This window comes from Pleuronectes platessa, chromosome 11 (assembly GCF_947347685.1).
Source record: "Pleuronectes platessa chromosome 11, fPlePla1.1, whole genome shotgun sequence".
NCBI lineage: Eukaryota > Metazoa > Chordata > Actinopteri > Pleuronectiformes > Pleuronectidae > Pleuronectes > Pleuronectes platessa.
The window spans coordinates 18,691,092-18,979,449 of record NC_070636.1 but is presented as its reverse complement, the minus strand read 5'-3'; the positions used below and the strand labels follow the sequence as shown (position 1 = coordinate 18,979,449).

General features: G+C 40.7%; 12 protein-coding genes, 1 long non-coding RNA gene and 1 other non-coding gene across 29 annotated transcripts; 5 read left to right on the top strand and 9 right to left on the bottom strand.

Moving 5' to 3' along the window:
• Nucleotides 1–10,485: 10,485 nt before the first annotated feature.
• On the bottom strand, nt 10,486–19,135 carry supt7l (SPT7 like, STAGA complex subunit gamma). 2 transcript variants are annotated; one of them, XM_053435403.1, is made up of 5 exons: nt 19,053–19,135; nt 17,986–18,463; nt 17,511–17,835; nt 16,413–16,650; nt 10,486–13,038 (listed from the first exon to the last, which is right to left on the bottom strand). In XM_053435403.1, the coding sequence occupies exons 2-5, from the start codon at nt 18,414–18,416 to the stop codon at nt 12,749–12,751; spliced, it is 1,284 nt and encodes a 427-aa protein (XP_053291378.1). In that variant the 5' UTR covers nt 18,417–18,463; nt 19,053–19,135; the 3' UTR covers nt 10,486–12,748. The 2 variants fall into 2 exon arrangements, with proteins under 2 accessions (XP_053291378.1, XP_053291379.1); XM_053435404.1 differs by having other exon boundaries at nt 18,974–19,083.
• Nucleotides 19,136–19,347: 212 nt separating this feature from the next.
• Nucleotides 19,348–27,983, top strand: slc4a1ap (solute carrier family 4 member 1 adaptor protein). Its single transcript, XM_053433903.1, has 14 exons — nt 19,348–20,188; nt 21,588–21,801; nt 21,980–22,108; nt 22,199–22,259; nt 22,361–22,500; nt 22,618–22,778; nt 23,498–23,567; nt 23,672–23,861; nt 24,063–24,159; nt 24,267–24,516; nt 24,783–24,866; nt 25,212–25,291; nt 25,381–25,450; nt 27,025–27,983. Exons 1-14 carry the CDS (start codon nt 19,367–19,369, stop codon nt 27,072–27,074), a joined length of 2,418 nt encoding a protein of 805 aa, XP_053289878.1. The 5' UTR covers nt 19,348–19,366; the 3' UTR covers nt 27,075–27,983.
• Nucleotides 22,817–28,388, bottom strand: LOC128450452 (uncharacterized). Of its 3 annotated transcripts, XR_008340017.1 has the most exons (5): nt 27,985–28,388; nt 27,225–27,403; nt 25,347–25,496; nt 24,295–24,556; nt 22,817–23,919 (listed from the first exon to the last, which is right to left on the bottom strand). It is a non-coding gene; the product is annotated as an uncharacterized LOC128450452 (long non-coding RNA). The 3 variants fall into 3 exon arrangements; XR_008340015.1 differs by lacking the exon at nt 22,817–23,919 and having other exon boundaries at nt 23,976–24,556; XR_008340016.1 differs by lacking the exons at nt 22,817–23,919; nt 27,985–28,388 and adding an exon at nt 27,528–27,976 and having other exon boundaries at nt 23,976–24,556.
• A 692-nt stretch (nt 28,389–29,080) lies between these two features.
• Nucleotides 29,081–48,007, bottom strand: si:dkey-16j16.4 (uncharacterized). 2 transcript variants are annotated; one of them, XM_053433905.1, is made up of 6 exons: nt 47,800–48,007; nt 47,380–47,711; nt 40,344–40,425; nt 39,658–40,172; nt 35,508–35,561; nt 29,081–30,546 (listed from the first exon to the last, which is right to left on the bottom strand). In XM_053433905.1, exons 2-6 carry the CDS (start codon nt 47,446–47,448, stop codon nt 30,421–30,423), a joined length of 846 nt encoding a protein of 281 aa, XP_053289880.1. In that variant the 5' UTR covers nt 47,449–47,711; nt 47,800–48,007; the 3' UTR covers nt 29,081–30,420. The 2 variants fall into 2 exon arrangements, with proteins under 2 accessions (XP_053289880.1, XP_053289879.1); XM_053433904.1 differs by having other exon boundaries at nt 47,380–48,007.
• A 21,280-nt stretch (nt 48,008–69,287) lies between these two features.
• mrpl33 (mitochondrial ribosomal protein L33) lies at nt 69,288–71,949 on the top strand. The gene is made up of 4 exons (XM_053433842.1): nt 69,288–69,428; nt 69,828–69,846; nt 69,951–70,057; nt 71,434–71,949. The coding sequence occupies exons 1-4, from the start codon at nt 69,407–69,409 to the stop codon at nt 71,481–71,483; spliced, it is 198 nt and encodes a 65-aa protein (XP_053289817.1). The 5' UTR covers nt 69,288–69,406; the 3' UTR covers nt 71,484–71,949.
• rbks (ribokinase) lies at nt 71,136–107,556 on the bottom strand. Of its 2 annotated transcripts, none has more exons than XM_053433841.1 (9): nt 107,468–107,556; nt 103,537–103,598; nt 96,733–96,865; nt 95,638–95,701; nt 95,132–95,194; nt 94,035–94,199; nt 86,987–87,078; nt 81,211–81,399; nt 71,136–72,364 (listed from the first exon to the last, which is right to left on the bottom strand). In XM_053433841.1, exons 2-9 carry the CDS (start codon nt 103,593–103,595, stop codon nt 72,188–72,190), a joined length of 942 nt encoding a protein of 313 aa, XP_053289816.1. In that variant the 5' UTR covers nt 103,596–103,598; nt 107,468–107,556; the 3' UTR covers nt 71,136–72,187. The 2 variants fall into 2 exon arrangements, with proteins under 2 accessions (XP_053289816.1, XP_053289815.1); XM_053433840.1 differs by lacking the exon at nt 107,468–107,556 and adding an exon at nt 106,429–106,519.
• On the top strand, nt 106,662–190,344 carry babam2 (BRISC and BRCA1 A complex member 2). 3 transcript variants are annotated; one of them, XM_053433836.1, is made up of 12 exons: nt 106,662–106,787; nt 107,406–107,561; nt 108,681–108,757; nt 112,576–112,670; nt 129,497–129,691; nt 130,801–130,875; nt 164,413–164,522; nt 179,309–179,408; nt 187,191–187,261; nt 187,831–187,913; nt 188,026–188,179; nt 189,566–190,344. In XM_053433836.1, the coding sequence occupies exons 2-12, from the start codon at nt 107,425–107,427 to the stop codon at nt 189,627–189,629; spliced, it is 1,161 nt and encodes a 386-aa protein (XP_053289811.1). In that variant the 5' UTR covers nt 106,662–106,787; nt 107,406–107,424; the 3' UTR covers nt 189,630–190,344. The 3 variants fall into 3 exon arrangements, with proteins under 3 accessions (XP_053289811.1, XP_053289812.1, XP_053289813.1); XM_053433837.1 differs by having other exon boundaries at nt 106,712–106,895; XM_053433838.1 differs by having other exon boundaries at nt 106,712–106,979.
• Nucleotides 190,345–208,425: 18,081 nt separating this feature from the next.
• On the top strand, nt 208,426–208,499 carry trnai-aau (transfer RNA isoleucine (anticodon AAU)). The gene has a single exon. It is a non-coding gene; the product is annotated as a tRNA-Ile (tRNA).
• Nucleotides 208,500–209,430: 931 nt separating this feature from the next.
• On the top strand, nt 209,431–217,490 carry fosl2 (FOS like 2, AP-1 transcription factor subunit). Its single transcript, XM_053434323.1, has 4 exons — nt 209,431–210,159; nt 212,491–212,745; nt 213,046–213,153; nt 214,712–217,490. Exons 1-4 carry the CDS (start codon nt 210,028–210,030, stop codon nt 215,264–215,266), a joined length of 1,050 nt encoding a protein of 349 aa, XP_053290298.1. The 5' UTR covers nt 209,431–210,027; the 3' UTR covers nt 215,267–217,490.
• Nucleotides 217,491–225,524: 8,034 nt separating this feature from the next.
• On the bottom strand, nt 225,525–229,187 carry LOC128451165 (potassium voltage-gated channel subfamily S member 3). The gene is made up of 2 exons (XM_053434943.1): nt 229,068–229,187; nt 225,525–227,596 (listed from the first exon to the last, which is right to left on the bottom strand). The coding sequence occupies exon 2, from the start codon at nt 227,417–227,419 to the stop codon at nt 226,118–226,120; it is 1,302 nt and encodes a 433-aa protein (XP_053290918.1). The 5' UTR covers nt 227,420–227,596; nt 229,068–229,187; the 3' UTR covers nt 225,525–226,117.
• Nucleotides 229,188–231,357: 2,170 nt separating this feature from the next.
• On the bottom strand, nt 231,358–247,154 carry wdr35 (WD repeat domain 35). 3 transcript variants are annotated; one of them, XM_053435375.1, is made up of 28 exons: nt 246,777–247,154; nt 246,552–246,669; nt 245,182–245,253; nt 244,959–245,051; nt 244,750–244,878; nt 244,468–244,601; nt 244,081–244,246; nt 243,839–243,984; nt 243,299–243,424; nt 242,527–242,712; nt 242,240–242,275; nt 242,066–242,126; nt 241,108–241,252; nt 240,492–240,561; nt 240,206–240,259; nt 239,377–239,486; nt 239,038–239,257; nt 238,868–238,948; nt 238,519–238,655; nt 238,124–238,327; nt 237,815–237,961; nt 237,524–237,656; nt 237,258–237,368; nt 235,248–235,412; nt 234,074–234,214; nt 233,754–233,910; nt 232,375–232,615; nt 231,358–231,554 (listed from the first exon to the last, which is right to left on the bottom strand). In XM_053435375.1, the coding sequence occupies exons 1-28, from the start codon at nt 246,798–246,800 to the stop codon at nt 231,404–231,406; spliced, it is 3,558 nt and encodes a 1,185-aa protein (XP_053291350.1). In that variant the 5' UTR covers nt 246,801–247,154; the 3' UTR covers nt 231,358–231,403. The 3 variants fall into 3 exon arrangements, with proteins under 3 accessions (XP_053291350.1, XP_053291351.1, XP_053291352.1); XM_053435376.1 differs by having other exon boundaries at nt 242,240–242,272; XM_053435377.1 differs by lacking the exon at nt 242,240–242,275.
• Nucleotides 247,155–247,503: 349 nt separating this feature from the next.
• On the bottom strand, nt 247,504–262,488 carry LOC128450868 (matrilin-2). The gene is made up of 16 exons (XM_053434606.1): nt 262,137–262,488; nt 261,477–261,635; nt 260,011–260,700; nt 257,981–258,100; nt 254,782–254,901; nt 254,505–254,624; nt 253,685–253,804; nt 253,400–253,519; nt 252,720–252,839; nt 251,925–252,044; nt 251,182–251,301; nt 250,807–250,926; nt 250,355–250,480; nt 250,067–250,186; nt 248,731–248,832; nt 247,504–248,452 (listed from the first exon to the last, which is right to left on the bottom strand). The coding sequence occupies exons 1-16, from the start codon at nt 262,447–262,449 to the stop codon at nt 248,400–248,402; spliced, it is 2,643 nt and encodes an 880-aa protein (XP_053290581.1). The 5' UTR covers nt 262,450–262,488; the 3' UTR covers nt 247,504–248,399.
• A 1,829-nt stretch (nt 262,489–264,317) lies between these two features.
• Nucleotides 264,318–278,115, bottom strand: LOC128450877 (ornithine decarboxylase 1). 7 transcript variants are annotated; one of them, XM_053434616.1, is made up of 13 exons: nt 277,952–278,115; nt 271,402–271,498; nt 269,450–270,856; nt 269,248–269,328; nt 268,988–269,122; nt 268,597–268,770; nt 267,155–267,327; nt 266,827–267,043; nt 266,348–266,429; nt 266,036–266,194; nt 265,376–265,503; nt 265,048–265,262; nt 264,318–264,970 (listed from the first exon to the last, which is right to left on the bottom strand). In XM_053434616.1, the coding sequence occupies exons 5-13, from the start codon at nt 269,087–269,089 to the stop codon at nt 264,892–264,894; spliced, it is 1,329 nt and encodes a 442-aa protein (XP_053290591.1). In that variant the 5' UTR covers nt 269,090–269,122; nt 269,248–269,328; nt 269,450–270,856; nt 271,402–271,498; nt 277,952–278,115; the 3' UTR covers nt 264,318–264,891. The 7 variants fall into 7 exon arrangements, with proteins under 7 accessions (XP_053290591.1, XP_053290592.1, XP_053290593.1 ...); XM_053434617.1 differs by lacking the exon at nt 269,248–269,328 and having other exon boundaries at nt 269,450–269,535; nt 270,700–270,856; XM_053434618.1 differs by lacking the exon at nt 269,248–269,328 and having other exon boundaries at nt 269,450–269,492; nt 270,700–270,856.
• A 131-nt stretch (nt 278,116–278,246) lies between these two features.
• Nucleotides 278,247–283,034, bottom strand: odc1 (ornithine decarboxylase 1). The gene is made up of 11 exons (XM_053434620.1): nt 282,874–283,034; nt 281,902–282,050; nt 281,583–281,720; nt 281,301–281,474; nt 281,007–281,179; nt 280,685–280,901; nt 280,512–280,595; nt 280,159–280,321; nt 279,936–280,051; nt 279,609–279,823; nt 278,247–279,489 (listed from the first exon to the last, which is right to left on the bottom strand). The coding sequence occupies exons 3-11, from the start codon at nt 281,682–281,684 to the stop codon at nt 279,351–279,353; spliced, it is 1,383 nt and encodes a 460-aa protein (XP_053290595.1). The 5' UTR covers nt 281,685–281,720; nt 281,902–282,050; nt 282,874–283,034; the 3' UTR covers nt 278,247–279,350.
• Nucleotides 283,035–288,358: the final 5,324 nt, after the last annotated feature.

Below are 288,358 nucleotides of genomic sequence, written 5' to 3'. Positions count from 1 at the left end.
ATATTTCATCATCACTAGCTCATAATTTTCTACGTTTATTTATCCTCCAAAGCATTTAAATGTAGCAAACTGTTGCTATGTCACTGGCTTCTATGATTGGTGTAGAAACCTGTTTTATTCTCTAAATATTCAAATCTTTCATGCCGCACCGTCACCGGGCCACTCATTTGCGAATGTACCTGAACACAAACAACAATTAGTTTGTTCAAACACATGGACTCCTCTCTTGTAGAAGGAGCGAATTCATTAAAGGAAAGATAGGGTTTTAATAGAAAATCACAATATGAGTGTCGAGGCTATAGGGAGAGGGCTGAGGTTAATTTCATTCTCTCTTCCCTCTCTGGCAGCAAAAACGTTATCTGTACTCACACATTTAAAAGGAGGAGTAATTGAATCATTTGTATAGCAAAGGCATTTGAAGGCCACATATTTTAAAAGCGGAGAGAGCATACAGTAGGAGCTCCACAGAAACATATGGCTTCAATTCGTATCATTTTAAGAGGATGAGTGGAGTTAATTGAGTTTTTTTCCAAAGTTGATGCAGGTCTGCATTCAGCAAGTATAACGTACGACCACAGTCATTACAAGAGCAGTTACAGGTGACAGAATCCTAATATCATGTCTCCTAATCTCCACTGGTCCAGAGTGAGTTACTGTGATAACATCTGCGGTTAAATAGGTACAATGAAACAGCTTATCTGAGACCATCTCAGAAGACAAAATAGTCTCTCTGGGCCTTTTTTGCAGTCAGGACCAAATGGTACCCAAATGGCTCTGCAGTAAAGTGGAGAGCTTCTCATTCTGCTCTTGCTGCTGGTCATCTTCTCTGTTCTGAGAGTCTCTGATAACTGAACAGAGATAATTCTCCTCTCCTTGTATTTTCTGGCTTGCCTTATCTCACCAGACTTTATGGGCTTATTTGAAACCTTAAAGGTGTTGTGTCACTGGAAAATAAAAGACGAGAAAAGTTTATTCAGTTTTGAAACAAACTTTCGGGATGTTTTTTGGGAAAATTTCATGACAGTAAGATTGGGAGATAAACAACATTCATATCTGCATGGTAAATATGAAGGGACAAGCAGGAGTAACCTTAACTTGGATGATTTCAAACAGTGCAGCATCACACCATATCGATTTGTTGGCCAATGAGAACTCGGTGGTCATCACTACTTTAACAGTATTACAGACCTAGGTGTCTTCAGGATCACATTCTCCATGACACACACACAAACAAATACAAGCTTAACAAAATAACAACCATACATTAACAACCCTTAAAGTTAAATACAGTTTTTATGTAGAAACGTTAATGATTTACAATTTTGCAGTTTAGCTTTGCATCACATAAAGTATTTCAATAAAAAATGTAACAATTCCACTTTATTTAAATGTTGTGTCTTAGTGGCTGATGTTAGCCACGAGTAAACCTGCTCTGATAAATTACTTTGGAGTTTTTAAAGAACCTCCCTGCACCATGAGGGCGGGACACCTGAAGTGCTGAGTCTAGCTCATGTTGTGCTCGCTGTTAGTCAGTAAGTACCTCCGAAATAAGTAGCTTGATGCATTGTCTTGTTTTCTATTTCTAACTGTCTTAAATACAGAAAACGGAAGGTGTGGGGGGAGGTACAAAATTAATTGTGAAGAAATCAAATGTTGTCAGTCTTCTTATCAATAATAAGCATATTCCCCAATCACTTAGCATTGTCAGGCTCCGTCCCACTGTTCCATCGCTCGATAATCATGCAGCAAACTTACAAAACAAGACAATATTTATTCAGGGAGTTTTCATTTCAAAGACTATTCCTGCCAGTGCAAAATATGATATTTCACCTGTGTTTCTCAGAATATCAAGCAGCTGCAACAGTATGTTTCCTGAGAGCACTCGTCGTGCAGCAAACAAAGATGTCTCTGCACCAGCAACATGAGGCAACAGTGAAACCAGCACTGAATGGAGACATATTATGATTTTTTCAATGTTTGCCTTTCCTCTAGTGTGTTGGGTTTTTTGAGCGGGGGATAATGCTCGTTTCCTCCACACAAAAACACAGAAGCTCCTGAACCACCTCTTCAGTTGTCCAGCCAATACATCCAGGAAATTGTGTTCCTCACATTTGCATCATGCTCGGCTAGTATCTAGTTTGGCCTGCGCCTCAAGTCAGGTTAAGCAAGGGCAGATGTTGATATTTCCTACTTGTGCTGGGAGGGGTTGAACAATCAGAACAGAGTAGGCCAGCTGGCCAATCGGAGCAGACTGGGCTATATAAGGCGGGATGGTCTTAAAGAGACAGGAGCTAAAACTTGTGTTTCAGACAGAGGCTGAAAAGAGGAGCTGCAGCAGTGGATAGTTTAAGCAAATGTGTGTGTATTTGAGCATGTAGACCTTTAAAGTTATAATTATAAACCTTAATATGAGCATCATATGTCTCCTTTTAGTGTGATTTGGCAATGAAAGGAAACAAAAGACAAGGTAAACTAGATAAAGACACTTTTTTTGTAATGTCTAATAAAAACTCACCAAAAGGCTACTGAGTTAATTGGGGGGGGGGGGGAGCCAACTCTGATTCAACTTCAATGTACAATATGTAGATTTGGTCTCTAGGGGTCTCTTAATCAAAACAATAATGTTAGACTGAGCTTGATGATGTCGTGAAGCAGCATGGCATCATGAAAGCTATTGCCCTCTCGACCATTGCCAATGAAAATCTAATAATAATAGTAATTTTGATCACAAGCAGGGGAAAGGAAAGAAACGCTAACTGGCCCTAGTGTGTTTTACCTTTGTCATACATCATGTACCCCAGAAGTCATAGCAGAGACAGACAAAGCAGATATAACACTAATAAAAGGCGACCAAAAGGAAATGACCTGTAACCTTAAAGAAAATGTAAAAAAGTATTTCTCTGGCTTTGAACACTGTTGGAAACATTTTGGATAATGTAGGTACTTAAGTCAACAAAATAATATGTAATATAGGTCTCATTGTTTTTAGACATTTTAATGAAGAACTGTTATATATTATATCTTTTCCAACTAAATACAAGAGAGTCGAAAAGATGAACTCCAAACACAACTGTTTCCTCCTGTGTGTGTGTGTAACAATAATTAGCAGTGTTAGAAATCATCTCATACGGCATGGAAAGACGTGATAAAGAAAATAAACCATGTTACAGACAATCTGTGAGGTGGGACTGCAATTTATAGCTCGGAGTGTGGAAAGTAATTTGATGACTAATTTGAGTGGGAGACACATAATAAGAAGCAGGAGTATGAGGAGGAAGAGTGTTGCTTTGCAGCTACACAGTTAAACTTAGCATGTTAAACATGATATGTGTTCAAAAGAAGGTATCATTGAAACTTTCCTCTACAGCGTCTGCCCTCTGCTTCCTTTCTGCCAACTGGATTAGAAACAAACCCGATTGTTTCCCTCCAATGCTGCTCTGAGAGGATTTTGCAGAAAGGTTAGGTCACAGCATCATTCTCATTTCAACATCACCGCGAGTGAGTAAACAAATCTTCTCTCGGCCAGGCATTTCTTTCTGCACAGCTAAATTCAGTAGTTTTGGAGGGAATACCAACGGATAAACAAAATAATCGTGATTGAATGGTGTCATGTACATCAAAAAAATATTTCCGCCAGCCGCCACCGCTTGTGCTCAGGTTTCGCACGTTCTCGGAAAATGTTTTGACAGTTTCTGAGGGACTGCCGACGGATAGCACAGGGGGAGGGGATGGTGTCATAGCCATGGTATCAGCACGCTGACACTGAAGACTAATCACAGTGTCACAGCTTCACAACCGCGCTGTGACAAACCGATGGGGGCTCAGGCTTTAAACATGTGCTTTCCAAGAACAGGTGTCGAGGCGAAAGGTGACACAAGAACCAGGGACCGATTTTTTTTCTTGCAGGTCTGTTCCTGGACAGCTGTAGTTTGAGATCAACATCACAAGGCCTTTGAAAGCATCTTACTGCAGCATCACAGCACGTACAACCGACACTTTGATATTTTGTTAGAAATGATGAATGCCTTATTATTGCACTCAGCCTGCACATGTGTTTTGCTAATGGTATGTTCAGGCCCCGTTTAAGCCCATGCAATTCAGGTCCATTAAACCATCCACTTCCGATTGCTGCGATTTGCTTCAAAAATACTTTCTGTGAGTCATAACTCAGTCACATCTGAACACTTTGACATGACGGAGTATTAGGGCCATGTTAAAGACAACTTCATTCAGAGATTTCGAGAATTAAGTTGGTTATCAGTTTCACAATTAGACTGGTTGATGATTTTGGATCCAGAAGGAGTGAAACTTAACGACCAACAAAGGTTCTCCTGCCTGCTTGTCAAAAAAAAGTCACAAATCTATCTATTGTCATAAAATCAACCCTTTTTTTCCTCATTATATTATGAACTTTCTTCAGACAATAAAAAAAAATCTCATATTCCAAGAGGAATGTTATAATATTACACGATTTTTGTTTTTACGAAGATAAATAATGAATATGATTCTTTTTCTGACTAGTTTTGTAATATTAGAATTATATTTTCGCATAGGTTTTTCTCATAATATTATGACTTGCTTCTAAAATTTGACTTCATTCCCATGGTATTCTGACTTATTTCTTGTAATAATACGTTTATCTCGCTATAACGTTATTTTCGAAATCTCAGAATTTCGTATTCCTTAAACATGGCCCTAATGCTAACCTCAAAATCAATGGTGCCAAATACGACAAATAAAAATGAATGTGTCACTTTCCACTATCTCCTTTGCCATAAAAGCTCACAGCATCATTTTAGCCCAGTTACCGATGCACAGGCAGCTTCAGGCACGTTCATATTTAAGCCGACTTAATGAATATGAACACTAAAAGCTTGTATTGTACAGTAGATGATGGTGCGGGAGGGGATTGAAGGCCTCTTCATGATATCAGTACCATCATCTAAAGTGCTTTCAGCACCTGATGTGAATACATTACCCACAGTCATATCAATTGTGGTGCAATGGATTGAGCAAAACGCCTGTTCTATTTTTGTCCGCTGGCTGGCAGCAATATGCGGACCCAATACTCTAATTGGTTACCCCGGACCTGGTGCTGTGAAGGCAGATGTGAGAAAACACCTACTCAACAACTGGCTGACTTCACTGACAAGCAATTAGGGATTTGTGATTTTAAGGCAAAAAAAAACGTGTCAGGATGAGAAAACTGGCATCGGATTGTGGGAATATCCTGAAAGGTGACTCGTCTGTAGAGGACCAAATTCTAGTCATTGTGCTCAGTCATTTGCTGTAACATAACAGCTTTGATTTGTTTATATTTGAGATGCATCCCAAACCAGACATTCAGGGACGTAGAATGCATCGCAGCAAGCAGGGAGCTGATTGTGTGAGGAAATATATTCATTTGGTAACATTTTCTCTGCAGCATTCTGATGCCATTAAACCTCAGCTCGCTCCGAGAGCTGGGGAAGCGCCCGGGTCTCTGTGGTAACCGGGAGAATGCTAAATGTGACAGAGAGGAGGCCTCGGTCCAGCCACGGCTTGAATGTGGCGCAAGGATGCCCTCCGATGGTGGGATGGTGAGTTGACACAATATAGCACCAGATTTTCAAAAGACCAATATTGTTTCCAGTAAAATGGATTTGCTGTAGAGTGACTCCATTTCCAGAGTCGACTTTATTCTATGAAGATGAAAGCTATCATATGAAAGCACATTACACAGGGCTACATGGATACAGGTTTTTTCCTCTTCCCCCGGGCAACCCACACTTAGCTCGGCCTCCCCGGTGAGCTCTACCACTCACACACATATAGCCGAGGTTATGGGTGATGTTCTGCCAGTTTATGTGAAGGAGGTGGGACTCGTGTTCCAGGTCTGCATGGGCAGCTTAACCTGGGGCGAACAAGGCGTGTGGGTTGACCTGTCTGCATAAGAAATACTGTGGTTTGCTGCCAGTGTGTTTTAAAGAGACAAGTCCTCTCTAAATGCTACAAAGGGCAGGCTTGGTTAAATCCGATGGAGGTTTGTTCTTATGTTTACTTGCATCTCAGACGGGTGGTGCTTATGACTTCCTGCTTTTTTATCCACAAAAGCAGTAGTTCTCAAATCATAAGGCTTGTCAAATCTTTTCTTCCCTCACATCTGAGTAATGTGAATATTTTTTGGGGTGCTGAAAATATGTCTTGAATAAATTCTGAAAATGAAGACTGAATTTTGTTTAGCAGAAATATCTTTCTTCTTCTTTTTCCTCAGATTTACAGAATTCCATGTGTCGCAGAGGAAGTGGAGGCAACATCCACTATTTAAGTAAAGGTGTAAGTACAACACTGTAACATAGTCAATTGAGTACAGAGGTATTCATCCATCCATCACCTGTACTGCTTATCCTGTTGGGAGCAGCTGTCATTGGTCGAAATGTTGGGGGAAACCTGGATGGATTGTCAAGGCGGTTTCCAACAAATAGAGACAAACAACCATTCCCTCTTCTGGTCAGTTTCTAACATAAGCCTAAGTAAAAGTAAAAGTACTTATTATGCTGAAAATGTATCTAATAATGTTTGGCATCATTAGATAGTTAATTAAAAGTCAAGCAGCATTTTAATGTTGTAGCAGGTCAAGGTGAAACTAGATTTAAAATTTCTGTGTAGTACTCATCAACTCAAATGGGAGGGCGGGGGTGCATGTGAAAAGCTGGATATCGTGGAGAGGGTTGGGATGTCTCTCCCAGAAGGTATTCAGTGTGTTGCACATGGCTGTTCACAGGGAAAGGGACTGAAATAGTTACATAAGAAGTGGAAAAAATGAAGTGAGAGAGACTAATTTAAATCCTGCATACACTCACCTCCACACTTGATCAATCATGATTAAAGTGGGCGTGAATGTCTTTTCAACACTTTGTTTCAAAAGCAACAGAAAGAGTTGGAAGCAGATTTAAAATAGAGTCTCTGAAGCTGCGTAACCATCCAAGAGTCCGACTTCTGAGGAGCTACACATTTATGTTCAATAATAAACTTTTCTCTATTCTCAGAAATAATGGAGAGCTTCAGATCATTGGCGCCTTGAAGAGTTATTTAAAGAAAAGCACCTGAGAAGTTTAGAAGGGAACTCACTCGTTTGTGGAAATACTGATAACGAATAAAATATCTGAAACTAGGGCTGAACGATTAATTGCATTCGCGATAAAATCGCGATATGATAAAACGCGATTTTCTAATCACAACGTGCGCGATTAAAACGTGCGAAAGAGAGTAGAGCACTGGGCTGCTGTCCTCACCCGCAGCAAGAATGCCGCGGGACCACAAAACTCCTCTGATCAAGAAGTTAGCGAAGCAAGCCTGCATCACCTACAGGGTCCTCAAGTCTTCGGCTGTCGTGGCGGACTCACAGAGCGAGTTCATCCCGCTGCTGACCACGGTGCGGGCGGCGGACCTGAAAATCGCTCCCCGGAAAAGCAAGCCGTGCGGCGGGGCTCCAGAGCCCCCCGGTCACCTACATGCACATCTGCGAGACGGAGGTGTTCAGCATGGGGGTGTTCCTGCTGAGGCCCGGCGCCTCCATACAGCTGCACGACCACCCGGACATGAACGGGAATCTACGGAGCTGCTGATCCGCAAGCTGCCCTTCCAGCGCATCCAGCTGGCCCGCCGCATCCGCGGACACAGAGCTTAAACTGCTGCTGCTCCACTTACTATAACAACGCCGCATTCCAACACTTATAAAATACAATTCAATGTGGAAGTAATCCAAGTATTCAGAATACGTATATAGAATATAGTATCCTTCCCAACACTGGAAATGTTACTGACTTGGGAGCAGTAAGACTATAATTTAAAAAATGTTTTTCTCAAGACGGTAAATTTTGCACACAGGTTATAAAAAGTGCATGCCTTGTGTTTATACTTACAATGACTTTGATTAAATTACTTAAATGCACACTGATTTGTTGTTGTTTCTGTAAGTTAAATGTGGGAAAGAATATTGTACAGTAAATGTATCTAATATTGTGTTGGTCATATTTAAATCATTCATTATGTTTTTTTGGGGGGAAAAAGATAAAATAAAAAAATCGCATATTAAATCGCAATCGCAATATTTGGGAAAAAAATCGCAATTAGATTATTTTCTCAAATCGTTCAGCCCTATCTGAAACCCATCGAGGTCCTGCCGACGCACAAGCTCGACCCATCAAGAGTCAGTCTCAGTTGTCAATCGTGATGTTTCAACCCATATTTAAAGCATCAAATAAGTAATTATAACCAAATGTACTGGGGAAGTGAACGTTCTACAACAGTGTGAAGAACTACCTAAAATGACAGAACCCATTTGAATTATAGTGAGGCAGGACAATAAAGTAGCATACAATATAAATACTTAAGTATAGTATAAGTACCTCAATGCTGTGCTCAAGCAAAAGACTTGAGTAACTGGAATGTATAATATTCATGCATCACCAATGTGACAAAGTTGATTTTCTCAGCTCCTTATTTTTCAGCATGTTTTACATTCCAATCACGTTTTCTGATCAGACCTTCATTTCTCATTTGTTACTTTAAATTATACCTTTGAACCATTTTTCTCCAAACGAAAAAAAGAAACCTCAATCCTCGCTTCATTTTACATTTTCAGTCCGATCACCCAAGAGAAAATATCCATCAATTGATTCAGACTGAGACTCTGATGCTTTGCAATCAATTCTCTCATCTGTTGCCTGCAGTGAAATGGCTGCAACAGTGGCAATGTGTAGCATGGAACCCTTTGTTCCTGTCATATGCCGTATGTCTGGCAATTCATCTTTCTCTTGATACCATCATCCCATCTCATAATTCAGTATTTGGCTCCACCGCAGTTGTACAGTATCTCTTTAGGTGATTGCAATAAGTAGAAGTCAGAGAAATCCTGCAACGCCATTAACTTTAGGGTGAGTGTGATTTGTCTAACAACAGACAAATAAGTAGCCTGAAGGACCATCCCAGCTCCGGGAGTAAAAAGTAGACATATTCCTCATTCCGCTCACAAACTCACAACACGGTCGGAGAGATTAAATTTCATTCCAAATTAATGAGTTTGCACACAGGAAGGTAATTAATCATTTGGTGGGTCTTTTCTTTGGCTCTCAGCACGTTTTGGCCCCGCTCGCAGACCCCTGCTCAAAAAACATCTTGACATTTTTGTAATTACACCTTTTCTCTGCGGCGCAAAGCAACCGAGCAGCTGTTGACAAACTGAGGGGTCACATTGCCACAGCACAAATATAATAACACTGCGTGATAGCACATTTAATCAGGGCGGTTAGTGACCACTCAGGACGTTTCTGTTTTTCAGGCTGTAGATTTACTTTCACGAAGAGATTCAAGCAGCATCACATTTTATGCGATTCATTACATATAGTGTCCGTTGTTAACCTTCCATTTTGGAATGGTCTGTTCTCTTGTTCTGTGTTAATGCTCTAAAGCTTCAGAATTAGATCTTGTCATTAGTGAGTCCTCCTCAAACACTTCTACAGTATACTGTCACCTTTGTTGTTTGCGTGCTGGAAGTTGTGTGTAGAGCTTTTTATGAACAGTCTATTATGCAGAGTGAAGTTGGAAAACTTAAGTGTACATCCTACCTGGTTTATCTGCAGTGAAGACTTTATGGTCAGTGTTTTTCATCAAATAAAACTGAATTTGCTTTATTTTTCTTGTGTGGTTTCCGTGTAAATTTCAAAGATTTACTTAACTGATGTCATTTTTTCATAGATTGCCTGTGGGCTATTTCAGACACAATCTTCAGACCCAAGTCCAAAACTTCTCAAGATAAAAGCTCTGGAATTATTTTTAATTTGAAGACAAACTGCCAAACAGGAAGTGATTCAGTTAATGTTGTTACCATGACAGAGATCAGCATCCATCACAGGTAAGTTTGTTCTATCTGCGTCTCAATCCAATATGGTGACATCAAATTATCTAAATGATCTGGTGGCGATGTTGGCCCGTGGTTTGACCCATCTGAAGATGTAATTTGTCAGAGGACGTGGAAGACTGAAGGCAAACTGCCCCGGCCCCCACTGACTGCTACAGAGTAATGGTAAATTCAATTCTTGTCGAACAGATTACGTGTCCAAATTACACAAAACTGGCCAGTGAACTTCCTCAGGCAATTTACGACAAAAATAGTGTTATTTACTTTTATTTTGAAAAAGTTAACGGTGTTAACTTCACTTAAAACATCTAACTTCATAACTTAATTTAACACATAACTGCCTCAGTTATGGAAATTTACTTCAATGTTAAGACTGGAAGAATTTATTTTCATTCCGTGTTCTTTGGTCAGATAGGTTGAGCTGCCCCTCAAAATACTGTCCTTTTTCATTTTGCATTCTGTGTCGGAGTTGGCATTTACTCCAATGCGAGTGTAGATGTATCTTCTACTAAAAAAAACTCTGCCCTGATGGTTTGAATAGGAGATGACATGTTTTGGGACACATCTTCCAGGAGGCACAGGGACATCTTTAAAGGTGTTTAATTATTGTCAATATCGTGACAGAGCAGTGAAGCATAATTTCCTTGAATCACAGAGCATTACACCATAACATGTAAATTAAGATAATGTTAAGTTAATCAGAGAACTACTATTGAAGACATCGAATGCAACGTCCGCAATAATGACTGAAATCTCCTTATGAAACATGGCACCTGCTTAGTGGCCCATTCAAATTCTGGCCAAACAGTGAAATACAGTGTTTGGACCTGGTTACCTAAAAAATGCTTATGTCTTGTTATAACTGACTGGTTTGACAGGGTCTTACTATATACTACAATAGTATATGAAACACCTATTTGTGGGTGAGGAGGTGGTTCAAGTGAACAACTCCAGCTGCAGCAGGTGAGTGATGAGCACAGCAGAGTCCAGATCATCACTCTCCTGTTTCCTGTGCATGAGAGAAGTCGGCTGGTGCACAGGTCAGCTCATGTAAGGCTTGCTCTGAGTTTTCTAAATAAAGTGTCACAGGCGAGCAGCTGTTTTGTGTTGGCAGACCCATGGTTCTACGGGAATTAAGTCTTAAACCAAAGTAATGGACTAAGTACAATGTTGAACTGATGATAATGGAATTGAAAGGATGAACAAAGATGCTACAATTTATCTTCAAATATCTAGAAGCATGGACCAAATTGGTGGACTGACCTACTGATGACTGACATTTTGAAACCATCAACCAGTGGTTCTCAAATGGGGGTCCGTGGACCACTGCCAGGGGACAGTCATAAGTCTGAAATCTTTCTAAGACATTTCTCTTGTGTTGATCTTTAAGTTAACTTAGAAGTTAAAAAAAATATTCCAAGGGATATATTGTATAATATATCCATATATGAGACTGCCCTCTGTATATATTTTTTTATCTTTAGGAGTTCCTAGGCTGAGAATTTTTTTTGGAGCCTCTGCCGTAGACTGTAAAGTTCAGAACATTGTTTGTTACCATTGGCCACAGTTAGATTTCTGAGACAACTTTGGATTTAAAAGGGTCAAGCCAGTCCTTTGTTCCTGAGGGCCACAGCGTTGGACGCCACATCTTGCAATGATTCCATTTTGAGCAGTCAACACAGACTCGAAGTGACAAGGTCAATGTTGATGCTGTTTTTCGGCTGCACACTGGAGTTTTTCCAACAGAATATCAGAGCAGAAAATAATTCAGGACTCCCATTAGAACCAGGCGACACAGCTCACAGGTATTAGTATGGACGAGGGGAGCCTCTCACGCTACGAGTCTGGAATACTGATAATGTTTTCCAGCTGCTCCAGCTCCCAGCTGGGTCCCACGGCACTGCAGATCAGACACAATTTTTTAAGTCGGGCCACAAGAAATAAATAAAAATGCACATCAGCTTTCGCTGCAGCTAATTGAATATCAATATTTGACCCTATTAGCACTTCCCATAGGAAGAACAATACCTGCCCTGTTGTGAAAAGAAGAGGAAAAGAAAAAGTCACATAATCAGACAGAGCCGCTCATTCAGAATACAAACGTATGCATGCCGTAATTAATTTGCCATTAAGGCTGGATTGATGTCGCCGTCATGATGTAGACAATCAAACCATAATTGCCTCTGGTGCTGCATTCACAGCTCTGCCTCATTACCGAAACAGATGCTAATTTTGCCGCTTCAGGTTGACAGGTGTGTGTGTGTTTGTGTGTAGATGTGTGGATTACTCTGCTGTGTCGAGCTGCGTGTAAAGAGAACTGCAGAGTTGAAACAAGGGATGAAAATACATGAGGAAAACAAAATATTCTTTTGTGTTTTGTCTTTGGTGGGAGCGTCTTGTATCGTAATGAATGGCGCAGACAGTAATTGGTATGTTAGGAGAAAGTGAGTTAATAGCTTGGGAAACAAACCATTCTGCTGAATTATTAAGATGTTTAACTAAATGATTTACTTCTAGACCACTTGTTTTTCGTGTTCTATAATTTATTACGTTGAGTGAAAGATTGTTTTTTTCATCTCTTGAGTGTTTTTTTTAAACAATTAAGTCAAATTAAGAGAATTTAAGAGATTTAGAACATCATTTTCATTTGACAATAAACCACATTGATATATTTAGTGCCAACATATTAAGCTTTTTGAGAGGAAACCTACCCAACCTACAACCTACCCCCCCACCCCACTCCCATTAGTTCAGTTATTTCATGACATGAACGTCTCAGTCAGTTTATCCAGAGGCCATGATCTCAGCAGCACATTTAGTAACGTGTCCACTGTCTCATCCAACACTTCACATCTTTTTCGCCCGCTTCTTGGGCCTCTGGTTGAAGACGGGTGAAGAGCCCATCAAGGAGTCAGGTGAGTGCGAAGCGTAGCTGGCTTCTGAGGTCGCACCACCAGGCGAGGGCGCCATGGCTCCTCCCGATTCACTCATGGTGGACATGGGGCCTCCCTCCTCAAACACATCCCCACCCAGGACAGTGTGGTGATGGTGGTGGCTTGAACTGTGGCCGTCCTCGCCATCCTGGGGCTCCATTTTAACCTGCGGCCACAGGGGGGAGTTGGTGGCCCCGGCCCCACCTTATAAGATAAGAGCGCAGTTTTAGCAAAGGTGATTTTCCAATACAAAATTGATTCCTCTTTAGTAAACAGGTGATCTATATTGATATGCTCGGGGATGTTTAAAGATGCCCCCGGCAGTAATGTCTGGTTTTTTTAATTCCAACTTTATTCTGATGTTTTTAGGGTTGGAGCAAGAAAGTAAATACAGAAAGAAGGTGCCTCACTAAGACCTCTGTTCATTCTGACTGGCTTCTACAGTTTGCATGCTCAGCCACTTCCCAGCGTGTAAAGCTCATCTGCCTACAGGAGACATTTAGCCCCAAATGGCAGAGAACACCTGGTATTTGGGTCGGATCAGGATCAGATAAAAATCCCAACATAAAGAAATAGCTCCATGAGTTAATTTGGGACTGAGACAGCTCAAAGGGTTTTGGTCCAAATTGTTTTTCTAAGGGTTAATGTGTTCAGACTCAAACAAATTGCAGCAAAGTGTGAAATGAACCAGCCCAATTTGTCTGCAGTAAGAGCTGGAGGTGATAAAACACCCTCACTGAATGTGATCCACTTAAAAAATTGAATTTGAATTGTAAATATTGAAGAAAAAACTAAAAACATCCATATGTCCGTTATGTGTTGATAGAAAGTCAAAACTTCCAGGTTGTAAGAGGCCTCTTTCAAAGGTGTGCTGGATTGACAGATTCTGGTGAACAAACATACATTAGATTGCAAGACTGTGAAAGATCTACCAAATGTCTCAGCATGTTCTAAAATATTGGTTTTCCAGTGTGTGAAGTATTAATAAGATTATTTTTGAATGAGATTATTTTTAATGACACATCATCCCTCTCTATATGTGGCTTAGTGCTGCTCCAGCAACATAGCTAAGCGAAAAATCACAGTGCAAAAATAAAACACCTGAATTTAGTGGTTTCTATAGCAGTAGAGAAACCGGCAGTAATCCACAAATTGTTTTAATACCTCTGTCAAGGAGGAAATACTATAAGCATTATCCCGGTCACTTTGTTTTTCGGTTGAATACCCAACATGCACAGAAGTAACTAAGAAACACCATTTTCCTTCTGCAGATCAAGACAAATGAGCGGATCCAGGAGTGCTTTCTCACATAGTTTGTGAGATGTGGCTATTTTGGGACAGTTTCACAGCAGGGGATAATTAATGGATCTGGATGAAAAACAATGTGATATACAGTGCCTTGCATAAGTATTAACCCCCCTTGGACTTTTTCCCATTATGTACTGTTACTAACTGGAATTCAAATAGACTTAAATAAACTTTTTCCCGTTTGATCAACAAAACATGCATAGTACTTTGGAGGTGCAAAATAAATTTTATTGTGACACAAACAATAATGAGAACAAAAAAGTTGACATCTGTTGGGTGCATAAGTATTCACCCCCCTGTGTCAATACTTGGTAGAACCCCCTTTCGCTGCAATTACAGCTGCAAGTCTTTTGGGGTATGTCTCTACCAGCTTTGCACATCTAGTGATGGAAAGGTTTGTCCATTCTTCTTGGCAAAAAAGATGAAGCTCAGTCAGATTGGATGGAGACCGTCTGTGAACCGCAATCTTCAAGTCTTGCCATATATTCTCTATTGGATTGAGGTCTGGGCTTTGACTGGGCCATTTTAAGACATTAACATTCTTTAATCCAAACCATTCCTTTGTAGCTCTGGCTGTATGTTTAGGGTCATTGTCCTGCTGGAAGATGAACCTCCGCCCCAGTCTCAAGTCTTTTGCAGACTGCATCAGATTTTCTTCAAGGATTTCCCTGTATTTGGCTCCATCCATCTTTCCCTCTATTCTGACCAGTTTCCCTGTACCTGCTGAAGAGAAGCATCCCCACAGCATGATGCTACCACCACCATGTTTCACTGTTGGGATGGTGTGCTCAGGGTGATGGGCAGTGTTGGGTTTTCGCCACACATAGCGTTTTGCATTGAGGCCAAAAAGTTAAATTTTGGTCTCATCTGACCAGAGCACCTTCTTCCACATGTTTGCTGTGTCTCCCACATGGCTTCTGGCAAACTCCAAACAGGATTTTTTATGGATCCCTTTCAACAATGGCTTTCTTCTTGCCACTCTTCCATAAAGGCCAGATTTGTGGAGTAGACGACTAATAGTTGTCCTGTGGACAGATTCTCCCACCTCAGCTGTGGATCTCTGCAACTCCTCCAGAGTAACCATGGGCCTCCTGGTTGCTTCTCTGATTAATTTTCTCCTTGTCCGACTCTTCAGTTTGGGTGGACGGCCTCCTCTTGGTAGGTTTGCGGTTGTGCCATATTCTTTCCATTTTCTTATGATGGATTTTATGGTGCTCAGAGAGATGTTCAAAGCTCTGGATATTTTTTTATAACCTAACCCTGCTTCATATTTCTCCACAACTTTATCCCTGACCTGTTTGGTGAGCTCCTTGGTCTTCATGATGCTGTTTGTTCAGTAATGATCTCCAACAAACTCTGAGTCCGTCACAGAACAGGTGTATTTATACTGAGATTAAATTGCAGACAGGTGGACCCTATTTACTAATTATGTGACTTGCAAATGTGACTTGTGAATGCAATTGGTCGCACCAGATCTTTGTTAGGGGTTTCACAGTAAAGGGGGTGAATACATATGCACTCAACACTTTTCAGATTTTTATTTGTAAATAATTGTGAAATGCATGTAATATTTCCCCCCACTTCCAAATGATGCACTATTTTGTGTTGGTCCATAACATAAACTCACGATGAAATAAATTTTAATCTGTGGTTATACCATGACAAAATGTAGAAAAGTCCAAAGGGGGTGAATACTTATGCAAGGCACTGTACATAGGGGGCGGATATCTATGAGTCTGTGTAATTTGGTGCAGCTTGATTGAATTTAAGGAGACTGTTGGGCCTTGGCAGAGGAATGAGCTCAACCGAGTCCCATTCTAGTTATATTTATGTGTTTTTAAAGTAGTTTGATCATACTGGCTGTTTTCAGAAACAGAATTATGGTGCAGTGATAAAGTCACTGTGGTAGAAAGACCTTTGCAAACTCAGTTTAACGGTCAGCAGAAGACTGACTGACTGTATCTGTTAACAGGATATAGAACATGTCTTAAAAGTAAATGGACAAATTTAATTTAAGTGACTTGGGATATAATTTCATCTTTGTCAGAAGAGTGACCTGATGAAAACTAGGTTATGTTAACAAGCTAATTGAAAACCCCTTCTGAGGAGAAATCATATTAGCAAGTGTCCTAACTAAAATACAACCACAATGCAAACAAGCAGCGGCTGTGACTGCTCTATGTGGTCACAGCCAAGTGCCAGCACTGACTGTGGACTCTGGAGAAAATGTATTCATGAATGCAGGATATGAATGTAAATGCAGCTCTCACCCGACGTGTGAGGAGAATGGTCGGCATCCAGTCCTGAAGCCAGCCTTTCACCACGGGCCCCGAGGACCCCCATGGGCAGAGCCTGGTCTCCAGAGGCCAGGTCGGCTTCGGGCTCCTCACTGACTGGGAAGGAGATGTCACTCATGGGCTCGTCCTTAATCCTCAGGGGCTTGGAATCCTCTAGAGCTTTTTCTGGGTTCACAAGCCGCTCGTATTCCTCTGACAGATCCTTACTGACCTGAGAGAGGAAAAACAATTTATTAGTCCTGTTTTTCTGGTGACGATGTGAGAACCTGGATAATTTAGTCTTCGACACTGATCATATTTTCTAAAGAACAACTAAACGCAATTCTTTAGTCTAAATAATAAAGCTCATTTGTTGCCATCATCAGTTCCTTCACTTTCTCTTCCTCACAGTTCCAGTCACTGAGGACAGTCACTGTCCGTCAGCTATGTCACAAATTGCCATACGCGCTACTACTTTCAGTCAGACAAAGTGCTTTATGCTCTATGAGAAGATGCAACGAGTTATGTAGAAGCAATAGTACTTTTCAAGTGACTGATATTGTTTAGCAGTATGCCAAACATGACTATTTTCAATACTGATAATGGATTGATTTATACATTTTGCAAGTTGCTTTAAAGACTGTTCAGTCTATGCAATTTCAAAATACAGAGACGGATAACAAGCAAATCCTCATAATGGAGCAGTTTGAACTAGAGAACGTCTTTGACTGATGACAATCATGTCGAGGGCCACAAACAATCAAGGAATGAGGGATATGGATACAATTCTTTATCATTAACATTATATTATGTCATGATATCTATATTTACTGGTAGTAATAATAATAGAATACTAACATTCCTGAAAATCAAATTTGAAACAACTTAAATTATTTTTAAACTAACCCGGGCAATTATACACATGACAAACTAAGTTACATGCAACTCACTCATTGATAACGCAACATCTATAACAACAGTGCAAACAGAAATATTAATGGGATAGAAAAACAGTGTAACAGTATGGCAGTATGGTAGACAATATCAAAAAACACAATCCCATGAACAGTAATGACCCATCTCCAACCTCACCTGAAGCATATAGCTGTGATAATCTTTGATCCTAACTTGCCAGAAGCGCTGCAGGGCCAGCACGCTGCCGATGCCCACCTCATGAAACACTTGCTCCACCACGTCTGGGAAGGGACTCGCCCCAAGCCGTGCTTCCCGGTCCACCGCCACCCGCAGCAGGCGAGTGAGGCGCAGGTAATGCTCATGGACCAGGTCGGTCAGAGTCTCCAGCACGCTCTCCTGAGCTGACTCAAAGCCAGCGTGTGCCAGCACAGTGGCCACTGATTGGTAGAGGAGCTGCCTGCAGGAGGGCCAGCTCAGCTCTGTGACAGGTTCGCCTTTACCCCTTAAGAGTGGAAGACGCAAAGGAGATCGAGAGGGATAAATTTGTCAAATGTCAATTCTTAAATAAATTACAATATCTAAACCTCAATAAAATGCCTCAATATTGTATTTAATCCAATCTTATCTATGCAGCACAATAAGATTAACTTACATATAAAAGTCACTTTCAGGGTCACTGTGGCGAAGCTGGAAGGGTTGCCGTGGTGCTTTGCTGTCAACAGGCAGCAGATCATCTGGCATGATAGGTGGTGTGGGAGGACGTGGCGGAAGGTTGGTATCAGCCTCCTCCATCCTGCTGCCGCCTTCATTAGATACTGAGCTCTGACCCTGACCCTGGGCCGCTGTCAATAGGCTGCGGAGTCTGCGAGCATGCTGACACAACTGCACTGTGTGGATGGTGAGACTGCAGGGCTCCGAGGGGATGTCCAGCATCGTGGTAGGCCGCGGACGCTGGGCCGAGGGCTGGTGCAGGGGAGGGTCCTGCATCTCCACGGAGCGGAACTCGCGCTGGAGCAGGTCAAAGGAGCTGCGGCTGGGAGGTGCGCCCGCCGGTCCGGGGATCTCCCCCCAGTAACGCATCATGATGAGAGATCGATGACGCCGGATTCAAACTAGCATCAAGTCTGGAACTGTGAAGAGGGAGAGGGAGGAAAAGTAACTACAACTGAAACTGAGGATGAGGAGGGTACATACAAAGATGGATTTTTGTAAAAAAAAAAAATTACATAGTTAAGTTTTAATAGGGCTGGGGCAAAAAATAACAACGATTATGGCAATGTGGTTTCATCAAAAGCAGTAAAACAAAAGTTCAATATATATTGATTTTAATAATAATAATAATTAATGTCTAATGCGTTGTGTCAGCACACTGAGGAGGTACAACACATAACTGCTGGACCTCAGATTAGTGAAATGTTTTATGTTCGTGACTTTAGAGTTTAAAACCACAACCTTCACTCGGGAGCAAACATTAGTCTTTAAACTTAAAAAACGTTTTCAGCGCTGATGTTTAAGTTTAGAATGAATGTTTGTTTTTCCAAAAGCGGGACGACATTAAATATCACAGTTTTGTAGCGGATGCGCTTCACAAGAAAAGGTATTAACTCTGACTCGCAATGGACCAACAACAAACCAGTTACCTAACAACAAGTACCACATATCCATGTTTGGCCTGTTAACCTGTAAAACCCTGAAGTTAAGATCACTGCTGTAACTCACATCACACAGATGATGAGACCCCTGGCTGCAGCGCTTGTTTCCTTGACGGATGTTGCACAGGAAATAAAGATCCCTGTTGTCCTTGTTGGAAAAAGCTCGAGTAAAAACCTGAATGTGAATTTTCGTTCCATAGCAACCCGTTCATTTTGACTAGGGTGTAATTAAACTAAGAATATCAATGTGACATTCAGTTTTAGTCTAAATAATTGTTTTAATATATTCTCTCCGAGATTGTTTTCTTTATTGACGGGTTTTCTGAGTTTTTTTGGAGGCACAGAGGAGACGGACCTTTTTTACAGTCGCACCAAATAAACATGGCCGCCCCCCCGCCGTTAGACGTGAGAGTGGAAACTACAGATGTAGAAATGAGCTCCACGGTGGAAACAGAGTCCACATCAGAAAATGGAGGAAAACCTGAGAGAGACTCGACTAAAACTGAACCGGACGCCGAGGAGCAATTCAAGAAACCCGCTCTTTTTGCGGCTCCTTCTCTCGCGAGCAAACGCGGTCACGTCGCGGCTTCGTCCAAACAAACGGCTGCAGAAACAAAAGCTGTGGAAGAAAAGAATAGAATTGAAGTCGCAGATATAACAAGCAACGCTTCACCGAGTCCTGCTATTGAAAAAGAAACTGCGGAGAAGCGTACAGAGGAGGATGAAAATGGCGGAGAAGACAAGACCTTGTCCACTGTCAGAAACAAACCTCAAACTAAACCAAGGGTGCTTCCTGTCAGAGGGCCCCTACCTGGGAAGTTCCCCCCTCTCTTGTACACGGAGCCACCCTGGGGAGGTAGCGCCGCGGACATACCCTATGCCCTCGAGATCCTCAAGAACGGCACCATAGTGGACACGGTGCACCTGACCCACAGCAGCTTCTTCGTGGTGGGGCGCCTCCCGGTGTGCGACGTGTCTCTGGAGCACCCGTCCATCTCCAGGTACCACGCTGTGATCCAGTTCCGCGCTCAGGCCGGGGAGGGGGGCGGTGTCGGGGAGGAGAGGGGCTTCTACGTCCTCGACCTGGGCAGCACGCACGGCACCGTGGTGAACAAGAACAAGATCCCGCCGAACACCTACGTCAGGCTCCGGGTGGGACACGTGCTGAAGTTCGGTGGGAGCACGAGACTGTTCATCCTGCAGGTGAGTCCCGTTGTGACCAAACACGCGTCAACCATTATACACCTGCTCTGGAAATACTGAAGTACATGACATACTCAGCTGTCACTGAACTGGAGGTTTAAAGGTTCAGTGTGTAGAATTTAGTGACATCTAGTGGTGAAGTTACATGTTGCAGCTGAACTTCCCTCACCGCACCCTCCCCTTCCAAACATGAGAGAGAACCTGTGTCAATTTCAGTTTTCATAAACAATCTAAAGCTGTTTAGATTGTCCAGTTTGGGTTACTTTAAAAAATAAAACCATGGCGGCCTCCGTAGAAAAGACCCAATCCCGATGTAAATATAAAGTAGTTTGATATAAGGGGCCCATTCCAGGGTATAGAAAACCACGATTTGTACAATTTAGAGGTTTACACATTAGTGAAAACATCACTAGGATGATTGTATATTGATCGATCCGTGATCTGACTCTTCTTCGCCGTGGACACTTAAAATACCTTAACTGAGTTTGTCTCATCAAAGCCTTTGTGTTTCTGTTTGTAATGATATAATCAGTATTTTCTGATCACATCACACCTTATCTAGTCCTTTATGTTGTGGCAGAATCCCGGATTATTCCAGCTACATTCATTTTCTCACTGCAAATCAGTTTTTCCTTCAATGTTTTTATACATAGTCTGTGTCTGAAACCTTTGTGACAAACTCTGCTGCTTTGCTACTCTTCAGCCCTGGTATATAATTTCCGTCTTACATTTCCCATCCCCAAATAAAGACAGAAAAATAAAACTTTGTCCAACACTAAATTGCTGTCCTTGAAATCCTAGGATCTCTCACAGTCTTATAACATACAGAGTCATTTTAGAGAAGCTGTGAGTTGACTGCTTAGGGTTCCTGGTTTCCTTGTCTAGGTTTAGACTCATGGTCAAGTGAAGAAAAGACTCATGTGCCCTCCTTTATTATAAATACAATTGCTTTAATTCCTAATATATTATTATAAAATTTAGCTTTGCCTCTGGCAATGTCCAGTTATCCAAAGAAGTAATAAATCATAAATAAGGGCCCTTTTCTATTTTTAAATCAACTTGACTATGACTACATCGTTTAGTCCCAAGTTTAGAAAATTAGTATAACAGTTATTTGCGAGGTTATGTCAAGAGGAAAGATGGCAAAGAATGTTAATCAGATAAGACATATTAACTTAAAATAATAGATTATATGATCTATAAGTTATTTGAGAGATAATTATTCATGTAAGCCATTTATTAAGCAAAAGTGCCAAGTATTCAGTGTTTCCAGCTTTTTGGAAAATTCATTCTTGGGGACAAAGTTATTTAGAACTGAAAAAGAAACCTCCCCATAGTTGATGAAGATGTTGTCTTATACAGTTATCTTTAAGTCTTCATCTTTGCTCTGCTTCTTCAGGGTCCAGAGTTTGATGAGGAAGAGGAGTCTGAACTAACAGTGACAGAGCTGAGGGAAAAAGCCCGCAAACAGAAAGAAGAGCTAGAGAAGATGATGCTGGGAGACGGTTCGGACGATGACGACGATGATGATAAGGAGAAAGAAGGGGAAGGCGATAGCATCAAGTCCAAGAGGAAACCATCAAAGGAAGATTCAGGGTGTTCGTGGGGAATTGGTGAGATTTCCTGCCAGCCCCAGGATAACGTCACAGTGTGTTCCGTGTCTGCTGCGTGGTCATCTTTAGTGAGCTGGCGTTAAAGTTTATCTCAGGGCGAGTAACTGAAGACGCCGGTTAATCCTTCACTTCTCTTCTTTCCTTTCCCTCCATCTGTCTCTGTAAATCCACCCTGCAGATGAGGAGGTTGTTCCAGAGGAAGACGAGGATGAGGAAAACCCCTTCTCAACTGAATTTCAAGAAGACCAGGAGGCTGCATACCTGAAAGATCCCAAGAAAGCTTTGCAGGGCTTTTATGACCGGGAAGGTGAGAAGAAATGAAGTTTTATGAGAAGCAGAAGAAAAGGGTTTGTGTTTCTTTGTTTCTTAACTTCTTTTTCGACATTGTGCTTCCCAGGGGAGGAGCTGGAGTTTGAGTATGAAGACAAAAACCATGGCTCCTGGCTGTGCAGAATAAAGTAAGAGACTTCTGAAATTTCTTTGACATCAAAAAGGACATAAAGAATGGGGAGGTGGTGTAGAGTTGCACAGTTTTTGTAAACTTTTCCTTTCTTGCCAGGCTGCCTGTGGATGACGCCAAGGGCCGACAGCTGGTGGCTGAGGTGACCGTCACAGGGAAGAAGAAAGACGCAGCCATCCAGTGCTGCCTGGAGGCGTGTCGCATGCTGGAGGCCAGAGGGCTGCTGCGGCAGGAAGCAGGTGGGAGCTCAGCTCACACTGGGAATGTTTGAAAGGGGGATCGTGAACCACCATCTGGAGAGGTTCTGTTTTTTTGATGTTGTTGTTGTGAGGATAAGTTTTATTTCTTATTTCCAGTGTCCCGCAAACGCAAGAAGAAGAACTGGGAAGATGAGGACTACTATGACAGCGATGATGACACCTTCCTGGATCGAACCGGCACTGTGGAGAGGAAGAGGCAAGACCGAATGAAAAAGGCCGGAAAGATTGAGGAGCGGGCTGAGACATTTGAATCATTGGTAAACGTCTTTCAACATTTCAAATATAATTTTGAGCCTTTATTTGATAGAAACAATGATGGAGAGACAAGAAACGGCGTCAAAAAGGAATATATGCAGTAAAACGTCTGGTCAGCTGGGAGAGAAACTTGTGACCTGCTGCTCAGAGCATATGCAATGTGGTTTGTGCCCTGACTATTCAGCTATTGGGTTGTCCATCTGCCTGACACTCTGATTCAGGTCCATGACATGAACCAGACACCAAACCTAGTCTGCTCTTTTAATTCTTTATAAAATATATTTACCACTACAAACTGAATAAATCAACACCAGGTGGGTGTGTCGCCTCTTATATTTTTATTTATTAATCATTTATTTAATCAGGAAAGTCTCATTGAGATACAAGATCTCTTCTGCCAGCGAGTCTTAGTCAAGCTGAGCAGGAAATGAAATAGTGTCATATATGTATACAACAAGAAGGAATGTGTAACACAAAAAACACTCTAAAACACACCAAACGGATGGAGATAAGAAGACTCTTGTCAAAACTTTGTATTGTAGCTACAAACTACATTAAAACTGTGGTAACTTAAAATGAGTAATGAAGGTGCTCTGTGTTAGGTTGGGGGAGTTGTACTAAAAGTGATAGAACCAGGGTTTAGAACCAACAACTGTTATAATCTGCACCTGTTATATAATGTAGTAATGTTCACTATACTGTATGTTTGATTGTAATGTAGGTGGTCAAACTGTCAGGGGTTGAGAAGGAGTTGGAAGACACTCAGAAAAAGCTCAATGCTGGAAGAGGAGGTGAGTCACAATCCAGTGTGTTTCCAGTCTTCTGCGCCATGTGCAACAGCCCCTACTGATGTATGTTCTCCTCGCGTGATTGTGCATTTCTTCCGTCCTCTTAGACTCTTCTGGCTCTTCCACGGGCGACACGCTAGATGCCTTTATGACCGCCGTGAGAACTGAGACAGCGATGGACGCCGTGGAGCGCAGGAAGCTTCACGTTCACGTAGCAGACTTGCGCAAAGATGCCCAGCGACTCCGCAAACTGGTCGAACTCACGCGGCCGGCTCAGATGCCATCCCTGCTGCCGAGGTTAGACACAGAACCACAGTCATCTGTCTGCTGGGTTGTTCAGGTTCACACTGGAAATCTGTGAATTGAATATGTATTTTAGCGATTTTGTACATTGATAAACTCCTGATATACTATAGCAGATTTTATCTATGGGTTAATGTAGAAGGAAAAAAGTATGAGAACACTAAAGAGTAATGGTGATGTGTGTTGGTGTGGTAGTGGCAGCTCAGAGTTGGAGAAGCCCAAGAAGACCTTACCCCTGTTTGGAGCCATGAAAGGAGGAAGTAAATACAAACTGAAGACTGGCACCATCGGGGTAGGTGTTATGATTCTAACTCACTTAAATCCTTTGACACTTCCATTTCCCTATGTGTTAGTCTTTCCTCTTCCTCTCTGATATCTGTGTTTGTGTTCTGTCTCTAGAAGTTGCCTCCTAAGCGACCAAACTTACCTGTGGAGCTCTTCAACATGAAGGAACTTGCACCCACTGGAGAAGAGGAGGAAGAGGAAGAAGTGGAGGGAGCAGTAAAAAATGAGGACAATGATAATGAACAGTGTAAAAGTATCTCAGAATCTAATGACGAGTCTGAGGAGTCCAGTCCCTCCATGTCTCGTGAGAGCTCTTCTTCAAGGCAGCAAAGAGAGAAACCAGCTCAGTCCAATGAGCTGAAAGGTAAGAAGCTGTCTCATATTGCCACTGGGTGGCAGCAGATCTGTCACAAATACAAACAGCACAGTGTTATATTTGTATTCTATCATAGACATACCGAGGTTTATCAATATTTTTGCATTTCTGGTCATATCTTATCTCATCCTAATGACCCACATCTGCAACATCCAAGTCTCCACAGGATTTGTTTGTACATTCAAAGAACAGTGCATATCCCCATATCCCAATGTTACTATTTTAATATGTTTATTTCTATGATTTCCTATCAGAGAAAAGCCACAACCAGAAGGGCGGAGGGGGCGGTGCTGAAGCAGTGGAGCAGAGCAGCAAGTCCCCACCGGAATCCAGTCCAAGTGGGTGACGTTGTTTTTATGAGTCAATGTTAGAGTAGCTGTCATGTATTGATCGGTTACTCAGATTGTGTAGGTGTACAAAAATATAAAATAATCCTATACTCAAATTTTGACTTGAGTCAAAACATCACTTTTAGCATGTAGCACTTTAAACATCGAAAATGTTTTTCTGTATAAAATCTAGATGTGAAATGTAACTAGTAACTAAAGATGTCAATTATGAAGGAGCATTAAATATAAATACTAGTATAAAATCTCTAAAATAACTTCAGTTATTGTTAAGTTAAATTGACTGTTGTATGTTCTTTGGTGTTTGTCTTTACTATTCTGTACTGACGTGTCCAGAGTCCATAGCAGAAGGGGACAGAGACCCAGCCACTGACCCTGGAGCCAGGAAAAAGAAGAAGGGGAAGGGCCCCAGCCGAGTGAGTCCTCACACACAATACCAACGTCCACATTTAACAAACAATAAAGTTTTACCTGAACTGAATCTCCTCATGGTTTGTCTCCACAGCCTCCAGTGCAGCTCTCAGGAGAGTATCCAGACGATGACCCTGATTATTCAGTGTGGATGCCTCCTTCAGGTAAACAGTCTGATCCTGACTGATGTGCTGACCCACTGATGTTGTTCTTAGGAAACAAGTGCAACTGTTACCTACATAACTCATTAGAAGTTATTTCTACAATGAGTGAACTGTAAAACCTGGAAATTCTCTAGAATCTAAATTTGTATCAGATCTATGCAGATTGAAAGCAGCTACTCAGGAGATAGTATTGTTCTCATTCTCAAGATACAGCTTTCCACAACGTCTGCACAAGCACTTGTTGACACTGATAAACTGGGACCACTGAGTTCAGGAATGCGGGGGAGTATTTTTAAGGATATTGCGAGAGGAAGTAAACAGGTTGTCATGGTTCATTTGTGCAGCAGAAATTGCTGTTACATTTTGATTGTTCACTGAGGAATGCATTAGATCAAAGTGACCCAATGTATAAAACGCACTTTGAAAAATCTGGACTCAGGGTCTCGACTAATTGTGCTCATGTCATGTCAGCGACCCGATTTGTAAACAAGGCGACAGTTAAGAGATCCTTGTTCGACATTTCATGGGATCATACGTTCTTTCATTTCGGTCTTTTAAAGGATTCTTTTATGCCTCTGCTCCGGCATTAATATCTCAAGTGATATCCTAAGAATGCCTTCAGAAAAATACCTCAAATTTGGTACAAATATTCACTTGGACTCGAGAATGAACGGATTAGATGTTGGTGGTCAAAGGTCAAGGTCACAGTGACCTCGCTAAGCAAATTTTTGCCTTGTAAGGGTGATGTCTCTGCAATGTCTTGAAGGAGTCCTTTCACATTTGGCACAAACATTCACTGGGTCACAGTGAAATTATATGAATCTACAAAAAAACAATATGTAGAAATATGTACATGGAAACTGCACTGGTTGGTGGAGGCATACAGCTGCACTGCTGTAATTCTAGTTTCAGTATATATTATATATAATTTGTGTGTGTGTGTACTAATCTACATATCTTTATGAGGACTATTTTAAGAATACCCCTTACGGTGTGAAGTCTTTTTCTGGCTCCTCACTGTTTGGGGGTTAAGATTAGATTATTGGGTAGTACATTTTTAGGTAAGGGGTGAGGTAATGCATTTTGTGTCTTCACAGTGTCATCACAAAGTACAAGAATGTGTGTGTGGTGGAGCCTAACCAGTATGGATTTATTAAATCAGATTGAGATGCAGATTTTTGGGGAGTAAAACATTTTGTTTCCGATATGTGGGATTTGCAGTTTTTCTAACGATGTCGATGTTTGATGTCGTCATCAGACTATAAACTTTATTATTATTATTAACCTTTATTTATACTTGAAATTCATTGAGGGATGCCCTCATTTACAATGAAGTCGAGAGGATACAATGAGTATATATAGTGAATAAATTAACACGAGAAAAAACTAATATATAAAGAGCTTTGATTAATAAAGTGAAACTTGTTTCCTTCATAAATGCACATGAACATAAATGCGTATCTTTCTGCATTGTAAAGTCTGAAAAGCTCCTATTGGCCAACTTCAGTGAATATCGGTCAGACTCTGGCGTGCGGATCCTTTCAATGCTCAAACTTTCTTTTCTTCCCTCACAGATCAGACTGGAGACGGACGCACTCACCTCAACGACAAGTACGGCTACTGAGGGAGAGCTCTTCAGCGTCCACTCCAGCCGCTTTCATACTGTAGATAATACCTGCAGCACAAAGCCCATGAAGCCCCTGGCTCACCTTTAGAGAGAAGCCTGAAAGAAAGTAGGAGTTGCAGAGAAACTTCTGCCGAACCTTTTATTCACCTCTTGAGGATATTTGCATTCGCAGACTGTGACGAGCAGAAATCCCACCGTTCCACTTAAAAATGAACTGGGAAGCTTGGGTAACTGCCCCCTCCTGCTCCCCCTCATTGGTGTAGGCACTGGGCGGTCGGCCTCTTGGCACTTTCCACCATGATGACAACGATAGATTTGGGTGCCACCTGAATATCCAAAAACATTTTAATTCTGTGTAATCAATCAGAAAATGTAAAGTTACATAGCAGCAGCAATTGATATGAGTTCAGCCTCCTGCTCTTTGGCTGCCCCTCTTGCAGTTAAACCCACCTGACATCCAAACTGGGTCCCTCCTCTATTTGGCTTCAGTTGCTCGCTGGCATAACCTTTTTTTTTTCTAAAGGAGTGTGTGAAGCAGGGAGAGAGAGAGAGGGAGAGCATTGAAGCACTGAAGCAGCTTTTCTGACCATCTGGACACTTGGATGGCTTACAGGATGAAACGCAAGCTGATAATGACTCAAGCTAAGTGGAGTGTGTGTGTGTCTGCGTCTACACCGACTCACACACACTCATCGCTCAACCTTCTCAAAGTTCTCTTTTTAACACGATTGTCTTCAGGAGCGAGTCAGCCATCGCTGTGTTCGCCTCGAGCAGGATTCCTCTCTGTGTGAAATCCCACTCGTTACTGTGCTCTTGGTTTCCTGCCATACTCTCCACCCTCTTTCCTGTTCTTCTCAAGTGTTTTATTTGTTATATAAATGTAAAATAAAAAGTGTCTGTACATAACCTGTGAGTTGCTTCCCCTTGTTTTTATGGTCTTTGGCATTCACTGCCATAAATGCTTCCCTCGCTGGGCTTTCTTCACACTCACACTTTTTTTGACGTCATACTTTCTCTCTTTCGAGTGCTCTCTCTCGCTCTCTTTCACACAGTCTTTCTCAGAATATGATCTGGCACAAAGAGGCTTGTGGACTTCGCTGTGACCTACTAATCACAGATGGAGTCCTCTCCGCCTCGAACACACGAAGAGGAATCTTTCTGACACTGGGGAAGTTTTCGTGTTATTACCTTAATAAGTTTTACAAAGTTAACATTTTATATTGTACAGTAATTCTATACAATCCTTTAAATCTATAAAAAATAAAGGTTTTCAGATTTAAAGGTTCAGTGACTGATGTGCGATTCACTTCCTGTATAAGGATTTTTTGAAACTAGAAGGGTGATCTGAGACCCCATTTCCTCTGCCAAGGCTAACGCCCCTTTTGCAACGTTAAAGTGACAGTATGTTACTGGATACAGCGCCCTCTATAGACATATGGTGATTAATTCCCTTGAGCTCTGTGTCAGAGCATTTATATTTGTTTCGTACGACCAGAGAACAACAGTTGCATCTATGTGTTGACTTGAGCTCTGACTGGGTCCTCCCACTCCCTGAACTGAAACAACTGAATGGTGCCTATTACCCTGTAACAAAGACACCAAACTCTGTTTAGAATTCTTCGTATTTAAACGGTTTCCCTGCTGAACACTTGAGATAAACTCTGGTTTTGAATGAATATTCAGCTCAACTACAGTTCAGAATTACTCTTAAACTTGTTGTTACACTTCTCACAGGAGATGGTGTCCCCTCACCAAAGTTACAAAGGGTAAAAAGACCATTCTCCCTATTCCATGTAACTGAACCATCAAACATATTTTAAAGCTGCTATTTTAAGGTTTAATTAAGTGTTTTGAGCTGAATGGGTTCTCTCTCGGACTTTGTCCCAACCTTCCAAGTAATTCTGCTGACAAACAAACAAACCAATAATGAAATGGACGGGGGTGAAAACACATGTTCCTCGGCAGAGTTAATCACACATAAATTCTAAGAAAGGGCAAAACCATGAGCTGTAAGAAAAGCTTTATTGTTCTCAAACAAAGTGTTTTCAATTATATTATGAAGCAGTTACACTATATTCTGTCACTTATTTATTCAGGTTTTCACTTTATTGTGCGACACGTGTGCTTTTATCACAAATAAAAGTCACCTGAACAAGAGGCCACAGGGCATTTATTGATTCATTTTGTGCAACAGTGGACAGAAACAATGTCACAATGTTACATTCACTTCGGCGAAACTTGGTTACAGTGGTGACGTGTTTTTTTTAACAATTGAGCTGAATTCAAGAGCTGAGAAATACCTCGTACGAACTGTACGACGGGAAAGTGTTTCAAGGCATTGAGAGATTTTTTACAAAACACTGGGATGTCTTCAGATACACCAGTGGTCCTCTTCTACCTAGAAAGTACTGAGGTCAAATATTAGGTTGGAACAACATGGCACACTACAAGTAGGCTATGCAGAACACAGCACCAGTTACACTTGCCAAATGTGCAGCAAACTATTCTCATATACTTCCTTGTTTCCGTGTACCTCTCTTTCTGCAAAACAGTGGAATTCATGCAGGGAAAGAGGATATAAGTACTGAACTCTGAGCTTGACTAAAAAGTGAAACATTCATTAAGAAACGTACATCGTCAATAGGTCTACTATTCAGCTACAGTCATACATGGTTGTTATAGCTCGTCATGACCTGCATATTCAATATTCAAACATCCAAAGAAGTTGTTTTTTGAGACAGACGAATGTGACCACTGTCTATGTTCACTGCAACAATAACACGATATCAGATGACTCACCATGTTTAGTACATGAAGTTACCAAGTGCCTTACAAGATGTCGGGTAATCACATCGAAGGAAGAGACCCTGGAACCGTTTGATTGTCTTAACATGCATTAGTTCCCTTGAAATTCATCCAACCCCAAAACTACAGCCGAGTCTTACAATGGTTGGCAGTGGGCCCCTGTACCACATCTGGTCCATTATTTGTTTCTCGGTTGTTCTTCATCCAATCGAAGGATCTTTTCAGGAACAGCCGTACATTCACAATACCTGAAGAATCCTTAGAAACTTTGTGTCGAGGCCAATTGTTTTTTCTTCCTCCATAAACGTTCCTGCTGCGTTCACAGGGAGAACCAAAGATCAAAGTGACAGCGTTTACAGGGTGGCGTTACCTGAGTGTGCAATAGTTCGACCATCAAACCAATGTCTCTAGCGGTCAGTCGTTCAGTCATTAAACAGTCATTCCTTGGTCTCGCTGCAGGAGCAACACGAAAGCAGCCGCCTGGGAATGAAGAGAAGTGGGAGTGGGGGGGATAATATCTGCCAGTGGATGAATTTCCTTAAGAGCAGGGAGGATCCTCGCACGGGGTCAGGGGACTGCAGGGGGGCACTGTGCTCAAAGAGCGAAAGGCGAAGATGGATGGGTCGTAAGTGTACCTGGGAGGAGGACGAGTGCCCGTCAGGTTCTGAGGACAGAAGGAGAGAGAGAGTCAGTCATGCATCTGTCGGATGTGGGTGTTTAGGTTATTCCAGCCTTTGAGCTTCACTGGATGTAAAATGTTTCAATTCCCTGCCTTCCCTGAGTTATGGAAATATTGTTCAGTTAGAGAAAAAGGCTACATCCATACTAAAATGTGAACTCTATATGTGAGAGCCCAAATGTCCGATTGAGAGGTTCCAGACTTTCTCAGGAGTTTCTTCTGCCGGTTAAAAAGTGTTGATGATGTTTCTGACATGCAACAGAAGCAAAAATGAAAAAACAAAAAGAATACAAATATCTCGTGATGTAAAAGTGGTGCCATACACGTAGAAGAAGCAGATGAAGAGCTCTTAGTGACAAGGGCCGACGCCAGTGTCAATGTGCTGTAAACAATAATCAGGATTTCCGTAGTTGAAGTTCACTGGAAACCAGACCGACACTTGCTGAAAAATAACAGAATATTTAGTTTCTTTGAAAGAGAAAGCTTTTTTTCCTTCACACTGCAGGTGTGCTTCAGCCCCCCCCCCCCCCCCCCCCCCCCCCCCCCCCCTCCCGACAGAGCCGTCTTAGCAGAAACTCTACTCCTTCTAAAATTAGCCCTGGTCATTTTCCTCCCTACAGGAAACGACAGGAAATTACTTTGTTGGATTTGGCAGTGAGGCTGCACTTTCTCCAGAGCCTGCTGAGGGGGAGTGTAGTTTGTGAGGGCTGAGAAAGATTAGGACCCTGAGACAGAGTCACTGCAATTATGAGCTGATCCCATGGATATATGGATAGCTGTAGGTTCTCAGAGCCAAACGCCTCTTTGACAACTGAGGCTGACTGATTCCATTCACTCTCTGGAAAAGTACCAAGTGATGTAAAAAAAAAGAGCTTCATTAACCATGCATATGAGGCTACAGGTGTTGCTATGACTTCAGCCGACATCTTCAGGGATTCAGTGGCGAGCCACAGCAACATAGCGACTGTTCCCAGCACTACTGTTTTATCGACCAATGTTGATATAAACAGGCAAAAAACTGACACGTGGGGGGAAAAAACAAACCGCAGCCCAAGAACAAGTTATAGTGCAGTTAAGATGTTCTCCATATGGTAACTGCGAGCCTGTCCAACTGCAGGGAGAGAGTCGTACATCAGGATGGCTACCTGTCCATATATTACCAGTCCCTGCAGTCACCAAACATGTAGGGCCCAAAAGGGTCACGCAAAGTATGATTCCCTGAAGTATACTGCTCTAAGTTTGTGCAAACGTCAAAAGCAGCAGCTGGAAAACAGGAGTTAAAACACCAGGTTAAAAATATCTCTCTCTGGAGATTTCATGTCGTTTTAAGTTTTTCCTGTTTATCATTCGGTCTGAAGAAACAGGCCTACCAGGCACAGGTCCAGGAGTCCAAGAGTTCACAGGATCCCCTGAACGAGAGCCTCTTTCTGAGGCCTTGTTTCTAATCGTTCTTACTGCTAAGTCAAAGGACTCATACAGTAAACAGGATCTGCTAAACAGGGTTTTTTTATGTCCCTGATCGGGAAATCCTTTAAAATCGGCTCCTACCACGTGTGGCTTGATATTTAGTTGTGTTGTAACTTGTTTGTTTACGCTGCCTTTACATGTGAAAAGATATCCATCCATTTCAAATGATGTCAGTCACTGCTCAAATACAACATATCTTCATCCTGTACATTGATATGGTTGTTAAGAAGACAGCCCACTGGAGGGCAGCGCAGAGTCGAGAGTTCCTGAGAACAACAAACATGGCCATGGTGGAGGAGGTTGTTATAATGTAATGACGGCTGTACCTGGGCCTAAGTGAAGTAATGTCAGTAACATTGAAACTACAGCGCCTTGTGTCTCATGGTCATCTCGCTTGAACTACTGGCTACACTGGCTGCCAGGATTTCTGGTGGTCCTGCTGCGGGTCATTGTTTCACCCATATCTGTGAGATCTCAAAGGGAGTGTGCAAATATGGATAACATGAATGCAGAGTGTGCATAGAATGCTTCTTCTAGCCTAACCCTGTTTCATTTTTTAGCCCTGTGGTGTTTGGTGTAATATTTGTGGTGAGGCCGGTTGTATAAAGTTTCTCATCATCTCCACTGCGAACTAAATGTGTTTGCTTGTAAAAGGGTTGCTTTTACATGTCTGTGCCCATCGTCTCATAATCCATCTTGCAGTGTTGGATGAGAGACTTGCTGACACTCTAATGTCTGTGCAGTAAATCTGGAGCTATCACCAGCTTAGCTGAGCAAAGACTGAAAGCTAGGTATAACAGCCTGGCTGAGTCCAGAAGTAGCACAAATACACCTATGAGCAATGTTTTCATCTACCTCTCAGCAGATGTTAAAGTACTACTTTAACATCTGTTTGTTCTCATGCTAGGATCACAACTGTCCTTCAGTTACATTCTAAGCCATGTAGTTTATCTCAATCAAAGTGGAATGCAGCCCATTTTCCTTATTGGCCTTCCACCTTTTTTTCCATATCTGCCTGCACCATTTCTCTCACCTCGATCAATCTTCTCCCTCCTCTCCGACCATTCTTTGCGGTGGCTGAAACCAGACGCCATCACTCTCGCCTCCTACAGCCTGAGAAGCTCTCACCACTCTCCCATTCACCTCCAACCCCTAGAGGGAGGAAGGCCTCTGCAGCAGCATCAGCAGCAGTGGCAGTGGCAGCAGCAGCAGCAGTAGCCACAGCTATATCTTCCTACTGCTCCCCCCCCCCCCCCCCCCCCCCCCACCATCCTCCTCCTTAAAACACAGCCACCATCGTTGACATCCCCAACCCTTCTTAACAACTCCCATGCTTGAATACATGAATCCAGTCTGAAAGCAGGGGCCCCATCCAGATCCAGTGTCGCCTCTGGATTCTGGCCAGGAAACTGGAGGTTTGGCAGATAAAAGGGGGAAAAGAGATAGAAGGAGAGCAGCAACAGCAGAAAAAAGTTGTAACAGAGAAGGAGGAATGGGTGTGGAGTGGCACATGGAACACAAGCCTCCAAGTGGCTCATCAATCCAAACACTCGCTGTGTACTCGCTTCAAGTAAAATCTATGAACTGGAATGTGCCCAATGCCCACAGACGTCACTGACAGGGACAATAACACTACAAACTACACCAGCGAGAACTGAGGATAATGAGCAATAGCAGCATCAGTGGAGCTAAACCGATAGCAGCCAGCCAAGCTATAAATGGAAAATGACTTCATCCCTAGAAATACACCACAAGGGAACCGCACAACACTCCCTCTCCTCGTCCTCCTCAGCTCCATCTCTCAACTCCACTCACTTGTTCTTCATGAAAACACACTAAACGATTATCATCACTTTATATACATGTTTGCACTGATCACACGTACCTACATGGAGGATTTGGAGCAGCCTGAATGCTGCTGCTGCGGTTGATATATGTGGGTGTGTGTGTGTGTGAACATAAACAAGTGTGTGATGAGGCTCCATTGACACTAGCCCACACAACGTGATAATAACGTCACTTCTCTCAACACACTGTGCGTCCTTCTGGAGTGGCCTGCTCTGTGCCAAGATGCCCAGGCTTGTTCCAGTCAGCTCCCCCATCACGCCTTCCTTTACCCGCTACAAACAAGATCAACCCTTATGCAGTGGCAGCGCTAAGTTGGGTGATGATTATTGGACATGGTGTCTGGGAAAACCACTTTACAGGAACTTTAGAGTGACACAATCTTCGGAAAATACCTTTCTGTTTACAAAGCTGCAGCATTAAGGCAAGTAAATGTGCACTTCTAAGACCACTAATGTGCGAGTGCAAAGCTGAGCTATTAAAGGCTGTTGAGTGAGATCAAGAGATCAAACGAACCTGAGGAAGGAAAGAGCACGTTTTCCCTCCTTGTTTCTTTATTTTCAGTATCAGTGCAGTAAACAGTGTTAAGCTTTGCAGAAGGAATCTGTCAGATTTTTTAGACATGTCAGGCTTGGCTTGAGGCATGAAAGCAAACACCGTTGCCAGATGCTGTCCCAGCATGCACTTGGATGGACATCAAGGTTCTGGCAACAAGACTGGCCAGGGTGGGCATTGGGCAACCTTGCAACGTTATCACTGCTGTAATGGACAACCTGATCTGGACTGTCTGTAAAGGCTGTGTGTGTGTGTGTGTGTGTGTGTGTGTGTGTGTGTGTGTGTGTGTGTGTGTGTGTGTGTGGGGTCCAGGTATTATCGTAAGTGTACATGTTGTGGGGACCTAAATCTGTTCAAACAGTCACATTATGGGGACAAAAACAAGTTCCCATAACGTAAATCGTCAAATTTTAACCCCCCCTATCCCTACGACATGTTTTAAGTAGGTTAAGTTTAGGTTTAGGGTTAGGTCTGAGTTATAATGCAGCACTCTTAATAAGTGATATGTGGAGCGCGTATACCTGGGGACCATGGGTAAGTTACTATGTCCATCACAAAAAAATATTTTTATGTAATTAAAAGGTTTAAAAGGACCAACAGCAAATTTGGTAAAATGGGAGTTCCAGCCTAATATTCAATTTCTTAAAGGTCCCATGGACTCTTCCCCGACAAAAATAAAATAAGACAAACCCTGCAAATGTTAACATCACCTTTAATACACATCTAAATGATAATAACAGTTAACAAAAAAAAACATAAGGGTTTCTAATTTAAAAATGGTGGAAATCATGTGTAATAATGCAGCATGATAAAACAATGCCAATATATATTTCTTTTTTGAGTATAAGAATGTAAGTCAATGTTATGTCCTCTGAAGATATGGAGACACGACTGTGTGTGTGTGTGTGTGTGTGTGTGTGTGTGTGTGTGTGTGTGTGTGTGTGTGTGTGTGTGTGTGTGTGTGTGCGTGTTCTATTAATACCACATGTATAAAACCATTCATCACAACTGGGTTATAAACATATCATAAACTGCTAACATTCATCATGACAAAACACGACAGAGGAAAACTAACTCACCCGAATCTTTATGGTCCTCGTTTTCCCTCCGCAATTCTTTTTCAGCAGCATTTTCTGTGAAGAACAAGAATGTACAGTGACAGCTATGGAGGGGAATTCACTTCCTTTTTCTAAACACTGAGTAAAACTCCTGCAGCAGCTTCTCTTTATGAATGAAATCAAAACTATGTAATATTTAGACATTTGGGTCACACTTTATTTTACAGTACACTAAGACGTAACAATCCACACTTAAAATGGCATTACACAAAACTAGAAATCATATGTTCTTCATGCTGCTTTGTAGCTACTGGGGTTGGATAACATAGCATTAAATAGTCTCATAATAACAGTCACAACTGGTGCAGGAGTTGATCCATGAGTAAGCATGTCATATTAGGTCATGTAGTCTAAACCAACAAACTCAGCGGTCCTTTAGAGAACATCAAGGCTACGAGGGACATGTGAAGAAGCAGCCAGATGGGGAGCTATGTCTGGCAGTTTGTCTTTTTAATAAGCAACAAATGGACCTGTAAGAAAATGGAACTATGTAATAAATACATTATCCTCTGAGGTATCAGTGTTTTGTCTGATTGTTATGAGTACTGCTAATTACAGCATTAATTAGTAGAAAGTGTTGTATAGTGGGTTTTTATCTCATATGAGGTTATTTCTCATTTTATGTTATTTGATGTGAAGTACAGGTTGTTGTGTCGTTTTAGAGTAAACTTTGTTTGATAAATGAAATGTTGTTTCTAGTTTTGTGTAATTTCATATGAAGTGCAGGTTATTATGTCTCATTGGCGCACTGTCAAGTGTCCAGTGTGACTGAAACGTATACAGCTCAACAAACAGCAGAATGTTGATTTAGCACATAACTAAACCCCATGATTGTTATTATTACAACCATTATTTGAACATTAAAACACAGACTGAATGATGAGACTGAGAGTTAACACCGGTAGTCAATTAACGTTGGATCGAGGTGATGGAAGAAGTGAGGCAAATCCAGCTGTCTCACTAAACTAAACAGTCGGTCAACGAAGCTTATGCAATATCCTGTCTCCCACTCTGCTCCATGTCCACGCAGCTCCACTGTTCACAAAAACACAGTGGGGGTGGAGGGACCACACAATCATCGAATTGTCTCTTGCCGGGGAGTTAGCTTCTTAGGGGGAAGGGAGCGCAGGGAAAGAATGGAAACACAAGACTCCTGCTGTTGTGATGTGGGGAGAGAGCTGGTGTGCACTTGCCCTCATGCTCACCTCCTGCCAGCTCTTATCTTTTTTTATAATCAATGGGCCAACAGTCCGTTTGGACGCAAGCTGCTGTGTGTGAATTCAAAACGGAAATGTGCACTTTGTGTTTAATTCAGCTGCTCAAAATAAAAGAGCCAGCAAAGGTACATTTTTAACACTGAGTCATTAAATGACTCAGGTTTTACTTGACTCAAGTGATGAATCTTGAAACTTGATTGATGCTTTTTTCCTGCTCTGATTTCATCTGTTCTGTTGTTATTTACCACCAACCCACACCCCTCCATTCTTTACCTACACACACACACACACGCAGACACACACATGGCCATCACATCAGGTCGTGACTCGACAACTAGGAGACTATTTTGGCTTCCTGTTTGTTTTGTAGGTAGAATAAAAATAGATATATTTATATATTTTTTTAAGATTTTGTCTTTATTTTAGTTTGACTTTATGATAGAAGTAGTATGAAGTGTTTTAATGACCTGTGTTACTTATTTATGAATCTTGGTATATAAAAAAAAAGTGCCTTTGGCTCATCCTTCAAAGCTGAAATGTAAACAATCTGTTTATGTCTTGATATTTACAGGAAGCTCAAATGTTGGAGCTTACACTTGAAACATGTTTTTTAATGATTTAGTTTTACATCTCCATCAGCTGATTTTCATGCAATAATGAAATGAATATTTGGAAATGGAAATAATGTATGGGGAAATAAAATGTGCTAAGGAAATGAGGAATGAAACTAAGGTAAAGAAGCAAAATGGCTACATGTAAAAACGCTTACGTGGTCGGTTAATCGACAAGTGTGCATTTCTTTACCTCTAGAAAGTTGAACTATTTGTAGCAAAGGTCCCTCACGTTTCTCAGAAGACCAGTGTCTTCCAGACACAGTTGTTCCCTCAGGATAACCAACAATGGCAGAGCCACGTCTGAGCAATTGGTCATGGATTAGCATGCGTGAGGGATTATCATGGATTAACAAAAATCTACCCGCTGACCCTTTGACCCTGCCTTTAAGAAAGTTATGAGATAGATAAATGTACATAAAAAGGTGGCAGCTCATGCTGGTCGCACTGATGCAGGATGGCCTTAAAGGTCCTGGATCAGAGGTGTCCATTGAGGGGGTCTGGACTCTCCATTTTACAAAGTATTTTATACTAGTTTTTTAATACAACTTTTGATTTATTAGTGGAACATCAAGAATACGTCTACAATTAGGACACCTATGATGAAATAAAATAACACCAAACTTTTCATATGGGTTCAAGTATTAAGAAATACAAAAATTCGTTGATTGCAGTCGGGAACGGCTCCTATACTTTCTACATAAATCAAACAGACTCCTCCTTGTTTTAAGACCTTTTAAATGTTACTCATTCTTTTTGCCTTTCTTCAGTCTTAACTCCCAAAAAAGCATCTATAAAATAAATCATATGGTGTGTAAGTTGAGGCAGACTTTGGAAGTTGTCCAGTTAAGGGGTTAAAGGGAGACTGAGGCTGTGTTTGCGAGCTACCTTTGTAGGCCCCCTATTGTATTCCCTGCAGCACCTCCCATTCCACTTGACTGAGTGTGCGTATACTTACACACACACATACACACACACACACACACGGAGCGACAAACTCACAAGCAGACACAAAAAGACAGGATGATAGACGTATGACCCCCCCCATCTTGCATGTGCACTGACACACGCAGACACTCTTCATCTTTTTTCTCTTCACCCTTCTCGTTGCTGCCCGCTGTCTCTCATCATCTGTTCTTTCCCTCAAAAAACCCCATGGACATATGGACCCCTAAAAACCTGCAGTGTCTCTCCACACACACACACACACACCCTCTCCCATCCACGGTGGCGGCCAACAAGTCTATTGGATTTTAATAATTAGTGGACCAGCTTCTCCATGACTCATTATCGGCTGACGTATTTCTGTTGTTTGTTTAATCCTCCCCTTCTGCCTCCACCCCTCCATCGTTTCCCCTCGCTCGCTAGCCTTTGTGAGAAACGAGGGCGGACATCTGCCGTCCGTGCCTCCATCTCCTTCATCCCACTCCAGCCAGACCACCGTGGTGGCGAGCGTCCGGCTATGGAAAGGCAAGACTTTGTTTGCTTGTGTGTGTGTGTGTGTGTGTGTGTGTGTGTGTGTGTGTGTGTGTGTGTGTGTGTGTGTGTGTGTGTGTGTGTGTGTGTGTGTGTGTGTGTGTGTGTGTGTGTGTGTGGGGTAGTCTGCAGGGACATCATTGTATTTTTGGACCTACTCCTCGGCCCAATATCGCAGTGTGAGCTGTTCAGGAGAGCAGTACAAGACTCATCTGCTGTTTGGTGCTGTTAAGTGGAAAGTACGTATTGCTACGCAGGCAGACTGTATTGTTATCACTACAAAGTTCACTCCTGGTTTAATGGTTTTTTCAACATTAAAAAGGCATCATACAAATGCTTTCAATTATTTGGGTACAGAAAATAAATCTGGCTGACAGGAAGCCACCTTGCCAGGTAGTGAATCAAAATACAAAATACAAAATCAGCAGTTCTCTACAAACACATTGAGGAGTGGCAAAGTGCACAGTGTTACTTCCTTAAGGTGCTCTCCGGGCAAAAGGTCTTATTGAGAATAACAAAGATTTTCAAATACTTGCAAGTTTTGCCTTAGGATTTTACAGTGTAGCACCTGAACAGATTCTCCAATATTGTCATGTTGTTAAAGTTAATAATTTTACTGATGTAGAGTAGCAGCCCCTACACACTGCTCTGAGCCCGACGTGTTGAGCCGAAACAAACCATTTAATGATTATCGTAATTAATGTATAGTTAATATTATGATCTCTATTAGTTTAATGTGATTGAAAGAAGGTGGTGCCAAAAAAACAAAAAATTATGAGACATGTAACTATAACTTGACCCACAAACCTGTTGCATTTTCTCCAGGTCCAGACTAGGTCTCCCTGCTTCGCCGCCATAGCTGTGCCGATATTTTCTGTAAGGTGCTGACTGGTCAAAGTGGGTCAAAATAATGGGCCGTGCCACAGGCTGAACCACCTGCAGCTGAAAGCGCATGGGTGGTGGCTTGAGACTACGTGGTGGGCTTGAGCTGAAGAGCACGGGACTGGAGGAGGCAGCCAGACAAGCTCCTGGCTCGACCAGTGGCCTTGCAGAGGCAGCCGGGGACCCACAGCCGCAGAGGTCCCGCACCTCCTCATCGCTGGAGGCACTGCTGTGGTGATCACTGTGGCGCTGGGGAAGAGAGGACATCCACTTCCTGTTGTCGACGCAGCTGATTCGCTCTAGCTCTTCTTCTGAAGAGTGACGATCCAGATTGGCATCTAGAAGGAGGCGGAGGCGCCGTAACCGGGCTGGAGAGAGGGGACCCTGGTTGTGCTGCTGGCTGGTGGCCAAAGGGGTCAGGGCACAATTTCTCCGTCTCTCTAGAGGAGTCAATAAACAGGAAATGGCTTAAGATCGAGAGGTGGGTGCCATCGAGTTAAAATGTTCTTATCTACAAGCTCAATCATTAAAATCCGTGATAATAAGTAATGATGGAGAAGATTATCATCTATTTATAAACGAAACTAAAAAGTTTGGCAGAGGACACATACCTCTGTCAATCTGTGCCAGTTCCTGGTTCTCCCCCTCTGAGTCATCACTCTCCACTCCCTCTCCACTGCCATGATAAGAAATCTGGAAAAGGATTGAGGGTATAATGTAGGTCAAATACGCCATGTAGAAATGACTGTCCCTCACAAAATCTACTGTGGAAAACATCGCTCCCAAATGCTCCTAAGAAAAAATTATATTTGGATCAATTGTGAATTCTGTTTTCAGTTTCACTGAATCAATAAAGTATTACAACATCCGGTCTACATAGCTTAAGAATTTCAATACTCAAAACAAAAAGCAAAAACCTAAAAGTTGCAGTGATGCAGTGAAAAATAGGGTGAACGAATTCTTCATTCTGAGTCAGGTGCAATGTCTTAGTTCTTTGTAAAGCAAACTGTGTGATACAAAGTTGTAGCGTTGACTAAGTGCAGACACTTTTTTTCCTCTCACGAACTAAACCGACCTAAAATCAATTCCCTGTCTACATCAATAGAAATAATACAGATACCCTGCAGACTCCAACGCTAAGAGTTAAGTAATGCGCCCCACACTCTGTAATTACTACTGCGAGGCCTCGCTGAGCAGCTGCCATCTGTCCTTGTGCGTGTGTGTATGCTTGTACACACACCCACAGCCACACAAACATACAGTGTTCTCCCTTTCTAATAGAGGCACACGCACACACACGCGCGCGCACACACACACACAACCACGTCTCTTCTTTCTGACGCTCTCCAAAAAGAAGAGGGAGAGAGGAGCCAAGGCCTGAAAAGCCCAGCACGGACAGACAGCGTTCAATTCAAACTGACTATGAATTCCACCTCTAGTTTCACACACTCTTCAACAATATATAATTTTGGTGAAATAAAAACCAGATGTCTGCACCACATACTGTAGCTGTATCCTCCCCTTTTCACCTGTTCAATACCAACTGTCACACTGTTAGATACATAAACACTTTCCCTATCAACTTATATTTCATATTTTAAAAGAATCATATGAAGTGGTATTTGCTTTTCAGCTGAACACGAGTTGTGGGACAGATTCTCAATGAACGGCCTTGACTCTTTTGATGCATCACTTCATGAACTCCTTGAGAAAATGACACGGAGGAATAACTGTGGGAAGAAGGAAATGTATTTTGGCTGACTCAGACCTTGCACTGTACACTCCAGTGAATTATTGTTGGGCAGCATCCATGAAACAACTGAAAAAACTATTAAAAGCTCCTGCTGCAGGATACGAGGAATGAAGTGACGCCGGTGGTTCATAAACCTTGTATCTAGATTGTACTCAGCAGAGACACAAATTCAGTGCAAGACGAGACGAGAAAATGAGTTGGAGGTCTTTAATGATCTGAGCATGTGGCACATGAAGCAGACATGGTTTGTCCAGATCCACTCATGCTAGGTTCAAAACGGTTGTACATAGTCTCTTAAATAATCACAACTGTTTTGGGTATAACACGCAATGAACCAATCAGAGTGCCATCTCCAAATCCCTCAGACAGGAAAAGTGACAACTGGGTTTGTCTGAAACTAGCTAACACTTGCGTCGTGCTTGGCACCGGGTGTAAGATAGAGCCCAGTCAGAATTGGCAGCATTAACTTCTTATGGCCTGGAAGTCCGATGTCTCTCCACAGAGCAATCATTCTCTCTGTGAAACAAGAGGAAGATCTGAGCTGACAGTAACGATTCGGCCTTTCCGTCCCCTCGGGGACTTCCTCAGAGATCGTTGTTGATGGGTCTGGACACAGCAGACATGTTCTGTAGCACATGCAGCTCACTTCTAGGATGTGGATTGATGTCCTAGAACAAAGTACTTGTTCATGTGTCACAAAAGGATGTCATAATTTCATGACTCAGACACATAACATTTGTGCTGCTTGAGCCCTCTACTTTCAGTGATTTCCTTACTTCACTGACACACAAATGTGTTATCACCGTGAAACTAAACACCATTTGAATAGCTGTGAAAATATCTAAGATATTTACTACTTATGCAAAGCGAGTGCACAACAACAGGTTGTAAAAAGATCCAAACATGCAGATCTTATCCAGGTGTAAAATGCAAAAACAAGTCATATGTTCCAGTATTTGAATAAATTTTGCTCCCAGTTCTGTTTCAGACAGGAAGTCAGGCATTGGTGTATTTTTACACAGTTGGGGGATGCCGTGACATCAGCGTTCTATCAGTTACTTATATCAAGTTGTAAACTGGTTGTTACAAATAGTGCCTGTACGAGAGAGAGAGAACAAGAATCGTTTTTTGTTTTATTTGTTTTTGTGCACCATATTTGCTATGGTTATCGCTTTTGGTTCATCCTGCTACAACACAAACAGGACTCAGTCTAACTGACATTCAGTTTAGAGTTGGACAGGATGGAAGGGCTTCCCTAAGAGAAAAGAAAAATTAGATTTTCACCATCATACTCACCTAAAACATTGTGCTAAATGACTGCTTCACTGAAATGTGACTTTGTACAAAAAATACTAATGGTGAAAAGTAAATCAAATCAAATCACAAGCTAAACTGCTGCAAATAATTCGTTTTTTTCACTAGTAGTTCACTTGTCGTCTGCGTATTATCATTAAAGGTTACAGACTGGTGTAGGAGCTAGCCTTTGTGAGAAACTTTAATTAATTTGATGCCTTGGATAAAAATCTGATAATTTTTTTTACTTTCTTTCTTGTCTTCTTGGGTTTGTTCTATTTGCAGCACTTGTATAATGCTGTGGTTAAGCCTGGATTGCACCACTGCAACCTCGATCGGCCGCCTCATATTATAATCCTTGCAGCAAAGCATCGATACTCCCTCTCCAGAAGTGTCAGTTTCACATAAAGAGCAGCACAACCCCAGTTGTACAGTGCTGATAAAAAGAAGAAAAAAAAGTTGGCTATAAAACACTGAAGCTGTGGATGTGGTGAATCCACAGTTTGGCCTTCGATGTCCAAAGTACAAAACAGCAATGTGGTTTTTTTCTGCTGCTCCAAAGCTTGATCATTACAGCATTAGTGAAATGTATGAAAACAAAATGTCGGGTAATACTGGCAGATCTATGCTGATGTCTCACAAAAAGTACTTCTGGAAATGTATCCACAAGTACATGGATACAAGTTGTACAAACTACATATTTATGCTACAAGACAAAAAGTACAAAACGTGTAGGCTACATGAATCACAGAAACAGCCCATTCAGAAGTTCAATCCTAACCGCCCACGGGCTTCATCCATGCAAAGGTTTTTGTTATAAAACTGCATTTTAAAGCTAAGAAAATCTCCATCCACACAAGCATCTTTTGGTCCATATCAGTATCAATCCATGTCTATACTGACACACCTGAAAAACGCATATCACGTGACCATTCACGTACACTGGGCAAGTCCCTGCTGGTGTTAACAGGAAGCAGTTTGTGTTCTCTCAAGGAAGTTGCTTACTGATGACAACAAAACTGTCTGAACAGCAACAAGTATGTGTTTCACCTCCTCACTGTGCTTGCATAAGCATTATATCGAACTACATTCAAATGTATATTCAATTGAAAAACTATACTGCGATAATAATAATAATCATTGATATTATTTATGACCCTTATGGGTGGCAGGCGTTAACAATACAACCGTGATGTGTTTTAAGACTTAAATGTGTAAGTGTGGATGTAGCCACAGTCACACCTTTCCACATGGGCTTATTAGTTATAAGCATCACATTCATCTTGAAAACAAACCATGCTGAAGGAGATTTGTTAAGATTAAGAAAAGTGGTGATTCTGCCACATTAGCTTACTAGCCATGAGTCTGGAATAGCTTGAAAACTTAGTAGTTTCTGCAGTCACTTCAAATAATATCTCTTAGCAAACCACTGGTTGTGCTTTTCATCAACTTATTGAGCTACATTTGGCTCAACTACTGCTTTGCATTAAATATATTCCACTTATGTTTGAGGTAAGGATTTGGTATGATAGCAATAATGACACTAGCATGATAGGCCTGCAGGTCGTCTGAGAAAAACTCCCTGGGAACCTCTTTCCAACTTTTTTTCTCACTTGCTCAGGTGTTTTGCAATAAGTCTGACCCCTCACTGAGAAATGGTATTATCATGTTTAATAATGTTTAACAATTTTTAGACAATCATTTATCAGTTTATATTATAGAACTATGTCAGCTTCTTTCAGGGTGAGTCATTACAGACTATATTATTCAGACAGCTGAGACACATAAGCAAAGTGAAAGTGAGACTCCATGAAACTCTGAGGAATAAAAACTGCTTTTGTGCAAACATGCAAAGACGGACAAAGTGTTTGTGTGTCAACAACAGTTGAATGAAATCCTTGTCAGTCCCTTGCAACGCTGAGCAGCTTGCTAAGCTGGATCAATGGCAATGTCACAGCGCACACACACACCACCCAGTTCACACACACATATCAGCTTTGCTCTGTCCTTCCACTCACAGACACGGACACTGACACACTCCGTTCCCCTTGGCTCATAAAAACACACAGCACAGGGTCAGAGGTGGTCGATTCACTTTCACTCACACTCGAGTGAATCTTCCCTGTAGCGGAGCAAGGTAATCTTGATTAGTGTAAGCCCCTGGGAAAGGAACTGTAACAGCGACCGTACCAGGGCCAAAGAGGCCTTTAGTCCTTTCTCAACTGTCCTGTCATTCAGCCCCCAGTCAGCCAGTGACCACTGCCGCACCCCGCCAACCCACAACTCTGAAACTAAATCAAAACAGGACCAGAAACTAAACCGTCTCGATTCAACTTTAATCAAAAGAAAGGATGTCAATAATTAGCGACAAAGGAAATGTGGACTGAAACAAGGCTCACACCAGGCTGCTTTAATCTGGCTGTGTTTCAGATGTTTTCCAGACATGCCTTTTTAATGCATAGTTTCTTTATTACAAATAGTGTCTTATAATTGTAAGCATGCCCTTCACTTTCTCACTAGTACTAACCTTGTACTCATCGTTATTTAAGAGTTTTGATAATGCTGGGCATTGAGAGGTCAATGGAGACATGTTTTAAATAAGCAGGTTTTAACAAACAGATGAGACAATTTATTTGAAAAAGAGATGTCACAGTTTAGACGTCCTGACTTCTATTTCATTGATGTTTTCACATTCCTGTTGGGAAGTATTGTGAGTCCAGTGCTATTGTTATTTATATGAATGATCACCAAAACTTTGACAATAGAATAAGAGATTAAATGAACATTTAAAAAGTTGTTTTAAATCCGCTGTCTCAATATGGGTTGTGGAGTCCCCCGAACCAAGCATCCCACAATAGCTTTAAAACAATAATAAACTATCATAATGCAAGAGTTCAGCACTACTTTAACCACTGGCTGTATAATAAGATGAACAACACGTCTCCATTTCCTCCTAGAGAACAAAAAGGAAGCCAAACTATCTCCTGATACGGGCGCTGCCAATTCGTGCTAGTCTCTGTGAGCAGCAGTTTCACATGCACCTGCCCAACTCACTCTCGAGTCAGCCCCAGCTGTCAATCATGACATTGCACTTGCTTTTCGTAGGATCAAATAAGCATTAAAAAAAATGTATAAGCAAGAATGAGTTTTAAGTCTGCTCATTGACCTCAACTGTTCATGCTGGTTTAAACGTTCATATCAGTCCAGCTTTTGAGCACTTTAAGTGACAGCTGACATTTTAATATGCAGATACAAGAATTGGAATAGTGTACAATGGGAATTCCTTTGTATCAAGCCTTTGTATCAGTGTGACACGCAGCTTAAAGAGCTCTTGTGCTAAGGGTGGGCTGTAGGCACCAGACCCACGACTCACTGTTCAATTTCCAAATCACATGAACCACTTTCAGCAGAGAGAATCCTTCAACAGAGCAAAGCAACAAACACAAACAAAGACCGACAATGGGGATGGCACACTTTCCCCTCGTGTCCGCGTCCAGGCCTTTGAACCACAGTGCTTTGGCACAAAATGGCTGCCATGCGACTGGTTGCAGCTCGTTGACGCACAACAGTGTTTTGGACGGAGCAAGTTAGTGACCCGTGCAGGATACGATTCACCCTTCTGCTCACCAAAAAAAGAGAGGCATTATGCAAACTGGGCAGGCGGTGACGACTGATGAGCACTCACATGGACGCTGTTGTGGAAAACTGGGGCGTAAAGATGTGGTTGTTGAGACGATTACAGTTCATCAGTGAGGTGACTCAGATGTTAGCTTTTTGAAACTTCACTTTTAGTTTCCTGGTGTTTCTTTTCTCGAGAAGTACTTTCTCATCTGAGCTGCAGCGTATCAATCAATCAAACTTTATTTGTATAGTCCATAGTCACAAATCACAATTTTTCTAATAGAGCTTAACAAGGTGGAAACTACCCCAGGAAAAACGTTCTAAATAGGGGTGGAACCAAATATTGGTACAGCAATAAATCTACATCCTGACTTATGAGATATGATTATCAATATGTAGATATAACAATGATGGCACATGTTGACATTGACTTGTTACAGTGTGTTTGTTAAAGAGACTAAAGAAAAAAGTGAGAAAGTCAAGGTAGTGTGTCCATGTGATAGTGGGAGAGTTTGTTGACATGTCACATGTTTGTACAGCAATGTGGACTCTCTCTTTCCTCTTTTTCTCGTAAACATCTGTCTGGGTCCTGCAGAGTGAATTCCTTCGAACATGGTAATGAAGGGGTTCGAGGAGAAAAACCTCCAAACAAACACATGCTTTAATACGGGAACACACACAGGCCCGAGAGCGTGCACCGTGCGCGTGTCCTGTCTTTTAAAAGAGTGCGTGAAAAAGAGAAAGAGAAAGAGGGAGGGTGTCAATGAACTTTCTGTAACCCTGTTCATGCAAGGTTACAAACTGGCAGCTCCCAGTGTTTGAGCTGGCCCACTAATGGAGTCACAAGACAAAAAGTAAAGCCACTAAGTAAGCAGTGGGAGAAGCTACCTTCTGTTTCAAAGCACCTGGAGACAACTAGCAGCTGTAAACAGAGACAGGGACAGTGTCTGAATTATGAGGATGAACTCGGGGACACGTACCTTCAGCTGGAAAGGATGAATCTCATTGAGCGAGTGTCTCCTCAGCTTCTTCGTCAGCGTCTTTAGCATGTTTCAATTCTGACTAGCTTATGGCTTATTCGGGTTTTTCCTACCACTGGGAGTCGGTCGCACGTCGGTCGAGCCAACATGAGCTACTTCTCACGTTCGGAGGAAGGCACACGGGATTATCGCTTCACTTCGAGCGGACACACAAACAAACAACGGAATAGAAGAGACGCGGAGCGGCTTGCGGACTTGTAGCTCGGAGTTAGCAGGAGGGAGACGCATGATACAGCGGAACCGCCGCGCAGATGTTGTTGTTGTCGGCGGCTCTGCGTAAAAAAAATGTCTTATTCTCCACTTCATTTGTTGTGGAAAAAAGTGTCAACTGTGTTTTTGTTCCTCCTCGTTGCCACTCACCGCTCAGCCGCACCGCTTCATCCACTCACCAGCAGCGGACACTTCATGACAATAACAACAACAATAACAACACAAATAATGATAATAGTGGTAATGTGAAGCCGCTCGCATTCAGACATTCACACACACGCACACTCACACGCATACACACAACCGACTGCACACGCCAGCCACACGGACACCCGCAGCCTGAGCGTCCTGCGCTCTGATTGGCTGCAGGGCGTAGTGATGTAATTTTCTCTCTCTCTCACTCTCTCTCTCTCTCTCTCTCTCTCTCTCTCTCTCTCTCTCTCTCTCTCTCTCTCTCTCTCTCTCTCTCTCTCTCTCTCTCTCTCTCGTTGGGGGGGTGACTGACAGAGTTAAAGCTATATTATCTTCTCTGTTTACTTCCTGTTTTACTACTGCATTATCATTTATAGACACAGCTGTGTCCATATGTGTGCTTATCTGTCACTACTTACTGTAATAAAAACACTTATCATAATAATTCTGATAATTTTAGTCGAAATAATAATGATTATAATACATTCACATACACTCGCACAGACAGCTGTGGTTATATGTGTGCTGTGATCAATCTGCTAGTAACTAGTGACATATAGAGTAAATATTTGATTGGAGATTTCTTTATTGGTGTGTATGTGTATAAATAGCAGCACAGGCCTTTATATAAATTTGTCCTTTTTAGTTATTTTCCTATCAGAATCAGAATCAGAAGGTATTTATTGACAAGTAGGTTTACACCTACCTGGAATTTGCTCTGGTTATTGGGGCATACAATGAACATAAAAACACAATAAATACAACACACATAAGAAAAACAATAAAAAACAATATATAAAATAAAAATACATAAAAGATAAAAGATATAAAAAGTAAAGTAAAAAGTGAAATTCAAAATGCAAACAGTAGAACAGTGTCAAATGTGCAATGTAATTCAATATAATATTATATAATATTATGTGTCAATTTAACACATCCTTGAGGTGTGGGGCAGAATAAAAGTTCAAGTAATCCATCTATCTATCCATCCATATGTCTGCCTATAGTATATACGCTGTGAAGCACCATTTAAACATTTAATACATGTTTATAACACACTATAAACGCTATTAGTACATTTTAAGTGTTTATGAATGCACAGTATTTAATAACCATTTATTATTAAGTGCTTGTAACACTTATAATGAGGTGTGCTTACTCTAAAATATATTTTCTATTGATGAGTCGATGGTTTAATATATGCATTACATATATTAAATCATAATATGTTTGATTTTAAGTGTAACATCCTAGAAACTATAGCTGTTAGATAAATGTTGCAGAGTCAAAAGTACTTGACAACATTTCCCTGTGAACTGCAGGCAAAGCATTAAGTTGCATTCTCACACTGAAATAAAGTACACTCTGGAAATAATGAAATAAAGTACAGGCACCTTCTGTTTATGGTAAAACAGTACACCTTCCTGAAACTGCAATATATCACTAAGTGTGAGCATGAGAAGGTGGAGCTGATATGATTTTCATGGTTTGAGAAATTATTAAAACACTTTAATGATCAGATAAACCTAATTTAAAAAAAACACCTTTAGTTCCCACACATAAGCACTGTACATAGGATCAAGCTTGAGAGTAGCTTCAGGGCAGAGTGTGTGTCCATGTTTGGAGCCTGCACTGTTCCACAAATGTACATATATCTGTGTACAAAGTATTTATTTATGAGACCGTTTTCTTAACTTCAATAACCAGTGTATTGTAGCATATTGCAATCGTACAGCAGAAGAAAGGGACCAAAGTGTGTCAACATCATTGAAATCTAATCCTTGAAATATTAGCAAGTGCTTGAAATGATTTCTACATTTCTATATCTGAAAAGCAGCTAACGTTTCCATTTCTGTTATTCTCTCTCACTCTGATGTCCAACAACAACCACAGAGAGAGAGAGAGAGAGAGAGAGAGAGAGAGAGAGAGAGAGAGAGAGAGCGCATCAGGTGTAATTGGTATAAGTGAGGCATCCAGTTTCAATGATGTCATTCTTTGCAACCTCTGTCTTCTCTAAACTGTCTATGCATGTATATGCTGCAAACATGTACACTGCAGTATCGTGTTTATTCTCTGATAACCAATTTCTCTGTCCAAAGGTGGATTAAACACTTTTTTATTAATAAACACTGAATACTCTAAACTAAGTAACTATTATTTATTTTTATTTTATTTATTTTTGCATGGCATTGCTGAGGCTGATTATTAACGCCCTGCTGTGCTTTCAAAGGCTCGTTGCACACCTACTTGTGTGTGAGAGACGTTCTTACTTAAAAGCCCGGGTCAATGACCTGGTAAACTTTCCAAGGAACCTGTGACTTGGCTCCAGGTCAAGGTCAGTGCAAATCCAATTTGCTGCCGAATATAGCCAGCAAGTCAGCAATACTCAAGTCCTGTGTTTGCCTGCAAACGTTTTTTGTGTGTTTTCTGTAAACTGCCTCACAGAAGAGAGAGAGAAGAGAAAAGGTACACAGTACATTTACATGAAGCACTTGTCAAATTCCTTATTGGGCTCTTGTCTTCACAGTTTTGGCCACGCGAGGGCAGCATTTGTATTCTTTTGGCGGCAAGGAATAAGTGGTTTACTTGAGATAAAGGATCCGGATTGCAACGATGGTCACGAGTCCATATAACAGTAATGTATCGGTGTGTAGGAGTGGAGATGCAGTTCAAGTAACCTGCTAATCATCTTGGTTTATTGTGTTAAAAACAATCCATTGTTTAAAAGTATTCAATTTCAGATCATAGATAAAATGTATGTCAACTATTGTTTTGTGACAGTTTCTCTTTTCTTCTGTCCAAAATGATAACATTTACAAAAATTTAAAAAATGAAAATTTCCCTTGTAATTAAATCAAGCTGCACCTAATACACTCAAAGATATCAGTTCGCTCAATGTGATTGATTATTTTCTTCATCAACAGCCATGAATTATTCCCTGGAAAAACAGTTAAAATGTCAACAAAAGAAATAATTGATTCACCGCGAAAATGTTATGAATTCTTGCCTGGCCCATACTGTATCCCTCCACCAAGTACAGTGGAATTCTTTTTTATTGCATAATCTTTCTTGAAAGCAAACAAACAAACATCCAACGCTTCCTCCTTGGTCGAGGTAAAAATGTTCTTCTCCTAAACTACATATAAAGTGAATGCCTCTCTGGCACATAGCTGTTCACTGAGTCAAGTTTAACCATGTACCCAATACCCAAATAATGTCTAGACTAAATAAACAAATTTGTGGGCCCGTTTGACAAGAATTAGCCTCTTTTTTTGTAATTAAGAAACACACACACACACAAACACACACACACACGTCGCCATGCAATAATTTCCTAGGGGCATACTCGTAACCATTGTTACTACTTGCCTAACCCTATACCAAATTAACCTCAACATAACCTTAACTTAACCTTAGCCTAACCCTGACCTTCAAGCAGTTCTTCACCTTAAAAAATAATGATATGTTATGTGAACTTGCTTTTTGTCCCCATAAGGAAGGAAATGTTGCATTGTGGACAGCGTAACCAAAACCTTATCCTCACCCTCAACTATGACCAATACATGACTAACCCCAACCACTATTCACTTGTTACCCCTAACTGGGCCTGACAAGATGCTATGCTAGAAAGGGTCCTAAAGAGTTTAAAAAAACAAAAAAAAACAAGTACACACACACACACACACACACACACACACACACCATCTCTGTTGTTTTGATGTTGAACCTCACCATGTGATCATGTACAGTTGGTACACCGGACTACACACCCCTTGCTGCACATTGCAGTGTTGCATTAGTGGAGTTCAAACGTCTACTTGAGTAACTGACATTTCAATCTAGGGATTATATCCTAGATGTTCATGTTTGCAGTTGTTTGCAACAGCAAACAAAGCTCGTGAGCAAACAACGGTCTTGTTTGCTCTCTGCTGGCAGCTCAGTGACAGTGCACAGATCCCTCAGAGCCGAGCGTGAGACGGTTGTACGTGCTAACAAATGTTTGTAGAGTGTAGGAGGGTGAGAGAGGTGTTTGTTCATACCTCTGTGACACTAAAAACCTCAAGCACATAGCCCATTTATCCTGACATGACATCACAGGGTGGTGGTAAAGGCCAGAACCTTTCTACTTTTAATCCTCTTTTTATTGGTCAAATTTGAATTTTACCTATAAACAAACACAAGAAATTAAGTTTACGTAAGAACGTACATATAACCACAATGTATATTAATCCCATCCACCTACATACACAACTAAGACAATTACACATGGAGATCTGCACTACGTTTCTCCACATGTGACTGAGGGTCTGAGCATTGTCCATCATCTTGTAATAATCATGCACCACTCTCAGGCTGGCCTTCTATAGCTTCTGGAGAGGAGAGGAGAGGAGAGGAGAGGACAAGAGAGAAGAGGAGAGGAGAGGAGAGGTCATGCCCTCTGAGCAGCAGCAGCAGGACCAGACAGCACCTATAGGTGATGCTGTGTCACCTCCCATCAGCCACTTTGACCCAGTGTTGTCCAAATATGGTTTAATCTCATATTCAGGAAACACTGTTTGACTTGATGACTGCACAGTCGGAAGAATGTGGGGGCAAGAAGTGATGTGAGCGTGCGGACGTGATGTCAACATTTTTCCCTCTCCCTCGTCAGTTATTTAAACATTGCTGAAATAGCTGATGACAAATCAGTCGGCTGACCTCTGAGCGTCATCATGTCTGTTTTTAGTCATGTATACTGTGAAACCTCGGCCCACTTGGCCTTGGAAGTCCTTGTCTTTCTCTTCCCTGCTGCCTGCGTCGCCCACGCTCTCCCCTGGATAGCGGCGGACGGCCACAGCCTCTCCACTCGCCCCCACTCCCCTCCACTCTTCCCTCACCCACTGACCCACTGGCGGAAAGCGTGGGGACCATCTGTGGTGGAGAGGCTACTTTTAGTCTCCCAGGCTGCTATTTTCTCTTCACTGTACGGCTTTAAAAACACAGGCCGACTTACGCAATGCTTGTCTCACTCCCTGCTTCTCTCTTGCATTGCTTCACAGGTTTGCACAACAGTGCACTTGGCCTGTGGCAACACAACTTTACAGGAAGAATGGCTGTCAAATTTAGACATGAGAGGATTTTCTCTTTTCTGAATAAATGGAGGAATAATTGGAGGAATCGGACAATCGGAAATAGCTGCTCATGTCGAGAAGGGAAATCATATTCAGAACCAGTTCAACATCTGTGAAGCATAATCATATTCTATTTTACAGCATGACCTTACAATAGTTATAATAATATTTTACAAAATTAAATTTGATTTTGTATCATTATTAGATTTTACCCTTTTAATTTATTTTACCTCTTTCAGTCTGTTTAACCTTTTTATTTTATTATTTTTACCTCTTAAATTTTGTTTGAAAATAGTTTTGATCTGTGTTATTTGATTTTGAAGTGTAGTCCCTGTGCAGCCCCTTGAATCTATCTCTGTGCATGGAAGGTGCTTTTACCTTGTGTTGCCTTATGTGTACAAACTCAATGCTGATGATCGAGTCTGATCGAGTCAACAAGTCAGTTTATCTACTTTGAGTTCACAGTTCAGTTTTAAATAGTTTAATTTGATTTCCTCTGTCCACCTAGATTAGACTTTGATGCAGATACGATATTTAACAGAATAAAAAATAACATGATTGGAATTACAGCATCCGTCATTGAAACTGAAAAGATATAATATAAGCAACTGTACAACTGGTGACACACTGTTGATATTTGAGTGAGGCTGTATTTAAGCTCAGCAGTGCCTGAAGCTGTAATGATAACAGTGAGCTAACATACTCACAATGACAGTGCAAACACACTGACTTATTATCACTAAACTCAAAGCCGATGTAATGACTTCGAAGGTATTTGATCATATTTAAAGATCTAATAATAATAATTTCTAGCTCGTGGCAATGCTAGATAAACAGAGGATTACAAAGGAGGGTATTAATGTGTGGCCTAAACTCCATGGAAACCTACAAGAGCTGATGAGAGCTAGCATTTAGAAATGCAAATAACAACATAATGACGGCATGAGAGAAGTAATAGGATCACTTAAGTCATTAGGATTCACTGGCCTGTGAACCATTAATGTCTGAACATTCAGCACCAGTCCATCTGGTAGATGTTGAGATATCTTATTCAGTAAATTGCACTGGATGAAAGGTCACTAGCATTCTTTAGCTGACTTTTACAAAGGTTGTCTCTACCAACTTTAATGGAAATTATTGGGGAATTTCACGAAAACACTAGAACAGCACTCTGGACAGCGTTTACATCCACCGGGGCCCAGCAGTCTTCAGGAAACCACATTTAAATCCACCACATACAGGTTTTTATTTGGATCTGCATAGAATTGCTCAAGCTAAAATATATCGGTCCCATAAACATTGATCCATGAGGTGTTTCCATCTTGCAATATTGAAGAAAATAAAAAAGTTCCCCAGATCTGCCCCTTTTCCAAATTCCACACCAAACTTAAATGGGTACTTTCTTGCACCATGTTGTTTCTTTCCACTGAGTGTCATGGAAATCCGTTATGAAGTTTTTCCATATTCCAGATGCCAATCAAACAATCAAACCATTAGATGTTGGTGAAATTGGGACTTCCTTGATGCTTGAAAAAGCCACTTTAAATGGACAGTTCACCGAAATATGGAATTCAATCATCATCTACTCACTATGCCGATGGAGGGATGGGTGAAGTGTTTGAGTCCAAAAAACACTTTTGGAGTTTCAGGGGTAAACAGCATTGGAGCCAAATGCAATGCAAATAAAGCAAAAAATTACCTCTTCTTCAAACGTAATAAAAATTGATCCGGTAGCGGGAATATAGGCATAAAACTAAATGATATCAGTTAGCTAAGTAGAGAAGATAATGATTGAATTTTCATTTTTCAGTGAACCCTTTTAATTATTTTAACACAGACAATCCTTACAAGACAACATAGCACAGATTTCTCTAACAATATAGCCTACATTCAAGTTCTGTATAATATGAGACACAGAATTGAGAAATGCAAACAAATAACCTTGAAATATTGGAGAAAACAGAAAACTAGTGACATTTCACCAAACAAAGGCTGTGAAAAGGTTAGGGCTTAATAGCCACACACATTATGAGCCCACAATATGTGTATGTAGACATACTGCACTGTAAGGTAAAGCGGTTAAAAGGTAATGGGTTTTTTTCCACTTAACATAGACTCATTACTTTAAAAATGCTCTTTTATTGTTAGAATTGGCAGAGAAATACTTTTTCTCACTTTTAGGCACACAAATTGTAATTTATATGCAGGTTAAGACAATAAAAGAACTTTCCAGGTGTTTGTAATGTGGTGAATGTAAGTTTAAATACTGTTTTACAGAGAGATGTTCCTATATTTTTGGGACAAAAAGAAAGTCTTGATGCTTTAACACAAAAAGTTGCATGAATGGTAAAAATGCCTGTGCCATATGTAGGTATGAAGTCACAGTGTCCCACATTGACTCACTGAGAGTTTTGATGACTCCAGAGGAAAAAAGAGAAATGATGTGAGTTGCAGGATAAACAGCTGATAGACACTGTGGCTAAAGATAGCCGCTCTGACCCCAAGTCAGTCTTGTGTTTTAAACCATGTTGATCTCAGACACATGACATCACTGTAGGAGAAACAAGCAGTTTCCCCTGTTTCACAAAGTAAACCCAAACTGAGCAATTACATACTTTGGCCACAGTCCTGAACGTCAGATCTGATTTTAACCACAGACGTGAGTCCACAATGACACCTTCCTCTCCAGGGGTAAACTTTAAATAGACAAACTTTTCCATAAGATGCTGGCCTTTAAAAGCACTTTAATCCTCCGCAGCTTGTTTGTATTTGACAGTTACTCCAGTCGTGTTTGTTCATGTGCAGTAAAGTGTGGTGAAACTCCAAATGGAAAATATGGCATCTCTTTCTGGGAACACAGCCTTGATTTATGACCTGCAGTCACTTTCACAAGTGAAATTTATGTGCAATGACTGTCAGACTATGTCCACACAGTGATGGATCATTCTGTGTGTGTGTGTGTGTGTGTGTGTGTGTGTGTGTGTGTTCACCACGGGGTCATGGTGACCTGTCATGATGACCTGTACTGTTGACATATCATTGAAAGCAGAGAGAAGCCTTGTTTTGTCAAGAAATATATCAAACTAAGTTTTGTCTCTGAAATAACTTCATAACGAAAGATTGTATCTCATCACCTAAAGATTTACTAACCATATCACCGAAATATAGACAATTAAACAACAAAAGCATTACACAGATTTATTCAATGAAACTTTCATCCTGGTGAGAAACCAAATAGGGATTTCTTTTCAGTTTTGGAATAACTTAATACAGGAGATAATAGTTTTTACTCATGTACAATACTTTGAATTGCTTGTGCATTGAGTTTTAAATTTTCAATCCATTAAATATCAAAGGGGAAATATCAAATCAACTACATTTGCCTGCCAGTTTAAGTTAGTGTCCCATATGTGCATTCCTATATAGTAGATTAAACTACCAAACAGTACAAAGTTACCACAGTAGCTCCTAATGCATTAGTAACAACTACACTGGCACTCACCAGATCGCTTACCTTTGCCAAGGCCCAATACTTCTTCACATGATCAACTAGTTCTTATAGTAGACATATGCAAATAAAAAAAGTAGTGGTCTGTTAACCTAAATTATTTATATTTTGTAAAACATAGTTACAAAGACTGGACCTGCCCTTTAATCTGCATCCCCACCAGCACAATGTGATGTGTTCTTCCCAGGTCCCATTAGATCTGGTTGGCATCGATTTGGTAGTTACTTAATCCTGCGAACAGCAGACATGTAAAAATATTTGTTCAAACTTTCTTGGCAGAGGTAATAATAAAACACTGACAGGGTGCATAATGACTCACACTATCTCTGATACTTTAGGTAACTTTGCTGTTAATACTTTTATACTTTGACTTTTAACGCAAGGCTTCTACTTCTACTGGATTGTTTTTCATTGTCATATTTTTAATACTAAATAAAAGAAGAATAAATCATCTATCCCTAACAAACAAGGGATATATATTGAAAGAAGAGCTTGGAATTACCAGCCTGTTTATAAGGACTTCTGTCATTACATTTCTCATAAACAGTCTGTGGACTACGGTGTTAGTTCCATCAAAGGAGCTAAACTACTCCTGTCTTAAGTGAAAAGTTCCAGCTTGAATATGATTCAACTTCCACTTCAGGCTTAAGCCGTTCCATGAAGACAATTGAGCCGGGTCTGATTAAGGCTAATCTAGGCAGGCTTTAATAAGCCTGTGTTGGTCATGTGCATGCAGCCAATGGGCTACATCTGTGATGGGGGGCTCTATGTCGTTTTTTACTTTGTTTACTCAACAGGTATCAGTTATATATCAGTGAGTGAAGACTGAATATTACTTGTAGAGACTTATCATAAGATAATGAAGTTATACATGAGCCATTTGTGAGTAGCTCTTATTTTCTAAAAGGGTTGCATCTTATGTCATTCAATCATTATTTTGTTATCTTTGCCAACCATAGTGTTGACGGAGCCATTACGACTCTATCTGCAACTGCAGAAATGCGGGAAGAAAGGGTCAAGACCAAAAAGCGAATGTTTTGACATGTGTCTGTATATGAATTAGGTGTAACTTGACACTTTACTTGTTGCTTGCTATTTTTCTGATCTGGTAGTTCTATGACACCGGTCTGTATCAACTGACATTAGCAATTAGATCCTCAGGCAAAGGTGTGTCCCACTGCTGATACTTTTGTTCCTGAAGCATTAACAGCAAAGTTTACCTAAAGTATCATAGGTGGAATCATTAATCATGCAATAAACCTGATACTGTTTGTGGTACACTAGGCTTATAATGATGCACTAAGATGTTAAAGGGAGGGATATACAGTTCTACAATGAAACTTTTAAAAGGATAGTTTAGCTATAACATAAATGTCTGTAAAACCAATACAGATGGCCATCCCTTTTTTGGATTCCCTTTCTTTTCACAAATCACATAACAAACCTATTATACATACAACAGCCGATGCATGAAGTGCATGTGGACTTTTGAAATTAAACTTAGATATAATATTTTATAAACATTTGTTTTCATATAAAATCTACAGCTGGAAGGTAAATGCAGTGGAGTGAAAAGTACTACACAGGGGTTTTGCATTCAGTTCAGGCTCTTAGTTATGAGCCTAACTTGTAGAGACCAACAGGGGGCAGCAGAGTGTTTTGGTGCAATCAGAGACTTGTCCTCACCAGACAACTGTATCTTGATAAGGCATGAGAGAGAGAGAGAGCTGATTTAATGAGAGCAGTAGGAATCACAGCATGCTGCAGCTGCCCTCGTCACTGGCCTGGTATGGGTGCGCCACACTCAGATGAAGGATGGAGCTGGGCCATCCGCGGCCAAGATGAGCAGAGGCGGGGGGGCCTCGGGGTGCCACTTCCTCCCTTTCCCTCTCTTGGCAGTCGCCATAATTGCTGAGGTTGCCTAGCGACCGGAAGCCTGGAAACAGAAGGTGTCACTTGTTACCTCAGAGCTCGATTTAGCCAGACTGTAAAATAGCCACTGGTTGGATCATGAAGGGAGGAGGGGGGGCGAGTAACTAAAGATGAGCAGCAGAAGGCCGGGGGAGAGGGACGGATCAAAAAACAGACAGCGGTCACTGTGACGGCCATGCATGACTACAATGTTTTTTTTCTCGGTTATATTCAAATAAGCACAAAAACACTCTATCCTATAAGCAGTCATGTGAAACAATATGATTTTCTAACAATAATAACAGTTATAAAATGACCACCAATATTAAGGCTTAAAGGGTTTTTGGTTACAAGTAAATTACATATGTATAATAAATAATGTTTCCTATCCTGCACTCTGTTTGTGAACTAACCACTGGTGCGTGGTGCAATAAGCATCAATAAATAACCAGCATCAAGACCTTTTTTAAAGATTGAAAGAAAAAGAGGCAATTCATCATCAGTATTGTTTTGCATGATAATGTCCCTTCAGCACATTTTGTTTCTGTTCTTGTCAGCGAGCCGGCAGGGGTCAATTACAGGCCATAAAAGTAGGAGTGAGGCGCTGTAGTTCCAACATGTGGGAGGAGATCATCTATCAGTGTTGATGCACTTTGTAGCGCTCACCCACAGAAGCTGATAAAGGTAATCCAAGTAATTATGTTTAGTTCCCAATTAGGAAACAAGACACTAACAGTATTTTTACAATATGACAGAAGGTGACAGTATGTGTTGTTCATTGTGATTAACTCTAAGTGCAGCAGATCACTGTTAATACAGCTTTATTGTATTTAACTTTTACCTCTCATCATCATCTTTTCCAGCTGTAACAGGAAACTCTTTCATTCCAGCACCGCACGCCACAGTGAGCAATCAGCTGCTAGAAGACAGCGGTTTGTTTCGCCTCAGGAGGGCCACATAGAGTTGGTGGAGAACAAAACGGAGCTAAACTGTGAAAGAAGTTGCTGCCACGATTCGGCGACAACCATCTGGCTCGGTGTCTGCTTGATTTTAAAATAGGCAACTTCTTTCTTACACCAAATTTATGTTATGAGGTGATACTACTGTAAGTTCCTGTGTTTACGGTCGAAAATGTAATCAAATTACAAAGGCTGTGCTTGTTTTAGATTTATTACTTACTTACTCAGAGAGGAGGTAACTTTTCTGTAACTTTGAATTTTTCCATTTCAGCCACTCAAGTTATGATGCAGCTATGGGTCCCCCTAACCCTATAAGGCAGAACGAGTAGATCCAAGCTGAAAATAATTGAAAAATATTATTTTGTCCTTTGCGGAACATAAACATTCCATTTGTCACAGTTGGCTAAACTTCATTATCATTTTAATGATTCCTTTTCCAAAATGGACTAATAAACAGAAGTATCATTATTGGAATTACAATATGGAGAAACACAATGAAATAATATGTACGTATGAGTTACCAGAATATAAGTATTATGCAAAACAATAAAGGGCATAGTAGTCAAGACTATAGGACCTAAACTATTCAAAACACAATTTTCTACACGTTGACTTATAAGCATGTCATTGACTGGACACCACAGTCAGTGTGATTCTTTTGAAACAGTCTATTTGAAAAGTCTTCATTCAAAGAAACACTTCCCGTCATGATGTCATTAAACGTCATGTGAATCCTGACATTTTCCTTTACGACCGCTCCTTTTCCTCCTCGTCTGTCCTCCTCCTGCTTCCGCTCCTCTGTCCTTAGCTCTCATCCCCTCCTTTTCTGTTTTTCTCCACGTGTCCCTTCCCTCCAATGAGCCCTTCCCACAACACTGTACAACTCACACTCCTCTTTCCTGTCCCCATTCATCCCCATTATTTGCCTTTTCCCCTCTCCATCACCTTCTCTCAGGCCTACCACCGACTGCCGTTAAAACGCCTCCCCCCTCCCTCCCCTCTACACCATATCTGCCTCCATCTCTGGTGTGCGTACAGCGGATGGCAGCGGCCCACTCAGTCCTCTCAGGGAGCAGAAGGTTTGTCCACTCCCACTCAGGCTTTGCGTCATGGAACACGGAGAAATAGAGACAGAGGAGAGAGAACAGATGGGAGGAGGACACACTGGCTGCCTGTTTTATAACATTACTCCTAACAGCACTGTGGTCATCAGTGGGACTGTGTAAAGTAGCAGGCTATTGTGGACTCATCAAGTGGGGCCTATATATAGACCTGGGCTTAATTTAGAGGAGCAGGAAGTCACAGAAATGGTGTGAGGAGGGAGTTTAGTTTGGGAAAGGTTAGAAGGTTTATTCATGATTCTGAAAGGATTCAAAGTGATACTTTTGTCATAGAGACATGTGCTTCAGTGTTTAGCAACCTGATGATTTATACAAGCATAAAAAAGAAGGAGGCACTTATTTCTTTTTTATCAATGGGAACCAGCTTTTCTGACCATAAACTCACCATGCACACGTTTCCTAAGTGTGGAAATCCAACCTGAGGGCTTTGCTATAACAAGATTGGTGTAACCATAGCGACGTGATGCACATCAGTGCGTGACATCATAACTGACACAATCACTCCCCATTTACGCAAGTGGAAAGACAATTTAGAGCATCCTGCTCTTATTATTCAAGCCTGCACCGGCTCCTACCTATGATTTAAATAACAATCAGTGCATAAGAATCTGGTCTCAGATGACAATTACAATAAGAGGAGATGCTACATTCTACAAATTGCACTGGGGATAGCGATAAAACATGTTCAAATGCAAATGCTGTTTACCGGATTTACAAAGGAACAAAGCAAAAATGGGATTTGTAGCGGCGTGTAAACAACAGATTACATCTTCTGACGGCAAAGCTTGAGCATGAACAGTCAAATCTGGGTCGCAAGTGAAAGCAAACATCTACCCTGGGAGAGAATTCCCATGTTTGTCTCTTAGAGATCTTAGCAGCTGGATTAAGATGTACAGACAAGTTGCCTCATAAGCTCTGCAGAGAGAAGAGACCAGTGTGTGATGCCATCAGGCAGCTTTTTCTGGATCAGCCTCATTGGTATTGAACTGAATGTGTCAATGTGAGGACATGGCGCCCAGGGTGGTGGTTTTTCTTGTGGGTATATGAGATTGTCTTTTGGTTAAGCCCTGTCTTGTAGGTACACATGTGGGCATTGAGGCATAATGAAAGTCCACAAAATTATCCACCCACAAATTTTAGATTTGAGTTGTACGTCCACAGTTGAGCTTTTACGTCAGCATTTGCAAAGTGTTTGTGCTAATAACGATCTTGAGCATTAAATGTGTGATTATATTCAACCTTGACTTTTCCTCGAAAGGTTGGTTGTCAGGCAACTGGCGGACAGAGAAGTATCCACTCCGGGTAAGGAATCCCTGGTAACTTTTCTTTTTTGTACCTTGGTATTTTGGTTTCTGCACAGATTTGACATAGAAGACACACATTTATATAGTTTCTTCCCTGTTTGCAGTTCTTGTGCTTTTATGCTAACGTAGGAAAAGATATCTGTTAGTCAAACAGGGGCGTATCTATCATGGTGCCAGGGAGGGCACTGGCCCGAGCTGAAATCCAATTGGCCCTTGAAGTGCCCTTGAAGTGCCCTTCTAACAATGCTAAGAATATAATTTTTTTTTCCTTTGTTGAACATATGATTTACACTTTGCAAATTGTGGCCCCTGATTTAGAAAAATCTCAGATCCACCACTGCTGCCGGCCAACACGTCTAAAACTTGTCAACACATTCTCTCATGTTTGTTTAATCTGGCCAAAATCCAAAGTGAAACAAATTTGAATGCATATATTATTATAGTATTAAACTAAAAGAAAGCAAACACACATTTCAACTCCTCAAAAATGTATACAAATTCATTTGAAGCAGTTTTGGTTGACTGGCACCTTTGAACCTACCATGACCACCATTCAATTTGTAGAATAAATTAATTTCCCCCCGAGGACGAATCCTAATGTTTTGGCTCTATATTCTTCTTGGTTGAGCGGCTGTGGTTTAGTGGGTACAACAGGTCGGCCATTCGCCAGAGGAAGAGCGTTTTGATCCCTGTATAAAGCCTGTGTGTGAGTGAATGAATGTGACTTGTGTTGTAAAGCCCTTCGAGTTTGGAAATCATTCCATTTACCATTCCCCTTCCTCATCCAATGATATTATAAAACTCCTGTAAATCCAATTTTCCCAATTCCCCACATCACATCCAAGTGGTCGAGCCCTACAGCCTGAACACACTAGTTGTTTTTTCTGCAGCCACATCAGCATTTCCCCCTTGTGTTTTCTTCCTGCCCCCTGCAGAGAAAGATCAAGTTCATGTAACTTCATCTCACTCACAGCCTGAGTCACAACAAGCTCTAGTGAACCGAAGAGTTTAATCAATCACAACACTCTGCACTAAGATGTGTCACGGCTGCTGTCCGAGGTGGCTGATCCCGGGACCACCAGTGAAGAGGGAGCTGTCTGTGGTACTCACCGTCATAGATCTGCTGACTGGTGAGACTCCTGCTGCGAACAAATTCAATCTTCTCCGGCCGTGGGATGTTACTTTTTTAGCAGGCGATGTGGTAGAAAGCTCTTCTTGTGTCGTGTCCGAGCAGCAGTTCATGTTAATCTTCTCACTGCTGATATCAGGGCTGCTGTTGCCTCTGTTGTGACCTAAACTTGCCCCTGAACTTCATACCACCTTGCAGGGGCTGTATGTCTAATCTTTCAATAATCCTCTCTAGTATCTCAATTTTTTGTGCAAGGGTCTGCTGTCACATCTGTCACCTGAACTCTATGAAACTAGGGGGCGACAGAGCGTTTGCCACCAGGGCCCCAAGGCTCTGGGATGAATTGCCCAAGGAAATAAAGTTGGAATAATCCTGAATGTACATGGGGTACCAGGATATTTTATTCTCTTTTCTATTTATAATTGATGTACTTAATTCAGTATTTCAAGTCAGTGTTTTCATGTTGTGCCTCACTCAACTGCTCTATATATTATTATTACTATTATTTATTTAAGATAGTAATAGTCATTGCAACATGTATCCACTATATCGCAACCATTCAATATGCACCCATTGAACATTAATGATTAATAGTGAACATTGGTTTCCCCTCTATAAGGCAGATGAAAATGTCTCTGATGTTGACCTGCAGGCTTGGTGTCCCTTCCTGTCCTCCCTGCACCCTATCACATAATTGAAACAAAGCACAGATCACTTCTTGTTGTTGGTACAGATTCAGACGTGGTGAGGTGACGTGATTGGAAAGACTCCATGAGATCACGTTTTGTAACTTCTTCCGCCCCCTTTATAAAATAATTAAAAGGTCGCCCTACTGACGCAAGCTGGGGAGTTGTAAACCGGTATGTGGCGGCCTCTGAGTCCATGTGTGTGAGTGTGAGTCATCGCTTCACCCACTGCGATCCGGTTGGTAGGTCAAAAGAACAGCAAACCGTTGTTGTGACAGCTAATAATGAGCGAGTTGGGGCATGTTTGTTGAAGGTGGTGTGCGTGCAGGTGTGCTGTGGAGCTGTGCACATGCTGCTGAATGACTTTATTACACGTGCACTTTACCAGCCTGTGGTATGACTGCTGATTCAATTCGAAACCACATTATTGATTATGCACCATTTAAAATACAAATGAACACAATCTATATTTTCTCATCAGCAGTTACATGGCTCAGCACTTCATGTAGAGTGGTGTTTATTTTAAAACTGCGGGAATCAACAGTTTAATATTGATTAAATGTCTATTATGAAAAGTTTCACTGATGAACCTTCATGATCGACAGCTGACGCTGACTCGTGATTGGTCTAGTGTTTATTGGAAGTCCATTCAACAATTAAGAATGCTCAGACTTTGGCTGAAATGACGTCTTGGGTGCAAGATGGTAGTGTTCGAATCCGGATTCTTTTCTGGATAGTGACAGGAAGTGGAGACGTGTCCATCTTTATGTACAGTCTGTGGTGCAGAGCTGTCAGATTGCACCACATGTAAGACACACACATGTAGTTTCTTTTCTCTTATTGCATCAATGTGAATACTACTTTAAATGTTTTACTTCACCACAAAACTCCAGCTGAGGCTTATGTTGTTCTCTGTTTGCTAAATATGGGAACTGCCACTATAGCCACTTTCCTATTGTACATGGAAAAAGATTTCCAGCCTTAAAAAACACTCAAAGTGCTTAATATTACATGTCACATTCCCCTTTCACACAGTGCTTCTATACGCTGACTGACCTTCTGGTAAGTGGACGACCCGCTCTACCTCCTGAGCCACAGCCACCCACAATGCGGGAAACATGTTGCAGTGTATTCTGTGAAGAGCACACTCAGGTCATAAAATGCACATTAATTAAAAAATATTTGTCTTTACTGAAAATGAGAATTGACATACGAGAACAAATTGACTATTTTCTTTGGAGATCATATATAAAAAGCTATATATTTAATTCTTTTTTTGGGCAAGAGTATCATTTGAAAAAGCAGATGGACAGCACAGGGAAGCAGGGTGAAGTTTTACAGAATGAGACTCCCTGTGCTTGGCTGAATCACATGGCTTCCTCCATTCAGAGTTCTTGTTTGAAAGTATAAAGAAAGAAAGTGAGCAAACTACAGGTGTACCATTGTTGATAGCGAGCATAAAAATCTCCCCCGCAGGGTCACAAAACATCCATCAAGCTCACGGCTCCTGGCCTTGACTCCTCTGTGTCTGTCTCGTCAGCTCTTCAGTAATAACTTTCAAATGAATGAACCGCTGCTCAAATTTTAATTTGTTCTCCCTCAGTTGTTCCCCTGATAATAAACTGCCAAATCTCAAAGCTCAGAAGTCCTTGAACCCCGTATACCTGTTCTTTCTGTGTAAGCAACTTTGAGCTGTGAACCTGAGCTTGATTGAGTAAAATCTAAATGAGCGCATTCATGATGCAGGAGGGGGGGAAATGGTGGGTTGTAAATGAAAAGAAAGAGTAGGTGAGACGGGGCGAGGGAGTGTGAGTGCAGGGAAGTGGGAGAAGAAAAGAGTAGCAAACGTCAGGAGTGGCTGTGGAGAGAGTTGAGTGGGTGGGTTGGTGGTGGCGGAGGAGGAGGAGAGCTGAAGCTAGTGGTCTCAGCCTCCTTCTCAGAATTATCCCTCAGTGACGCAAGCTCCTCCACACACATCCTGACAGCTGCTCCCTGCCTGGTTACAGCGCTCCTCGGCCCGTCCAATAACATTCATGTTCATTTCCGCTTTAATGCGTGGCTTATCCTCCACAGGGTTTTACCAATACAGCTCCATCTAGGGCTAATGAGTGCATGTCCACCAACTACTCTTTGGTTTTCCATCTAATCCATACACTAGTGGGACCACAGTGTTGCTTGAATACACTGGATCTTCATGTTTTTCCTCTTTATTTAATGAAGATAAGCTGTGGAAGAAAATAAGCTGTTATTCAGCGCACTCGCCTCAGGCATTGTTCTTCCTGTGTGACGCCACGCAGACCAAAATACATCGGATGTTGGAGATAGTTGAAGGGCCCTCGCTGATTACAGAGGCATGCCACCCCCTGTTCTTTTAATGGTGAAATTAGCATTAAAGTGCAGCAGGACACAGCAGTAACTACACAGTAAAGTCCCTTCACAGGAGTCCCTCAGTAACACATGAAGGACTGGATGACTCAGTGGAAGTGAATTAATAAAAGGGAATTTTACAATAGCAATCAGTAAAAAGTAATTTCATTTTAACTGGGCCTTAACCTTAAATTAAAAGTCTGATCACAGAATAGGATGTCAGCTGAGAAAGTGTTCGGCAAATATAAACAGAGACAGTGTAAAAAATGATATAAAACACTGAGTTGCGGTGAGTGTAGAAAAATTTAATTTAATTTGTATCGCCCATATTCACAAATCACAAACTGCCTCATAGGGCTCAACAAGTTTTTACAACCTCTGCCTTTGACCCTCAGCAGGGTTAAAAACTACCAAAAAACTTTTAACAGAGACAAAACCCAGAAACCTCAAAGAGAGTCACAAGTGAATGATCCCTCACTTAAATGTCACATGTACTAGTGCACACCTTATCTTTATAAAGCTCTGGGTATTTTGTCTACTAATTAATTTTAATAGTTTAATAGATTAATACAGTTTGCCAAAAGATATTGAGATATTAAACCATTATAATGTGAGTACATCACAGCAAGCGGCAAGCCCCATTCCAGAAATATTGATTGGCTCTGTTACCATGATATCAACTTGATTGAATGGTGTTAATATGTCTGTGCTTGTTTTCATCATATTAACAAACCTAATGGTTATTATTTACATCATGTTAACGTAGCTCTAAACATGGCCATGTATGGAAACCCCGGTCATTCCTAAGCAGAAATACAAAATTATAACGTGATTTTTGAAGCATCTATTCATGCCAGTGTTTCAGTGTGAACACACAAAAGGCTGTGTGACATTCAGAGGAGTTAAAGAAGGGGACTTCCACTGTGCCATTCTTAGCGTCCCACCCATTCATCTGCCCCGATAGACAGGCTTTCACTGAGGTTTCAGGACATTCCAGAGGAACCTTCATCTTTTCTCTTCCAGCCCATTCATGAAATCTGAGCTGCTTCACTGAGACAACATGATGTGCAACAACTACTCACATCTTTTTTTGCAAAAAAATGAATAACTTCAGTGAAAATGAAACCTAAACTAAAGTTGGGGTGCAACTAGTTGAATGAAAAAGAAAAAATCGCTTTAAAACATGCAGTGAGAGATACGTGCATCATTCTTTCAGAGGAAAACAGCAGCAGATGTTGGTTGGCAGTGACAAATCCCCATGTGAGACTGTCTGCTAGATGTCAGAAGGGGAATGATTACATGGTTTCATCCACAACAAGTGGATCTGATAATTCCATCTTGGTTAGAATGTCTTAGTGGATGCTCATTTCTGCTCTCCTGGCAACCACCAAAGCAGTTCCATTAAAAAAAATTCTAAATTCGTATTGGATTATCTAAAAGCCTCCTTGTCCAGAAGAGGCTGGTGAGGTTGGATATAGACATGGTATAACAAAAACAGGAAACACAACAATCAGATAAAAATACTTGTAAAAAGACTTGAAAATAAAATTATCCATCTGCATGAGGATTGCAGAGTTCTTCAATGATGCCCAAAAGCTTTAGTAAGAACGGAAACTCTCTAATTCACTCTCAGGTCTTATGCTTTGTGTCATTCACACAAACTGCCGACACAGGTGACGGGCAATTCTTTCACTGTCTTGCCCAAGGACACCTAGGCATGCAGATCAGAGTCAGGGATCAAAATGCCAACATTCTAGATAGTGGACGGCCCGCTTGTCCTCCACATCCACCTGTTTATAATGGAAGGATGTTTTCAGTTCAGAAAAATGAATCTGTGAAAAATAATAATTTCATATGGGGATGAGCAACAGGACTTGTACTGACCTTTCTGAGAAATTGATTGTGATGAATACAAAAAAAAAGAAAGTTTTCCACTGCCCTGTCACACTATTCACACTAGTATTCCTCTCTAAAAAGGGCTGCAGATCATGTTTTAAAGATTCCCAAAGTAAAAATATCTCTACGTCCCCTATGTTTTTTTTAAACAACAATAGACAACCTCTTCTCAGATATCCAAGAGAAGACAGTCTGACGTGCATCCTTAGTTTTCCCTCGTAGTTCAAGGACACTAGTGGATTCCTAAAGCTAATTAATAAATAATGTACCAGGGGAACCACTTCCTAAGATCTTCTTTAACTTCCAGCACTGTTCAGTCTTTAGATACAGAGGGATCTCCAGTGTCATGCCAATTAAATAAATTCTGAAACACAGCAACTTTATTACTCTGATTAAAATGGTCAGGAATACCCAGATTGGCCTGCGTTGCTACAATTCAAATTGCAATATTCTCAATGGCACAGAGGAACTTCATGTAATGATAATGTCTTTATGCTATGGGAAAAATATTGTTTCATGTCTATATATAGACGTGACTCAAAGGCCTAATCATTTAACACCTTTATGTTTACAAGGAGTGTTTGTCTGATATTTGTCTACTTTTTTATCAGCCACTAAACCACTTTCATCAGTTTAATTATTGCATGTAAGCTTCGATCTAAGGAGCAGCATCATGGGGCCCTTTTCATGTGTCAGTCCTGTGATGGACTGATGAAATCCAGGGTGTACCCTGCCTTTTTCCCAAATGTCAGCTGGGATTGGCTCCAGCCCCCCGCGACCCTCAAAGGTGTAGATAATGGATGGACAGATGGAAGAGTGCTCAGGTCGGTTTTATCAATCCCCTCTGATCAACAGTTATCAGAACCTGAAGGTCAGACCTTTGGACTTTAACCAGCTTGGTTGACGTAAACTTGCAGTATAGCCACATATAATAATAATAATAATAATAATAATAATAATATTAATAATAATATTAATAATAATTATAATTATAATACTAATACTATTACTACTACTACTACTACTACTACTAATAATAATAATAATAATAAAGTATTTCAGTTATATAGCCCCTTTCATCCATAAAAAGCCACTCAAATTGCTTCATAAAAAATACGATAAAATTAACAAATATAATTAAGTAAGAGCTTAAAATACATACTAATATACAGCAGCACACGAAACCTTAAAATCTGCAATCAACAAGTAAGCTAAAAGTTATAAAACAATACAAGACCAAAAACCATGGTGAAACCAGAAACAATAACACTGGATCAAGTCTGAATATGATAAATAGCAGAAGCATAAATAAGCTGAGTAGAACAATCTGGTAAAAGGCTTGTTGATCTAAGAGAAACGAAAAGAGTTATATTTACCTATACTGTTATACACTCTTCCTCAATTTGGAATAATGGACATTTCCATGTGATCACTGCACTGGAAATGTGCTCTGCACCTTTAAGAGCAGCCGGAAGTGTTTGTAAACCGGACGTTCTACATCCTCAATGTGACTTACAGTGGGGAACACTGTGATTTTTACACTGTGTGTCTGTAGCAGGTTAGAGTCTGTAAAATGTTTCTTACCACAGCGAATTGTGAGTATTTTCATGTCTGTGTGTAGATATTTAAGAGGCGGGTACGTGCACATGTAGGCTCGTCTCAAATTAACCAAAACGAGCTAACTAGTTAGCCTCAACTAAGCTAGCTGTCAGCTAACTCCCCGGTACTAGCACCATCATACACCCAGAACACTAAGCATCACAATGTCTGCGGTTTGACTGTTTTCACTTGTGAGTTAACCATCGCTGTCTGTTACGTTGTCACAGTTAGATGTTCACACTATGCCATGTTGTTACGCAAAGTCTCCATTGTTATGTATTTAGTAGCAGCTTTGCGGCTAGCCACCCTAGCATTAACCTGCTAAAACGTAATGGTGTGATTCGTCTGTAAACGTGCGGATATTCACATGTGCTCTGTTTTCCTTTATATTCCAGTGGCCAAGGCTAAATCAAAGTAAGTATTTCAACCTAGTTTTGGTGACTCAATGTTATCATTGTGATAAACACATGTATGATGCAGCTCTGGTCACATTGACACACTGTGTTTTGTGCTGTCAGGGCCGTCCTGGTGCAGATGATGAGCTCTGCGGGCACAGGCTACTTCTTCAACACCAAGAGGAACCGTTTCCGGGACAAGATGGTGCTGCGCAAGCACGATCCTATCGGTAATATATATATATATGAATATGCAGCTTTCTGTGTTTCTGCTCTGTTTAAACTGCCCTTGTTTTTGTTGTTTTAGCTACAGAATGCGTCTTTCTGCCTCTTGTCTCTACCTGATTTGATTGCCCTTTGATTTTTAATCTCTGGACAAAGTGAACATCTTTAACATGGAATTTCTCCCCTAAGCAGTAACAGAATATACTATTTGAAACACTGTAGTAGCTTTTTATCTGTCTCAAAGGAAATGCTTTTATTATGGCAGTGTCAGCACCTGCATCTATGTCTGTCCAGTAGGAACACTGTTTTATTAATTATTAACGACTACCAGGGAAAACATAAATTACTATATAAAAAAGACATACAGGAATAAAGTAACGACATTAACTTGTAAAAGAAGAGAACTACGTTTGGTAATTTTCTTCTGTCAGGTTGTCGGCTGCTTTTGCTATATTTAGTTGAAACAGATTCATATTTTGTCTTTGGTTGTATATCGTGTTCTTAGAGATAAAACTATTCATCATCGGGATTTTGTACAAATAATAGTTACTCTGTGACCACAGACCATAAAAATTTGAACTACAGGTTGCTCTGGGTTTAGAGCAGGCCTTCCTCTAACCAGAAGGTCAGCGGTTTGATCTCCCGTTCCGTATGCCTGTGCCCTTTTCAAAGAAAATAGCTCCATATAGATTTATTCTATTAATCTGACTTGAAAAGTGCAATATGAATATAGACCATTTACCATAGTGTAATTTCTATGTAAATCTGTTATTGCTGGTGGTATTGTTGGTATTATACAATAGTTTTATATGTATGTGTGTGTGTTTTTTTTTCTGACCTTATAAGGTTCCTATTGTAATGCTATGATAGTAATAATCTATCCACTATTTCCGAAATGTGTATTGTTTAGGGCCCAAGAAAGGGCAGTATCAAATTTGGTCAGGTAATACGTTTAATTTGAATGAACTTCAAATAAATAGACAATTTGCGCTCTGTAGCAGTTGTGGCTGGGACCCGTCAAAATAAGTGACGTTGTCGATCACAACAGCAGCCCGTACACAAAAACACCAATGACAACAGAGAGTCTGGGAGCCGGTCTTTACTTGTCGCATCTCAAGTACAGCAGGTAACTTTTAAAGTGAGAGACCCATGACAAAGTTCCAACCAGCATTACCACAGGTCAAGCAAACATCCCATTCCAAACAGGCCTGATTAGAACAGACACTGTACAAGTTTAAGAAAAGTGTTGACAGTCGTACCAGTAAATCTCCCTTTACAAAACAGACCTGGACAATTCACCTTCTAACACAAGCTTCAATTTCTGTGGATCATCACTCATTCTTCTCAACATGTTTTAAATCTGCTGTTCTTCTCTTTCCAGTGAACACGCATGTCCTATTCTTTGAGAAGAGGAAGATCAGATCAGTTTAAAAGTGAAGAAAAATAAAAGGACACCATAAACCTTCGAGGTTTAAACAGACTCTTTCTTTTGCCTTGGATGATAAAAGGTGTTTGTCAGTCAAAATGTGTGGTTGGCTGGCTGACATGAGTGCAGAGGATTTCTCCTTGGATCTCTAAGAAGGCCTCGACCCTCCCTACTGCACCAGTTCATCATGATGCAAACACAGGCCCAGCTTTAACAAAGTCTCCATCACCTCTACACACAAGAATACTTTGTCTTTTCAGCAGATCTTTACAGTTATGTCAGTGATAAATATTGGAGTTTTGTAAAAAGTAAATATTCAAACCAAGGAAATGTTCTTGAACCACAAAAAATGAGATTTATTTGGCATCAATTAAATCACATATGTTCCATAGAATATTTAGTGTTGAGATTCTTGTGAATTATTTAACTGTTAAAAACGATTGAGATTAAAAAAAGTTGCGCAAAAAACGACATTTGTGTGTTGTCATATCTCTGACATCGTTGGGCACTATTCATGTAAGGGATATTGACAGTCAAATTAAGGTTGTGTTGACCTTTATATTAAACATTTGTTACATAATTACTTATACTCATTCATATCATAAAATTCAGATTTGTCTACAGCAGCTAATTTTATTAACCAGTGTTCACTTTTCAATGAGACTTGTTCCAGATTTGGTCCAACTGGCGTCTACTTGCCCATGAGCTGTTACTTGAACAGCTCAGCTGGCAGGTCCTTTTTGAAGGGGTAAGACGCCTGCGTGCCGACAGCCTGCACGCTCACTCCTGCCACCTGATTGGCTCTGTGGACCATCTCCTCCAGAGGCATTGTGGGATAATTAGCCATGAAAAACGCCAGCGCTCCAATGAAGCTGTCACCAGCACCCTGGGAAGAAACAATAGTATAATGTTATAGGGTTTTAATTAGTCCGCTGTGCTGCAAACAGAACCACAGTAACACAGCAGTCATTCAATCTGGTGAGTGACAAGCTCATTTGAGGGGCATTGAATTTCATGTAAAACAGAATTTCAATTTATTGTTTGAAATGATTCATTCTTTGTTTTGAGAAGATAATGGGATCAAAAGTGACATGATGAGAGGTTTCAGTGTGGAATTCTATGAGCTGTGAACAGTAGGGGGTGCTATGGCATTTGCCAGCTGTTTCTCCAGGTCCTATACTGTAGAGTGAAGCTTCAGCCATTAGGATTGATTTACTGAACATCTGCACAATGTGTCTCAGTATTACCGAAATTACCCATATTCACAATCAGGTCATAATGCTTCAGATTCATTAATGAGATGTAATCTTATTTAAAAAAAAAAACATCTTAAACATGGTAAAACAGGTACACTGAATCCTTTGATATTTCAGAAAGCATAATGTTCTTACATGGACATTATGAAAGGACCAAGTGTGTTGGTGTTAAATTCATTTCTATCTATTTAATTACTTAAATACTTATATCAATTATATATAAACAAAACAACTGATCATCAAAAAATGGCAGTTATAGCTGATTGCTTTTCAGAGTCAGCTGAGCGGCACGTGCACGCTTTAAACACCCCGTCAGTGACTTCACCATAACTGCCAACAGCTCTGGTTTTGGCTTTATCTCTATGGACACATTAATCATCCCTTTTTCCAGTCTCATCTATTGATAGAGATGGAATGTGCCGTCTACGCCCTGGAGGGGGGTTCGGCTGGGACAGTACACCAAGTGAAGCTGGTGGGGAGGGGGAAGGGTTTCACTGATGGGAAAAGGCTCAATGGTATGTGGCGACACGCTCGTGTTTAACCACAAATGGCCCCCCGACACTGGTTCTCACAAGCCCGCTCCATTACTCATCACTTTGGCTCTCAGAAGAGTTCAGTGCACTCTGAGCACCTTTGTCAGCCCGTCCCCCCCAATCCCCCCCCCCCCCCCCCCAACACCCCCTATCGCCCTCCAACCTCAAGTAACCCCTTTTATCAGAGCGAAAGTTGTCAGTTGTGCAGGATGATTCAGGGGCATATGCCGAAAAACAAAAAAAACCTAACCCCCGACCCCATCCTGGCAGAGTGCAGTGCCCTGCAACAGACAGGGCAGTGGGAACAGAGAGCTGGGCCCACGTAAGATGGGGCATCTGGAGGGCGCAGCTCAAACAGCACATGGATGTCACAACCAGTCAAAACTACAATTATATCAAGCAAACTTCGATCCTGATGAAAAAACAAATATCTATCGTACCACATTCCCTGATTTGATCTAATCCTTTTTTATGACTGTAATGGGAGGTCATGCCTGAATACCTGTCACACGCTCACTGTTTTTGTCTTATATTACTTCTTTTATCTGTTTTTATAGTCATTTTTTTATTTTTTTATTTGTGAAGCACTTTGTAGCTTTAGTCCTAAGTCCTATTTAAATTAAGATATTATTATCATTATCAAAAAAAGGGCATTATTGGACCCCATCCCCAACCCAGCGTTCATCCCTGCTTTGACTCCCAGACTGGAAGAGATACTGGAAAGAGTGAGATCAGGGCTGAGACATTTCACAGGCCCGGTGGATTTCCAATGTTTAAAGCCGTTGTGTGTTTATGTCTCCTGTCTGGTAGCTGGGCAGGGCTACAATACAGCCGGCATTTGGAAATAAGGCTTTGGTGAAGCCGTCCCACTGGTTTGGCTCCGGCCCATCTCCCCGGTTCACACGTTGCTGCTGAAACGATGAAACCACTTGAGTGGGGGGTTGGATGCTTGGGAATCAACAACCGCAGAATCATGAAGAGGCCAGAATTAACGACTGTATTCAGTGGTGGAAACCAGATTTTCATCTGTATAATCATGGCCACATCATTATTATTAACCTGCCTCTTCGTTTTTCTTTTATGTTTCGAATCACCTGCTAATCCAGAACCAAATCCCTGCAAACACAACCACCTTTGTCTAGTCAGACCAAATCGGGTGGGACCCAAACCGGTTCCTTCAAGCTTATACTAGTATTCAGGGCTACGATTCTTAATTACCAATGTTTTATTATGTTGCTGATATATGTTGTTGGGTAGGCTTTCTTAACTGGGTGGGAAAAAACATGTCTTACATTCAGAAAATAGTGAAACTCAACTGCCACTGCAATTAAATCAAAGTGTGAGAACAAATTCATAAATACTCAACAAAACATATTTTGTCTGAAATATATAGCTCTTATTTATACAATTATGTTATTTTTCAGATTATTTGGTTTATGTTTAGTAGAACAACAATTCATCTCAGAATTATATCAAATTTGAGGGACACAAAAACCACAACATCAACTGTACAGGATCTTTAAATGCATGAGAACAGGTTAATGAGGTTTAGAAAGGAAGGTGTGTTTCAGCAATCATCCATCTCCAGTATGTAAACACACAAACACACATAGCCCATCTGCTAATTATCCTGCAGTCCCAGGAAATTTCAGTAACTAAATTGCCACTATGTACTTATATTTTATATATTTATGTCTTAGGTATTTTTAATGCAAATGCTAATGCTTTTTGGTGAGTACTTTCCAGTTCATTCCTAATGAACTACAAGAACAATGAGTGCTTACCTCTGCCAAGACGGATTGGCCACTTCATCACCATATTGCATACACATGTATTGAGATTATATATGTATATATATATATATATATATACCATCATGTACACAGGTATTTTCTGCTAACTGTTTACAGTAAAACATCCATTACACATAAAAGGGGTATTACAGAATACAGATTAACCTTGATTCATTAAATTAACATCCTTATCCAGATCTGCACCCAATTTCAACATATGTCTGCATTATTTCTTGAGAAATTGACGAAAATATTAGAAAACCCTTAGTTTTATAAAGGCAACATTGTCTTAAAAGTGAGAAAATAAGAACTTCTTAAGCCAAACAGCCTCAACATTTTGAATGATAAACCTAACTGCACCAGAGCTCCACTCCTATCTTCTTCGGTCAGACAAACTTTAACAGTGTGAAGGATTTAGTGGCAAGGTGGCATATTGCAAGCAACAGAATACTCCTTGCTGTAATCTCCTCCTTCCAAGGGTGTGATTTAAAAATATGAAAGGACCTCACTAGAGGGTTTGGTTTGTCCATTCTGGGACACTGTAGAAACACGGCAGTGCAACATTGTGGAATCAGTTGAAGAGGACCTGCTCCCTACTTAGATATAAAGGGCTCAAAGTCTACGAGAAAACAATACTTTCAGGTGATTTTACACTACTGAAGCCATCACTATGTATATCATTTTTCACTCCTGCCATCAGATCTTCCTAAACCCTTCACACTGGAACTTGAAGAAAAGTTAAAAAAAAACCTGGATATGCTCCTTTAACTAGAATAAACATTGTATGGCTTCTTCTCTGGCTAATGCCCAATTGGTTGCAAATTGGCTCAGTACCATGCATGAATGATCGATCAAACAACCCGAACGAGACAGAAAAGAGGAGCTAATAAGTGGGATACTTCCAAATTAACAACAGAAGATTTCCCCCCTCAGTGGATGGGTCATTGGAGAAACCTTTCTCCGTCTTACACACAATGTCTCCGTCTCTGAGACTGGCATGTGACGCCACTGGATCTTGTGAATGAAGCTCAACGAGGCTGACAAGTGCTACCCCCTTCAGTCCCGCTGCCGCTGCCCTCGACACAGTTTGGTGAAGGTTACATCTCAAGGCCCGTCAATCAAGTGACACAAGCGCTTGCCGCAGATGAGCTGTGATGCTCTCGCTGGTCCGCTCCGTCCGCAGCATCTTGACCTCCATGCTGTTAGTCTGCCGGTTTTCTGCCGGTGCTCCGACTGAAGTTAGAAATTAGGATGGCAGACGTGTCTGCGAGGGGCTCACCAAATTAACTGAGGATGAGTTCAGAAGATCTCTGTGCGGTTTGATGTGTTTGTAGTGTGACACTACCGCACAAGCACGTGATCAGAGAGCCGCCAAACTCTCTTGCTTTGCTAATATGACTACCGTATGTTGTTCTTTGGCCACTTGGCTCAGTTTATCACAACCCTGACAAGCCTATAGCCTATATCACTGTCGGAATTTTTAAGCCTCCCACAGCAGCACAAGTCCTGTGTGTGTTTGAAATGAAAAGAAGAATAGCTGAAGATTTTACGCAAGCAGCAATAACTGCCATGACAGTACAGACAAACAAAGGAGCGCATACATCAACTCAGAAGTCCATCATCAGGAAACCCAAGGACAAAGACGGCAGCAACGCCCATGCACTTTGATTGACAAGTGATCTTTGTAAAGTGCCGTGCAGAAACACCACAGGGATGAGCACAACAAACGAAGACCAATAAAAAACACAAAACCTACAGAAAACGCAGATCTCAGAGAGAGCTTCACACTTCATTTCTGTCATGCCACTGACTGCTGCAGCCACAGAACCCTTCGCGCCTCCAGAACCTGTGAGTGTATCACACCCAGAGGCCCCCTGCAATCGTGACTCCCATCCTGGTTTGACAGATGGAGTGATGTGCAGTTAACTCCTGAAGCCTCCAGCCATTGTCAATGAAAGGCAGCCCCTGGGGAGAGCAAAGACCAAGTGAGTGGCAGTGATGATTCACAGTGTTCTCCAGGTCCAGAAGCTTCCTGTGAGGGTGGCCAACAGCTGGGGACGACTCCTCTGAAGCAACGAGGAAGGACGATTCAGAGATCAAAACCATCTTCAATATGACCAGTTAGAGCTCTGCTATCTTTGACCCAGTCCTCTTTTACCCCCTTGTTCACCCATGTGAAGTAGCAGACTGACTTGAAGATGGAACATTTTCACAAATTTTCCAGGAATTCATTAATTAATAGATCCTGCTAAACAACTAAATCAGGCATACTTAGGGGACTGACAGTGTGTATTTGATTCCGCCTGATTGAATTTACGGGCTCTGTTGGGCCTTGGCGAAGTTATCCGCTCTAATGAGACCTAATCTAGCTGTGGACTGAGACTTGGCACATTATGGTCCCTACCTATATTTATGAGTTTGTTTCACCCTGTTAGCAAGTGTGAGATCTAGTGCACTGCAACTTCAATATGTAGGTTGAAAACCATAGGAGACGGGGTTCTTTGCTGTTTGGGTGTCTAAACTTTAGCACAGCCTGTCACAGGAGCTGAGACCTTTAAGACACAATTTTCTGTTTGTTTTCATATTGTGTGGTATGTTATCTCAATCTGCTGGTTTGTTTGAATCTGCCACTGTAGAGCATTTTGTTGGTTGTACTGATAAGTGCTATTCAAGTGAAGTCTCTTTTTCATTTGTGTATAAAAGTGATCAACATGACTCTGCACTGGCAGAGGACTGGTCTAACATCTGGGTTGCTCAACAGCAGCTGCTGTAGCATGTGTGGCCCATTAAAACATGGTGATGTGGCTGTTTTATCATTGTGTCATGCTGACCCAGAGCTGGCAGGAGTGGAGGAATGCATTGCTCAGGAGGTATTCCCTTACCTTGGGCTTCCAGGAAGGAATCGAGCAATTGGTCCTTACGTGTCTGCAGCCATAGGAGAGGGCTGGGAATAATTTGACCGTCCAGCTGTAATGTCTGGTTTGAAGAGCACTGTCTACCTTTCCCCCTACACAGTGGACCTCCCGGAGCAATGGAAACCAAGGCCACCCAAGTCCTGCTTGGGCATAAAGTGTGTGTGTGTGTTTGTGTGTGCGTGGGTGTGTCGGTGTGTGTGAGAGAGTGTGTTTGTGTGTACTCTAACCTCATCTAACTGTCCACACAAAAACAGCGAAGCCTCTGATCTTAACCGAGGGAAGGCTGTACTCAATTTAAGACAAAAGCTTGAGGGATGGGGGGGAGACCCACAGTAGATGAGTGGATTTGTGGGAGTGTTATTCATCCAGATTCCCAACCCTGGCTCAGACCGAAATTGCTCCAGCTGTTTAAAAATGTGTTATTCAGACAGACGCAGGGGGAGCAGATGATGACATAGTTACAGTTGGGGGGAAAGCTATATGATTAGCAGCCATGATGGCCACCCTTACCCAGGCTCCATCAGGGACAAGTGATGAGATGGAACCAAATAAGAAAAGTAGAAAAAGTGGGATTGTTCTGAATAGTAGCTTGTGTGAGCTCAAATAGCGAGAAACCGCAAGTGACTCATGATAATAAGGAATCACTGGCGAAAAATTCGGCCTCGACTCACTATCGCATACTAGTGAAATCGCAGCGAAACAGCAAGGAAAACAATTTGGGTGCTGAGTAAGTCTTTGAAAATAAACATGTCCTTACTGCGACAGCCAGAAAGGAATAATTTTTTTAATTTATTTATAACCTAAGACAACACAGTCAAAGCAGAAATAACAGAGGATGTAGAGTGATCATAACTAAGAGGCCTGAGTTACTAGAACAGTGAAGTGAATAATGATCTTGATAACAACCTGTTTTTCTTTTTCTTTCTCCAGTAAAAAAACCCCAGAAAGGGCCTTACTGGAAGAGGGATTATGATGTCCAAAAGAGTTAAACGCCTCACAATTTATGGGACCATCAAAGAAACAGAAGGGGTGGGGGTTAGAATGTGTGTGTGTGTTTGTGTGTGTGTGTGTGTGGGTACATGCAGCAGGCCCGACCACAGCTTTCTGCTGACTGATGCAGGCCTGAGAGGTGAGTCACAGCATAGGAAGGGGTTGGGAGGAGGAGGGCGACAGGGGTGGTGGGTGAAGCTCTCTCGGGGGCTTTTGGGAAGCAGGGGTAGAGTGAAGACAGCGAATAACGCTAAGTTATGTCTGTCCACTTCAAAGTGTGGGGGACTGGGGGGACGAAAGAAGGAGGTCACACACCGTTAAAGAAAGCATGCCCTTTGTTCTTGAAATGCTGAAGTGGCCTGGGATAACAAGGAGATGCTGCTGCTTGGCACTTCTTTCTGAGTGAATCCTAAAACGCACCACAACGCCTCGGTATGAGTGTTTCTTCTCTCTATTACACACACACACTCAACACTCTTTACCTCACCTTCACTATTTGTGATGTGGGTGTCATGTAAAAGAGCAGACTACGTGTTTGTAACTGCTCCACTCCCGTTTTTACTACACTGCACCATGGCAAGGCATTTGGAAATTATAGCACAATAAAACTCCCCCGGGGAACTATTCAGTGAAAGAATCCATTACACAAACAATCGAGGTGCTTTAATCAAACCGGGTAACAACAAAGAGGTGATTAACACCTTCATACGATGACGCACTTGGTCGGTTGAGCGCAGGCCCCGCAAAACCCTCAGAGACAGGAAACGCAATCGTGCAACCTGGGCTGCTGTGACGAAACCAAACCACAGAGGCCGGTGTGAAATGAGTCAAGTGACGCTGGCTTCTCTAAAAGATTAGAGTCAGGGAGGGGAAACAGCCGGGGGTCACCGCATAGCCAGTGTTCTTAAAGCATTCCACTTGAGCATCAGACAGAGCTGTGGCTCCACTACAGGTCACAAAGCGGCGGGAGTTTACTCGGCCGTGATGACTGGGCCGACAACAACTTCTGTGTGACAGAGCCTTGTTACGGAACAATAGTAACAGTTGATTGTGAGAATTTTCTGTGACAGTTTTTTCCTCTGTTAATGCTGAAAATAAATTCCCTGCTGTTTCTATAATACACTGAGGAGTGGGCTTGATGACATAATATTCCATTTTAAACATTTTCCTTTTTTCCTTCTATAGTTGTTTACTCATAAAGTGAATAAAGTCGGCTGTGACCTGTTCTTGAAATAAAATTTGAAAATAGTGAAACCTATGGCTAGAAATGTATTGCTCTTCTAAAACTTAAAATTATGACTTGAAGACTTTAATATAATAATATTATATATTATTATATTAGATAATTTTGAATTAAATATATAAAATAGTACAAACACTACAACATAATATTTAAGGTCTATATACTATGCATTTGGTTCCAGCCTCTGATATTTGACATTTTCTAACATTTTAATTTGAATAGAACAAAAAAATTAACTAAATACAAAAATTACTAAATAATTATAACATTAGTTGATAGATAAAGTGTTTACAGACAGTCAAGCAGCTCCCTGAGGCTGTACGAAAGGTGACGATGCTGCCATGCTGATCCCATTTGCGATATGGAAATAAGCAAAATGTAAAACTGAGGCTGGTGGGACAGTTTTTGATATTTGTGGTTAGAGAAATTATGAATAGATTATCAGAACATTTGCTGATGAGTTTCCTGTCAATGATCTAATCGACTCACCTTCGTAATCTTTACACCAACATATTAGAGAAATAGAAAACTTTGACCTGATGATGACTCAAGATAAAAAGTGCAGGGTTCATTAAAGTGATTCATCCTGAGGTGAAGATGAAACTTTAAGGCAATCCATGCAATAGTTGTCAAGATATTAGAAAACAAAAACATAATGTAAGTAGGATTAAACCTATAGATTTTTGGACATGATTTGATAGCAATCTAATTGAATAACTGCCGGGATATTTGTCTGAACCAACATACTGACCCTGATATTTGTAGACATGCTGGACATTCTATAGTTTTAATTTCTGAAATGTGGATTTGTGGATTTGTGGAGCATATCACTGCTCATATGTCTTTGTTTGTGGGACCAAAACGGGCAAAAAGACAAAGATGTCGTCTTGTACTCCGAAATATTGTGATTGGCTTTTCTCACCATTTTATTTTAAAGTAAACACAATAATTGGAAAATATCTAAGTTATATAAAAACACACACAATATAGGGTAATGCTTACTGTAGTGTCCACTGCTGTGATCGCAGTCGTTGGAACATGTTTTGGAGTAGACTCCTGTGCCTTGAGCACCACACAACCTTGAGATCCCAAAGTGACGATGACCGACCCGCAGCCTCGTTTCAGCAGCTCCTTACCGGCCTGATGTGCTTCCTCCACATTAGTAACGGAGGAACCAGTCAGCAGCTCAGCCTGTCGAGAGACAACAGCAAGAGTCATTACATCATACACACAAAACAATCTTCATCTAAACATTCAGCTCATTTAGAATAAGATGAATGTATTTATTGGCCTTTTTCTCTAAACCAGTGTGGCTTCTTTTTTTCTTTTCTGGGTCAGGGAGACAAGTTAATCAGAGGGTCGGAAATAAAATTAAAGATAGAGAAAAACCAGCACTGGTGTGGGTGGATAAATAAGGAACTGAATGGTGGAAATTCCCAAAGGCACAGTACCAAGGACTGTCTACAAGGACCTGCATTTTGTTGTTGTTCATAAAATCAAAACTAATCCTTTTTTCTTTATTACTTAACAAAGTTTAGTACATCATGACCACTTATTGTGCAGTGATCTCTAATTAGGAGCCTATTACGGGTCTCTAGCTTACTTGCTGCAGCAACAGCTCTGGTATGAGTCAGGCTTCTTCATCTGTTTCCAAAATGACTCAACAGTGACAAAGCAGGACTCAACAGCTGATGTTTGAGGAACTTCAGGGAAACTCAGAACCGCAGCAGAACTCTCCACAGTAAATTAGCCCCACCTTCCTTAAAGATCCACGCGGTATTTTCTTCTGGAGTCGAGAGGAAATTTCCGGCAAAGTTTATTTTCGAGCATGACTGAGGCTTTAGAGAATATTCTCAAAGAAATAACAGTTTGTCTGTATTTTGCTGACATTAATAATGACTATCATGTCATGAATGTGTATATATAATAATAATAACTATGTTTAAATATTTTTACTTTCACAGCAGTTTTTACTGACAGACATTACTCACTAATATTACACTATTTAAAGGTGAATTATTATTAAAAAAAAAAAAAATGTGGCAACAAATATTTCAGCTGGGGTTAGCAAAAATGTCTCTGTATTTTATCATTTCCCTGGTATGCAGTAATACAACATAATTTCATGTAACTTTATTGACAATCTGTCAGAGTCGTGTTAAATGTGGCTCATTTTTTTACATATTTCAGCATCACAGCATTATTGTGGATTATTGTTTTGGAGATGATAAAGGTGAAATTCATAATGTGAATATTTAAGATTATTATAAATATTTTAGTCACAGAACATAAAAGGTAGAATATTTCAATCACACACATTCATACTTTACTCTTGTGTGAATTATGGATTTTCTGTGATATTAATGATCTGTTAAAAAAAATAAAACATTGAAAAAATGTTCTACATGAGTTACAATACCATCTTTGTTTTATCTGACACATGTTGGATTTGTTGTATAATGTTTTTTAATTATTTGACCATTGTATTTTAAAAGGAAACCTATATTTAAATTGAATGATGAAAATTGTTACTGTTGTAATGATACAATTGCTGCATGAAGTATTTAGTTGTTTCAGGTCTTTGTTTTATTGTATGAGCTCAAGGAGATTTTGGAGGCTGAAATTGGGAGTTCTGATAATTCAAACTGTTTTTGGGACAGAAAGAAAGCAAGAAAAATGTGCACAAAAAACATTTTTTTCCCTATTTGACAATTTATTGTGTCTTATGCTCCCCACTCATAACACATACTACACATAGAGAGTAACAAACACAAAGCACACAGACTTAATATGTGGTAGAACATCTATTTTTACTTAAGGTAATGAATGTATCGGTTGTACTTTGTGTCCCACATCTTGTTTTAGCTGGATACTGAATTATTTTTTTGTGCATGACAAAAAATTATTTTAGCACTGAATTACTCCAACACAAAACATGATAAGACTTGAAGATAAAAAATTAATGACCGGATATAAATCCTGTGATGACCTAAAATAGATGATACACATTGAGATCTTTCTCTTTAATTTTCTGTCAAAATCACATCTAAACTCAACTTGTTGAAAGGCATCAACAATGACAAAAACACACAAGCACAACACAGGGAAACACATTAGGTATGTCTTCATGTTGCCATCAAGCTACAATGATCCTTTCATATCTGTGGACAACAAAACTGTGGATCCACTTTGGCCCGGGAGATGGACATGAAAGATAATGCAGCTCACTATAACACACTTCGCGCAGTACGAGGATCAAAGACCGCCTGCACTCTGTCATCCCTGAGCCCTCGTACCACCCTCCTGTCATCCCTGAGCCCCCGTACCACCCTCCTATTCACCTCAGCCTCAGCATGGCACAGAAAGACCACACACAAACACAAACACCTGTACAGAGTGTGTGCCAGCTATGACCCCACAGGAGAGGGTCAGGACGCGGCTGATGCTAACATTAAATAGGGGTGTGAGGATACGATCCCCTCCTGCCTCTGTGATCTGTCAAACCGAACAATGACCTTGGACAGTTCAAAAATAAACCGCAGAGTGTATCCGTGGTTATAGAGCCCGCAGCCACGCCAGTGCTGTCAGAAGCCAAAAGAGAAAACGAGCCGTTTTGTTAGTCATCAGCTTCACACCAGGGCAGAGAATCAATCTACCTCCCTCTGTGTACAAGAGTATCAGAAAGTCGAATTGTTCAGATTATTATTATGCTCTTATCGCACACAAACACACATGCACACACGCACACAGCGCACACAAGCGCACACGCACACACTCACACGGTTTATTTTTAGTTAAAGTATAAAATGTTTTGCTTTGCTCATTATTTAGACCTCAAGCTCAACTTACATTTTATCACATAACCTGTTGTCCCTATCAGGATGTCTATTTTTTTTTCTTTTCCTTTTAAATTGCTATATCGTCTTTGCATTGATTTGTCAGGTCTGTGGCCTATAATCCTAGATTGGCTTTCCAAAGTCTTTTGCAGAATCATCTTAACAAACAATATGAAATTCCATTAAAATATTAGTAAATTATTCAAAACGTTCACAGCTGTAGAAAGCAATACAACACAATCAAACTCAAATAACAGTTTCAGTGAACATTGCAACAACAACCAAACTGATAACAAGCATCCAAATTGGAGGACTTGTTCTAAAATTAAAAAAATATGTTTACATCAAATTTCTAACTGGTTTAGGGCATGTGTTGCAATTAACTAAATAATGAAGTAATATGAATGAGTTACTGTTTAACTCGGTGACCTTAAATAAGCTGATGTGACTGATAAGTACAGTGACGTGGACCGGTAGTGACCTTAGAGTAGAAAACAAAATAAAAACATTAGAAAGTATATATTAATATTATAATGCAACAGATCCTCGAATGAATTATATAATAGTGTTAATAAATGTAATAAGTAAACTTAAATTTACAATGTGAATGGGAGTAGACAAAAGTTAAAACTTTTTATGTTAGAAATAATTTCAGGTTATTTAGTAAATGTGAAGTCAAATGCAGAATACAGGCTTTAAAAACTCTGTTTTGTTACGGTTCAAGTATTTGACTGAAATCGTGGCTTAATAAAAACAAGTACAAAAGATATTGACCCAACTCACACACACACACACACACAGACACACGCACACACACACACACACACACACACACACAAACACAAACACAAACAAAGACATTTGACATGATGAACAATACAGAAAACTTCACAAGAGTCATATGTCAAATGATGATCTGACTTGATTCTCTGAAAACGATTCTGTCTGCAGTGAGTAACACAACGACTTAACAGTTGATTTAACTAAATATCTGTGAAAGAGTATTGAGCTAGTTGCTAGCTGATGGATTCAGTCTGTTTTATCTCAACTTCTTGTAGTGGGACGTTATTTAGGTGCTCTTTCCATGCCTGCATAACTGACAGTGTAACATGACTGTACCTCCATGACCTGCCTCTGTCTCTGAAGAGACACGTTACCCTTTCGTCAACTCTCCCTTTCATGTCCCCACACCTGGCTATGGCGTCTCTCCGCTCTGCATCACCACATCAAATAGAGGCTCGCAGGAGAACTCACCTCCACTTTATCCCGAGGGGGCGGCTGACTCAGCTGAACGGCACATCTGCCCTGTTGTTTTCACTACGGTTCCCATCTACTCCTGCCCCCTGTCGCTCATCTGTCATCGCCTGACAGTTAAAACGCAAGGTGCCATGACACTGGCTTTTACCATAGAAGGGTGGAGAGATACTTGTTTCCTTCTTCATGTCAGAGAGTTTACATGAATGGCTAAAGGCTTGAGCGGGGTTATTGATGTGCTGTCGGAGGTCATCACCCTAGACCAAGAATTGAATGACTGGGAAAAGGTGTTTGTGTGTGTGTGTGTGTGTGTGTGTGTGTGTGTGTGTGTCATAACATCTCAAACCTCTGAACTTTTCCCTTCACAGAAGAAACAAGATATTTCTGCCTTTCCCTGATTCTTGGCTGCACAACAAGTCCTCCAGTGTTACTAAGAGGTGATTGGACATTTTAATTGTAGCAGCTGTCGATTTAATGATCAAGAGATAAGCTGTTCTGTGTGACATGAAAATGTAGTTGTTAAATTTGACCTCACACTGTACGAGTAAATCATCTGAGATGTGAAAAGGCCCAGACACTGTACAGTCCAATTGTCTGAGCCGACCTGAATGATCACACTGTTGTGTTTGTTTGCTAACAATGCTAATAAGGGAGAAACACTCCAGTTTTTAAACTGTGTGCCGAAACCTCAAGAAAAAGAGGTGTTTATATTTTAAGCTACTATATTGTATATTGATCACTAGGTACATTATGATTACTGTCACGTCACAACCCTTTATCTCCCACTTTTTGCTCTGCAATTACTTCAAGCCACAAACTACATTTCCTTCTACTGTGTTTTGTCATTTTGCGCAGTTGCAGTGAGAAATGTGCTGATATCGGGGGAATCGACTCGTGACTGCGTAAGAGAGCATGACAAGAGCCAAACGAAATTTCGGACATGTCAGAATCTGATTACTCCTCGCATCACCCTGTACATTACATTACATTTCATTTAGCTGACGCTTTTATCCAAAGCGACTAACAATAAGTGCATTCAACCATGAGGGTACAAACCCAGAACAACAAGAATCAAGAAAGTACAATTTCTTCAAGAAAGCTGTACAGCGCAAGACACACAATGGTGCTGAAAACCAGCCAGACTACAATGTGTCTCCTACAGCGTGTCAAAATCAGGCTTTAATCTCAGTGTGTACCCCGGCTTTAATTGATCGATCAGGTCTGTCCTGCTCTGTGTTGGATTTGGTCAAGTTTACACTCTGGCAACCTCAGCCCTTAGCTGTGGTATCTTTATCTTTGCACCGCTTATGGTTTCACTTTTTTCGTTCAATCCTCATAAAGCCCAATTCATGCTTCTGCATCGAAGCTACGCAGTAACCTACGCTTCTATCAGCTTCTACTCCAAACCGATCCACTTAGTAACACTCAACATTGTTCTGAAGTAAACAGAGACGCCAAAGAAGTTGTAAATAAGTGGACCAGAAACTGTAAGGCGGTTGTGGTGTAATTGCACTCACACAAACCTACACATGCTCGGCCCTGCTAGTAGGCTATGTGCCGTAGCTTCGACGTAGAGGCATAAATTGGGCTTTAATCATGTATGTAGCCAACAGGAGCATATTTATGAGTCCTTTTCAAGATTCTTGTTTTAAAATGTTGTGGGTGTTTGTGTGTGTGTGATTCATCACCTCAGACTCATTACAGCAAAACACATCAGACACTCTGTAGAAATCTGGATCCAGGTCAGAAATGGCCGGTGCTGGGTTGAATATTGTCTTCACTGTAACAAGAAACCAAGTTGTTATCCATGTTATACAGCACTGTGTCATCTTATCTTGACAGTAAAAATCTTGAATCTTGAATCTTATCTTTTCAATTCAATTTTGATTTATTTGTATAGAGTCACAACATACATTATCCCAAGGCACTTGAATATATTATTAAAATTCAGTACTCAAATTAAGAACACAGGCACATTTTTTTTTCCACGTAAAATGTAAACACTATTTAGCATCTTTTCTCTATTGTTTATTTTGTAAATAAAAGTTTAACTATCATCGCATATCAGCAAACAGACACTGATATGTCTGTGAATGATTCATATCGGTCAACTGATAAATTGGTCGAGCTCTAATTTCAGTATTCTTATCTACAGGGCACAATGGTGGAACATGCCATTAGCAAGAGTTATAATATAATATAATGTATTATAATACAAAATATACTTAATATGAATCTCAGTTTCGAGTTTTCAGCCTGCTTTTAAGACAACAAAGTTATGACAGTGTCCCTGAGGGACACATGTGATGTTTCTTTTCCATTTGCTAAGCTTCACTGTGGAGGTCTGGCAATACCTTAATTAAACTTGAAATGGGAAAAGAGCGTAGTGGGGCTACTGCTGGGGATTTCTCTCGCAGCCAAAGCTCAAGTGCATAAGCTTCTATAAAAAGACACCTTTTAAACGATTACATTAGCACTCCCCGGGAAAAAAGAGAGCCTCCCATCCTGCAGCTTTCGGGAGTTGTTACAATGTAACCCCTGCAGTTCCACAAGAGTGTGTGTGTGTGTGGAACAGATAGAACACGCGGTGCATAACCCTATACTGTACATGTGTGTCTGTGTGTGGGTGCGCTGAGTTGTGACCCTTCCTCTGTGTGCGTTAAGGAGCGCAGGAGAGGGTGAGAAAGCAAAGAGTGTTTGTCGTAAGTAATCCTCTGTACGTGTTGCACATCCCCGTCTCATGCATATTCATGAGCACCGAGCATTAACGCATCTGATACCACGATTTCTGTGTCTGTGTGCGGATAAGCCCAGCTCGACGAAGCGATTAATTCTGATATCTCTGTGTAAAAAATAAAGCCTTGTGAAAGTGTGTGTGTGCGTCTGTGAGGGAAATATATGTTCGGCGTCTGTGACATCAAAGTCTGTTGTACAAAAGTGTTGTCTGTGTGTGTGTGGTTGTATTTGCGTGGGCTCATAAGAGAGCAGCTGCGTGGGTTTGTGCAGGGCTTTGGCCACCTGGCGCTTTGAGGTGGATACTGGGCTGCTCGCGAAGTGGAAAGTGGAAATAATGTCTCTCTTTTTTTCAAACACACACACACACACACACACACACTCACAATGTACTATATGCATACTCACATGAGCCAGGGCCATGTCATAAAAAAGTGACACTGGGCTTTTTCCAATTCCTCTTATCCCCCCACCCCCATCCCCACTCTCTTGTTGTGTAAACTGAATAGGTCCTGAGTTTCCATCGGTTTCGTTTCCAGCACAAATGCGACATCACTCAAATGTTTTGTATAAAAAATGAAGCATCTCTTGTAATCTTCACATGGACCTTCTTTAGCCTTCTGTATCTGCTCAACATCATCTCATCTTTCTCTGGATGCTTGTTTGCAACTGAAAGAATGGATTTTATCAACAGTAGTGTTTCGGGTTTAGTTCACTATGCAGACGATGACACTTGTTATGTGTCAAATGTTTCACTGCTTTTGAGAGTATACCTACACTCACACCTGTATGAGCTGTGGGGCTCACAGTGTACATTGTATTATTATATGTATTTAAAACCATACTACACTGTTTTTTAATAAACTGCACAAAAAATTGTTAGAATGGGGTCTACCAGACGTTCTACAGAGCAGTTCTGCAGGGGTATTCGACCACATGTCATCTTACCTGTCCTTCTTGAGTGAAGCCTGTCGTCCTAATGTTTTGTTTGAATCTACTTTTGAAAGTCTGTCTTTGCATTAAGTACAATAAAATGTAATTAGGCAAACAATGTATTCATGTTAAGTTTGACATATTTCATGTCTGCATAAGCAATATACTGATAAAATCCACCGGACGCCAGTTGGCAGCAATACCAGTGACTAGCATCACATTACGATCATCGCCAGTTCAGACACCTTCAGTGGCTACTTGGCAGCTGCGTTGATATTATGTTTTGGCATTTAGCATGTTTCAAGTGCATAATAATAATAATTGTGGTTGACAATTCAAGTTCAATATCTCAATGAGTTAAATTTTTTAACATCACGTGGAAAGTCCTAAAGAAGCTAAAAATCAAAAATCATGAAATGCAAATCAGAAAAATTAGGTATGTAATGTGAACCTCACGTATATAATAAATAAAGCTCAGTCCTTTCCTCAAATAGTTGGGTATTGTAGTTTTTAGGAAACATTGGTCAAACAGGAGGTTCGTTGCGGTTTTTTGTTGCAGACTATTTTCTGCAGCACGTTAATACACTTCTGGGGCTCTAATGAGTATTTTCAGTAGCAGAACAGAGTCTGAAGGACTGACACAAGTTAAACTACACTGTGTGTGTTCAGCGTAATGAAGGAATATATCACCCAACAGTGTGGCTCACTCTTTAAAGTGATAAGGGTTCTCTGAGGAACTTGTTAGTTAAACCAATAAGAAAAATACAGGAGCCTTTTCCTTTAGGGCACTCTTAACTTATTCAAGGAAAATAAACATTTCTAAGGCAGTCTTAGAAGGACCAAGGACGAAATGTACATTAAATGCATTTTATTGGAATTTCAAATGTGATGAGAAGTGTATATCTGGGTCTGAACAAACGGAGGACAGCTACGCAAGTGTCATAATACTTTTATAATCTCGAATTGAGGACCCTGTCAGTGTTTTTAATCATTAACATTGCCAAAATAACTTGATGAACATTTTTTTTCTGCGCTTGCCTATCAAAATGTAAAGTATCCAGTTTCATTGAACTTGCTCATAAGTTTGGTGAAATTGAAACTGAACAGATCAGTTTGCAACTTCTGAACGTGACTGTAGGCTTCGTTCACTCTCGCGGCACAGAACAAGTTACCGAGAGCAAACGCACAAAGGTTTTAGTAGCGACTGTCTATGAACCGAGAGAAGAAGAGGTGCTGTTGGAATCTGTGGAGTCTAGGGCTTGTGTTGTCGACATGAAGTAGAAGGATTGTCTGTACTGGCTTTGTGGACATGTATAGTTTGTGTGTTTTGTGGACATGCTGATTTAGTTGCTTTGTGTTTGAATTGTGTTTGGTTTAGGAGAATATTGTTGCTATGGGCATTTACAAGAGCTTATACCCATTTTTTTCATAAACTTACCCCCTCGTTGTCTGTAACGTCCCCCTGGGACCGAATGGGTTTCAATAGGTTAAAGATGAACTGCGCATGAACTAGTTAATTTTTTGGGACATAATACAAAATTCTAAATTCTGAAATATGAACATGAGCTGGTTTAACCTCAACAGCCAAAATTCCCACTATTCACTTTTACCCCTCTGTTTAGCTCAGAGGACGAACACGTGGCAGCTTCTCCTCCTTCCCCTCCTCACATTTTCCCACTGTTCTTCTGAGTCACAGAGGCTTAACAAACATGAAGGCAAATGAGCCCAACAAGTGGACACATGTCACCCCCCTGCTTCATTATGCTATTAATTGGAGAAACTGTCATAACATATGCGGACAGTCAGCCACTAATCCCAACATCAAGTGAAGCTTCAGCCATGCACTGTGTGTCATGTAGAAGAGATGATGCAGGGAAAGTATCACTGAACCAGTGGGAAGGTTTACTCATGCTGTTGTCTTACTCACATTGTTGTCAATAATCACAATACCATTTGTAGCCACGCACATGGACAGTCTGATAGTCACTTTTTTATCCCTTCGCTGCCATCTGCGGCCGTGACCACAGTATTTGTGTCAAGCGTGTAACTGGTGTCAAACGGAGAGAGCCGGTGCTCATGAAGTATATATTCAATAACACGGCAGAGGACGGAACCTGAACAACATGCACACACGAGCAGCTTGTGTGAAATCCTTAATACACAGCTGCATGAAGGAATCAGCCTTGCTGATGCAAGGAGCTGCTGCTCTAGACGTCACATTAGCTGGCGTGTTTAATGTGTCGGTGTCGGGTGGCTTTGTTTTGCTCTCCAGGTGTTAGTGAAACCACGCAAACCCACTACACACACACACACACACTTGCAGTTGCTGAGACAGATGTGGTAATACTGGGATGTGTGCATACTGAGTCATGTCTGGCTGAGCATGTGTGTCATGACTCTGGGCTTTTTCAAGCAGAAGTTCAAAGTCTGGTCGCCCCTTCACAGCCAGGACCGTCAAGGAAGAACAAAAACACGGCCAAACGAGTGTTGCATTGGTGGATTTAGGAGGGAAGGTATATGGAAAACAATGGCTGAGGAGAAACGGAGAGTGAGACAGAGATCACTCATGCTGCCACACACACACATGCAGACACACACATACAGACACGCAGACACACGCACACAAAAGAAATGAGTCATCAGTGAGTACGTAAAAGGGCTTTAAGAGGCTCTAATTGCATCTGGTGAGAAAAATAATATTGCCTTGACAAGGAAGAGGGGGAGGAAGAAGGGGGGTAAAGACGGTACAAGAAAATCAAGAGTGGAGCCACACAATGCCTACCATTTCATAAGAATTAATTTAATTCCATTAACTTCTATTAAATGGTAGGTGGTGATGAATTACAAATGTGTTCTACTGAAATAATTACAAGCAAGAAGAATAACCTCTTTCTGGATATGTTATCTTGTCAAGTGCTTCTGAGAGCTGGCACCCGCCGTACGTGTTGCTCGTTGGTGACATTTGCGTAATTTGAGCGGCGCTTCACCCCCGCGTCATTAAAATCCTCGTCGACAAACCCATTAACACCCATTCTCTCCGGAGAACTCCACTTACGCAATGCTCTGGTGCAGCAGCGTTAAAGGTGGTGTCTTTGCCAACCATCATCGCCTTCCCGGCTTCTCTCCTGGCGCCGCATACCGAGCCTAATTCTGTGGTATGATCGACACAGTGTTGGGTGGGTGGGTGGGTGGGGTGCTCAGGGAGAGAGTGTGGTGCTCTGCGAGGCCATCTGGGTGTCCCATCTGCAACACGGCTATGGCTGCGACTCTTTGCGCTCTGGCAGCCTGTAGCGAGCATTTACCGCCCAAATGACAGGGGCAAGAACCTCCCCAGACGTCTCCAATGACGCAGAGGGCTTCTAATAATAGGATGGTGGTGAAGATGACTAGGTCACTATCCTAGTTATCAATAAAAGAGGGAGAGGGTGGTGATCAAAAACACAGCTTTGTTTGCACAGCACCACAAGGACTCAATTGGCTTTTCGAAACGTGTACGCAATATTATGCTTCATGTAGAAAATGAGGGGTAGGGGCGCGACAATATTACACTTGTCCACCTCATCAGTGAGAATAGCATTAAGTGAGACATTGTATTGAGGTATGTGCAGGTTTAATAAACCTCATTTAAAGGGAGGCACTGTAAACTACGCTGAACGGCCGCCACTGTGGCCACAGATTACATTCTAGATTCAGATTATCTTTTTCTCGGTCGGCATGAAGCAATATTTTATCACAAAGGTTTATCTGTGGTATTAGTCGTACAGAAGAGTCCTAAAGTGTTATGTCAGTTATACAGCAACACACATGACAGTCAGACATGAACTCTGGAAGATGTCTGTCTTGACGTCTTCGTCTGTGTGTTCTACGAGTATTTTTTAAATGTTTGCATCTGTCGCTTGTTGGAAATGTCCTCAACACAACCACTCGCTTGCGATGAATCCTCCGCAACATCTCCTGCTGCTGGTAAGTTTTTGAAACACTGGCTGACGTTTGTCACCAAAAGCTACAGGTCAAATGAGAGTGATCGCAACAAGCATGTTTTTTCTTTTACGGCACTAAATTCACCACAATAAACTCAACCAAAGTGCAGTGGAGAGAGAGGCAACGAGTGACAGCGCCACTGGTCAAAGAGGAGCGGGCTCAACCGTGTCGTGCATGAGGATTAAGCGAGATGCAGTGTTTTGCGGTCATAAGTTTTGGCAAATATACGAGGGTTTGGAGCGTACTGAGCACACAGATGGCCGACAGAGAAGTGGATCATATTGCAGAAGTGGTTTGACAAGTTTCAACTGCATATTTGATCATTTTTTTGGACACATTTTCTTACTGCGTCACCGTTGGGCTCCATTGCGCCACAGTGAATCCACACTTACCACAACGGCTGTTCTCACTTGTAGAACAAATTTTAACCTTTTCAAGCCCAAGTAGAGTGTCGACAAAGGAGTTCCCTCACCACCAAAACCTAAAACATTTAGATTTTTATCTGCCATCACAGTCAAATAGTCTTTCAATACTCAATAATAGAAAACTATATTCTTCACTGCTGTTTGGATTTGTGGAGCAGATCAAATAGAAGAGGACTATAGTAAACCCCTTTTTCACAGGTCACATTACCGATAAACACCTACTAATAGCATCTGGCTTTTCTGTGCGATGTAAATCAGGTTTGGTATCCTTTGAGTTTTTTTCAATATCTTCTTGTACTCCTTTGTTCTGGCAATCTAGATGCTGACGCTGCACTTTCTCCACTGAGGGGATAAAAACTGAAAGGCAAACTACTCAAGGAGTCAATCGCCTTTTATTAGCAGGTTCACCAGTGTTTAAAAAACCTGCATGTACCCAATCATTTTGACGTAAAAGAGGCACATGAATGTTTCCACCCCAAATTACAAAGTTGAACTATATACTGTATATATATTTGTTCTATGGTCAAACAAAAGAGTGTCTGATCCTTTAAAAAACTAAACACAGTCCCTAGGATGCAAATGTTTCTTCCTGTTCTGTATTTTTTAAGAGTAACTTTATAGCCTCATAAGGACCTGCACACACAGAACAGAGACACTCACTGACCTTTGTTTTCCTGAGCCATGCGTAGTGCAGATAAGGAAGTCTGTGGACTGATCTCCAGCTGGCACACCAGTACTTTTGCACGACTGACGGCTGGAAGAGCGTCCTGTAGCTCCTCACTGCCCAGCAGCAAGTTGGCACCGGCCACGATCACAATGACGTTCTCACCTGACCATGGACAGGTAGAAAAGAGTCGAAAAAAGAAACAGCAACAGCTATGTGGTCAATGTGAGATTCTATGGGAAATACAAAGTCCATATTTGGTATTAAATTGAGCATTTATGTAGTAAACTGTGACGGCATAGTGACATTTGGGGATTAGTACATTTTATACATTATTCTGCACCTGTTTAGTTTATATGATGTCCTAGGGTTTATTAATATATTTTATTGATATTGTATATGTGTTAGTATAATAATAATATTATGTATAACACAGATTATATATATAATGTAATAAACAATATTTATTTTTACCATTATTATAATAATGTTATTAACACATACATAAGTGTCATATGGCTCCTCAGTAACCTAAACCAGCTGTCTTAAAGACATTTATTTTGTCCCACAACTGAACTGGGACATTCATGTGATTGCTAAAATGACTTTAGTACCTGGTAATATAGGCTAATATATTATGTTAAGTAAATATATATGCTGTATACTGTATTCATCATATTAATCATATCAATATTACCTTTAAGGGTGATATAGACACATTTATTTTAATTGAAAAAAATAAGTGTTGAGAATCCCACAATGCGCCATCATATGTCATGTACTTTACAGAAATTGCTCACTGTGTGAACGACTTGGCCTGTAGCTGATTGAACCTGTGGCTACCCAGCATGGTTTGGTGCACTTAAACATTTATGCTCATGAACGTGTGTGTGTGTGTGTTTGTGTGTGTGTGTGTGTATGTGGTGATTACACTCACTTGAGCAGTGAGTTAATGGTGGAACTCTGTACAGCGCGTGTGCATGTGTGTGTGTAATAGCCAGAAATAGTGAACTTACAACACATGCTCTTTGGTTAAGTGTGCCCACCATGCAACCATTTAAATGACCTAAATGTAAGATGTTGTTTAAAACATTTACCTGCATCATTTACGATGATGGAGGCAGCTCCTGTGGCTGCGTCAGATGTTTGCCCCACAAAGTCTGAGATGGAGAGGAAATATGAGAAGAAAGAAACAGTTTGAAAACTTCCAATATTAGCCTTTCCTGCTAAAAAAAAGTTTGCGCTCATCCGTCATGACGTTGTAGCTGAGTCCAACTTTAATGAAACACACCTCTAGAAACAAAAAGTCCTAACAGAATCACTGTGGAGTGCTTTTGGATCAGGTCCCTGTTTTGGGGCTATAATGACAGAGGCCACAAACCTGGAATAGGTGGTGAAACTGAACTTTTGAAAACTTTAGTTTAAACTAATTCAACTGGTTAAAATCAGTGACAACAAAAATAGACAGAATTTCCAGTGTCTCAAATAGCCTTGAGTAGCTGAGTAAGAATCAACAAAATTCAGACTAAAAAAAACCTTGCGTCGTGCAACATGGAGATGGGAACCAATTTAGCATTTTAAGCAAAGAGGAAATCCATCTTACCTGTGTGTACGCCATTGTCCTTGAAATTCTGGATGTAATTGTCTCCAAAGAAGTCTTTACCAACCTAGAAAACATTGAAGGCAAAACGATTACAACAAAGAGAGTATCAAGCGGGGTCAGACTTGGTTAGCGGCAACTATTGAAAAGTGGTATACTCAAATCTCAGTTGGGTTGGATTTCCTGTGCCCTGCCAGAATACTGGCATGGTGCCGCCGCCGAAATGTGCAAAGACGAACACACAAACTCAACAAACGCACACACGTGCAAACATACGACCAGCTGCGCCAAGCCTTGAAGACAAGATAACCCCGCCTTCACGCCTCCTCATGCCCACCTCGCTATCGTTTTCTTTCCCTCCTTCCACACATCCCCTGATCCGCACTGGGATGTCCACATCTGTAGCTACTTTGGGTTGTGGAAGGGGTCCCCACCTTGCCCCAAGGCGCCTACATCGAACCCACGCTTTTCAAAAAACGTGCCAAAATGCGGGCACTTCTAGCTGCCTGTGATAGCTGGTTGGACTGGTATTGGCTGTTTGGCCCCATTCTCTTTGAAGAGCGGCAATCTGTCTTCGATGTTTTTGACAAGCCCGGGTTGTCTATTTTTGGGTTCTCCCCATGCCCGGAGAGCTCCTTGCGCACTGGGTTGTTATCGATCGGGCCTCTTTGTTCTGACAGAGGTGGGGCTTTGGTGCGTTAGTGCTCAAGTTGAAAGGCCACACGAAGCTTAGTGATTGGAGACACTGGGTTGTATGGTATGGGAATAGCCTTGTCTGAAGGCGCGCAAGCGTGGGTGGGCGTTTGCATGCGGTATGGTATTGATCAAGAGGAAATGAGGCACAAAGAGTTGATGTGGTGAAATGAAAAGTGTGAATGAAGCTATAAGGTTTTGGAGAGTTGCTAACTAGTTGGTTGACTGTTGTAGCTGATAGCGGATTATTCTTGATGAGTAAGACGCGGATAAGCCAAAGGTTAGACGAGCAAGAAATACTTTTTTTTCTACAGACACACATATTTGAGCTAAGATGCAAATTAACAACCACTCCAACACAAACTGATACAGCACATCAGGAGCGTAAGATTGCAGCTGTGGTACCTTGCAGACCATGGCAGTTTTGGCCCCCAGTCTGGCAGCCTGAATGCACTGGTTGGCGCCCTTTCCTCCAAAGCCGATGAAGAACTTGTGACCATGGATGGTTTCTCCTGGTTTGGGTAGCCTTGGTGCTTGGCTGAGGAAAAAGAAACAAAAAAACAAAAACTTGAGCACGATTTTGTAGCATACACATTGACAAAAAGAACCTCATGGGATTTAGGGAACAAAAAAAAATGTTTCCTCTTCATCAAGGAATTATTTGCCTGAATTTTGTATTTTAATTTACTTTTATTCACCTCAACAGTTCTTGACACTGCAGATAAAAGTTTGGACATCTTCCATCAAACTTTGACAAATGTTTTTCCTTTTTTTGGCACTGCGAGTGTTCTGCGTTGAAACCAAGGAGTAAAGGGAGATGTCAAAATGTGAACACAACCCTTCAGGGCCGAATCCTTCCCCGGTTAAGCTATTTATTTATCCCTGGAAAAATGTGCTAAAACACACACAAACAAGTCTTGTGGGGAGTCTGCAGAGGATTGTATCTTTTGGTCATGTGAAGGTCTTTCACTGAGAGGTCAACAAAGCAAACCTTTCCGCATTGGGCATAGGGAACTTTTCTCCTTGAATGTTTTTCCCCTGTGCCATTTGTCACACTTAAATATAACATCCGCTTTCCAAACACAAACAGATAACACAAAAAAACAAAGCTGAAAATAGAGTAAAACATTTTCGCACCACTATAAAAAGTAGGGTACATGTTTTATCCAAACATTCAAGAAGACATACCCATAGAAGTGTCTACAAATTCACAAATGATGCAACCAGTAAAGCCAAAAGCTGTCTCATCTTGACACTGGCCACACCAGTAATGCCTGAGTCATCAGGGTTAGGTTAAGTCCTGCCCCTCCCCTCAAGGTTGACATGCCACAGGTGGGTACCCTGAGGAGGACCTGTCTGTTCCCTGATTCCTCCAATCACAGAGCCAGGATGGTGGTGAGTAACATGGGGTTGTGTGAAGTGGGGGGGGCTAGGAACAGTTTCATACCATACGTCAAGAAGCTGTGGTTTGGCCGCAGACCAGTACTGCCCAAGGCCAACGGGTTGCGGATGGCAAAATGTTGTCATAAACTTGTTTTTCACCCTGCTGTTGCTCTTTGTATGCCTGTGTGTGTAGGTGTGTGTGTGTGTGTGTGTGTGTGTGTGTGTGTGTGTGTGTGTGTGTGTGTGTGAGAGAGAGACACAGTGTGTTTGTGGCAGGTGTGCTATTACAGTAAGTTCACTCAATCCCAGGATTTCCAGTAACTGAGACGCCGGTGGCAAACACTGGAGGTGGTTATAAATGTCTGTTTTTGCACCGGCGTGTGAAAAAAACACTAAAATGCCCGAAGCTATAACAGGATGTAGGGTCAGCGAGGGTAAAATGTGGTGAGAAGGAAACGGAACAAAGGTTGTACACATGTAAATACGCACACACACACATTCACACACATATTACCTATTCTGCTCCTTGATGCAGCTGTATAACAAAATTATTCCTGTCTGTGTCAGCGCTGTGAATTTTGGTTGAAAAGATGTGCTTGCACGCACAATGCTGCACAGGAAGACTTGACCCTTGTGTGCAAAGAATGGTGGTGATAACATACTGATGATACTGTAACAATATTAAAGTTAATAATATTACATTTTTGGTCATTATTATTATAATTCAAATTATCATAATTTCACTCTTGTTGGTGTCTTCACCGTGTATGTCACCGCTATTTAATTTGCAGATATTGGTTTTTGTTTCGTTTTTTTCATTTTTGCATCTGTCTCATGAAACTTCATGAACACACACATTCACTCGCAGTGACTTCTGTGTAGGATCTCCTGGTGTGGTCTCATATCAGCTCCTTTGGACATTCTGCTGACTTTTCACCAGCTCGGTTGTTTAACACGAGTTCAAGGTTGTCAGGCTCGTTGTGATGATAAAACTCCAACTCCAGAAGGGACACAGACACTTAACTACCCCCCCAAAAAAGGAAACACTAAATGTACAGAGAAAATGTTTGTACCTTCTGTTTTCATATCCATCGACCAAAAAAAACAAAGCATGCTTATTAGCTAATTAGAAGTGCTGATTTACGGATTTGTAATGTTTCTTCTGCTTTTGGATGCTGTGCATCAGCAAGTGATATAACAAAGTACAATAGGAGCCATCCCAGTAATTGAGAGATGGGTTCTTCAGACAAGGATTTTTCTTATTGGAGCTTAAATGTGGAGAGTTGCTGAGAGGAGTACTATCATGTGTTGGTAAATAAGCTTATTTGCTTTCCTGCTGAGAGTCTGAACATCCAAGATATTGTTTTATGAAAATTGGAAGCAAATAAAAAAATATCTCACCCACAGCCTAAAAGTTTACTAATTAGTACAATACACTTCTATATTTATAAAATGCCCAGGAAACTGATGTTCTGTTTGCCACGATCGGCCTTGACATTTGAACGTTCATGATGACAACTATTAAGATATTCATAGCACAACCTTTTGTCTAACTGACAGCACAAGGTTTTTACCTAATGACTCCACTTCTTGGCCGAGAGCCACCTGAAGCCGGATAACTGGCAGGTAAGATAAACAGATTTTCAAATTCTTAAATAAACCCACCCACGTTTCTTCATTCCCAGAGAGACTCTTGACTATTGTTGTCTGTGGCGAGTGCACCAAACAAACAGGGCAGCTATGCGCAAAAGTTGCGTTTTCTCCCACGGAACCAGAAGTCCAACGCAGGTGTTCCGTGACGTGAAGTGTTTGCTTTAAGGCTGCCGCTCTTGTTTCCGTCCCCTCCGTCTCTATTAAAGCCGTTCCTCAGCTGCTGGTGAGCAGCAAGGGGAAGTAGAGGAGGACAAAAACAAATTGAAACGCTCTTTTCCTTGTAGTTCGAACAAGTGCTAGGCTTTCCGGTTCTGAACACACCCTCCAAAATCAACATAAGACTTGCAAAAAAAGACACAAAGACTGAGCTCAAGCTCATGAACACACAAAAAAATACTAAACAATTCCATGAAGTCCATTCGTTTCCATCTAGTATAATTTTCCACGTCCATGAGGGTCTCTGCAGGGGAAGCTCCTGTGAAACAGGACAAGGTGAGGGGACTTGACAAAGGGCAGGTCATCAGCACACCGTATTTGGACACTGTCAGCTCCTGTGCTAACAAGAGGTGCAGTGTCAGAGTAGCACGTGGGCGTTTAGTTTTGTGTGTTCAGAGCAGTTGTTGGAGCCATGTGCATGTCTGCCATTATTCCCTCGATGGTCAGGAACAGCATGCACTATATCTCTGGAGATACAATCAGCCAATTTTCAACGTATCAAACATCATGGCTTTGGTTAATGTTTTTCAGTTTACAGAAGATGTTGCCAAATTGAGCTCCCATATTATAGAATATCGCAGACAAAATATTGAACATGTTTTTTTTATTCGAATACAGTAAAACAACTTTATTTGGTATGGTCACTGATGTGTTGTGAAGAAGGCGTTGCCAGACGACATCCCTTTCATTTTAAACGGTTTCGGAATGGGAACTACTGCACTTAAAAATGGTCTGCAAAGTAATTTACATATATTTAGAAGGGAGCATTTAGGAGTTAAACACTGCAGCTACAGGAATTATGGCTATCCACGCAACTAACCAAAATTTTCAGTCTTGGATAATTTACTGATTATTTTCTAGATGCACTGATTCATTATTCGCTCCATAAAAAAAAAATTCCAGAAAAAATTGTAAAAGAAAAATAAGTAAAAAAAGAAATCCAACCATGCCCACGTGTTTTTTTCAAATGTCATGTTTTATAATACTAACAGTCCTAAGCCCAAAGATGAGGAGTATGAAAAAAATATTGATATTTGAGTCGTCGGAACCAGCCTTTAATTTTTATTTTTTATTTTGGATGATTGAATAGAAGCAAAGACAAAGTATTGGTGACTGGCATTATCTTCTGAGGGATCCTTTAAGAAACAATTAAAGAAAGAAATATGAGTTTATGAACTTTCATAATTTATGACCCCTGAAATTAGAAACAGGTTTCAACCAGCAGGTGAAACGTGTCTCCACTCAGGAAGCTGTGGCAGTAGGGGGCACTGTATGGCTTTGAGAAGAAAAGAGTTGAAGCTTGGGAAGCAGTGCTCTTCCTCAGATAATTAAACTCAACACACTAAACAACATGCTGTAAAAATAACAGCACAGTTCGCTGGACAGCCTGACCGATACAATTATAAGAAAACAGTAGAGAGATCTGTGTTACATCTGAGAGTTTATCCAGTACAACTGGAGCAGAGAGAGGCAGAACGTGTGTGTGTGTGTGTGTTTGTGTGTGTTATTCTCCACTGTCTGTCAGTAGAACTGTACCACCACCCAAACACTGGCTTTTCAAGACAACTGGATTCCTAACTTCAAAGCCATGCATGTCACTTTGAAGGGCTGCGAATGTATTCCAACTCCCCTCCCCAATCCGCATTCTGACCTCCATCCAAAAAGCCCCAACCCAACACACACACACACTTGCCAAAAACAGGCCATTTCCCGTTAGCTTGTTAAGGTTTTAATTGACAACTCCTGCCCTTCAAAGCAGAGAGTCATTGGTTGAATTGCTAATGAGCAACAAAATAAATGCTCCCCCCCCAAAAAAGAAAAACCCAGAGGAGAGGGCATATGTTTTTGATAAGTGAAGACGTGTGCAACTGTTTGCACAAACTATGTGACTAGTTAAACATTTCAAACTGCAGCTCAGATTGCCATTCTTCAGATCTCAGTTTGCTGACGCCCAGGTGACAATTGTTTTCTGTTTGACAAAACTGTCCCACGAGATAAAACAAACACATTTCTTATGATGTTTAGTTGGCTGGAGCCCACGCAGATCTTTGACACTATGCTTACTTTGTGTGTCTTTTGAGATTGTGTCATTCAGGGTTATGGTAAATGACAGTGGGATATTGTTTTACGCTCACCCATTGTGCTTGAGTTGATGACTAACAATTTGTGGGAATATATTGTACTTGGCTTAACAAATCTTACTGTGTAAAAAGATGATGCAACACTGACATTTCAGTAAGCAGTAATTAGACCACATCATCACCACACTTCTTTTAAATCCTCATCATGGTATGATGATCACACCCAAATTATCGGTCAGTGATGACACCACGGATTTGATTTACATTCTGCAATCTTACATTTCATTAACAGCAGCTTTAGTATCCCGAAAAACGAATAGATTTCAAATTCAATGGATTTACCAAACAGATGCATTTTGTAGGCCTAATGGCCTAATCTTTTGGACCATTACACATTAGATGTTCACTACAGCATTTTGGGCTTTTATCCTCAAGTACTGAAATGCAGCAGCTTCATCTATCTTTAGAGCACTTCCTCTATTCTTGTGCAGACAGGACTGCGATGTCCTTTGAAAACCACGATGGAAAACACCCATCAGCCCTTATGGCATATTTTCCATAACCCTAAATAAAACCCATGAAGGAAAAGAGTGGGTGTGGAGGTTAAAAATAATTAAGGGAAATAAAGACAGAGAGGTAGACAAATGATAGCTACGCCCCAACCCTCTTGCTGTTGCTATGCCTGTTGTCCTTTTTTCCTCGTGAAGGACATAATACAGTTTGTAATGAAAATGGAAGATATACCACTTGAAATTCATTGTAATTTTTAAAAATACAAGAGATAAAGGCTTTTAGGATGAGGCTAACCATAGACTGTATATAAAGATGGATTACACATCTTCCTCCCACTATGTAGGCCATTTTGGGAATTTGGAGCCAAAAGCTCTGCAGTAGTGTAAAAGCCCCGGTATTAAAGTCAACTTCATCCAATCGACCAATCATGAGTCAGTATCAGCTGTCAATCATTGTGTTTTACCCCTTTTTCATAACAAAATGACTAATTAAAACTTGAACATATGTCAGTGTAATAGGAACAACCTGAAATGACAGAAACCTGACTTTTTAATTTCAGCCATGTCCCTCCACTGAGATGGAGGAGGTGAACCAGGTCGTGATCTAGATGCTTTGGATTTACTTTTTGGGAGCTGTCATGTTGTCCATCTTTATGCAGTTTGTGGAAGCGCCCCAAAAGTAAATCTGTATCAGTTGAAACGAGATTTCCAGTTTTCTTGTACCAGTGGTCCTTTAAAACCAAGCAATTTCCAGCTGTGACCTTTCGTAATGTGTCGGGACATCTTTTAAAAGTTTAACATTGAATTTTCCAATTGTAATTGAAGTTATGTTATACGCATAAACTCGAGAAAATTATTTTACTTGTTTTCTTTTCGTAACCCTTAAATAATCTCTTGATCCTTCATGTTTATCTCTGCACGATTAAGCAGTGAAAACCACAGGGTTGAAACGACCAATGGTCCTTACATAGTGAAATATTAAAAATATTTTGATTAGTACACATTTTAAAAACAAAAAAGCATGTATTACCAACAATAAATCAAACAGATCTATCTTAAAAACATCTACCAGCTCCTTTGACATAACCGCACACACATGTTGAAAAACTCTGCTTTACATTTTTAAAACACATGTCCTAATATGGCATTGAAGATTTGCCCTATGTGCAGCTTCCTGTTGGGCCTACCTGAGGAAGCAGAGGAGTTTCCTGAATCAGATTTAGCTCAAAATGTTCTGCTCCACCTTCTCAGAAAATATAATATAAGGTTGATCTAAGGTTACTTGAGCATGGTACTGACACATCTTGACACACTTGTTCATCTTGTTCAGGAGACAAGGTTAAAAAAGGGCTAAATTTACTCACCTCACTAAGTCAGTCATACAGGAGCCAACCACCATCACATCGTAAGCCTCGTCGGTCATGATCTGATTAAGACACACATTTGTGTTATTTCTATGGTTACAGCACTCATTTCCAGGCATGACATATCCTCAAGAATTCAATTTGGATTATTTGTTGATGATTTAGGAGACTCTTGAATTTCTCAACACTCATCCAGCTTTTCCTGTGGAAACCTATTCATAAACGAGGACACAATCTAAAGCACGACAGACCCTTCAGGGCCATTTCAGGCGAAATATGGAAACTAGTTTCCCTACATCTGCCAAACAAAAATCACTTGATATTATTTATCTCCCACATTAGCATGAGCTCAAGTGAAACAAGGAACGAAGGTAAAAATAGAGCATTCATCGCTGGCTAAGTTGGACAGGTTCCAATCTTATTGGGGGTGGAAGAAGGGTGGAGGCATTTAAATACTACACCACGTGAACACACTGCAGCCTAGCAAAGTCTTTAATTAATTCAATCCTCGGCTTGTATCGAAGCTAATGCTAGTGTGTTAATCTCCTCAAATCTCTTCCTAGGCAGTGGAAGACTTCGAAAGCCTGGCCGCTGGCTGTAGGATGGCTCAATTCTCTCTCCTACATCTTGCAGCATATTGTCTTCCCTCTGCAGGAAAGGAAAAACCAGCCTAGAACCCTCCACATCTCCGCTGAAGAACAACATTAGGAGATCTACTTTGTCCAATCACTGGAAACAGCAGGGAGCCCCTCTTAAGATTCTCCCTCGCTGTTTGAATTTTCAAGCTCAATTATCACACAGTGGCTGACCAACCCGGTGAAGTTTTAGCACATACAGCTTAATGTAAAATGTGTTTAACCAATACACATTGGCTTTAGCTTAACCAGAAGTTCCTCGAAATCTCAGGCAAAGACACTTGACTGTATGAGCCAAGTGAATGAGTGAAGCGATGATCAAAGAGTTTTCAGCGACATTTTCGGGACTAATTGAACAGAGCATGCTCAAAACGACTCTCTCATACGTTTACACAGTTTAATCTAAATGCAAATCAAAGTTGCACTCTGTGGAATCAGTGGGTTGCCAGAAGAAGAAATTCAGAGGAAAATGTTGTTGGACTCATTTAAAAGAAACTTCTAAGATTACATATTCTCCCTATGTCTGACTACACAGTTGAGCCTTAACAGGATAATGATTGTTATTACAATGATATGACCATAAATATTGAAAAATGCTTTTCAGAAGTTCAGATAATGACTATAATCACAGAATACCTCTTTTACAGTCATTCTACCCCCAACCCCTTACACACACACACAAACACACCACACAAACACACTGACACACACACATCTAGATTGTAAAAGGTGTAAACTAGAGTTTATCTGAATGTCAAACAAATAAATCAGCCCCTCACATCATTGATTGAATTGCATCAGTGATGATTGGATGAACCTATTTTACCGTTGCTGACGTTCCTCTGCTACTTTAAGAGTTATTGTGAATCACTCCCAGGACAGGGGAAATTCCGAGTTATGAATCAGACCAGCTGCTCTCATTGGAAACATCACTGGTCTTACTGCCTGTACCCAGACATTTGTTGTGTCCTCGTTTCTGATTTGACTTTATTAAAGACAACTTTTCTGTTTATGCAGAATTAACACATATTAAACCGATTCACATTAAACCTCAAACGTTTTTGTCTGTTTAAAACCTGTCCACTCTGTTAGCCAAAAGTTTTGTAACATTGTGTTGTACATGTAAAATGTAGGTATTATACAATTTCTTTTAGCTAAACCAATTAATATTTCTTTACAAGAAAGAAAGCAAATATTTGTATATGGGCATATAACCTAAGAATAAACTACCTTACATAACTGCATTAGTTAGGCTAGTACTTTGTCACTTAAAGTGGGTACTTTATGACTTTTTAAAAGTATCATAATAAAAAAAAACATAAACTTATGAATAATGCTGTGTTACATTGTTGATGCATATCCTTCACAGTCTTTCATTTGTGAGTGCACTTGTGGAACTAATTTGTTATATAATGTGTGCAATGACAATAAAGGAAACTTCAGGCTAAATGATATGAAAAAAAATACATCAAGATAAGATTGTTCATATAAGTCAATATCAATTATATCAATAATCATCAAGATAAATGTCACATTATTGTTTCCTTTTAGGTTTAAAAAGGGATGTCTGCTACTGAGTGAAGGTTGTGGATTTTAACTCTTCTTTGTGCGCAGCAAATTGCATTAAGATCTGTGATGGTAGGGACCAAAAAGCATGTTGATTAAAGCCTCCTATTACAGATAATCTTGCCAAAATGCTCATTGGCAGTCGTTTCTTCGGTGGAACGCAGTGTTTTAACAGCCTCTACTTGATAGGTTTTGAAACACATCAAGTTGAAAACATGTGATTTTATGTTTTCTACTACAGCAGATATTGACAGTTGACCCTGACAGCAGGAAAAGTGGCGTTATCTGCAATACTTTCTTACACTTCACAAACACTTCATTAACATTTAATAAAACAGAGGTGGATCAGTTATGAGTTATACCTCCTCACTGTGTTTACACAATACATAATCCATATTTATTCCCCGTGTTTACCTTGTTAATAACTAGCTTTATTCCTGCTATATAAATGAAAACCATGCAATATGCTTAGCTTGTAAATATTTGCTGTCCAAATCAGATCATGCCTGCGTTTGTGGACATTGATCCACAGAATGACGTGTGTAACCACTCGTGCTTGATAGCTCCTCACATATCATGATCATTGACGAATTAAATACAAAAACTCAATGGGGAAATGTTTCAGATCAGTTTAGGTCAGATCCATTGAGCGGAATCAGAGTTTTGTATAGAAATGCGACGGAGTAATTACCTGCAGATCAAACTTTGTTCCTGCACAGAGGGAAACTGAACACACACTACAGACAGTGACGGTATCGTTGTAGTCATTGCCAGACCAGTTATCGTCACCAAATCAGTGCATTCGCATTGAGTATTGATTGAAATCATTATTGTGTGATTATTTCACACTCCACATGCTTTGCAAGTAATATATAACTGAAGATGTTTTCACTCTGTGAATAAAAATGCCCACTGTGTGAGCGGGCATTATGTTAGACAGCTAAGTGCGGGGCCAGCCTAAGGACCCAAACAACATGTACCGGAAATTTTGAGAGCATGAAGTAAACATTGGAGTTAACGCTCAAATGATCTGACTTCCTGCTGTTTCAGGTATTCTAACACACTCTCAGAGATGTATTTAAACTCACAACAATGAACAGGTTGTACTTGGAGAAAGCTAAAGGCTTAAACTGGGGCAATTTGACGCCTCATTCTGAGGTAAGCTAATAGTGCTAAACGAAGCTTTAGCACTATTCAACTGTGGCGAACAGACTTATCCCTCATGAATCACCTGTAACAGAGGTGCGTGGCATTGCTGTATATTAGTGTAACATTATGTCCTTTCCATACAATGTATTCACTCAGTATATGGGGGCATTTCACATTGAGGAGTAAACTGTCATAGGTACATTTCTCCCCATGACATTTCTTGGTCCCTAAAATATTCTATAATCCCAAACTTCCAGGAACATTGAGTTAATGGGACATTGTTTTAAACATGAAAAATAAACTTGCGACTATATAAGAATTGCGGAACAGTAAAACCGATTCTGACGCGCATACAAATGATTTCCAAAACACCAGGAAGTGACAGATACAAGTGACCTACGTGATGTAGCACACGGCCTTTGAATGTTCAGCACACACACATGCTTCTGTATTGTGAAACACTGTTGTGATGAAACACGTGAAAGCGTTTTTCCTTAAAGTGCCGCTGTATCTCCACAGACTCCACACAGCGGATACCATGAATAACACGTCACCTGAGGTCGCGCTGCACCGGATCTCACCTGAGCTGCGGCCCTTGCTGTGCAGCGTGGTGAGGAACGGCCGAGTGGGACTGGACTCCACAAACTGTCTCCGTGTCACTGACCTCAAAACCGGGTGAGGTGTAGCTCTGCGCTAAAGGTCCCCCACGTGAAACACAAGATCCTTCCCATTACATTGCATCCAAACAATAACACTGGAATGGGTGACAGGCACATCCTGTAAACATAGGACTAGATTTGAGGGGGTAGTTTTGAAGGTATTTTTTTGTGGAACATCAGTAGTCCTCAACATATCAGGAGGTCTCTTATCGGTAATAATCAAGAAAAGTGTATGTCAAGACCGTTGTTCATAGATTTCAATTTAGTTTTTGAGAATTCAGTTTTTTGTGGGGTTTGGAATGGTTAATAGTTAGTAAGCTACAGTTGCCGAATTAATGTTAGTTGTTATATTGGCCTTTTAATGGGGAAAGGGACTTTTTGTTTGATACATTTGTTATAACGATAATATAATAACACAATTATAGCATCATTACAAACACAGGGATTGGATTATATCTGTGATCTGACCAAACATATTCATCAGTCATTTTTTAGGTGTTCATAAGCACAGTATAGTAACATTTATATATGCATAAACATATTAACTTCAGTCTTACTCACCTGAATAAAGAGATACTGTACCAGGGAATTAATATGATCATTTTAGGCAAAATTGAATTATGTGATAGATCTATTACATTTTGATGATGTTTTGAGCATAGTTTCCCATTTCTATTTATTCTTTATTAATTACTTTCATTGTAAGTAAATACCAGATGCCATAGTAGTGTTTGTTTCTTTATTTCTTTATTTCTTTATAAATTCATTTTCATTTATCACACAAAAAATACTTCAAGGTGCAAGCAGGTCAAGTAAGAGAACAAAGGGCCAGAATATTAATCATTGAAACAGTTTTAAAGTTTTATTGAGCTTGTTTCAGTTCACTTGATTACATCTGTGACAAAAATACCTTATTGTTCATCATATCTCTGGCAAGTTGTAAACTGGATGTGACCTAAACAGAAGGCAGTGTAAGGAATCTGTGAAGAACACAGTTTTAAGTTTGCATAATTTTTAATAATAGTATGTGGTTTAAACCATTCTAAGTCTTTTGGATGTTTACATACGTTCAATATTTATGGTCGACTGTGCTTGCTGACCTGTTTACATTGTCTTCATCAATCCTCATGTTCAGATGCACATCTCTGACTACTGGTCCCTGTTGTGATCGCTTCAAACTTCACATCCCTTATGCTGGAGAAACACTTAAATGTAAGTAAACCAGTCACCCACTCTCCTTTTTATTTGATATTTCCAGATTAATCAGTGAAGTCTATTATCTAAAGCTGGTTAAATAAATAACAATTGATATTTACTAAGTCTTAAATTGACAAGTCATTGTTATTGTTGGTTTTTGAGAAAAATAACAAACATTTATTTTCCTGTCAAAGAGTTGTAGTAATAAAGAATGTAAGCTGGATCTGCATTTCAGTTTAACGTTTGCCCTCTGCTCAGGATAAGTACTTCAATGTCGAGCCTGTTCTGTGAATTGAAGATGTCGGTGCTGAATTCATTTTATTTTGATAATCAATGTTGTCAGTATAAAAAGATCCACTTCTTTCTCCCAGTCGGTGAGTTGAAAGATGAGAGGTGCGGATGAAGTTACCAACACCAGATATTTGAAACATTGCAAATATTTTATTTTAACACGTATTCAGGGCTAGGTCAATAAATAGACACAAACATTATGTATCACTTAAAGGTTCAGTGTGTAAGAGTTAAGTGAAAGGGATCTATTGGCAGAGACTGAATATAAAATAACCCTAGTGATGTTTCCACTAGTGTTTAATCTAAATTGTACAAATTGTTCTTTTCTTTACCGGAGAATTGTCCCATTATATTTAAATACTTTATATTGACATTAAGGAGCGGGTCCTCTCTATGGATGCCACCATATTTTTACAGTAGCCCAAACTGGATAAACTAAACATATTTTGAGTTTTTACGACAACTGAAGACTACCACAGGTTCTCTTTCCTCTTTGGAAGTGGAGGTTGAGATGAGGGGTACTCAGCTGCAACATGAAACTTCACCACTAAATGTCACTAAGTTTTACACACTGAACCTTTATATATAATCATAAATAACTATACATCACCATAGGAATGCTTTGTAACTGCTCAGCAACTTGGGAAGAAGTACGATCAAAAGCACCCACAGGAACTGCTCAACTACAAAAACACTTGAATATTTTTTTGATGAAGACTCTTCCTTAACCAGTGAAATGATACCAGTAACATCGTGTTGTTTTGTCATTGAACTTTTACTGGAACAATATCTAATTACTGTTTCAAGTCCCCACATCAGACACTTTCCTTTATGAGTGCCATTCAGATTAGAGTTATCTTAACTAGCTTTCACTGTAATTATAGTGACTCACTAGACCCATGCCAGGACCATGTCTACACACACATTCTGAGAAGATCAGTTTTCATCTCTCTACTTTACCGAGGAATTAGTTCAAGGCTTTGCAAAGAAAGGTCATTTGTCATTTTTGTTGTACCTGACAAATTTTCTGGTCAACAAGTCTGTGTTGAATACTTTTTTTGTATAAGATCATAAAAGTATGTGATTATAAAGTCAATTGCACGTGTTGTTTCAAGCATTTTCATTCATCATCATCTCCCAGTCTGCAACTCATGTTGTCACCCACTTCACAAGTTCAGTCGGCAGTGCATGCCAAATTTGTCAGCTTGATAGGTGAATCAGGTTTTTGTGGTGGATGAGTAACTCACAAGTTCTTGAACAGATGCCTTCTCGTTTCATTGGCTTTTCAATGGAATGCTTTCACTGGTTAATTTGCAGGTTTAAATCATAAATATAAATATAAATCTGTCCAGAAAGCTTCAGTTGATGGTGTTCAAGCTTCTTGACAACGTTGGGGCATAGTGAGTTCAAGTTCATTAAGTTCTGTTTGGTAATCTCTGATGTTTGGTGCAAATGTGGCCTAGCTGGGGGGATAACCTGTGGTTTTTTAGCGGAAGTAAGATTTGTTCCATTTGCGCGATTTTCTAAATGATTTGTCTGTGCAGAAATGTTTGTGACCGACATCAGGATGTCGTGGCTAGATTCGAGGAATGTATAGAAATAAGGTGTAAGAATATGCAACACAGTAGTTTACTCGTCAGCATCTCGGTGATAGCTGCATGATGTTTCAGTTATTTCTGATAATGTTTTTGTAAAACAGATGAATAATGATGGGGTGGCCCGATCAAAGAAACACATTTGTTTAAAATTGTAGTTTGTTTATCATCTTTTAGTCATGTAATTTACCCTACATTTACACTTGATATAAATCATCTACCATTAATTACACAAACAAATGTCTGTCTGTGTTTTATAGTATTTGGTTCTGAAGATTATGTCCATTGTTTAACAGACCTCTGAAATAGCCATCATGAAATTAATGAAAAATAAGCTGTTCAGTAAATTATTCCAACTTATTTAAACCACATGTGAAAATTAATAAAGCAAATTCAGTTAATTTGATGAAAAACATTGACAACGATTCTTCACAGCAGATAAACCTAGTAGGATGAACACAAAGTGAGAATATATTGTAGAACTGTTCGAAGAGGACTCACTGATGACAAGGGATAATTCTGAAGTTGCTCCGGAGCATCACAACAGACTAAGCAAACAGCCAATTTCAAACAAGCAGCGTTAGAACAGGCACTGTACTATTCATGTAAAAATGCAGAAACATACAAGCTTAAAAAAAGTGCAAAAACAGCAACAACAACACAGGAAAACCATTTGCTGGCATCCTGGCCTGGTATATAACATGTGTGCAGCTGCTGCACTAGTCGCTGTACTTTCCTGTGCTTTGGCCTGAGGAAGAAGGTTTGTTAATCAAGGGCCGCAGGTTTGCTCTGTGCCAGATCGCGGACCTGCCCACTGTTGGCGTGCGAAAGCATGAGCATGGCCCACTGTGCACAGAACTGAGCACTTAATGCACGCCCAGGCTCCCTCCACTTCTCCGCCGTGGCTGGTACTGCTAAACAACAATTTGTGGCCTTTGTTGTTGTACATTTTACGCCCCCATGACCTCAATAAAAAAGTCTGGCTGGAATGGAAGTGAGACTTTGAGAAGGCACATCATGCAGTGATTAGACTGCACCGCCGAGTGAAGCTTCTTATGCTGTGCGAACAAAGAGGTATATAAAAGCTTATGTTATAACCTGTCAAGGTTGCAATTCAAACAGCTCCATTCCTGTCTGGATGAGAGCCAGTACGTCTCCGACAGAGTTCCAGTAGTTTGTAACAGATTTACAGCTCATCCTCTCCTCATTTGACTCTTCTCCACTGGGAGAATACTTCCATATGTGTGTTCTTCTCTTCTTGCTGTGGCTGGAAAGACACAAAAGAAGAAAAGCAGAACAGAACAGTCTTGCAGCACACAAATAGAATTGTGTAACATAATAGGAGAACATTGTGAACCAGTCCTGGCAATGAGTTATGTGATCATGTTATGATGTTTTGTCCTTTCCTCAGTAAGAGCTATTTCCTGCCTGTAGTTTTTAATTTTTTTCTCATTTTAACGGAATGCATTCATTTCTGCACTTAAAACTGTAGTATGTCTGCTCTTGTTTGTTTGACTCTTAACTTGAATAAATAAACTAAAAGCAGACCTTTTTTACGTGTACTATATTAAAACATACCTACACATAATTACAGGACAGTCATGTTTGACAGGATTTAAGTTGCTTTAAATTACTTAATTTTGCTAATTGAATTCATTTTCTTATTTTCAAAGAAGGAAGACCCCAAATGCATATTGTGTGGCTGCAAAAATACACTAAACAAGTAATTTCATAACCGATTCTGACATCAACATAAACTTGACCAAGAAAATGTCGAATTATTTCCACCGCACTTTCCCTTGTTTTTAATAAGACTGTCTCCTGCATGTAGATAATAACATTCAGGAAATACATTTATTTTCACTTACACAGCTCTAGGAATTCATGTTGATGCCAGTGTGAGATGTCAACAACCTGCTCATAATCAGTTTTCCTCTTCCCTCACAGGGGATATCATATTCAATGCACAATATCCAGAACTGCCTCCCGATTTTATATTTGGAGAAGATGCTGAATTTCTCCCTGAACCCTCAGAGCTACCAGTGAGTACCTTGTCTCATGGTTACATTGTTTTCTGTTCAGATTAAAAAGGACAAAATGTGATATTTTACATAAGACATGTACTTTATTTTAGCATCATAATTACAAGACTTGTTAAAGCTGGGTCTTGTTTTTTCGCTTGATGCATTGAATGGTTCTCTGATGTGATACTAAATGACAGATCTTTCAAATAACTGATCATGGCTTCACCGGTCTGACCCCAGTGAGAAAAAAAGAAGATAACAAGGTTCATGGTAATAGTAGCCGTGTAGCTAATTTACATGGAGGGAACATTTATGGCAATTATTTGTCGCCTTGTATAGTTACAACTTTGAAACATTAATATCTTACATTTTAAGTTTCCAGAACAATGAAACATGTTTTTACGTTTCCCCATAAAATGCTGACTCAGTCGTATCCAGGCTTGGCAAATAGTTTTGTCTAGTTTCAGAACTGGTCTGATTGCGTCAGCAGTGTTGAGTTTCAAACAAGGTGTGGTTATAATGTTTATATATCGTAACAAGCTGCTGCTTGAGAAAGGGTAGTTACAACATGATCTCGAGTTCCAGATAATCTGTGGGCATGTGTCTTTTTGTGTTTTAACTCTACTCGTCTGATCCTGGAGCTTTTGAATCATAGTCTTACTTTTTACCATATTGTCAAATCTGTTTAACCATTTGATTTCACTGTGGTTTTAGTTTTCAACCTTAACGTTCAAGCAACGTCAACATGCCAGAGAGGAATAACTTTGTAGACAGTATGATAGGAAACATTGGTCGTCACGTGAAGCCTCTCTTGTTTGTCTTGTCCTCCCCTTGTTGTACCCTGCTACACTTTGAGGATGTGAGACAGAGACATCATCAACACAATGTTCATTTCTCTCCCAGACACAGAAATCTGTCTGGAAATCTGAAGCTAAAAACTGATGATAAAACCTGTGGAAATAAAAAAGGGCAGCATACTTGGAGGTTGACCTTTCGGTTTCTATGCTCAAGGATTTCACTCATTACTGGACAATGGTCAATTACTTGTCAATATCAACATTAAAAAAATGTCCTGATCTGCAATATGATTTGATTAATGTTAGGAAAGATTGTGGTTATGGCAAATGAAATGTAGTTATAGCCATGAAGCAGACAAATACTACACATTATGGTGTAAAAAAAATCGAGTTGTAGATGTTTGGGTGGAGCACTGGACATCAACTCCTTTTCACGTCCCTGCATATTTTACAGATGTGCCCTCAGGTTGCTTGAATATTTAGCTGTAATGCTTACAAAGCTTGCAAGGTACTTTATCTCGAGTGAAACTTCCTTAATTTTTCTTCCTACTGACCAAAATCGGAATTGTTTCCAAAAGTAGCTTTTTAGATTACTACAAATTGCTAGTCACTCTCTCGGTAGTTGAGTTTGTTCCTAAACTTTCCGCCACTGCAACATGGTTGTTGTTGAATTATTCGCATAATTCAGCCTGACCTACATTTCATTTTCAATCAATCAAAGTGGTTTCTTTCGAGCTGACGGAGCAGACGTCTGCACCCGGATTCTACTTTTTCTCCACAATCGACTGTTATTTTTCATAATCAAATGTCTGGTTTTCTTTTCCATTTGATTCTATAATTGAATTCAAAATATTTTGTTTACAACCTGAGAGACTTCGACGTGCACAGCCATAGCCAAGGCCTTGGTGCGCTTTCAGACAGAAAACTCCCCTTTTGTTGAAATGACAGTTTTACTTTTTTTTGTAATGAAATGCCTGCTATTAAATTGGAAGTAACTAATTTAGTTTAGCTTAATGGGCGTTCTGACTGAAAACAGGCCTGCATTAAAAAAAAAAAAAAAGGAGCTGTGCTGTTGGGAGCTTGTTGCCTTTGATACTGGTGAGATTTGCAATATGATCCAGAAAGTCTGGCTTGTGTAACAGATAAATGAGTTTGCAGGATTATCAAATGTCAAAACACTGCACAGAGGTTCATGATACTCAGACACAGGAATTTATAATATCATTAAACATTTGCCATGGCTGCAATAATTTCATCTTCCATGAAGTTGATGGCAAACTAAAGAATGCATTGCAAAGTAATCTCCCAGGAATGTGGGTTTGATCTTATTTGATTGGCCATCGCAGCCCCTTGCAAGATGATGTCACATTGGAGACCAGCACATTTTTATGTTAGGAATCTTCTACATTGAGGCATCTGCTTTCCTTTCACATGGGTTTGTAGTTGAAATACATGGGACATGGTTTTCTGTATTAGTAGTGCATTGGGTGTAACTTCAGCAAGACAGAGTCATTCAATGTGGAAGTAATACTTAGGGATCTAGAGCCAGAACTTCATATGTTGCCACTATAAACCAAACAACCAGCATTTTCTAATGAAAATAATGTCTTTGCTTCATTGCAAACTAACAGCTTTTGTTTTTTATGCTTCCAGACCATACAATGCATATAAAGATGGTTGACACGACTCCATTTCCTCCCACATCTGGAAATTAAGCCAAAATGTCCTGGGTATTAGAGCTGCATTTTTGGGATTAAGACATAAGTTAGAGTTTGAGTCTGCTTAGCAGTTGCGGGATGGAATATCAAATAATGAATTGAAACAAACCCTGTGGAAAAAACTGTGTGACTATCGTAAATGACAGAAACAATCTTTCACAAAAATTGAACGTAACAATCGCAAACTTTTTAGTTTACATGTCCGATCCACTAACATGGAGATTTATAGTGCAGCCAGCCACCAGGGGGCAATCATCCATTCGGCTTAATTTTTGGGGAGCTCTCATGTCGTCAGTCTTTTTAAAAAGTTGATGCCTTATACATAGAAGATAATTTTGTAAACGCAACCAAGTTGTTAATCTTGTATAGTGTTGCTTGGCATTAACATGAACTGGCTGTGAGTAGCCCAGTAAGTAGCTCACTACGCTGACCTGGTGAGATGACTCGTCTTTGCTGGAGATCTTCACACTGTTGAGTGCTTCCTTGTTGTTGCTTCTGCTACCATGCAGTGATCCTGTGCTATTTTTGAATCAGCCTAGCATGGACAAGCTAAATTCCCCTGCTTGTGTCAGGGTCTGGGAGAAGAGAGGGGAGTATTGCTCACCCCTCGTAAATCCAGCTGTGCACATAAGGGGAAGTACCTCTGCTGAGCCAGTGCCTGGCAGCCCATCGCTTGTTTATTTTCTCACTTATATTCTCGCTGTGTTTTGCTATTCAAGCTTTCATAATTCTCCTTCGGCTGCCTCGCTGTCTGAGGTCCCCCTCTCCTACTCACTACTTTTTCCTGTACAACCCCCTCTTGCTTCTAAAGCTCTGATTTCCCAGCAGTGCCTCAGATTTTCCTCTATATTCCACGGAAAACTTTTTACCGTCAACACTGACAGTGTGCATCTTTCTTAAAACTAATGGGAAGGTGTTTACACCATATTTCTCTAAGATCTTTACAGCCTTCGTTAAAAAAAACATCATAAATAAATTAAAAAAGATTAAAAAAATTATTGTTTGTCACTGATATATTAATATCTCTTAGTTAACAAGAAGTATATCTCATAGGCAATATGTTTCAGGACATTTTTATCCAGTGAGGTTAACATTAGGCAAATTTTGGGTCCTCTGTCAGTGGCTGGTTGAATTCCTGATGTCTCAGCAGCATATTGCTCTTGTTTACAGCCAGCCAAGGGTATCATTAGCTTCTCTGTTTAGGCATGTGTTTTTCCCTGCTGTCACCAGGCCTTGAGTAGGTTTGTTATCCATGTTTCTGTTTAGACAGAGAGAAAAAAGGACAGGACAAAAACATGCACATAGAACATTCACTACTAACCCTTATGTTGAATAATGGAGGAAAAGGGAACTACGTGCACGTTAGCCTTCAAGCTTATTTACAATTCGCATAAAATCAGATATGTCTCATGTTATGTTTCAAATAAAACAGTCACTGCTTACATACTTACATACGTCTTTTACGTAGGAATTGTTAAGTAATACATCCCCTAGAGGGAATCTCAGAGTCAGGAGTGATCTGATAACAACAAACATGGTGACAATAGAGGATATATATATATATATAAATATATATTAATATTACACTTCTGCAACAGCAATTATGAAGAAATCCTCAAACCACTGTGATTATTGGCGAAAATTGTGAAAGACACTCAAATTCTACTGTAGAATTTACCAACAGGCAAAGCTTTTTTTGTAGCCAAACACGTCAATGAGCCATGAAACATGAGCAAAGTCTGCCACAAATTTATTGGGGTTCGCTGTTGCGTAGTTGCTCGGTTCAAGGGTTCTCTGGCAAGTGCTAATATCAGCCTAATGACATCCAGATCGTGGCTAATTGGCCACCAAGGCAGCTCTCCGCCTCGGAGTGCTTTGAAAACATAAACACTAACACACACACAGACACACGCATACACACTGTAAGAGCTTGTTTTTCACTGGTCACTCCAGTTAGCTGTTTTACTCTAATTCTGTTAGGGCTGTGGAAAGTCATCTGACAGGCCGGTGGATTTAATTTGAACAGAGAGGGAGTCATTGTTTATTTTAACACAGAAATGCATCCTAAATTGAGCCAGAAATGGTCCTTGTAAATGTAATCATCACTTAATCACTCTTTTCCACAATAAATGTTCTCTATCTTAACGATTAAATTGATGCCAGTCACTGGGTCAATGACAGCACATCAGAGATGACTTAATTGTGTTGAAGTGGACTGATAAATTTAAAATGCTATGGAACATATAGTTTGGATTTTAATATGGGAACTTAATTATGTTGACCCAAATAGTTGTGTTTGAGTGATGGTGAGTCATTTTGGGCTGGAAAACTCTGGCTTTAGTGCAAAGTATATGTATATATAACATTATAGTTAAAGTGTGGTCTCGTTATCCTTCTGTGCAGTGAAACTGGCCTTCTGTTGCTGAAAAAGGCACAGCTCCTAAAGTGGAAAGTAAATGAAGAATGGTGAAAGCAAGCACAAATACTAAAAGCTTTGTATAAGAGATGTTGCAGTTTATCGTCTAGTGTGATTTCAGAACTTTCATTCAAACACGGTGATCGTTTCGTAAGTAAGGTCAACTTTGGAGTCAGTGTTTAAAATATATGTCGGAACTGCTAATGAGAAACTTGCCTCTCAATTTATAATTTACATCCTTGACTGTTCTCACTACAATGTGTGATGCACTTAAATGGTAATCTTGCTTCAAATGACATTTAAATGTTTTTATTTCAATGACCTTTATTGTTCGCAACAATTTCTTGTACAATTTACGACTAAACATCAAGTTAGGGACTCCTCTCGGATGTGTTTTCTTTGTCTCACATGCTGGAGAAGAAATTAGCAAAAGACTGTTTATCTTTAATTTCCGGCTGATTTGGATAATTTATCATAATTTTTGTTATTAACCTGCTGTAGATCCATTTCCTCAGTTTGAATGTTTGAGCACGTCCTGACTTCTTACTCGGATAATGACTGTCACTGTTTCTGTCTGTTATTGATACCTGATGTAGATACCACAGTTACCACCTACCTATGACTGGCCACTTTAGCTTCTTTGTGGTTGTAAAGTTTCGATGAACCTTTTTTTTCTTCTGTATGTTACAGTATTGATAGCTTCTTTTGTTGTTTCAAATTTATTAGTCTAACTGTGTCACCTTCCTGGAAATATAACTATGTCGTGGCGTGAGCAGCTGCCCTAAACAACTGTGATTGGTTCTCTTGGTATCATGTAGCAGATGAAAAACCGAAATATCAGAACTCATCCCCCATATCCCTCGTCCAGTTCAGTGATTGTACACATCATCTCGGATGATGTCGTCTCTCCCTTCTTCATTGTTATAATTTCCGTAATCGTTAAAAAAAAAGGGGGTTGTTTAGAAACACACCAGCACACACCTGTAAATGGTTACAATGATGTAGACCACTTGCGTAGGCTAACGTGTAGTCACTGAGTTGATCCTACACAGAAGGACAAACTAGGATTAACGGTGCATTCAACTTTGCTTGGATGGAGGAACATGTGGTGCAGAGGAGTTTGTTTAAAACATGTTCACAGACTTAATGATAGGAATGCAACAGAGCCGCGAGTTGCCGGGAAAGATGAGCAGGAAATGACAAAGACGCAGGCAGGAAGGGAGGGACAGTGGAGAGCACCAGTACTTTTCTCTTACGTAGAAGATGTGAAGTTGCATCACATTCTTCTTTTCTGCCCTTCCCTAATTTACCAAAGAAGTTCAACTTACGGTTTTGTACAAATACTTTCAACGAAGTGCTGATTTTAGTACATATAATGGTGCATGTCCGTTTGGATGGTGTTGTTGTATTGTGGTGTATTTCAGTTATTTGTGATTGATGCCCTTTTTCTGGCATCATGAATTGCCTACCCTTTTTTTGTTGACATTCTGTTTCCACAAATCTCCATTCAGTCTTAAAGTATTGTAGTTGTGCAAATACTATTATGCTAGATGCCATGGAAGGACTATACAGGTGGTTTAATAGATTTTACCCCAGTAAATATATATCTTGTGTGTTCTGAATATGGATACTGTATATTGAGAGAGCTCCAGTTCACCAATGGTGACATCAGGGAGGTGATCTAAGAAAGAAGCAGCCTCAGAAAGAGTCAGACAATCCCCTGTGGGACAGAATGTTTTGGTGTGTTTCACCACATATGTCTGGAGACAGAACAACACCGCTGGGATACTTTGACTTATTTACTTGCTGTGAAGTTGACATGTTTTTTAGGCCAAATAATGTGAACACTCTTTATCTTCCACCTCGAGAGTTTAGTATGTGTGCAGCAACATGTAAGACCAGTTATGACTAATTGCATCTCTCTTTTTTCACTCACCTCTTCTGCCCCTCTGTCCCCTTCTCTGTGTGTAACATGTCATTTGTCTGGTCTAGACTTGTCCAGTTTGCGTGCAGGCATTAAACATTTGGGAGTTTCCCAGTGTTTCGCATCTTTCACAGTCTTTGTGTGACTGAGACGTAAGTTTAGTCCTGATGGCTTCTCTAGATAAAACACATATATGTTTCCACTTATCTCTCCTGCACCTCTTGGCTGTGCTTTACTGAAACAGGCTCTGTCTGGCTATACTGGGGATTCCCGCATGAATTCCTTACTACTTGATTGTTTGTATGTGTTGTTGGTTTTTAGCCCAGTTGGACAGCTGTTAATTATAAACAAAATTTGCTGCATTTTGGTCAATTAATTGAAAAAGTTGTGGGTTGAGCATTATTGTGGAGAAAATATTATTGTTTTTTTAAACGTTATTTACAAAATAGATACAGATTTTAAGAAAATGTAAACAATCACAATCAAATATGTAAATTTCAAATTCTAAAATTATCTAGAATGATATCTTGACATTCAAAACAAATTTGGACCATATTTTAGTTGATCTTGACACACACTTTTCAGCAAAGTTATTGTCTTATACAGAGACAATGTTTGATATTTAGATACTAGAACGACTCCTGTTAAGAAAATAAGGTGTAAAGCCAACCTAAGCAGTCTCCCATCTAGGAAAAGGAAACATTCCTGGCTTCACATTACCCCCTGGTTATCCTGAATACACTGGTGAGCACTTCCTATCTGCTGCTCCAGCTCATTCCCTGTTACTGTTCTAACAATGGACCTCAGGTGGCCCGTAAAGCAAGATTATGTCAACCTGGGCATAGTGTACCAACTGTTGCCCCTGTTTCCTTCCTGCTTTAGGGAATAATGTGTTCCAGCTTTTATTAGAGTTTATTATTGGCAATGCTCACTGACAGGTCTGGGAATGCTTTTAGTTGGGAGGCTATTGTTTGCTACCAAAGATGGCTGGTGAAAAGGGGTTGGCAATTCCTAAACACCAGCTGAAGGATGGAAGAAAACAAGAGACTTGGGCGCCAAGCAAAAGATGGGACAATGATATCGACTCTCAGAGTGGACTGGTACTGCGTTAAAGCGGTTACTGAACCACATGAAAAGTTGTCAGAAACGTGCTATTTCTGTCAACAAGTTGTACTGTGTTAGACACAAACCACACGGATCCCACTGAAAAAAAACACTGGGCTGAGAATGCCAAGTGCCTTCAACACATGACAAGAGCAATTTAGCATGATCTTAGACTTGGCACTCTCCGGAGGCGAAACAGGGTGTGAGCCCACACTTGAATTAGAGACTAACAGAGATTAATTTAATACTTGGGAGTTTTTAATGCCCCACACTTTCAAGTATACAGCGATTTATTGGATCAGGTTGCCAGCATCTATAAAAATCACATTTAAGACGTAAAAACAAATATTTTCCCTTGGCCTATATAATTATCTTGCATTTTCAGATGCCAGACTATCCCTCATTGGCCTTAGATACAATTTTGGATCGAAGATGGCACAGACGGATGGCACAGGAAGAAATAATTCTGTCAACTTGGGTCTATTCAGTGTGAAGATGCCCAATTTAGGTGTACATTTTGTTCCTAAAGGAAAACACTTTTTCCTGTTCAGTTCCCGTCAACATATTTACAACATTTCGACTTACTAAAACTGCCGCTTCAACAGATAACTGTGCCGTTACACATGCTGAGAGGTCTTGATGGAGTTTTTGTTTTACTCAACGAATAATACCTGGGAGGTTATATTAGCAACATTATAACATACACACACAGAAAAACTCAAAAGACCCGTTTATCATAGTCATACTTTTTAAATACTGCATCATTTGCAAACGGCAATGATGTACATGTGTATTTGCATATCCAGTAAGGGAGTGAGATCCGATCCCGAGTGTTCACGGAGACACGGTGTGAACGGATGTTCTTGGAGTCCACTTGTAATTGGCTCCCTTGAGTCTGATCTTTATACCAGATATGAAAAGAGCCGATGTGATTATTCTGACATTAGTATTTAAACCTAAACACAACTTGGTCGAAGTGCATTTTTACAGAGCCCAAGTATGGCTGTGGACTCTTAATCTTGTCCTCAACTGTTAGTGGATCTCACGCGCGGAATGCGCTTTTAGCATCACTACATCCGCTCTCATACACCAGTTGCTTCAATTGTATTGGATTTGGCTGCATTGCTGTTTACCCCTGAGACTCCTACATTGTTTTGTGGACTCAAACACTTTACCAACCCCTCAATCAGCATAGGGGTGAATTGATAATAAGGGAAATTTCATTTTTCGGTGAACCATCCCTGTAAGTACAAATTGCGACCAAGTCTCTTGCTGTCCCTGCACCCTGTTTGAGAATTTCAGGACCGGTCGCTTTTGAATCTCATTGTCTTTTCAAGTTGATGACTTTGTCGGCATCTTTTATGCATATGGCACATCGCTTTCATCCTGAGATATTTGTATTCATCCGGTTTTACATCTGTTGTGTGTCAACACTCACTCCTGCTGCATTGTCACATGGGTTCACTCATGGACATTTTTGGACATATCACCAGGGGATTGGCAGGAAATGTTCCGGGAAATGTCCTGACTTCACTGCACGTGAACATTATTAAAGTGTCAAAGTTTTATTCATTATTTACCAGTTTTTGTTACTTAACTAATTCATTTATTATTTACTTAGTTTTGGAGAGAAGAGACCTGCTGATATTTCGGCTACTGATAAAACCTCCTGGATTGAAGGAAGATTCCTTCCTAAAAATAGACTGGCAATGATATTTTTTCAACAATAAAGACAACACCTGTGGCTACTGCTTTCACCGAGCTTGACATTGTATCCACAAGTGGTAAAACTTGGAAACATTTACTTCTTTTACAAAATTTGGAAACAGTTAAAATATTTTCTCTTATAACGTCCAATTTAATTTGACCTCCAATGACATGTTTCTTACTGAGCTTATTTCATAATCGTCTTCATGTTCATTATTCGCCAAATCTCAAAATATCTGTCTGATCAGAAAACGTGTAATTTTAGTAAATTAAATCGATAGGCTGAAAGTATATTTCAGTTAAAAGGCTTATTGTTCTATTATATGTATGTTCACCAAGTGTGTTATTTTGACTTTTCTACCCTGATTAGATACACTTCTATTTCTAAACCCTAAAGCTAATCCACTATATTTTTAATGTGCTGTTTTTAACATTAATATTGAATCGAATCTTAATATCTTATGGTAATAAGATTATAAATTGCTTCCATCACGAATACGTACTCGTCAAAAACAGAATGTATCAGTGGTTTATTTATTGGAGTGATTTATAGGTGACAGGTCTTATCATATGCCAAGTTTAGGCTTAATTATTTGACACAGGTTTAGCCAGTGTGTTGTTACACAATAATTGGATTAAAAGGTCCAAATTGAGCCCGAGAGTATTGTGGAGGGCCGTGACATCTACCCCCTGCGGCTAAAGCCCTGAGAAAGATGTTCCATCCACAGAAATGATCCAGAGGGCACGGTGATGGATTTTTTATTTTAGTTCATTTCATCAAATGTTAAATCTCAGCTCTCAAATAGCAGAGATGCAACTATATTTTCTTATTTTATGTATCAAATCTGTAATTTTTTTCCAGGGCTTTGTCCCATTCATGACAAAAACACATAGATTTGTTTTGGCACACCCAGCCTTCAGCAGAGCGTATAAAATCAATTGACTGTACATACTCTCATGTCTACACACAAACATACACACAGTGCAACACATGGACATTGCTATTTGGCTCACTGCTCTCCCGCTCTGTCTCCCTCTATGCTGGACCGATGCTTTCTCTACAGCACTCAAGCACTTGTTAAAGCATAGTCAGAACATTCAGTACAACACAGAATGATCCTCTGTGGTTTCCTGTTATTGGCCATATCTGTTAGTTGTAGCTATGCAAGCAGCGCGTCTCCGGGGATGGCAATGTAACTGGGTTTGTGTCAGTCCACTACTGTGGTCCAGACAAACGTTTCTCAGCAACTATCTTATCAATTACAATGCAGTTGAATACACAACTGTAATATTTCCAGAGGATGAATCCTAGTGAATTGCATGTCCCTATGACTTTTATCTATTTTTAAACTACTACTTTTTGACCTGTACATTGTTTTCAAAACAAATACATGCAAAACCAATGAATTACATCAGCCTCAGCTGTACCTTTGTTAGATGTGATAGTTATTGTGTGAATGATAATACTCTGTTCTCAGACACGTCTGAAAATGGCCTTGCGTCACAGCAGAAGCTTGATTTTCATTATAAAAAAAAAAAAATTAAGACAAGAAAAACAACTTATACATAAGTTTAATAATAACTAAATCTACTAAAGCCAGTTAACAGTCCTTTTACAATCGTTCAATCTGGGATGAAGTTCCATATTTAATTTGAACATCAAATGTTTTTCAGTTTTTTTAATCTATTTAAAGAAACACGAAAATACATAAAAATGTACACCAAAATAAAATTATAAAAAAATGAGGAAAAGTAGAATGGTCCTCATATAAGTGCATACCAAGGCACAACATTCTAATAATCAAACCACATTTAAATTAGCTGGATCCAGATTTTACTTGGATCTGCACTAAACTGCACACATCATAAATATCAGTCACCTAAACATGTCAGATTTTTTCTTCAAGACCCATAAGTTATTATCTTACTGTCTCTTAAATAATAGAATCGATGAGCTGTTAAATGTTATTGTGGTAGCCTGCATCAGTCATAGAGCTCCTTAGTCTGTTTTGGACTACAATGTTTGAGTGGATTTTCATTTGGTGGAGCAGTGTTGACTTTAAAGTAGTCAACAATCACTTGTACAGTGCCTTGCATAAGTATTCACCCCCTTTGGACTTTTCTACATTTTGTCATGGTATAACCACAGATTAAAATGTATTTCATCGTGAGTTTATGTAATGGACCAACACAAAATAGTGCATCATTTGCAAGTGGGGGGAAATATTACATGGATTTCACAATTATTTACAAATAAAAATCTGAAAAGTGTTGAGTGCATATGTATTCACCCCCTTTACTGTGAAACCCCTAACAAAGATCTGGTGCGACCAATTGCATTCACAAGTCACATTTGCAAGTCACATAATTAGTAAATAGGGTCCACCTGTCTGCAATTTAATCTCAGTATAAATACACCTGTTCTGTGACGGACTCAGAGTTTGTTGGAGATCATTACTGAACAAACAGCATCATGAAGACCAAGGAGCTCACCAAACAGGTCAGGGATAAAGTTGTGGAGAAATATGAAGCAGGGTTAGGTTATAAAAAAATATCCAGAGCTTTGAACATCTCTCTGAGCACCATAAAATCCATCATAAGAAAATGGAAAGAATATGGCACAACCGCAAACCTACCAAGAGGAGGCCGTCCACCCAAACTGAAGAGTCGGACAAGGAGAAAATTATTCAGAGAAGCAACCAGGAGGCCCATGGTTACTCTGGAGGAGTTGCAGAGATCCACAGCTGAGGTGGGAGAATCTGTCCACAGGACAACTATTAGTCGTCTACGCCACAAATCTGGCCTTTATGGAAGAGTGGCAAGAAGAAAGCCATTGTTGAAAGGGATCAATACAAAATCCCGTTTGGAGTTTGCCAGAAGCCATGTGGGAGACACAGCAAACATGTGGAAGAAGGTGCTCTGGTCAGATGAGACCAAAATTGAACTTTTTGGCCTCAATGCAAAACGCTATGTGTGGCGAAAACCCAACACTGCCCATCACCCTGAGCACACCATCCCAACAGTGAAACATGGTGGTGGTAGCATCATGCTGTGGGGATGCTTCTCTTCAGCAGGTACAGGGAAACTGGTCAGAATAGAGGGAAAGATGGATGGAGCCAAATACAGGGAAATCCTTGAAGAAAATCTGATGCAGTCTGCAAAAGACTTGAGACTGGGGCGGAGGTTCATCTTCCAGCAGGACAATGACCCTAAACATACAGCCAGAGCTACAAAGGAATGGTTTGGATTAAAGAATGTTAATGTCTTAAAATGGCCCAGACCTCAATCCAATAGAGAATCTATGGCAAGACTTGAAGATTGCGGTTCACAGACGGTCTCCATCCAATCTGACTGAGCTTCATCTTTTTTGCCAAGAAGAATGGACAAACCTTTCCATCTCTAGATGTGCAAAGCTGGTAGAGACATACCCCAAAAGACTTGCAGCTGTAATTGCAGCGAAAGGGGGTTCTACCAAGTATTGACACAGGGGGGTGAATACTTATGCACCCAACAGATGTCAACTTTTTTGTTCTCATTATGGTTTGTGTCACAATAAAATTTATTTTGCACCTCCAAAGTACTATGCATGTTTTGTTGATCAAACGGGAAAAAGTTTATTTAAGTCTATTTGAATTCCAGTTAGTAACAGTACATAATGGGAAAAAGTCCAAGGGGGGTGAATACTTATGCAAGGCACTGTACCATCACAGGATTGTTGGACACTGATAGCAAATGTAAGTAGTTGTAGCACACCAACGTGCCTTTACCTTGTTTGAAATACACACAATATGTACTTGTAGCAGTAGAAGTCTACCTAGTTACTTCACCTGGGAGACACCCACAAGAAGCTCAGCTCCTCTTTCATTGGCCAGTGAATAGCGCCACTGGAGCAGCTGAGGTTAAATACTGAGCTTGAGGACATCTGTAATTACTGAGGGAGTGTTTCTCATTCACTCTTGTCCTAACACACAGGAGTCTGTCGTGTTCCTGTGCTTTCTTTCTGAGAAACACTTATCTTTAGGGGGAAACAAAAGCAGCTTCTTTATTTTAATAGAGGATTTAAGATTTGGTACCAGTATCATCACCACCCACCAATGTAACCACAAGGGAAGAGTCCTCAGACTGTTTTCACTGGCATTGGCCTACTTGCCGAGCTCTACATTTAGTTTATTCCCACCTTTGATCTCTCCTCCCTGCCTCTCCTCGTTCTCATTGGAGTTCCACTGATATCCTGTGTCACAGTGCTGACACAGCACTTTCTCAGTGTCTCCTCAGTTACAGCTTACTCCTGCCTCAAGGCACTGACTGCCTCTTTGGACAATGCCCATCCTTGTCAGCATCGCCCCCTTGTTCCGGGAATCCCAGCATTGCTGGTAATCAGTGGTGGATCAGGATGATGAGGTCACTGTCTCAGTTTAGCATGTCCTTGCCATAGTTTGAAACAATGGAAGCTTTCTCCACATGGGCTGATGTGGACTGCCACAGAAGCAGACAGGCAGACAGATGCACAGACTTACATATAGTCGAGGAGACAGGTTAAGGCGAGTCAAAGATATCCTGCTGTTGCCAACTCTGTGTAATGGGTATTAATAGTTACAGTATTCCCAGTGCCTATTTATCTTCTCACCCACTCTGTACACAATGTAATGGGTCTATATTCAGATTTTTGGGTGATCCGCTACGAATTGGCTTGCAGCAAGGCAAGGGCAACCAGTGCTGAACTGTAGTTCCATATTTGCGTTGGTATTGCAGCTATGTCATAAGGCAGCATGCTGTTTGTCTACTCATAGTTTGACGGTTTGCCAGGAGTATTTCACTTTCAGAATGAGAGGAAAAAGGAATCACTTTCATTTTGAATGGCTGAAGGGCTGCACAGTGTCATTCCAAATCTTTTTATTTAGTGAATACTGTTTTTCAGCATCTTAATATCCTTATTATTTAATCTCTCCATGTTAAAGAAACATTTTCTCAAGCTGCAAATATAAGGCCTTTGCATCTACGGCCACACAAAGACAATGGCAGGAAATAGCACATAATTCTGAGGTGAATTTCGACATGCCTGACTATTCACTTTAAGGGTGATGCAATTTTTCAAATAAAAAAAAAAAAAGCCCTTTCAGGAAGAGATATATGGAATCTACCTTAAGTGATCTGATGCTCCAACTTTATCTAATTTAAAGAAAAAAAAACAAATACACATGTACACCTAATATTGATGAAGAGAGGAGAACCTGGTGAGTTTCCCTTTTTGGTCCGAGAGCTTAAACTGTTCCACAGTCACTTCAGGACATATCTCAGGACGTCTGTCAGGCAGTTTGAAGAACTGCTTCAACAAATGGCACCAACATCATATTGTTTTCTTTAGTATTTAATTGGGTTTATTTGTTTGGCACATTTGGTTGATAAATGTTCTTCAACAGTTGTTGGGTCAACTGTTCCTTGATGCTAACTTCAAGTCCACTACATCATATATTTTTTAAGACAAACAGAACTGGGATCATTGGCTAAAGACAAATATATTAATCTATCAAAAATTTTACATTGGCAACAACATGCACTCAGATTTTTAGATGTTTTGCAAGCAAAACCTTGGAAAAATGCCCCCGTCGAAATTGAAAGAAAGTATTGACTTGAAGAAAATATCACTCAAAAAACAATACAAAAAGGGTCGACGTTAATCTCTTTTTATTTAACAAGTACTGTCAGTCATTCAAAGTCCAAACCCTAACACTATGTCAAACATGATAAGATGCTGAACCCCTAACTGCCCCCAATGAGTGTAGCTACAGAAGTGCTCTGTGTGTATGTAGAACACGAATTTGACCTGTACTGTAAAGCTCTTTGGTGGTTAACAGATGTGGTTAAAAAAGAGCTGTAAATGTAATCCATTTGCCGTTTACTCTACTGTTCTATTATAAAGCTCTTGTGCCTTTCAGCCATCGTTTATATTATTAAACTTGTCATGTTTCCTGTTGTTGATATTTTCAAAGGGTTCTACACAATAATTATTAGCATCCTATTTCTTGCAAAACAGTGGACAAGAGGAAAAAAGTCTGTTTGGAAGAATTTACAAGGGTCATATCCGGTTGGTTCTGCTCTTCAAATGAAACAGCTGGTTGCATATAATGGTAGTTCTGCCTATAAATGTACATAGTGCTCTCTAGCCTCATTCAGTTGCTAAGGTGCTTATTGTGATGGCTTAAATTTAATTTCGTGGAAGGCATAGTCACCATGCACATAGATATGCAAGGGACACTAACAAATCAGGTGAATACTTTGGGTCAACATGGTTATGATTATAACATAAGCCAGTGTTGAAATCAGTCTAAACTGCTCCATTGTTTAGAACTATGATAAATATTGTGTTTTTTTGTGTATCATGCTACACCCTTATCAAAAATGTTTTACTATCACTCAGTGAGGCAGCAGTGGTCAGAGAGCTTTCAGCTAGAAGAGATCAGGTTCAGTAATTTTCCATATCAGCTTAAATCCGTCTGTGGCAACAGGACATCCTCCAGCACAACCCTTTCCTTCTGTTCTGGTAATGGGAAGTGCCAGTTGTCAGTATTTGGCCAATAACTTGTTTTATTCCAGACTCAGTCAGTTTCCCCCAACCATGTTCTCACTAAATGTCCAGACTGCTACTAATAGTTCAGTGTCTAACCCACTACTTCTTCTGCATTTGCAACATTTCCCGATGTGTTTTATTGAGTTTTTCAAATTAATCACGTTGTTTGAGGTGAAGTAACAGAAAAGATAGCATAGAATTTAGTGGACAGTAACAACTTTAAGGATGTAGCATGAGTGCACATACGGCAAATAGTGCTGCACACAGCTATGCAATGTAGCAACAAGGAAAAATACAGTTATGCTATTATGAATATTTGTTTGAGGACAAATCAGAATATGCGCAGTCTGGATGATTACTGGAAAAACACTGATGCCAGCTTATCAGTATGCTTTGTTAGAAGACATTCAAAATCTTGAAATCGTGATTTCAGTTTTTGCTCAAAGCCCAGCCTCCTTTGTTTTTATACCATATCTATCTATTTGTGTCCCTGTCAGAAGATTTCTCACCGAATCGGCAACAGACAGTGTTGTAGATGCCAAGTAAGACTGCTAATCCTGAGTTAAATGTTCTTTTTTGTAATTATAATAATGTTATGTTGGTTTTGCAGCACTTGGTGCAGTGGGATGCGGGGGACCCTGAATGTTTGCTCCAGCTGGTGAAGGAGCTCATCCAGCAGTACCACAGCTACCAATGTCAGCGTCTACGCGAGAGCTCCAGGCTCCTCTTTGAGTACGACAGCCTGCTGGAGGATCCCAATTATGGCCGCAACATGGAGATATACGCCGGACGTAAGAACAGCTGGGTAAGGTCTTCCAAAAACCAAGAGTCATATGATAGTTTTTATAAAATACCCAAATGTTGTCCCCTTGGGAACACTAGTCTGTCTTTTCTTTAGTTTTGAGTTTGATTGTCAGAGATTAAGATGGAATGATATGAGTAAGGTTTGACTTTTGCTCATGCTCCTGTGCCATTTTTTTAAACCCCTGTGCATAAATTACACACAGTTTTCGATCTGGAAATCTCTGGATGTTTGCTGGAATTTTCCATAGGAAATAGTCTGTGATAAGACTTCCTGTTTGATTGAGCAAAATGTCTGGAGCCAGACGAGTCAGAATAATGTATTTTTGGTTTGATTTTGACCAATCACATTTCCACCCCATGTCACATTAATTTGAGGCCTTTGTGCTGTCCTCTGTTTGAGTGTGTGAAGACAAATTCCTGATGACACAGTGACAGTAACTCATAAACAGGACATAACCCAGTTTTATTCTTCAACTACAAAATGCACATTCAGAAACAGTTGTATGTTGTATGTGTATTGGAAAGTCATACATCAAATTAACGTTTCATATTCAAAAAAGATAGCATACTTACAGATTTTTTACCTTTAAGCTGCCCATTTCAAAACTCTTCTTTGATTCATGAAGATTTGTCTGGTAAAGTTGGTGTTAACTGATGCAGTAAGGTTGTTGCAACATCCAGTCTCTGTGAAGATGATTGTGGTTGAACAAAGCTCAGTGCTTTAGGAATAGTTATGATATTCTTCAAAGATTTTTGGAAATTGCATGTGTTGCAAAGGGCAAGGTACCACCTGTCTTTATGATTGCGTCAAATTTATGGTCATTATTTGAGGATTGTTATACTAACTTTAGAAAATGCCCTATTTAGGCTGATGTTTTGAGTGGTATATTTGGTTAAAATAGGAAAAGAGTGACAATTAAATTACCTATATTCCCCAAAGCAAAGTATTGTTTGGTGCTGTTATCAAAACTCAGCATGATTATTGTTGATGATAATGTTAAGGGAAAATTACCTTTTATTAATGTGTGTCATATACATATTATAGAAGTTTTTTTTTTTTTTTTCATGAACTGTATATTGTACACATTACCTCTGCCTCTTGTTCTTCAGACGGGAGAGTTTTCAGCCCGTTTCCTTCTTAAACTCCCGGTGGACTTCAGCAACATTCCCGTCTATCTCCTGAAGGTAACTTCTTCAGAACAATACACATTTTTACCCATTGTCAAGCTCCACACATTTTCCACATTATGTATCCATGTAAGTGCACACTGCAGACAGTGCACCAGACTTTTTCGTCGCTAGTTGGATTGTGCCATGACTTGGATCCTTCTGATATGAGATATCATGAGTGTTCATTTGCTTACATGTATGTGTGTCTATGTGTTTTGTATGTGTGCAATCATAACAGCTTATTTAAATGAACAGCTGTGTGTGTGTGTGTGTGTGTGTGTGTGTGTGTGTGTGTCTGTGTTTGTGTGTGTGTGTGTGTGTGCGTGTGCGCTTGTTTAGACTCAGGTCTTGGGGGCTGTGAGTTGACTAATCAGCAAGCCGTCACTCTCGATCTGCTCTGAGCCCTGTGGTGTCTGGAGGCAGCTTAGCCCAATCTCTCTCTCTCTCTCTCTCTCTCTCTCTCTCTCTCTCTCTCTCTCTCTCTCTCTCTCTCTCTCTCTCTCAGGCTCTATCTCTCATATCAGTGATTGCCTTCTCTCAATCTCTCCTCTATCTCAACTTCTCTCTTCATTCTGTGCCCCCCACACACACCCTCACGCACCCACCCAGCCCGTGCTCCCGCTGGAGGCTCTGGCTCTCTGGCCTTTTCCAGCCTGGCCTCTGTTTCGGTTTGTGAGGAGAAATGATGGTAAACATAAGGGAAACAGCAGTCATCATCAGGCTCACATCAGGCTTTGTCCCCATGTCTCTCTGACCAGGAGCAGTGAGACTCGTTACTCTCTCTCTCAGCAGTCTTTGTGTGTACCCATCCAAAAGTCCTATTTCAGAGCCACACTGTTGGTCCTGATGGATATTTTTTACCAGTGTGTGTTATTGCAGGAAAGTTTCTAGACTCATTCCTGGTGGGAAGCAGTACTGTGACATTTTATTTCAAACAAGCACGCTGTCACTGTGTCACTTGCTGAAAGTTTCTATGCAAAGGCTTTCAAAAGCAAGGGAGAAACGCTGACACCTTGAACCAGGGGATGGCGGTGGCTGTATAGCCACTGACACAATGTTATTTCAGATGAACTCTGTAATATTTAGTGATTTTTATCACAATATCTTGGACATGAACGTGCATTCCTGTCACACTAGTCGTACCATGCACACACACACATTCACTCTCTTGCAGCACTGTGCTGTCTTTGGCAGATACGGTATACATAGTATCACCATGCGAGCTGAAGACATAGGAAGAGTATCGTCTTGCAGAGAATAAAGTAATGAACATGAGCCCACACCTTGTCCACCTCCGCATTATGAATGGGATTATGCAGCGTATAGGCTGGACTCTGAGAACACACATGTGCTGTATGCCAAGCCGATGACCTGAATTTTCCGTTTGACAGTTGTCGTACAGTTAGTTCCGTCAGTGTTGAGTGTTTTTGTGCATTTATTCACTGTAAGTAATTCTGTAGATGTAGAGCAGTTGAGTTGCCTTTAATTAACTCACTACGGTACTTTCTGATTGAACTGGCAGAACATTCCAAAATTCTACTGGATTCACTTATATCATTCAATTTGTTACTGTTGGTCTTCCAGGGACAATTCTCAACCTTTTGAAGACTAGGACTAAACATGGAGCAAATGGGATTTTTCGAGAGCTATGAGCTATTATGGAGAAGACATGTCCATTAAAATATGCATTTTTGTTTATTAAAATACAATTATTAGAAAAATGTGAATGCCTTTGAGCATCAGCTGTTGCCATGCTAAGCAACCTTTAAATCTATATTTGAATGATGTAGGATATTTTTTATCATATATTTATTACCACAGAAATCACAACTTCCAATAAAATAACATATCTGAGGTTGGACATCTTACTTCACTGACTGAGCTCTGCTTCATGTGCGTCTGGTGGTCACTGCCTAGATCGGACTGCTAATGTTTCTACACCTTCTTTGTCATTTTCATGGAAACATGGTTTTAAATGAAACCACTTTGTAAATGTGGCAGTTTTCAGTTTAGATTTGATTAGCAGATTGTTTTTTTCAGCTTTCCATTTGAAAGGGACCACTGTGCTGAGTGACGACCATACAATGAATTTGAAGATAGATGACACTTCAATACTTCCTCCCACTATCAAGAAATCTCAAATATCCCAGATTTGAGTGTTGCCATCTTGTGCCGATTACTTCATTTGGAGCCAGGGTTAGACCAGTATGATGGTCTATATAGACCATAAATGACAGAAACCATATTGGAGAGAATTTCGTTTGGTCAATGTCCCATCCATAAACATGGAGGAGGATGGATTTATGACCTATGCTGCAGCCAGACTTCGGGGGCAAATGAAGACACTTTGGCTTCACTTTTGGGAGCTGTCTTATAATCCATTTTTAGGTAAAGTCTATGGTGCTGAGACACAGGGCGATTGGTGGAAAAATGGTGTAAACAGTCAAACTTGTCTCAACTTTTTCTGTGAGACAATGCACTGTAAACTGGCTAGCTGCAGTGATAACTATTAAAATAAACATAGTGGCAGTAACCACTGCTACATGCATTATTTAGCACAGGGCTGTTTTTGAATGCATTCCAGCCTATTTAATACCTGGTGGTTTTGTTTTTACAAAAATTTCAAAATGATGATACACTGCAGACAGAGTACAAGCCATCAGCCAGGTACTGTAGGTAGAGGTCAGACTGTTGACCCTCATTTGAATCAAACTCTCATCAATTCCATGGATGTCCTTGCTTGAGGAGGGAGGGTTTGGCACTGAAGCGGAAATCTGTTCAGACATAGGCTACTCTGCGCTGCTCGTGAACGCCGAGATGTTGCTGGTGGGCGCAGGGCTGTGGAGGACGACTGTTACCTGGAGCGAAGCATCCGCGTGGTCTGAGCTCACCACAGTGGACATGTTTACCTTCCCGCATGGACTGGCCAGCCTCGGGGATGGGGGAGGAACTCTGTCTTACTTATTTATTTATTTTGAAAGGGGCGCAGTCACAGTCAAAATGAAAGAGTAGGAAGGACACTGTGAGCGGAGATGAAGGGAAGATAGTGAAATGCACACAGATGCGTGTTGGCAGTTTTCTTCCTCTTTAAAGGGCATGTAGTTCTCTTGGGCACTGTTTCAGTGATTGTACCTTGACCTCTGGGTTGTCACCACTTTGAAGTTGGTTTCACTCATACCCTTTCGTTTAGCTTTGGCCTTTGACCTCCCACTTCATGGCATATTTGTGAGGTTTTATACTGAAGTTTGAAGTTCCTGTTATGTTTGAGTTAACAGATTTATTCTGAAAGGCAGTATGAGATAAAACCAGCCTTTAATATTCAGGCCTCAATGTATAATGGCGTAAAACGTGTACTATTAATCCTAAAATATATAAATTGCATATCTAACTTCACAATGCAGAAAACGTTTTTCCTTTAATTACAACAATTTTTTTGGGCCATTTGTCTGGTCATCCTTGCCCCGTAGAGCATATATATATATAAATATATATGTATGTGTAGCGGCGGCTTGGCTCTAAATGTCTACACTGATCAGAGTGGAGTGATGCCACATTCGTGACTGAGCCCTCTGCTCTCGCTTCACTTGAGCTTTGTTTCCCCCACAAGCACTGACCCATGTCACCAGCTCGAAAAGATGTGTGTGTGTGTGTGTGTGTGTTTGTGTGTGTTTGTGTGTGTGTGTGTGTGTGTGTGTGTGTGTGTGTGTGTGTGTGTGTGTGTGTGTGTGTGTGTGTGTGTGTGTGTGTGTGTGTGTGTGTGTGTGTGTGTGTGTGTGTGTGTGTGTGTGTGTGTGTGTGTGTGTGTGTGTGTTTTGGGGTCCTCAACTGTCATTGATCCAACAACAGGATCTTTCAGGTGACCAAGTTTTGGGATATCTAACTGATATCTGCTGTGGCTGACAAATGATGGAGGCACATGGAGTAGTTATAGCGCTATGTGCTCTTGTATCACATCACTGAGCAATTGCATCAGAGCCGCTGCTAAGACCCTCTGCCGCTGTCTGCTCATGATGTGATTGGGGTTCGGATGGGAGAAAAATATCTTGGTAATTATCTCGATCACTTTTTGCCTAATCAGACAGTATTAAATGCGTATTGCAAAAGTACAACTATGAACGTTAAGCGTTAAGATTTCTAGATTCAAGCTCTTTAAAATGAAGCATTGTATGAGCTGTGAACAGAGCATTTATTTAACTAAGTAAATCATACAATCGTGAAGAGAAATATCCAGTCTTGACAGTATAAATCCTCATAAACCCCATGTGTAATGTTTACAGCCGCTGATGTGTCTATTAAAGCTGTAAAAAGCACTTACCGTTCAGTTTGCTGCTGAGGGTTTTTCCTGATAACCCCGTTGCTCCTCCCAGCGGAGGGGTCTAATTGCAGATTTTTTAGACTCTAAGCTTGTACATTCTTCATGTTTTGCTGGATCATGATCCTTCATGTCGGCCTGTTGTATTTCCCATCTTCGTTGGCACACATTGAATATGTAGAAGAACGGTCCCAACATTTAAGGAAATGTGCTTTTTGCTTAAGTTGCACAAAGTTAGATGAGAAGATTATTATCGCTCTTGATTCTGTGCATAAAATCGGAACCTTCCGCTAGCAGCTTTAAGCTTAGGACAAGCAAATAGACTGATAAAAAAAGCTCTTTAAAACAGGAACTCTGGAAAATTGGGTTTATCTTTCACATAGCAAGAAGGCAGCATGATATTGTCCAGGTCAGATGCGTTAACAACTACAGGAAAATATCGGGAACATTTAGGCGAGGAGTAGCGTCTTAGCAGTGCTTGTAGGAAACGGGACATGACGTTTAGATTCCACTGTTGAAGTTACATGTTTTTGTTTACATCATATCAACACGGACATTTGTAGGCATCTTCTGTGTATGGCTCCACATTTTCTCCCGGAGATATTATTAGTTTTTCCTGATTTGCGTCCGATGCATGTTAGAAAGATCAATGACAGGCCCACCCACTCAAGGACATCTCCCTTCCTTATTCTCTCATGGGCTCCCTTGGACATTTCAGTAAGGGTCTGGCAGGAATGGTTGCGGAAACTGCCACACTGGACGTTTGCATCCTCCCATAGAGGCAGTTTTTTGAGAATATCCAGACTGCAGTGCATGTCTGAAAGCAGCTATATAGGGAAGAGCTCTGAGCAGTTGTCATGCATCCGGTGGAGACACCAGAGTAATACAGAGCCGCTTCCAGCCAAGAAATAATCTGGCACACGACTCCTTATTAAACTGTGAGTTGTCATAGTGGATTTCTTTACAGATTAGACATAGATCGTTGGAGGTGCTTTTCGATAGATTTTGCTTAACATAAAAAAATAGTAATACTTGTCGTTGCCTTATTTCCAGCCTCTGCTCTAAGCTAACCACCTGCATTCTAAGCCACGTATATAGGAAGTTAAGATATGAAAGGGCTATAGATCTTCTCATCTAACTCTCTGTGAGAAAGCAAATAAGAATATTTCCCAAAACTTCTCCTCTAAAGCCACATTTATATTTTTTTTAACATATTTTAACCTTTTTATATACAAAGCCTCACCACTGCCTAGCAACTGGTATCCTGCATCCCCCCAGGTGATCTTTGCATCCTGCAGAACTGACCTGAGGGTGGGCTGCATTGAGCCCTGGGCGTCCCTGTATCTTCATTTTGTCTATTCAAGCTGTGCATGCTTTCAACAAGAGCACTTACATCTAATTATTTTTACTCTAATTATTACAAGCATACACACACAGAAGAACAGAAGAACACACGCACGCACACACACACACACACACTTTAACCTTCAAAGCTCCACGGGCAGCTACTGACAGGGGGAGGGTCAGGGTGAAGCGGAGCCTCTGGCTTTCATTCTGTCTAATTTGTGGTGCCAGCGTCAGTGACTCGATTATTTCTGTACCTCCTTTTCATTTCATGTCATGTTTTTTTGTTCTTTCATGCAAATGTCAGTTCCTAAATCAGCACTTAGCAAAAGCTGCATTCCCAGACACTGCTAGCATTTTTCTGGTGAGTGAGACATTTTAAATTCAAACAAATCTGAGTTAAATTGTAAAACAAAATAGCAGCCACATATGGTAAAATTCCTTTTTGTTGTCTTTCCAAGGTAAGATATTGATTATAAATAGATATTTAACGTAAACAGGAGATCATTTGGGTTTTAATGACATTTCTTTCTCTTATCAAATCGCTATTTACTGTTACATATTAGCTTCAGTAAACATTTCACAAAGGAGAAGAAAACATGAAAATGTCCTCGTAATGATCCTCTGAAAACGTGCTTGTGATGTTCCTTGGGGCCGTGTTTATCAGCCACAGTCTTCCACCTCAGTTGCAGGAGGGTGAGAGAGTAGAGTTGTTCCCTCTGGAGGGAAGACTTAAGGTATTATAGGGGTTGGCAGCAGAGTGAGGGGCAAGTATATCCTAATCATATTGTCTATGCACAGGACCCATTTCAGCTGTGGTCACGTACAAATATTTGATTAGAATGCACCATTTTAACAGTAGAAAGAATCTAAGTTAAACCCACGACTAGAGCTCAGTGATTTGAAGATAATTACTGGTATTCTTCTGATCAATATTGAGATTATAATTGAAGTTGTGATCATTTTCTTTAAGCATAATGGCATTCCTGTCTCTTTGTTTAATTGATGTCCTCCACAAAATGAGCTTCATCATAAAATCAATTGAACCAGTTTAAATAAGGACCTGTTTCAGTTGTGAACATAAAATAGTGATATGATGTAGTTGCCTCCACCAAGGAGATAATGATTTCATGTGTTGGTCTGTCTCCCACTGGAATTACTCAAAAAACTACAGCACAGATTTTCATTCAAATATATGGTGAGTTGGGACATGGCCAAATAAATAATTTATAAATTTTGTTGCAGATCTGGATGAATGTGTTTAAATTTATATAAGGGGATCATGATTGGGTAAAAAAATTAAAATTCAGATTCATATCAATCTTTCTTTAATAGATCTGATGTTGATTCACTGAATTCTCTCGACCAAGCTTTTAACATGTCTTTTATACTCTATGGTCTTTTCCCATGGATGCATGAAGCTTTAAGCCTGTTAGCCTGACATGAACCAGTCATCTCGCACAATGAGATCTGGCCGAGCAAGAGACATAAAACATGACGGGAGCTGCTCCGCTGATGGTACCGCCAAGCCTCAGGGCAAATGTCTTGTTGCATTTTGGATTTAAAATCTGTGAAGACAGTGAGGAGATGGACAATAGCTAATCTTTATGCATCCTGTGTAACCTGTGCAGTGCCCTGTGAGAAACCGTCCCCAAAAACGAATAGTTTCTTTCCAAAGCCTCATTAATACAATAGAAGCACAGAAAATGTACTGACACACAAACAGTTCAGTGAGGTGGCATCGGAAACCTGTGTGCTGTTGTGACACAGCATCGCACACACTTTGCTCATTTCTCTTCACTGAATAAACACTGTATTTATTCAGTATGTATTAACAAGCTTTCTTAGACAATCACAGCAAAGTGGATGTTTTCCCTGAGGTATTAGCGAAGATTACAGATCTTTACAGAGACTTTACATTGACTGTCTGGTGGTTTTATTTAAACTATTAAGTTGTTGTTTATGATACACTGCAGATAATCTGTACAGTTAATATATTGGAATACCTCTTTTAAAAATGTAAATAATCAAAAGTAGAGCTGTTTCTGTTTAAATGTAGGGAGCAAAAGTACAAGATTCCTTTTTATAACCAAGCAGAATTGGTATTCTTATTGAAGCATACAATATCCATATTAAATTAGTTTGAATCACATATCAAATCAAATTGACCTTTTAAATCAATTCTCGAAATCTGTGGCCTTACCCAGCCACATACACTGTTTTATTATTATTTATTGTCACAGCAGAAATTCCAGTGAAATTGAGCACGTTTAAATTAATGCTTTATCTATTGAGTATTTTACCCAGCACGATATCCAGGATAATATCTTTTACTAAAGAGTATAAAATTGGTGTGTATACCATTGCTACATAGTTTCCTTGGAGACAACCTTCTTTTAACACATTAAATATACCTTTTCTTCACCCATATTGTTTACACTGCTCCTGGGCATGTTACACTACAAAGTTTAAAATGTCATTTGAATTATTAACCTCCACTGAAAGCTTCTGCCTCCTCACCCCAGTGTTTGTCCCTCTGCACAACTCTGGTTTTGACACCGCCACTAAAAAAAACATCTCTATAACCTATAGCCTGTATAAACGCTTATTGTGTTGGTGTTAAATGGGTTATTCAGGGCTCAAACCGCATGCGTTACTGAGAGGTCGCCTTTTATTAATTCAGGGGGCTGATTACGTAGGTGTTGCTTATTAAACACAGCTTATTTCACCAACCCACTCTTCACCTCTATTTCTTCATTGGCTGATATTGATACTATGTGTCTCCAAGTGTGGGTTTTATAATAGATCACAAACATTAGCAACACTCAGTCATGGCCAAGTAATGAACTCATTATCTACACAGAAAATGATGGAGCGGTGCACAGTTTACAAATGAAAAATGATCTGTTAACTAATGATACATTTTGTCAGAAAATATATTATCGGGAAAATATATTACTACTATAAGATTTATTAATCTCAAAAACATTCTGCTCAAAATTGAATCTAATCTAATTAATTGTATTGAAGGTGTGCACATTGTTTTCAGTCAGATGAAGTGTTTTATTTGATAAGATACAAATACAAAAGTGTTTTCACTTGCCTATTGTGGAATTAACAGATGGGTATTTTCTTTACAATAAGTTGGTTCATACATTTCTGCACATAAAATAATTTAATTAATTCAGGTGTCTCATAATGTGACATTTATTCAGGTTTGACTAAATCCCCAAAAGTGCTGTATGCTTTGATGGAATTGAATTAAGACTTGAAATTGCAATTTTCCATGAAAGAACGATTACTAAATGAAGAGCTGTTAAGCATCACACACGTTGAGTAAAGTAATATCAGTTTCATTTAAATTGATGTTATTCTAGTGACATTTAGTCTCCAATCCACACGTGGTGGAATAATTCTATTGTGTAATTGAAAGAATTCCCAGAAAATTGTACATGTCCAGTCTAGTGTTACCATCTAATCTATTTTTTGGTTTTGTTGACTCACTCAACTGATAATTAGGTTTCAATGAAAGAAGACAGAGAAAAGCAGGAAATCTTCACATTTGAGGTGTTAAAATCAGACAATATTTAGCATTTTGCTTTGAATAAATTTAGTTAAAGAATTGTTTAACACAAGCGTTGCAGAATAATTTTATGTAAATCAACCAATAGATTAATTAGTCCATTGTATTAGGGCGCTGTTTCTGAGCAGGGTCCAGGTCACTTCATCAGTGCATAGAATGAAGTCATAGATATTTTCCAATTATACTTGTTTTTTCCATATTTCATATACACAGAGCAAGAACAAATATCATAGCTGTCAATCAAATCTCTACATAGCCAGACATCCCCCTGGTATGTATCGTGTTGTCTTCCACAATACTCATCAAATGACAGTCGAGGATTTCCACTAATCATTCTAACTTTTACATTAACCTTGGAGTTTCTGTAACTCATTTAAAGCTGTCAAGTCAAATTTTGCTACAGAAATGACAGAACTTGAACATGACAGAAAATGTCCGCATCCTATTAAACCATGGGAAATGGTAAATATAGTTATAATCCTTTATAGTAGCATTTAGCAAGTGCCATGATTCTCAGAGTCTTATCAATCTATGAACCAGAAAACACTTTATAACCTAAGTCCTCCATGCGAAACCTAGATAAAGAGATCTGGAGAGTGACACAAAGACCCTTATGTGCCTGCCTACACTGAATCACCACTGGCAACAGAGCACCTTTTGGGTTTTCCGGGCCTAGCACTCATGCTTATTTATGTGTTTGTCCTAATGTTCTTGTCCCCTTTTTGTGAGGACATGGTGACCACCACAGCTTTTAAAGAGATAACTCAACAAACCTCATCAGCCAGCAGCAGCTGTGGTTACCTTACCTTTCCGGTTGCCACATAATTGTCCCTCCTTTCTCAACCGCTCCTGAGGCCTTCGTTGTTGCGGTTTTCTGTCCAGCCTACGTCCCCCTCCGCATGGCAGTTGAGCATTTGGAGAAGTCGTGGCTGAAGATAGCCTGCTGCGTCACATGCTGAGTCTTTCACAATTTTCTGCACAGACTTGGAATACAACTCTTTAGCCACTACACAAACACACGCACACACACATTAACACACGTATAGGCATTCTTACACAACCATGCACATATATTCTTTCCAAGTGAACATGTGGTTGTGACAAAGGAGACTGTGTCTTTAACGTCATCAAGTGTGACTACACCACCCAACATTTAGGATTCATTGAGGCTATAATTAAAATGGCCCTCAGTCGACCATTACAGCTGGCTGTGCTGTCAATAATGTCTGTTGTGTCATTTGCTGTGTCATGACCAGGACAGAGGATTCTTAAGACTTGTGTCTGCTGTGCTCGTCGACAGTCTCACTTATCTGTTGGTTTGACCTGCTGGTTGTGGTTTTTACCACACGACTGCACATCAGGTCAAGAGCTGTTGTCAGTGGAGGGAACTGAATAGAATTGGCTGTTTCTGGATGATTCAGCCCAGAACGACTGCTGTGTTACCAATTCTGATGATCCTATGACAACATGAAAAACAAAAAAGATCATCATCTAATTGGGTGCCTTCCATTTATTACCTTTTTGTCTTTCTATTCTTGGCCTGTCTGCTATTTTGAGAGAAAGCTTGGACCTGTGCGTGACTATTGAGCATTCGCTGCCAAAGCAAGTGGTTGTAATTTGTGGCCTTGCCGTGCCCTTGCACGGTAAACACTGACTAAGAGCTCAGGAATCTTAAGAGCTATAAAATAATTGCAGGTTACTCCCATAATGCCCAGAGTGGTGTGCTGCTCCTTGCCTTGGTTCTGCTTCTTCTGTCTCTTCTCTTTTTTTTCTGTCTCTTGTTTGCTGTAGCTCCTTGTGTTATACAAAAAAGTGATGCTTTTCTCACTGTGTGTGTGCTCTTGTACATGCTCTTTTCAGACATGAACTCTGGAAAGACGCCTAAAATTGGGGTCCAGACAATTTCTTGAGTTTGGCAAGCGCAAAGGACTTTAGGGGCGAACTTAAGCCAGAGTTAGCCTTTCATATAAGACAAATTGTACACGTCATTTTCATAACAACAGGACCTTTTTTTTTACTTTCAGGCGAGGGTTAGCGTCAGTGTTGACGATGCCAGATGCAGAACATAACATATGAATTCTGCGCCAGAAAAGAACAGTGTTTTTGTTCACAGCACATTGAAACTGCTGTCGTCTCTTGTGGTGAAAAGCTCTCGAATCTCATTGTTTTTCCAAGTGGACATCTTTGTCTGGCTCTTTTTATATGGAACCTTGCAGCATTGTGTCTGTCGTGTGTTAGGAATTAGAAACTAATTTTGTCCGCCGTCTGGCAAATTTCTGAAAGCGGCTATAATGAACATGAAGGCCTGTTGAAATCATTTCTGTATTTAAATTCTGTTAACTAAATGGTTGTAGATATGTAAAGACCAAGTGGCAACCTAGCATGACGTCACCCATTGGTGTATGAACTGCCGCTTTAAAGCATTTTGATCAGCGTCATCTTAGTGTCTTCTTCAGTTCTGAATAAGCAGTGGGGGTGTCACTTGTATTATTACTGGTACAGCAATCGTTTAAGATGCTGAAGTCACACAAGGCCAAGGGTAAATGGTTGGTTAAATCTCCTGGGAAAGAATGAAAGGACCACATTATAGGTGGAGGATGTGTGGTGTCGTAGACCTTTTCCTCTGTGGCGGAATGGATGGCCTTGACAACAAACCCACAGGGGCAAAATAAAATTGTAAATACTTTTAAACAGACGTTTGTTTCCTCTTCCTTGTGAATTATTTTGTTGGGGTGTGCAGCAAGGATTCCTTTTTTCCAGGGACAGTATGCTGCCAGCGCTGTCATAGGAATTGTCATGACAGTACAGATTACAACACATAGGCAATCTTCAGCTATATTTTGTATGAATACAGGGTAAACCAATGCATTATAAGATGCATTAATTTTGTTTTCATAGTGCTTTGGGAAAGTTCTGTTGCTGAGTGATTTGTGTCTGTATGGCACTGAGACATGGCATTTAGGAGGAGACCAAGTTGCCCAAAAGACATTGTCAAGTAATTGCCAGTTTGGGCTTCACTAATGCAGTGAATGACTGAAATCTGAAAAGGCCAGCCAATGCTTCCACGCAGATAAACAATTATGTGGCTTTTTAAATGGTGGAAGTATTATGGCTTGGTATGCTCAGGAAGATGAATTTAAATGTCAGCTGTAATGGCTCTAAAGCAGAAAAGCAAAGTGTTGAAAAATACATTTTCATTTTCATTCTCATTACATTTCTTTTATTTGCATGCATGATGTTATTACAACAAAATTGATATTATGGATTATTTCATTAGATAATCACTATTCCAAATAGCTTGTTTCTAATTATTAGTAATGTTAAAGACAGGGTAACATTAAATAACATTTTATGGATCCACTCACCGGGAAAATTCACTTGTTACAGCACCAGACAATGAGGTAGACAAGAGAATAAAAATGTAAATTTTAATAGAGTAGAAATTTATTAAAACATACAAAATATGGAATATGTACATGATATACACCTTTCACTACAGAACTGTTATTTGTATAGAAATGTCATTGAGTAAATGATACCAAATATGGTTAATATTTGCTCCTTGGTGGCTTTTACTCCAATGTGATAGAGAAAATGTAGGAAACTCTTGTAAGTTTGCTGACACAGCAAACTGAAACTGCTCTGTTGCAAGATGCTGGATGTAGTTGCAAAAGAGAAGGATACAGTGGGTTGGTGGGTTGTTGGCTATTATATATAAGCGTTACATCAGTGCTTGGGTTTATTTCAGGGTAAAGATACCAGGGGTCTCTCTGACTCAGATTAATGAAATATCTTCAAGCGAGACAGCTATCAAATCTTAATTATTACTATTGTTGGCTGTAATATTTATATCTTTTCTTGATCTACTTGAATTTTTGGATTAAGTTTTAAATTTAATTTAACTAAAACCTTATTTTTGATACTTTGTGGTATTCACTTATAGCCATTCAGTATGCTTATCTTTAATTATCTCTCCATAGAGTAGTTGTTATTGTTAATTGTGGAGGATGCCATTTCTCCACGGGATTCCAACTACCTTCATAGGCACATCGTCTCCACAGGAAACAATGCAGCATTTAATCCAGGGTTATTGTTTCTAATTTTATCTCACTGATATAGCCTCACAGTTAACTGTTCACTGTCTCCCAGCTGCATCAGAGTAGGTAGTAGTCCGAACTGAAAATTGTTGCCAGATAATATTTAAACCTTTCAACTGAGCGGATAAACTAGTTTCTCTTATCTTTGTATTTCTGATAAACCACCAGTACTTTGTGATCAGGTCTAATATTAAAGAGACCAATGCCGAGACCAACTTCGCTGATATTAAAGAATCAATTATGATGATCATGTATATGTACAAGAAACCTTTGACATTTATTTCATTTTATAAAAATAAGAGTGGCATTAGCAAGTGCACCTTGAATTACCCACTGTTATAATGTGATCAGAAAGGAGGACGCTTGGATTTCATGTACCTGTGTTTCATTGACTGAAGTCTGTAATTGAGCCTTCTAGTCGTAGGTCCAGAACTTTGTATTTGATTAGTTTTGCTCTCATTCTCTAAAGGCTTTAGAACACAGCTGTGAGTACCGCCAGGTGGTTTAACATCTGGGTCCCTACAGCTCTCAGCCTTCTGATAAAAAGTTGGACGGAGCCTGGATGAAGCTGCTCTTGTTAATAGCATCATGCTTTCATCTCACTCGTGTGTCAGACTATCACGAACAGAGGACAACAAACTGTGGCTATAGCTCTGAAAAATCAAAGGGCACCTGTGCACTGGCGTGTAAGCAATGAATGTCCAGGGGTAATGCAGACAGTTTAATGTTTTTAATCATTAGGGCATGTGATTGATCTCTGAGGCCTCCCAGAAAAAAAAGCACCTGTTGTGGTGGAAAAACATTTGATTTAGATTGCGGCAGCAAATATACTGCTTCCTCAACAGCAGGAAAACATGATCAAAGAAGTAAATACAGTGGGTACGGAAAGTATTCAGCCCCCTTAAAATTGTTCACTCTTTGTTTCATTGCAGCCATTTGCTAAAATCAAAAAAGGTCATTTTATTTCTCATTAATGTACACAGGGTTCGTACGGTCATGGAAAACCTGGAAAAGTCATGGACTTTTAAAATGTGTTTTTCCAGGCCTGGAAAAGTCATGGAAAAAAATTATCTCCCAAAAGTTTTGGAAAAGTCATGGAATTTTGTTATATCAATATTATCATGTTGTTCATTTTAGGGATGGACATAATTAATAGACGATGAGTTTCGTCGATGACATTATTTTTTCATGGATGAAAACTATTGCATGTTCGCTATGTGGCAGGACGTCTGAATATCCGAGTTGCCTTGAACGCAGCACAGCGAGGATGTTAGCATTTGGAGAATGCAGCCCGGAGCTTACCTGCGCTGCTCGGCTTCATGTCCGCACACGGACCGTCAGTCCACCTGAAGGGGAACCCGGACAGACCCAGGTCTGTGTCAGGGGTTCCGGGAGTTGAGCGTGACAATAACTTGACTGAGAGGGCGAGAACAGTCAAATTCAGCTAGCTCCAAACGGGGCTTAGTTTAGAGTACAGCAGCGCATATTTTCAGGTGTTACCAGTGAACAGATCCCGTTTAACTGCCACAAGAGTTGTTCATCTTCGAATAAAGATCTCAATGAGGAAACATTTTTCACTGCATTTTAATATAGCCTATAAATAGTGAATATTAATATGAAAATATTAATGATTAATCGAAAATCGATCGTTAATTCTCCCAACGATCGATTAAGACCATTTAATTGAATGCCCATCCCTAGTTAATTTACGCTGAGTTTTAAATAATTCATATGCTTTTAAAGAAATACGCTAAAATATAAGCAGGCATACTTGGGTTTGTGTAATTTAAAGTGTACTGTATGCCTTGGAATTCTCATTGTTAGTTTGAATACTACATTGTCACTTTTTCGCGAATACACCGAGATTTCACAAAATGTTCGGTCATGGAAATTTGGTTTAAAGTCATGGAAAAGTCATGGAAATCCACTAGTCAAAATGTGTATGAACCCTGTGTACACTCAGCACCCCATCTTGACAGAAAAAAACTGAAATGTAGACATTTTGCAAATTTATTAAAAAAAGAAAAACTGAAATATCACATGGTCATAAGTATTCAGACCCTTTGCTCGGTATTGAGTAGAAGCACCCTTTTGAGCTAGTACAGCCATGAGTCTTGAGGAAATGATGCAACAAGTTTTTCACACCTGGATTTGGGGATCCTCTGCCATTCTTCCTTGCAGATCCTCTCCAGTTCTGTCAGGTTGGATGGTGAACGTTGGTGGACAGCCATTTTCAGGTCTCTGAAGAGATGCTCAATTGGGTTTAGGTCAGGGCTCTTGCTGGGCCAGTCAAGAATGGTCACAGAGTTGTTCCGAAGCCACTCCTTTGTTATTTTAGCTGTGTGCTTAGGGTCATTGTCTTGTTGGAAGGTGAACCTTCGGCCCAGTCTGAGGTCCAGAGCACTCTGGAAGAGGTTTTCTTCCAGGATATCTCTGTACTTGGCCGCATTCATCTTTCCTTCAGTGTCAACCAGTCGTCCTGTCCCTGCAGCTGAAAAACTACCCCATAGCATGATGCTGCCACCACCATGTTTCACTGTTGGGATTGTATTGGGCAGGTGATGAGCAGTGCCTGGTTTTCTCCACATATACCGCTTAGAATTAACGCCAAAAAGTTCAATCTTGGTCTCATCAGACCAGAGAATCTTATTTCTCATAGTCTGGGAGTCCTTCATGTGTTTTTTGGCGAACTCTATGCAGGCTTTCATATGTCTTGCACTGAGGAGAGGCTTCCTTCGGGCCACTCTGCCATAAAGCCCAGACTGGTGGAGGGCTGCAGTGATAGTTGACTTTGTGGAACGTTCTCCCATCTCCCTACTGCATCTCTGGAGCTCAGCCACAGTGATCTTTGGGTTCTTCTTTACCTCTCCCACCAAGGCTCTTCTACCACGATTGCTCAGTTTGGCTGAACAGCCAGGTCTAGGAAGAGTTCTGGTCGTCCCAAACTTCTTCCATTTAAGGATTATGGAGGCCACTGTGCTCTTAGGAACCTTGAGTGCTGCAGAAACTCTTTTGTAACCTTGGCCAGATCTGTGCTTTGCCACAGTTCGGTCTCTGAGCTCCTTGGTCAGTTCCTTTGACCTCATGATTCTCATTTGCTCTAACATGCACTGTGAGCTGTAGGGTCTTATATAGACAGGTGTGTGCCTTTCCTAATCAAGTCCAATCAGCTTAATTAAACACAGCTTGACTCCAGTGAAGGCGTAGAACCATCTCAAGGAGGATCAGAAGAAATGGACATCAAAACTTCCCAAAGCACTCAGTTTTTTTTACTTCCTGAATCTATTCATTTGTTCTAACAGGGCTATGATTGTTATTGGAAGACCGGAAGATGTAAGTCTTCATGCTATAGTGTCCTGACATTTAGTTTAGTACATAATCTGACTTGTATTCAAGGAAATGCACTTCCAGTGCCAGCAGCTCCGCCTCTAGTAGCGGACACACTGCCAGTGTGAACAACAGACAAATACAATGGGGTGTAATTATTAGCAGTCATGCTCTCGATGAGTGTAAGTTGCCTTGTGTGCTCATGATTTCATGTTTTTGTTGAGTTGCAAATATGGACTGAGGAACGCCTCCCCAGGTTGGTGTAAAATTAGCGATGGCACTGCCACATGTGGTTGCTTTTCTTTGCTTTGGTGTATAATGTTACTACCGAACCTTCCCACCACATTGCCAGGTTGTTTTTAATAGGTTTGTGAGCTGGCCATGATTTCAGAGCTTTCAGAAGACCTTGCCGTGTAAAGAATACCGATAATTTTTTCACGATTTCGGAAACCCAAATGTTAACTTGCCGCAGTTTTTTTTATTTATTATCTTTTAATATTGGCTTGGTGTTTATAAAAAAAAAAAATCTGTAGAGTTCAACATGTATTTATTAGTCCTTTATAGAGTTACCAGAGCCCCCACCTGATGGCATCACCCAAAAAATCATCCATTCTCTAACTGACATCAATGATGTGCAAGAGAGAGTGATTTTCCAAACTGCATGCAAAACTGCCATCATCATGTGAAATCCAATGCCCTCAGATTGGGTTTTTACCTTGTGCCTAGAATTAGCCAATTAAACTGGGCAGATGCTCCTGAGTGAGTAGGTCATGAAAAAGCTAGAAGTTTCCTTGCAGGAAGCAGAGTGCTCCATGAAGAAGGATATAATCTGTTAACTTGTGATTAGGGGTGCAACGATTAGTCGACGTCGTCGACAAAATTCGATGACAAAAGTAGTCGACGACGGATATACTCGTCGATGAGTCGTTGGTTACGTCATAGCGCGTGTTGTTCGTGCCGTGCCGATGAACTAAACGTTGTTTTATCGGAGGTGCTGATGGAAACCGCTGAGGAGTGAGCCATCTCGCTTCCTTCCTATCTCTGAAAGTCGCGCATGTGTAGTAGTGACAACACATTGGCCAATGGTGGCGTGCGCTGCAACAGCATCGCGCAACAGGAAGTCCATAGTTCGGGAGAACTTCACCCTCAACATGGCCCGAAAAAAACGACCTGCATTATGTTTACGGCGAACCCGCTGTACACTGGTCCGCTCGTCGGAACGCTTACAACCGGGATGCAGACTCGCCTTGGTAAAATAGCCTGTTAGCTAGCTTGCTACATAAAGGTATATACCTGTGCGCAGGATTCTAGAATCCATTACAAAAAATATGGTTTAAACTTTTTTTTTTACGAGTTTAAAAGCGTAATGTTATCCTAGTGCCTGACAAACGTCTTTTTTAATTATAATTATTTAGTCCAAAGAAGACTGTAGTTTCGTTTGTTGATGCTACTTTCCCTGTCCTTTTTGTTAACAAGAAGATTGGATTTTTGAAATTTGTATATTTTTAGTATCAGCACTTTTCCTGTTCTTGGTTCACAGAAAAAGGGAAACTTAAATTAGATTTTTTTTGTTGCTATTATCACTTTGCCTGTCCTTGGTTTTAAATGGACAAAAACTATATTTTTCTTTACTTTTGTGTCAACAGTACACTAATGTGCAGCAAAGTTTATTAAAATACTTTTTTTTGCATGAAGTATCGATCTTAATTGTCTTTATTTTCAGTCATCACATGCGTCCAACAACCTCAAGCTAAATTTAAAAGCTGTTGGCTAAATAAGAGCAATTGAGAATTTGTGTCATTCATAATCCGATTAGTCGATTAATCGTTTCAATAATCGATGAGTAATCGACTATTAGAATAGTCGTTAGTTGCAGCCCTACTTGTGATCCATGTTGACCAAACGTAACCAAAGCAGTAGGTTATTATATTCAAAGAAAAGGCAAGGAGCCCTTAGTTGTTTCAAACCATTTACAGAATATGAGCCTTGCATTTTACTGAGCCCAGTTAACGTAATTTAACACAGTCCTCTGTAGTTTGAGCCCTGCTGAGAGTTTGGTGTGTAGGGAGTAGGGATGGGCATAATTAATCGACGATCGATTAATTGATCACTAAGAATTTCCTCGATGAAATAATTTTTTCATCGAGGAATTCGCTAATTACACATTTGACCACGGGGGGCAGTGTTTGAAAAAAACGCCACAGTCCTACTCAGCCTCTCCTGGAACCGTCACCTTATCGTGGTGGAGAGGTTTGCGTGTCCCTGTGAACCTGAGGGCTGTGTTGTCTGGAGCCTTGTGCTCCTGGTATGGTCTCTCATGGCAGAGTGGTCTCAGGTGAGGGGCCAGACTAAGAATGGTTCAAAAAATCCTCAATGAATATCAACGGAAGAGGAGATGTGACCCGGCCCGGAGGAAGCCCGGGGCCCCCGTCTGGAGCTAGGCCCAGACGGAGGGCTCGATTGGACTTCTGTGCTAGTCATGGATTATCCATAACAAACACCATGTTCGAACATAAGGGTGCTCATAAGTGTACGTGGTACCAGAGTACCCTAGGCCGAAGATCAATGATCGATTTTGTGATCGTGTCATCTGATCTGAGGCCGCATGTTTTGGACACTCGGGTAAAGAGAGGGGCGGAACTGTCAACCGACCACCATCTGGTTGTGAGTTGGATCAGGGAATGGGGGAAATTTCCGGATAGACCTGGTAAGCCCAAACGAGTAGTGCGGGTGAACTGGGAACGTCTGGAGGAGGCCCCCGCCCTAGGTATCTTCAACTCACACCTCCGGCGGAGTTTTTCTGGCATTCCTGTGGAGGTTGGGGACATTGAGCCGGAGTGGGCGGTGTTCAAAGCCTCCATTGCTGAAGCTGCGGCGGCTAGCTGTGGCCTCAGGGTCTTAGGCTCCTCAAGGGGCGGTAACCCTCGGACACCGTGGTGGACACCGGTGGTCAGGGAAGCCGTCCGATTGAAGAAGGAGGCCTTCCGGGATATGATATCCTGGAGGACTCCTGACTCGGTTGCAGGGTACCGACAGGCCCGAAAGGCTGCAGCTGCTGCCGTGTCGGAGGCTAAGCAGCGGGTGTGGGAGAAGTTCGGAGAGGCCATGGAGAAGGACTTTCGGTCGGCACCAAAGTGTTTCTGGAAGACTATCCGGCACCTCAGGAGGGGGAAACGGGGAACCATCCAAGCTGTGTACAGTAAGGATGGGACTCTGTTGACCTCAACTGAGGAGGTCGTCGGACGTTGGAAGGAACATTTTGAGGAACTCCTGAATCCGAATAACACGCCCTCTATGTTGGAGGCAGAGCTCGAGGTTGATGGTGTTTCGTCGTCAATTTCCCTGGTGGAGGTCACTGATGTAGTCAAACATCTCCGCAGTGGCAAAGCCCAAGGGATTGATGAGATCCAGCCAGAAATGCTAAAGGCTCTGGGTGTTGAGGGGCTGTCATGGTTGACACGCCTATTCAACATCGCGTGGGAGTCGGGGTGGTGGTTCCCCTGTTCAAAAAGGGGGACCAGAGAGTGTGTGCCAATTACAGGGGTATCACACTTCTCAGCCTCCCTGGTAAAGTCTACTCCAAGGTGCTGGAAAGGAGGGTTCGGCTGGTCGTCGAACCTCAGATTGAAGAGGAACAATGCGGTTTTCGCCCCGGACGTGGAACTACGGACCAGCTCTTCACTCTCGCAAGGATCCTGGAGGGGGCCTGGGATTATGCCCATCCGGTCTACATGTGTTTTGTGGATCTGGAGAAGGCGTATGACCGGTTCCCCCGGGAGAAACTGTGGGAGGTGCTGCGGGAGTATGGGGTAAGGGGGTCTATCCTCAGGGCCATCCAATCCCTGTACTCCCAAAGCGAGAGCTGTGTTCGCGTCCTCGGCAGCCAGTCAGTTTCGTTCTCAGTGGGAGCTGGTCTCCGCCAGGGCTGCGCCTTGTCACCAATCCTGTTTGTGATATACATGGACAGGATATCGAGGCGTAGTCGTGGTGGGGAGGGGTTGCAGTTCGGTGGTCTGAGGATCTCGTCACTGCTTTTTGCAGATGACGTGGTCCTCATTGGATCATCGGCCTGTGACCTTCAGCACTCACTGGATCGGCTGGCGGCCGAGTGTGAAGCGGCTGGGATGAGGATCAGCGTCGCTAAATCTGAGGCCATGACTCTTAGCAGGAAACCGATGGATTGCTTACTCCGGGTAGGAAATGAGTCCTTAGCCCAAGTGAAGGAGTTCAAGTACCTCGGGGTCTTGTTCGCGAGTGAGGGTACTATGGAGCGTGAGATTGGCCGGAGAATCGGAGCAGCGGGGGCGGTATTACGTTCGCTTTACCGCACCGTTGTAACGAAAAGAGAGCTGAGCCGTAAGGCAAAGCTCTCGATCTACCGGTCGATCTTCGTTCCTATCCTCACCTATGGTCATGAGGGCTGGGTGATGACCGAAAGGACGAGATCGCGGGTACAAGCGGCCGAGATGAGTTTTCTCAGAAGGGTGGCTGGCGTCTCCCTTAGGGATAGGGTGAGAAGCTCAGCCATCCGTGAGGAACTCGGATTAGAGCCGCTGCTCCTTTACTTAGAAAGGAGTCACCTGAGGTGGTTCGGGCATCTGGTAAGGATGCCCACTGGGTGCCTTCCTTGGGAGGTGTTTCAGGCACGTCCAGTGGGGAGGAGACCTCTGGGAAGACCCAGGACTAGGTGGAGAGATTATATCTCAACACTGGCCTGGGAACGCCTCGGGATCCCCCCGTCAGAGTTGGTCAATGTGGCCCGGGAAAGGGAAGTCTGGGGCCCCCTGCTTGAGCTGCTCCCCCCGCGACCCGACCCCGGATAAGCGGACGAAAATGAGATGAGAGATGAGATGAGATGAGTCCTACTCAGTTACCTGCGTCTGGCTGCGAGTTACCGTGTAGTTCCATTTCCAAAGTAAACATGAAGAGGTCACGGCGAAGTGTTGCTTGGGACCATTTTGAGTTAAAAAATGACTTGGTTCACTGCCAACACTGCGAAGCTATCCCAGAGGCTGGGGGAGACGAGGAGCCTGCGTTGTCTGACACGGACGAGGGGAGCGCAAACACCGGAGCCGCGGCCAGGCTAGCCAAGTTAGCACGGAGCTACCTGTGTATCACGGGGACGTCAGTCCCCTCAGAGCGGGTTTTTCTGCGGCTGGACTGACGGTCACCAGGCTGCGTTAGCGTCTGACCCCAGAGCAGTTTAACATGCTCATCTCTCTCAACACAAACCCGTAGGCTGGTGCTGAAGTTGTATGTGAGTTACTGGTTATTTTTATGAAGCTTTCTTGACTCAGTACCTTGTTTGATAGTTTTGAGTTACATTTGGCAAAACCTGTCTGACCTAAGTATTATATATTTGTAGTTGTTGTTTAACATTATGTTTTTTTATATTATTATTATTTTATTTTGGAGAAAAAAAAAACGAGGGTCAGTTCTGTTTAGTAGCACCGGCTTCTAGCTGTCGGCTCCGCTGCTTAAGATTACGGCGGCGCATATTTTGTTCATCTTGTAATAAAGATCTCAATGAGGAAACACGCTTTTTTTTCCCACTGCATTTTAATGTAGCTTATAAATAGTTAATTTTTGAACTTGAAAATATTAATGATTAATCAAAAATTCGTCATTAACTCTCCCGACGATCGACGAAGACAATTTAATCGAACGCCCATCCCTAGTAGGGAGGACCCTGGGTGTGGGCCCAAGAAAATGTTATGAGAGAAGAAATTCCTCTTTTCTGGAAATGTCCTGGTTATACTGAAAAATGGATTGTCCCTAGTTTCAAATAGAGGTCTGAATAATGAGACGTGTCAGCTCTGCTCATCTGTTGCGATTCTGTAATAGCATGCAGTAAGCCACACTGTACTAATCAATCACAAAACTAATGAGGTCATTATATATTACAGCACACTATGACTGCACTATATTGCCTGGAATAGGTATGACAGGACATGTAGGCTGGTGGATCTACTGCAGCCTATAAATAGAAAGCCTGTAGAAACCAGAAAGTATTTCATCCCTGATCTTGTAAATATCAATTTGTGGTAAGTGATGCCTACACCCTGAAAAACCCAGGGAGCTAAATCCAAATATTTGAACTTATGACATAACCCTTCCTCTGTTAAACTTTAGTAGCGCCCCTCTGCTGGCTCAACTTGTCTCTGAGAACTGTGGCACTGGTAATATAGTAAGACAAACAGACCAAGAGGTTTATTTTTATTATTATTTATTGAAAACCATGAACAGTGTTCAGCAATTGTTGCCATTGATGCATTCAGTCAAGTCAGAATATACAAACGTATAACACGAAACCACAAAACAAAAAGGACACAAGACTATTAAACATACATAGCAGCACATCACTAACATCTCCAAGGAGTGTGAATACTGTGTGGGCATATGCTGCTGTGCTTGATGCACATCTTCCTCATTCTCCTGTTTGGTTGCACTTGTCTTGTCAGGTCAGGGCAGGAAGCTTCAGCAGGAAAATGGGCCACGACATGAAATAATGTGGCAGGGTCACTAGCATAAGCCGCTGTAGCTAGCTTGTTTAGCAGGCTAACAGTCGCAATCCATAAGTAGAATATTAGAATATTATTACATGCAACTTTATTTCTGCCATTTATCACTACCCTAACGCCAACCTACATATATACCTCCTACTTTGCTGCTTATTTATTATTCAGATTGTAGTTACAGAACCAAAAGCATTTCAATACTTACTGATGCAAAAATGGCTGCATTCCATGTTGGTGTATCAAGGTGTTGTTTATGCTTGCTGTAAGGTCAAGGAACATATTGACAACAACATGATGCATCTCAAGGGTTTATGTAGGGTATATATATTTCGTTGGGAAGTAGAAAACTGCTTGCAAATAAATAAACAAAGCAATGTGTTTATTATTAAACAGACGCATGGTTGGAAAGGAGCCATATTCAAGTATTGTTAGTTGTCATATGCCTCCATTTTTATTGAGGTCAGAATGGCCATCATGTCAAAGCCTGCTTATTTGAAAGTCCAACTTTATCACAGATGACCTTTGACCTTGCAATCTGCTACTGTAGGCAAGAGATCCAGATGATAAGTTAGTATAGAGTAAATGTGACAAGGTCAGAAGGATTGGTTTTGTTAGGATACAGGTGACACTTGCTTTATTTGTTTCACGCCCTCACCTCGATCAGTGCACTTCCACCCACTGACCCATCCCTTGCAGCTACCACCCTGGTGCTGCCTTGACAGACAGGCTGTTGGAAAGGTCGTGCCTCGAGCTGAAGGAGTCAGGCATTCTCCTTCATTCCATGTTGTGACACATGACTAGTGGCACCACCGCCTTGCCACATGATGAGGTTGTTAGCAACAAGAGAAAATGTGAGCTGCTTGACCTTTTATTTAAATTATGTTTTTTTTATTAACTGAATTAAGTTGTATTATAACTTTGACATTGCTTTCAGCTCGTATGCTCTCTATTTTTTTCCTCTCTCCCATTTCAATTTGTCTTACAGCACTGCTTTACTAAGCTAGTAGTCCTCATCAGAGGTAAGAATACATCAGAAAATCCTCAGCGCCCTCACATCCTATTGATGATGACACACATTTGGCCTATTAAGTCTTGGTCCAATCATATGATAACGAGGTGTGGGAGCATATGTGGTGGTGACTAATGTCACAGAATGCCTCTGACGCTAGTGAATTGACAATTGTTTGCATATGATAAACAACATATTCCACACTGTAACTTAGTCATCCTTGCCTCATGACATGCAATTATGGAACATATTTACTCAGTATGTCTCATCTTGAAAATGATGATGCTTCTGGTCTTTTACTTTGAATTGATTATGTTTATTAATCTTCTACTGTTAAATTTTCAGTAAAAAAAAAATTATATTTGCTTTCTCTGAGTCTCATGCGTATAAGCTGAAAATGTACAGCATTCCTTACCCTTTATTTCAGGCGTTTTTTTATGCACATTCACTTTCATATCTGCCTGTTGAAAAAGCCCACCACATGTTATGGATGTTCCTTACATCCCCATGAGTATACATAAATAGATAAAGCGCTCATCTCCTATATTAGGAACTGATGCAATGTACCGTGCCTTTCAAAGACATTTAACATATACGTTTCTGTCACCTCCTTTTGAAGTGAGGAAGTAAATGGCAAAATATGACCTACGGAGGTGAAGGACAACACCTCAGCATTCTCTGTTAGGAAAGGGCGTTAAAGAGAGGAGCCAAGGGAGGTGTGGTTAGAGAGCAAGGAGGTCAGATCCAGTGACCCTAATATGACTCCGTGTTACCAAAGGTCATGGCCGCCTCCTGTCTCCTTAGGCGAACATGCGATCCACAATCATACAAACCCCCACCCCGTCATAACCACCCACACTGAATCTCCAAACGAAGATTTCCCACCCACCTGCTTGTACCCCCAGCTGAGCATCAGAGGTTTCCAGCATTAGAGTCTCAAGAGAAACCCCACCACCACCACCACCTCTTCCCCCTTCCTCCGTCCCCCCACACTTCTCCACGCCTCCATGGAATTACTTCCATCTGGCCTATTTTCCGCCCTCGCTCTGTATCAAGTTATATGTTGTTTTTCTGTAACACATCCAAATGTCCTTCTTCCTAATCCTTTGTTTTTTTTCTCACTTCAACCTCGATGTTTTTCAGCTTTCATTCATCTCTCAATTCCTTGTCCTTCTGCATGCCTAATTCTGCCTCCTGTAGGCCTTTTATTAACACATAGGTGGCCTCAGGGTGAAATTGCGTCCCTATATGTTGCCTGTCTGTACTCATTTGTTAGCCTTGGCCTTTGCTTTACCCTTGGCTTACCAATGACTTCAAATTCCCACTGTGAAGAGGAATGTGCCCATGTCCACCTTCTCCTTCTTCCTCTATTTCTGCAAAGTAACATACAAAAGCACATATGAAGGTATCGTAACTAAGCATCAGAATTTGAAAAGAAAATGTGTTTGTCCTCCTAAATTGATGTAGTACAAATCAAGCATCCATTCACTATTGTAGCTACACATATGTCTGCAATACTATAAGATCTATGCCACATACTATGCCTTCTAGGGGGAACGATGACAGTATATTAACACGAGCAGTAAAGATGAAGAGGGACTACTCTTGTCAGCATGAGGCAATACTTATCTACATTTTCAATCTTGTTGAAATATGCATTGTGTCGAATATAGAAGCCCTGCAATAAATTAATTTGCTAACTACTCCAGAAACAATCTGATTTGACGATTTGTTTAATAAATAATTAATTTGTCCCCAAAAGTTGTAAGGGGCAACAGTGGTCCAAATAACCGGAATAGTGTCATAAACACTGCACTGGGGGTAAACTGCACCACCATCAGTGAAGCAATATTAATCCAATTACAATTATCACCCCCAGCAAATGCTACAATAACCAGTGCGTTAAGTCTGGCCTTTCAGCTTTTGCACTCAGTTTGCATCGGTTGATGAGATGAGAGAAAAACAAGATTCTTTATTTACAGTGCAATGAAACATTTCTTTTTGAGATTTAGGAATGTTGCACATACTGTCACCAGTCCAAGCATCCAATGGCATTTGACTTGTAGATCACTGGGTACTGTGTCATCAGTATAAACATACTACATGCATTCATTCATTTCTTAAACACGCAGACATGCAGTTATCCATACCCAAACATGCTTGAGTCACCCTTGTGGCTTCAAGCCGTAGAATCACACACTCAAGATTCACACAGAGAGGACAGTGAAAGCCAGATCATTGCAGTGACATGCTATCGATGACACACTATCACTCACACTTGGCCACATTCACACATATGACTCGCGTGTTGGCTCTAAACAGGATCAAGCGTCTCAGAGGCCCATCTATTGGTCATCTGCCAGTTATTGTCACAAAGAACGTAAAGATTCTGGCTCTTGGCCAAGCTCCTAAGAAAGAAGAATATACGAGGAGAGACGTCAGGGCCGTGTTGAGTCACCTCCAAACATAGAGTGTAATTGGTAATATGACCTCTGCATAACATTTTGGATCTTCCCACTTGTGACTGATGTGATTTATATTGACTGTGCTCTGGCCCAGCTGGTCATATTTCATCCATGGCAATAGGTGTCTCTTTCACTTTCATTTCCAAGCATAGCATCCTAAGCGAGTGAGTGTTTTGGGTGGAGACACCGGTGGTTAATCCTTCGGCAACCCAGTGCACTTGTGACTTGTTATTCAGTTGTTACAGCTTCTATTATTGATAGAGTGATATAGTAATTTCTGAAAAGTCACCACCAGAACTGAAAAAATCCTGCCCAGATAACTGAAAGTGCCCCAAGTAGTGGAACATAAAAGGTTTTTGTTGTTGTTTTAAATTTAGCATTATTCCCCTTCTACAATTATGTTTATCGACCTTTGTTTTTCAGATCTGTGAATTATTTTCACAATGTTAAATTGAACCGTAAATTCATGAATTTGGAAATATGGTAAATTACATGTTCCTTTTATTTGTATAGAATTTTCTCCAATTGGCCATTTAAATCCTCCCTATTTACATGAACTGAAAGAGAATAACTCAAAATTTGAACCTCCACCAAGGTGGTTATGTTTTTCTCAGGTTTTTGTTATTAGTCAGGAGCATTCATCAAAAAGTACTTAACTTTTTTTACAAGAAACTTGGTGAAAGGTTGCGTAATGGCTCAGGGAAGAACACATAACTATTTGGTGTTGACCTGTGTCAAAGTCAATCGCAGCTTGGCCTCACGTGGGCTTCATTATCGGTGACCTCTGACCCACTACATTTGCCTCGTATTTGTGTATGGGACCATGTCCTGATATATATTTGGATATTGATGGCATATTTAGTGGACTGATATCTATATCTAATGTGTACAATTTATTTCAGCTTAATTGAATTAAAGGGGATTAATGGGCTTTGGTGGAGGTATGCACTCTTCTGAGAGCTGTTCTAGTTCTGCTCATATAGAAATCAATTGACAGTGGCATCCCTATCAACACCCCTTAGTCCAGAGACTTAATCAGCTGAGCTCATATTATTTTTATAACTTATTTTTCACTACACACAGTATCTCTGCTGTAACTAACCCATCAACTCAGGGCAATTTGATAGATTATAATTTGTCTCCACACCCATCATTCTTAAAGCTCTCTGTGCTCAACAGAGAGGCGCAGGGATAAGCGTGTTCATATTCAGTTTGCAAACACGCCCCGTGCACAAAGCCTTTGGACTGTGGCAACAGGTCTGTGTTTATATGTGTTTGGATCTCGTTCTACCAACGTGGTTCCAGGTGGAGCGTGAGTGCTGCATAATCCCTCTCCAATTGTCCTCTTGACAGAATCAACTCCTGGCACAGGGCACAAGTATGTGGTGACATAAAGTTTCCTGGTTAATCATCCACCATGCTTGTCTTACGTCAGCCCGAGTTACAGCACGAGCTGAAAGGTTGATTTAGAGAAGATTTCGACAGAGAGTGGGGCGGACATGAGTGAGGGCAGCTATTTCAAATAAGGACGTTAGGTCCTCTTGGACATGCGTGCAAACTGGGTTGTGCTGACCTGGTCTTGCTTGCATGGTCTGTATTTTGAGGTGGAGGGAGCAGGATCATCATGGCCCCTGGAGCCCACCACGACTCCACTCACCCCCTCCCCCAAGCAGCAGCCCCACCACTTCATTAGGAGCAATATACTCAACTCTCTTTCTCAATCTGAACATTTCACTTCATGCAATGAGACATTTTGGCAGCTGCCACCTTGACCCCATGCTTCTCGTCCTTAGGGTGAGATGGCGTGAGTCTCTGTCAAAGTCTCAATGGAAAGGCTGACACATCCAGATAACTTTTTATGTCAGACATATTCTATATTCTGGAGAATGACTCAAAGTATAATTTAATTCACTGTAGTAGTCAGTGCTTTTGTTTCCGATGAGTTCAAGGCTCTTGACAATGAACGCACTTGGGCACTAGTGCATACAAATATTTGGGCTCTGATATGTTGATTGTCAAACATTTGTTAAGATTACACCGAAGTATATCTGTTTTGCTGAGTAAATTAAATAAAACTACTCCTGAAGTGTACATTGTGCATATTATTTTGCCAGCACTTGCTCTGCCAACGCTCTTCCAGTGTTTTCAATCATTCAATTTGGATACATTTTTTTAATATTGACCTTCTATGCACACTTGAATAATAACAAAGGATATACATGCTGAATTACCCAGATTTCTCTTACTAACCTTGAAACACCATATGAACCTTAACATGATTAAAGTATTTCACCAGAAAGTAAAATATTCTTCCTCTGAAACCTGAATTACTGCACCTTTATTTACATGGGTGAATTAAGCTATTCTTTATAGATAAGTTGGGACAATTAATTCATCATTATTCAATCTAGTTGTCGTGAATATATAGTCGACCCTCAGCCAGCAGACAAGTGAGCCTCACGAGTTGAAGGTCTCCATCTTTGTGAATCAACGGCCTTCATTTGCTCAGTCAGGTTAGTGTATTGGATCGTGTAGGCTGCCCATATTCAGTTTGGTATCTAGTCCTTAATTGTGCAGAGAAATAAACGTATAGTTATCTAACCTCAATCAAAGACAGAAAATATGTGCATGAACTCAATAATACCCAGGTTTTGACAAAGAGCTAAACAGAGTGTACATACGCGACGTGCACTGCTTGTAACAGGGAAGGCATCTTACAGCCCAGATGACATGCAGCAATGTTCAGGGTGGATTCAACTCTTTTAAGCGTTTGCTGGTTTAAGACCTTAAACACACACATTTTAGTGTATATGTGTATTATAACTAAGTTAAAGTGAAACTGCCATTGTTACACATTACCCAGAGTTGAGACAATTTTTTAGACACATTACATTTGTTACCTCCAAATGGCGGACATTGGCATGTCTACCTCTGCTATTCTAAGCTGCTGCTGCTAGTTTGATGTCACATGTTCACTTAACTGCAAAAGTTATCCTATCTGGCCAGTGGCCCTGAAATTTGTTGATGCTGCATTAAAAACTCTAACCTCTTTTTCTAATGGTAATTTTACTGAAGGATCTCTCCAAGTAAATAGACCCTTTCAAGACTGAATCCTCTTGCACTTGGGCACTAGTGTTGCTCAAGTTATTCTTCCCGGATTTCTGAGATATTTTCTAGTTTTCAACATTTTCTTTTGGAAGCCACAATGCTTCCCAATCAGTTGTTTTTCAGGGGCTGTGTCCGGCATGTGAACAGGGGCACTCAACGCTGCTCGCCTCAAAGCTGGACATGTCCTTGCGCAACAACCCTGCTGTCAGTCAAGCCGCCCCATTACGTTGGGCATGACATTTAAAGTTGGGCGAAGAAGGCGGACAAAGTGCCCTTACCTCCTCCGTACTAGCCCTGCAGTCGAGCCCCTGTATAGCGTTTGCAGACGAGTGTGTTTGTGTGTGTTGTGACTTTGGCCAGACTTGGTCTGGCATAAGGACAGCTGTCACATCTCCAACCTGTCACATGCAACACAGAGGAGATGCCAGAGGCCGGGGCATCAGGAGACACTAGAACGGACACAAGGGATAGAGTCTTTGCTTTTGTGTGTATGTGAGTGAACACGCACACATACGTCTGAAAGAGAAAGGAGGATGGAAGACGTGGGGTGGCGGCCACGTGAAAGGGATTGACTCTGAGGCACTCACTAACCTTGATGGCCGAACACACGCAGGCAGGCACACTCTTCTTGAATCCAGTCCTTAAGCAGTTGAGTCACTTTCTCTCTGGGCATGTAGTAAATACTGCCTCAACGTCCAACTACCACCCCTGCAGGACGCCCTCCTTTACTTAGAGTGGTCTGACCGAGGCCATTTCCGTGCTCATTACTTACCAATGAAGAAGTCTCTTCATTAAGCTCCTAACTATAGCCTGTGGAGCAGAGGCTTTTTTTTAAATGTTAATTCTCTACTAACTGTTTACATAAGCAAGCGGCAGTTGCCCTCAAGTGTATTTGGTTAAAGGGGATGAAGGATGTGTGTATGTGTGCACAGAAACAAATAATGGCCATTTGGGGCATTTAGTTTGGGAAAAAGCTCCTCTGTTTCAATTTAAGTAATGGTTTCAAGTCAGTCAGGTTAAAAGGTCAACTTTTGTTCTCTTTAGGATACATTTTCACAAGCTTCCTTCCACACAGTTGCATTATCCCTTACAGCATCTGGGCAGTGCTGGGGTTACAATGGTCCTAATAAACCAAGTTTATCTATCTGCTTAATAAATCCAGTTATATATCATAGCCGTTGAACACAAGAAATAAAGCAAACCTTCCCAAGATCAGTGGAAAATTCAAATCTTCAAAAGTGACTCATAAAAATGTGACAAATGCAATCTCTCGGGCAACATGTCAATAATAGATTTAGTCTAACTACATTTTAATCTTAAACCATGTTTTTCCCCTTGATGACATGTTTGAGATCCTGTTGCCCGAAAAAATGTATAGTTCAAACAGATCGACTTGAACATTGTTACACTCTGACACTGTTTATTGTTGTTTAATGTAAAACAAGGGCAGCAACAGTCACTTTGTCTCATGGTCTCCTCAGATCAAACCTTAACAGGTCCATCACAGTTAATAGGTTGGGGACGCAGGCGAACAGCATTGCAGCCACTGGAGTAAAGATTCCACACTCTGTGTTTATCTCTCTGACTGTTGTCTAATAAGCAACAGTATTAAAGCTCACTATAAAAAAAACTTTTTACCCTGTTTATCCAAAGACTGAATTTTAAGTTTGTGCTTTTGAAAACCCCAAATAACTATTTTCATCTGCAAATCTTCAGCTTCCTTGCACAGCACTTTTAATTTACAATGGCAACAGCTAAAAGTTAAAGGTTCTGCCTTTAGTTATTGTGAGCTTGTTTGTTTCACTGATGCAACGTGACTTGTGACAGCTCTTTGCTGTCTCTCAGGACAAGATGAGTCTGAATCATTCGGCAAAAAAGGCTGTCCCTGCAACAGCACCCTTGGTCTGACCGAATTGCGGCATGGCCTTTTGCAGCCCATACTGAGCCGACCCATCTTCCTCTCCTGGCCCTCTCACCTTCCTGTTGGTTTTCATTCATTTGTTTACCCTGCCCCAGTCCAAAGGAAGCATCCATTAAATCACCTTTAAAGACAGAAACGGAACCTGACAGCTACAAACTGGAGCAAAGCAATCTTTTCACCAAAAAAGAAAAGCCATCTCCTGCCCCACATCGCCATGCCTGTTCATGTCCGTCCCATATCGTCAGCGGCAGAAGCTGCAGGCGCTGCTGTGAGACACAGAGCAATTCTTGTTTACAAATGCACACTATATTGATGTGAGCTGATTCCATCATGCAACACTTTTGAATGCCACACAGCCTGCTGTTTTTCACCGCCTCCCATCGACTCCTTATGTATTCACCGCCTAATGTATTTGTAGTGACAAGGCAAACTGCGTGACAGTCAGCAGAGCAGCAGCCATCGTTGAGACTACCGATGTTAGATTATTAATGTATTTATGACTAAAGAACTTCTTAACAATGATCCTCATATGTGCTTTCTATGTTAAATACTAAAGACAGAACTGCTGCCCTTACCCCTGAATTTTATCATCAAAGCACTTTTTTTTTTTCTTTGATTTATTATTAGTTGTTCATCTTTAATTAAACACTGTGTTCATAATCATTAGATTACATGCATAGAAGATTAATTCCGCTTGACTTGAAGAAGACATGTTCAGTGAAGGAATTTTATTTCCCGCCCACTCAGCCCTGGTTTTTTTTTTTTATCCAATGGTCACTTTGGTTCTGTGATTAACAGACCAAAATGTGTGTAATCAGTTAATAGGCCTGATCACATGTTTGAGGCTGCCATGCTGCAAACTGGTTTCACTCTGCCTCTGTCCATCATGTATGGTGGTTAGATTTCCTCTCACCACGGTGGGCTGCGATTATAACAAATGGATGAGTTCAAACCATCTGTAAGACATTTGATTAACGCCGCCGAGCTTCTGTCGGCATGAGAGAGCCTGGAATGGTTGCTGATGTGGAATCACACTAATGACAGTGTCTCAGAAGTGGCCATGCTCTAGGAAAAATATCACAGAATGAGAAATTAGAACCTTGGAGAGGCAGACAGGCTTGGTAGCGAGCAGCTCCGGGTGGCCTCTGCATCCATCTCACACATGATTTGATTGGTGCTCGCAGTCATCAGCTCAGCCTCATGGTGCAGCTGTTGAAGCTAATGTGGCGTGAAACAAAACAGATGTTTCTTCTGGTGTCTTTCCTCTTCTCCTCTTCATCTCTTTCAATATTTTGGGACTCGCACACTTGTTGTGAACACATAGAAGTGCATCTTACCCAGAGTTCATTTTCCACCAAATCTGAATCCAGCAATGCATCGACAACCATTGCGGCTCTCTTCCAGTTTAGCCTCTTACAATTTCTAAATGACTTCAGTTATAATTCAGGGAAATGACTTACCTACTGGTGCATTCAGACCTAACTCGAAGCACGATGAGATTACGTACAAAGTAAATGCAAAGATGCAAAATTTGAATTATTCCCTTCACCCTCTCGAATTAAAATATTTGAATTTGGCAAAAGATAAGTGTGATGATATAATACATAAGCCAGTCATTTATGAGAATGCAAATCACAGAAGACAGATTCTGGCACCCAGATGGTCTTCTGGACAACATAGTTATGGTAGTTATTGCAGCCAGTTGTACTCCTCTCCTCTTTTCCAGAAGAGAACTGGTTAATATTAGCAGGTTGTGGTTACTCGCGCAAGTAACCATATCTTATCCATAAATCTCAATGGTTTTTTGTTCATATGTTTGTGTGTTTTATGCTGAATTTAATCCTCAGCATGTCTACTGTCTTTCTCAGGACACAGCTCTGGACCCTGGAGAGGACGTGGCTCTTCTCTCAGTGAGTTTTGAGGATGCTGAGGCCACTCAAGTTTTTCCTAAACTCTACCTTTCCCCCAGCATTGAACAGTGAGTACATCACACCGACCAGTCTCTCAGTGTGTTTTCCATTTATCAGTTAATTCGGTAAAATGTATGTTTTGTTGAGGACAAGGAGTTATTTATGTAGTCCCCTCCCCATACCTCAACATCAGTCAACTAATATTAACATATTAACAGGATAATACTTACATATTTTGCTCCGTGATGAATAGAAAGCTGATCCTATAGTAACCAGTTTGATCTAAACAAACTTTATTTCATACCGGTGTCAAAAAAACGTCATGGTCATCACAGCATCTCCTTGATGTGTCACCAGAGAAAGTCAACTATCCTTTGTACAAATCTTGTATTTACATTTGGGGGTTATATCATTACATGCAAATTATAAAAACAGAAGAAAAAGTTGTTGCAGTTCATCACTAATAAAGCCTGAATACCCTGAGACTCACTGGGAGGAGCAGGGAAGGTCAGCCAAAGGTAATGTAGGCCCGCTCGGCACTCCTTCTGATTTCGAGGGCGCAAGATGTAGTTGACGGATTAGCGTGAGTGTGCTGTGAATCTGGCGACATGTTATGTCATTGTGAATAATCCCACATCCCAATGTCTGGACTTATCAGTCAGTTCCTCAAAAACAATAAGGGAAGAACAAAACAAAAAGGGGGATGGATGACACACGGCGTCTGAGCCAGGGATGACTGGATGTCTGCAGACATCTGGGGTTTTAACAGTAGAGAGAGTGTGTGTGTGTGTGTGTGTGTGTGTGTGTGTGTGCGCGCATACAGGCCTGGTTGGAATGTTTTCTGTGAGTCTGTGGGCACTGTTTGAGTGGGTACTTCACCAGTGTGTGTATTCTCTTTGATCAAATCCATTTTTTGTCTGGCTAGATTTAGAGTTTGTGTGTATGTGTTGGTATGCATTTGTCAGTTTGCATTTGGGGGTGTGTGTTTTTCTGTGCTTGTGTTTGGTTGCATGCATGCTTGTGGGTTTTTGTAACACAAATGTATGTCTGTTTCAGGGGTTTGTGTGCACGCACTTGTATTTGAATAGGCTTTGCTCTCGACACAGTCTTTTGTAGGAGTGGATGTAGATAAGTGTGTGCGTGAATGCATGCGTGCGTGCGTGCGTGCGTGCGTGCGTGCGTGCGTGTGTGTGTGTGTATGTGTATGTGTGTGCATGAGAGAGAGAGAGAGACAGGTATGGGCCCACTCTGACCTCAGGGCCCCACAGTCTGGGCTTTCGTGCTCGGAATAATCTCAGGCTGATGTTTATTTACAAGCACACGCACCGTCGCACCAGGTTAAGAGACCTCTGCTCCCCCCAACAACCACCACCACCACTCTTTCTCTCTCTCTCTCTCTCTCTCTCTCTCTCATCCCCCTGTCTAACATGTTCTTTTTTCATGTTCATCTTCCATGCTCCTCCTTGTCTCCTTTATTTTGTTTAGCTCTCCCAATTTTTTTTATTTTGACCATTATCAGATTCTTCCTTGTATCTTCTATTGTCTGTCATTTGCAGTCCATGTATGCACATCTTCCCATCTTATACGTCTACGCAATTGTCTCTCCCTCTCCTACACAGTTGCTAAAGTAGATACATGCATGCACTACTCTACTGCGATAGGTTGTAATGAACCACAACAGGACCATATTCCCATGCAGTAACCATGACAAGATACCCTAAGCATGTGCCCCACAGAACAAAGGTCACCTACTTACTGCTTTTCCTGCAATATCCTAGTTTCTTCTGGGCTGTGCATGTGTAAGAAATATAAAAGCAATAACATGAGAGACACAGTTCTGCTATGACCTTGTTGTACTACAACCTCCAGGATGTTTCGTTATATTTTTTTACTACTAAGCAACTAACGCAAATATACAAGATTTCAGCTTTAGTTTAATAATTATATTTGCACATGCGAATGCCATACTTTTGTGGTCATTTTTAATTGTCAGTCTGTTATGTGCTGTTCTGATGGACGCCACCATGTTTTTGACGGACACCACTCAGCAGGGAAACTGCGGAATGCTTCAGGGTGTGGATATGTGCGTTCATTGCATATCTGCCTCTTCCATGATGAAGCTGTGTGTATGTGAGGGAGACTGACCTTACAGAGGCTACAGGCCCAAATGAAGCTGTTGCAGTGGTGTTAGAGGCTCTCCTCCACTACCAGTTGCGTGACGAGAACAGACAGAAGGGTGCTGAAGGGGCTATAGTGAAGAGCAAGAAGTGGCGAAGCTATGGCGCATGGGATTGAGAGGGGTGGTTGCAGGTGGAGCGACGGGGGGTTCGATGAAGGAGGACAGGCCTTAAAACAAACCCCTCTCCTCTAAGCCCTCTAAGAATGATCTGAAAACGCAGAGGCTTTACCACGCTGTGCTGAGCCAAACTCTCATTTACCACCCTTGTTCTCCTGCTTAATGTTGCCTCTTTGTCTGGAGATATTTGCACATATGCATATCAAGGCTGTGTGTGAATGTATTCCGCTACATGCTTTTGTGCACCTTTTTGTTAGCTGTGTGGGAGTGTGTTAATTCATGACCCAGGGCGAGAATGTATGTCTTCTTCACCATTGTTTGAAGACAAACGATCGCATGTGTGTGTGAGTTTGTGCATCAGCGCATTTGTGCTGTATTCATTATGGTTGCCACCTAATTTAGCATGCACATGTGTGCGAGCCAGCCTTTCCGCTGTACGTGTGTTTATGCAGATCTGTTACCCTGTTATTTTTCCTCCATGTCCTTGCTGACCCTTGTTAGTCCTTTGGTCTTGTGTAGCTGCCCATTATCTCTGCGCTGGCTCCAGTGAAGAGGAAAACTCATTTGTTGCAGTGTGCCTGCACATCACTGTTTTTTTTCCAGCAAGCATCTGATATGGTGCGACATGCATGAGGTTCTGCATTAACCTGAGCAACCACAAATGTTCACAGTATCATATAATGTTACGATAAAATAGTGCAGAAACAGTGCAGAAATGTTTAAATCCGATTTAATGTGACGAAATGGTGGATACAGCCGCTGTGGACAACTATTCACTCAGATTTGGTTTGGCACCACTTGATCCCAGTGTTGGTACAGGGTTATTTTATCTATTCAGTGTCAAAATATTCAGGGTTTCTTTATGACGTTAAAAGCCTGTAAATTTTTTGTTCTTAATCAAACATCCTATGCTTTGATATTCTTCTGTCGCAATCTGTCCACATATCCATTCAACCCTCCATTGGTTCTTGATTTCCTACACTGCTCTCTTGTCCTGTCTTTTAATTAACTTTTTTTTTACAAACTATTATTGTTTAACCAACCTCCCTCCCTCCCTTCCCTTCGAGTCACAATCTTAAAGATTCCAGTCATGGTTTACCGGTGACACTAGTGGTTACCATGGTAACAGGAAGTGCGGTTTAATGCCACAGCAAACACCTGTGGAGCAGTTACGTTGTCAGATATGCAACAGATGAGCTGATATCGCTTTACAGTGCTACCACACAAACTCATGTTTTGCTTTTTTTAATGAAGTTATAAATTATACAGTTGACCATGTGTAGTCAGTGATCTGATTTCATGCAGCGCTCATATTTTTCCAAACTGCATTAGAGGGGTGGAGTAGCATTGATAAGAAGATGAAGTTGACTGTTATTTTTGTGACAGCTCCTGATTCTTCCCTTACTCCAGTGGGCAGAGAGATGCCCAAACTAATGCCCCTCTGTGTACATCAATCCATCGTATGATTCAAGCCACCTCATGGGTTGCATTTCACTAGAGTCATATAATCAAAACCCAATATTTGATATTTAAATTCGACCTCTGCCAAAATACAGAGGATTTACCCTCTGCGATGGGACTTAATACTTCCTGTGTAGAGTCAGACGGAGGACTGTGCTATTACTTTGTGGGCTGTTTAGACATCACAGTGTTTCCGCCGGAATTATTTCAATGTATAGCGTTAATGGGAGAGCATGCGCAAAAAGTAGCGTGTCGATTTTTTGAAGTGACAGGTACACAGTAAAGAGTAAGAGTGAAAGATCAGTTCTTGGTTCAGAGAAAGAACTGCATTGATGCCACAACTGCAGCTGAAACTATGAACTCTTATTGTCTGCGTGGGCAGTAAAAATATTATGGACCAGCGTGAGCATGCATAACAGTGCGAGAGAGCAGCAAATAGTCGGGCCGAAGCCTGGCTGCGAGAGCCCCAGCTCCCCAGCGCAGCCCCGCAGTGGGAGCAGTGGGAGCCTGAGCTGGCGCAGCAGCAGCATCCTTCCACACTGTTGAGTCAACGTTTAGAGGTGTCCCGGGGGTCCCTTGTTTATGCGGCCACTTAAATGTCTGACAGGTAGCAGCAGCGAGCCCGGATCCCCGGCTAGCGTTAGCTCGCGAGCTAACCGGGCCGGTGGAGCCATGTAGGCAATGTAGTGAGACTCCCTTCATGGGCATGGTGTGACTATGACGTTTATTTCGGTCGTAATCCCATTCGACGCACTCTAGCGTATCGTTTCTGACATAGAGGAACCACAACAAATCACAGGAGTTGTTTTTTCTGGAGTTTTTGGGACAGTAGACATGCCAGATACCCAAATTAACGTGTAGAAGCACTACAAAAGTGGAATTTTCATAATATGTCCCCTTTAAAAATGTTCGTCATGACAAGAAACAGCTGTAGGAAACTGCAGACATGATCTTTTTTCCGGCTCTGGACCCACTTGAGCTCAGTGTTGTTACAGGTTGTCATTTCAGCTACATCTTCTCTCTGTCAAGATGTTTCAGGGTTTTTCCTGTTTCTGTCGTTGATCAATCATTTTGTCATTTTATCATCTGTCCATTTATCCTCCATCCTCCCGTTTCTTCCTTCCTTATCCTTCACTGCTATCCTGTCTATCTATCCACTTTTTAACTCTTGTCTTCTCGATCCTATCTCCTCCAAACCCCTCCTCCCTTTCCCTCCCGTTTTTCAAATGTCTGCCGCCTGTCTCTTTTCTCTCCATCTTCCTCCGTTTTTCTATCAGTCTCTCCCCTCTGCTGATCCCTCTGGCTGATCCTCAAAGGGAACCAAGAGAGTGAGTGGGACTTGAAAGAGAGAGAAGCGTTGCGCTCTACCCAGCAAGGTCGTCCCTCGCTTGACTGAAATGCAGCGAGGGAAAAAAAACAACACACACACATATACAGCACAAGGGAGAGAAGAGCTTTTCTCTCTCTCCTTTCTCTTTCCTCCACCTCTCTTCTCTCCCATCACTCCTGAGCTGTTTGATATCTCACTTTTACTCTCCTTCAGCAGGGGCTCGGATCTAAAAGCTCTCTACGCAAACTCGTAAGCCCCCTGAGCTACAGTGTTTTACCTCTATTTCTATTCCCTCTTCCTCTCTCTTTCTTGCTTTCTATTACTTTTTCTTCCTCTGTCTTCAAACAGATCGTCACTGTAATGTTTTTATGCCTTACAGAGGAGGAAAAATGATGTTGAAATACCCTGACAGACACCCACATTTTTACCAATAATGTACAGTTTACGTAGAAGGTTGCATTCGCTTCTCTCTTTGATAGAACTGTTCCACGGAATTTGCTTCTTTTTCTGTACAAATTATTGATTATGAGAGGTCAAATGGGTGTTACTCTGCTTAGAGAGTTACCTGCTTAAGATTCAGTGTTCTTTTGTTATATAATGTTTTATGGGGCTGCAGAGAAGATAACAACTGTGAAAGACATGGTGTCACGTTGTGTAGCTCGTTCTGATTTTCCCTCTATCTTTCAAAATAGCTAAGACAATTAGATAATTGAAGAAAATGTGCTTTTCTTTGGGGGCATTTGGGGTTAGAATTGTTGGATAGCTTAATTTAACAGTGGATGTTGTGAGTTATAGCATCTTTGCAAGGAATCTAGTATCCCAGTGGGATGGCGTTGTTTTGAGAAAGGGCAAGATCAGGGTCACTTGGCTCAACTGGGAGTCAGTTGGGAATGTGCTCTTTCTGGTCTTTATACATTTCAATTAAAGATATGAACATCTGTGTATGATAACCATCACACACTGGAGTTTGATGATACTGTCACAGTGAGCCTGTTCAACAGCGAGGAAACGGCTCACTGTCCTGTTTTCGACGGGCGTTTTTTTTAATAGGTTCAGTCAATTGTTTTTAGTACTGAATGTAGAGTAAGGGCGCTCTCACACCTACCTTGTTTGTTTGTTAGTCTGAACTAAAATAACCGATGAGAAAGGTGACTCAGACCACGGTCCAGACAAACAGAGCAAAATGTATTAAGACCAAAAGAAGTAGTGTTGTTCCGTATAAAACAGAACCAGGATTTGGTTTGTTTGCAGTGTGAAAACTCTTTTGGAGAATTTGGACACATTGGGAGGTGTTTTTGTTAAACAACAGAAGAAGGAAAAGAAGCAGAAGTCTATCCATAAACTGAGTCAATCCAGCTTGCAGGATTGCTTGCATCGCATCCTACAATATCGTAATGATATAACAGTATTTTCTCCATTTAAACTTAAAGACTGCTATCCGCTGATTTGACAGCATGACAACATAAGACATACTGCCATGTTGGACCTTTGATTGTCTATTATGGAGCAATAGTATGTACCAGCAGCCATCTACGAACCAATCATTGTCAAGTATAGGTAGATGCAGTCCGAATAGGTGAAGATGACAGGACATGCGTATAACACACAAAAGTCGATAATCTGCTTCCTACATTGCAATTTGAAACCAAAATTGGATCAAATGTTTTCAATGTAACAAAGATGTGAACCTTGATCCGGACCATGATCCTGACTTCCACATCTGAAGATATCCCCAAGAATATTTCAATTGTTTTTCAACATTCTCCCTGCTCTTCAGACAGTAAAGTGTTTGATAGCCAGAGATAGAAATAAGAGTCTTCTTGGAGACAATAAACTGACATTTGAGAGTATTACAGACAAAGTGTACAAGAAAAGCCAGCAGCGTCTCTTTTGTCTCAGGAAGCTCTCTAAGTTTCAGTTTGACAAAAGCCTGAAGACAATGTTGTATTAATGTTTAACTGAGTCTGTGCTCACTTTCTCTTTTCTCTGCCAGTTTCAATGGCTCAAGGTTAAAAGCAGAAATGTACTCAATAAGGTCTTTCCTATCAGCAGCAGGAAATGGAAACTCAAGTGGATATACAACTTACAGTTATTTATGCATTCTTTATATCAAATGTTTTACCCTCCTCAGTTTATACGTTTTCAATAATTGGTTTTCAGTCTTTTTTTACCTATTTAATTTTGTGCTTTATTTATGTATTTTGTATTATGGTCTAAGTGTTGTATTTATGTGCCCTTTGTGCATCCCTGTGCTGCGTAACCAGTTGCACCATGGGGACTAATAGTCATTGCCTGATTTACCAGATTGGGCAAAGGTTTTCAGAAGATGCAGATCAAACATATCAGTCCCAGTGGAATAACATCAATCTTACACAAAGCATCAAACTATTTCTGCCAAGGCAACTTAGTCTAGAGGATCCTTTAGGCAATCCTGTTTTTACATCATTGTTTAACATTCTCAAAAAAAAGTGGTGTGCTCCAGAGGGCATGGAAATTTGTTTCAACAGAAACAAGCTGCGATTGAATATTACACTTCAAGCTAGTGTGGCAACCACTGTAAGATACTGTCACGTATGTAAGGAAATTAGGATTCGTTAGCAGTCTCATTTGTGTCAATATCATTCATTTAAATTAATTGTGTGTTGCTCTGTTTTGCGCTCCACGTCCTAAGGGAAGTCTCTGGCTCTTCAGCTGCTGAATGTTCATTTAACCAGTTCACAAATTTTGTCCGTCTTTTATTGCTGAGCTTTTAGTGGACAGTGGGGTTTAGGAGCTTTACTGCTAAAAACTGTTTGTTACGATGGTGAAAAACAAAACGGATGAGTGTAAAACATTAAAGCTGTGAAACACAAAAAGCTAACCAAAATACTGAGCAGACACTAAATGTCATGAGCGCATTAAGGAACACCAGTGTGGGTTCATCACTACGAGCACCCATTTCCACATAGTTGCTTATACACATATTTTTTTCAAATTTTCATTTGAACGAACCCAAACGTACGATTTAATACATCCTTCATGTTGCATTGCTCTTTTGGAGCATTTAGCCAGACGTGTTTCTTCAAGCACCTACTTTTAGCAGTAAAATACTCATTAGCATGTTTTATTTAGGTTTTATTTGTACCAGTGAAAGATTTGAGTAAGTGATGCGATTGTGTCCGTGCAGCTCGAAGCAGTTTCACAGAATTTCTTTGTTTCATTCGCAATCATCGTTAAGAACCACGTCTGCAGTTTTTTTTATTTCTATCCACATTGTCTGTTTTTATTCTCCTTCTCCAACTGTTTTATAAGCAGACCCATCACTCCTTTCATTTTCACTTTTGCTTCTCGTTTACCTGATTTTACTGTGCCCATGAGAGGAGTTGGATACATCTCTCCTTCCCCCAGAAAACCTGCTGCATTGCATAAAAGAATCGAGTGGGCACCGTCTCTGCCCCCAAACCAGATTTAGGAGCCCAGAAAAATCAACACAGAGAGACAGTTTTAGGCTGCAGTGCACTAATGTTTGTGTATCTGCATTTGCCTTTAGGTGCCTGTGTGTGTGTGTGTGTGTGTGTGTGTGTGTGTGTGTGTGTGTGTGTGTGTGTGTGTGTGTGTGTGTGTGTGTGTGTGTGTGTGTGTGTGTGTGTGTGTGTGTGTGTGTGTGTGTGTGTGTGTGTGTGTGTGTGTGTGTGTGTGTGCACACACATTTAAGCACACATGCTTGCCTGCCCCCTGATGTGTGTGAGTATCTGTGTGTGCATATGCCTGTGTGGGTGTAGAGTTTGTGTGTGTCCCTTCTCCAGGGTCTGTAGAGGTGTTGTATAGTCTTTGAAAATCTTTGCATTTCGATAAGATATTTTTCAAGGTTTTGTGAACATCTTGTCACAGTCGGAAATTGTCAGTCTGATAGCATAAATTCACACCTAACCCAGCGAACCCACTCAGCAGTGGAAAACATCAGCACAGACACGTCTCTCACTCTCAGCATCTCAAAGCACTCTGCTACTTCTTCCTCCTTGTCACCTTGAACACTTCTGCATTATGTGGCTGCATGAAGTGAGTTTGGTGATGCGGCTTTGTTATTGGTAACACACCCTACTCAATATGTTGGCCCTTCAAATGCAATTTTTTTTTTTTTTTTTATATCTCCACTGAATCTGTCAATAAGAAGGCTGTCGTAAAGAGACATGACTTAAATATGTCATTGGAAATTCAGATAACATTTAAAAGATTACATAAAATCAAGTTACCATGCAAGATAGAAATCATACAAACATATTTTATAAATTGTCATGTTAGTTGTCAATATATGTGTACTGTCTGGAAAAAAAAGAAAAGATAATTATTATGTGGTGGTCAGTATTAATCTTGTGGCACTGAGAAGTTAAATATTTTATCGGTCCTTCATACTGTTCCAGACCATATTTGAGGTGTAATGGAAAAGTGATTTGTTTTCTTGTTTCACCATATATTGAACAAATCTTAATTGCTTCCTGCAATGTGTTAATTTATAAAGTTTGACTGAATGCAAACAGAGAGAAGCTTGTATTTGTTACGCTTTTAATCAATTCTGTTCCATTTAACATGTGTAACTAGCAATACAGCTTTGAGATTCCTCACTTGCAGTCAGGACTGAGTCTGAACGCATCCTGTGTAATCACAGATAGAGGACTAAGATCGGCTCTGCTAAGGTGCCTTCATTATGCAGGCTGTGTTAGGCTCCTAAAATCTTATTGGTTTCACAAAAGGAAGGATTCTGTTTTGGAAAGAAGCCTTATTCTGTTGTGTGCTTCAATTTAACCTAGATTTTTTTTTAATATTTAACAAATGTCAAGATCCCAGACTCAACCAAGCACTTGGCATTACTATAAAAAAAATGTCACCATGCTCTGGTTGCTATGGGTAGATGTTAGCATTGATAACAGGCATGGACTCTAGAAGGAAAACATATGAACTATGTTGTCAAGTCAACTGAAAATCTTGTTGACACATTCATGTTCTGCAACTTATCAGATACATTCATTTAAATATTTTCTATTATTGTAGATGAAATATATTTATTCATATTTTATATTTCTCACAAAATCTATAAGCTGTTATAAATTATTAGTATATAAATGCAATTCATTTGAGAAATGGTTGCTTCTGTCGCACAAACTGTGTTAATTTGTGATGTCAGTGTTATTTCAGTTTTCTGGACAAGGACAGTTCCAGGGACTGCAAGCTCCTCAGATTCACCTTTTCCATCAATCAATCAAACTTAATTTGTATAGGAACTTTTAAACAGGCTTTATGTAGTTCAAGGTGCTTCACACGTAACTGATGAGCCATGAGTAAGACAAAAACAATTAAATAAGTACAATTTAAAACCTATAATAATAAAAAGGTAAAATAAATAGAATAAAAGGGTCATAACAGGGGATAAAAAATATTCAATATAGTTTTATTACAAGAAAGGTCAAATGGAATATCATTTACAACATAGATGCAATAAAATATTGTCTGTAAACCCTACGCAATCAAAAACTAGGCCAAAGAGGTTTGGAGCTTGCATTCAAAGATCTCTCAGGTCGTCGGGCAAACTGTTGCAGTGACTTGAAGCATAACAACTAAAAGTTGCCTTAAAGTAAGTAAGAAAAAAGAAAAAAAACAATGTATGGACTTTCCTCTGTATGTCCCCTCATTTTCTGTCCTGGTCAGCACTCAAGCTTAAGAGTTCAGAATCTGCTACAGCTGCTTTATGAAATTTTTAGGCAGGAAATTGAGATTATACAACAACATGCAGGGGTGTACATGGAGCTCACGTGGCCATGAGCACCCACCCCACCAATAAATTCCGTCAGCAACCGATGATGTTTGATGGGTGAAATAGAATCATTTTTTTCCTGTTTCTCCAGTATTCTAGTGAGAGTGTTCAATGACTGTGGCTAAAGGTTCTGATTAATCTGGATTTCTCCAAGTGGATGATGAATAAAGAAGCAAAGAAACACTCTGCTTCGTTATGCAAACGTGGTCACCTCATAACAGAAAGGTTACTGACTCCTGTTGACATAAGTCAAGAGAGCCTTTACAGTTTAACAGTCGAGGAATAGGATGTTATTTAGTCTTCAGAGTCAACAAACAGAGTCATATGTGGACCTCTAAGGACCCTCCAGGCTTTAGGAAATGAAGGAGGCAATCAAAATGGAAATGTTCCTGCTTTGAAACTACATTTGAATCTCCAAACAGTTCTACTTGGCCTTATCTTTCACTTGGGTTATGAATCATGTCTGCCCTCTTTACAATTCTGCCTTTATCTGTTCTCACGCTGTGTCACTGCACTGTCATATACACACACATACACACACACACACCAAACCACAAACAAACAAACTGAGCTTCGTCACCATACCACCTGAGTCACGCAGGATAATCTCAGTGCTTGATGAAGTCACAGGCAGCCCTGTCACTGTACAGTGTGTGTTCGTTCACATGTACGCATGTATACAGTATAGTGTAAATATGTCATACAGTAGGTTACATTGCTCAGAGGGGTTGATGACTGAAGTGTGTGTGTGGGCAGTGTTTAGAGTAGTGTCACCAGTGGAGACATAAGCGGGGAACTCTTCAGGGTGCCACTTTGAAAGTAAAACACCATTATGTCTCCATTCTGAGCCCTCCCACAGAAAGCTCAATTTAAAGCAGTATAATACTCATACTGGAGTCGCATAACACTGTACAATAAATTCTCAGAAACACTTCAGGCATTATTTCCAAATGGCAAATCACCCATTACTCAACAAACTGTGCAAAAATTCAAGTTTATACTGTGTTTTTATCTAAAAGTGGACCCTATTCAAAAAGTGCACTCATAGAGCGTGCTTTTATCATATCTATGGTGGACCTTTTTCTTAAGATGAGCACCCACTGTTTCTTTAAAGAGGGACACTGCTGGTTTTACACATTTACAAAGGTCAGTGTTGTAGTTGTGGGTAGTACCACTGAGCCTTTTATAAACAGCTTTATAATGCCTTCTCTAGCCCAGAAGCAGCTGTGACGAGTCCAAGAAAATATTTAATCAGGATAATAACAGTTTGGACTTGACTACAAATTTATAACACAAAAAGGCCCCGCTACACACCGGGGGTATGGAGTTTGAAAGGCGAAAACATTAACTGGGCAGAGAGGCTCTAACAAAAGATGATATTGGTTGCATCATGAAGACCTTATGATGAAGTGTTTCCGGAGCCTGACCCACTTAAACTTTAAAATACTGTCTATGTGCCCCAGAGCATTTTAAGGGAGCCCCAGGTAAGAGGGACCTGATGGGGCCAAACCACATTATTCCAATTATTGTATTATTATCTAATTTAATTTAGTTAAATTAGCTGCCTTTAGTTTTCATCTTGTCTAAAATAAAATTAAGTGTAGCTTATTGCATAACACTGTTTTCAGTCATGGGTTTAAATCCACTGACTGTGGTGTGTCGATCATGACCTGAAGGGAAAAGTTTGACCTTAAGGCTAGGCCAGTTGGTAACCGCTGTCATATAATTTTAACATATTGAAAGACCCTTTGCTTGCTGGACATGAGCTCAGTGCCTTATCAGTCCTCCTTCAAATGAGTACTCCAGAGGCCAAAATGCTGAAAAACAAAGTGCACCACATTTGTTCAATTGACACAAATGACTGACAAACACTCCACCGTCTATTTTGTGCCTCTGTCCGCATTTCCATCTGAATGATTAGATCTGTGGGAGGATAGATGGGCATCATTTAGATTTTCATTTTTCAAAGGCTTCTCTCCTCATCGCTGTAAGCTATTTTTCAATCGACCATTTATCGGCACACGGCAAAATGCACAGGAAAATGCTAATTGTGTGAAAAGCCTTATGTATATTGTGGCTCTGGAGTTTTTGAGAAAATAATCCTTTTGACAATGAGAACAGCTTCATCAGTTTGCATGGCATCGCAGTTTCAAAACGATTGAAGTAAACACTGTTAACATATGTCAATCTTTGAGGATGGATGTGATTCTTATCTTTAGCTAAATTAAAATTTACACCATCACAAAACTAGATTAGATCAGCTCTTTCCTACACAAGGCAAGCGGTAGTTATTTATTCTGAATGAATGTGCATGTAGACTCGTCCGCCTGCTTTTGGACTTTCCCTGACCCCTGTTAACACATCATTTTTCCTGTAAACTTTGTGGGTTTTGGTCATGACGGTAAGATGTTGAAAATCCTGAGGTGTTCCACCTTCCAGCTCACAACTCCCACAACGTTTCTTTGGGAGTCGGAGTATTGTGAAATTCTCTAGATGTCTGTGTTAGCTGCTGCTGATCAGAATGACAAAATGTGGAAACTATTTTCACGTACTCCACACATCTGTGGATGGATGATGTTATCCATTGGTGGGATCATGATTTGTGGTTCTGTTACTCACTGTTATGTTTCACCTTTAAATACACAATTACCATTTGCACATCATAGACTTTCTGATCAACTAAAGAACAAGCCTCAGGGGCTGCATCTTAACATATGTGATCTTTGACATTTGGAGAGATCGTACAGGATGTGTGCTATTTACATGCATCATGCACGCTTAACTTGGTAAACGTCTGTCATCCGCAACAATGTTTCTTTTAAAATGACATAAGAGTGTCTCTCAGTGTCCTGAGTCTGTCCTGCTCTAATGATGAATGGAATAAAAATAGAAAGCATTGGAAGAAATCCTCTTCTATGTGTCTTAAAGTGAGCATTAAAAGCCAATAAGCGGTTCCCTAAGACCTTTAACCCATCCTCAGGGTATTCTCTTTGTTTTTTGCCCCAGATTAGAAAAAACTGAGGGAGTGACTACTTCGCTTGGTTAGTCATCGGGGAGCTGCAGCAGCATGATTAAACAAGCATGCACTAATCACTAATGGAGCTGCGCTGCAGGATTGAATCAGGACGTCAAAATAATATAAGAACGAGTGAAGGAGGATGATGATGCCACAGGCACAAGTAACGTTATTTTTAACTACAGAGCAGCAAATTCATGTTCTTAGTTCAAATTAATTTACATAAAATCAGGTGGTCACATAAAGTCCAAGGATCTCTAAATAGAGCTCTGTTTTAAAAGTAGATACATGGCAAAGATCGGGCAGGTGTATACAGGCATTGCGAAGCTCGGAGTGTTTCCAGGAGCACAGTGGCCTCAATAATTATGTAATGGAAGAAGTTTGGAGCAACCAGGCTTCCTCCTTTGGCCGTCTGTCCAAACTGTGCAACTGGGAACAGAGGGCCTTATTCAGGGAGTTGACCTAGACCCCAACGACACTCTAACAGAACTTCAGATGTCTGAGATTAGAGAAGCCACTGAAAGGACACAGCACTAAATCAAATAAGGCATTTATGGTCAAGTGGCCAGACAGAGGATCTTAGACCTTGAGGAAATCCTTGAGATAGGATCTCGAAGAAAACCTGCTCCAGCAAATAGCCAAGACAACGCCAGAGTGGCTTTGGTATAGGTGTCTGATAGCCAAGTGCAGCCTTAGAGTTACCCAAGAAGACATGAGGTTTTAATTGATGCCAAACGAGATTCTACAAAGTACTGAACTAAGAGACAGATACGTTTGTATATAAAAGATTTTTTTTTTTTTTTTAAGAAAGTCTGTGAAAACATGTTCTTACCTGATTGTCACAGGTTATTGAGAAAATGTTAACTGTATTAATTTAGACTTTACTAGTATCATATGAAAAATAATGAACAGTAATAACAATGTACTTGAAGACTAACTGCCAACTCTCTTTCATTCAACCAGTGCGCTGGGAGGCTCCTCTGCACTTCATATCCCAGCATTCCCCAGTGGAGGATGCCTAATTGACTATGTCCCTCAGGTGTGCCAGTTACTCACCAGCAAGGTAAAAGTGTTCGCTGTAGCTCACACACTGTTTTTAAATATGCTCTGTATGTTGTGTCCCTGTCTTCACCTCAAATAAGTAATTTAACCATTAGCATTGGGGCTTTCATTATTTCACATTCATTGCAACATTTCATGTCTTGGTATTTTTGATTAAGAGCAATATTCTTTACCCTCCATGTGAGTGTGTGACAGGTATGTGAATTATTTATTGTATATTTGTAAGCGTTGGTGCAGGAAGGCATGTGCCCAGTGAGGGATGTGTGCGGTAATGTGTGTATGTTCACTCAAGCATGTGTATCTGGCTTGTGCCATCGTGGGCGTACTGGCCAACCTCCATAGCCTGTCTAAGCGCTCCCTGGCCTCCGCAGGTTGACAGGTAGATATGCGGTGTAGACACATTGTAATGCCACATCCCTCGGGAGAATTGCCCATCCCCCACAGTCTCCCATACACACACGCAGTTACCCGCCATCTCCCCCTATTCACCTGGACTCTGACCAGCATACTCGGAGTGTCTGGAACACTCGTGTCCCTGACTGACCTCAATGTCGCTGATTGTTTAAGTCCACCAGTGTCAAAGCGGCTTCGTCCACCTCCCTGAAAGAGCCACAGCTTGTGTTTGGAAAGGCATGTTGAAAACCAGAGTCAATAGCAGATACAGGCAGCATGACACAGAGGAGAAGGAGGGTTTGCTCCTCATGTCACCACCAGAGAGCAAGTGCAAATTCACTCGCTCTCTGGTGGTGACATCTACAACCCACATCACTCATCAGTCCTGCATTGATTTCGAGGTGGGCCACTGGCTCCTTTCAGCAAGAGCAATCAGTGCTATACAATATGCCTTAGCATTGTGAATCATCAGAATCTCAAGTGTATCAGTGCAGCTAAAAGCGAGATGCACTTTTTATTTGAGATTGATAGAAAAAGTGTTTGCTGCCTTTTAGAAATGCACTTTCCTTACGGTATCCTTCATCGAATCATTGATATGGCAACGGATTGGCTGTTCATGTCACTATTAAGCTGTCATTGTTGTGCACCTGGATCCCACACTGTTATTTGTAAATTGTTGTTGCCGCATATTTATCAAGCAGAAACACACTAAAAGAAATAGTGTCACTTGTATAGCATGAAGTATAATTTTGAGCAACCAGAGTAGCCTGAGCTTGTGAGAGCAATAAAAGACACGGAGCATTATTCAGCTTCCGCACATCTGATGTTGTGTAAGGTATTTATCAAATGAAGCCAAAGAACGGTAGAGGATAAGAGACATCATTCTAGCATTCCTGGCAAACATGCATGCAGTCTGTGCAAGGACAGGCTGTGCAGAGTTTTTTTTTATATCCATTTATCAGTTATTTCCTCCCACTTATTCCAGATGCTATGATTGTTTTGACAGAACTCCTGCCACATACCTCAGCTGTGAGTGTTATGGGTGATGGCGGAACCTGGCATCTGTATCACTCAAAAAATTACTCATGGAAATCAGCTTCAGAAGCTAATAGGCCCCGTGGGCATTTCAGTCCTCTCCTCGGAATGTGATACATACATATGTCATTTACTTGCACGAGACAAAGAATCAATCAATCAGAATTCATTGTCATACTTTCTTAGCTTGCATGTCGTATTTCCTCAGTCAAATACAGATAACGGACATTTTCTCAGTCGAAAGAAAATTAAACTGTTGCCAACAGTTTTCTCGTACTAAACTCATCTTTGCAAATTTTTAATATACTGCAGTGCCTAGAACAAACTGACCTTTTTGTAATGGGCTGATTGATGGCCTATGGTAATGCTGGTTGCAGATTTCTTTCTCAAACTGCAACCAGATTTTATATTCAGTGTTTTTCATAAAAAGAAACAGAAGTTCTTTGTGCATGCCGGCTCCTTCAGAGGTCTGTTCAGCAATCAACACCCTCAGACCCAAGTTCACAGCTTTTCAAAATAAATGCTCTGTAATTTTACACAATATAAAGCATGTCGGCAACAAAATTAATGTAGTGCTTTAACTTTAAAGTCAAATTGAAAAAGAGGGAGGGATTTATGAATATTGCTGCCATGCTGAAGATTTGGGACACCTGTGAATGTCCTCTTCAGTCAGATATGGTAAGATAAATTGAATCCAAATATAAAAATGATCTGGTGACCCGAGCTTTGACCCAGTTGTCGACCACCACCTTTTGAGGATGTAGAATATTCAGATCGGTCCGCGAATGCAAACTGATCAACAGACACTGACTGCTACAGACTGCTGGCTGCCTGTTGATTCAAATGTAAATAATATTGAATGTATCCTGTGTCTAAATGACAACAAATTTGACACTGCACTTTCTCAGGCTATTAACAATAGACATGCCAAGTGTGAAGCCGGATAAAAGAAGTGTTCTCAAGATGTGTATTCCAGTCAGACAGACAAAGATTCCTGGAATTATTAGATAGATACCAGACCCTTTACCTTTTTCTATCATCATGTGGGGAATAGCTATAACTTGTAACCTTGTCATTAATCCACATGTAACTGTCCCACTGTCAGACAGAGATTTCAGGATTTATTGATCTAGGATTCATAATTGTCAATGAAAATTAGTCAGCATGTTATCACTCCCCTACTTCTTTCAAATACAATTATTTTAAGCTATTATTCTATTATCCATTATGATTTTTCTCTACTGTTTCCTTTTGTACACCCTGTGTGTTAAGCTCATCAGATCCCCAAAAGCATTGATTTTTAAAATGAATTCATAGCGAGATATCAAATCAGCCACTCTCTATATTCTGAAAGCCGGGGGTGGTGTAAATGCGTATGTGACAGAGTGAGAAGAGATTTCTTAATCACACAGCAGGAAGCACTTTCAGCATTGTTGCATCACAGTCCCCACCGACACATGCACAAACACAAAAAAACGGATGCATGGGGCGAGGGAGTCATGGGTGTGGGCAGGTTGGAATACCTGCAGAGCAAGATCACCTGTCTTGCATCAATCAAGCCTCCAGGCAGCCAATAGAAGGACTTGGCTTCGAGTCACAGTGACAGCGGGGGCGGAAAATCCTCTCCCAGTATGGGTGTGAAAGTTCACTGATCCACAGTTCCCTTGAAACAGGAGCACACACTGTCCATGTAACTAAATAAAAAGCTTACTGAATATGTGCCCTTGTAGCTTTTTAGAAAAGCTCAATTTTCGAGTCCACTGTCCCATGAAAAGCATAACTCAGTAGGAGGCGACTGTTAAGAGCTCTGCAGAGATGTCATACACTTTTCCTCTCTCACAACACACTGTCATTCAAACATGGTTAATGAGTAATCAGCACCATGTAGTAACCCAATACTGCCTGCAGCTGTCTATATATCCAGTCCTCAAGTGAACTGCTATTATACTAGTTGTTTCTGCCTGTTTAGAGGAGGGAGAAATAATCTGTTACAGCAATACAGTACTATGTTATGCGTTATAGAGTCACTGTCATCATTATAAGTTGACCTCTTGCTGCAGACTGTTCAACTCCTTAACCTTCCAAAATGTAACCCTTTGTCCAAATTATGGCTGTAACTAAATAATAGTTTCAATAAGCACTTCAATCATTCCAAACCGTTAAAGGATGTGCACATTTTGCCTCCAGGTTCCTGTTGCATCACAAAAACTGTCTTAATGTTTGGTAATCTGCCTCTAATACACTATAGGAAACCCTGGCTTATGTATCATACTGTATCATGAAAACCTCTCTCATGGGAAACATCATCATGTTATGTTATTGGTTGATAAAAACATTTCAGATCAAACCCTCATTTTTAATATGACTCCTGCCAAATTCATTATTGTATTTATTAAGATTCAGTTGTCAATATTTACTTGATATAAGCTTTATTTTAGTGGAAGCCTAATAGATCTTTAGAGGTCCTATATAATTTTCTCCCACTATAGGGGCATATCTTACAACCAACGTAAAGTGATTGCAAAGCATGACATAACTGTCTTTCGTAGTTTCAGGTTGACACAGTTGTACTTTTCCTGCCCCACTTTGTTTAAATAACAAATGCCCTTGCACGCATTTGAACACCCGCACCCATGGGTGTTCAAAGGCGTGCAAGTTGGTCTTAAAATGAGGTGTGGTCAGGCTCATTGTTAATGCATTGCTTTCTAGAGGCTGCAGAGAGCGATTGTGTGATTGACCAACTAAAACCGGATCCTGGTTTGAAGTCATTGGCAAAGTATTTCTCTGGTATTTTAAGGGCAGATTATCATGATAGTATAATGTGCTTACATATGCAAGTGCACAACATGTTACACACACAGATGACCATTTCCTCTGCAGACAAGTGTTCAGTCCATCATGGTGCCACTGCACCTGGCTGTGGGAATGGTTGATGACGTTTATTTCATGTTCCACCCAAAACACACCTATGGTTCATTAAGAGATTAAGCAAATCCTTTTTGAACCATGCCCCTGGTGCAGAAACAAGTTTTTTCTGCAGATTTGAACATGACGTAAAAGCACCTTGTGCTTTAGACTATGAGCTTGGATCTTTGAAATAGGGCCCTAGGTGTCCCCACAGTTACAATCCTTAGATAAGCCACATATCCTGGCTAGCAGATAGCACAAAGTCAACCACAAGTTCCATCTTGGCCATTATTCTATTGATAATAGTTAGGTACTGTGGAAACAGTGGGATCTGCCACTGATGAAATCTTTCATTGTAAAGTTTAGTGCCAGCCAAAACTTAGATTGTACCTCCATGGTCTTAATGCTCCAAACAAATAATAAGAGTGAGGAGAAAACTGGCCCCTAGAACTATTCATCCATGTATTATCCATGAAGGTCGCGGGAGCCAATCCAAGTTGACATTGGGCGAGATGCGTTGTACACTCAAAACGTTTTGCTACTGTATTGCAGAAACAAACCAACATTCACTCTCACATTCACAACAATTTTGAGTCTCCAAATCAACCTTGATGTCTTTGGAGTGTGGGAGGAAGCCCACTGGACACGAGGAGACTCCACACATAAAGACCCCGGTCGATTCGAACCAGGAACCTTGTTGCACATTCTCAGTCTGGATATCTACTTTTTCTGTGTACAGTAATCAGCCATGTGTTCCAGAGACATGGCCTCAGTTTGATCACTAGTCTATAGAGTCACCTTCATGGCTGACTGACTGACCTAAGGCCTTCTCACCTGCCTGGGATGCTCAGCTCTGAAGGGGGCCCTAAGCTTCTCCTCTTTGGATAATCTTTTATCACACATCAACAGGCAATGTTGTATCTGTATATGTATCTAACTGTTTGAATTCACACTCATTCCTGTATTAGTCGTCTCTGTAAATGCTCGATTGCATCACAGCAGTAAGTCCAGCCGGGAAATTCCTGTTTGGGGAAATGTTATGATAGATTCACAGATAAGGAGCAGTTGCTTTGGTGTCTTATCAGGGTAGACAATACAAAAATGTTGATCCAGACGAACAGTTTTTCTTGTTTTCTAAGCAGGCTACTAAACGTGCATGTAGCGCAAAAGCCCAGACATTCCTATTCCACTGGAAATGAGTTCATTTACACCATGTTTTAGGCCCAAAAGTCCACTACTGGACGGGGGAATGCTAGCGGACGTAACCACACAAACGCAAACCCTGCGCGTGGCCTTTTGCGAGAGTGTGTGCAGGTTTCCAGTCGGCCCATGCGTACGTGAATCGTCTCCAAGGAGGCAATTTAGGCTAAACACGGTGTAGATAATGCCGTTTCGATTCGAATACCAACGTCAGGGCTTGCAGACAATTTTTTCTGTTGTTTTATAACATCTGAAGAAGAGGTCACTAGTTGCTTCAATTGTATTGGAATCAGCTACTACGCTGTTTACCCCTGAGACTCCAACCATGTTTTGTGAACTCAAATACTTCACCCATCCCTCCATTGGCACAGTGATGGGTAGATAATGACGGCATTTTATTTTTCTGTGAACTATCGCTTTAAGTAGGAAAAAATGCTGCATTGAAGCTCCACTCAAAAATATGGAGCGAAATGTTGAAAAATGTAGTAAAATTAACACAGTACCCTGAGCAGACAATCTTTTCTCATTGCATTTGACAGACTCTATGGTAGAGCTTTTAACACCAGCTTATTTGGCTGTCAAGTGGTAAGCTAAAGACGTTGTACTTCTGTGACATTTAAATTCGACCCTCACAAAGACTGCATGTAATACTGCTTTTGTTACTCTGAGCCGTCTGGTTTTAAAGTGAAAGCAACCATTAAAACGTTCACCTCTGTCAATCCTCTCTTCCTGCCAAGGCATTGTTTACATTCTGGGTAGGTTCAGTCAGAAAGCCTCTCTGCTGGCATCACACAGAGCCAGACTGAGACCGACAGAGGCTGAGTTCAGGGCAACAAAGACCCTGAAACCGCGAGGACAGGTGAAAATAATACAAACCATATTCTAACCATTAATCTCTATTCCTATGTTTTCAGTAACTTGTCAAAATCTTTAAAAAATCGGTTGCAGCTGTGATGACCATTTCCAAAAGGTTCACTAGCTGTCCAAAAAATTTACTATTTTATCATTATTATCATCAAGATGTTAAATTATTGTGGTTTGATAGTATGTACCAACAATTTATTTTATTAATAATCAAGTTTAATAAATAACATGAGAATACAGTATGGTGTTTGTTAGTTATGTTTTTGTTTTGTCTGTCTGTTAGCTAGCAGGTTAACATAAAAACTACTGGAAGGATTACCACGAAACTTCGGTGCGTGCACAGAAATAAACATCTCCATCTTGAAAGATACGTTCTTACATGAGACAGCGAAATGCACGACATGCCACTTGCACACACACAACTGCAGCTGAAACTATGAGGTCTGACTTTCTGCGTGGACTGTTACAATTTTATGGACGATAACATGAGCAAGTGTACTGCAAACCGTGTTCAAATAGTGCTTCACACAGCTATACATTGCAGCAACAGAGCGACGCAAAAACCACTGGTCAGATTACCACGAAACTTAGTGGAAGGATGCGAAAGAGTCGCGGAAGAAGTCAAAAATATTCAGGATCTATTAAATTTAAAAGTGTTTTGATGAGGAGACTGTTGGGTCTTGGCCCAGTTGTGTGCTCTACAGAGTGCCATTCTAGTTTCGGTTTATTTCTACAAGAGTGAAATTGTGCTTATCTGGAACAAACCGGATCATTCATCATCACACTCCACTAATTTAGTTCAAATAAATGGATTTGCAATAAATTATCCAGTCACATTTCTGCCGAGCTCTTGTCTGACATCTACTGTGGCTTCTCAAAACATCTTGTATATTTTTGTGTCTGCCTTTCACATCTTTCTTCTGGTATGGTTTTAGTGTAAAACTTGCTCATGTGTCATGTTTTATGTTGGATCTGGTTCGTGGTAGAAAAATCTGTTACACATTTGCAGACACGCTGTAATATATAATGTTTTGGCAGCATAATAAACATTTGCCTGTATTTCAACGCACTCTGTGAACCCATTGGTACATTGTGAACTGCAGCATAGACCTTTGGTACACATGTATATACAATGCATACTTGGATCTGGGTGTGCCACTGATAGGATTTGAATATATAATGGCTCTGACGAGAAATACAATGTCTTTTAGATTTGTTTGGAAATTAGCAAACTTAAACATCAAGTTGGTTTTAGATATACCCTATACCTCATTTACCTCTCTCTCCCTGATATATATGAGATCCCCTAAGTCTCTGCTCATGTTCATGTGTTGTTTCTGTTTCTCCATTTGGTGCATTAACACTTCCTCTTTGCTCTCTATAGGTGCAATATGTCATCCAAGGCTATCACAAGAGAAGAGAGTACATCGCTGCCTTCCTCAGCCACTTCGGAATGTGAGTGAACCATCGAAGGCCACGCTCTCCACCAACATAATCACAGAACATAAGCTCTATAAACTGATTTTGCATGTGAATATACAGAATCTGTTTGCAAGGGACAATATATTGGGTCTGGAAGCCTTGTGTTTCCTGTTTCTAGTTGGAGCAGGCTTCGGTTTGCCGCAGGTAAACACTTCATGTGGAGAGGAAAATAGTATTTTTGGATTTATCTGCATTCATATGGAGATAGCTATCCATAGAGATTAGACAATATGTCGTCTGGATCTAGAACACATATAAAAAGTATGGCTGTTTGGGTTTTGTGTGAGGAAACGTTCAACCTCTGTGATTTAGACAGAAACTAGTCAGACTACACAGCAAACAGAGCGTTAGAGTCTTGGCCCCATGTCTACACAGTCTGCTGCCTACACTGGAAGCCCCAGAATATTGTCCGTTCCTCCTAGAGGCGGATTTGACATCGATAGGCTCTGAGATTGACAACACGTTTGTAACTGCCTATGTCTTTTTATAAAAGAGGTGTTAAATGAGACAAAACGAGAGAAATTGGTATGTGTGTGTTGCAGGGGGGTGGTGGAGTACGATGCTGAGGGATTCACAAAGCTCACCCTGCTACTCATGTGGAAAGACTTTTGCTTCCTAGTTCACGGTAGGAGAAGTCACAATCACACTGATTCTGATCGATCTGGATCGATGAAGTTAAATAACAATAAACGATTTCTCCTTCTCCGTCTATACGTTTCTGTCTCTCTGTTTTGTAGTGGATCTCCCGCTGTACTTCCCCAGGGACCAGCCTACCCTCACCTTCCAGTCCGTTTACCACTTCACCAACAGCGGTCAGCTGTATTCTCAGGTGCAGAAGTCGTATCCCTACAGCCCACGCTGGGACGGCAACGAGATGGCCAAGAGGGCAAAGTAAGTAGAGTCAGATACGATAAATATTCCTGCATTTTGGAAGTTGGACCATTTAATTTTTGGATTTAATATGTTAATTTTAAACACAACAGAAGGTCATAAAATGCTCTGCTCCTCACAGTTATGGAATATTCTTACTCATGAAATTATTTATAATAAAGGCATATTTATCATGCATTCACCATTTACCATTTACCATTTAGATACAGAATAACACAACAGGACCTTATTGTGTGGACTATGCAGCACATGAACTGTGTTGATATTCACAGATTTGATTCCACCCTGAGTACATATTAACTGCCCTGACCCCACAAGAGTAAAGCTAGGCGTTGTCTGAGGAGGGAGCACAGGCTGTTCTTTCTCCTGGCACGAGTGACTTTAGAAGTCAACACATTATCTGTTTTACTCACATACTTCTTTCTCATCTTACCCTATCATCTTTCCTACTGCTCTTTACCACATTTAAATGTCAATGAAACTCTTTAAATTCAGTCTGTTGGTGCCTGGATTTGACTTCAAGTTTTGCTTTTTAAAGGTTGTTTAAAGCAGAAACAACTAAGAACTAACAAATAAGGTTTTCCAACAATATTAGCTGTTTTCAGACATTAATAAGTAGTTTTCCTTTCACTTATGAAGAATGCAGCAGGAGAGACTTCGGGTCAGACGCGTTCACAGCAACAGGAAAACATCCGAACACATTCTGGCGAGGGGATGGCACCTGTGGGCAGTAGATGCTACGGAAATCACATTACACTGGTGTCGGCCTTTACTGCCAAAAGCTGTTGAATCACGTTGTCTGTGTGACCTCTTTATCTGTGTCGTCTACATATATGACACCTCTTTTTCATCCTGAGATATTTGAATGGTTCCAGATTTTCCTAGTTGCATGTTCGAAATGGCATAAACACACCCACCCACTCAGATTTCCCTGCTGTATGGAACATTTTCAGAGCAACTGACTCGGGCATTTGCGTTCACACATACAGCCCCCCTGGAAAGTTTCTGGAAAAATGTCTGGACTTCAGTGCGTGTCCGAAAGTAGCTATTGTGACTTTACTGGAAAGTTCTCCGGTAAATCAGTGTATATTTCAGTGTTTTGACTGAAGCGCACGAACACAAAAACCTCAATACGTACAGTATGTTTGTCTTGTTTTCACACTGGAGGGTTTAACACTGAGACGTACACACAGCACCTCATGTACATTTGTAGTTCAACAAGTACAAGACGTTCTGAGTTTCCTCTGCGCTCTGATACACACCGGAAGCGGGACTGACGCAGGGACTTTGTTTGACGTTTTGAAGCAGCTGAAACTCAGTTGTTGTCACATTTTCATTTGCTCACCCACCTCCATCCCCCCCCCTCTCTCTCTGTCGCCCATCCAGAGCGTACTTCAAGAGCTTCATCCCGCAGTTCCAAGAGGGAGCCTTCGCCACCGGAAAGCTGTAGTGCTCTCTCTCTCTCCAGCTAAATGACCTGCCTGGAGAGTTGCCTGAGGGAGGGAGTGTCTGTGTGTGTGTGAGTGTGTGTCCGTGCATGCAGTTGTAAACCTGCACATGAGCGTGCACAGACTTAACAGTACAGTGAGAGTGACAGTGTGCGTCTTTGCACACAGACGCTGTGAATTCCACATCGTTTGGCCTTGAAGTTATTGCCTCTTAGTCACTACCTTCACTTTTTATTGTACCTGTAGAGAGAAGCCACTCTGCTGTCTAGTCGTCCCAGCACCAAACTCTTTCTCATGATGATTGTGGATCACTATCACTGGCAGAGTCAAGGGCCTCGGTTTTGAATAAGATTCTCCATTACTTTGAAGACCTCAGCTGTACATGTTGTTTTATTGTGTACTGCCAATGACACCCATCATCAAGCTGTCAAACCACTGGGGTTTGGACCCACAGCACTCCATACAGTGGTGCCGCAGTGTGACCAGATGTTTGTTTATACATTAGTTCAACAATTTGTTAACTACACAAAGAGCTGTAGTGAGTTTGCTACATCTCAGTTTGCTCTTCGTTCACGTTTGACTCCACCATCGAATGTTTAAATGATCTGTGTTAGAATGATGTGGGTTTAATTTAATCTAGTCTGAGATGTAGGCAATACTGTAAATTCATGTGTTTTGTCAAAATGTCTATCCAGTAAAGACGTTTGTCTTCTCTGACAGTTTGTCTGCTATTGCTTTGTTTTGTTTTGGTCACTGCTACATCAGGAAATCGCAATGTGAAAGTGTGTTTAATAATATGGAAATGTATGAAATGTCATGGCATTTCATACATGTGGGGATTAAAATATAAAAATTATCTCCAAAAAAATCTTCAGGAATAAACAGAAAAAACGAAAGAGAAAATTCAAGGACTGTATATAAAGATGTCTCCCGCTATTTGGAAATAAAGCCAAATTATACTGGATATGAACGCTGCCATCTTGGGCCGAATACGTCATTTTAAGGCCACAGTCCGTGCAGTAGTGACTGAGGAATGAGAGAGAGAGATCCCTCCATTACAAACCATTGTTCAATCGTGAGTCAGTTTCATCCGTCAATCTGGCCATTTCTATAGCGTCCAATAACTAGCTTAAACCAAACTTAACAGAAAACAAACAACAGTGTGACCTGAAAAACATTTACCATCGTTTTTTACGTGTACTTTAACTTTTAGTTTGGTCCATGTCCCATCCCTGAACATGGAGGAGGCATGGTTTATCATCTATAATGCACTCAGCCACTAGAGAGTGATTAGGACGCTTTGGCAGCTCTTTGAGGAGCTGTCATGTCATCCACGTTTATATACAGTCTATGACAATGACCAACATCATTAGGATTCATCACCTGGGAACCATGAATGTTTGTCTTTAAGATAAAGGTATTTCAGGTGGATGAGTGAAAGATTTGACCTACTGGTGGCACACAATGAGAAGTCAAGAGATCACCAAAGTCATGAGGCTTTATTCTCTGGCGACAACAGATGTCTTTTTAAAATTGAATGGCAATGCATGCAATAGACTGTGGTATTTCAGTCTGAATTGAAGCGAGGGACAGACCAACAGACGCGGCTATCCACAAGCCACGGAGCTACTGCGGCTGAAAAAAGAGAGTGGTGCTAAGAGGAAAAGACTGCTTAGTGAAACACAAAACATTTTTCAGACACACTATTTATTTTAGTGCCATCTTACAATTACAAATAAGGTTATAATAAACACTTTATTTTATACACCAATGTATTTATAAACCATAGAGATGATGTCAATTGGTAAAGGACTGTTTTTGAAGGACCCTAACGTGTGATGTGGAGCCACAGCACAGAGAGTGTGTGTGTGTGTGTGTGAACATTCCCATGCATGGATGTGCACATGCATGTGCTTGAGCGAGGCAGTGTGTGTTTGTGTGTGTGTGTGTGTGCGTGCTTGTTTTCATCATTAAATATGAGGGTCATAGTTAGGGGTCCTTCCTGGCCTCAGGCGCAGCCCTTTGCTATATTTATTGTTGGTAAAGCAGCAACTGTCAAGTCTAATTGAGAACTATAGGGTGAATGTATCTGGGGCATTTAATAGCATCAAGGCTCTTAATAAAATAATTAAAAAGCAAGATTCTTTTTGTCTTTTTCACTGCCCCACTCCATGTTTCTTGCTCTAACCTTTCCCGACCTGCTTTCAGAACATCTTGGTTGTCAGCCACGGGACGAGCTGCTCTCATTTCGGAGAGCTGCAGGGTTGTTGGAGAGGGAAGGAGTTCAAAGCAGGGGTAGCGGGATGATGGGTAGCATCTTTAACAAGCATGAGCAAAGAATAGTTTAACTTGACAGTCGAGCCTAGACATCGCAACTCCTCACCCAAAAGGTATCCGCCGATTTTAAAACGGTAGCGAATCTTGACATGGTTTGAACCACTTTGTGAATCTAAATTAAGTCAAAATTTACATTGAAACACAAAAGAGAAATTGAATCATTTTTATTTAAAGTGAAGCGTAAATGATTCCACTCAGAGCACGCCGTGACATTGCAGTGTGTGAGGTGTGCCAACTTGGGCTGTAAACGTATTCAGTCCGGAACTTTCTCCCGTCCTTAACGTTGACCCAACTTGACATAAGCCCTCTAAGTAACTTGAGAACAATTCCTTCCAAAGTGGCTTAAACTATGTCACAGTCGCGATGTTCAAGTCACATTTCCGTTAGCCTCCTCCCTCCGAGGTGTCTGCACCCAAACGTGGCTCACCTTTACACGCTTTTAAGCAACTTAACACGGATTTATCCGGCGTAATGATCCTGTGAAGGTGCTGCTAAAGGTACCTTTTGAAGATGCATTTCTCAGCCCCGTGAATCACAGTGCAGAGGTCTGCCAACCCTCCGAGCTAATACTCCAAATCCACTAATCCAGACGTCTTTAGGAGATCTCAACGGCAGTCGGATGGAATAATTAAAGGCTGGAATAATTAGCTCGGAATCTGTGGACGGGGGATGATTAAATTGATGAGGGTGGAGGGGGTTTTATCGTGGTCAGGCTGAGTTCACGCTTTGCTGGACCAGGACTCGATTTGAGGGACGATTAAACATGGTCATTTTCCCCTCGGAGGATGAACGGACGATTGAGTTGTGTTTTAGATTAATTTTTCCCTCTCTCCAGCATTGCTTGAGGTGAGACTTCCATCTCCACCCTCGACATGCTGGTGGAGGAACAGCTGACCTAACACAAGCTATACAAAGTAATGATTGTACAACGCAGGGCACGGGTCTGATGCTGGCAGGAGCCTGACATGCTCCCCAAGCAGGTGTCCTTAGCTCAAGGGAGCTGGCAAACATGAATCTCAGCATTAGATTAACATTAACTGCTGTGGTGACAACCCTATAAGCAGCCAGCTCGGAGGCAGTAAGGACCTGCCAGCCCCGAGTACTGACAAGTGTGTGAAACAGGATCACTTAAAGCTGAGCACCGAGCACCTTCCCGCTTGGGCAATAACCCCGGAGTTAACTCTCGGCATCACTCACCCAGCTGAAGTCGGGGCAAGCCGCCAGAAAGTTTTTGAAGAGTAGGAAAAGTGCGTCGAAAGTGGACGAAGCTGCAGGCGCCGGTGCAGAGAGTGTGCATAAGAAGGCCGGGAGGGAGAGAGATTGAAAATCCTGAATCATCACCTTGTGAACTGTCATGGTAAACAGCAGAGAAGGTGAGGTAATCAGCGGGGGAAACAAGGAGGATCCAAAAAAGGGGCCTGAATATATCAGAGAGCAGTAACAGCTGCATCATCCTAGACTGTTTATTCTCCTGATGTCCGAATCGCCTGTCAGCGTCGCCTGATTCATCTTTTTTTTTATATTTCATACAACGCCTTTTGGATTTCACATCTTCTCCCAGAAAAAGACAAAAGACAGAGAGTTATCCGAGCGGAAGAGGAAGGAGTGGCTGAGATCCAAAACTCTTAGTGTGGGGTACTTTTTTTTTTTTTTTTCTGTAAGTACAAATTCAGAGTGACATATGGGAAGTTTTCTGTCCCCCCCCCCCCCCCCTCCCACTACCATCATCATCTTCTTTCCCGTGTTGGAAGGATGGGGCTGAAGCGGAGTGTGTACGTGTGTCTGAAGGGTGGATTTCAGAGGCTATGCAGCATTTGCGACACGGCGTAGGGTTGTTGATGCCAGCCATGTTGAGGATGATGGAGCTGAGAGGCTTAACTAATTTTGGAAAGAGAGAGCAGGAGGAGGAGGAGAGCGGAGGGGGGATTTGGGGCCTTTTGTTACCGGCTGTTTGATCTGGGAATTTGAAGAAGAAAAAAAAAAAATGGCCCAGAGATGTCGTTGAAATGAGAGAATTACTTCTCGGGTCCCTCACTCTACTTCTGTTTTTTTTTTTCTTTTTCTTTAACAAACTTGAGTAACGCGGGAATTCTAGTACACTCCCAAGTCGAAGTGGCAGGTACCCCCCCCCCCCCCCCCCCCCTTCTCCCCTTGCTTATACAGATAATAACTGGATCTCGCTAAACCTTGATTGTTAATTGCTAATTACTCCTCGTACACTCCGCAGCCAGGAGAGAGCGTAGCTAAGCTGATCAGAGTCTTTGCTCCGGATCTTGTCGGTTTCTCCCCGTTTTGTCTCCCGTGTTGTCGAGGCGTTCTGGAAGGTCTCTCGTTTGTTGCATTTTGACGAGATAAAGACAGATTTGTTGTCGAGGAGTGGGGAGGTGGAGGGTGTGACTCCCCTCCTCGTTTCCCCCTGGGTGTGATCCTAGATACTTGATTTAAACCTTTCACGGGTATAAGCCAAAACACATCCCGCAGGTGTTTTGTTCTTTTGGCCTTGGTTCAGTCTTGCGCGATTGTCGTAAAAACAGATGAGACTCGATTTGCTTTTAAAAATACTCAAACTGGCACCGGGTGTTTGCCAAGGAGAAGAGGATTCAAATGTTTAATGGATTTCAAGGTAATGTTTGGCAGCCACTACTCATTTAAAGAAAATTATCTCACAATCACTTTAGGGTTTTGTAGGCGAGCAGCACTGAGACCAGTCGTGTTGAATACATTTTTTCACTGTTAACTCACTTCATTTACTCCTTTTGTCGTTTGTGTTTGTATGTGTGTGTGTGTGTGTGTGTGTTCTTTTACTCCTTCGCGGTCTCTGCGGTCTCCTCTCATCCCCCCAGATTCCTCCCTCTCTTTTTCCCCTCGCTCCCTCCACCAGCTACCTGAGGAGCTGTCAGTCTGGATTGCCGCGCTGTCGGTTCAGCCTGTCAGGCTGAGAGACGCGTTGTGATCAGCCGCGGACACTGATAGACCTGTCAGGTGAGATGACAGCCCCGAGTGAAGACATGCGCAGACAGGTACATGTAATGTGACAAGACTCTTTTCATCCCTCCACCACAACCACCACCCCTTCCCTTCACTTTGTCCCCCACCACCCCCCACCCACCCAATCCAAAAAATAAATATCCATGCGTTGGACGTTGGAGGAGTGCATGAGGGATGAGCATGTTTCCTGACAAGTTGAGGGAAACTTTTCTTTTGAAGCTGAGTGGATGTGATGCAGCCACGTGATGAAGTTCGGCCTGGGCATCAGCTTAATGTTATTCCTGCACAGGATTAAATGAATTGTATCTCCAAATTACATTTCAACAAATAGACACTCTGTATGCAGCTGAACAAAATCTATTTCGATATAGAGACTTTAGCACTCACAGTGTTTGAAATCCAATTTGTGCCTAACTGAGGAATCACAGATTTTCTATTCAGATCATTAGCTCATGAACTTTAGCTGTAATTTTTAGGGAAGCATGTGAGGTCCAACTGATTCTAAGGCCTGGTGCACACTAGAGGATTTTCCACTCTTAAGATTGAACTGATCATCCTCATTATCATCAGACGATTTGGCCAGAATGTTAGACCACACACTTCCAGAGACAAGCTATCTCACAGAAACATGAAGTTTCTCCTGTTTTCGTTTATTTATCACAGTAGGCAAACAACTTTTTAGGTGCATTACTGCCGCCCTCTGAACTGGAGTCTGGAAAACAATGAACAGCTGGCTGCACATTTGGGTGGATTTGCAGCAAAAAAAAGAGAATATAACCTATGGGTGCATGGCATGACTGAGAGGGTGGAATAAGCTTTAGAGCTGGAGGTGATGAAAAATCAGCCTGAGTACCCTTTAGTGTCCAGCAGCCCTAATCAAACTCCGACTCTAGTATTTCCCTTCAGACAGTTGTGGCAGCTGATTTCTGAATCACTTAACAGGATGGACACAAACTAGTTTCTTGTAAAGAGATTAGTTGTTACTGAAAAGTCTACACATGCTTACAGCCTGGTGCAGAGACTGTATATAAAGAATTTGCTCAATGGAGATTGGGGCAGGAGCCACGGTATTACTGTCCCGCCAATACATCCTGTTGGTGTAGCATCAAATATCTAATTAAAAACCAGTTAGCAGAAATATATTCAGAACGCGGCCATCTTGCTGTGATGATGTCATTTACAGCCAGAGTTTGTACATTAGCGATTAGGGGAAGCGTCCTAACGAGGCCTCTGACTGTACATGAGTTCAACCAAACACAAGCCAGCCTGCTGCTGTTAATCATGACATTTCATCCCATGTTTTTAGCATCAAATAAATAATTAAAACCAAATTTACCAAAAACATGAACAATTGAACATATTGTTTTTTTACCTTTTAGTTAAGTCCAGGCCCCATCCACAAACATGGAGGTGCTTTGGCTTGTGGCAGTGTGAAAAGCCTGCGTTGGATGTTTCAGACCTGAGGACCAACTGTTTGTAGACAACCAATCAGTGTCAAGTGTAGGTGGTCGCAGCCCACATAAGTGATGATGACATGTCTTGCGTATATCAGTTAAAAGCCTGCTCCCTAAATTACAATGTGAAAACAAAACTAACCAGATCATTTGTAAACTGATCATATCATCATATGTGTGATTTAAGCGTAAAAGATGAAACCCAGGTTGACCCAGCATTTTATATTGATGTAAACGAGGTTTTAAATCACTCAACCCCTTTAAAAACAAGAAGATTTAGTAATTATATGTTACCTTCAGAAGTAATCTTGCAGCTAATGATGCTACATTGACTGTTTGCTTACTGTGTTGATTTTGCTTAGACAACACTACAGATATTTTCATATTGCATTTACACATTACGTAAGTCCACACGAGCTGAGACAAGTTTTATTGTTGCAACTTAATTGATATTACCACAGAGCTATTTAGAACTTTGTACTTATTTTAGGATAGATTCATGAACAGTTAATGCGACACAATCCTGAGAACAGGACAGAACAAGTCCTGGGTCCACTAACAAATGAATCCTGTCATACCAGCATGAAAAACACACTAAAGTAAACTAAGCAAAATGTCCAGCTTTATTTCAAGGAAATTAAAGTTGATTTAGCACTGTGAGTGTTGGTGGTACAGTCTGTGTGTCGGCCCTGCTCTCCCGGCAGCAGTCTCGCTCTTTAAGTGCATCCACACATCAGTGCTCAGTGACAGCTCCACCACATCAGCTCTCACCCGCATCACAACATCTGCACATCTGTAAACTGTTGACCTCTTGTCTGCTCCTTTTGGCCTCAGCGGGACATGTCCCGGAGGACTATGGGTAAAAAATACATAAAAAGAGGTACAATACGTCAACGCAACAAATGAGCTAGGGTGAGTGAAGGTGGGAGGAGGAGGAAGAGGAGAGGGGTGGGGGGTGGGGTGCACAGCGGAGGTGGCAGTAGGAGGGTGGGGGATGGCTCGTGCCAAGTGACACAAACCCCCCTTGGCAGCCTAATTAAATTTTCCACTTTTCCACACTCACATTAAGCCTCCATCGAGCCGGAAGGAATGGACGCACCGGAGGAGTCCACCCCAGGAAGAAGATGGCCCAGCACCCCCGCCTCCTCCCCTCCCATTCTACCACACAATTCCACATCCCTGTTTGATTATTGACCGATTTCACACAAGACGTCTCCACTGATGACTTCATCCACTTCAACAGCCCGTGTACTTGTGGCAGTTTGCTTGGCTGGGATTTGAAGGTGTAAAGAGAGGCACCGTATGTTTTGCTGTGTGCATCTTGATTGACAGGTGTCTCAGTGTATCAGTCACTCAAAGGCGAGCGTTGCCTACTCGCTTCAGTTCAGCCCGGCCTCCACCCTGCCGCTGAAATTTCTCCTTTTTTTTTTTCATTTTGCTCCAAAGAACTTGACGAAATGCCAGCAAGCTTCAAAAGCTCCCGTCACAAACCTAATGGTAATGTCACTGACTCTATGGCCATGTTTTTTTTCTGCAGTCTTTGTCAACCACAGCGCGGACAAACAGAAACGTGCGGTCGACCCTGCCTCCACTTGTCCGATGAAGCAGGCCTGTGAATGTGTTGTGTCCAGGAACACGTAGAGGTCCGCCGTAGACTGAGTCCACACGTGTTTGGTAAATACAGTTCGGTTTAAAATGACACCTAGATCCCATTGCTCAAAAGTTCTGTTACACAAAAAAAAGGTTCATACATATATTTATATTGAGTGTTCCAAGTTTTGTCTTCTTTTCACATATTCTTGACCTGTTTTCAATATCATTCAAAGTAAAGATATCGGCTGTGATGATGTAAAACCTATTATTCAGATAAATAGAATACTGATTCCTAAAGACTTTCACCTCATTGTCATAGATTAATACATAAATGCATGTCTGTGAAATGTTAGGACTAACTTTATTTCATAATTTCAAATGTTGGTATACATGAGAAGAATGTTGGGCACCTCTTTTACAATATTTTGAATAATGGATGACATGTTGCTCTGTAGCCACACTGTCATGGCAGCTTTGATCACATCAGTTTGCAGAAACTCTTTCACAGACATGGCCCCCAGAGGCAGAAGCTCATGATTTTGGTGATTCTCTGACTTTGAACATTTTAGTTTTTTTACTGATATCCTTTGATAGCTATATTATGGATTTCAATGAGGTTTGTTACAGATGTTCACATCCCCCAATTTCATATTATTTCCAATTTTTTTTTTTTTTTTAACCAGACTTCTCTTATATGTATGTTTTGTTTACTCCCAATTGGTAAATATTAGCATGCAAACAGGCAAAACTAAGATAGTGAACTAGTTCATTGTTACCTGCTTAATCACCAGTCTCACTGTTATCATGTTATTACGCTTTCTCACCTACCTTCTTTTGTCCAGACATTTTGGACTTTTCACTTTAGTCCGAACCAAAACAACCGGATCAACAGATCAAAAATTTAAGTCTGCACCAAACAAACCACGTTTTGGATTGTTTGCAAAAAAAGTTGGGGTTAATTTGGACTTTCGGACCAACTACAGGAAGCTGTGACATTAAACAACAGAAGAAGAAAAAAAAGTGACTTTCAGGATAGCCTGTAGTCTTCAAAAATTCTGTCCAGGACCACGTCCTTGTTTTTTAATTATAACTTTATTCTTTGGAAAAATCTTCTTTTTAAAAACAGATTTACAGAGAGGGGTTAATACCGACATGCAGACTTATGCAGCAACAATGAAATGGATTTAAACCATCTAAAGAGTGAGACTCCTTAAAAGCTCATGAAAACATCTGATGTAATGTTGCATGTAGATACTGGCTTTCTGCAGAATCTATTATAGATTACAGACTAAATGGGATCTATTACAGAACCACAGTCTGTAATTTGACGATGGTTAAAAAGCTGAAAGGTTGAGCTAAATTACTGAGAAGCTAAATATTTCATTATCCTCCTCTTCTTTTTACTTTGAGTTCAGACGACCAGGTTTTGTTTGTCCTTGTGCTAGAGGTAGAGTTTATTGATGTTTACTCCTTTATCATATTATTTATTCATATATACTCTTTCAGTTTATAATGACATTTTGATTTATTGATGACTTTATCTATATATATATATATAAATAAATTATGTTTTTTGTATAGCTGCCCACACTTTTTCTAAATTGAAGCAGGCAGAGGAGGGTGTAACGTTTAGATTCTGCTGAAGAGATGACGTGTTTTAGTTTACAGCACATCGACTCTAACGTTGACCCTCATCACCACAAACTCTCTTCATCTGTGTCTTCTACGTGTAGGGCACCACTTTGTCATCCTTACATATTTGTTTTCTTTTCTTTTTTTCATTTTTGCATCTGTGATAGAAAGGACATTAACACACCCACTCACGCAGAGTGAATCTTGACAGGATTTCTATCTTTGGGCTCATTCATACATTCTATGGAAGGAGGAATTCCGGATAGAGTAATTTGCATTCTCACACATTCTCACATCCCCTCCGGAGGAGGTCAGTAAAACTTTAGTTCAGTGCCTGTCTGAAAGTTGCTTAAGTGAGAGACTTATTATCAAACATGACGGTATCTTGAATCCTTGTTTTTATGTCTATAGCATTTACAGTAATGACATGACTCAACCTCCAGCGCAAAAACACTTCTGAACTTACTGTAAACACTTTTACCACTTCCTGGGAAAAAAATCTTTTGGTGAACCGGAAGTGATGTGTTTGTGTTTCCTGACTTCCAGAAGAAAGAGGTAGTCAGTTAGGTACGAGCAGAAGCTACGAAACTTGAGCATCTTCGACTGTAACACAAAGGAAAGATGATGTCACCGTGACACCCACGTTCTCACTTTGACAGGTTCTGGGAAGTGAAGTGAAGAAATTAAAAGAAGAAGTCTGTCAGATTTCAAGGTGATTTTTGCTTTAAATGTCTCATTTGCTCAGCTCAGATAATTATCTGCAGAGAGGAGGGTGATGGTTTTTCAGCCGAGGTCAAACACCGACTCAGATCCTTAACCAAAACCCATTAACATTCCAAGCTGTGCAGCCCTCAGCCTGCTCTCAGACCAGCATACTCATAAATTATACTGACAACCTTGTTGACGGAGTGAGATAAACTTGTCCATTGTGTGTTCACCGTGGCTGCACGGAGCGGCGTCTCTCGGAAACACAATTTGATTTGACTGTTTTGGGCCAACGACGAAGAAAACAACACACATAAGGACCAAAACAAAATAATTTGTGTCTCAGATTTTGTCTGGCGGCCAGCATTTTCCTTTCCTCGGTTTCTATTATCGCGTCGGGGACTTTTGTTTTCTTCCACTGAAAACAAGCTGTCCAGTAAAAGTGGAAGGAACACTGGGGTCCTGTTTATTTGCGGTCTGCAGGTGGCTGTGTTGGTCGCTCCGTGCCTGCTCAAGAGTCCCCCCGACCGCTCGCAGGTTTTTTTCTCTTCTCTCAGTCCCTGTTATTTGTTCACTTCTTCCACCACATGCTCCAACGTTTCCCCTTCTCTCTCCGCTGTTTTCGCCCGAGCAGCGTTCCATTCTTCTTTGTCTCGAGCTACAGCGTGTCGGTGACGCACTTCCTTCCATTGTATCAGGAACTGATGCCTCGATGCTTGTAAAGTTACTGTCAAACGGCTGTGTTGATTGGAAGGTACAGGTTTTTATGTATCCACACTTGGCCGGTATACTCTAGTGCTTTACTCTGTGAATTTGATTCGCTGTAACCTCCTGTGACAAAACATATGTTAGACTGGCTGGCTCGTGCACAGCGATGTAAAAAACTGTTTTATAGCTGAAGCTGAATCAGGTGAGGTTGTTTGGTTTAATGCTGCAGTGGCAAACAGGCAAAAAAACATGTGGTTGCTATGTGATGGCATTTAATAAGAGGCTTCTACCCTCTAATTCCCGTCTCACGACAATTCCAGCGCTGCCCTTCTTTTAATTTGAGGTCCAGCAAATAATTCAAGTCAAGCATTTGATTTTGACGCCGATAGTTAAGATGCATTTCTTTAAAAAGAGATCCAGCTTCGTATCCAGCAGCATTCATGTGTGGGCAGGTTTCAGATTGCAACACTTGAGCCCTGCAGGAAAGTAAGCGCTTCTCCAAATTGCCACCTTGTCTTTTAACCCTGTGACTGATATTTAAATCGGGAGAACCTCTTAACATAATCAATACTCAGCAACATGACATTTTTGGCAACCAGCTCATTTATTACCCTAAGAAAACCTAGAGCTTCTCTTCTACTTTCAGGAAAATAAATGTATCTCCTCTAGTTCCTAATGCTTTTAGAAAAAGTCGGGTACGGTTGTTTTGAAAAATGCAAATCGTCTTTCTTGACGTAAGTCACAAGCTGTCTTAGCTTAGCATAATGACTGGACACAAGAGGAAATGGCAAGTCGGGCTCCATTTAAAGTTAGGGTTGGTCATTTATTTCTGAACCACTTTTTATCTTATTTGTTTGAATCCTTTTGACGTCACGGTGACCAACAAGAAGCCAGTGTCGGTGGCCACTGTTTTGATAAATATGACCAATCATTTCATTAGGACCAAATTATTTTTGGCTATACACTGCTAAAGCAGAGTCGATTGTCAGACGTTAGCGAGCGTGTCACAGAAAAATCGGCTTCTAACAGTTGACAGTCATGGGAGGAGGCGGGATGTTTATGGAGGTTTTATCTTTTTTAAAGTGTAGCCTGCTATTGTTAGCTTTCCCAGGATTACCAACCCTAGCTTTAAAGGGAAAAGGTGTTGTTCCAACTCATCTTAGACTAGCTAGCATTAATAGCAAATAAAACCAACAAACAGCTACATCAGAGCTAATATCAGCTCTTTAAGTTTGATTAAATCATGTCAGTGATGGGACAGGATTTGATGTGAGATGGTAAACTGTTCCACAGGCTTGGAGCAGCAACAGAAAGGCCGGTCACCTTTGGTTATACGGTGTGAGTGGGGGGGCTGAAAGCAGTTGTTGTGAGGAGGACCGATCTTACATTGGGCATTATAAAGAATCAGAAGCTCACTGATTTTGTGAGCTATTGCCTTAAAATCCGTCAATCAACAACAAGGTGAATTATTTTCTTTGAACTCTGGCCAATATTTAATGTGATTTTTCTCACTAGGTCGTAAAGGTACATGTTAAGTATGTTGCCCACACAGTGTCACAGAAACAGAAGGAAACTGGACACATTTTCATTTCTTTGATTTCAATAAACCCTTTCGACATCATCACACAACCTTCGGACCAGCGATGCTCTTCAGCTGATGGACTGTTCTCCCTCTGACCTGCACCTGTTCTCAAGTAAAACTGGCATATGAGCAGAGAGAGTAAAAATATTCAGTAATATGAGTAAAAAGCTGCTGTTTGAATGAATTTGTGATTTAGATGGGCACACTGTGTTCCAGGTAAAATTGTGTCTCTTGCCTTTGCACCCACCTCTATGAATGGCTGCATGCTCTGTTGGTCTCCCTTGCACTCACTCCCATGGTCGTAATCTTATCACACACCTATCAGACATTAGGACTTCAGTGTTAGTCTGAGGTCTCAGTGGGTAAAGGTCGAGTTGGGACTCGTTTGTTTATCTCACCCCAGGTACACTTCCTGGTTCACAACCTCCACTCTCCTTCTCACCTCGCACAGACATTCTCCTCCTCCTCCTCCTCTCTTCAGTGTGCACCTGCAAACACACACACAAATACACACACATGCATGCCACTCCTTTCGCATTCTAGCTTTTACTTCACACCAACACTCACTCCGTCCTACACCTGAATACTTGCTCATATCCTCACTCCCTTATATTTGTGCCTTGATTATTAAATTACTGCTCATTATTGATTATATCTGATCAGTATTGTTTGTTACTAAGTGTCAATTATCATTTATTGTTGAGTCTGCCTCTGCCATTATATTTGATTTGGTTGTCAAAGACGTATTAGTGTATCTGTTACACCTTGGTAGTGCAATAGGCTGTACTATAAAGACTAGTTTATTATTTTTAATAGTTTTAAATTAGTTAAATACCAATTCATATGTTTCAAAGAAGAGAAAAACCTGAAATAAAAAAGTTCGAGTCAGTTGTTCAAGGCATTTTCTAGAAGTTTTCCTGCCAGCCCCCTCGTAAAATGTCCAGAAATCGTCTGAGTGAGCCCATGTAAGAATATAGAAAATATCCAGATTATTCACAAAAGGTACGTGGGCAAGAAATTGATGATTTATCTAACACGCGCAGAAGAGTACAAAGATCGCAGGATAAAGAAGAGGTGTCATATACGCTGAAGATGCAGATGAAGACGTCACCGAGATTCAAGAGCTTTTGGTGAAAAGGTTCGACGCGCGTTTTCCGCAGTGGAATATACACACCCTGCGTGTTCTACGCAGCCCCCTCACCTCACCTGAATGTTCCGGACATTTTCCTGTTGTAGTGAACACATCTGACTCTGACAATCTCATGCTGAGTTCTTCATATGTAAAAGGAAAATATTTCGATATAACTCCATATCGGAAAACAGTTCAAATTTGATTCAGAGTTCCCCCCTACCCTCTGAAATGTAATCACAAGCTGGGATGACCCACAAAGCTCCCTGCAGAGCCACAGGAGACCTTACACAACTGTTTCTCCAGTCTGAGTGGTGCTCCTGACGAACAGTAAAATCATCTTCTTGCGTAACATTGGTGGAGTGGCCATTTGATTAGGTGGTGTCTCGCTACAGACAGTAATGGATCATATTAGCCCACCACTGTTTCGTAGATTCATTCACTTCCTGTAGCAAATGGGATCGGACATTCAGTCTACAGCCACGGGAGAAGCTTGTTGTGACATAAATGCATAACATGCAGTCTACCTGGCTTGTACATGTACAAGGAGACGTTGTCAAGCAGCTATACTTTCTTTTTCTCCTTATTTTTGCACACCTCTATGCGATTGGCCTTATTGGAGGATATGCAGCCAATGTATTAATATTCTTCTCTGCCCAATCGCACACTCCAGAGGTCAAGAGCGATCAAATTATACCTGTGCGCTGTTGTGCCTGACTGGTGTTCAAGAGTCACCAAGGCAACCGGTAAAAGAAATCACTGAAGGATGGTTACTTCAATTCACAGGAGCTGTCTGCCTGTCTGGCAATCCGGCCTCTTATTAAGGCCATGTTCTTGCACAGCGGGCATCTTGATGTAACCGCCGATTAGATTTCCTTTTATTCCATTTCTCTATCCAATTTTCACGATAGAGTGTCACGAGGGCGCACGTGTCTCCCGCTGCATTGTCAGAGCAAACCATGTGTGTCTCACCCTGCTCCTTGAATCATGCAGTGAACTCAGCAGCCGTTGCGTTGCTGCTCGTCTGCTGTGTTGCATCACGAGACGCAGCTCAACATTAGTGTGTTAACAGGCCAGGAGCACAACTATAAATCCCACTGTCGGTGACACTGATTGCTGTTTAACCAGCTCCCTCTACCCTGCTAGTCAGCACTTTGCCGCCTACGCGTGTCCTGCTGCCAGCACTTGAGCCATGAGATTAGCCTCGCTGATCGTGTCGAGCTGTTCTCCAGGTTAAGGTCTCACAACAAAGACAGGTGAGTGACGCCTCAGAGAGGAAACAAAGGAAGGCAAGGGCACGAAAACAGAAATGACTGTCACCGTGAGCTCTAAATGATCTGAGACGAGGAAAAGTCAGAGGAAACACTCGCCCCCCTCTCTGTTCCACCAAACTGTTTACATGCTTATCATTTGTGACTCACTGATACTGTAAATGATTGAATGCACTTATGAGCTGATTTATATTTCATCTGAATCGATTTCTTCACATGGAGTGAAGACTTTTCTTATTGTCAAAAACTGCACCTGATTATCTCATCTGAATTAAATGGACAGGCAGCATTAGTGTTGGCAAAGAATCAAACGTAGGTAAATGTGTCATCTCGTGTTCTCTCAGTGTCGATTACTAATTCTGATGTCTGCTTGTGTCTGTTTAATCTGTAACAGTACATCCTATTTAATTAACTGTAAAAATAAGTATTATATTTACCATATAAATGTGGTGGCATTGGGGCACAAAATTAAAAAGTACAATTTCATCAAAAGTTTACTCTTAGCACATGAGTTGAGTTTACGCCCCGTCCATCATTGGGTAGTGGCCCAAGCAAGATGAGTGATGTCGGCCTTTATGTTTCAATAAAATACAGACCATGAAAAACATTTGAATTATTAAACAATAACATATTTATGGATATACTCCTTAATGCCTTAAAAAACATATTTGTGATACAGCATTTCATGGAATGGAGCAAAACAGAAAATACAGATTTTCTGATGACATAGTATGTTTTTCATTTTGCATGATGTGTTTATTCTTTTAATTGTTGACAAAGTCAGATCTATACACAGGATTACATAAACAACTATAAGGCTGCCATATAAACATTTCCAAGCAACTCTTTTAAATTAAAAAGATAATAATCCTAATGCATTTTTTCCGATTTGCTCTTGACCAACTTTATTTATTATCTCTCCGCCCTGATTGATATAAAGGTCCGTGAAGGCAGCATCAGGCCCGTGGGTGCTCTTGCGTCAGAGCAGCCATATCACTGTCAGGTAAGCCTCCTGCTTATTGTCTGTGAGTGGACATAACACGTGTGTGCACAACAGGCTGGATGAGATGTTCTGTATGCAGCTGATTCCTTATGATGTGTGATGTAGGAGCAGTGTGCACACTGACCCAGGGCCTGTCCTGAGCTGACCTCTGCAGAGTCCCTCCATCTCGTCTGGAGATGAGTCTGTGATTTAACAGCTTCTATGGAAGCAGCGAGTGGAGCAGCAGCGTGTGAGTGACAGGCGTCACGTGGGCCTATAATGCTGTTTGTTGTGCATTCCAAGTGTTTTGCTTTGATATTTCATTATGTACTTAAAGATCAAAATTGGACTCCTATAGGAACACGACCTGTCACAGCGCCATACCTTGCTTTGCCCAAATTGACGCCGATGGGTGCATCTCAAAAATATTACTGCATTAATTATAGGACTATGGCAGATTAGATTTCCTCAGGCAATTTGGGGAGAAAGTGTGTCGCTTAGCAACACCGTCACCGTTGAAAAGCTGTGCCGCTGGCAGATGATAAACATTAATCATTAATTAATGTCATTCAAATAAAGATTTATCGAACATCTGCGTGCTTTCTGCATAATCGCCTTTTTCAGGGGGCGAAGCAACAGCTCGGAGCTTAAAGAAGCTTCTGCAGACAGATCACTGCAAAGGTCAGAGCAGGGACGTGCACAGACATTTTGGGGGCCCATTGCCCACCCCCTAGTTTAAGTTGATCCCTTCGTGCAGATAGGCCACAGTTTCCTGTAAACTAGCTTCAGCCGTAATGTGATTTTACGTCTTGACTGTCATCACTCTGACTCCAATCCACAATATTCCAATTGCAAAAATAAACTCTCTTCATGAATAATTTCAGATCACCGTGAGTTGACATTTGCCATTTTCAGACGTGAACTCCAGAGAATGTCCACAGAACCGGGTCCATACTTTCTGCGAAGGTCGCCTTTCACACATGCACGACACAGCAGGAGATCCTCTTATCAGACGGGTTTACAACAACACAGAACTCCTTCAGGTGAGGGGTGGTGAGGCAGAGCGTAACGTATGAATTCCCCCGCTGATGTAACTTGGAGTGTCAGCTTGGATTCCGCTCTCTTGACATCTTAGTCTGTGTCTTCTACGTGTGTGTCCACAGAAAGCCTGAAATATGTGTCCCAAATACAGCATGTCCGGAGGTTGTCCAGAATTGAATTCATGTCTGAAAGCAACTTAAGGTAACACATAAGTGCAGGTAGGGTATAGTTCCGTGTAAACGACTTTGACCAGCGGTATGATTTGGCATTTTGAGCTTAACCGGTCATCTATCTGACTGCGAACCACAATATTCAACCTCAGAAATAAACTCTTGATGAATAAATATCGTTATGAGTTGATATTGGGGGTGTCATGTAAAGCAAATATTTCACAAATTCAGACTCCCAGTCGCAACGTATGTGATTTTGGACAGTGTGTCATGAAGGCATCATTTATTAAAATCTTTGATAACTGGATAATATCACAACTTAATTTGCTCAAACTTTTCCAAATGTTAGGCTTCTCACATTCATGCAGGCAAAATAATAATATATTTGTGTTGTCTTTCTCCAGAGGGGCTGCATGGACCTGCTGTACAACTGATGTGCTGGAGATATGAGCGAGCACAGAAACTGACTGGTCACCTTCCACAACCCCCTCCTCTCCATCCCTGCAGACTGATTATGTTCCCTCTGCACAACTTCCTCTGACTGCTCACACACACACACAAACACACACACACACACACACACACACACACACACACGCGCGGTGGAGGAAACTTTTTGACGGGAGAGTCTGGCTCTGGCACAGATACGCGCGGCAAACAGCTTTAGGAGAGCTCAGCATTAACCGGTTATGGTGATACAGATTAAAATAGGAACCGTGGTCGATTGGATTATGCTTAATACGCCAATTCATATCGTGTAACGTGTCACTTTCTGGGCGCTGCGCCCTTGTTTGTGAGCTGCGTCCGAATCTCAATTAGCCCACATTTCCGTGAGGAGCCTTTGAAGCAGCCACGCGGCGCTGGAACAGCAGCGGGCCACGGTCATTTGACCATTAGCGCGGGATAACTGCGCGTTTTGTGAATCCCATTGTGCTCAGTCCAAATGATGCGCTTAATAACAATAAGACTGATTGTGCAGAATCGTGTCTTATTATTCCGAGCGCTTTTTAGAGAACTGATAGAGAACAGTCTGCGTGTTTGCGTAGAGGGGGGGGGGGGGTTGTAGTTTTGCATTTAGTTATGGCTTTAAAGGTTATGGGTAAGGGTCTAGCCACTTACGCCAATGAGTGTCCTCACCTAAAACAGAAGTACAATGATATTTTTTGTGTGTGCTTAATTTTGAAAGATACTGTTTTCACTGCTCATGGCCGGTTAGCTCAGTTGGTTAGAGCGTGGTGCTAATAACGCCAAGGTCGCGGGTTCGATCCCCGTACTGGCCACTTGTCTTTTGATGAGGGTGTGCAGCTGGTTCTCATGTAGTGGGGTCCTACATCTGATCACACGGGGACTTGTCTTCCTTATGGGGACCGAAACTTAGGTTAAATCAATCAAGTCCCCATAAATATAAATGATTATATTTAACAATAACAACTTGTTTTAAAGTTCATTTAGTTTAGGGGGTTAAAGTTGGTTATTTAGTACGTTAGTTAGTTAGTTATATAGTGCTATAAGGGGATTGGCAGACTGGGGGCAGGGTTTATTAAAAACTGATTAACTCATTCATTAAAAGGCCCATCACAACAAATGATCCCTGTGTTATATCCTTAAGGTTATGTTAAGGGTTAGTTTAAGGTTAAGGTTAAGGTTTAGGTTAAAGTATATGGTAATGGTTATGGGAAATCGATGTAATGTTTTCTGAAGTCGTGCAAAGATGACGTGTGTGTGTGTGCGTGTGCGTGTTTGTGTGCGTGTGTGTATGTGTGTGTGATAGCTATATCTCTCTATACCTTCCTCTCTTCTCCTGCAGCTGAAGAGAGAACCGGACCGGGACCGGCGCGCGCTGAGGGGAGGGAATCCCTCCCGTGTGTGACGCTCCTTTTTTACCAAGGAAACCCACACGCGCGCTCTGACGCAACTGCCCATTTCAGGAAACATGCGTCAATGGACCAAAGCAAGTGAGGCAAACAGCGATCTCCGCGCACAGCTCCGTGCACCACACACACACACGCAGCTCTCCAGACGCGTTCCTGACACTTTCACCCAATCCGAACTCTTTGTTTTTACGTCCCCGCTGCGCACCGGTGGACGCGCGGCCGCGGCGGATCTCTCCGTTTCGCTGCCTTATCCAGACGCGACCCCTCCCTCGGATGGAGTCGCAACGCCCAGGCCGTGACGTAGGCTGTGTCGTTGGTGTTGAAAAGCCGTTGCAGTTCTTCATAGTGCCATTGAAGTGAGTCATCTCTGAGCAGTGTGGTGAAAAGGAAAAGAAGGAGAGAGAGAGAGAGAGAGAGAAAAAGAAAAAACTTCGAAGTGTTCCGTGAGCGGCAGATAGCGCAGAGATAGAGAAGTAGGTAAGAGGAGGGAGAATCCTCAGAGGTCAGGCAGGCTATATGCTTTAACGCGAAGGTCCATGTGAGTCACTGCTGTAACTCCAGGTTCACTTGGATCTGACTGCTGAGGCTGACTTCAGGCGGAAGTTTGCGCACCTGAGAGGATCTTTAGTGCAGCTTTACCTGCGGCTCAGGCGCAATAAGACGAGGAAGAAGCCATTAATAAAACAGACATTATTGATTCTGCGCCGCACTCTCTAGAAGATGTTCTAGGTTTTAGTTTATAGGAGCATTATTGCACTCTGGCTTTGCCATCTCTTCACTGGATTTCCTCCAAAAACAACGTCTCCAGTCAGAGGATTTTTTTTTTTTTCATTTCTGTTGGTGCCTCTTTTTTTTTAATCTGCGAGGATTTGAAGAAAGACAAAAAAGTTCCACAGCTCAGATCGTCTACTGAAATCTTCCTATTTCTTGGATCATGTACCAGGACTACTCCGGGAACTACGACACCTCGTCCCGCGGCAGCAGCAGCACCTCTCCGGCCCAGCCAGAGTCCTTCACGAGCGGTAGCAGCACGATCGGGAGTCCGATCTCTACCTCAAACTACCAGGTAAAGAAAAACAAGCAAACGTGGCGGAAGGAATATTTGAATGTTTTGAAATTAGCTCGTGGCGCGGAACATCTTAGAAATACGTGACGAAATATGTATTCAGTCGTGCGTCCTCGCTTTTACTAATTCATCTGACTCCTGCAGGTCGTTCGGGGAGAAAAATACGCACGAACCCATTGACACGGATAGAAACGGTGACTCAGAACAGACGCAATACACTGGATCTGTACACAAGTATTTTGGACCCATACCATTTGAATTATGTCATGAGTTATCTCGACACAGTCTGTGGATTTGCCTTGATCAGAAATGTGCGCACACGCTGGTACTTAACGTAAATGACGAACCCGTGCGTGTATCAGTTGATGAAACATTTATTCTTGAATCTGTCCCTACTGTGGACACACCAAAGTACATAGAATGCTTGCATCTTTCCAATCCGTGCGTAAAACCATGTCATCTCGTCTGTGGCACCTCCGGAGGCGCATTATACGCGCACGCATGACAAGGACGACAAATCTCTAATGCACATTCTGTATATACGACACTCTGACCGGCCCTTAAACTGGCCAGAGCTGAAGTTTATATAGTGAAGATGTCTAGATTTGCTTGTAGAGGTGTTAAAGCATTCTGGACTTTCACCGGAGTCATGCGTTGCTGCGGAGCTCAATTAAAGTTGGTATTTGTCCCAGACATTTCTCTTATTGGGCTGTAGGGAATACTATGGTTATAGATCAAATTTGATCAGTCGGGTCTCGGGCTGCGCGCACGCACGAGGAGCTCGCGGCCATCTGACGCCTCCTGTAGCCGAGAAAATTCCAACATTTGCGCGTTAAACGCAAATCCCTGCAATTCATCTCTTTCGATTCCAGTAAAATGTGCTTTGATACACTCTGTGAGATTTACACCACATATACTGTCGCTGTGTTAGTGTTAGGTTATGAGCACGCCGCGTCCTTGCACTCACAAATAATAGGATACAAATCCAGGAAGTAGTGTGTTGTTTACCCGCAGCCAAGTATTGCGTAGATAGCGAAGTTCTGTGGAAAAGCCACACCAGGCTCACGCAACCTTACGGTAAAACCCATATCTATAATTTCCCTGTAATCTCACACTGGCCGTTTCCCATTACAGCCGCCTGGAACACGACCCCTCTGTGCGCTTTATTGACACATATCAAGCCTTTTTATCCTTTTTTTTTTTTATTGCATCCGCATACTTTTTATTAGACCATAAGTTTAAGCAGACTTCTCCTCATGTATTGTACTAAATGTTGATGTTGTCACACACTCTACTGCGTGGAATGTATCCACGCGTTGTTCTGATTTACAGCGAATTCTCAAGACAAGCTCTCTCCTAAAAAAAGCGCTCACATAACTCTGTCTGGCTTGTACCAGCTGGCTGTTTTCCTCCTTTACTGGAACTGACTGCGTTCCGCATGTGCTTAACAAATCCCATACACAATGACTCACCAGATAAACAAAGTTCCAACAGACTGCCAGGATGTCCGACGGAAAATCGGGAATATCTTGGGCTATAGGGACGTGCGTAAATTACGCACAGAGGTTGGCAGAACCTTTTGTGGAGTCCAGAGACATGAAGCAATACTGACCTGACACCGCTGCTCACACTGCTGATTATTAAGCAAAAAAGAATTCACTCACTTATAGACAGTAGATTATTATAATTTATATATTTTAATATTTGCAAAAGGTTTTAAATTATTATAATTTATTTTACGTGTTGGTGCCAAAATCAGAGAAGCTTGGATTCAGTTTCCCGTCTCTGGATGAGCTGCAAGACCATTCTGCATCCTTGTGATGTCAGAACAATTGTTTTATATTAATTGCCATTTTATTAAAATAATAAAAAATGAATGCCCGCTCTTTCTCCCCGCACAGTCCAGACGTGGTAACACTTCCCCCATTCAGTTTCTTTGTCTCTGGTTATTGTAGTAAAGTGAGATGCAATGGACACCTTGGGCTTTCCCATGATTCACAGCATGTGTCACTGTTCCACTCTATGGTCACACACACAGACAAACACAGCATTTGCCCTGCGTGGATTTGCTTGAAGTGTGGAAAAAGTGTGAATTTAATAATGGTGGGTGGTGTGTGTGTGTGTGTGTGCGATTGTGCTGCCAGTGAAGTTGAGCAGCGCCTCATATACAAACTACGGTGCTTAAAGTGAGGTTGTTGTCCTTGTATCCACTGACACCATGCACGCCAGCACAATAGGCTTGCTCCCCTGGATCTGACTGCCAACCCACTTCTCTGGAAAATGTTCTTTCATCATTCTTCATCCTGTTTGCCTCGTTCCTTCTCGTTGCAGAAGTACAGGGTTGACATGCCCGGCTCCAACAGTGCCTTCATACCCACCATCAATGCAATCACAACCAGCCAGGACCTTCAGTGGATGGTGCAGCCCACTGTCATCACCTCCATGTCCAATCCTTACTCCCGCTCCCACCCGTACGGCCATCACCTGAGCAACGGGCCGGGGATGCTGGGGCACAACACGCTGGCTCGGCCCGGGGTCATCCGCTCCATCGGGGACGCCAGAGGCCGGCGAAGACGGGACGAACAGGTGAGAGGCCTGGGATGACAGAAATATTTTTGGGGGAAATATAATTTTATGTGAATTTCTTTCTTTAGATGAGAACAAAGCAAAATAATTGAATAATCATTAAAAACCATAGAATAAACATGTTCATCATTGATTGCATTTTACTCTACCGTTGAATTCCTTCTCTGATTGTCATTCTGCTCACAGTCTGCCATAGTATCACCCAGCTCTTGTTTACATTAATGCTCCTCTCTTTAATATTCTTTCAAAAAGGCCCGTTTTTTTTTAACCTGTCGTGCTCGTTCTTTTCTCAACCCTCAGCTCACCCCGGAGGAAGAGGAAAAGAGGAGGGTGAGGCGTGAGAGGAATAAGTTGGCCGCCGCCAAGTGCCGCAACCGGAGACGAGAGCTCACCGAGATGCTGCAAGGGGTGAGTGGCGGAGATCTGACAACCATAGTCACCAGAGCACATCACAATCGTCTCGTGGGTTTCGCTGCTATCGTGTAAAACAACCGCAAAATCAGAGCCTCCCATTCCTCTTATGGTGGAAAGAGCTCTAGTTGATAAACACCCGGCTCTGTCGTGTTTATTGTTGATGCGGGAAAATATGAAAAATGACTAAAGAGCAACAAGAGAAAAGATTTTTGCACAGAGATCACACAGGACACAACAGGGAGGTGGGGGTCAACACTTTGTTCAGACGTCTGGCAGGAAACCAGATTTCTGACGAGGGATTGAACTCCACACCTAAATTTACAACCTCGCATTACTGGTTTCGACTCTCACTGTGCCTCTGAGTGCAAGGTCTGAGTGAGGAGATGACAGGCGCTGAAAAGCTTTTTGTCTCGGGCAGCTGTAGACAGAGGTAGGGCTGTCTCGTGGCCCTGCCTGGCAGACAGTAACGGCATCTAAATGGACTAATTAGCCGAATTACAGCGAGGTTGAGCTTGTCAGGCCTTAAAAAAAACAAAACATGCAGGAATGGAATTTGCTGTAGGCAGCTGTCTCCATGAATGCAGGACATTTTTATAAAAGGGGCAAATTGCTTGTTTCACATTCCCACATAGAGGCATGCTGCTTGCACACACACTCACACACACACTCATATTCAAACACACACACATTACAGCAAATGCTTCCTGGAAGGAAAGAAAAAGCCCTTCCTCCTTCACATGCCTGTTTTCTTTATTCCAAATAAGGATGTTATGATCGCTTTCCACTGAAAAGAAAAGACTGAGCGATATCCCGACATTAATCTCCTCTTAGATTTTCTGATATCGCTCACGTGCACAAGCCTCACACTGGGCACCACCACCTCCTTCCTCGGCCTCTTGTGCACAACTTCCTCATACCTTTGCCCACGAGTCAAAGTTCTCAGGCATGACAGCTTATCAGCCCGTTGTGTCTGAGCCTGACAAACAGCTTTTCATTGGATCTCTCTTTGTCTGTTTTGTGTGAAACATTAATGACACATTGTTGATGCAGATCCCGTATCTCCCAGACACAAACAATGCAGTCATTATTGGGCGCTCAAATTCAAACGGAGGGCCTTGAGATTACACGTTGTAAGTTTAAATGGTCCGTGATTAATTCTAGATTTAATGTTGCCTGTGCTACTGTCTGCTTTTGAGAAACCTCAGCAAGCAAACAGTGCCCTCTTTTGGTACTTTGGAGGAACACACTCCCACAGTCTGACTACCTGACTGTGGAGGAAACTCTGGCATCATTACATGATTCAGAAAGCTCTGGGCTGATGATCATTTCTAGAGCTGAGCATTTTCAACTTGAAAATAATGTGTTTGGGGCATTTTGCATGATTCACATTGGAGTCAAGGTCGTTTTTGGATGGTGTTCCCTCCATTTGTCATCATGTCTTCATCATTCTTCATCATTCTGACATTCTGTCCAGGATAAAGTCAACAAAAATAAATATGTCCGTACTTGTGCTCAAGTTCTCGTTTCTCATATCTCATTTGTGTGTCAACAGGAGACCGAGAAGTTGGAGGATGAGAAGTCCGACCTGCAGAAAGAGATCGAGAGCCTACAGAAGGAGAAGGACAAGCTGGAGTTCATGCTGGTCGCCCACAATCCAGTGTGTAAGCTGCCCATTGATGATCGCCAACAGTCGGCGATGCACCATCACCAGCACCAGCACCAGCAGCAGTGCGCCCCACTCCCCCTGACCATGCGCCCCAGCATGCCGGCCCGCTCTCAGATGAACCCGGTGGTGGTGAAGCAGGAGCCCGATGATGATGTGGGAGACTTGGGCAAGCTTCAGCGCTCCGTCATCAAGCCTATCTGCCTGGGTGGCGGGGGGATGTACTGCACAGATGGAGACAGCTTGAACACGCCGGTGGTGGCGGCGTCCACCCCGGCTGCCACGCCCAACGCCCCGAGCCTCATATTCACCTACCCGAGCATGCTGGAGCCCGAGAGCCCGTCGCCCTCCTCCGAGTCCTGCTCCAAGGCCCACCGGCGCAGCAGCAGCAGCGGTGACCAGTCCTCAGACTCCCTCAACTCGCCCACCCTGCTGGCGCTCTGAGCGAGGCCATCAGCTCGGCGCAGCTGAGAAACAAACACTGTGGCTGAGGGCGAGCATGAACACCGACTGCACGCCCCCTCCCCTCTCTCCAGTGTCTTTTAACAAAGACCCAAGAGCACATTGAAAAGTCCAGACCAAGCTGACCATGTGAGCCGTTTCCCCTCCGCAGGGAGACCCACAAGGGCTACGCCGCGTGTTTCCTCTTGTTCTGCTTCACTGTAAAAAAATATTTCTATTTGTAAAAGTGCGTGCACCAAACCTAAAGAGAGTCATCCCTTTGCCATTTCAACTCGAGTGTCAACTTGTTTACTGGGCAGACAATCCTGAAGAGAGACTCGCCTCCATGTGGCAACCGTGAGTTCACGTGACTTAAACTAGAGAGCGTGTTCTTAACTAATATATATATTTTTTGAACCTGTTGAAAAAGCCATGTGGACCCTTGCACTCTGCCAAGACGAATCAATAAATCACTTCTACGAGGTCAGCGTCTTACTGGCACTTGTTAGGAGGGAAAGAGACAAAGAGCAAAGACTTCCTCTCGTCTTTTAGTTTCTCTTCTCTGGACTTCGCTTCGGGAATCGCTGCCGAGTGTTCGCAAATTTACGGCGTGATCTCCGTCTCTTTAATTGTATTTAAGGACTGTGCCGATTCCGTTTTGCAAAGTGTTTGTTGAGATTCTGCCCCTCTCTTTAATCTGCCTGTAGAAAAAGCAGAGTCGTCATCCGCAGGGTGACTGGAGCGCTCCTCAGTGTTGCAAACGTATGAGCCAACTCTCAATCAATGACTAGATCCTCAATACTCTATACCTTCTATTTTTGCCCTAGTGGCTTGACTTTATAGTAGTATTGTTGTGCTTTTCCTCAGTGGTTCTGTTCCTGAACTTTACAACCTGTTTATGACAAAGTGTATGTGATTTACATTAATGTCAGGGATCATATCTCTGGTGTAGTAGAACCCCGTCGCGAGGAGCGTGGCAGGACTGGAGGCCGCTGAATGGTCGAGCCGTTGGAGAGTTGGTACTTTATGTGCAGGGGGCGACAAACTTCATCGCTTCATGTGTCACAACATAACCGAACATAACCCTCCTCCTCCTCCTCAAGATTCTGTTGTAGGTCTCCTATAGGCTCTAAATAAAGGTCTTTCTTCTCTCAACGCTGCCTCTCTGCAGCAGGTCAGGTTTCAAAAAGCCAAAAAAGGTTGGTGATTCGTCCGTCTTTGTCTAAAAGAAGGAATTTTTTGCTAAAATTTGAAAAAATAGAAAAAAGCCACTGTGGTCTAGACTGTCGCCAGCTGCCAATGATGTCAACCCTGTTTATACTGTGTTTGTAAATCTGTCACTTTTAGTAAAGAAACGATGTTTGAATTCAACTCAGATGTGCTAATCTATGGGTGTGTATGAATATAGGCCAACACGGATGTACTCGGTGAGTTGGCGTCGAGTGAGGGCCGGACACGGTTCACTTTGTTGAGGAATAAATAAGAAGAACTCTCTCCCCAGCTGGCCTGACATGAAAGAGGAGACACCTTGACAAGACGTAATATTTCTGAAGTTCTACGAAGCACTTCTTTCTTTTTTTTTACATGTGTGTATCTTAAAGGGATGAGGGATTTAAAATGCCGTGCACTGAGAAGGACACAACAGCGATATTTGGGATTTTTTTGTATGTTTACTTCAAGCATTCCTAACGAATATAACATGTCAGGGGTGAAAGTGGGGGTGTCATCTTTGTTCGAAACCTTTCTGTTATCAGAGGAGGAGGAGTTTTGGTTTGTTGCGCTGGATGCAGAAAAACAGACTTTGGAAATTCAATATACGAGCTGCTGCTACTTGTTTGGAGAAAACCATGTCGGCTATTTATATTTCACTGATGTTGGGTTTAACATCACCGGCTGTGATATGGTGTGATGCAGCAGGAAGCCTGGGATCCTGTGGAGGTGAAACGAAAACCAAAAACACTTAACTGTGGGCGAGTCAGTTGCGTCTCTTTGTTGAAACACTCTGAAGCCCCTTGACACACATAGGAAAGCCATTGACTGTAGATCTTCTACTGTACATGTCATCTACTGTCTGTTGTCTGTTTTCTGCTACTATTACTTCTTTTCCAAATGCTTTAACTGTTGAAAATGATTCAAAATTAATAAAAAACCGCAATATGTATAGCAGTGTTTGTTAATTTAAATGAACAATAATAATAATAATAATAAAATGATTTTCAACTTGGAACTGGCATTTTCGTTCATGGTAATGTGCTTACTGTAATTCACTTAACTGTCATTGCAGATTCTGCAAATGTTTGAAATGAACTATAATATTGAAAATATCATCACCCTAATATTATAAATATTAATTTTATTATAATACTCAAACCATTCTAAGAGAAAGAGAGAAAAAACGATTCTACCCATCTTTTGATTGGTAGGACTAAATAAAACCTTTTGGTCCAATAACAATGTTCATTATGATCATTACAGGCTTAACTTTTCAAATTAGTCCCAGTGAAAGGTTATCATTCTTTCTGCTTCAGAAATATTATATAAAGAAATATTATTCTAAATCTTAAATATAGACTAGGGGGCATATAGCCTATATATTTATATATTTAAGTAAAAGAGGAAATAGCCTTTAGTCTTCTGTATATGCAGTTTTTAAAATCAAATATTATGGTTATGTTATATTATGTCTCTATTTTATTTAGTTAAATACAGTATGTATATTATTCTTATGCACCAACCTGAATTAGAATATAAAATGAAAATGTAACATTCCCAGACTTAATCCACAAATAAAGTGTCATTTAATAATTTTACATTATTATTATAGAAATGTCTATAATCAATCATTAAGAAGACAGTGCTATTATTCTACAACAAAGCAGCAACAAAGCAGCTAGAAAAACGCTTTTGTTGTTTGTGTCGAGCAAAATGACCAAAAAAATGAAATCTGATACAAACTCCCAGTGCTGTCTCTGAGGATGGTAAATATTTCCCAACAGATTAGAGGAGACAGAATTTGAATAACTATGTGAGACCCTTGAAATGTTTTACTTTGAAAGGGAAAGCCTGAAGTGTGCACTGCCTCTTACTATCTTTTGCCTTCTGAAGTTTGTGATGAAGGTGTTTTTAAAACCATGAGTATTTATAACGTGCAAGTGGTCAAATTAATAATTACATCAATAACGTTAATCCTAATATTATAAGTTTGTAAGTGTTTCTTTTATTTCATGTGTTTTTTAGAACATAAAAAAAGATAAAGTATTTGTAATGGTAAGCGCCTGTATTTACTCATTGTAATACATCGCCCTCTCGTGGACATATTAAGTTACTACAACTGCATCTTTAGAAATGATGTCTACAATTCCAGGTTGTTTGATTGATTTTTACAGTTACTCACTGTGACCACTAGGTGACGTAACTGTTAGCTGAGCTGGTAACTTCACCTGGATGAAGCATCGAGTAAAACGTGGTCACTTACAATATGTAGACTTTACTGTTGTGTTAGCTTCTAGCTAACCCGGCTAATGCTACTAACGCCCGTAAACGATAATCTGATAAGTGTACAACATCCTTATTTTCAGAAGGTTTGACATCAGTAAAATAAAAGTGTTAGACACAAAGTAATATGTCTCATTACACTTTGAATTATTCAGTAATTGAAATATAAAAACGTGTATTTGTATCAATGACCTTAATTCTATCGTGTCCTCACAGGAATCCAGTCAGACATAATCACATCACACTTACGTTTGACCTGTCAAAATAAAAGGCGTATGACTTCCTGAGCTGTAGTTGCAAAAAACGACCACAGAGCGGCAGTGTGGTTCCATCAAAGGCTCAAAAAGCAAACATGACATGGTGAAAATAGTCCCTCTTTCAAACTGTAGATCACCTACAGACAAATAATCTACATAGCTCCTGTTGATAAACATAAGAAACAAATACACTATAATATAATATCATGTAATACAATATAATATAATATAATATCATGTAATATGATATAATATGATATGTGTTATTTGCTGAGCTCCTGCTGTAGAGTACAGTGTTCATTCTGCACATCCTGAACTGCTCCTCTCTGGTCTGCAGATCTCTCACAATGCATGCTGGTCAGTTTAGTCCTTAAATAATGGAAAGGAGAATAAATAGATTTCAGGACACATGGTGGCACACAGGAGAAAAACTGGCCTGTTCCCTAGCTTCACTTTTAAGTGATAAAAAAATTGCTCAACAACTTGATTTACATCAAACCAAAATTACAGTTGTATCCTAACAGCTTCATCTTTAGAAGCTCATATAATGACATCAGCTGTTTCTTTTTCATTTGCATTTCAATTCCATTACTTTTCTTTTCTTCTTTCCTGTCAGCACATAAAAAAACCTAAATCAATTTTCATATCAAAAAGAAAACCTGATCCCAACCTCTGATACGTATCGGTGCAGTGTTCAGCTCCACACTCCATCAGCAAACTCTTTGGCAGAGAGAGAGAAGCAGAGGAGAATTAATCGTTAAAAATGAATTTGCATATTTTAAAAAGTCAGCCCAGACGACAAAGAGCATGCTATAAATCAATTGACTCATTAGGTAAATAATCTAATGTAGAAACACAGTTAGAGATCAGAAAGTCCAGTCAAACAGAACACACTCTAATGTTCTTGGATTAAATCGATTTCCGCCCTGAGATCTGATTACAGCTCACAGTGAATTTAAGACGAAAAACGTGGCTCTGACTTTTGCCCTTTTCTTTCTTGGGGTGATCCTCCACCGAAAGCATAATCTATATGTACGGAGTTGGAGAGATAGACTCTTCACCGAGAGAACCAAGGTTACAACATAACCGAGCGTTCAAGTTCACAGACTCCACCTGAATGCAACATGCTCCCTGTGCTTGTGCTGAGTAAGCAGAGTCGCTGAGAAACACACAAGGATAATTACAGTAAAGAGTAAATTGATTTCAGCTACCGTGAAGATAACCAAGGAGTAAAGGCCCACCATCGATGCTGACAAACATTACAGATGAAGATATATACTGGGGCACTTGGCTCAAATCCTATTATAAGAGCAAATACACACACTGCACCACAGATGTGTAGTGTGTGTATTTGAGAAACCGTATTTGAGAAACCCTGCTAAAAGATTCAACAGCGAGAAATATTATTAGATGTCATGTGATATCCTTCTGGAAGAAGCTGGAACATGTTATTATCAGTTACATGTTAGAGAGGCTATATATTCTGCAGGCTGAAGTGTCCTTGGGCAATATACTGAACCCTTCTCATACAGAAAGTGTGTGAATGGGTGAAAGGCAAAAACTGTGCTGTAAAGAGTTTTAAAGGGATAGTTCACCCCAAAATGAAAATTCCTGCACGTTATTTATATTTTTGTTTTTTATGTTTGATGACGTGGTCACCATTGACTTCCATCATATTGGATTTTGCTGCAACGCTGTTTACTCCTGAAACTCCAGAAGTGTTTTCTAGACTCAAAAACTTCACCCACCCTCCATCGGCATAGTGGTGAGTAGATGGTGACTGAATTGTCATTTTTGGGTGAACTATCCCTTTAAGTGGTCATCAAAAGTGTGAAAAAAGCTCTATATAAATACAGACCATTTAAATATATTTTATTTATATATTTCTAACTTTCAGAAGAGAAGGAGACCAATGTTCTGTATTGTATCGGGACTATCTCTCCATTACAAGTTCCATATGTACGGAGTTGGAGAGATGATCTCTTCACTCACAGAACCAAGGTTGTCACGATCCACAACTAAATCCAACACATGGAATTGTTTGTCATATCAGTGAACGATGAGGTAAATCTGGCCTGTATTTTCGACAATGATCATTTGTAAACACATTAATTACATATGTACCAATATCTTTAATTTATAGTATGTATTGAAAGGTACTGAGACGCACTTCAATAAGCACAGTATGAAGGAACAGAAGAAAATGTAAAGCAGAGAGTCAATGAATTTGTTCACTTGATTATACTTAAGTGTTAATGTTAGTGTTTACTTAAATACACAGAAGGATTAATGAATAAATCATTAACCTTAATCTTTTTTTTTTTTCATGCAGTGCTTTTATTGCCGCATGTTATCACTTCCATATATAGACGTTAACATCCTGCAGCCGGACTTTAACAGTGTTCAGATTCTTTACTGAAGTAAATGTATTGATTTCACACTTTAAACATACTCAAGTATTACCACCAAAATATATATGAAGAGTAAAAGTTCCTATAGTGCAGAACAACAGTTTACTGTTCTATCTGACAAGCTGCTGCACTCATGTGTCTGTTGCATTTTACTACTGTAGATGTTTCTGTATGTTTAAGAGTGAGGTCATTTGAACTAGTTCATAAACTCTTGGGTTGTTTCATCTACAGCAATGTTATGATCATCATATGTCTTTGAGAACCATGTATCTCTTCAAACCAGCCCAGAAAAACTGCCTGTCTTCAGTTCTGTGAAGATGCATTTCAAGCTCATGCATTAGGATTAAAAAAAAAGTTGATTTACAAATTTGTTCAATGTGTAAAGGAATAGTTCATGCTTCAGTTTATCACAAACATTCAGCATCAACTCATCGGGAGATACATACGTTACATCTGAAAATTAAGTAAAGCTGTGAGACAAATTTAGTGCAGTCAAAAGTAAAAATTTCCGTAAATAACAATATAAAGTACAAGTATCTCAAATATGTACTTGAGTAAAGGTACTTAGTCACTGCTCTGTCTGGGCTTTAAATTGCGTTCTCTGAACGATCGGAGCAGCAGCAGCAGCAGCAGCAGCAGCAGCAGCAGCAGATAACATCTCTTTGCTCCTCTGCACAAACCACCTGGCCGTCCTTCAGCACAGAGATGGCCACAGATATCGCTGACGACGACGTTGACTTTTCAAAGACTAAAGCAATGAACTCACACAGAGTGCGCTGCTGTGCGACTTTGAGCATGAAGTGAGGAAACAGCAGCACCCAGCCATTGAAGGTGGCCGTGCCCCCTGGGAGCTGATGTAGAGGTTTATTAAAGGACCGGAGCCTCCAGCTCCCTGGAAGGTATTACAAATGTTTTTACTGCCGAGACTGAAGATCACTGAGACACTGTTATAGCTGGGACTATATTAAAATCAATGCAGACGTTTCCATAATCTACAGTATAGGCTTTTTTCCCCTTGAGGGCTGATAAACACAAACAGATACTGTAGATGAAGGAGATTGCAGCAACAGCTAAACTGGATGTAAATGCACATATTGATCCAGCACAGATGTGAACATAACTTGTTTAGCTCCATCATAGACATAAATCCCGCTCATTACAATAAAATAAACACATAATGATATCATTGACAGGTTTACCCTCTGTTTAATCATCGAATCAATCTTCACTGTGGGATAAACTGAGAATTCAGCACCTTGAGAGGATTTTGTATTGACTGTAACTGTTGTTGAGTGAGGCCCATCGATTACACTGAGGACCCAGCAAACAGAAAGAGGTCCCTCACCGGACAGAGCAAAGCCCGTTGAAGCAGAATCCAGCAGAAAGTCGCGGATCAAGGAGCGAAACATCACAGGAGGATCGACAGGAGACAGGACGTTCAGAATGCTGCGTCATGTCGAAGAAAGTTTGTCAAACGTATCATTAGTGCATGAAGGAATAAGTTGTTTTTCACTTCTGTCCGTCCTGGGAGTGGGATCCATCACATGTGGCTCTGAGGTTTCCAGTTGTCATAAAAACTCAAAAGGTGTTTAGTTTGTCCAGTTTGGGCTACAGTAATAACATGGCGGCCTCTGAAGAGAGGACCCACTCCCGATGTAAATATAAAGTATTTCAATATAAAGGACCTATTCTAGAGTAAAGAAACAACAATTTGTCAAATTTAAATGAAATACACTCATGAAAACATCACCAGGATTATTTTATAATCCAATTTCTACCGATAGATCCCATTCACCTAAATCTTACACACTGAACCTTTAAGAACAGAGGATGTCACACCCTGTTAAGCCCTATGAGACAGATTGTGATTTTGAATATGGGCCATACAAATACAATTTGATTGATTGACCCCCTGACCCTTTATAGGTCAAATTTCAACAGGATGTTGAGGAGCCTAATTATGGGATGGCTCTCCACGGGTGCCAAACAACTGTAAATTGGGAAAATATGTAAAATGTCACAAAAGATGCTTAACAGATCACTTAACTTCTGTTCTACAACTGATGTTTTATTATCGTTGTCTATGTTTGTCTATGTTTTTTCATTGATTACAGATTGATCACGACTAGATTGCTTAGATATGCAATGAATGTACCTGCTCTTTCTATGACATTTTCTTTTGTATAAATACTTAAAACATTGAGGCACCTCAGAATTTATCTCTCACGCTGTCCTTTCTTATGAATTTGATGAATATTGTAATTTTTTTTTACGTCTGCCCTGGGAGAGGAATCCCTCTCATGTGGCTCTGTCTGAGGTGTACTCACTCTTATCAAGGGTTAAGGGAAGAAGAAGTCAGCTCTATAAAGACCTGTGACGCAAATTGCGATTCAGGGAATAGGACCTATACAAAAAAATGATTATGGATTGATTCACTGATATAAAACACATTAAAGCAGAGGTCAATTTTCAGTAAGATGTAGAGCAGCCAAATCATGGGATGGCTTCTCATAGGTGGTAGAAGTGTTCTTCTATTAAAGGTTACAAAAGATGAAAAGCAGTTAAACAGACCATTTAACTGTTGCTCTACAATGGATCTTTATGCATTATTGTTTCTGGGGACATGATTTGTAATTACTGTTGATTATTCTATACGAGCTATACATATTATTGTCGATTTGGTGACCCTCATAAAATGTAGAAATTTATCAAAATATTTCAAATGAGCCCACTGACCATTTGCCTCTGCTTGCACTATATTATTATTCGTAATTAGGGCCCGAGCACCTAACGGTTGGAGGCCCTATTGAAATTGTAAGGATTTTTACTATTCATATGATTTCACTTTGGGGGGCTTTTTCAGGGCCTTGACATGCTAAAAAAATCCTGAAACTTTGCAGGAAATTCAAGGTCTATGGATATTCTTGTATTCTGGAGTCATTTGAAATGGCAAAATGGCTCAACAGTGCCCCCTGGAACGCAGCCCCTAGGTTTCCCTTTGACCGATTTTCACACAAATCGTAGCCCAGGTGTATCATGACCAGACAAACACCTGCTGGCCACAGGAAATAAGCTTTGTTTTACAACTATCACACAAATCACGTAAAATGTTCACAGTGTGATGTGCAATTGATAGCGTTGACCGTAATGAGCAATTAGCAGGCAAGATTCGACATCATGTGACGGACGCAGGAGGTGAAGCGTTTATCGTTGCCGCAGTGCGCACAACGCATGAAACACTTCACAGTGCATGTGCTCGGGCCCGTTCAGTGCTGCTTCGCAGTCCTAGTTCTTCTATGTATTTCAAATTCAATCTGTGCTAAACAAAAAAGAACCTACAGGGAAAAAAAGATCAGAAGAAGTGTTTAAGTGTCTTCTGTAGATTGAATGTGATGTTAAATGTGTTTCTTTTGTTTTTCTTCTTACTTTCTTCTAATTACTTCTTAAATATTCAATGTTTAAAAAGCTGCTGCCGAGAGCGAGACACATTTCAGATGTGTCTGGGAATGAAGCTTTATTAATCAACCAATCCATTTATTAACGTATCAATTAGAAAATGTGGTTTTGTCATTCTAACAGCGTATGTGACTTGACTTCAACATTTTCAGAAGAAGAAACAACATTCAAATGAATATCTGACTTCATAACCAGCAACCTTGTTAAATCCAAGCAATACGAATTTCTGTGTAAGTGGCTTCACTGAGTCAGCTCACTGAAGTCCTTACTCTTCTTGACTTATGTAACTTTGTGTAGTAACATTTGCTATGATTTGTCTCACTTTAAGTTTGAATAGACGGCACTGGCCTCCTTTGTTTAAATATGGTTATATTGTATGTTTACTAGAAAACCGTTCAGTTAACTTCACATCTTCAGGATTTGAACTGCTGGACAAAACTAAACAAAGATAATTAACCTGGTGTCAGAAGCAGCTTTGACCATTTTCTGTCATTTTCTAAACCAAAACAAACATTTGAGTCATTGAAAAGAAGTATTCTTGCTTTATCATCAAGAGCCATTTATTTCATTTTCTTTCATGCAGTTTATTTTGTAATGAAGCTTTTCTCTCCACTCATAGAATACAGTTTACCAAGGAGACATATTATGCATTGTCAGTGTTTCTATTCTCCTGTGTTCTATTTGTTGGGAGGCTATGTTATCACCCTTGTTCTATTTGTTTGTTTATCAGCAAAATGTTTACATGATGAATGTGTTGGAAGGATGTGGGTCAGGGGAGAACCCATTCAATTTAGGGTTCCAGGATCAGAGGGTGGATCAAGGATTTCTTCTTCCCTGTCTTCAACACTGTTAGGTAGGGAGGTTTTCATCATTTTCACCATTTTGCCTGGAAATAATAAATGTATCTTGGGATATTTGAAGTGAGAGCGGAGGCCGACATCTCCCAGATATCCAGGAAGTGATTGCCCAATCACAACAGAACGGGCCAACTGGCCAATCAGAGCCGACTGGGCTGTAATGGGTCTTAAAGAGACAGGAGCAAAAACCTGTGTTTCAGACAGAGACTGCAAAGAGGAGCTGCAGCAGAGTGACGTGTTTTCTGAACATTAGGCATGTAAACCTTTTCAAGTCATAACCCAAATCAAAACTATGAGCCTGAATATTAGCAGAATATGTCTCCTTTAAATGCCGCCTTACTAATTCACATGTCTCGTGGAACTCCTACTTGAAAGGGTTCAGTTATTGTTCTGTTTGAGATCTATCTGCCCTTTCTTATCGTAGAACTTGGAGAACTTGTTGAAGATGTTAGTTATGGGCAGAGCTACAATCAGCAGTCCGCAGATGATGCACAGGGAGCCTACAACCTTCCCAGCTGGGGTAACAGGGAAGGTGTCCCCGTAGCCAACCGTCGTCATGCTGATGGTGGCCCACCACCAGCAAATAGGTATGGTCTCCAGCTCCGACTCTTTAGATTCATTTTCCACAAAGTAAATAAGAGAAGAGAACATGGAGATGCCCACAGACAAGAAAAGCACCAGCTGGCCGACCTCGCTGAAGCTGTCTCGCAGCGTGGCACCGAGGGAGCGAAGGCCGGCCGAGTGGCGAGCCAGCTTCAGGATGCGAAACACTCGCATCAACCTCAAGATCTGCACCACTTTGCCAAGGTTCTCCAGCTCTGTGCTATCCCCTTCATCCATCATGTCACAGGCCATAGTGAGATAAAATGGCATAACTGTCAGAAAGTCAATGATATTGAGAGGACGGCACAAGAACCTCCTCGCTGATGGTGCAACAGCCAAACGGAGGATGAACTCTGCAGAGAAGAACAGGACACAGAAGTTCTCAAAGAAATTCAGCACTGGGTTTTCGACCTCTTGGTCGTTGACATCGAACTGGTTGAAGTCCGGCATGCTGTTAACGCACATGGCTACAATGGAGATGATAACCATGCTCAGGGAGGCTACAGCGATTGCTTTGGCTGATGTGGAGTGACCTGGATTCTCAAGTCGAATCCAAATATTGCTGCGGACATCTGCGCACCAGGAGCCTTCAAACATTTCTATGTTGTCCTCCGAGGCTGACAGCTCCTCAGTGGAAGAGGCTGAGCTGTGGAGCTGCACTTCATCGCTCATCTGGTCCCACTGCTTGTCCCCAGCGACCTCCATCAGCTCATAGAATTTGTTGCTGCAGCAAAGGTCCAGATGACGCTCCTTGATTCCCCAGTACTCAATCTCCTGGACGAATGAAATCACACACAATCCATCTGCCAGGTGAATTTTACCCGTGAGGTAAAAGTTGAGCACGTAACAGAAGAAATGAGGACTGCGATCAAAGTAGAACTCCATCTCAGAGGGACTGAAGTCGTCGCAGAGATCCAGGATGGCTTCTTTGGAGCTGCAGCACAGGAGACGCCCAAGACGCGTCTGTGGGAAGCGTTGCAGCACCGTGTGCTCCATCTGCTGTTTGAAACCTCCAACATTAACATTGATGAAGCAGTCACCAGAGCTGTGCTGGGAAAACACCTGTCCATACACCATGGTGGGGAAGCAGCTTAGACACTCATCAGTTGTCCCTGTAGGATATCTTTAGTGGCCTGCACAGAAACAAAGTGGAATTGGTGTCCATCCCACTTTGCTGTATGTCATTTGATCCCGCTGAGGGGCGTAACATCAGAGCCATCCAGGATCAAGTAGCATCTAGGTATCGGTGATGCCCTGTAATCAGAATGTTGGAAATGATGCGTCACTTCTTCTGCATGGTTTTTATTTTATTTTATGACCTGGAGATAAACAGTTTTCATCACATGCTATAAAATACTTTTAGTTTCTATTAGTTTGCACAGTTACACAATGTGACAGTAATATCTAATGCCTGCATGCACAAGGTGTGTGTAAGGTATGCGGTAGGTTTGGTTGCGATGATTGAAAAACTTTAGTTAACTTTTGAAAAATAGCTAGATAGGCTTTATCAGGAAGTGCTTAGGTCTATTTTTTTTTAAACATGAACTGTTCATTAAGTCTGATTGCACCCTGGAGTGCCCCTATCCTGTCAGCAATCTTAAAATAGTCATTTACCAACAGTACTAAAAATATTAACAGTAAATTGTAATCTTTTGAAGTATACAATTTGCTTCAACAAGAGAGAATTTGAAAAGTATACCTTCTATTTCGACAAATTTCTTTCTTTCTGTCTGTATGTGATAATACCTTGCAAACCGTTCTTCTTATCGGCTTCACACTTGGCATGTGTATTGTTAAAGGCCCCGGGAAGGGCAGTGTCTATCAGGCTGACACAGACATTCACAGGTTTTTACGATGTTGATTTTTATTATGGCAACGACATTCATAGAATCATATCCTCTTCTTTTTTCGCCCGTAATTTATCGTTTTGTTGCTGTGATTCCTTTATTCCAGCTAAATTGCAGAGCTTTTATTTTGAAAAGTTGTAATCATGAGTGTTAACATCGGGGCGATGAGTCACTAAAGGGCGAGGAATAACTCTGAAGTAGTTACCACAGTTCATTACCCATTCCTAACAGACGCACTGCACCAGCATATGTAATGATGTGCAGCTTTGCTCAAAATAGAGCTAGTAAAGAAGGACTGAATTAAACATGTCCCTCAGAGAATCTAAAATTCTGCATGGATGTTGGATCTATAATTGGCTTTTCTGTGTAGACTGTGGCCCCTTAATGGCCCCTGGTTTGAAAAAGTCCTAGATCCGCCACTTGATGAACAAATGACTCCTTAAAATAAATAATTCATTGTATTAGTTTGTGTTGAACGCACCATTTGTGTATTTTAAACACGGCTCTGAGAACTGGCAGCCGATATTGTGTACATGCAAACAGTGACTTGGCACAACAGTCACATACACCTGCTGACTGCGGCGCTGTTGGATTGTGTTACGCACGGTAATGTGCTCTGTACTGTTGCGGTTCAAATTGCAGAGACTTGCAAGCGAAGGTCAGATTTGACGCGTTCCGATACAATTGTGATAGTCTTTGAAAAAAGGGAGCGACGAGAAGACGGTGGAGATCTAAAGAGAGAAAACAGACTTTTTGCGCAGCACACATGGAGCAAAGTATCTAAACCTGAGGAGGAAACCAATTCCCTGCAGGAGAACAACGCTTCAAACATCTCGTCGCAGACACAGACAGAGGAGGGAATGATGAAAGTAGCTCACCTGTCCATGTGTGGGTCATGTGTGGATCATGTGCGGATCATGTGTGAGTCATGTCCTGACTCCGGCTGCTGCTCCGTGCGCAGTGCGCAGTGGTGGTGTGGTGTCCGAATCCAGCCTCCGGCGCAAAGCACTGATGTGATGACCACAGGAGACCTGGGACAACTATCCACCAACAGGCTGTACCGTAAAACACCTCCACACTGGGATCATGTGCAGAGGGGCAGCAGTGTGCAGGGGGAGCCACGTTCACCCCCCTTGTCAGTATTATCATGGTTCTTCACCTCTCGCTTTAGAGGATGGGGCGAAGTGGTACATCCTGAAACATACTGTAACAACATTACTTCATATTTAGCTTTTTCTCAAAGTGATGTGTGTTCTATAAAGTATATATTTTAAAGCAGTTACAACAATATTGTTTTACTTTTTTATGTTAAAATATATGTTAAAGATAATGTCAATGTTAAATCTAAATATTAAATGTTAAATCTAAATCTGAATGTTAACTGTAAAATCTACAAGTTAAATGTTAAAATAAAAGTAAAATGTTAACATTCAATATTTAGATTTAGCATTGACGTTATATAAAAAAAAGAAATATGACCAAGTTTACAGATATTCCTGTAAATATGCACAAAAAAAAGAGAAAAATCACTTTTTTAAACGTTTTGAACTAAACATGTTGAAATGGTTATATTCAGCATGCAGCACTTTAAAGATGGTGTCCCATGCTTTCAAGGCTGCTTGTTATTCTCTGTGGTAACTGGCAATTTTTCTCCAATAGCAGATAAGGTCAAACCTTTTGTGGGAAATGAATAGCAGCCCTACATGTATCTATGTAGGTTCTGTGATTGTTTTCTGTGTTTTAGCCCATGTGTCTGTACGTGTGTGTCCCTGCTTGAATTTATATATGAATTTCTCAATATTTCATTTGCTCCCCATCTTCACCAGGACTCCCTGGCAGAGGAGATATTATAGCTCCATGGGACTTTCCTGATTAAATAAAGGGAGAATAACAGTGAAAAATAGAAGTCAAAATAAATCAAATATAGCAGAAGGCCTATAGTGTAGAGCATCAACCTTTGCAAATACATCACAGTGTTGCAGATGCAACATTAGCCCTGTTTGATGACCTTGCAGCAGCACAGAGGGAAGATGTAGTATCAAACAGTATAAACATGCTATATTAGTAGAGGATATACCTGGAAACAGCACAAAATCAAGACTACTTCTCTTTGTGCTACAGTCAGAGGTAAGTGGAAGAACTTAGTAATATAACAAAATATATGATCTATTTAGGGAGGGCAGAAATGCGTGTTAAATACATTTGAACAGACTCATTTAAAAAAAAAAAAACTCCTCTCAGACAAAACTGCTCCTTTATAAGTGAATGACTAAAATTAAAGTGAAGGACCCCAGTGTGATTCAGGCTTGATGAAACACCGCCACTCAGCATTACAGACTCATTAAAGAGCCATTCATCAGTGTCACTTGTAATCAAATCTTTAATATAACATACATCAGCAGCAGGATCCCCTGTTGCACTTCATAAAAAAATACAGAAATACTTCAAATATGTAAAGCAGAGGAGTAACCGATGTGGGACTCATTTATTCAGACAGTGATACCGTGAACTGGCAGCAGGTGGCAGAAGAAGACAGTTGAGACCATCAAGGATGTGGTCCTACATTTACATCATTAATGTTACTTTCTGCAACCATCGGTGTTGTTTGAATTATTTACCATGTAATAAATGCTAGTGAGCAAGTTTGTTTTTTATCACCACATTTAGGTAAATGTTAATATCTCTACACATCAATGAAAAAGTCAGAATATGGTTAAATGCATCATTAAAGCAGTGTTTCTCATCTATTGTGTCCGGTTTGACGACTAAAGTAACATCTGGACAGCAAACATCACTTTGAGAGGCACTTCAGAGGTTGAACATAATTAAGAGCTCCTTATAAATACTATGTTCATGCATGGCACTTGTTAAATGCTGGATGCCAATGCTATTGATTTTTTTGTTTCCAAAAGGACTAGCTGGTGACAATGATTGCAAAATAACCATTATCAAAATAGATTTTTATACTTATAGAATTGTATGTGACTGTTTAAAGTCTATGGCGTTATATGAAAAAAGTTAACAATGCATTGACAGAATATTCATTTGAGTATTTTACAACATTTCATATAAAGGAAAAACATTTTACTCAGTTCGTTATCAGTTCTCTGTCCTTGTTCTGATGGCTTCATAGCTGCCTATTCAAGAACTAACCACAAAAAGAAGTTTTGAAATGAGCTTTTATGTGTGGAAAACAAACTCCATGTATTGAGCCTCAAGCTACAGGACTGTGGCACAGCGGACAGCAGTTGTATTTGCCGATCTCCTGCTCCAGAGCGCAGTGTTTACACACATTGCACATCCAGAACTGGTACTCCTGGATCGGCAGACCGGTCACGATGCACGTGGGTAACTTTCCCTCTGCCCTGAAAGGAGAAAGGTTCAATTAATATCAGTAATTTCATGGTTTACTTTGAATTTTAAAAAAGTGCACTTTACACCAAAGTTATCCATATGTAGCTCCACCCTATATCTGCTGCTTCATACTCTTCATTGCAGAGTATTTATATTAAGTAACAGTCTAAGTTTAAGTGTATGCACGACGCATAGTATAAACTAGAGTTAATATGAAGCATAGACTGTATATAAAGATAGATGGCATGATAGGTGGCAAAGAGCTAAGCCAACTCGTCTTGATCGCCTCCTGGTGGCTGGCCGCAGTATAAGACATCTTTGGCACAACATGGCAGCTTTCGTATCTGGGATATTTTGTATAGTGTGAAAAAGTGGAGACACATCGACCATCTTTATCTACATTTTGTGATATGACGCATATCATATCATATGGGGCTTCCTACCTTAGTGCTTAAATATGTGTTTTAATTATTTGTCCATTGTTATTATTTTCCATTATAATTATTGGTCCATTTTAGTGAGGGACAGAGTTTCAGGGTTACTTCTATTGTCATCTAATGTCGTGGTCCTCAATATGTGCAGTTTGACGTTATGTTGAACAGTTAATTAACTTAAGCTTTTTCTTTTTTAGAGGAGGACATTGATCTCCAGAGTTTAGCTAAAGTTATGGTGGACTTTCAGTCTGCATTTGGGCAAATTAATCCAATAAGACAAAAAAGCTAACTTTCTCTTCTTCTATGGCATTAAAATAACATGATAAATGGTTTTGCAGATGTACAGATCAGGCAGCTGCTCCTCCCGTCAGTGTGTTATTTGAACTCATCGGCTCACCCCTCTGATGATCGTTCCCGCTCCATGGTGCGACTGTCCTTGGGGTTGTGCTTGGTGAAGATCTCCAGGGACAGATCCTCGTACAGCTGCCGCTGCTCAGGCTCTAGACTCTCCATGGATTCCAATTTGATAAAGGCCTGTGAGCATGTGCCGAATGCCCGGTTGGATGCGGAGCAAATGGCCAACAAAGAGTAGATTTCGACTGCTGGAATGATGTCCTCATACTCACGCAGGTGCATGGCTTTAAAAAGTTGAGGAAAACAGTGAAGAGTTAAAACTCCATGTGACAGAACTGACTGTTGATGAAAACTTACAACCTTCTGTCTGATACCATATTTCTGGTAGCTGGTGTGATTCTTTTCCATTTTTGAGCAAAATGTTTGAGATGTTATCAAACAGTAAAAATAAACTAACTTGATTTTGTAATAAACTTTGAGTTATTCTTTTTCTATTACATTTAATCTCCTGAGGGCTGAGGGAATACAAAGTATGAATTTTCATGAGTGGACAGATTAATATAAACTAAACCAATGAGTTGTTAATGAGTCTTAATGAGACTTTAAACTATGAACACAACTGACCCTTGTAAAACAATGTAGTAAGTTGCAGAAGTCCAGTCCCTTTGGGTTTTACTTGGGATTGCAGGACAGTTATGAGACGTTGTTCAAATGACCTCAGACACTGAGGAGGATGAGATGATGTTAAAAGTTAAACCCTGCAGTCTAGGATATTTTAGACCTAATCAGTGGTAATGTCTTTTTGAATTGCCCCTCTAATGAAACATGAGACATTTTGTTAGATGAAGTACTTTCTGTTTTTTTTCATAATTTTTGTAAGGAGGCTGATCTGATGACCAAGTATTGACTCATTTATTTACAGTAAATATGTTTCTAACGTAAAGCGATGATGATGTTTTATTGCGTACAAATGCTACACATGTGACTGAAAACTTAGCGGTCTGGGTAATAATAACATTCACCTGGTTTCCATAAAACATGACTGTGACATATGAGCTCTGACAGAGAGTCATGTAAATATGTATTTATTTAAATTCTACGTCTACGTAAATGAGGATATACTTGAGCTGTAACTTTTTTTATTGCTGGTTAACGATTCTATTATTTTTTTTACAATTCAAATGACCTTTTTTTAAATGTAACTCATCACAGTTTCCCAAAGCCCAATGTCATCAAACGTAAAACTTTGTCTGACTAACCGTCTAAAACACAGAAAAAATAAATGATGACTTATATTCGATTATTTGATAATGAATACGTCTCTGTCAAATGACTAATCAATGATCTGACCTCTTGTTTCAGCCCTAGAGAATACTGCTGTTTACTTGTGACCATGGGAAAGTGTGGTGAGTGATTTGGTACCTGTGCGCATAGCGTTCTCCATATAGCCTCCATAGAGCTGCCTTTGAGCGAGCAGGAAGAAGTGATAGGCCTCGGCTCCACGCCACGCGTTGTCCACAATACGATCGTCTGAAGACGTTGCATCTTCCTCAAGCAGCCCAGCGAGTGCAAATTTTGCCTAATTACAACAAATGGAGGTGACATAGGGAAATATATTTTAGCATCACATGCAATACAATTATCAGATTCTAATGGATGATGCATTTTTGTTTAGTTTCGAAAATGATTCATTAACCCTTGAAAATTATATAAAACAAATTATATATAAATATAACTGTTACCTCAGACTGCTTCCCTTTGGTTTTGCTCTGCTGTGACGTTTTCACCTGCTCGTGGTAATTTTCAACAAGACGCGCCGCCAACACATAGAGCTTCTTCACCCGCAGCGGTCGTGTCCTCTTCTTCGCCTCCTCATCGGCTATCTGCAAACAGCAGCCATTCATTCCACTGCATGTGTCAACAAAGAGGCTGATGCAACAGTTATCACACTTTCATTAAAGGTCGCAGATGTAATTTACCTCATTGTAATGGAAAATGATATCACTATGCCATATGCTTTGTATTAACCACGCTATAAATTTTCTCTGCTTTGGCATACCATTTGTCACTATCAAGATAACCTTAGGTCCCAGAGAAATGCAGACATCAGAGCCACAAATCTGTCAGGGAAAAAATGGGCTCCCACACCGAGACCTTGAGGAGGCTAGGAGGCATGTATCTATGTCTTATCTACTGGGATTTCACTGTTCACTCAGTTCACACGTGGTTCACACAAACACATAGTTCACTCACAGACATACTCACACACACACACACAAAAACACACACACATACACACACACACATACACACACACATACACACACACACACACACACACACACACACACACACACAATTCAACTCTTCACACACACACACACACATCTCTTCACTACATCTGCATAAAAAGCACACGCCAGCAACTGCTTCTCTGTGTTTCCCTCTGCAGAATGCTCATCGCACACTGTATGATTGACTGACCTTCCTTGCAAGGAATAAAATACTCTTAAAAGACTATTGTTCTCTAATCTCTTTATTTCAAAAGTCTCACCAGGTCAAATTTCCATCACATCATATTATCAACCCTGTTGAAAACTAGAGGCTGACCAATATATGTTGTGCTATTAGAGATGTATTGTTAACGGAAAATGTGATATGTGATTTTTTTAATAAAACACAATAGAAAAGCTTTGGGTAAATTAGAAATTGTGTCATCACACAACGTGTCCAGCAGAGTGCGCTCCAATTCCATCGCTTCGAATACACTCAGTCCTCAGCCAGGCTGCTCTCAAGGTGCTGATGACCTGTTGCACTGTATTTCAGGTCACGTATTTTAAAAGGGACGTGAGTGAAGAAGCCATTAATGGTCGATTGAAACAACTCAAAACGAATCAGGATAAAAAACAAGCCTACCTTAAACATGAGTTTGGCTGCATCAAGAAAATGGTGGGCTTTCCGATACAGTTCCACCGCTTCCAGAGTTTTGTTCTTCTCAAGAAGATGTGAGGCGTATTTGGACAGAAGAGATTTAATCTCCTTCATGTTGTGGGTCCTGGCGAGTTCCACGGCTTTGTTCCACTAAAGGAAGTGACAATATTCATTCAAAGACAAAATAACATTGCTATTTTAAGCAGTAGATTTTTTATCATGATATTAAAACATTGTTTATTCTAACTGCTGCATTACTTTAAATGACATGTCACTAATCTAACAGTAATTAAATGAAGTGAAACGATATAACTAGTGAACATGTTGCTATGGGCACATACCAGCTACGACCCCCATCAACATGTGGACGTTCCAACCCATGACTACCAGAAGTAAACATTTTGATTTGGATTTAGTCACCATATTATTTTAACCATCCAATGTAGACTTGCCACCAGCTATGTGATTGTGAAATAATGTTATACGTTACTGTAGAAGCCACGAGTCTGTATGATATCAACTGCATCTTAAGTAAAAACGTATTTTATTCATACTGTCAAAGAGAAGAACACTACCTACAATCCCCAAGTGTACTAGCTACATCTCTGATTGGATGACCACGCATGGAACATTTTAGCAAAACAATCGGTTCAGCATTGCATGAGATTTATCACAGAGCAACCACAATTTCTAGTATGCTGCCTTTTTATAGACATAAGGAAAAGGGTCTAAAGGTGTAAATAACTTCAAGTCAGATAGTGTCTGTGAGTGTGGGCTTCTGGATTCCCAATGGTTTATTGGATGCATAGTTCGTTCACTCTTAAAATAATTACGTACACAGTTTGAACCTTTATGCCCTTTTCCTTTTCCAATATTAGTTTGCTCTGAATCAAACATTTTATGGTATTATTTTCAAAAACGTACAAACTCTTTTAGTTACTTTTATGTATTCATAATTTTTCTAACTCCTTCCTTAATACATACATAGTTACTATCATTACTAGTTAATTAATAAAAATCTATAATTATTTATCGTACATTTACTATTTATTCTTCCTCTTTGTTGATGTTGATATATGTATATATATGATGTTGTTATATTTTTTTTGGTATTTTGTTTTTGTCTGCCCTTGTGTATTTAGTCTCTGTGTCAGTCATTTTTAAAATTAAAAAAGAAGGCGGCCATTCTTACACTATATTATTACATTGACTGTATCTTGCACGGTAGTGTTTGTAGTATCATGGTGACAAAACTGACCTAAAGCAACCTCAGTGGCAGTTCCCACATCAGTTGTCTCCAGGATCACATTTTACCACAATGATAAACAAACAAACAACTTGAAAACAGGCCACACTGTCATGACTGTAGTTCTTGTATAAATCTTACTAACAATAGGAGCTGAACATTAGAAACACTGTATTTTTAAAACCTTCTGTGGTAAAATGGAGGTTTAGTGGAGGCAATTAAAGTGACAGACCATTCATTTGGTCTGTCACCAGTAGTATTAACATAGTATTAACGCAGCAGGAGGAACTGCCAGGAAAAGGGGAGGGTGGTATGGCTAATCACTTCTACTTTAGATGAAGAGGGTCAATTTCAGGACAAATTGTGAGTCCATTAAAGTAAAGCCATCTGTGGCTCAACCATTTTTTTATAAAGAGCAACAGCTGCAGCTTACATAGAAGAGTTTGATGTTTAACTATTGTCAAACAAATCTTAATATTTTCCATCCAGAATCAGTTTCCCCTCTAGCCAAATGTGGAGATTTACACTGGAGCAGTGCACAGTGGCTCGAGAGCAGCATTCACACTCCGGAGCTAAATATCACCCAGGACGAGGACAGGAGTGGGAGGACAGCAGGTGCCACAGTGACTGCTGTTGTGCAAAGCCGTCCAACTGTATGATGAATCTGACGTCCACTGAGGCACTGCCATATGCTGTGCAGAGTTTCAGACAGAAACTCTGGCGCCGTCAGTTTACCGTCTCTCTCTCACCTGGTTCAGATGAACACATGCTTCAACGGCAGCTTTGGGCTGGTTGCACTTCAGGTAGGCGTTCACAGCTTGTTCACACATGCCCACGGTGGCAAACATCTGCCCAATTTCCTACAGCACAGAGACGGAGAACTGTTATAGATGAGACACTGTGGAGTCGGTTTATATTACAGGTTACAGATTTAGAGTCACTGAGATTTTAGCTTTTAAATCCCTACAAGAATATGTAAGAATTATTATTAGTTCATCTTGAACACTTGGCTTACTGGTAAAAGTTTATGATTCTCTGGCAGCACAGGGGTCAGTTTCTCAAGGCCGTCGTAGTCCTCTAACATGTAGTAGCATTCTGCTAGCCTCTCCTGGTTCCGGCCCTGTAGGTAGTACTGCACTGCATTAACCCTGCAAACAGAAAACCATGTTTTAAGCTAAAATAGATCAAAAATGACATCACCATCTCTAATTAATTTGATTATCTGCAGTTCAAGTTATTTAGAATATATAAAAACTGTATTAATGCACTAATGACATAATTAGAAGAAAAAAGAGAGACCAAGTACCACTTCTGCCTGTCAGCAAAGTAGTCTCCAATGGCATTGTACGCCTGTTCCAGCAGAGTATCATCACAGTCCCCGGAGCCAGTTTTAAGCAGCTGAAGAACCCTGAACCAGTCTCCCAGCTTGATCCTGAGGCTAATGGCGAGGTCCCTACAGAGAACAACATGTCCGTTATCCGCCCTCACCTTCATACCTGAAAAACTTACGACAGCTCATCCTATAAAGTTGCCATTCAAAATACCAGACAAAAATTAACAAAAAACAAGAACGAGACCTTAAACAAATAGTACAGACAATTGTGGCTAAACCTACCTGCGATCCATATCGAGGTACATCCGCTCGGCTTCCTCAAACCTGCCGAAGTATGCTGCCACCTCGGCCTGTTTCATGGGCTCGCTCTGCAGGTTGCCCAAGCGCTTGACAAACTCAATGCCCTGGTAGTCTTTACAACGGACGAAGGCCTGCTCAGCTGTCTTCAGATCCAGCTTCTGAAGAGCCGCCTCAGCTAGCAGACGCCTGACAGGTTGTCGGAAAACAGAGAATAATTATTATTATTACCCGGATGACAGCATGAGATTACATATCTATATATCTATATATGTGTAATAATGTTTATATAATGTGTGATAATTCACTGAGGACCTTGTGAGAATGAAAATATAATTTTAATTTATACAATTTAAACAACAATTACAGTTTGAACTTACCAGAGTCTTGGGTGTGGATTGTCTTCAATGAACTGTGAGGCATCTTCAATCCCAACTTTTTCAATCAGTGCTCGACTGTCTCTCAGGGAGCGGATTTCAAAGTTGATGAGATTGTCTTTGTTCGGCCTCTCTGGATCCTATGAGAGAACCTCCAAGAAGTGAGTATTTCAATAATCGCATATCATCACATATCATCAAGACGTTAATAAAAAAAACTAAGAATACTTAGTTTCTGATCATATCCCCATTGTGCAGTTTCTTTAGTTGATATATGTTTGGCTATGTTTTACACATGTGTCACACCTTGGAGATTTAGGCAACTTAAGTGCCACTTGTTTGAAAGGTTTACCTTCATGATTTCATCAAGCAGGACAGATTTTATTTCCAGGTCTTCAAAGTTGCAAATGTATCCAGATGTTTGGATGGGCTCCTGTTTGGTTCAGATAAAACAAATGCAAATGTATAGATCAGGTTACAGCTTTGAATCAGATATTATATGATACTCACACAAGCACTCACCTCTGGATCTAGGTTCCTGAAGACATACATCCTGGTCTTCTCCATCATGGCGAACAGATCAGGGTTGTCATTCGCCCATTTCATGTCCCAGACATCCTTGCGCTCGAACTTTGACGGATCTCCAGCGGATACCTGGTTCCCGGTGATGTTGTCAGTGGAGGCACGAACCTCCAGGTCCAACAGAGTCAGCACGCCTGCGATGTCGATTATCGCCAGACGACTAAAAATTAAAAAAAAGATCACCTGTGACAATACTCTTCCCAATTTCAACATCAAATTGAATTAGCTGTTTTAAGCTAACAATGTATATGAGCACACTCTCTGATTTCTTGTGCTTACCTGGAGTTGCAGTTAATGTACAGATAGTGGGCTCTGTTGTTTAAAGTGTATTTCTGGACAAGACCAACATTTGGGAGACTGTATCTGTGGATGAGACCAGACTCACGACCCTGTGGGCACAAATACACTCATTTTATTGAAAAGAGATGAAAAACTTACCTATAAACCTCAAATAGAAAATATAAAGAGGGAAGTGAGTAAAGGTATTGCAGTGCTGTACAGAGCAAAGGACACTTTAGATCTTGCTGCACTTCATATTTTGTAATGTAATTATTATTATTCCATATTTGGGTTATTGCACTGGAAACATACAAAACTAATATTTCACACTTACAGGAAATAGCAATAAAACTTATAAACAAGGTCAATCTAAGATAATATAACAATAGACTGTTAATCAAGTCACATGTGCTGAAAGATTTAGTTGACTGAAGAATATTGTTGGTTATTCTCTAGACAGTGATTTAAATGTTGACCCAAATATTATTCAATTTAAGAGAACTTATAAAGGAAAACTAATCAAACGGTATGAACTGAATAATATTTATGTTATAATGATGACTATTGACTAATAATTGATTAGTTAGGTGATTTGTGAAATGAAAGGAAATCAAAAAAGAGATTGTCATCTGTATTTATGTTATGTTATATATGACAGGGTCAGGTACTAATAGATGTTTCTTCCTCCAGCTCCATTTTTCATTCATGGATTGTGTATAAGTGCATTGTTTTATTTACACTGAAATAAACAAACTGAACAACACTAAACAAAACTAAACTAAACTAAACTAAAACTAAAATTGTAGATTCAAGGATAAAATGTACATACCACAATCATGGTCTTATCTGTTGCTGTAATACAACAGATGGGGTCTCGAGTTGCCTGAAACAGACAAGAAACATATTTTAAACCATGAAAACTTATCTTCTGAATAAGAAAAAACAATTCATGTGATTTCCATTAAAACTACTTTATAAGATTATTTAATAGTTTCATGGATAAACAATTCAACAGTTATGCTTAAAATGGTATCAGTAAACAGTTATTTAATATCCCAATACTGAAATGACCATAATGAGCACAACAAATGACTCGGAAATATTTTCTCACTTACTGTGAAGGCTTTTGCAATATCTGGACTGCTGTCATTGGTTCCAGATGGACTACTGTCAATGTGATAAACCCTAAAGAGGCAGGAAGTGTAAACACATGAGAAAGAGCTAGACAGACAAACAGTTAGCCGTTCCACTGAGGTGAATTGTGGTTTCAATGCGAGGAAAGTCCTGGCAGAACATTAGCTCATGCCCAGCCTGTCTGGGACCTCAGTGGCATTTTGTTCAGATGAATGAATCCTTTTCACAGAGGTGTCAGTACCACAACTCCACACTGTTACAGTGAGCCAGTACTTTCAAGGTTTCCCCCACTGCCTCACAAAATCTAGTCTTGTGGTTATCAGGCTTTCCTGCAACTTCCCATGAACTGCTTGACATCAACTGTAAGTTCTGATGTGGTCATTCTGTTCCATCCCCATCCACCTGTACCTTGCTTTATTATCTTTATTCAATCAACTTTTAGACTGTTTTCATTCTGATTGATTGAAATGACTTGTTCCAGGGTAAAAAGATTTCCGCCAGAACTTAATTTAGACCCAGTTCCCTGTGATGAAAACATGTGGAGTCCCTGCAAAGCATCCTGTGGTGTAAATGCAGCCATGTGCCAAATTCTCTCACCTCTCTCTGCCTTCCTTCTTAGTTTTGGTCACTTGGTTGATCTCCAGGGCCGTTAGTTTCTTTGCCACTCTGTACTGCCACATGTAGAAAGCCTCTTTGGACGCAGCAATCACATGTGTTTTTGTCATGGTGACAAACAATGGCTCTAAACAAATAAACAAGAAACAGACTTAAGTACAGAGAACAACAAATTAATAAATGTCTGTGAGGAAAGATACACTTGTGTGATATAGGAGAAAATGTATCTTTCTGAACAGGTTTTTTTTGTAATTTGGTGGATCTTGTGTGTTTGTGTGTTTTTTCCCTTTGATCTCATGGTTCAAATGCAGAAAAACGTGGCAAATGTGGCTAAATTCGAAGGAGACAAAACAGTGTTTTCTTAAACAGTTACACTTTAACTAGTCTGGTGGAAAAAAATCACAAGGGCACAAAAGGAGAAACGATCAAAAGACATACACTTGAACACATTCTCAGATTATTTACCAAGGTGGGAAACCTAGTAAAACCCATTCAGACCACTGAGACTTTGAACTGTCCTGGTGTGAGCTCCTCAGCAAACATTTGTCAGTTTCTGTAGCAGAAAAGGAATTCTGAATTCTTGAGAGGCATAAAGACGCCCTGTGCTGACTGTCTATTTGCTATAGGATGCTGTGGGCCCATGAGAGATGAAAGATGTCCCTGTGGGCAGCAGCAGGCCAAGTGCCAACCACCATTTCACACCTATCTATATACACAGGGTGGGATCTCTCACATTGTCTTGAAGAGCCTGCTTCAGTTTAGCCAGCTTTACAGTAAATAAGGATTTTCATCAACCCACAGTTTTGCCAGAAGAAGTTTGTTATAGAGTTCATACTCACTGTGTGCAAAGTTGTAGGGCAAACAACTTATTAGGGAGATAATATATTTTAAAGATGTGTTGAGTACAAGGGAGTGTAATGTGTTAACTGCATGTGCTCACCAATGTCGATGTATTTTGAGTCCAATGGAGTCCCAATGGAGTTGCACAGAATCAGGACATACTGGAAAACACATAGCAGAGCCACATTATTTTACAGGTCAATATAAGAATCTATATCAATTTATCAAAACAATTATTTCTCATTTTGGGAGTGTGGTTTTATGTGTACGTTACCCTTGCATGAGTCCCAGACTCTAACTCAGCATCCTCCTGTGTGGCAATCGATTAGAAAAACAGGGGGCAAGACAACAGAGAAACATCCTTAGCTCACTCTACATCTACTGTATATCTTCCCTATAGTATTTCTCTTTAGTCTAGTGTGTAGAGTAAATATTGGATATTTTCTTATCTTTCATCAAACTTTCTATCAAACAGTATAGTACCTAGAATATCAAATTATCCTGCAAACTTAATAGATTATTACAGATCCTCTTTTTGATCTGTTATGTTTATGTTTGTACCTGAGGCTGGCTCTCATCCGCCTTGCTGGCCAGGATACAGAAGTCCCCTGAAGTGGTGATGGACATCAGGCTCTTGACGTATTTAACAAACTTCTCATTGTTTTTGGTTTCCCAGAATACCACACAGTACTCCTGTCGCTCTGGCTTTGTGTAGGCATACACTACTGTGCTGCAACAGTAGCCCCACTGTTAGGAAACACGGAAAGAGCAGGTGAGATTCACCTTCTGTGTGGGGATTCTCAACCCAATATTTTTTGCACAGATTCTACAAGACGAGCCAGGAAATTGTATTAAACTAGTAAGATTCCAGTGTTGACCCAGTACAGCGGTGGGTGGTCTACCTCTCCACTCAAAGGGTCAGAGTCTATGACCCTGAACAATATTAGCCTGATGAGGTTTGTAAGACTAATTAAAATTACTAAAAAAAGACGACTGGTATATATTAAATGAAGAACATGTAAAAGACAAAAATAATGGCTAAAACAATCTACAGACATTATGACACTTTTCAAATATATTTCAAACAATGTACTGACGTATCTAGACAGATGGGGTATATTAATACTAATGTGACATACTGTTTATGTTGATTTGTTTTACTTGATGTGGTTTTGTTACCTTTGTCCTGATAAATAACCTCAATTTGGAACTGGTCAGCTTTTGAACTGTACTCATGTGAGATAAAGTGAAGGTTTTTTTGTGTAAGAGGATGGTGAAGAATAGTTTTCTTCAAAATTACTTTAAAAGAAAAGCAATGGTTTATGGCATTTACCTTGTAATCTGGTCGTATGTTCGCAAAGTAGATGTAGGAGTCCACAGCCAGGCCGATACGTAGCCCTCCTCCTTCCCAGGAAACCCCTGTCATCTGCTTCCCAGGAACTTTGAGAGTTCTTATATGCTGTTGAAACAACAGCAACAACAAACAGCATATGTATTGAAAAAATGTTTATTGTGTTAGCTCAACAATGTTGGTTGGTGGACACTGCTTTGTTAAAAATCCTCTTATTTTTACATTTTCTTTATATGTTTAGGGCTTTTTTGCCAATATTTGGTAGAACTGAGAAAGTTCAAGTTACATTGAAGACTTTTTAAAACCTTTAAAAATACATACTGAATTAAATTTAAGACCTATGTTGAGTACGATAGATATGAAAGAATATCAGAGTAGCAGAATTGCTTACACCTCCCCATAATTGAATTGAGAATAACCCTAGAAACACCATATTATAAGAACTACATACAGAGGCATTAAAAAATATGAAAGCTTGTATTAAACAATGTGTATTTAAGGGAACAGAATCTCTATGCTCACCTCTCCAAATGGTGTGTAGAACTGCACAACGTTGAATTCTTTATCCATATTTGAGGCTTTGAGAGAACCAGCCACTGCCAGAACACTACCACAGTGATTCCACTGGATACTGACCACATTCATCAGAGTGTCGATGCACACTGGGTCTGCAGACCAGGGCAAGAGCACAGCCCATCATTACAGGTAAACATTTTGAATTAAGTGTAACCTGAAGAAAATATCCCTGAAGGCATTTTCCTTACTTTCATCATTCTCATATCGCATGATCTGGCATCTTCCATTGTCGAAACAGATGGCGAGACATGGGCAGTCTGCCTCCACATAGCCCCCAGTTCCTGCATACCAGTGGATACCTGCGATACTGATACCTCCAGCTGAATTAATGAGGCAGCTTATGGTCATTTTCGTCTGAAACATTATACAGAGTTTCATAAGTCAGCATGTAATACTATGTCATTAGTTAAAGCACATTCAATTTTTTATGATTCAGAAACAAGACAATATCTCACAATGTTTTGCTCTGCGGTCTACACTCTGATTGGAGACTGTATGTCAATGCAATGTTATGTGGATATATATAATAACAAAATAAACTGACATTTCAATTTTCTTGAAAATGATACACTCACTATGAAGTTTCCTTGATTATCATAGATTTGCACTTCCCCATTGGCCATGCCAAAGAGGAGAATTTTGCTGTCAGGTGACCATGCCACATGTGCAAGTTGATTTCCTTTCAGCTCCTTTCCCCAAATCCGGTTACCTAGAAAAACAAGGCCTTTGTGAGCCACTCATTTGCCAAGTATGTAAACAAAGCAGTCCTTGTCAAGGGAGCTAAATCTGCCTGGCGGACTACTGTGATTTCTTGTCATTTGTTAGATTTTAAGTAATCATGCTGTGAAGCTATTTACCATCTACAGATCCAACAATGACAGCTCCATCCTCATACACAATGCAGATCTTTTGACCATCCGCGTTCCAGCTCATGCTCCTGACCACTGACTTGTTCCTGTTGTTGATCATCTCCTCGTACCACGCTCCTGAGGGAGAGACAACGACAATAAAACAGAATTCCCAAATTTATTTCAAGACAACATTTCTAGTTTGCAGAAGCACTAACCTTTGTAGAGCATCCATACGATGATGAGTCCATTCTGGTCACTGGTTGTCAGCTTTTCATACTGTTCATTCCACGTTACCACTTGTACTGCACCTGTAAGTGTAATCATTTAGAAAAGTCAAATCATTTTCTTATGGTTCGCTTAAGGTCTGTGGTGTCCTTCCTTTTGTGGACACTGGCTGTTTTTAATGCACTATAATGTTAACAGCAGGATATAACTTACCACTATGTCCCTCTAGTGTCTGATTCATTGACAGATTACTGGGTGCAGCCAGACCTTTAAGTTTGGCATCATCTGTTGGGAAACCATAGTGAAAAAGAGTGTAAATAACAAGCTCTTCTCAAGCAAGAACTGTCAAAAAATATTGTTTGTTTTTATTGTTTCTTCTAATTGACTGTTGAGGATTTTGGACATTTGTAAACATAATAACATGAGGTCGCTCCAACAGACGGAGAGGGCAAAGTAGAAGCATTTCTCCTTCCAGTGACTGGACGTATGGGTACCAAAGCAGAGCCAAAACGCTTATGAAAGATACTTACACGCTGTTGGAGCTGTTGTGAATAGCCCTCAAATCTCAATCACATGGTTGTTAGATAACAGCTTGGCCTTGGACAAATAAACGTCAACACATAATGTTGAATGGGCATGACAGTATTTGTCGTAAACAGAACAATTTTTCCAGTGTCATTTAATTACCTCCATCAAGAAGGTTATGTTTTTACCCCTGTCCTGTTTGACGTCGGCCTGTTAGTTTATTTAGTTGTATGTATGTTACTAAGCAACATAACATACAAAATACTGGACAAATTACAACAAAGGAAGGTAGTATGTGGTGTTCGTCAGGTTGGAGCCTGTTCAATTTTGGTGTGGATCTAGATCAATAGATCCAGGAGTTGTTTTTTTTCCTTTCTTTAACATTGTGAGATAGGGGCGCACTTAATGGATCTTCATGAAAAAAAAATCTGACATGTTTGGGGGACTGATATTTATTAGTATGTGCAGTTTGGTGCAGATCCAAACAAAAATCCAGATCTATAGACTTTAAATTTGGTTTCATCTGGGGCCTATCGGGCCGTTAGCAGTATGTACTTCACTGAGTACAAGTCGAGTTGATCATTTTTATTCGCCTATACAACAAAATAACAGAAAACATAAATAAATAAGTAGAATGTTTTAATGTGAACACACAGGTAAACGCATGTTTTAGTATAGGACTAATATTATCTGTATAACTTTGAGCTGCATTTATGTCATATAAGTATTATTATAATGTCATCCCACAGCTGTAGAATATAGATAAAGGCTTTTTGTTAAACCTCAATGAGTTGGTCTTCAGACACATGAGAGACATTTTGGACTTAGTGACAGTATTTCAATCAGGGTCCATTTTTGTTGAGTACATTCCCACAGAGTTACACCGTTTAATGATTTCAAAAGTCGAGTGACAATGTGCTTTTGAACTGTTTGGAAATTATACAACTTGTGTTTATGACTACCCAGTCATTCATCTTCGTCCAGGAATATATTTTTTACCATGTGAGCTCCAGGTGAAGCAAGAGGTGGCCTGTAAACACGACCTGCAGGGACCTTACCTGTTTGAGTTTCGAGCTTGAGTACCCTGAGGAGACCGTCGTCCCCCCCGCAGGCAATGAAGCCTTGGTCTTTGTTCCAGGAGACACATTTTAGGTGGATATTGTTGGGGATGGCGATCTACAAGACACGGGAAGTTGTAGTCACGAGTTGACAACGTTACCTGACGCATTGATACGTGTTGGGGTTGATGGCTGAGCCCAGGGGGGGGGGCGAGGGGCACTCACCTTCTTGCTGAGGTAGATAAACATGGTGGTGGTGGTGTTAATCACTTAGAGATGAACTGTTTCCTGCGCGGTTGCACGAGTTGACATAATGAAGAAGCTAACCTCAGTTAGCAGAGCAAGCAGCAAAGTGAGCTAACACTGCTAAGGCTAACTGTGAGGTTAGCCTGCGCCGTTAGCTTTGCTAATCGCTCACAGCCAAAGGCGACCAGAGTTATTTCGTTACCATGATAGATACATTTAGCCAAACTAATTCCAGGGTTGAATACGAGTTAATGTATCCCGTTATCAGGAGTGTTGGAAGAGTAAAGTTGAAATGCTCCGTTTCATTCTCGGTGTTAGCAGAGTCCAACGGATCCAGAGGCTGGAGCTTCCCTCGGTCTCCCGTGGTAACCGTAAACCGGAACTCCTGGGTCTGGGGTCTGTCTGGGAGTTGTAGTCTTTCATTTGGCTGATACATGGGATCAGATGAGTAAAAGTAAACACTTTATTTATCTTTGCTGTGTTTATTTATTTTTTAACCTACAGCAAAAGCAGGAGTATTAAAAACCAACACTAAACAAATCCTAATAATGCAGTTCATTGGGTTTGCTAATACACAACAATCTCAAGAAAAGGAATCATAATCATGCTGATAAAGTTTCATATGGTAGTTTTAATCATTTACAATGCGGCTTGGTAACAAGTATAAAAGACACAATACAGCAGATATAACATATTAATTGTTTTAGAGTGTTTATTTTCCATGTGCAACGTCTCTGTAGAAAATACACAGACAAGTTCTTATCAGCCACAAAAGCACCAAATCATTATAATGCACGCATTTTTCTAAAGTATTCCAACAGATATGACGCAGTGAAAATACAGTACAAGGAAATAAGTGTGCAGTGAAGAAACTTAATTCTTATCTTAAAATCTGGTTTCAAAACTTGCATTGAAATTAGTGTTAATGTCCATGACCATCCGTGACGTGCTCCAGGCTTCATAATCTGCTCCAAGCTTCCTGAACTCTACCTTCCACTCCAAAAAGACCATTCTATCACAAACACCCCCCAAACAATTGTCAAATCAATGTTGTGCAATACAGTTGTAGAGATATTTCAGTTCAAAGAAAAGGATTATAGTAATTCTGTGATTTAGCATTATCAGGGGCCAAATGGATCAGATTTTATTTTGGTCTTTTCTCCTGTTATAATGCTACAATAGAGGAATAGCAACAAAGCTATTGTTGCATAAGAGATTAGTTTTTGCAATATGGTTATGGATGGAGTCTTTGTGTTCAACCAAGAGCACTTGACCAAGAAATGCTCATGGACAAGTGAAAACACAACAAGAATGTGGTACAGCATTTTTTACAAGAAATTGATGCTGATTTCTTCAATTTCCCTAATAATCTTACAAAGCGTGATTCAGAACTCAATGCAACCATGCTTACAACTACACAGGTATATGTCGACATTTACACCAGATTTACCTGACTGTCAAAGTAATAACAGTTAGAAATTCAAAAGGCAACATCTCTGTCAAATCTTAGACATGTACCAGACAAGAGATTTTGAGGATTACAGTCAGGAAAAGTGAATATATTGCAATTCCTTAACATGTTTTCGCCAGGAACCGCTGCTCTCAATACTGCTGTTGATCTTCAAAGAGATTCACTTTATCTGAAAGTTCATCTAGTAAACAGACAGTCAAGGAAATCATATTTCTTTTAAATGCAGTAATTAACAGTTAATTACGACAGCAGGAAATTATAGAAATATACAACTGTAACTCTGAAACTCAACTAAGTGTAATCAAAAGTAAAAATGCGAACAAAAAAATCATTGTAAAACTGTAAATATTACATTTTTAAATTGAAATCAAATACTTCTATCACATAATATTCACAGTGAGAGTCTCACAATAAAACTGTAGATCATCCCAGGCCTCAGCTTCTGAGATGCAAAAAGGATATTTTTTCTGCTCAGCTCCTGGATAGCTGACTGTACTTTTTTCTGGAACACAATCTGAGCTTCACACATGCAGGCATCTTGGGTTATTTCAGCTCTCATTTCCTCTGAAAGAGGGAGAAGAGATATGGAGAAGGTCAAAGCATGTGAGTGAGATTTCCCCATGTTGAGTTTAGCTTCTTTACTATACTTAAAATGGTTGTTCGGTAGAAAAAAGCAACACAGCTCATTAATCTCTTTACAGATTTGACAGTAGCAACGGACATTAATTGTAACACCCATGCAGTTTGGATGTTCAATATGACCCTTTTCTTATAAAACTATTTTTTGTTTCAAACAAAAGAACCAATCACAGTTGACATTGATTAAACAGTAGAGCTCGGATAGTGCAATCACTTTTTACTTTTGTAATTGATGTTAGAAAATGTTTTAAAAGTTTTAGTCATGTCAACTATTAAATCACAATCTAGGAAGATGTATTAGGTCAGGTGTCATAAGCTTAAAACACATGTAAATCACTGAAGCACTCACAAATGTGTTATATACAAAATCACTGAAAATATACAGTCATAACAGACAACAGGCATTTTTGGGGTCGTTTTGGACCAAAGTTGTGTTAAGGTCCTCCCTTTGTGTCATTTCTTTCACAAGCACAGTTCACTTAATGTTCTACAAACTGTGCTGTGAAAGGCTGGAACCAGAAGTTGGCTGTATGTCTTATTGCTTGACACTGTAGCTCTGGTTGCTGTCAACTACAGACTTTTCCACCGCTGGAGAATGCAAAAACAAAGACATAAAATGTATCATAATAGTGACACATTCAGTTTCACATCACAATCCTCAACCTATTCAAAAAGGTGAATCACCCTATCATTGTTAAAAGGGCTATAAACTTTACATAATTTTCATGTATATCCTGATTTCCTGCTAATTTCAGTATCAAATGGTCTAGATAGCCTACCCACCATTTTGTTTGGGTAAAATATGACATGATATATATGAATTCTACATTGAAACGGAGCTCACCTTAAATCATCTTGTGTAGTTTAGGATGGTTTCAGAATTGCTCTTGTCCAATGAGGCACATAGAGCTGTTTGGCTGATGCAGTTGTTTGGGAGACTCATGGAAACCATGTCCATGTATGTCAAAGCTCTTTGTAGGTCAGTACCAGTCTGGCATATTTGCTCAGTCAGGCTGGGCTCAGTACTTGGTGCAGTAGATATTAATACTTTCTAGCTCAGGGTTTGGTGACAAAAGCATGGCTATGAAAACCTAATATAGACAACCTACAATTCAGCACACTGGCACAATTATGTTTGTTAAAGAAAGCCATTTCTTACGTGAGCATGTTCTCTGGTCTGCATTCAACACATATCCTACATGACAGTTGCAGTTGTAGGAATCCCCATTGTTGATACAAATATGTTGGCAGTTATGTCCTTGTGCACATGCATCCGAGCCTGAAAAGAGACATTCCCACATCTAAGAGACCTTGTAACTTGTTGAGCAAACTAACCATACATGTGTATAGCATAATAAATGTGCCTCCATAGTTCCTGGAAAGTTATAGAATAACACAAAAATATTGTGCATTATTGTAAAAAGGCTGAAAGGAAGAATTTTCTTACGTGAGCATGTTTTCCTATCCATGTTAAGGACATATCCCACTCGACACTTGCAGATGAATGAGTTTCCCTTGTTGACACATATGTGCTGGCAATCATGTCCCTGGGCACAAGCATCCAATCCTGGAACTGAAAAGAAAAGCTCACACCTCAATGACTCAATCTTTGACATCCTACAACCATGTCACATATACATTCAAACATACCCAGTCTCCCATGTCTCACTTATGCAGACCTAAGTTTTGAACAGCTCAATTCAATTTATATTGATGGATATTTGGTGTGTCCATAAGAGAGACTGCCTTTACACCCAACAAAGACTCCTATTATCTGGAGGGAAGCTCCAAATTTTGATTGAACCAGTCCTGCTTAGATACGTCAAAAGTGTGGAATACCTGAGATGATGGATGACACCAAGACATCAAATAGGCATAATGAAACAATTCAGTTCTTACCTGAGCATGTTTTCTGGTCTGGATTCAATACATATCCCAATCGACACTTGCAGATATACGAGTCATCATTGTTGACACAAATTTGCTGGCAGTCTTGTCCATGGGCACATGCATCTGAACCTGAAAAGAAAAAACTTCCACATCTAACTGACTTAGTCTATCAGTCAATGACCCCTTTATCTCGTATGAACCCTCTGACTATTGCCATTTGCTCAATTTCTCTAAATGTATCACACTGAGGTTGATCAGGCTGACCTCAAGCACTGGGCTAGACTTACAAGAAAAAAAACTATTTAGGCATTACTTTGTATTGTTCCAGTCTAGGAAATAACAGTGACATCCCAAGAAAATTGATAGGAAGCTCCAATTCCTTACGTGAGCATGTTTTCTTATCAGGATTCAACACGTATCCCATTTGACATTCGCAGATGTAAGAGCCATCAGTGCTGACACAAATATGTTGGCATTCATGTCCCTGGGCACATGTATCTGAACCTGGAAAGAAGCACCCCCACATCTAACTATCAGGTAAATAACCTTTAATAATTAATAGTACATTTGATAGCAAACCTTGAGGCAAAACCTTCAGCCATTGCAAAGAAAGGTCTAAGTTCTTACGTGAGCATGTTTTCTGATCTGAATTCAACATATATCCCACTCGACACTTGCAGGTATATGAGTCCTCATTGTTGATACAAATGTGCTGGCAATCATTTCCATGGGCACATAGGTCAGAAACTAGAAAAAGAGACATGGACATCAAAAGTCCAAAGGTGTTATGACATCATACATACAGAGATTGGACTGTTGGAGCCTCTGTCTGGCCTTTGCTCCTTTTGTTACTGACGACATCTGTCTCCTATGTGTCCAACTTATTCTGGCAAACCAAAATTAGCTGGCAGTTATATCCAAGGGGTACATGAATCTGAACCTGAAAAGAAACCTTCCACATCTGACTGACTTAATCTATCGTATCAGGGCCATTGTGAACCATAAACTATGAAAAGAAACACTTTCACATCTGACTGACAATCACCCTTTTCCCTTCTCTTCTATTTCTTGCAACAAAATAACAGTGAGATCCCAAGTAAATCCGTTAGAAAGGTCAAAGTTCTTACGTGAGCACGTTTTCTTATCTGGATTCAACACATATCCCACATGACACTCACAGATGTACGAGTCATCATTGTTTATACAAATGTGCTGGCAATCATTTCCATGGACACATGGATCAGAACCTGAAATGAGACATGGACATCAAAAGTCCACAGGTGTTATGACATCATACATGCAGAGTTAGGACTGTCATAGCCTCAGTATGGCCATTGCTCCTTTAACAGTTGATGCAAACTGTCTTCCAGCATCAGAATTATTCAGACAAACACATAGTTACTGGGAGTCTTGCTCATGGTCAAGTGCATCCAAACCTGTAAAGAAACACTCCCACGTCTGACTGACCTACTCTGTCATCTAAATGAACATTTGTGAACAGTTGTGAACCCTATGACTGTTCTCATTTGCTTCTGTTCCCTCAAAGAATCAGGCTGGGGTTATTAACAAAATAACAATTAGATCCTAAGATTTTTTTTTAGGAAAGTCCAAATTCTTACGTGAACACGTTTTCTGGTCTGGATTCAACACAAATCCGATTCGACACTTGCAGGTATACGAGTCATCAGTACTGACACAAATATGTTGGCAGTCATGTTCCTGGGCACATCTATCCGAACCTGTAAAGAAACACTCCCACGTCTGACTGACCTACTCTGTCATCTAAATGAACATTTGTGAACAGTTGTGAACCCAATGACTGTTCTCATTTGCTTCTGTTCCCTCAAAGAATCAGGCTGGGGTTATTAACAAAATAACAATTAGATCCTAAGATTTTTTTTTAGGAAAGTCCAAATTCTTACGTGAACACGTTTTCTGGTCTGGATTCAACACAAATCCGATTCGACACTTGCAGGTATACGAGTCATCAGTACTGACACAAATATGTTGGCAGTCATGTTCCTGGGCACATCTATCCGAACCTGAAAAGAAACACTCCCACATCTAACTAGGACAGTCAGTCAAATCCTCATGAAGTCACAAAACCTATGATGGGGAGTTGTGGTAAAGCACTAATAAGGAATCATGCAGCAAACCCTTGAGCACATTTCAAAGGAAGTCTATAAGTTCTCACGTGAGCATGTTTTCTTATCTGGATTCAACACATATCCCACTCGACACTTGCAGATGTAAGAGTCATCATTGTTTATACAAATGTGCTGGCAGTCATTTCCATGGGCACATGGATCTGAACCTGAAGACAGACATGGACATCAAAAGTCCAGATGAGTTATAACATTACAGATACAGAGATTGGACTGTAGGAGCCTCAGTCTGGCCATTGCTCCTTTTACACTGGATGCTATCTGTCTTCAGTGTGTCGGCTAATTCATGCTAACACAAATTTGCTGAAAGTCTTGCTCACAGGGACAAACATCTGAACCTTGTCAAAGTTAATCAAACAAGTTAGAAATTACTGTTCCATCCTACGAAATAACGGTGAAATCCTAAATAAATCGCTTTAAAAGGTTCAAGTTCTTACGTGAGCATGTTTTCTCATCTGGATTCAACACATATCCCATTCGACACTTGCAGGTGTACGAGTCACCAGTTGTCACACAAATATGTTGGCAGTCATGTCCCTGGGCACACATATCTGAACCTGAAAAGAAACACTCCGGCATCTTACTGTGACCAACAGTCAAAGATGCCAGTAACAAGCAATAGAAGCTATGATGGGGGACAGTGATCAAGCACTGGTAAAAAACAATTTTGAAGCAAACCCTGAAAAATTCTACACATCTTAAAGAAATGTCCAAGTTCTTACGTGAGCATGTTTTCTCATCTGGATTCAACACATATCCCATCCGACATTTGCAGATGTACGAGTCATCAGTACTGACACAAATATGTTGGCAGTCATTTCCCTGGGCACACGTATCTGAAGCTGAAAAGACAAATTCATACATCTAACTCTGACAATCAGTCATTGAACCCTTACTAAGTAATACAATCTATAATGAGGTACAGTCAAGCATTGATAATGAATCTTGAAGAAAAGCCTTCAGCAATTTCAAAGAAAGGTCTATAATTTCTTAAGTAAGCACGTTTTCTTATCCGGATTCAACAGATATCCCTCATGACACTTGCAGGTGTATAGGCCATTGTTGTTTATACAAATGTGCTGCCAGTCATTTCCATGGGTACATGGATCAGAACCTAAAAGTAAGACATGAAGTTTAAATGTCCAGCTAGATTATGACATAATACGTGACCGGACTGTTAGGGCCTCTGTCTGGCTACTCGTCCCTTTAAATTAATTATGACCTCCAAGTGTCTTATTTAGGCTAACACAAATTTGTTGACAGTCTTCTTTATCGGCACATGCATCTGAAACTTAAAAGAAACACTTCCTCATCTTACAGACTTCATCTATCATCTCAAGGATCCCTTTATCCATTGTGAACCCTATGATTATCACCATTTGCTCTGTTTCTCTCATCGCATCACATCAGGTTGATAACAAGGAGCTCGACTTGCTAAGCTAATTCAATTAAATAAGTCAAGCATTTCTTTCCTTTACTGTTTCAGGCTACAACAAAATAATGAGATCCCAAGTAAGTCAATTAAAAGGTTCAAATTCTTACGTGAGCACGTTTTCTTATCTGGATTCAACACATATCCCATTCCACACTTGCAGATGTAGGAGTCATCAGAACTAACACACACATGTTGGCAGTCGTGTCCCCGGGCGCACATATCTGAAGCTGAAAAGAAACACTCCCACATCTAACTAAAACAATCAGTCAAAGAACCTGAAGTAAATAACCTATGATGGAGGATCATGGTCACGAAAGATAATAAAGAATTACAAGCAAATCCTGAACACTTAAACACATCTGAAAGAAACTTTTAAGTTCTTACGTGAGCATGTTTTCTTATCTGGATTCAACACATATCCCTCTCGACACTCACAGATGTACGAGTCATCATTGTTTATACAAATGTGCTGGCAATCATTTCCATGGGCACATGGATCTGATCCTGAAAAGAGACACTCCTATTCATAAATGACTTAACAGAATAAAATTTGTCAGGAAGCACTTAGTCTGCCGGACTTTACTCCCAACTTCCTGCTCATTCAAAATAATTGACATACGTACATACTGTATTAATGTAGAGCAGGTATACAATTAGGTTCTTACGTGAGCATGTTTTCTGGTCTGCATTCAGCGTATATCCCTCATTACACTTGCAAAAGTAAGAATCACCATTTGCGTCACAAATGTGCTGGCAGTCATGTCCGTGTTCACATATATCCAAACCTGAAATGAAACGTTTCCAGCTGACACCGTCAATCACCACTAAGTACTACCCGAATTAAAGCCAAATTCTTTAAGCATTTTTCTTTCTAAGCATCTCCATTCCTTTAGTAAACCAATGACACTGCACTAAGGTTTGCGGATCATAATGTCCAAGGTCTTACTTGAGCATGTTTTTCGGTCGGCATTCAGTACATATCCCATTCGACACTTGCAGATAAAAGAGTCCTCATTGTTTTCACAAATGTGTTGGCAGTCATGTCCATGGGCACATTGATCAAAACCTATAAAAAGAGACAGATCCACATGAAACTAATATCTCAGTGAAGGTGAGCTTGGTCTGTTCCAAGCTCCATTCCTCTTTTTTTATGAATCAGCCTCCAAAGTCTATGAGTTATTACCTCTGCCAAGGAGGGTATGTTTTCACCCCTGTCTGTTTTATTTGTTGGCTTGTTTATAAGCAAGATTACACAATTGAATAGTTGAATGGATTTCTGTGAAACTCATGGTATGGGTCAGAGACGAACCCATAAAACCCATAAAATATTGGTGTTGATCTGGATCAGGGGGTGGATGCATGATGGGGTTTTTTAAACTGTCTTTCACATTGAATAACGTTACGGCAATGGTGTTTTTCAACATTATTACCATTTCCCTCGGAGAAGATGCATACTTCTTAAAACCTAAAACCTAAATGTGTGAAATTTGTTGCAGCTTGATTCAATTTAAGGGGACAATTGGTATGCACTCTATCGAATACCATTCTTGTAAAGGCTGGGTTCAACAACTGACTGTGTGAAAGTCTCCAAAACAAACCGTATTATAAATCACATGAGGAAAAGTCTTTCTCTCCAAATTCAATTCAATTCTTGGTTTTCACAAAAATAGTTTTTACTTATTTAGTAAACCCAGTGGATTTTGTATTTAACGAACCACATTAGCAAGGCTGATATAAACAACATAACATGGCTCTAAGAAATCAATTCTCGTAAGACCTGTGTTGTTGTCTGCGTGTGATTTGACAATTAATCTGAAATGACAAAGCTGCTTACGTGAGCATGTTTTCTCATCAGCATTCAACGAATATCCCCAATGACATTTACAGATGTAAGAATCATCAGTGTTTATGCACATATGCTGACAATCGTGGCCCTGGGCACATGTAGTTGAACCTGAAATCAGACACTCCCTCATGTAACACACACAGCCTAACTACATCAGTTAAGCACATTAAAGCTAAGACATTAATGAGTCATTGACTATTTAAAAATACTTTCAAAATAATCTTTTTCTCAAGATGCATCCATTCTAGGTTCTCATTCTCTCGGCAATTCAGGAAAAAGTTTTGAAGCTGCTCAGGCAAACTAAACTGTAGCTCATCTGAGCTCCACAGACTGGATTCTACTGTTGCTCAACCACCAACAATAGTTATAATTTTTTCAAATCCTCGTAAACCCATTGGTAAAGGTTCTTATTATGTGATCATATATCCCTCATGACACACACGGAGGTAAGCATCGCCATTTTTAACACGAAGCACTCTGCCAGTCAAGTCCTTGGACACATGAGACACACCTACATGAACCGATTGTAACTGAGCTCAACAACAAGCTATGGTACACTTTTCAGGGCAAGATCGGAAAAATAGTCACATAAGCTACACTCTGCTTGATCCGGTACAAATTCCAGCTGAATTGAGACTTCACTTCCCCGCACTTTTCAGAATAATCCAAATCCAAACAGCAACTACCACAACTGAAACTGAGACAAATGTGGAAGGGCAATTTCTTCAGTTTCTATGATGGCACCACCTTCTACTAGAAGGGTCCAGCTTCTTATGAGGTTAAGTTATTTAGTTTGTACAGGCTATTCCATTACACACTACACAGTTGTACGAATCATTGTGCTGACACAACTGTGCTAGTGGTCATGTCCCTGGGAACACTTATCCCAACACGACGAGAACAAATTTACTGATACAAAGCTCTCCTCATGCTCTTATTATGGAGCTTTTGATTAGAAGTTCTCAATGTGCCAGCTCTAAGTCAAGCGACGGGCTACGGTGACTGGCCAGAGTTTGCTTTATAGCTATACAAAAGGTTGCAGCCGTACTTAAAAAAACTGAATTATTTAAAGCTTTGAAGCCATAAAAGATTGTTTTAAATCATCATACAGAACATATAGAGAGTATCTGTGGAACTGGCATGAAAAACAAACAAGCAAAAAGCAAATTTCATCAGAAATATTGTGTTCTTACGTGAGCATGTTTTCTGGTCTGGATTCAACAAATATCCATCTTGACACTTGCACATGTACGAGTCATCACTGTTTAAACAAATGTGCTGGCAGTCATGTCCATAGGCACATGGATCAGAGCCTGAAAAGAGATACTCACGTCTCCCCACATCTGACTGATACAGTTTTCTAGAGGTAACAGTTGTGGAGGCCTTTGGTCTCACCAACCCAGGCCTTCATCATCTCCGGCTTATTTAATTCGTACTCAATAGCGCTCTAATTTATTTAGGTCAACACAAATCATTGCTTAAAAAAGAAGTCATGCAGTCTGACCACGAAATGCTTCACTAACTGATGTTCAAAAGCATATGAAGTTGGATATATACGGCTCACTTTAAGTTCTAATATCAATGTTTAACAAACTTGACATTTCTACCTCTTTTCCCATCCTATTTCCAAACCAATGCTTTTTCAACCATGTTTTTTCAGATCATGCACAAACAAATAGGGATTTCAAGACACTGCGAGATTTGACAAAAAGAAAAGACAAAGATAAAGTCTCTTACGTGAGCATGTTTTCTTGTCCGGGTTCAAGACGTAGCCCTGGCGACACTTGCAGGTGTACGAGTCGCCATTGTTGAAACAAATATGCTGGCAATCGTGTCCAAGAGCACATGCATCCAAACCTGAAAAGATACATTCCAGTGTCTGATTGGCTTATTGTCTTGCTAAATCATTGTTGTTACAGGTTAGTTAGTTGTAAGTAAACATTCATTAATTGTGCATTATTTTTATTTTACGTGGCCACATGCAGATTAGTTTGCTTGATCTCTGTCCAGCTATTGCAATGTAGTGATTTTATGTTGTTTGTTTCAATTCCTGTATTATCTGTGAAGGAAGAGAGATTAAGAGAGTTCTCACCTTGAAATGTTAAACAGCCCTTTGAATTTTAGTCACCTGAATATGTATCCATTTGAATGTTCATGCAGCACAGACCATGCAAACACAAAATCGAATGCAGGGAACATTCTTTCACAATAACACAGAAACCGTCTTTAGTAGTGACGTCACTTTTGTGGAGGACAGAAGTGAAACACAGAGGTCAGTTGAGCTCATTCTTCAGGCTCAATCTGTTATTCAAAAGCAAAGTTTTGAATTTAACTGAATGGAGGCTAGTCGTGATTTCAAAATGCGGTGCTATGAGTTTGAACCAGCAACAAGGTTATTTTAAAGTTGGTAGGCGAAATGTAAACAATGATCATTTCAAATCCAATCTTAACCTAGGTCAAATTACTGAACAAAGGTACAGGTCCCAGGAAAGTCATGGTGGAAATTTGTTTTGTCCCACTAAGTAGCTGTTTGCACAATACCTCTGATCTCATTGTTTTTGTGTTGATACCACAAATTTGAAATAACTTGTTAACTAAGCTTTAAATGTGCAGATTTTTGTGCTGATTTTTTCTTACCTTCAAACAGATCCAAGTTAGTTCTGCCTCTCTTCTTTCCAGTGTCTGTGCTAATCTAGGCTCATTAGCTGTTTGAACAGGCTTCATATTGAATGGACTGACATGAGAGGGATGTACATACTTCTCACCAATATTGCCTGCTGGAAAGCAAATAAGCTATGAATGTATGCTTTCATTTAATTTTAAATAGTACAGTGGATGTTCTAAACGTGCCTGATTTGAATTAGCTATTTATTTCTCGCTTGTTTTCTTGGTCTGTGTTAAAGATTTGGAACTACTTAAGAATAATTCCTTGTCATTAGTCAGTCCTTGTCCAATAGTTCTACAATATACTGTCCCTTTTTATTGTTTGTGTGCTGGACGTTGTGTGCAGACCTTTTTATAAAAATGTTATTGAAAAGAGTGAAGTTAGAAAACTTTGTGCTCATCCTAACTGGTTTGTCTACAATGAAGATTGATAACATAATGGTTCTGCATCCATTCAGAGGGTAATACTGTATATCTAATTATACAATGGAATGTTTTCATAAAAAATTACGTGAATTAAAATGTTCCACTCAATTAGTCGGAATTTGGGTCCCATTCAGCACAAGCTGAATTAGTTTTTGCGTTGCGGGATCAGTGGCCGTTAATGTTGACAGAAGCCTTGAACGTGGACCTGGGCAGCTAAGCATATTTTCTGGTAACTGAGCGGAGCACACGGCATGAGGCATAAAATGCAGCGCAGAGTGCAAAGAGCAGCGCGCTTCCTATGAGAAGTACAGGCAGCATCATTTTAGGTTTCTACCATTTTAAAGTATTTTTGTATTTAGGTTTTTGTTCTGAGTCAGAGTCTACAAGTGATCAGAGAGTTGTCTTCTTCTTTGGGTAGGTTAGTACATCCACTTCAACTATTGTACATTTTTAATGCTGACTGCATTAATAATACATTTTTTTTAAATCACTGTCTGCATGGCAACTGTTAGTAGAATCCATTTTGGTGGAAATGCACTCACAGACATTGTTGTTAATAATATCTACAACGTCTATAGAACACCAAAGAAGAGGACTATTTCCTTTAGAATGGAGATTCCCTCTATGGTGCTACCCATAAAATCACAGGTTAATTAAAAAAGATGCGTCTGACATACCGTTGTTTCCTTTATCGTCATTTTCATTATTTATCCCACTAGGGTTTTTTCTGCCATAATCATCAATTCCACCATTTAATGAAGTGTCCGCACTCCCGTTATCATCATCCTTACCACACAAGGTTTGCCTAAATTTGGTAGTTAGCTTCTCTATGACACCATAGGTCTCGACATAGAAGACATGGTCATCATGTGGGGGGCTGGCCATGAGGCGGAGTGACATCATATCAGCTCTGTCCACTCCCACTGCATAGATCTCAATCCCAGAGGCACGGGCTGCGGCTGACACTTCGTCCACCTTGTCCTGGGGCCTCCCGTCCGTCACTATGAAGGCCACTTTGGCAATGTTCAAGGAAGTGGCCCGGGCCCCTGCCTCAACAGTAAATGCTTTCTCCATAGCAGTCTTTATGGCCATGCCTGTCATGGTGCCTGAGGCGAGGGGCTCGACTCGGGCCAGTGCCTGCTTTAGGGCAAACTTGTCAAAATACGTCTTCAGCAGGAATTCGATCTGCACTGTGCTGGCATAATTGACGAGGCCAACTCTGGTGGCATCGTACCCAATCTCCAAGCTGTCCACCATGTCTTCCAAGAAGTCCTTGGCCTTCTCAAACTCAGCCGGACGTACACTGCGGGAGCTGTCTATGATAAAGACCAGGTCTATGGGCCGATTTCTGCAGTTGGATCTTGTTGCTGTAAAATATAACCAACGTTTCACATGGATGCAAAAGTGTATTTTTCAATGATTTTGCAAGGCATAGTATAAAATCTCCTGATATTCTTCCATAGGTTCCTAAGTTGTGCCTACAATGTGCTCTGAAGCGGCACTATAGCTGAAGTGTGCTGCAAACATTGAACTAAACTAAATAAGGACTCTAAAATCTGTGGCTCTTTTTTTTAGAATAATGTATGTATATATATATATATATATATATTATAATTTCTTAATTACCCAAAGCAACTTTTTCTGCATTTTGCGTGGGGGAAAAAAATCAATATATTGGAAATTATACATGCTGGTCAACAAATTGATTTTACTAAATGCTAAAATAACATGAGCAATGATAAACAAATTCTAATCATAAGATTGACTATTAAGGCTAAGGTGTCGAAATGTAAATCACCTTAAATTCCCCTTTAACACAAATATTCTGTCATTTGTCACCTTTAAGCTTCCTTCTAAAACATCAATAAAATCAACCTTGAAAAGAAATAATATTTGAATTAGAACATGTTATTTTTTGGCATCTCCTCCTTCATCCATCGATTCCCCAGATATGATTACATAGAGATGATGGCATCATTGTGAGATCAAACTATTTTTTATGAATTCAACTTAATACCAGTGAAAGACAATCTTTTTTGAAAAAACAACATTATATTTAATTTGAGAACCAGGAAGCACAATCAAAACCCCCCACAGCTGTCATTTTGGGAGCAACATATCAGTGTGTTAGTTGTATGGCTACCTGCAGCAGTTCTGATGGATGCAGCAGAGACACCCAAGTCTTTAGCAGGCTGCCGAGATGTGAATGGTGCAGGATTGAGTTGCAGCGGTGCAGGCAGCTCCCTCTTTGGCAGCAGTTGATCGGCAGGCTGATAGCGAGACCTGGAATTACTGCTGCCAGCTTTGCCAGGGGGAAGAAAAAAAATAATTAGAGCAGAGGCTTAAGAGCCGACTGGCAGACATGCATGAATGATAATTAGCTTAATAACATCGTCGATGGAGGGAAAGGAGTGTGCAGTAAGAGTTCACACACAAACACACACGTTTGTACTTTTGTCTTACTGAGAACCCTCAACCTTAAACTAAACTTATTCTAACCTAAACACATTTATTATTCTAAAAACACGATGAAATTACAATCTGCTCAAAGTTTTAAATATTATATTACATTTTCAATTTTCAAATAAAATAACACTTTTCTGTTGTGGGAAAAAATGAGCAAGTAGATGTGTTTCCATCCCTTGGTATAGTAAATTAAGTAGAATTTAGTTGAATATGCATACTAATAATAATTGGTAAAACATAGTAAGGTTACCCAAGTCAGAACAAACTCATAAAACAGATTAACATCTCCACATCATCCATTCAGGTGGATGTAGTCCTCAACATGCAGTCTACTAACCTGCCCTGTCACTCCTCCATCTCTCCTGCGCCTGGAGGCTGCTGACTCCTGGCCGGACACTCTGCTGCTGCTGGAAGCCTCGGTCAGTGTAATCACTTTCAGTGCTCAGGGCTTCGTCAGAGATTTGCTCAGCAGATTTGATATCTTCAAACCACTGAGAAACCCTTGCGTGTACTTTCGGGGACGCTCGTGGGATTATTGGACTACCTGAGTGGATCTGTCGGTGCTGGGTCCGAAGCTGTGGGTAAACTCCCTGAGCACCTGATGCCAGAGAGCCGATGAAGCAGATCAGTCCCCACGTTAATGAAGTCATGTTGCCTGTAAACAGTTTCCTACGCTGGGTGCCCGCTGGGTCTCCAACACTACACTGTTGAATGCAGCCTACTTATACCCTCTGCTCCACGGCCCACAAGGCGTGGGGAGCAAGAGGCCCAATCCACAGATAGTAAGAAGAAGGAGTTGCTCAAGTGAGGCTGGTTACACTGCAGCAACAATTGCATTACTTTTCTGTAATGGCTATATTTAGTGTTGGAATGTAACTAAGGCGGCTACATTAATTAAGTACTCTATTCTTAATAATAGTTTAGAGATTATCTGCTTCTACAATAGATTTCTTTGGCAAATTTGGTACTTTTTAAAAACTCTATATTTACATAATGCACTGCTATAAATAAGTCAGAAGTAAATTAGCTCCTCAACCATTAAAACGTTGAAGACAAACATCAAGATAAAGCTTTTGAATGCAGTTAGCTGCTTCACGTACACTTTTTCTTTGGATACATTTAGCTGATGATGTCAAAAGACTTTTCTCATCCTAATTATTCATGTGTTATTTATAATAAATTGTAAAGTGTCCTTTGGTGTATTGAATGCGTAGTAATTTGAAATTATTTTTCATTATTATTTAGTAAAGTTACACATCTCAATACTTTTCCACCACAGACTAAATCACTTTTCCTGTAAACTTTTTATTTATTTGAATCCTTGTTAAGAAGATAAACAGATTAACATTTGTAATAAGTTTTATAAGTCAGACCTCTAATGACATAATAAGCTATAAATATTCAAAGATGGTTTTGAGGTAGATGAATAATTGATGACAGTGCAGAAAATAATATCGAAACTAAGGCCCACTTAATTTGTTCTGGCGTTTTTGACCATATCACATTTATTTTGCTCAGTTCTCAAACTTCTCGTCTAATTTAGGACTTCTGACCACATTTATTAACCTTTTATGTAGATTTTTTTAGGGAAATAATTATGTATCAACAGCAGTATCTCTATGGTGAGTGAATAAATGACGTGTAGTTCCCTATACGAAAACAATTTATATATTTTTTAATAAAATGTGAGTGCAGTTACTTTGTAGTACGCTGCCCTCTCGTGGCCTGTAGTGCAAACTGTGTTCCAGAGGTCACTGGTCTGAATAGAGGGGACATTTCGTGACTCAAAATGAAAATGAAACAAAGAAAGCTACTTTGTCCCAAAAAGTTTATCGGCTGAATATGGAAGATCGGAAAAAGTTTTCTTCTTCTGTGAACAATTCAAATAACCTGGTTGTTTTCATGTAAATCAGGTGTTTTACGACATTTGTAAGTGTATCAAGTTACAGACTGTCTGACAATGCAAATGGTCCTTTTTTACTTGTCACAAAGGGAAGTTATATGTTTGTGTATATATATATATATATATATATATATATATATATAGTATTCATTTTTCACCATCCTGAATGTAAACAGGTAAACAGAGTTGCAGCCAAATTCAATACAATTAAAGCAACTCCTTCTTCAAATGTAAAAAAAAACATCAGGGAAAAAACTGAAAATGCCTCCATCCTGCTCCTGTGGTGTCATCCAAATGTCTATAAGCCCCGCCATTCAAATTCTTTATTATTTACACATTTATGTGCAGTTGTGGCTCAGGGGGTAGAGCGGGTCCTCCAGTCATGAGAAGGATGGTGGTTCGATCCCTGCTGATCCAGTTTAAATAAACTACACCTTTAAATCTATGTTACATCGAAAATTAAGCACCTTATTTTAAGATGTCTTTTTCAAAAGCTCTTTATTTTATTATTAATGAAAACCTTATTTTTACTTGAAACCAGAAAATAACACTTATTTTATAGACTACCTTCCAGTTCAATGTGGAAATTAATAATAAACGTTGTTGACTACATACTATTGAATCAGTTTGTTTTACTTCAAACAGAAGATGATACAATTTGGACACTTGAAAATATATTGCACTGACTCATAATGCATGTTAGCCATTTAGATGTTTCGGATCTTTGCTTCAGGAAATTATCTCTCACTGCACCCTTTTTTAATTTAATGGAATTTAATTTCCCTCTCCAACCACTGAATATGACATTGAAAGATTCTGTGAACAGCTTTCAAAAGGTCGATAGCGGCTTTTTCAAGTACTTAAATGAGGTTGTCCTATTTTTTTAAAACATAATTGGCCCTCCACCTACTGTTTTATTTATTAAAAGAATACAATACTTCTTAAAGTTACCACAGGAAAACTAAATCAATTACCAATACAATCGTTAACGTATCTTATGTATCAAATGTATGGTTAAATAGATATGAATCCTGTGTCAATTTCTTGAATGCTGCATGTTATACAAAATAAAAATTAAATAAAAAAGGGAATGGGTACAATCTGCTGTTTGATTCCCTGTATTTTAATAGTTAACCGCCTTGTGAGTTACTAGCCAGGAATGTAACTTAGTTGCATCATAAGCTGCTCTCTAGGCTGATACTCCAAACAGGTGGAACTCCTCTGCAGGACCTGGCATCCCCTGCGAACTAATCTGCTGGATGTGTTGCCTGGAGAAGACAAAGCAGATAAAAGTTAGATTTTTCACCCACTTACGACCACATATTGCTGCAGTAACATCACTCACCAAGCAGGACGGGACATGACATAGTGAAGGCCAGGTCTTTGGAAACCATTGAAGGTGGAGGAGACACTCACGGTGTAGGCACCCATGTTTTCAAAGACCAGCCAGTCGCCCACCTGCAGGTCAGGCAGGTAACACTGCTCAACAATGCGATCAACACCAGCACAAGTTGGGCCCCAGATACTGCAGGCGTACATGATCTCATCTGGCTTTGGCTTCTATTAGTCGTAAGAGGTTTGGAGAAGAAAGAAATAAGACATTCATCTTTGAAATTATTTTCTTTGACTAATATCTACGATGAGTGCAATTTATCTCGATGGTTTTCCATCACCTTATACAGTGTTGGTAAATTTGTAATATAGAACAAGGCTGAAACCAAGAAAGATCCAAACAGTCCATCATTGACATAGTACATCATAGTCTTGTCTTTGGGTTTTTCTTTGGCCCCTTCATCTTTCTCTGTGAAGAAAGAATAAATAATTAAAGCTGCAAGCAGTACTCGCACCTTTATGCACATCAGGGGCGATGCAGATGCCATGCCATCATCATAAAACATCTGAGGTGTGGGTCAAAATCGATGCTAGGCATGCTAGGCACATCCAATACAGCTTCCTGTTTCATGGTGAATATGCATGATAATGACTTTCAGAGGAGGGGCTCTCATCATTCTTGTAAAATGTTTTAAAGAAGTGGGTTTGTAAACAATGCTTAAGTTTTTAATGGCGAAGGATAAAACGTTTACCTCCATCGGAATAAATACAGGGAGTCGCAGAGTTTAGTGCATGACAGAAAGTAGCTTTAGTGTCTTTCTGTCTGTTGCACAATGTCGACTATTGGTAATCCTATCAAATTATTATAATTTACAAAAAGAGATTGTAAATAGAGCCCATACCCCCTACAGTCTATTTCTTTGTGACAATGCTATGCACCGTCCGGTACGTCCATTTTGAACAGGCAAATATTTAGTAATGTTTTCTAAATCAGATGTTACCATCAGAGGTTGAGTCCATGATGACCTTCTTGGCAATGATGTTGACAACCAGTGTGAAAGCAGAAGCTACATAAAAGCGTCCTGGCTCAGCGATTATCTTTACCCCAGAGTCAGCAGGGAAATACTTGTCCAGGGCAGGGTGGATTACATCCGTGATCTAGAAAGGGCAAAAAGGGTTGACACATAAACAAGACTGTAAAAACATGTCTCATGCTAGTACTCACATATTTAGTCCGAAAACACGTGTAATATTGTGAGGCTATAATGGACCACCTAATTAAATTAGAAAAAAATTCAGACAGCATCTTTCCTCTTCAAATTTAGGTCCACCGTCATCACAACCAAGGAAACCACCACCAATGTCCAAGAGATCCATGTTGAAGCCGAGCTCATCCTAGAGGGAACAAGATTCAGTCCATATTGACTTTGGTGGAAGAAAACCCTCATAAAATCAGAAGTATATTGTGATGGAAAATCATCTTGAGATTTGAAATAATGAAATTCTCAGACTGGAGTTGCCTTTGAGTCTTTATAATAGTAAGCTCTGCAGAATTTACACAACAAGCACGGGTGCTCAAAATGGAACAACTGGCCGCAAGTACAAGAAAGCCAGAACTAATACAAAGAGGTGCTTTATAAAACGTAATTTGAAAAAAGACATGAAATCATCATCTGTGTCTGTCTGCTGTGTCGGTCCGCTGTAGCAAGTTCCCTGTTTGTCGAGGTCACAGGAGTGAGACACCTGGTCAGTTGAATTTTTCCCTTACAAATGTATTTAAGTCACAACTCACGCCCATATGGAAAACACAGCGAGCATCAGCGATGGCCTCCGTGTATGTCTTGGCATCAGTACAGCCACTGCCAACATGGAAGCTGACACCAATGACGTTCAGTCCCAGTTCTTTAGCCCGCTCCAGAAGACCTCGACAAGATTTGAGCGGGGCCCCAAACTTCACACTCAGACGACACACTGCCTTTGAGTCATCTGTGGCAATACGCAGCACCAGCCTGGGCATAAAACAAAATCAAGTTATTCAAAAGGATAAAGATTCAGAGAAGGAAGTTAAATACATATAAAATACAAAAAGCCTTGTAAGATCAGATGATAAAGAGTCGTACTTGGCATTGTCATGAAAACAGGCCACTTTCATGAGTTCCACTTCGCTATCAAAGGTCATCATCTGGACCCCATGGGCAGATGCATATTTGATGTGAGAAATTTGCTTACAGGGGTTGGCATAGATAATTCTGCTTGGATCCACTCCCAGAGACAGAACCAGCTCAAGCTCTGTCTAAAGTGGAATATAAACAACAGTAAAAAAAGAAAAGCACAAACCGTCAAAACCATTTCCTTTATGATGATCGTAAAAACACACATTACATTACATTTCATTTTATTTGATTTTGTGAGTGTTTAGCTAGCAGTGAGGGAGCAACAAGCCTATTGGCAGATGACGAATGGAGTGAATGGGCTGAATTTAGGTAGACCTGCCAGGAGGGACTTGCAATAGTCTAGGCGTGAGATGACCAGAGCCTGGACCAGAACCTGCGCCGCCTTCTGAGTGAGAAGGTGGCATGTTCTCCGGATGTTGTGCAGCATGTATCTACAGAAACATGTTGTTGCAGTAAGGTTGGCAGTGAGGGAGAGTTGACTGTTGAGTGTCACACCCAGGTTCCTAGCAGTCTGGGTGGGGGCTAAAACAGAGATGTCAAAAGTTATAGTAAGGTTGTCAGTGGGAGAGCCTTTCCCTAGAAGGAAGTGTAGTTCAGTAAAATTAAGGCTAATTTTCAGGTGTTGTGCGGACATCCACTGAGAGATGTCAGTCAGACAGGCTGAGATTCCTGCTGCTACTTATGTTTCAGATAGGGGAAAAGAGAGGATTAGTTGGGTGTCATCAGCATAGCTGTGGTAGGAAAAGCCACCTGAGTGATTGACAGAGCCGAGAGAGTTGGTGTACAGAGATAAGAGGTCGGGACCCAGAACAGAACCTTGAGGGACCCCAGTAGTGAGAGGAAAAGGTTCAGACACAGATCCTCCGCAAGTTACCCGGTAAGTGCGGCCGTTGAGGTAGGAAGAGAGCAGGGAGAGAGGAGAGCCTGAGACACCCAGGTCCTGAAGGGAGGAAATAAGAATCTGGTGCTTCACTGTGTGAAATGCAGCAGAAAGGTCTGGAAGGATAAGGACAGACGAGAGAGAGGCTACTCTAGCAGTGTGAAGTTCCTCAGAGATAGCAAGGAGGGCAGTCTCAGTTGAGTGGCCTGGCTTGAAACCAGACTGGAGAGGGTCAAGAAGGCTATTATGGTGGAGATAGGAGGAGGGTTGATTAAAGATGTCTCGCTCGAGAGTTTTGGAAAGAAAGGGAAGAAGAGAGACATGTCTGTAGTTGTTTACTTCAGTAGGGTAGAGGGTGGCTTTCTTCTGGAGATGGTTAACTCTTGCCTCCTTCAGAGAGTTAGGGAAACAGCCAATTGACAGGGAAGTGTTGATAAGATGAGTGAGAAAAGGAAGACGGTCAGGAGCAATAGACTGGAGAATGTGAGATGGGATGGTGTCAACACACCTTGCTTGCACAGTCAAATCCAGTTCCCAGGGACGCCAGTGTTTTTAAGACTGCCCGACTGTCATTGCATTTGACAGCATAGAAAGTTCTGACAAGAGGCAGGGCCCTCATCCAGCGCAGATGTTTCTCAAACACATCCCCCAAGTCACACACATAGAAGGCCTCTCTATCATCCTGTGCATGAAAGGGACACATGCATTAAATATTTCCATTTGTAATTTAACAATATTCACAATTATTTGTATCATCACGGACTTGAAAGCCACATGAGAAAAATCCAGACTACACAATACCTGAAAACCCAACAACTACAGCATCCTGTTTGCACCAATCACTTAACAAATTGGGTCGTTTGTGTGTCTGCTAAACAAAACCAGCCCCGGACCCTTACCGTCCTAGATGATTCATTGATCTTCTGCTCAACAGTATCGCGGAAAGAGAAACCATCCTCCATGAAAGAGAACTCAAACTCAGGGGAAGAAGCACTGTTCATGGTCCCAAGTCCTTTTGATTTCTTATTAGTAAACTATAAGAGAGAGGCAGAGAAATATCTAAATTACTTTGGGGTTTTACAACTATTTATAGTGACACTGTAACTTCAACCCAAATAAATACTTAGTGCAACCAGCAGGAGTAAAAATATGCAAAAACCTGGTGTAGTTTTGTCTTATAATTTCTGGCTGGATGGGTTTATTCAGTTGTCATAATATCCTAACTTAGAACCTGAAATCCCTGCACATAAAAGTATTGGATTAATACTAAAAGGAATATTGTAACTCATGCATGAAAAACTAAGACTAAATCACCCAATATTGTGAAATATTTCATTTTGTAAAAAATAAACGTCACTTACCACTTTCTACGATGTCAGGTGAAAGTTATGTAGGTCAGTCCATCTGTTTCAGTAAAGGTGTGTGGACACATATAGAACCCCTATAACTGAAAGGATGATTCTAAAGTCTAACTTCACCCTGAAGTTTTGGCTGAAGTGCTTCTTCATGGAAATTAAACACGTCTTAAGAACGCAGTGCTGGGAGGCGAGGCAAAGAAAAGACTCCCCCTCCCCATATTTCTCACACACACACACACACACACACACACACACTCACACACACACACACACACACACACACACACACACACACACACACACACACACACACACACACACACTCACACACACAAATTACTTAACAACTCCAATATCAGCAGATGAACGGGGGACATGAAGGGGAGGACATCTCTTAATGGTAGACAATAAATACATATATCATACAGAGGATGGTGTTAATCATCATAAATTCTAATTTAGTAACATCCATTTTAAACCTGAACAGATCTCATAAGCCAGAGAAATATCACAAGCTACCCTAATATATTTTTTAGGTTTTTATAGACAATCAATTCAACCATCATTTACCGGTGAACCTGAGTGCAGTGATACTGACTATGTCTGACAGATCAGATGAAACTCAACATCCCACGGGTTGAGGTGGCTGTAATGAGTACATTTGTGACTTGTCATCCTGTTGTCATAGCTCTAATTGACAGCAGTTATGGATGGTTTAGCAGAAAATGTTGAAGAAATTCTGCGCAAGGGGATCTGAAGGATTAAGTACAGGATATTGGCTTCATATGTCACATATGTACTGCAAACGTCAATCTCTCTGCGCCACTAACCTCACAATGACACACCCAGCTATGTTCACACAACCTGCAATGACAGATGTCTTAAAGGATATATTTGCGTAACACATATTGATTACTTCACTATTTGATGCCTTCAACAAGTTGATAAACAATAAAACATTAACTACAAGATACAATAAAATAATGAAACAAGAGCAGGGTCCCACTGCAATACATCATATTCCTTTCATTGGTCTCTTTGTATTCCTCTGTAAAGAAGGCATAAATCATTTTATTACTGCTGGAAGAACTTGATTTCAGAATATACTTTTTATAAATAACAGTAATCCCACTGGTAAATAGAGAAATCTTTTTTTTATAAATTGAATCTATTATCCCCAGCAGTCTAATTTGTGATAATACTTTGCAACATCAGGCAAATTTATAGTAATGTTTTTTTAAATCAGCTTTTACCATAAGAAGTTGAGTCCATTATGACCTTCTTGGCAATGTTGTTGACAACCAGTGTGAAAGCAGAAGATGCATAAAAGTGTCCTGGCTCAGCGATGATCTTAACACCAGAGGCAACAGGGAAACAATTGTCTGGGACAGAATGGTTTACAGCCGTGATCTAGTAAGGGCAAAAGAGTCCACACAATAAAAGCTTGTCTTGTGCTACAGCTAATGTTGCTCCAGATAAATTCATAATTTACTCCCTTTTTCATTTAATAGAAAGACTGAAATTTCCAATCTATATTGGACCACCCAATTTATTTAGAAACTAGAATTACCACACTGTGTCTGTATGCCTCCACTTCGCAGTGCAGTTTCCATCTTGATACATTTGTTTTCCAGATTCATAAATGTCACTATGACCTATACACTTTACAACTAAATTCAAATTGGTTAATCTTTGAGTCAAAGAGAGAACTGATCAAAAGTTGAAAGTATTTCAAGGTGGTCTTAAGTTACTACAATAGAGGGCGAGAAATATGTTTGGTGAGGCCACTGTGACTTTGAACTTTGACTACCAAAATCGAGTCAGTTAATCAGTAAATACAAGTGAACTGTTGTGCAGAGTCTGAAAGCGTTCACTAAAGAACTACCAGAGACATTACATTCAGAACCACCAAATTTTAAATTAGGTCATCCTTGAGTCCATCTAAGCTTGCTTACTTGATGCTTACTTGGTGTGAGACATTTCCTTGAAGGGGTTGGCAAAGATGATTCTGCTTGGATCCTCTTATATTGACTGAATCAGTTGAATATCCGCCTAAATAACAAAGAAAACAGTCATTTAAAACACAAGTTTCTAAAGTGAACACCAAGAGATCTTTGTATTCTGGTGTTTAGTATTTGGTGCTATGGACAGTAGTGTAGTGGAGGGGTATATGGTATACCACATATACAAACCAGTGTGCACCAAGTCAATTTTTTCCGAAGGACAGCGAAAGCATGACCTGCCTTATGCTGCATCTCATTGGTTAGTACTCGTAGCCTTTGTTGTTTGGGTTGGTTGGTTGTCGGTTCAAGTCCCAGTGTGGGTGGGACTTAAACATAGATCTTTGTCTTTCAGGGGGAAACTGTTGAACTACAATGTGATTGGCTCTACATCAGATTCCTGTATTAGTGTATGAAGTGATAGTGGTCGGTGTGAAAATTAAGTTTTAGCAATCGCCCCAAAAATCCTGTAACATGATCAGAGCCCTGTCCTGAAGAGATCGATGAGTGTGTATGCAGTCTTAGCGATAGCGCCACCTACTGATCAAGTCTCTCTCTCTCTCTCTCTCTCTCTCTCTCTCTCTCTCTCTCTCTCTCTCTCTCTCTCTCTCTCTCACTCTGGATCTTACTATCTCTCTCTTAAAGCAGCCAGTCTTTCTGTATCTCTTTCTTTCTCTTGTATACCAGCCATTCTCTCTCTCTCTCTATCTCTCTCTCTCTCTCTCTCTCTCTCTCTCTCTCTCTGGGTCTCTCTCTCTCTGGGTCTCTCTCTCTCTGGGTCTCTATGTCTCTCTGGGTCTCTCTCTCTCTCTGGATCTCTCTCTGTTTCTCTCTCTCTCTCTCAAATTGACACAGTCTGTCTCTCTTCCCCCATATTTAGTCTGGAACCGGCAAATTCTAGGCACCCATTCAAAATTTCTCAGCAGGAGGAATTTTCTAGGTTAAATTGGTCTTTGGCTGACCTTTTGCAGTCTGACATTTGCAGTTGTATGTTCTTTACGCATCTTTCTGTGGCATTTGTTTTATTGTTTTTCAAATATTGGCTAAGGAATCAGCGTCCATTCCAGATGATCCTTATTTGCCTTGCCTGAAATCAATCAGTAACTCCTCCTGTCTCAAAATGACCACTGTTTGCTAGAGGGGCTATGAGTGAGGATTATAGGCTTATCAGTCCATCTGCGCAAATTTGTTGTGCAGGTAATATATGTCAGCTAGTCTGACCTTAATCCCACACGCAGCCAGAAATGCCAATGAGTGACATGTACACTGCTGCAGGCAGAAACACAGACTTACGTACATGTAAAAATAGGCAGGATGACATATGCAAATAAGCCACTGAGCTGTGATGCTGAATGTCATCTTTGCTAGTGCTGTAACTTTTACAATCTTTGAATCTTACTTCAATAGTATTCTCTAAATGAGACATGAAAAAAACAACAGGATTAATGGGTAGTTTTGTTTACAAATGTGGCTCATTATATATGATTCGTTTGAAAATAATTGCAAGATTACACGAAAACCACTGCACTGATTAACACCAGACTGGGTGGAAGGATGCAGAATGGGTCAAAGGAAAGAATCCGTTGGGTATTGGTGCTGTTCCAAATCAGAGGGTGGATTTTTGTACATTTTCACTGACTAGACAGGGAATAACTAATGGTTCAGGTTTTTTATTTTTTTATTTGCAATATTTATTGGGCTGATTCACGGAGCCCCTGATGTCCCAAAAGGTAGTATTTGTATCTTGTACGCACAACATATTTATTTCAAGAAGACGTTTGGGTTTTAATCGGTCCGATGCACACATCCAACAGATTTGTACCACAGCATGGTGAAAACTCAGCTAGTCTGTTTCTTTTCATCTGGTAATCAATGAAATTCTTGGTGATCTTGCACAGAGACACAGAATTGTCAGCAGTCATTTGCTGTGCATATTGAAGGAAAGCAGGCTCAGTCAATGGATATACTATGTTTCAATAAACATATTTGAAAAATCACCAAACTGTATAAATAAAACCAAAGCAACAGTATAAGCACAAATTAGTGTTGTCTTCAAAGCTTCGACCAGGCATGTCTTTACGACGCAGATGTTAATTCTGTGTAGCCTGACGTTGTCATACTCATAATTCTAGTCAGAATATGATTCTGATACCGCTACATTGGGCTGTGATTATGGGGCGTGTTTCAACCGAACCAGGAAAAAAAAATGCCTCTTCGTTCAATTGGATAGACCTACAACCAATCAGAGCACAAGTACAACTATGCGTCGTATGTTAAGCGACGCATAGTTGTTGTCAACAGAACTCAACTGCACGCATGCTGGAAGAAGTAGAAGAAGAAGAAGAAGAAGATCAGTAAAAACGATTTTTGCCGGTGTTGTAAAAATAATTTAAGGATACACGGAGAACTTACCAACAAGATCAGCAATTTTGAGAGAAACTGCTACAACGGGTTCACACCGGACTCGGAAGCGACGCCAAAGCGCCGCGCTCGCTAGTCCATAGCGCGCCGGCGCTTGGCTGTTCACACCGGACACTGATAATATCACCCGTTGATCCAGTAGTATAAAAGCATATACTTACTTGTTGCTCCAACATTAAGCAACAGCGTTCCAACATTTGTCTTTTTTGGTGTTGTCTTTATACGACATGTTCCTAGGATCATACAACTCACTGTACTTCTCCACTTCAATTATTAATTTAATGTCATCCATGTTGAAGAACTTCTCCGCTGTTTGCTCCGTTAAATGTCGGGTGTCGAGGGTAAATTACTTATTCTCCACTCAAGCCTATGTGGAGAATACGTAGCCCCCCCCCCCCCCCCTCTCTCTCTCTCTTTTTTTATCTTTATGACTGCTTGTGTGGCTGTAGTGGATGGGCAGAGGGGGACATTTAATAATGTCATTGGTAAAATTGGTAAAATCAAAAGGACAACAGATGGGGAATTCAAAGTATGGGATGCATATTTGATCATTTAAATCAGTGGTTCGCAAAGTGGGGGGCGCGGACACTCCAGGGGGGCGCAATGTCACAGACAAAAAAAATAAATGATAGAAAAAATAAATTAAAAAAAGACCGACCACTTGTTAGTGAAAGCTCCCTCATTGGTGAACTGCTAGGGGCTGGACTGACAAACAAATCAAATACTGTTTCGTTCCTGATCCACCAATCAAAAGAGGATTGTTATCATTTGAACGCGAGTTGCTCGTACGCTTCCGAGTATAAAAGTAACTGCAGGCATGGTCGGCGCTCACCCTCACTGAGACGACACCCTGCAGAGTTTGTGCGATTGCTCTTGTTTCCTCGATAATTCAGATATTCATTGCTTTATCACTCCTTCCTTACTAATACCTTCCTGCACTTGCAGCAGGCCTATTCGTAGTCTAATCTAAGGAGTAATTTGCTCCACAGTCTTTTTTAGAAAGCTCATAGCCCCATAGGGGGGGCAGCTTGCAAAACTTTGAGAACCCCTGATTTATATCATATAAAATATGTCATCAAATCATTTAAAATCATTTTTCAGTGTGTTTCCTGTCGCGATACACTCGAGTCAAGCGCCAAAAATAGACTCGATGCCGAAACGATCGCTGCACGGCGCGAGTCAGCCTTGGCGCAGCGCGGCGCATCAGCCTCCGGTGTGACCCGCACAAAGGTTTAACATGGGAGTGGATGGGAGCCAGCTGTTATTTAAGGTTGGCGCTGTGCTTACGCGTCGCTTTGGCGTCGCTTCAGCGTCCGGTGTGAACCCGGCGTAAAGGTGAATGCACGTAGAACAAGTTCTCTGTTTAGGATTACAACTCCACAACACATCAAACAAATCGTATCACATTTGTCAGTCCTGTAAGAACTTAATAACACGGTTGGAACGCGACATTCCCGTGTTTAAAAAATGGACAGACGACGAAGGAGACCAGGCTGAAGAAGCGTGTTCATCTGAGGCATCAGAGAAAAGAGACCGGGGTCCAAGCGCTCTTTGGTGACGTGGTTGATTACGTAACTGTTGATCATCTGTCCATCATCGTATAAAGCCTGCCCTGACAATTTGATTGGTCCGAACAGCTTCTGTTCGGGCATAGCTTCTCCCCAACGGAGCAATGCCAGACCGAACTTCCCGACCTCAAATGTTGTGGGCGGGGCTAAGTTTGTCTGGCATCCAGGCTAAATTCTGTGTGAACAACCAATTGATGCTTTAAAAACGGGGTGAAACATCAAGATGGACAAATGAGACTCTCAACTGAGCATTACTGCACAGACTCCAGGCACCAAATGACATCACCGGGGCAGGATGGTAGCACCCCTGTCTAGTATATTTTCGCCGCAGGTTTGTTAAGTGAGAGTAAAGGGGCACTTCAAATGCCCTATTAACTCACAAAATATGCATCATATACGCAACAAATCAAATAGATTCAAATGATTTCTGCCAGTCCTGGATGTTTTGTGTCTCAACCATGGCCGATTGCATCGTCAAACCGAATGGGGTGGAACAAAGGAGAACAAGCAAAAGCAAAACTTTAAAACAATAAGACACACTGACTACGATGTCATGGTGTTACAACCCTGAGGTTGTGTGGATCTCTCTCTCCCTCTCTCCCTCTCTCTTTGATGTGATGCTTGGGTGTGACGGGTTTCAGGTGTGTCTGGCTCTACAAGCGACTGAATGGATGAGTGACTGAGTGTGTAGGTGTTTCCAGGGAGCTGATTGGTTCCAGCCCAAGCTGGAGGATGGCTTCCCACAGCTCCTGCGGTCTTTCCTTTTGCCACTGCCAGCCAGACCTCCAGCCGGACTCACCTTGTGAAGCATTGTGTAAATTGTTCTTTGTGAACCAGCCCGGTCTTGGTAGGGGTGGGTAGCATTTCTGTTTTAAGCCATGTTTTCTCAGGGCAATAGGCTGAATAAGACACTGCCATGTGACAGGTATTTTCTGAATACCTTAACCTGAATAAGTTCAAAATCGGAACAAGCAATAAAGACGTGGGGGATTCTGACCTTACTGTCTTAATTGCGGTACATTACGCATGTTGTTCAATTGGGGTTTTCACTTCATTTTTCAACATGAATGGAAGCTACAACTGCTGACGTCATAATCAGACGATGATCTGTAACAATAGACCGTATAATAAAGTCTGTAACATTTAAACAGGATTAGAAATGTAATTTTCAATTGGCAATTCATGGAAACATCATCCAGATAATGTCTTATTCACATTAAGGTCAACAGTTTGAATGCGGCTGTCTAGGATAGGTATTTAAAAAATGAGGGTGAAGTTATTTCGGTTGAGGTGGTCTCTCACAGTTCACTGCCTCAGTGTCCCACCTTAAAGGGAAACTGTGTCCATGTTCATCCTGTTTTACATCAGTATTTGAAGATGATCAATGTTTGATTCCCTTCATGTTACTTGCACCCTGAACTACAATTATACGAGTATGAGGCCCAATTTAACAAGATAAGGAGAGTAAGTTTGTAATAAGAGCATAAAAGAAATATAAGGAATGGGCAGCAACATGTTATGTCATAGGTCAGGTTTTACCAAAAATTTAATACTTTTGGCAAATCAGTACCACATCATCATCATCAAGTAAATGGGTTCTCCTTGCTGCTTATTTCCCCAAAGAAGTACTCAGAATATATAATATAATGTTTTCTTATTAAATTGCAAGGTTCTTCTCGCATTACTATAGCTTTTGTTCTAATTAAATTACATTATTCTGGTCAAAAGATGTGTCAATTGAATTAGGACTATATTCTTGTAATATAACTTTCTTCTTAATTGTTTTCTTCAACGGGGCCCTAATACTCCTTCCTACTGAACTTCACTCACATGTTAGCTCATTGCTGACTTTGCCAGAGCTCAAACAATCAGGGTTAAGATATGACCCAGCACACCTTTTAGAAAAGGAGAGGCCTCTATAGCCCAGCAGGGGGCAGAGCTGCGTGACATTAACCTCACTTAAAGGAAAAGGACCAAACAACCAACACAAGCGTGTATAGTCTATACGTAGACTATAAAGTGTATCCTCTCCTGAACACCGTATCTGTCTTTATTTATATCCATTATACAAAAAAAATATTTTACCGTACAATATTATCCTTACCTTGCAATCATTCTGTGCCACTGAACTTTTTTCTCATACTTTCTCTCTACGTCTGTTTGAAGTTAAAGGTATTGTCCTATATTAAATTAATATCTCCATATGTATTATATTGTAATTTATAGTTTTTGGTATACTATATATTTGTACTAATTGATTGCTTTTTTCAATTTGTACTTTCACTTTCTAATTACACAACTACATTGTGTTATCAGTGTATAGTCTCAGTCTATTGTAATGTTTTGTCCATGACAATTACATATGAATACTATGTATCAACATGATGCCATGTTTAAAGACATGACAGATTAAATTAAAGTTAAAAGAAATAGCTCTTTTGTAGATTAAAGCCGATTGACTATTTTATGTAATCCAGCTGTTGCATTATGTAAAATTCGTGATAGTCAGAACTGACCTGAGATACGATGGGTATATTTATTCCTCCTCATCAGATCTAGGACGTCGCATTTCTTTAATCACTGATATGAAGAATCAATTGTTTGTCAAAGGCACATTTGTGAGCAGGAAGCAGACAATTTGTGTCACAGCTGGTGAAATTTACTAAACAAAGCAGGAACTGTAATTTCCTTCTGCAACCACTAGGTGGACTCTGAACATACGTTTTTCAAAGGTCGATATTGCCTGCGTAAGAACTGAAATGACTGTATGTGGTCCCTTCTGCACCAAACACACAAAATCCACAATTGGACTCGGCACCTAATGTTCATTTATTAAAAAAATACAAAACTTCCAAATGTTTCCACAGGAGAGCTCAATGAAATCACAATCCCATCTCTTTTGTATCTATGCCATATGTGTGGTTAAACATTTTATTAATATCACAAATAGATTTCTTGCCTTTTAAAAGTTACAAAACATAAAAAGAAAACAATAGAAGAGAAGGGATGCAGTCTGCTTCTTGAGTCCCTGTATTTTAAGTGTTAATCTTGAAGATTGGTGTGGCACCTGATCCAATAATTAGGAAAAATAGGAGGATATGAGTGGCTGAGATGCCAATTAAGTGTAAGTATCTGTATTGTTGCTTGAGTAAATAGTTTCATTTGCTGCAGGGGTTTTAGACCACTCAAATCATATGGTGTTTTTACATACAGAACAGGATTCATGCACATATTTACAGGTATTTCCTGTTAGTATACACAAGTAAATGGCGATGAGCAACGGAGAAGAATTTACGAGACATTAAATATACTTGATGCATTAACATCTTAAGGATTAACACTTGTGGAGTTCTGTTCAAAAGTGGAGATCATGGAAAAGATAAATATTAACATAGCAGCCATTTAAGGAATTAAATCACCTCTCCAATCACCTCTTTGCGAGTTACTAGCAAGGGATGTGACTTCAAGCAATTTTATATTTTACCATTATAAATTAAAGAATCAGTAAACCTTGAAAAAAAATTTCGTCCAAATGTTGACCAATGGTTATGAGGAACCTTCAAAGTGGTTGTGATATATTTAGCAATCAACTTTTTCAATTCAGCAGATTCTTCAAGATCTAATTCACACAGTAATTTCCCCTGACTAGGGCAAGAAGGCTACACTAACACATTCAAGTGCAGTGTTGCCTTTTTTACACCCAGAGACATTCAGAGTGTGATTTAGCCTCATTACTTTGAGTGTTGATCTCCAGCTTCTATACAGAACAGAGAAATGTGTACAACAACATGCCCCTCTCATTATCCTGTCAAGTAACTGGCCTTAAACGATCACATACATTTGGGGAGAAAGCAGAGGAAACCCCCCCCAAAAGAATCTTCTCCAATACTTTAAAACAAAAGATGCTAGTTATGTTTAAACCACACGGGCCTGGCAAGGCTTGGTAGGCATCTCCAAGCTGCTCTCTTGGCCACAGCATGCAGACACCTCGAACAAGCGAGACTCCTCCGCAGGGGCTGGCATGCCCTGCAGACAGATCTGCTGCACGTGTTGCCTGCAGAAGAAGGTGAAGTTGAAAGTTGGAATTCTATAACACAAGCAGCACTTCAAACTTGTATATGTTCCTAAAGTAATACAATAACAAACTAATTTGGCTACAGTGACATCACTCACCAAGCAGGACGGGAAATGACATAGTGAAGGTCAGGTCTTTGGAAACCATTGAAGGTGGAGGAGGCAGCCACGGTGTAGGCACCCATGTTTTCAAAGACCAGCCAGTCGCCCACCTGCATGTCAGGCAGGTAACACTGCTCAACAATGCGATCAAGACCATCACAAGTTGGGCCCCAGATACTGCAGGGGTACATGATCTCATCTGGCTTTGGCTTCTGTTAGTCGTAAGAGGTGGGGAGGAGAAAGAAAGAATACATTTATCATGTCAATGCAATTCACCTTTCATTGACCACGAATGATGAGTATCTTGTTGGTGTCTTATGTTACCTTGTGCAGTACTGGCAAACAATGAGCGTGGTCATAGAGTATACAGTTGAAAGATCCGTACACTCCATCGTTGACATAGTACATCAGAGTCCTGTCATTAGTCCCTTCGTCTTCATCTAAAAAGAGAAAAAAATACCTTTAGTACTGAGTAACGGAACAATACTGCTCCCAGAATAAACAGTTTTAGTAAACCATGGTAATTTTTCTAAATTAAGGCCGTTACCGTCAGAGACTGAATCCTCATCCATTATGACCTTCTTGGCGATGATGTTGACAACTAGTGTGTAAGCAGAAGCTACATAAAAGCGTCCTGGCTCAGCGATGATCTTAACATCGCAGTCAGCAGGGAAATACTTGTCCAGGGCAGGGTTGATTACAGCTGTGATCTAGAAAGAACAAAAATGTCCATATGTAAATAAGACTGAAAGAGAACTCATCTTATGTTACTACTACTGATTCCCCGGCTAAATTCATGCTGTACTTTTTTCTCCAATATAATTAACTCAAATAAATCAGTTTGATCCTGTTGTACAGCAGCCAATTTATATATTTGAAAAAAGATTAATTTAATTTTACCTCCTCAAATTTGAGTTCGACATTGTCTGAACCAGGGAAACCACCACCAATGTCCAAAAGATCCATGTTGAAACCGAGCTCGTCCTAGAGGGAAAAAGATTCAGTCCTTATTGACTTTGGTGGAAGAAAACCCTCATAAAATCAGCTGTCTATGTATTTAAGTCACAACTCACGCCAATATGGAAAACAGTGCGAGCATCAGCGATGGCCTGCGTGTATGTCTTGGCATCAGTACAGCCACTGCCAACATGGAAGCTGACGCCAATGACGTTCAGTCCCAGTTCTTTAGCCCGCTCCAGAAGACCTCGACAAGATTTGAGCGGGGCCCCAAACTTCACACTCAGACGACACACTGCCTTTGAGTCATCTGTGGCAATACGCAGCACCAGCCTGGGCATACAACAAAATCAAGTTACTCAAAAGGACGAACATTTCGAAAAAATGGCACACACATTAAAAATGCCAAAGCCTTTGTTTCATGGATGATAGTCTTACTTGGCATTGTCATGACAACGGGCCACTTTCATGAGTTCCACTTCGCTATCAAAGGTCATCATCTGGACCCCATGGGCAGACGCATACTTGATCTGCGAAACTTGCTTACAGGGGTTGGCATAGATGATTCTGCTTGGATCCACTCCGAGAGACTGAACCAGCGCAATTTCCGTCTAGAGAACAACATTCAACAAAGAAAATATTCGTTCAAAAACTAAATTTCCAAGTTATCAATTGATCTTTGTATTCTAGTGCTTTGCATTTGGTGCTATGGACACTTTTCCAAAAACCCACCTTGCTCGCACAGTCAAATCCAGTTCCCAGGGACGCCAGTGTTGTCACGACTGTCCGACTGTCATTGCATTTGACAGCATAGAAAGGAGTGATACGAGGCAAGGCCCTCATCCACCGCAGGTGTTTCTTAAGCACATCCCCCAAGTCACAGACGTAGAAGGCATCTCTCTCATCCTGTAGAAGAAAGGAGCATATGCATTAAATGGAAGCAGTCCTTTCCATCCATAACTTCACAAATGGGGCACTGTGTGTCCCCGGAAAAACCCAGCACCAGACCCTTACCGTCGTGGATGATTCATTGATCTTCTGCTCAACAACATCCCGGGCAGTGAAACCCTCCTCCAAGAAAGGGAATTCAAACTCAGTGGGAGCTGCAGTGTTCATGGTAACAACAAGTCCTTTTGTTTACTCACAAGTAAACTAGAAGAGGGAGGGAAAGGCGTATTGAGATTACATTAAACTTTGACAACAGTTTCTTTTGTGTCCTTGATTACAGTCTCATGGGAAAGTCTCAAACTGTGTGGGTAACACTCAAAACACTGTAACTGAATGGATATGGATTTGATTGTATACATGGAAGATAAGAGAATGTTTCACTTACTTTATTACAAACAAGATGGTTTTTAGTGCTGCCGTTCCTCAGGTGCAGAGAAGCCAAGGGGGTTCACCAGTGAAGTTAAAATCCTTCAGATAAGACTCAAGGCCAGGGCCTGCTGAGTAGCCAGTGTGAAATCTCCTAGAGTTATGATTCTGTGGACAAGACAAAATGTTAACATACTGTTCTTCTTCCTCTGGTTGCAAAAATAAGTTAATAAGTCACACAACTATTTATAGACCCTACTTTAACGAGTTCGAGTTGTCTTCATTTTTATTAACAAGTTACAGATTATTCTATCAAAACCACCACGGCCCACGAAAGTTCATGTATTTCAAAAGACACAAAGTTGTTAAGACATTATTAATTCAGTCTCAGCAACGCTCCATTTTATAACAGGACAACTTGACACCATATGTGGAAAATCAATGAAATGCCTGACGTTTAAACCCCGCCCCTTCTATATATCCTCCAATCACAGACAGGCCCGCCTTTCAACGTAAAAAACCGACAAACAGGCGGACCAATCATCGACCTAGAAATGACACCGACGTAGAAATGCCGGTTCCGCTTGGAGCGCTTCTTGCCATGAGGTAGTTTGACGTTAGGACATTTCGCTTGATTCTTGAATTTTCGTAATTCATCCGAAATGACCGGTTAAACTGGTATCAAATGTTACCACATTAAAGTCCGAGATCCTGGAGATTTACGTGCGCAGTTAACAGAAATAAAATCGTTTATAGCCAACCAGCCGTCCAACATAACGGCCACGTCGAGACGTTCAGAAACACTCTCTCCAGCTTTGAATGAAACTAAGGTTACTGGCCGACTCTTAACCACCCTTCATTGTCCTTTTTTTCAGCCGCCATAACCGAGCCGGCCTGCTAGCCGACCTCTGCTAATATTACGTGACTAGCATTGAGGCTAAAACGTGACGCCTCAAGTGTAACGGCGTCGAGCAAAAACGTCCCCTCTTACCTTAAAAAGCATTTACAAAGAGTTTGTCCATTAGACACAACCGCCGGGATTAAAAAGAAGCAGAGTCCCTCTGAATGAAGTCCGCTGCAGGAGGAGTAGCTTCTCTGACCCGGACTGAACGATGAGTACGAGCCGGCGAGGGATCCCGGCGGTATTTATAGAGAGCGCGTTACCACGGCAACGCAGCCAGCTGAAACCGGCCCCCAGTCCACGTAGGAACCGGTTTGGTCTCGTCACCTCATCCACATGGTGGGAAAGACAGAGGAGGCTTCTACCAACGTGGATTACTAATGGTAACACAGCTCCTGTCTGTGTCAACGCTAACGTGGTCAGGGCACCAGACACATGGCTGCTCAGGTTCCATCCCAACTTCAAACAAGACCAAACACTGGGTCTGTAAATGTCTCCTTTGTCCAACTGTTCTGACTTCGCGGTGTATTTAATCCTTTAAGAATCAACATGTAAGTTCTTCAAGTTGGATTCTCACCAGATTCATGAATTGAAATAAACCTGTCCCCAGATGTGTAGGAAATTAATAAAACATTCAATAACGATAATAAAAGATATATTTATATACATTAAGGGCTGTTGTATAAACTCATAGGGGCCTCAAATGTGAGGATATGATGCCTTTCTTTGTCACACTGTTTATGAAAGTAAGTGAAAACTCTTTTCTTGTATTTTAACTTTTTTTTAAGACTCATTAATAAGACATCACAGACAATTCAATTTCACAGACCATTAGCCATTAAAGAAAAAAAGAAGTGGTTATATTTGATAAAGAGGGGAAACACGAGTTGCAATCCCCATGAGCATGTTTTGTGCTTTAATCTGACTTCATGTTGTTGATCAAAACATTTATACAAGGCCAGCTGCGATGGAAGAAGCCTGTGCTGCCTTTGTGTTAATCCCAGAGAGACTCGGTCACGCTGACAGACTGCAGACAACACTTTGCTGGCCAGGGCACGGCCTGACCTGACATCCGCCTCCTCAGTCTCTCTCCGAGTGTTTGACCTGCCTGATGAGATTAAAGGGGATTGCAATGTGACACGAGAGCATCAACACAAGCACATGTGTCACAATAGCCCAGCGAGATAAATGCACTCACAAATATTTATTCAGGAAGTGACACAGTAGCTTAATTTAGTAAGATTCTAAAAACAACCGTTTTCCATGAATCCAAAATCCAAAAGCCTGTCATGGTGTGAATACTTTTAATCAGAAGCTATTTCTCTCTCCTGTGGTGTGCCTCAGGGTTTTGTATTTGCCTACTTCCCAGTTTTTTTTGCTCTGTACATATTTTCCTCGGGTTATATTATTGGTCAATATTAATATATCACTTATCATTCATATGCTGATGATATCCAATTGTATATCTCATTGAAGCCGGATGAAACTAACAAACCTTGTGTCTTGCTCAACTGTCTGACTGCCATTATGGACTGGATGGCAGGCAGATTTTTTAAACATTCAGACAGAACTGTGGTTCTTTTCATTGCTCAAGAAAATATAATTTCGAAGGTTTCTCAGTGTATTGGGTCTCCTTCTTAGAAATCATGGTATCATTTTTTATCAGCACTGCGCCACACAATGTGAATCCATGGCTCCGACACTATGGACCGCCCATCCTATTAGCATAATACCTGCTGCTATCAGAAGCTAAAAACTAATTTATTCTAAATGGCCTGAGCTTGTTTTTACTTCTTTTTTTTTATTGTGTGTGCCAATGCTTGACTCCTTTATTACACTTTTGTTAAGCACTTATATATACATATATATATATATTTGCAACTTGTTTTTGAGAAAGGAGCTATATCAAATAAACTTTTCTTACTTAAGAGAAATAAAATGCTTTTATTCCAGCATCATCAAATTCCTGATGGCGATACCTTCAACCCTTACTGCACAGGCTCATCAGTCCAACTGTTGCTTTGTTAGACATTTGGTTTGCAAGCAGACATTACCAAACGGAGGAAAATTAAGAATCTGGTCAATCCGGCCCAGCAGTACATGTGGAAATGTTGCACAGGCATCAGTTCCAGGACACTAACAGGAAACTTTTGGGCGTCGTGAGGACCACATATCTGTGGGCTTAGCTTAATATCTTTTCCAGGTCTCGAGGCCACCATCAACATGGCATTTTACTTTTTGCACAAAAGTTTCCAGTAAGATCTTCTGCAGGGTTTAGTGAATTAAGTCACTTTTTTCCAAGATGTTCTGATACATAAAAAAAAAAGTCATGTCTTTTCTGAATTGATTGCAGAGTTAAAATGAGGATGAGTATTTTACTGATTAGGGGACAGAATCCACAATCAGTCTTATACATTCCAGCCTTCCCTATAGCCCTGCCCAGAATCTGAACTTGTCCTAGCAGGCCTCCTGTGCCTCTGAGGCAGGAAGTGGGCTCACACACTTGAGGACTAACTCGGTTTACAAAGTTCAAAATCACAAGATCACGAAACGCTTAAAATATATTACAGAGGAAACCAAATAAACAGTTTCTCCTCCCTCCAGTCATTTCCCTTTGTTTCTGTTTTTGTCTCTCTTCCTCTAAACGTCTGTTTCCACCATCTCCTTCACCTCCTCTTGTTATGTCTGTCTCTCGCTCCGTGTGGACTTTCCGTTATCATTATTGTGACCCCCACATTCACAAAATACAAGGATGATGTGTTCTAGTGGCCTACCAAAACATACAGTGCAGTGAATGTGCCTCTGTGACCCTTGTTGTGCCTTGTGTATCTGCCGTACATGGCATTGTGTTTCTCTTCACCTCTTTTTTCACCATTTTATCAACTTTATGTTCCTGCACTATCAAGCTCAGGGTGAATAACATAACTTGTAACAACAAGCAAATGAAACGAACCAACATTTTCCTTGACATTTCTCAAGAGGATAAACTGAACTTTATTTCATTTGTATCAAGATGAAGGAAAAACACCTGATGTTGAAACAAATATCTTAAACACATTCGTTCTGCTTCATGCTTTGTTTTGGTGAGACGTGATCTAAATGGTTCCATCTACTGAGCTATGATAACCATTTTAGTGGCACCCATTAGTTATCATGTGACGATATATACTGCTTGTAAACAGTGCCTGGCAGTTACATAGCACAGTAACACAGTCACACAAATAAAGTATAACCTGTTTCCCACAACAGCAGACGATTCTTTCATTCATGTTCACACACTCTTTGATTCAAAGAGCTACATTTCTATGGGCTCAGCACTGCGGGATTGCCAGTGTTTAGTCTTCACAAGAAGGCTTGATCTCAATATACCTGAGTATGTCTGTCTGGCCCAGACAGCTACTTATGACACCACAAATCTCCCTGTTTCTCTTTTGTGGCCTCAGGCACATATGAGCAAAGCACAATACATTGAACAAAAAGTGAACTTGGATGACTGGGTTCATCCATAGTTAGTTCAATCTGTAGAAGGATGTCTCACTACTCCTACTCTTTGACGTTATGTCAAGGGAATCTATTTTTACAAACCATGTACACACTATCTGTACCACACATACAGGCATGCTCGGTCTGAACTGTACTCTTAACTTTGCACAATGCAGTAATTTATAGGCCTGAATGGTTCATAACCACCAATAACGGAAACACTCTTTAAGGCTTGCCATTGTATCTTTCGTTTAACAGTGTCAAGTGAAGCCACAAGTTGTAATTTTGGGTGAATGATAAGTTATTAATGAACTCAATTTGTGAAAGGAAGCATGTGTTACTTCTTATGTAAAGTCTCAGTCCCAAGTGGCAGCTGTGGCCCATGTAACCCACAGGGTTAAGACTAGGGCCTGCACTTCAGATAACTCTGAAACTTAAAGCGCTTGTTCCACATGTTGGCTGGCTCAGACAATAGTCAGAAATGTCAGCTAAAGATACAATTTGATAATTTTTTCAATAAAGTTAACAAATAAATCAAAATTGCATTTGGAGTACAGTTCTTTTGTGGTGTAATGCAGTGAACCCCACTCTGTTCCATTTGTAAACTGCAATAAGATGATTTTAGACCATACACAAAACGTTGCACATGGCAACGATGTGGTGCTTATATGCCAAATGCAGGAAACACCATCTCACCTGTGATACAATCTGCACACGCTCAAAAACAAGAGATGGATCAACAAATACATTTTGCAGGTGTTGCAGCTGCAAAAAATTATGAAAGCCTGCAGTGTTGCTTTGAAGTTTAACACACAGACATTTGCACAAAAATGCTCAAATATTATAACATTTGCAGATTAAATGAATGCTACATATGCGTCAAATAGATTATTTAAATTTAGTAATCTTATCACAATCCATATGAAAACAAAGTCTTCATAATGAAATTAGCCTTTGACTGTGTAGCTGCTCCACTTGACAGCCCTGTCCCTGAAGTGATGAGAACAGGGTTTGTTTAATCTGGCTCTGCGCTGACTCATCACTTCTTCTTCTTTCAAGGTTGAGTTGCCCAGAGTTAGTCCAGAGACCTCGGTAAAAAAAGAAAAAGAAAAAAAGTGTGATATTTTCACTAGAAGTTCTTTTGTGCCCTCCTGGATTGGCCTGAAGCAGGACAGGGCTGCATCAGCACATTTCACTCTTTTGATCCTTTTGGAGAAAAAAAGGCTGAAGAGAAGGCTTCGCCTCTTCACATGTGTTAGGTGTCATGGTTCTAGCGTTCACACGGCTGTATTTGATCTATGACATAAAAAAATGTAAGGAGTAGAAGTGAAAGGGCATGCCACTGTTTATATCTATACCTTCCCATGATGCAGAGTGGCAGCAAGTTTGCATGCAAAAAAAAGTCCCCAAAAGTTGTTGACCTAGTCAAAGTCAGAGGGCTTGATGACACCTAAAATCCGAGTTTCATGCTCTGAAGCTTTTAACACATAAACGTTATCTCACAGGAGTTCAGATGATGTACAAGCAGATTCATATAAACCACATAGTTTGGCCTGTCTTATTTAAAGTAGACGTCACAGCCTTGTTAGCCAGGCTCTTAGGGATGGATTTGTACATGTATGTATTTGAGTGCTAAAACCAGCACATGAACACAGAATGCAGGTATAACAGTTAACAGTAGAAAGGAACAGATTGGAGGTCATAGATAATGTACAGGCACATTCATAAAATTATTTGTCCAATATGATTTTTAAGTAGATTTAGCAAGGCTCTACTGTGGCCTCGGTTTTTTTAGGTATTTAATGTGAAAACCAGCACATTAACAAGCTAGCGTATAATTAGCATGTTCATATTTACTCAAGGCACAGAGTGGAGTTCATAGTGTTCAAGCACATTCATATAAGCATCCAAAATAAGTTCAACAATTTCTTTGGCCTCTAGATTTTACAGTGGACCTCACAGCCATGCTGGCCAGGCTCAGCGGCTGGATTTTTATGCATTTTAATGCTAAAACCAGCACGTAATGTTAATATTGGCTCATTAGTGTTAACACAAAACAGAGCTGCAAGTATAACAGGAAACCAAAGTACAA

Excerpts from the sequence above, each read along its gene's own strand:
- mrpl33 (XM_053433842.1), top strand. The coding sequence starts at position 69,407 with ATGTTTCTTACCACAGCGAATT. Across the intron at positions 70,058-71,433 it reads GCGCAAGCACGATCCTATCG|TGAACACGCATGTCCTATTC; the intron begins GTAATATATATA and ends TTCTCTTTCCAG.
- LOC128450877 (XM_053434613.1), bottom strand. The coding sequence starts at position 277,985 with ATGAGGAGGAATAAATATACCCATCGTATCTCAG. Across the intron at positions 265,504-266,035 it reads CATGGACTCAACCTCTGATG|AGAAAGATGAAGGGGCCAAA; the intron begins GTAACATCTGAT and ends CTTTCTTCACAG. Across the intron at positions 264,971-265,047 it reads GTCATGTCCCGTCCTGCTTG|GCAACACATCCAGCAGATTA; the intron begins GTGAGTGATGTT and ends TGTCTTCTCCAG.
- si:dkey-16j16.4 (XM_053433904.1), bottom strand. The coding sequence starts at position 47,448 with ATGCTAAAGACGCTGACGAAGAAGCTGAGGAGACACTCGCTCAATGAG. Across the intron at positions 40,173-40,343 it reads ACTGGCACAGATTGACAGAG|AGAGACGGAGAAATTGTGCC; the intron begins GTATGTGTCCTC and ends TGACTCCTCTAG. Across the intron at positions 30,547-35,507 it reads CGAGGACCATAAAGATTCGG|AACCTGACGGGCACTCGTCC; the intron begins GTGAGTTAGTTT and ends TTCTGTCCTCAG.
- wdr35 (XM_053435375.1), bottom strand. The coding sequence starts at position 246,800 with ATGTTTATCTACCTCAGCAAGAAG. Across the intron at positions 246,670-246,776 it reads TTATCTACCTCAGCAAGAAG|ATCGCCATCCCCAACAATAT; the intron begins GTGAGTGCCCCT and ends CGTGTCTTGTAG. Across the intron at positions 237,962-238,123 it reads TACCTCGATATGGATCGCAG|GGACCTCGCCATTAGCCTCA; the intron begins GTAGGTTTAGCC and ends TGTTCTCTGTAG.
- LOC128450868 (XM_053434606.1), bottom strand. The coding sequence starts at position 262,449 with ATGACTTCATTAACGTGGGGACTGATCTGCTTCATCGGCTCTCTGGCA. Across the intron at positions 261,636-262,136 it reads ATGGAGGAGTGACAGGGCAG|CTGGCAGCAGTAATTCCAGG; the intron begins GTTAGTAGACTG and ends CCCCTGGCAAAG. Across the intron at positions 248,833-250,066 it reads AGACCAGAGAACATGCTCAC|AGGAAATGAGAGCTGAAATA; the intron begins GTAAGAAATGGC and ends TCCCTCTTTCAG.
- rbks (XM_053433841.1), bottom strand. The coding sequence starts at position 103,595 with ATGACCGACGAGGCTTACGATGTGATGGTGGTTGGCTCCTGTATGACT. Across the intron at positions 95,195-95,637 it reads GGACAATGGCGTACACACAG|ACTTTGTGGGGCAAACATCT; the intron begins GTAAGATGGATT and ends TCTCCATCTCAG. Across the intron at positions 72,365-81,210 it reads TCACAGCAGTGGACACTACA|GGTGCTGGTGACAGCTTCAT; the intron begins GTAAGCATTACC and ends GTTTCTTCCCAG.
- supt7l (XM_053435403.1), bottom strand. The coding sequence starts at position 18,416 with ATGATGCGTTACTGGGGGGAGATCCCCGGACCGGCGGGCGCACCTCCC. Across the intron at positions 17,836-17,985 it reads CCTGAAAGTGACTTTTATAT|GGGTAAAGGCGAACCTGTCA; the intron begins GTAAGTTAATCT and ends TCCACTCTTAAG. Across the intron at positions 16,651-17,510 it reads ATCACAGCTATATGCTTCAG|GTCAGTAAGGATCTGTCAGA; the intron begins GTGAGGTTGGAG and ends TTCCTCTCTCAG.
- fosl2 (XM_053434323.1), top strand. The coding sequence starts at position 210,028 with ATGTACCAGGACTACTCCGGGAACTACGACACCTCGTCCCGCGGCAGC. Across the intron at positions 212,746-213,045 it reads GGCGAAGACGGGACGAACAG|CTCACCCCGGAGGAAGAGGA; the intron begins GTGAGAGGCCTG and ends CTCAACCCTCAG. Across the intron at positions 213,154-214,711 it reads TCACCGAGATGCTGCAAGGG|GAGACCGAGAAGTTGGAGGA; the intron begins GTGAGTGGCGGA and ends GTGTGTCAACAG.
- babam2 (XM_053433836.1), top strand. The coding sequence starts at position 107,425 with ATGAATAACACGTCACCTGAGGTCGCGCTGCACCGGATCTCACCTGAG. Across the intron at positions 130,876-164,412 it reads TTCCCGTCTATCTCCTGAAG|GACACAGCTCTGGACCCTGG; the intron begins GTAACTTCTTCA and ends TGTCTTTCTCAG. Across the intron at positions 164,523-179,308 it reads CTTTCCCCCAGCATTGAACA|TGCGCTGGGAGGCTCCTCTG; the intron begins GTGAGTACATCA and ends TCATTCAACCAG.
- LOC128451165 (XM_053434943.1), bottom strand. The coding sequence starts at position 227,419 with ATGGTGTATGGACAGGTGTTTTCCCAGCACAGCTCTGGTGACTGCTTC.
- slc4a1ap (XM_053433903.1), top strand. The coding sequence starts at position 19,367 with ATGGCCGCCCCCCCGCCGTTAGACGTGAGAGTGGAAACTACAGATGTA. Across the intron at positions 21,802-21,979 it reads AGGGTGTTCGTGGGGAATTG|ATGAGGAGGTTGTTCCAGAG; the intron begins GTGAGATTTCCT and ends TCCACCCTGCAG. Across the intron at positions 24,160-24,266 it reads TGAAGACTGGCACCATCGGG|AAGTTGCCTCCTAAGCGACC; the intron begins GTAGGTGTTATG and ends TTCTGTCTCTAG.
- odc1 (XM_053434620.1), bottom strand. The coding sequence starts at position 281,684 with ATGAACACTGCAGCTCCCACTGAGTTTGAATTCCCTTTCTTGGAGGAG. Across the intron at positions 281,180-281,300 it reads GATTTGACTGTGCGAGCAAG|ACGGAAATTGCGCTGGTTCA; the intron begins GTGGGTTTTTGG and ends GTTGTTCTCTAG. Across the intron at positions 280,596-280,684 it reads GCACTGTTTTCCATATTGGC|GACGAGCTCGGTTTCAACAT; the intron begins GTGAGTTGTGAC and ends TTTTCCCTCTAG.